The sequence below is a fragment of the Pan troglodytes genome, chromosome 2 (assembly GCF_028858775.2).
Source record: "Pan troglodytes isolate AG18354 chromosome 2, NHGRI_mPanTro3-v2.0_pri, whole genome shotgun sequence".
NCBI lineage: Eukaryota > Metazoa > Chordata > Mammalia > Primates > Hominidae > Pan > Pan troglodytes.
Genome location: NC_086015.1, coordinates 19,449,614 through 19,673,970, shown reverse-complemented (window position 1 = coordinate 19,673,970; position 224,357 = coordinate 19,449,614). Strand labels below are relative to the sequence as shown.

The 224,357-nt window shown below is 43.6% G+C and overlaps 3 protein-coding genes and 1 long non-coding RNA gene across 25 annotated transcripts; 2 read left to right on the top strand and 2 right to left on the bottom strand.

Moving 5' to 3' along the window:
* Positions 1-20,935: 20,935 nt before the first annotated feature.
* On the bottom strand, positions 20,936-67,760 carry BTD (biotinidase). 5 transcript variants are annotated; one of them, XM_009444964.5, is made up of 5 exons: positions 67,207-67,356; positions 33,929-34,204; positions 31,092-31,356; positions 24,702-24,851; positions 20,936-22,442 (listed from the first exon to the last, which is right to left on the bottom strand). In XM_009444964.5, the coding sequence occupies exons 3-5, from the start codon at positions 31,350-31,352 to the stop codon at positions 21,270-21,272; spliced, it is 1,584 nt and encodes a 527-aa protein (XP_009443239.1). In that variant the 5' UTR covers positions 31,353-31,356; positions 33,929-34,204; positions 67,207-67,356; the 3' UTR covers positions 20,936-21,269.
* Positions 67,532-118,839, top strand: HACL1 (2-hydroxyacyl-CoA lyase 1). 6 transcript variants are annotated; one of them, XM_063805283.1, is made up of 18 exons: positions 67,580-67,718; positions 67,907-68,011; positions 72,659-72,699; positions 77,584-77,664; positions 79,654-79,726; positions 82,427-82,504; positions 83,689-83,783; positions 86,036-86,148; positions 88,983-89,118; positions 93,937-94,042; positions 95,165-95,356; positions 95,778-95,861; positions 97,173-97,274; positions 100,358-100,512; positions 100,942-101,100; positions 104,278-104,385; positions 105,399-105,585; positions 118,708-118,839. In XM_063805283.1, exons 1-18 carry the CDS (start codon positions 67,638-67,640, stop codon positions 118,738-118,740), a joined length of 1,929 nt encoding a protein of 642 aa, XP_063661353.1. In that variant the 5' UTR covers positions 67,580-67,637; the 3' UTR covers positions 118,741-118,839.
* COLQ (collagen like tail subunit of asymmetric acetylcholinesterase) lies at positions 118,766-218,991 on the top strand. Of its 12 annotated transcripts, XR_678822.4 has the most exons (18): positions 147,537-147,728; positions 179,511-179,623; positions 180,840-180,941; positions 189,742-189,786; positions 190,121-190,147; positions 191,928-191,999; positions 193,637-193,699; positions 194,176-194,202; positions 194,852-194,896; positions 195,089-195,124; positions 198,509-198,589; positions 202,700-202,796; positions 210,789-210,928; positions 212,545-212,664; positions 213,139-213,225; positions 213,538-213,632; positions 215,194-215,296; positions 217,415-218,991. XR_678822.4 is itself a non-coding variant. In XM_063805506.1 (17 exons), exons 3-17 carry the CDS (start codon positions 180,855-180,857, stop codon positions 217,482-217,484), a joined length of 1,134 nt encoding a protein of 377 aa, XP_063661576.1. In that variant the 5' UTR covers positions 118,766-118,899; positions 179,511-179,623; positions 180,840-180,854; the 3' UTR covers positions 217,485-218,991. The 12 variants fall into 12 exon arrangements, 10 of the variants coding, with proteins under 10 accessions (XP_063661576.1, XP_001159864.1, XP_009443236.1 ...); XM_063805506.1 differs by lacking the exons at positions 147,537-147,728; positions 213,538-213,632 and adding an exon at positions 118,766-118,899 and having other exon boundaries at positions 213,105-213,225; XM_001159864.6 differs by lacking the exon at positions 213,538-213,632 and having other exon boundaries at positions 147,482-147,728; positions 213,105-213,225.
* LOC107970578 (uncharacterized) lies at positions 155,566-167,727 on the bottom strand. Of its 2 annotated transcripts, XR_010155142.1 has the most exons (4): positions 167,621-167,707; positions 159,851-159,967; positions 157,066-158,079; positions 155,566-156,959 (listed from the first exon to the last, which is right to left on the bottom strand). It is a non-coding gene; the product is annotated as an uncharacterized LOC107970578 (long non-coding RNA). The 2 variants fall into 2 exon arrangements; XR_010155143.1 differs by lacking the exon at positions 159,851-159,967 and having other exon boundaries at positions 167,621-167,727.
* Positions 218,992-224,357: the final 5,366 nt, after the last annotated feature.

Below are 224,357 nucleotides of genomic sequence, written 5' to 3'. Positions count from 1 at the left end.
GCAATCCTGAGCATAGAAAGATGATGAAAATATACAAGAGAGCTAATTGGAAACATGTACAAGATTAGATAATAGAAGTGAGAACAAGTAGATATAAATAGGCGATGGGAGGAACAGGTGAAGAGGGCTTTAATAACCTTTCTCAAAGTGGTCTTTATGCAGGTAATAATAATAGAAAATGCCTATGCAGCATTTATCATGTACCAGGCAAGGTTGTAAGTACTTGAAATAAATTATCTCTTAACCCACACAACTGTTCTACGTGGTAGGTACTATTTATAGCACCATTTAACAGATGAGGAAAGAGGGGGAGATGAAGTAGTGTTTGCCCAAGGTCACCTGGCTGGTAATTTGTGAAGCCTAGATTCAAATCCAGGCAGTCATGTCCATTGTCGGTGCTCTTAACCCACTAATGACTGCTGACATGCAATCTGGTCTTTGTTGAAATTGTTGATTTTGAAGTTGAGACACACACTGAATACTAAATTATGTAAGTTCCCCTCATTTTATTCTCCTAGATTATTTTTAGGAGAAACATGTAAATCTGACTGCAACAGGTGTTTATTGAACACCTGCTATGTGCCAGGAACTGTGCTAGGCTCTTGGCATGCAGCAGTAAAGGGGGAGGTAACATAGTTTGCCCTCAGGAGTGGATCCTAAAAGAATGATGTCTTCTTACATTTCAGTTGCTGTTGCCACCTAACCACCCCAAATCTAAGTTGTTTAATCACTCTTACTCATGCCTCTGCAGATTGGCTGACATCAGCTTGTGTGGGTGACTGCTTCAAGCTGGGTCTCTGGCTGGGCTTTACTACCTGCTGTGAGTTGTGCTTCCAGTTGCTCCCATCTATGTTCATTCTTGGGCCTGGGCTAAAGTAGAAAAGTTATACAGAAGTTTCCACACTGATGGTAGAAGCACAAGAAGGCAAGCCCAACCACACAAGTATGGTTTGTGCCTTCTGCGTGCATCACATCTGCCAACACTCCACTGGCCATAACAAATCGTGGCCATGCCCTACCTCAGTGGGATGGAGCAGTATTCTCTGCCATTTTGGGGAGTATAGTTTGGGTTCCATTTCCACAGTTAGGCCAAAGTGATGCCAACCGATTTGTTGCTGTTTCAACTTTTCCATGGGAATGCTTGGTAGCCTTTCCTTTATTCCTGTTCCTTCTGTTTTTGTGGTACCCTTACAGTGTGGGTAGTCCAGATATAAAACTGGGCAACAAACATGTATTTTGAGTTGGAATGTTCTTGCTTGGCAGTGCTACTGATTGGTTGGTTGGTGGATCTGCCCTTTTTCAAAGGTAGAAAACCAACCTCTTCCCTACTTCAGTCTCCAGAAGAATGTAGCACCAGTCCCCTCTCTGGTGTGTTAACTGTGTTCATCCTTTTCAAAGCACAACCTAATCTGAAAGAAGATAGGAAAGCTTGGCTAGTGACTACTTTTAAGACAAAAAATGCTGATATCTAGTGCTCTCCCTTCTAGATCAGTTCTCCATCTCTCCCTCTCCAGCACTTAAAAAATGTCTCCATCTCTCTGCTTCATTCCTCTTTTTGTGTTACTTCTCATTTCCTTGTTGTCTCATTCCCCTTTCCCCTATGACTCTTACTTGTCTACTATCTTAATTAGAATTGAAATACCTGTCTACTAGCTTAATTAGAAAAGAAATATTTCCTTAATTTGAAACTAATTTTTTAAAACATTTTATGATCAAGGGAACATGTGCAGGTTTGTTATATAGGTAAACTGCATGCCGTGGGGGGTTAGTGTACAGATTATTTCATCACCCAGGTAATAGGCGTCGTACCTAATAGGTAGTTTTTTGAACATCTTCCTCTTGCCACCTTTCACCCTCAAGTGGGCCCTAGTGTCTGTTCCCCTCTTTGTGTCCATGTGTTTTCATTGAAAAAAAATAGTAATTTAATCTTATATTTCTTTCTCTTTACCCTTAAGAAAAATTAAATTTTCATCTTTTTTTTAATCCCTTCATGGAAGCCAACATAAATTTTCATCTTTAAAGCCCAAATGGTCAAAAAGCTTTTGCTAAATGATGTCAGTGAAAATGGCAAGAGGAATGACCTCCGAAAATTAGCTTCTTCATAAGAGCCGTGATAAAACTGGCAAAATTTCTCAGAATCGACTGTTTAGAAGTCTGAAAATTAAAGGCTGTCAGCAATCTCAGGAGCATTTAGTTTCAAGAAAAACTACTGAATCTACCTAAGACCAACAGCCTTGGTCATGTTTTAACTTGGATTAGTTGCCTTTTTCACTGTTCAGCTGTAGAAGCCCTGAAAACTAACAGCCCACATTCCTGTGGGCTAGCAGCCACCAGAAGGAACAAAACAAAGCTAGAGCTCTTTCAAAACCTCATTCTCCATTATTTGACCAATGCACTTAACAACAGAGTATCAAAGTATGTGAGGCAAAAACCGGTAGAACTGCAATGAGAAATAGATGAATCCACTGTCATAGTTGGAGACTTCAACACCCCTCTATCACTAATGGACAGAACCAGCAGGCAGAAAATCAGTAAGGACATAGTTGTGCTTAACACCATCAACCAGCTGGATCTAGTGAACATCGAGACCAGCCTGGCCAACATGGCAAAACCCCGTTTCTACTAAAAATACAAAAATTAGCCAGGTGTGGTGGCAGGCACCTGTAATTCCAGCTACTTGGGAGGCTGAAGCAGGAGAATTGCTTGAACCTGGGAGGTGGAGGTTGCCGTGAGCTGAGATCGCGCCATTGCACTCCAGCCTGGGCAACAAGAGTGAAACTCTGTCTCAAAAGAAATGTTCTAAAATCAATCATGTATGTGTTCACCTTAGGAAACTAGAGAAAGAAAAGCAAAATAAATACAAAGTAAGCAGAAGACAAGAATTAAGAGTAGAAATCAATGAAATTGAAAAAATATTTCAGTAGAGAAACAACAAAATCAAGACTTGGTTTTTTTTAAAGATTAATAACATCAGTAAAACTCTAGCCAAGCTAAAGGGGGGAAAAAAAGGACACAACTAATATCAGAAATGAGAAGAGACTTCAATACAGAGCAGAGCCCATAGATGTTTAAAGGATAATAAAGGAATATCATGAACAACTTCATGCCAACAAATTTGATAACCTAGATGGATCTTAAAAGACAATTTGCCAAAATGTACACAAGAAGAAATAGGCCTATATCTGAATGGACCTATATCTATTAGAGAAATGGAATCAATAATAACCTTCCAAAACAGAAAGCACCAGACCCAGATGGATTCACTGCTGAATTCTACTGAACACGCAGGGTGAAATTATACCAATTCTCTACAGTGTTTTCCAGAGAGAGAAGCAGAAAGAATATATCCTAACTCGGTCAAGGAGGCCAGCATTACCTCAATTTCAAAACCAAAGATTATAAGAAGACTGTAACCCAGGTGCGGTGGCTCACGCCTGTAATCCCAGCACTTTGGGAAGCCGAGGCGGGCGGATCACCTGAGGTCAGGAGTTGGAGACCAGCCTGACCAACATGGAGAAACCCTGTTTCTAATAATAATAAAAATTAGCCGGGCATGGCGGTGCATGCCTATAATCCCAGCTACTTGGGAGGCTGAGGCATGAGAATCACTTGAACCCGGGAGGTGGAGGTTTCAGTAAGCCAAGATCACGCCATTGCACTCCAGCCTGGATGACAAGAGCGAAACTCTGTCTCAAAAAAAAAAAAAATCAATATTTCTCATGAACATAGATGCAGTAATTCTCAGCAAATCAAGATACTAGCTAGATACAACACAATCATGATAAAAATTCTCAGTAAACTAGGAAAATGGGAACTTCCTCAGCTAGATAAAGAACATCTATTAAAAAAAAAAAAAACCTCCAGCCTGGGCAATATGATGAAACCCTGTATCTACGAAAAATACAAAAATTAGCCAGGCATGGTGGCACACACCTGTAGTTCCAGCTGCTCAGGCAGGTGAGGTGGGAGGATTGCTTGAGCACAGGTGGTCATGGCTGCAGTGAGCCATGATCATGCCACTGCACTCTAAGATCAGGAACAAGACATGGATGGCCCCCTTCACCACTGCTTTTCAACATCATACTGGAAGTTTTAGCTAATGCAATATAAGACAAGAAAAGGAAATAAAAAGTATGCAGGTTAGAAAGGAAGAAGTAAAACATTTTCACAAATGACATGATCATTTATGTAGAAAATCAGAATGAATTTTAAAAGTTGGAACTAATAAGTAATTATACCAGTATTGCAAGATACAAGGTTCATATACAAAAATCAATTACTTTCTTATATGCCAGCAGTGAACAGTGAATTTGACATTTAAAACACAATACTATTTACATTTGTACCCAACATACAAAGTACTTAGGGATAAAACTTGTAAAAATGTATAAGGTCTATATGAAGAAAACTCCAAAACTCTATTGGTAGAAATCAAAGAAAAAATAAATGCAGAGATAGTCCGTTCATGAATAAAAAGACTATTTTTAAGATGTCAGTTCTTGCCAACTTTATAGATTCAGTGCAATCTCAATTAAAATCCCAGCAAGTTATTCTGTGGGTATCAACAAACTGATTTTAAAGTTTATATGGAGAGGCAAAAGCCAAGAATAGCCAACACAATATTGAAGGAGACGAATAAAATGAGAGGACTTACACTACCCAACTTAACACTACCCATACTATAAAACTACAGTAATCAAGACAGTGTGGTATTGGTCAAAGAATGGACAGATCAGTGGAACAGATAACCCAGAAATAGACCCACATAAATATAGTTAACTGATCTTTGACAAAGGAGCAAAGGCAATGTGACAGAGTGAAGACAGTATTTTCAACAAATGGTGCTGGAATAATTAAGACAACTACATGCAAAAAGTGAATCTAGACACAGATCTTACATCCTTCCCAATAATTAACAAAATGGATCACAGACCTAAATGTAAAATGCAAAACTATAAAACTCTTAGGAGAAAATCTACCTGACCTTGGGTTTCACAATGACTTTTTAGATATAACACCAAAGGCACCACCCATGAAAAATGATAAGCTAGACTTCATTACAATTTTTAAATTTCTGCTCTGTGAGACACTGTCACAGAATGAAAAGGCAAGCCATAGACTGGGAGGAAAAAATTGCAAAAGACGGATAAAGAACTATTATCCAAAATATACAAAGAACCCTTAAAACTCACAAATAAGAACACAAGCAACTTTTAAAATTGGACCAAAAACCTTAACAGGCATCTCACCAAAGAAGATACAGGTGGCAAATAAGCATATGAAAAAATGTTCCACACATCTCATCAGGGAAACAAAATAAGATACCACAACACACCAATTAGAATGGTGGAAATTCAGAACACTGACAACACCAAATGCTAGTGTGGACGTGGAGGAGCTCTTTTTCTTTTTCTTTTCTTTCTTTCTTTCTTTCTTTTTTTTTTTTTTTTTTTTTTGAGACAGAGTCTAGCTCTGTTGCCCAGCCTGGAGTGCAGTGGCATGATCTCAACCCACTGCAGTCTCCACCTCCTGGGTTCAAGTGATTCTCCTGCCTCAGCCTCCCGAGTAGCTGGGATTACAGGCATGCGCCACCACGCCCGGCTAATTTTTGTGTTTTTAGTAGAGACGGGGTTTCACCATGTTGGCCAGGCTTGTCTTGAACTCCTGACCTCAAGTGATCTGTCCTCCTTGGCCTCCCAAAGTGCTGGGATTACAGGCATGACCCACCATGCCCAGCTTGGAGGAACTCATTCATTACTGGTGGGAACGCAAAATGGCTCAGCCACTTTGGAAAACATTTTGGTAGTTTCTTACAAAACTAAACATACTTAAACCATATGATCCAGCAATCCTACTCCTGGGAATTTAATATGGCATGCTGGAAAAGGCAAAACTATGGGGGCAGTAAAAAGATCAGCGGTTGCCAGGGGATATGAGGGAGGAAAGGAATAGGCAGAGAACAGAGGATTTTTAGAAGAGCAAAGTTACTCTGTATGATACTTTAAACAAAACCACCTGTAAACTTGCCACTAAGAGATCATAAACCCATAAATTGGTTTTATATTTTCCAAATCTATAACTATGAATATGAGTCATTTTTAAATGGAGTCATATGTCCAGTTTGTAACTTTTTTATTTGCTGTAAATTTGTGTCAACACATTGTATATAAACACAATAAATATGATCCTTGGTGGCTTCTTAGTGTTCAATTGTAAGACATTGGATATGTAGGCTATTGTGTTTTAACATGGATTCAAATGAAATGAAAAGCAGAGGGTTCTGAAACAAGACTAGACCTGTGTCTGGAGTCGAATCAGAAGTGGAAAAGGTCAGTTTTCCTGAGTTGTAATTCCCTTCATGGGTAGCAATGGATGCAAAGAAAACCACATGAATAGCAGCTAAGGTAAAGCACCTTTCCGTATGGCTGGGACAGTATTGCCACGGGTGGGAGGCAAGAAGGAGGGAGCACATGGGCTCTTGGAGCCAGTTGGTCCCAGCAGGAATTCTGGCTCTGCCACTTCCTAGCTGGGTGACCCTGGGCAAATCTCCTAACTTCTCCCCACCACAGTTTTCTTGTCTGTGAAATGAGGACCATAGTACCTCCCTCATGGGGTTGTGGTAGGAATTAAATGAAAAAATACATGGGAAGTGCCTGACACCTAAGCGTCCAGTGAGTGTTTGCTTTTCTTATTCTTGCTTATATTTTCCACTGGGTTTATGGGAAGAATTAAATGAAATAATAAACAGTCTAGAATCTGAACGCTGTCACTTTTTGGCTGTGTGACCTTTGGGCAAATAATTTAACCTCCCTGAACCTCAGATGTCCTATCTATGAAATGATAGGACACTCATCAGTAGGATGACCTATCACAGGATACTAGGAAAGTCATCCTACTGATCTCACAGCACTGCTGGAGAGTGAAGGGAAGACTGCATATAACGGACTTGGCACACTGCCTAGTATGTGGGACACACTCCTGAAAGGCATCTTAGAAAAGAGGGATTTGCTGCTCTGACATTCAGTTCCCTAATCTACATGGTCATCTTAGAGTGAATAGAAGTCGTTAATGATAAGGAAACGGATAAAAATTTGAAATATTAACTCTGTTAGTCTGGGTCCTCCAAAAAGCAGATGTCAAGACAGTTTTAAACATGCAAGAATTTTACTAGAGAAAGCGCCTAGTAAAAGGAAATAGAGATGTGAAATGTGAAAGGAAATAGAGATGATGGAGCCAGGGGTGGCTGGAAAGCTGTCAAACCACAATGCAAGTCTAACCCCAGCGAAGGAGGTTAAGATCAAAGGTTGAGTGGGAACATCCTACCTGCCATGTGTGTCTAATGAACATTTGGCAAAGCACTTGGGAGTCTTTGAACTGAAGTGAGCCACTGACCTAGAGGGCCCCCCTTCCCAGGCATGGATCTGCCTTATTATCCCCCCCACACTCAGTCATGGATGAGAAGCCACGTGTGGAAGCACGACCTTCATTATAAGCACAGCAATGGATTTCAAACTGCACCAGGAACCCTAGGTCATTATGCTTCCTAGAGTAGAAGGTGTGTGAGATATACTAATTTTGAGTTAGGATTCTTGGGCCCATAGAGCCCTGGAGATGCCCTCAACCTTTATAAACTTGATTCAAGCATTTACTGAGAATGTACTAGGTCCTGGGAGTCTTGCTCAGCACCAGCCCCAGGCCTAATGGAGTTTACAACCTGATGGGGAACTGGACATGGGGACAGATACATACAGCCCCCTGTGATCAGTGGGAGGCAGCAGGGCTGTGTGGTCAAATTTGTGGACTTTTGAGGCAGACAGGACAACCTGTGTGATTTTTGGCAAGTTACATAACCTTCCTGAGTTTTCATCGACTCTGTCAAATGTGAATGGGAAGACTCCATGGTTCTGGTATAAATGAGATGAGTTGATTCCCAAAAGTATTCTGCAGAAAGGGAGTGACATAGTAAGTACTCAATAAGCTATTCTAGAGGAATGCATTGAATACAGATTGGAGAGCAGTTCGTTTTCCCAGAAGAGTCAGGGAAAACTAAAGGGATAAGGTAGCATTGAAGGTGTGCCTTGCCTGGGAGGACTGAGCTCAGTTCCTCAAAGTGTCAAGCAGCCTTGCTATTGGGCAGGGTAGCTTCCACTCTGTGTTGTTAGGGGATCTTGGATTAAAGGGGTTTGACTCACTCTGAATATCCGGTTTAAAAAAAAAATCGGTCTGAAGTTTGGGCAAGATAAAAGTGGGCTACATGTACAAAGGCTATACCCGAGTGCCTGGCAAGATTGCCTTGGTACTAATTTCCATGGCACCCAAACGTTCCATTGTTCCTGTGGGGCAGCATGGCGTCACTCAATTAACAGGTGCTGGAAAGAGATATTCTCTCACTAACCAGGTAATAGCCATCAGGGGGCTGAAACACATGTTCCACGCAGAACAGGGCTTTGTTAGCTGTGCCATCTGTAACTTGTCCATAGGACACTGTGGACAGGAGCACCAGTGTAATTTGTATTCTCTCTCTGAACTCTGAAATTCCCTCCATTTTCTTTTTCTTTTTCTTTTTTTTTTTTTTTTAGATGGAGTCTCACTCTGTCACCTCAGGCTGGAGTGCAGTGGTGCAATCTTGGCTCAATGCAACCTCCACCTCCCCGGTTCAAGTGATTCTCCTGCGTCAGCCTCCCGAGGAGCTGGGATTACAGGTGTGCACCATATGCCCAGCTAACTTTCGTATTTTTAGTAGAGATGGATTTTCACCACGTTGGCCAGGCTGGTCTCCAACTCCTGACCTCAAGTGATCCACCCACCTCAGCCTCCCAAAGTGCTGGGATTACAGGGGTGAGCCACCACGCCCGGCCCCCTCCAACTGTTTTGTCAACCTATTATATCTTGGGTTTCTGGTATTCCTTTTTTTTTTTTTTTTCAGTGTTGCTTGAAGACTTTTATATTGTTTGCAAGATTCATGCCTAGAGAAACTGACAAAGATTCCTGTGGAAGGTGCCCTCGAACAGTCCATCACTCACCCATAGGCACAATCTTCTGAGCCCACAGCAAAAAAGCAGCTGGGACCATCCCCACCCCAGAAGGGTGCTTACCTGGAATATGGAAAGGCTACTTACTTGCATAGTGCTTGTAATGTGCCTTACCATTGCTGTAATAATTACATGAAGTTATGATAATAAATAGCCTAATTAGCTCATTAATTTCCCATGTACAAACTGCTTATGTTCAAAACCTAGCTCACATACAGCTCTGGGGGGGATTGAGCCAGTTGTTCAGCCTCTCTGTGTCTCAGTTTCTTCATCTGTAAAATGGGATTAATAAAGATATCTATCTTACAGAGTTATTGGAAAGATTAAAGGAGCTACTATGCCTGCTAAGCACTCAATAAATAAAAACTGACATCAGTACAGCAGCCTACTTTGAGGTAGACTTTAAATAGCCACAAATTCTTTTACACTCCTCCCACTGATGAGTGGGCTCTGTATTTCCTCTCCTTGAATCTAGAAGGGTGCTGTAGCAACTTTACTGATAGAATATGGCAGAAGTGCCACTGTGCCTGTTTCTGGCCACAGCTTTAAGAAATTGGCAGCTTCCTCTTCCTGTCTCTTATAATACCCTCTCTGGGAAACCTGAGATGTCTTGTTAGAAGTCTGACTATCCTCAGACCAGCATGCTGAAAGGCCACATGGAGAGGCCCAGAGGAGCCTTCCAGCTGCCCTGTCAATGTGCCAGGGACCTGAGTGGAGAAACTACCCTGGAAGTGGGTTCTCCATCCCCCACCACTCTGGCCAGAAAGAGGTGGGCTGCATAATTGAGTCCTTCCCAAATTCATGAGCAAAATAAAATGGCTGTTCAAGCCATTAAGTTTCATAGTTGAAACTTAGAAACTAAGTGGAACTTACTTAGTGAAACTTAAGTTAGTGGAACTTAATGAAATGAAGTGACACTTATGCACTTAGCAATAGATAATCACAACACTGATTAAGAAAATCTAAACATATTAAACAAATGAATGAGTTGGGAGGGGGTGGCTAGCCTCCAGCCCGGAGGGAGAGGATTCATATTACAAATTGAGTCTTTGTTTTTGTTTTATAAAATATTCTATGTTGGATATAAAAATGCTCTAGGAATAAGTGCTCAGTGCCGCAAAGTAAAACCAGCACTCAGGCAAAAGTTTTCTCAGCAACGCAATTTACTTCTGCAGAAGGGTGCCACTTGAGTCAATCAAGATTGCAAGAGCACAAAGAACAAAGGAGACCAGGCAGTTTTTATATCCTTAATGCAATCCCTACCTCTGTGTCCCTCCCGCATGAGCTGGGGTCAGACTGCGCAATCTGAGCTGACCTGACTGGCTACTTGGAAATATTTTTCTAAATATGGAGGGGAAGGGGACGTGAGGTACAGTGGTGAAGTGTGTGAGACATGCAGTTTGAGGGGAACAATGGGTGCAGGTAATCAAGGGAACAGATGTGAGGTATTGATTAGAACTGATGGGAAGGGGGTAGGCTATTTTACAATAACTAGGGGCAAGGAGGAACAGAAAAGTTGAGGTTTGAAAACAAAGGTCAAGGAAGTTAGCAGGCTAAATCTTTAAAGAGAAACTCAGAGAAATTCATTGTATCTTACATCTATAATAATAACAAAGTAGGCTGGGTGCAGTGGCTCATGCCTGTAATCCCAGCACTTTGGGAGGCCGAGGTGGGTGGATCACTTGAGGTCAGGAGTTTGAGACCAACCTGGCCAACATGGTGAAACCTTGTCTCTACTAAAAATACAAAAATTAGCCAGACATGGTGGCGGGAGCCTGTAATCCCAGCTACATGGGAGGCTGAGGCAGGAGAATTGCTTGAACCCGGGACGCAGAGGTTGCAGTGAGCTGAGATCATGCCACTGCATTCCAGCCTGGGCAACAGAGTGAGACTCTGTCTCAAAAACAAAACAAAGTAAAAAACAACAAAGTATTCTCTGTCATACATGAATACTGTTTCGTTTCTTATTTACTATTAGAAAAAGCATAATTTACAACTAGAAAACAATGAGAGTCTCCAAGGATATTTGAGCTGAAATCATCTCATGTAGCCCCCTCTTTTACAGAGAGAGGACCTTAGGCCTTGAGAGGCACAGGTACATGGCTGAGGTCACACAACAATTTCAAAGCAAGCCAGGCCTGGTCTCTGGGCTCCCAAGCCAGCACATTCAAAATCTGGGTTTATTTTTTCACTTCTTATTTTTTATGTAAATTTGTAGGAATAAATCTGTTTTGTGACATATGTCCCTTTTACTATTCAATATACACTGCACCAAGGAAAGATCTGAAACAATTTTCAGGGGCCAGTAGAACACAAGGGCCACATTTTGTGGTATTAATTGCAAAACAATGAAGTTCTTCACCCTTTTCAGATTCATTTATAAATGCCAAAATACTGGCTTTTATTATAAGTATCTTTATATTCCATCAACCTAATAATTTTCCTTACATACGTCAAACTCCCAGCATGCTTCAACCCCTAATATGCAGCAATTTAGAGGATATGCACATTATAATTCAGAGGACACAGCCTTCTTTGTTCTTCTAATAGTTACTAAACAATTTGGATTGCAACCATTCTTTGAAGATGTGCGTGTTTACTGAAAACAAAGCCTTTCTGTTGTGCATGAATGTAGGGGCTTTTCCTCCTGTGGCTTTGACGTGTCTGATGTCTTTTAAAAACTGATGCAGGCCGGGCGTGGTGGCTCATGCCTATAATCCCAGCACTTTGGGAGGCCAAGGCGGGCAGATCATCTGAGGTCAGGAGTTTGAGACCAGCCTGACCAACATGAAGAAACCCCGTCTCTACTAAAATACAAAATTAGCCGGGTATGGTGGCACATGCCTGTAATCCCAGCTACATGGGAGGCTGAGGCAGGAGAATTGCTTGAACCCGGGACGCAGAGGTTGCAGTGAGCCAAGATCATGCCATTGTACTCCAGCTTGGGCAACAAGTGCAAAATTCCATCTAAAAAAAAAAAAATTAGCCAAGTGTGGTGGCAGATGCCTGTAATCCCAGTTATTCAGGAGGCTGAGGAAGGAGAATCACTTGAACCCGGGAGGCAGAGGGTGCAGTGAGCCAAGATTGCCACAGAGTGAGACTTCATCTCAAAAACAAAAAAACAAAAAAAAGGATGCAGGACTATATTAGAAAACGTTAGGCTTAACATGAATAATTCCAAAGAAATGTTTTGGTTTTTGTCCCTTAAACTGCTATTATAGATTTTTTAATTGTTATTTTTCCCTTAAATAGCTATTTATTACATTCCCCTCAGTGAGTCCTCATGGCTTGGACATGAGGTGTGACTGACTTAGGAGGAGGTGAAGCATCTGAAAACCTGTCATCAGCCAGAAGAATCATTTTAAATGACCATGTTATTCCCCTGCCTAATCCCCTGCAATGCTGTCTGCCCACATAAACCCTAACTCTTCCCCCAGCCTGCAGAGCCTGCAGAACCAGCCAATGCCCTCTCCCCTGACTCCATGCTCCTTCCCTCCCCTTCACTTGCCCCAGTGCCCAATGTTGCCTTACTGGCCTTTTACATTTTTAAACTTGTTAGTTCTTCAAATACTGTTGTAGCCATTTGGAAAAATAAAATCTGCACAAATATCTTTTAGCAATTTGTTTTGGGGGTTGTGTGTGTATTTAAATCCTATGTTTATATGAACACTAGGTGATAATAAGCTCTCACAGTCTTGGCCGGGCGCAGTGGCTCACGCCGGTAATCCCAACACTTTGGGAGGCCAAAGCAGGCGGATCACTTGAGATTCAGCCTGGCCAATATGGAGAAACCCTGTCTCTATTTTAAAAAATAAATTTTAAAAAACAGTAACAGTCTTATGTGACTTTGCATCCTCCACAATTTCTAGCACAGTATTTTACATGGAACTAATGCTTAACTTTCACACATGATTTTTTGAGAGTTGCAAGACATCCATAGTCGGATCAACAATTTTTAAAGAATTAGAACACCCCCAAAGTTATACCTTATCTTACAAATCACATTATACATAATTACATCTTTCTTTAATTATCAAAGAATCACTTTAGAACATTAGAGTTCTTCCAGATCACTGAATAGGAATTTCAACCATTATATTCCAGTACTTAGAGAAAATGTAAATATAATTGCCTTTAGTCAAACAAAACAAAAATAATATATTTGGATGATGAACAAGTCACCCAGAAAGGGCTGAAAATTAGCATGACAGGGAGAGAAAACATTTCTGGGTTGGCGACGTGGAAACACTGGCTGTGCGTTAGTCCAGGTGTGGGAATTCCAGGCTCGTCCTATGTTGCTGGGATTCTGTTTAGTCTCAGGCAAGGACTTGCCTTCCAGGCCTTAGTTCCTTCTTCTGTAAAATGGACACACTTGCCTGTTTCAGAGGACTGAGGTGATGATTAAGACCCGTGCACCTGCTTTGGTATGCACCGCATTAGACAGTGGGCTCACACTTGATTAGGATCGGAATCACCTGGAGGACTTGTTCAACACAGATTGATGGGCCCTACTCCCAGAGAGTCCGATTAAGTTGATCTGGGGTGGAGCCCAAGAATTTGCATTTCCAACAATTTCCCAGGTGCTACTGGTTCTGCTGCCTGGAGCCCACCTTTTGAGAGCCCCTGGTCTGCACCATACCAGGCTGTTGGATAACTCTGTCTGGGGTGGATTAGACAAAATTCCGCGGGCAGGAGGTTTTCCTGGCCGCTGTCAGAATACCTCCTCTAGAACTTCCGATTTCAAAGCAACCAAGTTCTGTTCAGCATGGACCCTTCTTTTTGTTGTTCTCCCTCTGAGAACATCTCCCTGTTGCATTTTGCTATTCAAAACCAGAAGAAAAGAGAGTAGATGTAGATGATTTCTGGCTTTGTGTAACCCAACAAATAACAGCCACTAATAGCACTTGATATATATATAGTGGGAGAGATACCTGTATAGGAGCAGTCAGGATAGCTGGGAGATTGAGTGTTGGATGAACTTTAACTTGGATGTGGGAGATTAAGGTGCTGGTAGCAAGATTATTGTATTAGTTTTCTATTGCTGTATAATAAATTACCTCAAAACCTAGGATTTTAAAACAACACACATTTATATTTTATAGTTTCTGAGACTTAGGAAATCAAGAGTGACTTCGTGGGGTGGTTCTGGCTCAGGGTCTCTCATGAGGTTGCAGTCATTTCCCAGGGCAGTGGTCATCTGGAAGCTTGACTGCAGCTGGAGGACCCACTTCCAACATGGCTCGCTCATGCAGCTAGCTGGTGGCTGTTCCTTGCCAAATGGGCCCATCCATAGGGATCCTTGGGAGATGGCAACTGGCTTTCCCCAGAGGGAGGGACCCAAGATAGCAAGTGAGCAACCAAGATAGAAGCTGCAGTATCTTTTTTTTTTGGAGACGGAGTGTCGCTCTGTTGCCCAGACTGGAGTGCAGTGGTGCTATCTCAGCTCATTGTAACCTCCGCCTCCCGGGTTCAAGCGATTCTTCTGCCTCAGCCTCCCGACTAGCTGGGACTACAGGCGTGTGCCACCACGCTGGCTAATTTTTGTATTTTCAGTAGAGACAGGGTTTCACCATATTGGCCAGACTGGTCTTGAACTCCTAACCTTGTGATCCGCCAGGCTTGGCCTCCCAAAGTGCTGGGATTACAGGCGTAAGCCACCGTGCCCAGTCTGCAGTACCTTTTATAACCCAATTTCAGAAGTAACATGCCATCGCATCTGCCATATTTTATTGGTTACACAAAACGACCCCAGAAAAATGTGGGAAGTGTTGCACAACGGATACCAGCAGGTGGGGAGCACTGGGGGCTAATCTTGAGACTAGCTACCAAGGTTATTTTCATTAAGAAGCTTCTCTCTCCCCTAACTCCTCTATTTCTTCTCAAATGAACTGGTCCATGAGCTTGCAAAATGTTCTGGAAGAACCATGCCAGGGCTGCATTTATCTTCCCTGCATACTCTACCCCTCTCCATTCTGTTCTGTGACCCCCCAACACTGACTTCTAGATAGCACCAACCAGATTCTCTTGTCCTCTGCTTTCCTGTTGGGTCCAGCCAGTGGGAAGCCGCAGCAGGAGTCAGAAGCGGAGAAGAGAGAGGAGACAGGATATGGATCGCCTGTCACACCACTATGGTCTGGCTGTCTCTCTCACAGCCCCTGCTCCCGCCAGCCTGCTCTCTCCATAAGCTTCCCTCTCCCGCTTCTGGTAACCATTTCAGCCCTTCACACCTTCAGGCCTGGGGTGCTCATAGCTCCTGCTGTCGCTGGCCCCTGGGTAGTGCATTATCCTTTCTGGGTTCCCCTACATCCTGCCCACACCTGTGTAAATCACTCTGTTCTTAAGCTCTCCTCAATTAATCAAGATTTGCAGTCTCCCTCCTGCTATGGCCCTTACGGCAGCAATACCTGACTGGCATCACAGTGAAATTTCTGCTCAGAGGAAAAAAGCCTCGTGGACATTTACTGTTTTGGCCCAACTATATCCCACTCCCCTTCCCCTGGTAACGCTGTCCCAGTGTTCCCCTGGGAAACAGTCCCCACCCCTCAATCCATGAATTTCAGGTCAGAGCTAAGCCTATCATCCCTCACCCTAATAGTGGCCATGTGACTCAGTGCTGGCTGATCAGAATATCACAGCCCTGGCCGGGTATGGTGGCTCACACCTGTAATCCCAGCACTTTGGGAGGCTGAGGCAGGCGGATCACGAGGTCAGGAGATCGAGGCCATCCTGGCTAACATGGTGAAACCCTGTCTCTATAAAAATACAAAAAATTAGCTGGGCGTGGTGGCACGTGCCTGTAGTCCCAGCTACTCGGAAGGCTGAGGCAGGAGAATCGCTTGAACCCGGGAGGCAGAGCTTGCAGTGAGCTGAGATCATGCCATTGCACTCCTGCCTGGGCGACAGAGCAAGACTCCATCTCAAAAAAAAAAAAAAAAAAAAGAATATCACAGCTCTCTGGCCGATCATTGATTCAGGATGGGCATGTGCCCTAAGCAAGAGCCCAGGTTGTTCATCTCTGAGACTTTAATTAGGGACTGTGTAAAAAGAGGAGCTTCTTCTCTAGAGCTGCTGAGAGGGGCAGATGAAGCCTAGAACTGTTATGGCCATTGTTGCAACTACACGAGAGTCTGTCTGTGGGAGAAAATGATAAAGAAGAGTGCAGAGTAGAGTGTGATACTGTGTCCAGAGACATCATTTGAGCCCCTAGATTCAGCAATGCCTGAAGAGAATTTATTCTTAGACTCCCCAGTTACGAGTTAATATATTCTCTCTTTTTTTGCTCAAACAAAAAGAAAAAGATGAAGAGGAGAAGGAGAAGGAAAATGAGAAGAAAAGTTATCTACAAAAAAATTATATATGCATGATGCCTAGAGTTCATATATTGGTAATTTCATTTTTAACGGTGCAGCTGTTATTCAGATTTTCGTTTTACTGCAGTACTGAACACAAAAATAAAAAGACTTTCCAAACGGAAATAATGTTTTGTTGGTTTTTTTCTCAGCCTGAGAAACATTCTAAACATTCTTTGTGACTACCTATTCATTCATTCATTCATTCATTCAGCAGTCAGCAAGCATAGAGCAGATTTTGTAAGCCAAGACAGCGCCATGCTGAACGCGGCAGAGGCAAAAGATGAATAGGACACTGGCTCTGGTCTTAGAGGGTGGGTCTCCGTGGAGTCACGATAAAGATGCAAATCCAAGACTCAGCACATATTTGCATGTGGGCAATTCATTAATATCTCTCTGTCAGTTTTCCCCATCTGTAAAATAGCTGTAGCAAACCTTCTTTAGGGCTCATGGCAGTTAAGGGAGACCATTTATGTGCATCCAGCACAGAGCTGTCACTCACTACTAGGTGGCTACTCTAGGCATGGCTCATGTTCCGGCAGAGGGAACTCAGATAAATAGTTCAATGAGAAAGGGCTCTGTGAACTGGGAATGGGAAACACCAGTTCAAAAAGTGGAAGAGTCACAAGCTGTGATGAGAGAGTAGACCTTGAAGGATGGATGAGTGTTCATCAGAAGACGCCATTTCAAGCAGACAACAGTACAGGGGCCAGACTGTGCTCAGCACACTGGAGGAGCTTAAAGAAGTAGCTATGGCTGGACCAGAAACCCAGGTTCACAGTAAGGGCCATCATGTGAGCTCAGAGGTCAGGCGGAGCTGAGGCTGTGCAGAATGTGAACTTTAGCCTGAGGAACAGCAACTGTTGGGAGGTGAGAAACGGAAGAGCTGTGATTTGGATTGAGCAGAGTGGCAGCCCATCTGCAGGATGGTACCCAATGAGGTTCACCTCTGGGCATCTAACACCCTCTGTCTCTTTCCATAGGGAGCAGGGCTGACCTGTGTAACTCAATAAGATGGTGCCAAATGATGCAGTGTGACTTCTGAGACTAGTTAATAAAAGACATCATGGCTCCACCTGTGCTCTCTTGGATCATTTGCTTCAGGGGAAGCCAGGGGCCACATCATGAGGACACTCAGCTATCCCTATGGAAAGATGCAAGTGGTGAGGAACTGAGACCTTTTGCTAGCAGCCAGCACCAACGTGCCAGCTGTGTGAATGGGCCATTTTGCAAGTGGTCCTCTGTATTTGTTTCCTAGGTCTGCCATATCAAAGTACCCTGAACTGGGTGGCTTCAAACAACAGAAACTTATTGTCTCATAGTTGTGGAAGCTGGAAATCCAAAATCAAGGTGTTGGCAGAGCCACGCTTCTTCTGAAACCTGCAGGGGTGGGTTGTGTGTGGGGAGTTGTTTCTTGCCTCTTCTAATTTCTGGTGTTTGTTGGCAAGCAATTTCTGGTGTGCCTTGTCTGGTAGAGGCATCCCTGTGATCTCTGCCCCTGTTGTCACATGGTCATCTTCTCCCTGTGTGTGTGTCTTCTCCTCTTCTGATAAGGACATGTCATATTGGATTAAGGGCCCAGTTACTCTAGTGTGATCTCATTTTAACTTATATCTTCATTGCATCTGCAAAGACCCTATTTCCAAATAAGGCCACATTCTGAGCTATTAGGGGTTAGGACCACAACATATCTTTTTTGGGGAAGACGCAATTCAATCAATAATATTCTCCAAATCCAGTGAGGCCTTCAACCGGCTGCAGCCTTGGTTGATATCTTGACTGTCACCTCGGCTGACATCTTGACTGTAGCCTCATGAGAGACCCGCTTTCCTGCCCCACAGAACTGGGTGAATTAACAATGTCCATGCTTGTTTTACGCCATTAAGTTTTGGGGCACTTTGTTATGTGGGAATAGGTAACTAACATTCAAAGGGAGGTTAGGGAATGAAAGACTGAAGCCAGGAGACCAGGACCTTTCTCTGGCCTGAGAAGCAACATGGCCTCCCAAGTAGTCCTACTCACAGATCTTCAGGCCACATCAGCTCTTGTCTCAAATCTAGGCCTTTGTGCACAAAACATTTCATACTTTTATGCCTTTCTATTTTGTCCTATATAAATCCACTTTGTTGAGAAATTGTTCTTTGAGCGGTCATTTCACTTGAGCGGTTCTGAGTTTCATTGAGAATCAGAGTGGCCAACTCACCATCGGTCCTCTCTGAGGAGATCTTCTGTGCAGGGACACCTCCTGGGCTACTAGCCAGTGCTCTGATGGGCTGGCCTTGGGCTGGGTGCCTCCTCCTGGTTCAATATACCATGGCTGGGGGGTGGGGGCACAGGTACCAAGCAGGGCCACCTGTGGGGAAAAGTGGCCTGGGTGGGTTTCCCTCAGCAGGGGCTCTGGACAGGCCTGTGTCTTGAGAGCAGACATGGTGGGCTCTGGGACTTGGCAGTCTGTGAGGAGGCCTGGTTTTTTCCTCTCTAAGAACAGGGCTTTTAAATCCAGTGTGAATACAGCTCACTGTGCCTCTCACTTCCCGTGTGAGAAAAACCACAGAAAAGCACAGCTGCACCTACATGAGCAACCACGCAAACCAAGCTACTTCCCCCAAGTCTGGTTTAGCCAAAAATGCATTTGATTTCCTGTCTCCATGTTGTGGTCAAGATTGCCATTTGCTTCCTGAGTTTCAGGATCACAATCGACAAAAACATAATCACAACCATTAGTCATAGATATATTTTTTCCCTGAAAATGATTTATTTTCCCGTCCTCTACTTTGTTCTGTCATCTGGCAGCTACTTCTTTTAATTGTAAAAATTACTTTGTTCTACCACCATTAGTTGCTTTTCCCCTCATTTCTACTTCACGAGCAATTCATTCTAAATTGTTGGTAGAAAATAACTCAGGGAAAGTTCGTGGTGCTCTGCCCAGAAGGGCAGAATGAGGATCCTGCAGGTGCTGATTAGATGTTTACTGGGTGAAGTAGTTCTGCCAAGTCTGTATTTAGCGCTGGCCTCTCTTTCTCAGGCTTATTTGAATCATCTTGGCATAAGGCAATGATATGCATTTTTAGGTAATTTCTGTCTCCCTAGGGTTTGAGGCAGGGAAGCAGGCTGGGCGGTGGATAGCCACATCTGGGGCCGCTTCTGGACTGCCAGCTCACGCCTGGTGGGAGCTGCACTGGGCGAGAAAGCGAACTCCGTCATCTGGTGGGAGAGGTCCTGCTCCCCTTCCAGAGGGACTTCCTAGGGTGTGGGGAACCCAGGGCTTGCTCAGGAATTCCAAGTCCTTCCTGCTTATTCCCTGAAGACTTGACTCATCCCAGACCTTTTCGAGGGATCAGTGAGTCAGCAGGGGCTGGTGCTGGCTCTGCTTTTTCCCACATGGTTTATTCAACATGCATTCTATGAATACAAAACCGAGGCCCAAGGTCTCCCCAGTGAGGAGTAAATGGTGAGGCCATGCATGGAAACCCCATCAGTCTGACTGCAGAATCCACGTTGTTAATTGTCCTGCCTAAAAGCCAGAAAAGGATCTGGAGGCCTACACCGTGGGGGAATAGGGAGATCATTTCATTTTTCTTGCTTTATAAAATCGTGTGATGTTTAAGCATATACTGTTTAAAAAAACTAAAAAGGAGTTCAAACTAAACGGCCACATTTAAGAGGCAAATCACTGAAGACTAATTATCCATTCTGTACTTAAAAAATGATCTGAAACAGCTACTAGGCATGCAGTCAAAATCCTTTTTTAAAATGGCTTTGAAATATTGGACACAAATTACACAGAAATCAGTGGCCTAAAAATGTCTTCACCATATTGAGTCTGATAATTTTGCATCTGGAATTCCTAACATGGGAAGCTCCTGCTCTGTGCCTGTTGGGTGATTGAATAAATGCATGACTAAAGTGGGCCACCCTTCATGCCCTTCACGGCAGTCCCTGCAACTTATCTCTATGGGGTGCCAGGCATCGCTGCAAAGCAACGAGATCCTCTATAGGGCTCCAGATCAAATTATTCCAGCATCAATCCATCCTGCACAGTCAGGCAACGTGCCCAACTCTTGCCCAAAGCTACCGTGATTTATTAAGGTCCCTGGAATCCCTGGATGAGCTGTGTCGTACAGAAAGAATTCTATTACTCATACCTTCCCATGGCTGCCCCCGTCTCAACATTTCCAGTCCCCACCCGCCCTTCACCCCGAAGCGTTGCACTCTCTCCAGTTATTCCAGGTCCTGCCTACACATTCCGTTTACTGACAGAAAATTCCATTACTGGCAGATGTGAGGAACGCTTCTTTTCTATTTTTAAAAGCCGCTTTAAGGTCTACGTTTCTGACGTTGCTGGTGGCGCTAGCATTGCCATTTCATCTGGATAGAGTTCTGATTGACCAGAATGGGAAGGTTCCCCACAAGGGCCATTTCTAATTGAGCTTTTGCTTTGAGAGCTTGTTTCTTACCTCAGAAAATGTTTAAGGCTTATGAAATATTTACATGTCCTGGGTGTCACTTGATCAACAAGATAAAAAAAAAACAAAACAAACCCCAAGCCACTGCTTTGTGGATGTGTAAAATATAAACTGACATTTATTTTTGTTTTAGCTTGAGACCAATCGCATACTGAGAGATTTGATAGAGGAAGATCTGGCTTGAAAAAGATAAATGTGAACAGAAAATACCCCCTAATGTCTCGATGATTGAGGTTTAAGAGGAAGACACTGAGGGAATCTGCCTCTCCTAATTTTTCCACAGTTCCCAGGGTGGAATCTGGTGCCACAGAAGTGGGCTCCTGCCCTTAAGGCAGAAAGGTGGTCCCAGGGCTTGTAGCCTGTGGAAGTGCAAGGCTGTCAACATGATGGCCAGAGTCCGCCCCACAGACCACACACTTCTCCTAGTCCCTCTCATACAAGCGCCCATAGAGAGCCGCCGTCACCAGCCCAGAGGACAGCCTACTTTTCCTCAGGAAATAGTGGTCATTCTCCCAGCCAAGCTGGTCAGGGACTTCTAGGGTCATCCCTGAGGTCAGAAACAAAGGAAAGATATAGGAAGTACTGAAGTTGCCCCACAGGTGAAACTCAAATATCCCCGTGGCCTCTGTGATCTCCTGTCCACAGGTGTCGAAGCCAAGACCCCCACACCTGACCAGGGCACACACTTGGATGTAGTAAGTGCCATGTACTGTGTGAAGCCCATCAAAGACCCCCAGGGCATACAGCTCTTTGGATAAGGTGGGCCTCTCGTAAAGTAAATAACAGCAGAGGCCATTGGAACAGACGTGGAGATAGCCTTCCTTTCCCCAGACAGGGACCAGGGTGAAATTGTCATACATCATCTCAGAGTGAAATGTGGGAGGAGCATTCACGTTCCACTTGGTGGCCTCATCACAGTGGACTTCCTGAGCATCCTTCTCACAGTACGGATCGCCTGACAAAATTTTTAAAAACTTACTATGGGATGGGTCCGTTTCACCTGTTGCATTCTCTGCACCAATGAGACCCACCGGATTTTTGGCCACCTGGGCAATTATAAGGTGACTTTTGGGATTTTCCATGTCATGGTACCAAAAGGACTCCAGAGGGGTGTGTATGCCACTTCCTGTCATCCCCAGAACTGGGTGGTGGATGTTAGCTGCCAGAACGTTGATGCCAAAGGCAACAGCAAAAGCTTTCTGAATCTCAATTGCTGCCAAGAGTGGGAGCTGGTTCATCCAGGCAGTTGGGTACACAACATGCTTCACCTTGTAGTCTCTGAGGACTCTGATGGCAGGGTCAAAGAACAATATATCAAAGCATGTGAAGATGCCAAACCTGCCAGCAAAGGGGGTATCAAAGGTGATGAGATCCACTTTAAGAGGAACATCAAATGCTGCCTCAAAGTAGAGGTTGTGTTTACGGTAGCGGTCAACAAGGGTTCCATTATTGCTGAACACGACATTTGTGTTGAACTGGTATCTCCCATCTTTTGGGCACCTTGGGTCACTGCTATGACAAGGCTGCTTTGTCCCAAGATTGGCCACCAAGAACATATCTCCCCTGATGGCCATACAACTTAGGCGCTGGAGCACCTAGAGGAAAAAAAGGTGTAAATAAATGAGTTTTTTGCCTGTAATCCCAGCACTTTGGGAGGCTGAGGCGGGTGGATCATGAGGTCAGGAGATTGAGACCACCCTGGCTAACACGGTGAAACCCCATCTCAACTAAAAATACAAAAAATTAGCCGGGCGTGGTGGTGGATGCCTGTAGTCCCAGCTACTCGGGAAGCTGAGGCAGAAGAATGGCGTGAACCCAGGAGGCGGAGCTTGCAGTGAGCCGAGATCGCACCACTGCACTCCAGCCTGGGCGACAGAGCAAGACTCCGTCTCAAAATAAATAAATAAATAAATAAATAAATAAATAAATAAATAAAATAAAATAAATGAGTTTTTAAAATCCTTCCTTTTGCTTCCTCTTCTTTTTTTTTTCTTTCTTTCTTTTTTTTTTTTTTTTCAGCGACAGGGTCTTGTTATATTGCCCAGGCTGGACTCAAACTCCTGGCCTCAAGCAATCCTCTTGTCTCAGCCTCCTAAGAAGCTGGGACTACAGGTGTGCACCATTGTACTTGGCTCTCACAATTTTTAAATATAAAAGTACTTATATTTATCCATAATAAACAGCTATCATATAAATCAATAAGAAAAAAGCAACCACTACTGAAAATGTGCAAAGGATATAAACAGGTGATTCACAGAAGGACAAAGAAAAGTGACCCACGAACATCTCAAAAGATGCTCAATCTCATTAGTGAGAGAGAAGTGCAAATTACAACAATGAAATAGCTATCATTTCTCACCTTCATAAGACTGGCAAAAAGTCAAAAGATTCTTCTTTTTCTTTTTTTTTGAGGCAGGGTCTGGCTCTGTCGCCCAGGCTGGAGTGCAGTGGCACAATCTTGGCTCACTGCAACTTCCGCCTCCCAGGCTCAAGCCATCCTCCTATCTCAGCCTTCTGAGTGGCTGGGACTACAGGCATGCACCACCACACCCAGCTAATTTTTGTATTTTTTGTAGAGACGAGGTTTCACCATGTTGGCCAGGCTGGTCTCGAACTCATGAGCTCAAGCTATCCGCCAGCCTTGGCCTCCCAAAATGCTGGGATTACAGATGTGAAGCACTGTGCCCAGGCTCAAAAGATTATTCTATCTTGCATTGACCAAAGGATGGAAAAAGAGGCACTCATACTGCATGACTGGGGCTGTAAAGTGAAATCAAAGTTTTTTAAGTGGGAAATTTGGTACTCTTTAATATAATTTAAAATGTACATATCCTTTGAGGGATTCCATTTCTTTTTTTTTTTTTTTTTTTTTTTTTTTGAGGCAGAGTTTTGCTCCTGTTGCCCAGGCTGGAATGCAGTGGCGCGATCTTTTCTCACCGCAACTCTTGCCTCCCAGGTTCAAGTGATTCTCCTGCCTCAGCCTCCCAAGTAGCTGGGATTACAGGTGTGAGCCACCGCACCTGGCCTGAGGGATTTCATTTCTAAAAATTTTATTTTACAGAAAAACTTGAACATGTTTACAAAAATATAATAGCAAAAATTTAAAATGAATAAGCATATAGTATGCTTAAAAAGAGGATGTCAAGGCCAGGCGCAGTGGCTCATGCCTGTAATCCCAGCACTTTGGCAGGCCGAGGTAGACAGATCACAAGGTCAGGAGATCGAGACCATCCTGGCTAACATGGTGAAACCCCATCTCTACTAAAAATACACACACACAAAAAATTAGCCGGGCGTGGTGGTGGGTGCCTGTAGTCCCAGCTACTCGGGAGGCTGAGGCAGGAGAATGGCATGAACCCGGAAGGCAGAGCTTGCAGTGAGCTGAGATTGCGCCACTGCGCTCCAGCCTGGGTGGCAGAGTAAGACTCCATCTCAAAAAAAAAAAAAAAAAAAAAAAGAGGATGTCAATAACTATGAAATGCATAGAAAAGAATACAGCTGAATGCACATCAGATTGTTGATGGCAGTTTCTCTAAGCAAGGGCATGGGATGAGGTGCAGGCTGTGGTGAAGATGAACTTTTCTTTTTTTACTTTTGGTTTGGTTTAAGTATACATTCCTGTATTTCCTGTGTAATTAATAAATGGAAAGATCCATAGATGAATAAGTGCCTTGTAACGTCAGACATTCTTTAATAGAATGAACATGTGGCACATGGATCTTTGGGAGTTTGGGTTGGATTTTTGGGATGTTAAGGTCTCCTATCAATCTTAGTTAACATGTCACAGCTTCTGGTCCCTGACTTAGATCACCTCTGTGTACCCTCAGCCTACTGAGGAAAAAGGCAGGAATCACCTCTGTGTCATTGAAGCGGTGAGGCTCCAGGCATGGGTTCCACCTGACCACCTGGGGAGACGGCATGAAGTCCAAAAATGGATAAATGGATGTTCTTGTAAAGTTGAATCCATGAATGCCATCTTCTGGAAACACTATAATCTGTACATCCTGAAAATGAAAACATCAAAGAATAGTCTGTTATCAGATGGCAGGAAGCACCGCTGCATTCATTCATTCTTCTGTTCATTCTTTTGGCAACCATCAGGAAGTTACTCTGTAGCAGGAACCAGAGGCACAGAGATGGTGTCTTTACTCTCCTCAGAGATCTTAGTCTTGGGGATACTGTCTCACTCCACCTGATCCCCAAGGAACAAAGACAAAGTCCTCTAGGAACAACCATTAACTGTGCCTGGGGTCATGTGAGGGAAGGAGGGAATGCGTAAGCTCCATTGAAAGTAAGCTCAGGAGTTTGACAAGCTAATAGCTAGAAAGGATTTAGAGTTCTTAGGGTACCAGGGGAGATGGGGCCAACTACTGGGCCTTGAATACACTGGGCCCATTAACACACGTGGTATCTTCAGTCTGGTGGTTGTCAGCTTCCATTGTGCACCTAAATCAGTTGGGGAACTTCTGAAAAACCACTGATGCCGGGGCCCACCCCTACAAAGTCTGATTTGATTGACTGTGGGTGGGATACTGGCAACAGTGTTTGTTTAAAAGTACCCCGGGTGATTCTCATTTGTAGCCAAGGTTAGGATCCACTGGGCCAGTGGGTAAGAGGCAAGTGTGTTGATCTCAGCCTGGAAACAAGAACTCGCTTGAAATCTCCATTCCCCAGCTGGGAATTAGGAGGCTCTCTTCGGGACTCTGACCACCCTAAAGGCCTTTTCCCACACCTGGCAACATCCTGTGTTCCCTGGCTGTGATGCCCGGAACTCCCTGTGACATCTACAGCAACCTAAGAAAATACAAACAAACAGGGCCGCCCTCAGCTCTCAGGGCTGGGGCATCATTCCTCCACTGCTCTCCACTTACAGGGTTTAAAATGTCAAGCCGGGAACACCAGCCCCAGGGAGGAAGGTGGAGAAGGCAGGCAGAGAAGGCATGAATAATTCAAATTAGCAAAGTTTGAGACACTTATTTCTGGAATGCATTGCAAACTTTTAAATTTTTTTCCTGGTTATAAAAGCTTCAAAAGTTTTACTGTAGAAAATTTGGAAAACAGGGGGGAAAACAATCATAATTCTATAACACAGATACTTATTGTTAATATTTTGGTTATTTTCATTACTTTTTCTCTCTGTATACATGTATGTGTGTATATAATGGAGATAATAATAAATATACGGTTTTACATCTTGACTTTCCTCATTAAGAACTTTAAAAAATACGGCCAAGCATGGCAGTTCACGCCTGTAATCCCAGCACTTCGGGAGGCCCAGGTGGGCAGATCACCTGAGCTCAGGAGTTCAAGACCAGCCTGCCCAACATGATGAAACCCCGTCTCTACTAAAAATACAAAAATTAGCCAGGCATGGTAGCGGGCACCTGCAATCCCAGCTACTCAGGAGGCTGAGGCTGGAGAATCACTGGAACCCGGGAGGCAGAGGTTGCGGTGAGCTGAGATCGCACCATTGCACTCCAGCCTGGGTGACAAAGTGAAACTCCACCACAAAAAAAAAAAGGAAAAAAAAAAAAAAACTTTCAAAAATCCATTTGTAATGGGGCCACATCATATTTAAGAGGACGCCATAATTTATCCTCTATTATTGGAATTTGAAGTGTTCCCAACTTTTTGTAATAAAAGGAAAACTGTGGTGACCATCTGCATAGTGTGCTCAAAACACTTATTGCATAATTATACACTTCACACAAATCTTTGATTGCATCTTTTGATTATTTCTTTGGAATAAAGTCTTACAAGTGAAATTACTGGATCAAAGGGTATAAAAATTAGAGTTTTAAGTTTTGTTTTGTTTTTTGAGAGAGAGTCTTGGTCTGTCGCCCAGGCTGGAGTGCAGTGTTGTGATCTCGGCTCACTGCAATCTCCGCCTCCTGGGTTCAAGTAATTTTCGTGCCTCAGCCTCCTGAGTAGCTGGGATTACAGACATGCGCCACCACACCTGGCCAAATTTTGTATTTTTAGTGGAGATGGGGTTTCACCATCAGGCTGGTCTCAAACTCCTGACCTCAAGTGATCCGCCCGCTTTGGCCCCCCAAAATGCTGGGATTACAGGCATGAGCCACAGCACCTGGCCTAAAAATTAAACTTTTAAGTTCTTAACACACACTGCCAAACTGCTTTCCAGAAATACTATACCAATGTATGTTCCTTCCAGTACAGTATCATCTCATTGCACACTTAGCAATGACCATGTAAAGAAAAATTATCTCAAACCTAAAAATAAGGCAAGATGGAGATGCAGCCTTTCCAAATTATACTAGGGTACTGTTTAATAGGCTCACTCAATTATTCTTTAATTAGCTGGAGAATGTACCACTGTTTGACTTTGTTATTTAAAAGATCACCTCAAAGATTACAATTGTTTTGCCCTATAGGACATTACCCAGTTTTGCATCTATTAGGAAATTCATTTCAACAATCACTGGACTGACTGATATACACATTTCCATTCCTCGAATTTTCCTTTGAACCAGCTTTACCATCTTACTGGTTCCTTAATTAATGAATTAAATAAAAGCTTTATTCGTTCTATATTTGTATGAGTCATCTTTTCAGATTTTTGAAAATTATATTTGGATAGACATTTTTCTTTATTAAAAACAAAACTTTGAATGGTTTTTCATGGAGAATAACATTTAAATTATGTATACATACTAGATTATTATCAACCAGGAATGAGGAGAGGAACCAAACCTGAGCTGGGCAAAATTTTGGGTCTGATGTGATGAGTAATCCTATCTAGGAAGTAAGTTGCATTCCTGATAAATGGCTTCAGCAATTTTCTGGTAGACCTCAATAAGATCAAGAATCCCTTCCTTCTGAGGAATGAAGGTTACAATCCCAAGTGACTGCCCAGCCTAATCATCTTGAAACTAGACTCTGTTTTTTCCCTATGAATGCCCCTACTGAGACAGAAATATAGTCATGCACTGCATGATGACATTTTGGTCAATGACAGACCACATATGTGATGGTGGTCCCATAAGATTATAGTACTGAATTTTTATTGTACCTTTTCTATGTTTACATACACAAATACTTACCACTTGTTACAAGTGCCTACAGTGTTCAGTACAGTAATATGCTGTAAAGGTTTATAGTCTAGGAACAATGGGCCATACCATATAGCCTAGGTGCGTAGTAGGCCGTACCATGTAGGTTTGTGTAAGTACATGCTATGATGCATGCACAATGACACAATGGCCTAATGATGCATCCTTTCAGAACATATCCCTGTCATTAAGCAATGCATGACTGTATTTCAATTGGTTTGCTCAGGAACCTCTTATAACAACTTTGATATAAAACTTTCACACAAACTTGCCATCAATTTGTCTTAGAAGTTGCTTTAAAACATATAACCAGATTTGCTTAAACCCTGTACATATCTTTGATTTCAACCCTTAGTACATGTGGCTTGGTCACTTTGTGGCTAAGATAAGAAAGTGCTTGTGGAAGACAAGTCTGTGGCTTGGTGAGTCTGCGTGGCCAGCAGTCTCTGATCTGTGCAGGGTATTAATACGTCAGGGCTGCGTGTTCTGGGATTTCTCTAGAGGCTGGCAAGGGCTCCTGAACCAGTTGTTTCTGTTCTGCCGGTCTGTAAGGGTTGGAAAGTCCAAGACTTAGGAGCCAGTTTCCTTTCTTAGCTGATGTTTTCTGCCAGAACACCATGGGCTGTTACTTGTCTGAGTTGGAAGTGGTTTGCATTTACACCTGTAAATGTATTCATCCTTTTAATTTATGTAAGGTTTTTCTGTATGCAATTCTCGATTCTTTGAAGAGATGACAACAAATTTTGGTTTTCTACTGTTACGTGAGAACATTAGGCCCCAGCAACATGTCATTGTGTAAGGAAAAATAAAAGTGCTGCTGGAAAACAAACAAAAAACATATAACCACGTATGGGAACTGAGATATCTGTAAATTCTAAAAGTGATCATATCAACAGCTTAATCCTGGCTCCTGGAAAACAAATAGAGACGGAGTGATGCTGTGCAACTGGCGTGGGTTTCAACAAAACCGTGTTAAGTGTTTCCTCTGGGGGCAGATTATTGAAAGGTGAATGCAGGAGAATTCTACAGCCACAGTCTGGGTTTCAGTGTGTCATTTGCCAAATGTCTCAGAATGGTCTGGTGGATCGGGGAGGGAAGCAAGAGGCAGATGACATTTCAGGTGCTGGACTCAGTGCCATGCAGGCAAACATCTCTATCAAGAGAATGCCTGCCCTCTAGGAGATCAGTGTCATCAGGAGGTCTGAGGGCACAGCCTGGGGTTTTTTTACACTGACTTCAGCATAGACATAAATGAGGTGTGTATCATATGTGTGAATGACGTAAAGGTAACTGATACTTGGGATGTCAGTAAAGATCCCTAAATAGCCCAACAGGCTGGAATGATGAAATTTAACAGCATAAATGTGAAGTCTTGCCCTCAGCTTAAATCAATCACCTTTATAATTTATAAGTACAGGATGGCAATGGCAGCATGTGTGTCTGCTCATGTGAAAAGGTGTTTTAGTTGACAGCAAGTGCCTTATACACCCATAATGAGACATGTGGCTGCCAGCAGTTTTCTGGGGACAACATCTAGAATGCGACAGGTGAGAGTTCTCTACCCTGCCCTTATTAGACAGAATCGGGATAGCTGCATACCGTTCTGAGCACAGAGAAAACGTGGAAGTCTTTAGTAGAAGGTTTGGAAACTGAGTCTCCTAAGGAACTGTGGAAGGGACTGAGGATATAGCCTGGGGGACAGATGCCGGGGGGATCATGACAGCTGTCCTCAAAGGTGGAGAAGATGGCATGCCGTGATAAGGGACACGGTCCTGCTCCCTTTAGCTCTGAGGATAGAATCGTGGTGGCAGTTACGGGGAGGCTGACTGCTGCTCATTGAAAGGAAGACCTGTCCAGAAGTTCCCACCATTGGAACAAACGGACCTGTGAGTCTGAGCCACTGAAGGTGTTCAAGGAGAAACCGTATGTCAGGTTGGGACTAAAGAAAAGTGTCACCCTTGCAAAAGTTGGTCTTGGTTGAAAAAAAAGAAGCTGGACCAAGTCTTCAAGTTCCCTTTCAACATCATGCTATACACACATACACACCCCCTGCCCCCAAACACCCCCCCACCCCATACACATAGCCTTTGTATATATATTATAGACTAAAATTTTAAAATGTTGCAATTTTTTAATTGCTGTGGCTGTCCAGGCCATCCCGACCACCCTGCTCTAAGGCAGGGACTGTTTGGGGCAGGACCTGCTGGTTCTGCCCTTTACGTTCACAGAGAGCAGGAAAGTGTTGCTCACAATGAGTTTACATCCTGTTGAGGCACAGCAGGGCTTCCTCAAGCAGCTGCGCTTGGTCACCCTGCCACCAGAGTTACAGCCCAAACTTCCCTTCGGGTTTGTGTTTTCCAGCAGGGCATTTTCTTAGGCAACCTCTGATATTTCCCTCTTTGCCCCCAGGGGGGCCTCTCCTTTGTCCCCACCCTTCCTGAAGGGAGCAGGAAATTCAGGCCAACCAGGAAGCCTTCACAAAGGCTGGCACTGACCTTCCCTTTGTCAGTTTGGGGTCAGTTCTATCTGGGCGAAGGTCTCAGACTGATCGTAGTCCGACATAGAGACCGGAAACGAGCCTCAAACAGTCTGAAGGGAGCAAACGGCATTCTTGCAGATGCTTACTACTTCAGTGAAGCTTCGAATGACTCAGAGAGGTCATCACGCCCAGTCATCTTCAAATTTTTCTGCACATTAGACTGCCCTGGGGAGCCTTAAAACAATCCCAGTGCCAGTCCACACCCCTTCCACACCAATTAAAACGGACTCTCCAGGACCCGGGCAGCCATAGTGTTTACCACTTGCCTGGTGATTCTTATGTACAACCACACTTGAGAACTGGGGATCTAGTCCTGGGCTTCTCATACTTGCCATGTGAAAGCATCACCTGGGGATCCTGCTGCAATGCACATTCTGATTCAGTAGGTCTGGGGTGCCGCCCAAGATTCTGTATTTCTAACAAGCTCCCGGGGGATGCTGATGCTGCCGGTCCACGGACCACTCTCTGAGGGGTAAGGCTCCTAATCCAACTGACTAATTCAACTCAGGTTAACTACCTGGATGCTTTTTCAGAGGGTGGTAGGAAGCCTGGGATTACCCAACCACTGATCAAGGGGTAAAGAGCAATCTGCTCTGTATGAGAGAAACTCAGGTTCCGAGGAGCATTCTTGCCTTTTGGGCTGCAGTCATCACTTGCTGTTCATAGATGTCAAGGTTCTGGTTCATGAGCTCCAAGGCCTCTTGGCGGCTGATGAGAGCCAGAGGGTTCAGACTCAAGATGGATGGATGCTCATACACGGCAGCCACATAATATTCAGCCTCGTGATGTTCAGCCACGCTCTCCTCCCCGGTGTGGGCTCCCAGGGCAACCACGTAACAGCCGCAGAGGAAAAGAGCAAGCTTACTTCTGGCTCCAGACATAATGCAGACCATAAATCTGGAATGTAATGGGGCAAGGGGAAAACAGCTGAATAAAGAATCCTGCCAAGAATTTAACGTTTGCAGCTGTGATTTATTAATCCCAGCAATTAAACTCACTCGCAGTGATACTGCGGCTCAAAGAGTTTGTTTCATGTTCCTAATAAAAGAGTATGTGTTTCTCTCCAAACACGTAGCAAGCCACATTTAAAATGGCTCACTGTGTTAATAGTCTGGTTTTAGAACATTTCCAAAACAGACTCAACGTTTGCTATGATTTTCTTACCCAGTGTTCAGCAAGACTGTAGTGCGTCACTACCCACTTTTCTAGCTGTGCACTTAGATTTTAAGCAGTAGTAACTATCCAGATTATTTGACATAATTCTGTGATATATTTCACACTCTACCCTCTGCCCTCTATCCATACAAACACACTACAGGTCAGCCATCCGTAATGTCTGTGATTGTCAAGACCCTAATAACACAGCTTGGCTTTCCTGGCCATCAAAACCTGATGAATTACAATTCTCCTTGCATTTCTTTGGTTAGTAATAAATACTATGGATAACTCTCCCTTTATTCAGCACAAAATTATTTATTTGGTGCCAAGAAACTGCTGACTTCTACATAAATGCCAATAGCTACTTTCTTTTATAGACAAGCAAAGTATCCCAATAAAAGCATGTTATTTTTTCTCCTTGAACTTGAGAATCGCCATTGCACATTATCACTTTCTTAACCCCGTCTCTGTGACTCCAAAACTCTTGCTCAAAAGCCTACTTATTTGGAAATAAAATCCTTTTTGCAGTGATAAAATGCAATTTTCTAGAAAATAAACTACAAATTTCCAGAGAGTAAACTCAGCTTCATAGCTTCTACCAGAAAAGACTAGAAATAAATGATACTTCTGTGTGTCTCCTCCTTCCTCCCAGAATAGGAATGTTTCTTTCTAAACAGTGTGTATTACTGAGTGTTTTAGAGTAAATAGTCCAATTCTGCCTTTAAAAATCAGCCTGGCCTCCCAGCTAAAGCGTCCTCTCAGGCAGAGATTTACTGGGTAGTGTGCCAAGGCCAGGCCACCTGCCCATGGAGATGTCCTGGGGCTGACCAACTGCCCAGGAATCCGGATTAAAAGTCAAGATAACAAAGACAAATCAAAGAATCATATTGCTGCCCTTTAAAAAGAAAATGACACCCTGTCCAAGTCTCAACTCATAAGTCCTGTGTTTGCATTTTAAAACCAAACTCCCCAGGCTACAAATTTCTTTATTTTTTATCAAAAGTTCCAGAAACAAACCATAGCTCTTTTCATCAACAGACTAAGAACTAGAAATGCTCATCTTGGCAAAATTAAATATTCCTCAGAATGAGAAGTATTCTCCCACCCCAACCCCGTTCCATCTCAAACTGTTCTTTCTTTCCCCAGGGAATAAATGTACCATCCAAACACCAAACCCCAGGATTTGTTGCCATTCATCTGGGACACTGTAAACAATGTTTTAAGATAAGAACAAGGAGTCTTTGAGTGAGCAGTCATGAGTTTTTGAGTAGAAACAAAAGTATAATTGATAAGCCTTCTTATCTGAATTTTGCCTCTAAAGACAAGCAAGGAATAATTTAAAATGTCTCAGAAACCCATTTTTCCATTCCATCTCTGGTTTCACAATGATAACAGAGAGTGATTTTGGGGGCAAACTTTCATCTTCAAAGTCATACTGACAATATTTCTGAAGCATAACGCAAAGGCCTCACTAAGAGGTATGGAAACTGAGGCCAGGAGAGGAGGGTATGAACCAGTCCCCAGTGGGGGCAAGTGAGGAGTGCCTGGGGCCAAGAGTGGCATTCACATTATATCTCTTTCTCAACTGACAGCTGGGTACCACCGATGTCGGGGTACAGAACATTTGTTTATGTCTAAAGGACTTGCAATCCAGCAAAACAAGGAAACCGCAAAATCCGCAAGATATCACATTTCCTTCTATCTGGAGAAAATAAAATTTATTTTACAAAAGGAGCCTGGTAGGAGAGCTCTAAGTGGCAATCATTTGTGTGTGAACAAAGGTAGGTCGATAATAAGAGGTTATGCAGATTCAACCAGGTATTCATGCTTGAAAGAACCAAGCTTAATGAGGTAGAAGAGAATGAGTAATTACAATAAAAATAGGTCTAGTCAGCCGGCCCTCAGTATCCATTGTTTCTGCATCCATGGATTCCACCAACCTTGGATTGAAATTACTGGGGTGGGAGGGGGAGGAGGGAGCCCAATAAAAATAATAGCACAACAATAAAAAATAATAGCAATTTAAAAAATACAGTATAACAATTATTTATATAGCATTTAGTTTGTATTAGGTAGTGTAAGGGATCTAGAGATGATTTAAAGTGTACAGGAGGAAGTGTTTAGGTTACATGTAAATTCTACACCATTTGATATAAGGGACTTGAGCATCTGAGGGTTTCGGTATCCACGGGGTCCTGGAACCAGTCCCAACAGATACTGAGGGACAACTGTACATCAATTTGCCCTTCCCAAAGAAACATTTTACCCAAATTAGCAAATGCTGCTTTTCTCTCTTTGGCATCGCACATACCTTCTCAGGAAAAAGTCAACAGGGCCTGTGGCAAGGACTCTGAAGGGCTCAGCAGGCAGCAGCGGGAGGTGCTCAGTTGTAAAGTGGCAGGACTAGAGGTAGGGCTGGAGGGGCCCAGGCATCCCCCAGAAGCCTTCCAGCAGCTACCAGGTGCTGGCCCGTGAGGTTATGCACAGGACGACTGGGGTGTGGGGCCCTCCTGGGAACAAGGGGCCCTGGAAGTCATGGGGTTCTTGGAAATACAGCAGCTGACCCATCTTTAGAGCTGGTCAGGACCTGGACCATAAAGAAAATGGTAACTAGAGGTGTGACAAGGTGGCAATGTACTTGCTTTCATTGAAGGGCATCTGACATAGGAGAGTAAACTGCAGGAAGGGTCCAGTGTGAAAGTACAATTGAGGCAACCATGTGCATGCCCTCTGAGATGAGGGCCTTGGCTCGTGGGGTGTACTGAACCCCACTTCCAGGGAACAGCAGAACCAGGAAGGTGCTGGCTTCAGACAGCCATGCAATTCCCAACTGTGGGCCAGCCCCAGGTGTTAGGTGTCGGGGGTCCAACAGTGGACAAGACAGACCCTTCCTCGTGGGGCTCGTGCTCTGGATAACTGTGTCAGATGGTGATTAAGCACAAAGGAGAAATGAGGCAGTGAAGGTGGTAAGGTGAGGCGAGGGGGACAATTTTAAGCAGTGTGGTCAAGGAAGGCCTCGATGAGAGGGTGATGTTTGAACAGAGGCCTGAAGGGGGTTCGGGAGGAAATCACGTGGGTCTGCGAGGTGAGAGCACGGCAGGCAGAGAGCCTGAGGCAGGAGCATGCCTCACGGGCGGGTGCAAGAAACAGCAAGGACAGCAGGGGGCTGGAGCCAAGGGGACAAGGAGAAAGTGGCAGCAAAAGGAATCACAGAGAGAGAAATGACAGGGACCTGCTTAGTGGTCTCCTAACATCCCCCTGCATTTGTCCTCATCCTCTTCCATTCTGGACTCATAAGAGCAGCCAGTGAGATCCAGAGAAAGCCTGAGTCTACCAAGGTGCACCTCTGAAACTCTTCCAGTGACTCCCCAGTTCACGTAGCGCAGAAGTCAAAGTCCTTACAATAAGCCAATAGGAAGCATCTGGGAGACAGGAAACACTTGGCAGGTGGGGAGAGATGCAGAGTGGCATCTTGAAGTAAGCATCCTGATCTCGGACGGCCCTACAGAAGCTCTGCTTCTGATTTCATAAGGAAAACATTCCCCCAACACCAGTCCTGATCAGGAAGGTTCTTTCCATCTAATAGGAAAAATCAGTCTCAATTACATGGAAATCTATTTCATGTAAATTTGGTAACATGTCAATCACTAGATATTTTTACACACAAGGGATTTTTCCCCACCTTGCTAAATGATTCATCTTAATAATTAGCTGTGTTTCCTTCCTAGCCATGCTATTACAATAGTGTCTTCTGAAATAAAATGAGAGGGATTATTATTAAGGCATTCTTAATAATTTCAGAGGCAGATACATACATTAAAAAATCTTTAAAAGATAAATAAAACATCTTTTTAATAAAATATCTTGTCATTCTTTACTTGTCAGGGAGAATAACAATCCTATGATTAGGAAAGGAGGCAGGAAAAGTTGGCAGAGGAGATGTCACATCCTGTGGAACAAAGCCTGAGGGACCTGCTAAGTCATTAGGAACCGGCATAGTATACATTTCTATGTGTAGTGACTGAACGCCAAGAAAAACATTGGGAAGTTCCAACAGTCTTTAAATTATTCTCATGAATTTCGTGACTTCATTGTCTAAATTCTTTTACATAAACAGGAGAAATAATGTCTGTCTTCACCTAATTTATATGATCTGAATTTAAAGAAATCACAAAAATGATCTTTTATTTCCCAGAAAGTCTTCTCTTGCCTCTTGTTATCTGATTGTCACATCTGAGTGTGCTGGTCATGAGCTTGTCCGTGACCGGCCCCTGGAACAAGAAGCTCCACAATGGTTCTCGCGTGGGCAGCTTTGTTTAAACCCACCCACTACCAAGACGTTTGATGTCTCATTCGGAAAGTTCAAGTGTAAACACTTGTGAGTGACAGCTGATGATTTAAGCCTGAACTCACCAGCAACTGTGAATACGTTATCAAGCTAATATGTCCTCTGAGTTGAGGTGGTAAATTGTAATTTCACTTTCAAAAAAATTCCAGCTATTATTTTAAAAAAAGAGAATGATATACAGAAGTGTAACTGTGCACTGTGCCTTTGATTAGCCAGTTTCTGCTCCATTGGCTAGAATAATTTATCCTAGGAAACCAAATGTGCAATCAAAGGATCTTGACATTTCAACTGAAACACATTATATCTTTCTTTTCCTCAAATGAGAAACTGCCTTCACAATTTAAGTCAAATAAAACTTCTTCCTGGGGGGTTTCGATGTGTCGGCCGGGCTGGTCTCCAGCTCCTAACCGCGAGTGATCTGCCAGCCTCGGCCTCCCGAGGTGCCGGGATTGCAGACGGAGTCTCGTTAACTCAGTGCTCAATGGCGCCCAGGCTGGAGTGCAGTGGGGTGAACTCGGCTCGCTACAACCACCTCCCAGCCGCCTGCCTTGGCCTCCCTTAGTGCTGAGATTGCAGCCTCTACCTGGCAGCCACCCCGTCTGGGAAGTGAGGAGCGTCTCCGCCTGACCGCCCATCGTCTGGGATGTGAGGAGTCCCTCTGCCTGGCTGCCCAGTCTGGAAAGTGAGGAGCGTCTCTGCCCGGCCGCCATCCCATCTAGGAAGTGAGGAGCGTCTCTGCCCGGCCGCCCATCGTCTGAGATGTGGGGAGCACCTCTGCCCTGCCGCCCCGTCTGGGATGTGAGGAGCGTCTCTGCCCGGCCGCCCCGTCTGAGAAGTGGGGAGACCCTCTGCCTGGCAACCGCCCCGTCTGAGAAGTGAGGAGCCCCTCCGCCCGGCAGCCACCCCGTCTGAGAAGTGAGGAGCGTCCTCCCTCCTCGTCCGGGAGGGAGGTGGGGGGGTCAGCCCCCCGCCCGGCCAGCCACCCTGTCTGGGAGGTGAGGGGCGCCTCTGCCCGGCCGCCCCTGCTGGGAAGTGAGGAGCCCCTCTGCCCGGCCGGCCGCTCTGTCCGGGAGGGAGGTGGGGGGGTCGGCCCCCCGCCCGGCCAGCCGCCCCGTCCGGGAGGTGAGGGGCGCCTCTGCCCGGCCGCCCCTACCGGGAAGTGAGGAGCCCCTCTGCCCGGCCAGCCACCCCGTCCGGGAGGGAGGTGGGGGGGGTCAGCCCCCCGCCTGGCCAGCCGCCCCATCCGGGAGGTGAGGGGTGCCTCTGCCCGGCCGCCCCTACTGGGAAGTGAGGAGCCCCTCTGCCCGGCCAGCCGCCCCGTCCGGGAGGGAGGTGGGGGGGTCAGCCCCCCGCCTGGCCAGCCGCCCCATCCGGGAGGGAGGTGGGGGGATCAGCCCCCCACCTGGCCAGCCGCCCCATCCGGGAGGGAGGTGGGGGGATCAGCCCCCCGCCCGGCCAGCCACCCTGTCCGGGAGGTGGGGGGCGCCTCTGCCCAGCCACCCCTACTGGGAAGTGAGGAGCCCCTCTGCCCGGCCAGCCGCTCTGTCTGGGGGGGAGGTCGGGGGGTCAGCCCCCCGCCCGGCCAGCCGCCCCGTCTGGGAGGGAGGTGGGGGGTTAGCCCCCCGCCTGGCCAGCCGCCCCGTCCAGGAGGTGAGGGGCGCCTCTGCCCGGCCGCCCCTACTGGGAAGTGAGGAGCCCCTCTGCCCGGCCAGCCGCCCCGTCCGGGAGGGAGGTGGGGGGGGTCAGCCCCCCGCCCGGCCAGCCGCCCCGTCCGGGAGGGAGGTGGGGGGGTCAGCCCCCCGCCCGGCCAGCCGCCCCGTCCGGGAGGGAGGTGAGGGGGTCAGCCCCCCGCCCGGCCAGCCGCCCCGTCCGGGAGGGAGGTGGGGGGGTCAGCCCCCCGCCTGGCCAGCCGCCCCGTCCGGGAGGGAGGTGGGGGTATCAGCCGCCCGCCCGGCCAGCCGCCCTGTCCGGGAGGTGAGGGGCGCCTCTGCCCAGCCACCCCTACCAGGAAGTGAGGAGCCCCTCTGCCCGGCCAGCCGCCCCGTCCGGGAGGGAGGTGGGGGGGTCAGCCCCCCGCCGGGCCAGCCGCCCCGTCGGGGAAGTGAGGGGCGCCTCTGCCCGGCCGCCCCTACTGGGAAGTGAGGAGCCCCTCTGCCCGGCCAGCCGCCCTGTCCGGGAGGGAGGTGGGGGGTCAGCCCCCCGCCCGGCCAGCCGCCCCGTCCGGGAGGTGAGGGGCGCTTCTGCCCGGCCGCCCCTACTGGGAAGTGAGGAGCTCCTCTGCCCGGCCACCACCCCATCTGGGAGGTGTACTCAACAGCTCATTGAGAACGGGCCATGAAGACAATGGCGGTTTTGTGGAATAGAAAGGGGGGAAAGGTGGGGAAAAGATTGAGAAATCGGATGGTTGCCGTGTCTGTGTAGAAAGAGGTAGACATGGGAGACTTTTCATTTTGTTCTGTACTAAGAAAAATTCTTCTGCCTTGGGATCCTGTTGATCTGTGACCTTACCCCCAACCCTGTGCTCTCTGAAACATGTGCTGTATCCACTCAGGGTTGAATGGATTAAGGGCGGTGCAAGATGTGCTTTGTTAAACAGATGCTTGAAGGCAGCATGTTCGTTAAGAGTCATCACCACTCCCTAATCTCAAGTACCCAGGGACATAAACACTGCGGAAGGCCGCAGGGTCCTCTGCCTCGGAAAACCAGAGAACTTTGTTCACTTGTTTATCTGCTGACCTTCCCTCCACTATTGTCCTGTGACCCTGCCAAATCCCCCTCGGGGAGAAACACCCAAGAATGATCAATTAAAAAAAAAAAAAAAAAAAAGTAAAAATTTCCTGAATATTTTAAGAAAAATCTTAGCCTTAAAGAGAATTAAAATACATTAAAAATTGAAGAATCCGAAAAAAGCAAATGCTAGAATACAAGAAGAACACAGAAAAACTCAACCTTATTATGCAAAGGAGAGTAACTTCTTTTAAAAGTTTTAAAGAGACTTAAACTGTTAACAATATTAACATGTTCATTAATATTTTAATATGAAAAGGATAGTTTTGCTTATACAATAAATAATCTTATCTCTTAAAAAAAAAAAAAAAAAACTTCTTCCTGAAATGCCCAGGTATTTAATGTAAGAAGGCTTTTTTGCACATGGAATTTGAATAACAGTCTGTCTTTCACTTTCTATAGACAGAAGGAACCCCGGCTGAGACTGATTCTCAGACAGTTGCTACTGCCACTCCGTGGACAAACTGAGTATCATTAACCCAAGTGGCTACGCATGTGACCTTAGGTATCGCAATAGCAGAGCCATTCTTAAGCAGTAAATGGATGGCTTTTTCCCCCCTTTCCTTCTCCATTTCTAATACTTCATCTATCTCTTTCACAGTTAAACAAGACCCAGAAAGCATCTGACTTTCAAGATTTGAGTTTCATGAAAGCTGTTTTTTACTCACGACACTCCCACGATGGCATCTTTTTGAATTTGTTGCAATTTCATATAATATGACTGGATGTAAAAAGTGACGCTGCCCATTCCCCCTGTGACACACAGCGTCTGCGTGGGGAAATCTGTCTGAATTAAGGGATCTACAATCAATGCCACATTGCATTTTACATGCAATATAAACTGTTTGAATATCCATTATTATTATTTTTTTATCTTCCTGCCACACAAAGCAGAGAAAGCAGATGGTAAAAATTCCATTTTCATGGTGAGGGAAAACTCCAGGACTGGTTAGTAATGATAATGAGACTGGGAGCCAGGTCTCCTGGCTTCTGGTCCAGCCTGCCTAGTGCATGTTGAAGAACCAGGGCAATTTAGTGGTCAAGCTTTAACGACCACTGCGGAGGTGAAACCCTGTCTGTACTAAAAATACAAAAAGTTTGCCGGGCATGGTGGCACGTGTCTGTAATCCCAGCTACTCCGGGACTCCTATTGTTCCCTTATGTCAAAGAAAGTTATGAGTCAGAAACACCATCTTCATTTCTCAGGTGCCTCTCCAATAGGGCTGATGGAATTTGGGCAGATTTCAAAGTATTTCTACCATATTTAGTGAAAATAAGCAGCAAAGAAAGCATTAAACACTCAAACTAGAGGGAAAAATCTCCCCTAAACAATTTGATGCAGGTCAGTTAAAGGACTCAGTGCTTGTCTTAGCTATGGCAGGAATACCATTGAAGAACCAGGTTGTTATTGGTTTTTACTTAAATAAAATTCCTGATTTAAAAAAAGGTGGGGGGCAATATGGTAGACTAGATAATCTGAAAAATGTTTCAACCATATCCTGCAAAAATGAAACAGATTATTTTTAAATGCATATTTGAGTTTGCAGGAAAGTTAAAGGAAATCTTGGGTGGTCGAAAATGAACTGTGAAAAAGTCTTAAACTATTGATTGGAGACCTTGACCAGGCAGCAAGGAAAATACACACACATAAAGCTTTTCCACCGTCAGTCAGTCCTGGGACACATGAATGGTGGGGGCACTTCTAGCTACTCTGTTCTTCTGGAATGCTTATGGCTTCCAAAAACCATCGTCAAATTCTCTGAAATGAGTTTCAATGAGTGTCAGCAAGGTATCGCTTTTAAAAGCCTTTGGGAAATTTCTTACCCATTTCCTTCTTGGACTACCTTAAAGAACCACCTTCTAGATAATGTGGACCTGAGGGCTTGACATCCAGAAGAAAAAGAACCAGTGCATGGAAAATGTGATGTCCTAGAACCACGTGTCAAAATTTTCAGGGAAGACGTGCTCAGAAATGTGGGCCATGTAATGGCTTTGTGATTATTAAATGTATGATGGACACAATATTGCTGATTGTATAGTGCACACAACATCTCTAGATGTATGGTGGATGCAACCTAACTGTATGATGGATACAACCTCTCTAAGCCTGTGGTGGATACAGAATCTCTAAGCTTGTGGTGGATGTAACCTCTCTAAGCATGTGGTGGATACAATGTCACTACATCAAGTCCCATTACCCTTATGCTCATCTCTGCCAGTACTCAGGAGTGAAAAATGCAGATGGAGATGCTCAGGATGCAAAGAGTGGGGAACAATGTGGTGGGTAATAGGGCCAAGGAACCCTGTTCCCCAAATCAAAAGAATAACCCTTGGGGCTGGGCATGGTGGCTCATGCCTGTAATCCCAGCACTTTGGGAGGCCAAGGTGGGTAGATCACCTGAGGTCAGGAGTTCAAGACCAGCCTAGCCAACATGGTGAAACCCCAACTCTACTAAAAGCACAAAAAATTAGCCAGGCGTGGTGGCAGGCACTGTAATCCCAGCTACTTGGGAGGCTGAAGAAAGAGGATAGCTTGAACCTCGGAGGCAGAGATTGCAGTGAGCCGAGATCGTGCCATTGCACTCCAGCCTGGGCAATAAGAGCGAAACTCCATCTCAAAAAACAAAACAAAACAAAACAAAAGAATAAGCCTTAATAGGATAGGCTAGAAACACTGACGCTGGATGATAGTAGAAATTATGAAAGAAACAATTTAAAAAGCTAAAGTAAACCACAGTGCTGGAAATAACACATCAAAGGCCACCTTCTCTCATGCAGAGGCCAAGAGGCATATATTTAGGAGTGGCATAGTCAAAATTACCAAGAGAGGCCAGGCACAGTAACTAATGCCTGTAATCCCAACACTTTGGGAGGGTGAGGCAGGAGGATTGCTTGAGCCCAGGAGGTTGAAACTAGCCTGGGCAACATGGAGAAACACTGTCTCTACCAAAAAAAATTTTTTTAAATTAGCTGGGCATGGTGGCATGCACTTGTAGTCCTAGCTACTCGGAAGGATGAGATGGGAGCATCGCTTGAGCCTGGGAGGCAGGGGTTGCGGTGAGCTGTGATTGCAGGACCCTGTCTTAAGAGGAACAGCAAAAAGCAGGCAAATGGGTCCTGGTGCCGTAGCTTCTGAGAACCTGTGGAGGTGTTCTTGATCCATGCGTGGTGGGAAGCACGGTGAGCCAGCATGCCGTGGCTGCTCAGGGGTGTTCGGTTGGAGGGCAGAGTTCAATCAAGAATGATGGTAACCTTTCCAGATCTGTTCACCAACTTGGCTGTCTTCTTCACCCATGGCATGGCAGATGTGTAGAGAAATGATTAGTATCTCTATCTTTGCCTTTCTTCCTGGAGGCATTGGGCATTTTGGTTTTCTTCTGCTTTGGTCAAATGAGTAACTATTTGCATGCCTTTTTTCCTCTGACAGACGGTTCCAAGTCAGCCATAGCTGCATTCTGGTTCTAACACAAATGCCATTGCCCTGTGCCATCTAGAGTCTCAGTAGGACAGACATATGACTAGCTCCCCTATGTCCTGTAGCTTCTTTTTCTTTTTTCTTTTTTTTTTTTTTTTTGAGACAGGGTCTTGCTCTGTTGCCCAGGCTGGAGTACAGTGGCATGATCATACATAGCTCACAGCAGCCTCAAACTCCTAGGCTCAAGTGATCCCTCCACAACAGCCTCTCAAGTAGCTGGGACTACAGGTGCATGCTACCATGTGTGACTAATTTTTTAATTTTTTGTAGAGATGGGGTCTTGCTATGTGACTCAGGCTAGTCTCGACTCCAGGCCTGAAGCAATCCTCTCACCTAAAGTGCTGGGATTACAGCTGTGAGCCACCATGCCTGGCCTCTGTCCTACAGCTTTACCTGGCATGAGTGTCTGAGTCCTCCAGAGGTGGGGCTCCCTGACGGTGCTGGGAGTACAGGATTGGGTACTGGAGGTTTCAGCGTCTTCCATGATAGTTGTAGGTGCAACATTCCTCAGCATTAGAGGCAAAGCAGAGGATCATCTAGCTCCTTTTGTGAAGAAGTTACTCTTAAAGTAGAAGAAGACTGCTACCCATAGCCAGGATTTCACCCAAATCTATTCTGACCAAAAGCCCACATGCTTTTTAATGCAACCACACTCAAAATAGTGGTGGTGGTGGGGGAGGTTGATTGAATATGATACTGGGATGGCTGAGTAACAACAGGAATAATAGCATCTTAGGCCATACACAAAAATAAACTCAAAATCAGAAGTTGAATATCAAATGTTAGAAAAGCTAGCATAAATTAGAATTAGGTATCAGATACTTGAAACAACTTTCTAAAATTTGGAACAGTTGAAATAAAAGAAGAAACAGATTGACAAATTAAAATGTACATGTAAAAAATAAACATCAAGACAACACTTATAAACAGGCAATGAACAAGAACAGATTTTAACAAGAAAATAAATCATAAACAAACACTTTGGAAGGCTTTGAACTTATATACAAAATAAAAAATTAAAACTGGGCCAGGCGTGGTGGCTCACGCCTGTAATCCCAGCACTTTGGGAGGCCGAGGCAGGCAGATCACGAGGTCAAGAGATCGAGACCATCCTGGCTAACACGGTGAAACCCCATCTCTACTAAAAATACAAAAAATTAGCTGGGCGAGGTGGCGGGTGCCTGTAGTCCCAGCTACTTGGGAGGCCGAGACAGGAGAATTGCTTGAACCCGGGAGGTGGAGATTGCAGTGAGCCGAGATCGCACCACTGCACTCCAACCTGGCATGAGAGTGAGACTCCGTCTCAAAACAAACAGAAAAAACAAAACAAAACAAACAAACAAACAAACAAAAAACAACTCCAGAGGGACCCAGTCTTAGATGGAGGCACCCGCACTTTTGTAGGTTTTACCTCTAGGAGTTCTACCAGGTTCTCACAATGAAGACTGGAGAAAAAAATCCTCCCATGCTTCTGCCAGAGGAAGAGGGAAAGGAAACAAAGCATTCTGGTCTTTAGCAGGCCTCTCCTCGAGAGAAACTATTTTTACCTATTGGGGTTTTATCAAAGCTTAACTGACCTGGGGGAAGGGAAATACCCAACTCTAGCCCCATTCTGTTCCGCCTGAGTGGGGTTGGGGGCTGAGAAGCACTTGTAAAGTTCACAGTCCATAAACACAGGCTCCCTAAAGATCGAGGCCTAATTATAAGACAATAGAACACATTCCCTCCCACCACATTTCAATTAAATGCCTTTTTACTGCAGTTCCTTTACTTAGTACATCGAGTCCAACTTCCAACAAAAAATTACAAGGTATACTAAAAGGTAAAAAATTGAGTTTGAAAACAGAGCAGGCATCAGAACCAGAGTTAGGCCAGGTGCGGTGGCTCATGGCTGTAATCCCAGCACTTAGGGAGGCTAAGGAGCTTAAGGCCAGGAGTTCAAGACCAGCCTGGCCAACATGGCAAAACCCTGTCTTTACTAAAAATACAAAAATTGGCCAGGCTTGGTGGCACACGCCTATAGTCCCAGCTACTTGGGAGGCTGAGGCACGAGAAATGCTGGAACCCAGGAGGCGGAGGTTGCAGTGAGCTGTTATCACACCACTGCACTCCAGCAGTGACAGAGGGAGGTGACAGACGGAGACTTTGTCTCAAAAAACCTCCCAGAAGAACCAGAGTCAGATATGGCAGGGATGTTGTAATTATCAGACTAGCAATTTAAAATAAATATGATGAATATGCCACAGGCTCTACTGAAAAAAAAAAAACAACAGCCAACATGCAAGAACAGATGGGTAATCTAAGCAGGGAGATGGAAATTCTAAGAAAGAATAAAAAAAGAAATGCCTGAGATTAAAAAACACTAACAGAAATGAAGAATCACTTTAATGGATTCATTAGTAGATTGGACATGGCTGAGGAAGGAATCCCTGAGCTTGAGAATATGACAATAGAAATGCCCAAAACTGAAAAGCAAAGAGAAAAAAGACTGAAAAAAAGAAAAAAAATCAACAAACAGTGGACAACAAAAGTTATAAATATGTACAATGGGAATACCAGAAGGAGAAAGAATAGAAGCAATATCTGAGGCAATAATGACTGAGAATTTCCCCAGATTAATATCAGACACTAAACCACAGACCCAGGAAGCTCAGAGAACACCAATCAGGTTAACTGCCAAAAACGAAAATAAAAAATAAAAAAATCTACATGTAGGCAAATCATATTCAAATTACAGAAAAGCAAAGATAAAGAAAAAATCCTGAAAGAAGCCAGAGGGAAAAAACATCTTATCTATAGAGGAGCAAAGATAAGAAAGATATCTGACTTCTCAGAAATCATGTAAACAATAAGACAGTGATGTGAAATATTTAAAGTGTTGAGAGGAAAAAAGTACCAGCCTTGCATTGTGCGTCTGTATTAGTCCATTCTCACACTGCTATAAAGAACTACCTGAAGCTGGGTAATTTATGAAGAAAAGGGGTTTAACTGACTCACAGTTCCACAGGCTGTACAAGAAGCATGGCTGGGAAGCCTCAGGAAACTTAGAATCACGGCAGAAGGGCAAAGGGGAAGCAAGCACATCTTCACATGGTGGCAGAAGATGGAGAGAGCTAAGTGGGAAGTGCTACACACTTTTAAACAACCAGATCTCATGAGAACTCTATCATGACACAACACTAGAGGGATGGTGCTAAACTGTTAGAAACCATCCACATGATCCAATCACCTCCCACCAGGCCACACAATTCAACATGAGATTTGGGTGGGAACACAGAGCCAAACCATATAAACATCCTACAAAATTAACCTTCAAAAGCAGAGAAATAAGATACTTTCAGACAAAATCATGTGACAAAATCACATAAAATGTTCAATTAAAACACCAAAACTCAGAAAAAGACTGGAAGACAAAAACAGGAACAACGAACAAAGGCAGCAAGTAGAAAAAAGTAACAAATATGGTAGATAATAATCCAACTATACCAATAATCACTTTAAAAGTCAATGGTATAAATATATCAATTTGAAACAAGAGATTGTTACAGTAGATAAAAAACATGACTCAACTATATGTTGTCTACAAGAAACCCACTTTATAAAGACACATGTAGATTGTGTAGTAAATGGATGGACATACCATCCTAATAGTAACTGATATGGTTTGGCTGTGTCTCCACCCAAATTTCACCTTGAATTGTAGTAATCCCCATGTATCAAAGGTGGAGCCAGGTGGAGATAATTGAATCATGGGCATGGTTTCCCACATACTGTTCTCATGGTAGTGAATAAGTCTCATGAAATCTGATGGTTTTATAAATGGAAGCTCCTCTGCACAAACTCTCTTGTCTGCTACCATGTAAGACATGCCTTTGCTCCTCATTTGCCTTCTGCCATGATTGTGAAGCCTCCCCAGCCATGTGGAACTGTGAGTCCATTAAACCTCTTTCCTTTATAAATTACCCAGTCTCAGGTATGTCTTTATTAACAGCATGAAAACAGACTAACATAGTCATTAAGAGAAAGCAAGAATAGCTACATAAATTTCAGACAGAGCTGACTTTAGACCAAGGAAAGTTATCAGGATTAAAAAGTGGGTCACAAAATGATAAAGGGGTTAATTCAACAAGAAATAAAAATCCTTAATGTGCATGTGCCAACAATGGAACATCAAAATACATGAGGCAAAAATGGACAGAACTGCAAAGAGAAATAGATGTATCCACTATTATAACTGTAAACTTCAACACCCCTCTATCAGTAATGGATAAAATCCAGAACGCAGAAAATCAGTAAGGACATAGTTGAATTCAGTAGCACCATCAATCAACTGTATACAAGGGACATCTATAGACTACTTCATCTAATAACAGCAAAGTACAGACTCTTCTCAAGCTCACATGGAACATTTACCATGACAAAACACACTGTGAGCCATAAAACACAACTTAACAGATTTAAAAGAGTAGAAATAATACAATATCTGCTCTCAGACCACAGTAGAATTAAACTAAAAATGAATATCATAAATTTAGCAAGAAATACCCAAAATACTTGGAAATAAAACTGCACAGTTTTAAATAACAAATGGGTCAGAAAAGAAATCTCAAGAGAAATGTACAAAAGAATTAAGATATAAGATCAGTAGTCTAAAGTTTTACTTCAAGAAACTAGAAAAAGAAGAGCAACTTAATTCCAAAGTAAGAAGAATGAAAGAAATAATAAACACTAGAATAGAAATCAATGAAATGTAAAGCAGGAGATCAATAGAGAAAAATGAAACTAAATTCTGCTTCTTTGAAAAGATCAAGAAAAATCAATAAGCCTCTAGCCAGGCTAAGAAAAAAAAATAAAGAAGACACATATTACTGACATGAGCAATGAAAGAGGGCACATAACTACAGATCCCATGGACACCGAAAGAATAATAAAGGAATATTATAAACAACTTTATGCCCCAAAATTTGATAACCTAGATGTCAATTTAAGAAACTGATGTCCGGGCACAGTGACTCACGCCTGTAATCCCAGCACTTTGGGAGGCTGAGACAGGTGGATCACCTGAGGTCAGGAGTTTGAGACCAGCCTGGCCAACATGGTGAAACCCCATCTCTACTAAAAATACAAAAATTAGCCAGGCGTGGTGGTGAGCACCTGTAATTCCAGCTACTCAGGAGGCTGAGGCAGGAGAATTGCTTGAACCAGGGAGGCAGAGGTTGCAGTGAGCCAAGATCGCACCATTGCACTCCAGCCTGGGCAACAAGAGCAAAACTCCATCTCAAAGGAAAAAAAAAAGAAAATGTTAACCAATTTCTTAAAAGACAGAATTTGCTAAAACTCACACAAGAAAAACAGACAATCTGAAGAGGCCTATATGTATTAGAGAAATTGAATCAATAATTCATAATCTTTTAAAACAGAGATCACCCAGTCCAGGTGGGTTCATTGGTGAATTCTACCAAACATTCAGAAATAAATTATACCAATTCTCTACTATCTCTTCCAGAAGACAGAAACAGAGGGAATACTTCTTAACTCATTCCATGAGGGCAGCATTACCCCAATACTGAAACAGACAAAGACATTACAAGAAAAGAAAACTACTGTGAGGATTAATTTTAGGTGTCAACTTGAATGGATTAAGGAACACTGTAGAAACCTGGTAAAATGTTACTTTTGGATGTGCTTGTGATCAGCATGAGGAGATGAGTGTGTGAGTCTAAGTGCACTAGGTAAAGATGAGCCACCCTCACAATGTGGGCAGGCACCATCTAATAAGCCAAGAGACAAGAGAGAACAAAAACAGAAAAAGCAAGTGTGTTGATTTATCTGCAGGAGCTGGGATATACCCTTCCTCTCCTGCCCTTGCGTGTTAGAACTCCCTGGCCTGTGGACTCCCTTGCACCAGCAGCCCCCTGGGTTCTCAGGCCTTTGGCCTTGGACTGAGTTATGCCATTGACATTCCAGGGTCTCCAGCTTGCAGATGGCCTGTTATTGGACTTTTCAGCCTCCATAATTGTGTGAGCCAATTCCTCTAATAAATCTCTTTCGTATATCTCTCTCTATATATCCCATTAGCACTGTCTCCCTGTTATGGGAAGTCAGGGACCCTGAATGGAGGGACCAGCTGGAGCTGCGGCAGAGGAACATAAATTGTGAAGATTTCATCTTAATATGGACATTTATCGTTCTCAAGTAACACTTTTATAATTTCTTATGCCTGTCTTTAATCTCTTAATCCTGTTATCTTCGTAAGCTGAAGATGTATGTCACCTCCGGACCACTGTGATAATTGTGCTAACTGTACAAATTGATTGTAAAACATGTGTAGTTGAAAAATATGAAATCAGTGCACCTTGAAAAAGAACAGAATAATAGCGATTTTTATGGAACAAGGGAAGACAACCATAAGGTCTGACTGCCTGTGGGGTTGGGCTAAAAGAGCCACATTTTTCTTCTTGCAGAGAGCCTATAAATGGATGTGCAAGTAGGAAACATATCGCTAAATTCTTTTCCTAGCAAGGAATATTAATATTAATACCCTGGGAAAGGAATGCGTTCCTGGGGGGAGGTCTATAAATGGCCGTTCTGGGAATGTCTGTCTTGTGCAGTTGAGATAAGGACAGAGATAAGTCCTGGTCTCCTGCAGAACCCTCAGGCTTGCTAGGGTTGGGAAAACTCAGCCCTGGTAAATCTGTGGTCAGACTGGTTCTCTGCTCTTGAACCCTGTTTTCTGTTGTTTAAGATGTTTATCAAGACAATACGTGCACCGCTGAACATAGACCATTATCAGTGGTTCTGCTTTTGCCCTTTGCCCGGTGATCTTTGTTGGACCCTTATCAGTGGTTCTGCTTTTGCCCTTTGCCCTGTTCCCTCAGAAGCATGTGATCTTTGTTAGACCCTTATCAGTGGTTCTGCTTTTTGCCCTTTGAAGCATGTGATCTTTGTATCTACTCTCTATTCTTACACTCCCTCCCCTTTTGAAACCCTTAATAAAAACTTGCTGGTCTGAGACTCAGGCAGGCATCATGGTCCTGCTGATATGTGATGTCACCCCTGGCGGCCCAGCTGTAAAATTCCTCTCTTTGTACTGTCTCTCTTTATTTCTCAGCCAGCTGACACTTATGGAAAATAGAACCTACGTTGATATATTGGGGGTGGGTTCTCCCAGTATCTCCCTAGAGAATTCAGACTAATACAACTACAGAGCAATATCTCTCATAAATATAGATGCAATAATCCTTAGCAAAATCCTTAGGTTGGTGCAAAAGTCATTTGCCATTACTTTCAATGGCAAAAACCACAATGACTTTTACACCAACAAATATTAGCAAATTGAATCTAATAATCCATAGAAGAAATTATACACCATGACTAAGTGAGATTTATCTCAGGTATGAAAGGTTGGTTCAATATTTGAAAATCAATTTATGTAATCTATCACATTAACAGGCTAAATAAGAAAGATCACATGGCCTAGGAGGTGGAGGCTGCAGTGAGCTGTGTTTGTACCACTGCACTCCAGCTGGTGTGACAGAGTGAGACCCTGTCTCAAAAAAAGAAAAGAAAATCACATGATTATATCAATAGACGCAGAAAAATAGATGTGAAATAGATGTATTTGACGAAGTACAATACCCATTTGGAATGATAATAACTCTCAGTAAACTATGAATAGAGGGGAACTTCCTCAACTTGATTTAAAAAACCACCTACAGCTAACATCACAGTTAGTGGTGAGAAACTAGAGGCTTTATACAAAGATTGGGAGCAAGGTAATGATGTCCCTTCTTACCACTGCTTTTCAACATCATACCGTAAGTCCTGGCTAATGCAAAAAGCAAAGAAAAGATACGCAAACTGGGAAAGAAGAAATAAAACCGCCTTTGTTCACAGATGAAATTGTCATTGATGTAGAAAATTGGAATGAATTAATAAAAAATATCTGGAACTAATAAGTTATTATACCAATGTTGTAGGATACAAGGTTCATATGCAAACATCAATTTATTTCTCATATATCAGCAAAAAACAGTGGACTTTTAAATTTAAAACATAATACTATTGGCTGGGCACAGTGGCTCACGCCTGTAATCCCAGCACTTTGGGAGGCCGAGGCAGGTGGATCACGAGGTCAGGAGATTGAGACCATCCTGGCTAACATGGTGAAACCCCATCTCTATGAAAAATACAAAACATTAGCCAGGTGTGGTGGCAGGCGTCTGTAGTCCCAGCTACTTGGGAGGCTGAGGCAGGAGAATGGCATGAACCCGGGAGGTGGAGCTTGCAGTGAGCCGAGATCACACCACTGCACTCTAGCCTGGGTGACAGAGTGAGACTCAAAAAAATAAAAAAGAAAAAAAATTTAAAAACCATAATACTATTTATATTTGTACCCTACATATGAAATATTTAGGTATAAATCTTTTAAAAACGTTTAAGGTCTGCATGAAAAAACTACAAAACTCTGTTGAAAGAAATCAAAGCAGCACTAAATAAATGCAGAGACTCAATATTGTTAAGATGTCAGTTCTTGCCAACAACTTGATCTATAGATTCAACACAATCCCAACTGAAATCCCAACAAGTTATTTTGTAGGTATCAACAAACTGATTCTAAACTGTATATGGAGCAGTGGCTTATGCCTGTAAGCTCAGCACTTTAAGAGGCCAAGGCAGGATGATCATTTGAGGCCAGGAGTTTGAGACCACCAGCCTGGGCAAAATAGAGAGACCCCATTCTCTACAAAATGAAAAATAAAATTAAGTTAGCTGGGCAACGCGGTATGTGCCTGTAGTCCTGGCTATTCAGCAGATGGAAGTGGAAGATCACTTGATCCCAGGAGTTCAAGGTTATAGTGAGCTATGATCACGCCACTGCATTCCAGCCTGGATGACAGAGCGAGACCTGTCTCTAAACAAACACATAAAAATAAATTGTATATGGAGAGGTAAAAGATCAAGAATGGCCAATACAATATTGAAGAAGAATGAAGTCAGAACACTCACACTACCAACTTCAAGACATTATAAAACTGTAGTAATCAAGACAACATGATATTTTATCAATTGGCCAAAGAACAGACAAATAGATGGAACAGAATAGAGAATCCAGAAATAGACCCACATAAATACAGTCAACTGGTCTTATTTATTTATTTATTTTACAAATGAGGTCTCGCTATGTTGCCTAGGCTGGACTCAAATTCCTAGGCTCAAGCAATTCTTCTACCTCAGCCTCCTAAAGAAAACTATTGAACTCTACTGAGCAGCTGGGACTACAAGTGTGCACCACTGCACACCAGGCTATAGTTAACTCATCTTTGACAAAGGAGCAAAGGCAATGTGATGGAGCAAAGACAGTCTTTTCAACAAATGGTGCTGGAACAAATGGACACCCACATGTAAAAAACAAATCTAGATAAAGATCTTATACCCTTCACAAGAAGTAACTCAAAACAGATCATAGATCTAAATGTAAAGTACAAAACTATAAAACTCTTAGAAGATAACATAGGAGAATAGCTAGATGACCTTGCATTGGACAAAAAAGAAAGAATTGATACACTGCACTTCACTAAATGTGAAACTTTTGATCTGCAAATGAAACTATCAAGAAAAGAAGAAGATAAGCTACAGACTGAGAGAAAATATTTGGAAAAGATTTATCAGATAAAGGAATGTTATCCAAAATATCAAAGAACTGTTAAAACTCAACAATAAGAAAGTAAACAACTTGATTAAAAAATAGGCAAAAGGCCGGGCATGGTGGCTCACGCCTGTAATCCCAGCACTTTGGGAGGCCAAGGCAGGCAGATCATGAGGTCAAGAGGTTAAGACCATCCTAGCCAACATAGTGAAACCCCCATCTCTACTAAAAATACAAAAAATTAGCTGGGTGTGGTGGCTCATGCCTGTAGTCCCAGCTACTCGGGAGGCTGAGGCTGGAGAATTGCTTGAACCCAGGAGGTGGAGGTTGCAGTGAGCCGAGATTGCACCACTGCACTCCAGCCTGGGTGACAGAGTGAGACTCAAAAAAAAAATACATAAATAAAATAAAATAAGCAAAAGATCTGAACAGACATCTCACAAAGGAAGATACACAAATAGCAATACACTTATGAAAAGATGCTCAGCATCATATGTCATAAGGGAATTGCAAATTAAAAATTAGATACCACTATGCACCTATTAGAATAGTCAAAATCCAAAACACTAACAAGACTAAATGCTTAGTTTAGTGAAAGGAAAAAAACAAAACTTTTTTTTTTTGCAGATGAAGTCTCGTTCTTGTCCCCTATGCTGGAGTACAATGGTGCGATCTTGGCTCACTGCAACCTCCATCTCCCAGGTTCAAGCAATTCTCCTGCCTCAGCCACCCGAGTAGCTGGGATTACAGGCGCCTGCCACCACGACCGGCTAATTTTTGTATTTTTAGTAGAGACAGGGTTTCTCTATTTTGGTCAGGTTTGTCTCGAACTCCTGACCTCAGGTGATCCGCCCGCCTCAGCCTCCCAAAATTGCTGGGATTACAGGTGTGAGCCATCGCGCCCGGCCCAAAACAATTTTTAAAAAGACCAAATGCTGTTGAGAATATAGAGCAACAGGAAGTGTGATTCATTGTTGATGGGAACACAAAATGATCCAACCACTTTGGAAGACGGCTTGGCATTTTCTTACAAAATGAAGCATACTCTTATCATATGATTCAGCAATCGTATTCTTTGTATTTACCCAAAGGAGTAGAAAACTTATGTCTCCAAAAAAACTGCACAGGAGTGTTTATAGCAGTGTTTTTCATAGTTACCAAAACTTGGAAGCAATCAAGATATTCTTCAGTAGGTGAATGGATTAATAAAGTGTGATACATTCAGACAATGGAATATTATTCAGTGCTAAAAAGAAATGAGCTATCAAGCCATGAAAAGATATGGAGGAACCTTAGATGTATATTACTAAAGGAAAGAAACCAATCTGTAAAAGCTACATACTGTATGATTCCAATATGTAACATTTCCAGTGGTGGAAAAAGCAAAATTGCAGAGATGGTAAAATGATCAGTGGTTGCCAAGGGTTAAGGGAGAAAGAAGTGAATCCTAATGTAAACTATGGACTTCATGTTATAATAATGTGTCAATGCAGGTTCATTGATTATAACAAACATACCATTCTAGTCTGGGATATTGATAACAGGGAAGGCTATGCATGTATCAGGACAGGGAGTATATGTAAACTTTCTGTACTTTCTGCTCAATTTTACTGTGAGCATAAAACTTCTCCTTTAAAAAAAGCATTTAAAAAATAAAAACTAAAAACAAGTAACTGAAAACTGGAGTGGTGAGGTGATACTGGAACATGTCCCAATCTTGATATCCAAGGGGTTTAGATTTTAAAGACCATGAAGGACAGAAAGACAAGATGTGGAGGTTGGAGTGGGATCTGTGCATATAGCTAGGAACCTTAAGGAATGATTCCTTTATTGAAAGGATGGACACAAACAAATATCTGCCTGCCTGCCAAAGTAACTACCTGATGTAGAAACTTGTACATCTCATCTTGGGCTCTGAGCAGGGGAAAATAGTACTCCTTGAAAGTCATAACCAACATAATCAAAGGTTTTCCTTATGTGGGTTCATGATTCAAAAACTCACAACATACATGACCCAGGTAACTCTATGCCAAGAAATGAGCACAAAGTGATTTTGAGATGTTATCAGTCCTAAGATGCCTGGAAAAGCCTATCCACATACTCTCTTCTTGAAGATTGAGTGTCCTGGGTTGAAGAACAAGGTAAACAAGAGCTCAAAATTCAAAATTACAAAACACACAAGGAAGCAAATATTATGCAAGAAAGTTAAAGAATACAGCAAAATCAGGCCCCCAACAACTTCATATGGAAGGATTACTAGTGAAAATTTTCAAATAAGTACACTGAAGTTGATTAAAGAAGTACTCAGAGGACTCTAAAACAGGTAAAAGAATAAGATATTGTTGGCTGGGAGTGGTGGCTCATGCCTGTAATCCCAGCACTTTGGAAGGCCAAGGCAGGAAGATAACTTGAGCCCAGGAGTTGGAGGCCAGCATGGGCAACATGGCAAAACCCCATCTCTACAAAAAATACAAAAATTAGCTGTGTGTGGTGGTGCACGCCTGTAGTCCCAGCTACTTGGGTGGCTAAGGTAGGGCGATTGCTTGAGCTCAGAGGCGGAGGTGGCAGTGAGCTGAGATCACACCACTACACTCTAGCCTGGGTAATAGAGAGAGACTCTGTGTCAAAAAAAAAAAAAAAAAAAAAGATATTGTCAAAACCAAATGGAGACATTTTGTGGCATGGCTGTTAAAATCTTTAAAAAATTTGTTTAGAATGTACCACAGAGATGACAAAAGGGAAAAAAAGAAGATGAGACATGGAAGACATACATGATGTTCCATGATATTTCTAATTGGAATTTCAGAAGGGGAAAATAGAGTCTGGGTGCAATGGCTCATGCCTGTAATCCCAACACTTTGGAGGTCAAGATGAGAGGATCACTTGAGGCCAGGAATTCAAGACCAGCCTGGGCAATATAATCTCTACAAAAAGTAAAAAAGTATTAGCTGGGCATGGTGGTGTACACCTGTGGTCCCAGCATCTCAAGAGGCTGAGGTGGTAGGATTGCTTGAGCCCAGGAGTTTAAGGCTGCAGTGGGCTACGGCTGTGCCACTGTACTCCAGCTTGGGCGACAGAGCAAGACCTTGACTTAAAAAAAAAAAAAAAAGAAAGAAAGAAAGAGGGAGAAAATACATAAAATGACACATGACACATTACACGTTTGAAGGTATAATAGGTGAGAATTTTAATAATAAAATACAGAAATCCATAGATTCAAGACAACCAAAAAGAAATCTATACACAACATAAAGAAACCAGAACACGAAATATTTGAAGAAGAAAAAAATCTTAGACGCAACCAGAGGGAAGAGAGATTGCCTTCAAAGATATGGTGATTTGAAAACAGCAGACTTTTCAAGAGTAACAATAGAAGTAAGAAAACAAAATCTTCAATGTGCTAAGAAAAAATAACTGTGAACCAGAATGGCCTTGTTCACACATAAACCTCCTACAGTAGAGGAAATCTCACTCAAAAATGAGTAAATAAAAAGCTCAAGATCTTTTGAAAGATACTATACGAAAACAAAGGTTATACCCCAGAAAATTGCCACAACACAAATAAAAACTGTGACAAAACATTCTGCCACGAGTGAAAAAAAACTGCTTATATTAAATAAAAGCACAAAATAGACCAAGAGAATTAAAAGATGAAAGGGAAAAAGGGGAGAAGGGGAGGAAAGGAGGAGAAGAGGAGAAGGTAAGAAGGGGGAAGAGGGAAGAAGAGAGAGGGGAGAAGGGAGTGGGGAATAGAAAGCTGGGAGACAGATGAAATATTATCTGGCAGGGCTCAGGAAAGAAGCAGAAGAAAAAATTAAAACATCAAGAAATTATGGCAAAGATAGAAAGAGCAAAAGAAATCAGATGATGCTGTAAATAAATAAGCAACATGAATGGAAATACAGAATTGAAAAGGAGTCCACAGAAAATGATAGACAGGGAGAACAGTGAACGAGATCCATCATATGCATAATTGGAAAATGCATAAAAGAAAAAAATAATGTGTGGCGGACACACCCTAAGGTGACTCCTTGTATAATCCTCTTTTCTTGAGTGCAGGTGGAAATTGTGCTCTGTTACTAGCCAATAGAATATGACAAAGGTGAAGGGCTTTCACATATGCAGTTAAAATCCCAAGCCAGTTAATCTAGTTAATCAAAAGAGATTACCCTGGTGGGTCTGAGTTAATCAGGTCTTTAAAAAAAGAACTGGGGTGCTCCAAGATTTCAGACACACTCTCTCCCCGTCTGACCTTGAAGAAGCAAGCCACCATGAATACTACAACTGCAAGGAAATTCATTCTTTCAACGATCAGTTGAATTTGGAAGAAAACTCAGCCTCAGATGAGACCATGAGGCCAGCTGACAACTTCACTTGTAGCCTTGTGAGATGCTGACCAGAGGATCCAGTAAAACTATGCTCAGACTCCTGACACATAGAGACTTTGAGATAATAAATGGGTCTTGTTTTAAGCTGCTGAATAGGTCGTAGGGTAAATTTTTATACAACAATAGACAACATATAATGAAGCAAAAAAAAAAAAATTAAAGATGTAATTGAAGAAAACTCACCAGAAATAAAAGCATATTTCAATTTATAGCTTGAAAAGAGACAGCAAAACTCAAGAAAGAAAGGAACAGAACATCAACATCGGCAGATAGCCTAGCAAAATTCTTGATCTTCAAAGATAAAGTAAGAATCATTTGGGAAGCTAAATAAAAAGATCAAGGGTATTTATTAGGGGCAAAATAATCAGGCTGTCCTCAGACTTTACTACAATAACATCAATGCCAGTAAAAGCCTATAGAATCCTTCCAGAAAATAAAATATAAGCCAGAAATTATATATTATGCCAACCAATGGTTGAAGTAAAGAAAAAAACCAGATAATAGGTATGAAAATATAAGAACTCAGGGACTATTATTCTCATCAGTCTCATCAGCCTTCTTTGAAAAAATGCATAGAGGGTAATCTTCGGCCAATTAAGAGGTGAATGGAAAAACTGGCAAGAGCCTTGAATGTAAAATAAACATGAGGATTATATTTATAGAACACAGTGCAAATGTTATTAACTCTGGCAATGTAGAAATTGTAAAACTAACAAAAGGTGGTAACAGTGAGGAAAAGAGTAATGCCATGCTCAAGAAAGCAAAAGGAAGGAAATAAAAATAAGAGTGGAAATTAAATTAGAAAACAGAAAAATGAGAGAATGAATAAGTATGTCCAAGGAGTTGTTGTTTAGAGAAAAAAAAAGGTAAAGACAAATGATCGGCTAGCCTAATTAAGAAAAAAAGGGGAAACAAATATACAAAACAAAGAGAAATCTATAAATGCAGAAGAATTTTTTTTAAAAAAGAATAATCACCTCATTCAATCCTATATTGATAAGCCAGAAAATTTAGACGAGTAGTTTCCTAGAAAAAGAATACATTATTTGTTTTTTCTTTTTTTTTTTTTTGAGACTGTCTCACGCCATCACCCAGGCTGGAGTGCAGTGGTGCAATCTCAGCTCACTGCAACCTCTGCCTCCTGGATTCAAGCAATCCTTGTGCCTCAGCCTCCAGAGTAGCTGGGACTGAAAAATATATTTTTACCAAAACTTCAGATAAAAGAAAAAACTAAACCATGCCAACAATCATAGAAGAAATAGTTATCAAACAATCATTCCCTCCCATTCTCCACCCTCAAAACAGGCCCAAATAGTTTCTAGAAGAATTCTTTCTAACTATAAAGGAAAAAATAATCCTAATGCTACTCAATGTGTGCAAGAATATAGTAAAAGAAGGCATTTTTTTCTTATGAAGTGATAAAAATCTGATAATAAAACCTGACAAAGGCAAGAGTCATGTAGGACCCAGGATCCCTCTCTTTCTGGGCCTAACTTCTTGGCATGTAGCTTCCATTTTCAGAGTCATCTTGTGGTTCCAAAATGACTTCTACAACTCCAATTATCATGTTGTACAGAGGAAGAGTACAGAGGGTACTTGCCAGTTTCATCAGCTTTCCTAAAAGCCCTGCCCAGTGACTCCTATTTAAATTGCTTTGGCCCATGTGTGGACGCGTGACCACTCCTAGCTACAAGGAAGGCTGGGCAATGTAAACTACATTATCACCTTGAATAAAATCAGGATTTTTTCAGGTAAAATACAGGTGGCCCAGTTAAATTTAACTTTCAGATAAATATGTTGGAACATACTTACACTAAAAAAAATTATGCATTGTTCATCTGAAGTTCAAATTCAACTGGGAGTTTTGGAGTCCTGTTTTTTTTTTTTTTCTAAATCTGACAACATTACCCATGAGGGATCAAGTAACCATGACCCTGACTTTTATAGTCATCACTTCTTTGTTTTTAAAAATAGCTTTATCACCCAATGTGCATCCCTAGACACTGTAGTTTAGTCTTGTCCATTAAAAAATACCCTATCGTTTAAATCTCTTTTAATCTAAAGGTTCCTCTTCCATCCCCTCTAGTTGCTTAAAACTAATATAATAAACAAGATGGCTTCAAAAGAATGAAGTCCAGGGACTACTTGTCCTACCAACATCAAGACTTATTTTAAAAACACAGAAATTAAGATAGTGTGGGATTGGTGTTAGGATAGGAAAAGAACAGAGAGTACAGAAATACTCCCATAAATATGCGAGCTTGACATTCCACAGAGGGGAAATTATGTATCACTGGGATGAGAATGAACTATATTATGAATGGTGCTTGGACAACTGGATGTTATGGTAAATTGACTATAAAAAAGGCCAGCAATTGCTCCCCTCTCTGTATCCATGTCCCATTATCATGTAACTCGAATGCCTTTAACTTAGAGTCTGAGCCCAGCCACATAACTTGCTTTGGCTAATGAGATGTTAGCAAACACCGCACGTAGAGGCTTGTACAATGAGGCTCATTCCCTTTTGCAACCTGCTGCCATCGAATGAAGAAGTCCAGCTAGCCTGCTGTGTGGTAGAGCTATGTGGCTCACTGGCAATATGCCTGCTATCCCAGTGGACAACCAGCTAACCTCCAGGGGCTGAGTGACTCAGTTCACTGGCAACTGACCACAGATACATGGGTGAGCCCAGTTGAGCCCAGCCTCATAGGAATATATGTTAAATAAATGGTGGTTCTTTTAAGCCACTAAGTTTTGGGGTGGTTAATTACACAGCAAATCTAATTGACATATTATATGGATTCTTACTTCTCAACAAACAAAAATCAATTCCAGGTAGAGACTTAAATATGAAAAATAAAACTTTACACTTTTTGATATAGAAAAAAATCTTCATAACCTCAGGTTACAAAAAGTTTTCTTTAGCAAGTTACCAAAAAAATAAAAAAATAAAAAAAAAATAAGGAAGACCAGTTGTCAAATGTGACTACAAAAAAAACCCTTTATACCTCTAAAATCACTATTAACAAAGTTAAAAGACAAATAATTAGCATTCAGAATACATAAAGGCCATCTACAAATCAAAAAGCAAAAGATAATCCAATAAGGAAATGTGCAACAGATGTAAACAGGTAATTCACAGAAAAAGAAACACGCATGGCCAATATATATATACAAATATAACTTAACCTCATTTGTAGTCAGAGAAATGGAACTGAGAAGCCATTTCACATTTAAAAATTTTTAAAGCTCCACAGTTGAGACTATGGAGAAAGGGTAGCTCTCATACACAAATGTTGGGAGTATAAATTGGTACAATACTTTGGAGATCAAATGATGATGACCTCCACCTCGATATATATGTAGAAACTCTCACACATGTGCACAAGAAGGAAACATGCAAGAATTTCAGAGCACACTGTTTCCAAAAAAACTAAAAATGACCAAATATCCATCATCTAAAGAATGGATAATGTGGGAACTATAAACACCAAATTCAAGATAGTGGTTACCTCTGTAGGACAGGAAAGGAGGTATAATGGGGAAAGGACACACAGGGGTTTCATTATATTTGTGATGTATTTCTTAAGCCAGGGGCTGGGTACATGGGTGTATATTAATCTCTGATCCTATTCATGTGTCTGAAAGATGTCATAAATGTTAAATGTATTTTTTTTGAAGTGAAAAGAATAAATCACAGCTAAGCTCCAAAGAAGAACTCAAACGTTATGATGTAAAAAGAAGTTTAAGGGCTTAAGTTCATCATGAAGATGTCCCCAGTTCAACCCCCAAACCCTGGGAATCACTCAGAGATTCTTCCCTAGAGATAAATCTTGGTTTTGCTGACATGGAGAATAGATTATTATCAAAACAAAGCAATAAAGTACAAATTAAAAAGTTAAAGGAAAGGGCTGTAATGAATGCTAATGGCAGAAGAAGCAAGTGAAAACAGAAAATATTTCAACACTAGTACCATATTACATGGGTGATAGCTGCTTGCCTACCCTGTGGGACACTCCCCCGAGTATGGAATTCCATCATACGGAGAAATACTATGATTTCTTTCTTTTTTTTTTTTTTTTTGAGACGGAGTCTCGCTCTGTCGCCAGGCTGGAGTGCAGGGGCGCAATCTCGGCTCACTGCAACCTCCAACTCCTGGGTTCAAGTGATTCTCCTGCCTCAGCCTCCCCGGTCGCTGGGATTACAGGCGCACATCACCACGCCCAGCTAATTTTTGTATTTTTAGTAGAGACGGGGTTTCACCATGTTGGCCAGGATGGTGTCAATCTACTGACCTCGTGATCCGCCTGCCTTGGCCTCCCAAAGTGTTGGGATTACAGGTGTGAGCCACCGCACTGACCTATATTTTGATTTCTAAGCCATTTGAGATAAATCTCTTACATCCTCATAGCACAACATACAGTTGTCACTATTTCCTGGTGCATTTTACACAAGTAAACGTCCTCGTCAGTGATGTAATGACTGCTGCTGTCAAACTATCTCAAATGTTCTTAAAAAAAAAAAAAAACAAAAAAACCCAAAACCCATAATGGATGAACATAAAGCTAAAACAAGGGAACAACATTCCTTCTGTTTTCTTCCCACAGCACTCCCTTCAAAGTTCCAGGTCTCCCTGGCATTAAAATGTAGAGTAAAGGCACAGGGCTTGCCAGCCCAAGCCAAAGGCAGGAATCCAAGCTTTCTCTAGGTCACAGGGTACCTGGGAAAACTCCCAGTGTCTGTCAGCTGGCATCAGGCACAGGGAGTTTTTATTATCAAGCTTTTTTATTAATGAGTTATTATTGATATCAATCCTCAGCTCAATAATAAAGTTGCTTTTCACTGGGTTTGTTTCAAGCCTGTTGCTGAGCTTTGGTACTCTGAAGTCCACAGATTTAACGAGAAGCAAAGAAAATCAATTTAACCCACTTTATTCAAAGAACCTTTTCATTACATTATTTTACTTCCTATGTTGACATATTTCCTACAACACATTTCCGGCTGTACAGTTTTTGCATTGCTATAAAAAATAGTGTTCTACATAGATTCCTTTTTTTGTTGTTTCCGCCTTTTTATTTTTAAGATATTCAGTATCAGTTTTATCTTATGTCAGGCAATTTCATTTTTAGCTTCTATAATGTATCACAAATGACCTTGATTCATTTCCTCATTTGATAAGTAAACATTTCACATTTTGATAATACATTTGTGAGAATACTTAATCACAAGTTCAGCTAGTGTTATGCTTTAAAATAATCACAAGGATTTTTAGTGTCCTTGTTAGTATACGGAAATTAAAATGCACTATCCCAATTTGGGGGCTTTAAGAGTTACTGCCTGTAGAAGCTGCAGTCTTTAGAGAATAAATTGTCTCCAGGCACTATATTTGCAATTCTTACTAAATTACCTGGTTGCCTGGATATCTCCTTGGCCCAGAGAGAAGAAAACCACCAATTTGCTCTTTTTCATAATCTCAAATCCAGAACCTACAAATAGAGTAATTGGTATGCAGATTCTTTGATGACTAGCTCTGCTCTTTGGAGAGCATGTTATGAGTATTTTAGCCTTTTCTTTTAAAAAGGTTAGATTTATTCATCCTTTGACTTCCTCCCACCAATCAGTAAATAAGCAAAAACAAGTAACATTTCAGTAAAATATCCAACAAATAAAATTTTATACCTATTGCCAATGAAAGTAATAAAGAATGTGGATAGTCCTTATGGAGTATGCACAGAGGGCCTCTGAGAAATTACAAAAGAATCCTGGAATCCTGTCAGGGGTATCCAATCTTTTGGCTTCCCTGGGCCACACTGGAAAAAGAAGAATTGTCTTGGGCCATACATAAAATACACTAACACAAATGATAACTGATGAGCTAAAAAAAAAACCAAAAACAACAACAAAAAAAAGGGTCAGTGCATAAATCTCATAATGTTTTAAGAAAGTTTATGAATTTGTGTTGGGCCGCATTCAAAGCCGTCCTGGGCCAAGGGTTGGACAAGCTGGCTGTAATTACAATTGGATTGCAAAGGACTTGCTCCTTGGCCCTGTTAATCCAGTGAGCCAGAACTCAAATCACTTCTTTCTGCTGAATCATCAAGCCCAAGTTAACAATTGAACACTGCATCCTGAACTGAAAGGTGCAAAGGTGAAAGCAAGTTTAAACAATTCCAATGATTTTTCTCTTTGTTAAATGGCAGAAACCAACCAGTTGAGTATTTATCCTTTTGCAAAACCAGTTAACTGAATTCCAGTTATTTGTTCCAATTCAGAGTTCAGTTTTCATTGCACTTCATACTGAGTGGTTCTGTCACTGTTTCTTTTGACACAGAAGTAGGCCTGGTGAACTGACTACCATCGATACAGCTTGTTCTGTCAATGTCAAATCAGTCTTGAACCTGTCAATCCAAATTAATCAACAGTATTACTTTGGTGACAGGCAATCATATGTTTAATTAGTAACTCATGCTTCTGGCATGAAAACAGAGCTAGGGTTCTCAACTCTGGGCTGCAAAGCAAAATCAGGTAGCAGCTTTTAAAAAATACAGGTGCCTGACTTGTCCTAAGATGCTGATTCAGGAGATCTGGGGTAGGGCCCAAGTAACTATTTGGAAAAAGCTTTCCAAGTGACTCTAATGCAACAGGGGCAGAGACTGTCACAAAAGGTACTGATATAAATAATACATGATGGAAGGGGAAGTCTGTACTTCTTCAACAAGGACAGGAGGCATTGTGTCAAGGACTACTCAAAGTGCAAAGATGATTTCACATCTTTTTTTTTTTTTTTTTTTGAGACAGGGTCTCGCTCTGTCACCCAGGCTAGAGTACAGTGGTGCAATCTTGGTTTACTGCAACATCTACCTCCCTGGCTCACACGATTCTCCCACCTCAGTCTCCCGAATAGCTGGGATTACAGGCATGTGCCACCACACCCGGATAATTTTTGTATTTTAGCAGAGATGGGGTTTCACCACGTTGGCCAGGCTGGCCTCGAACTCCTGACCTCAGATGATCTGCCCACCTCGGCCTCCCAAAGTGCTGGGATTACAGGCATGAGCCATTGTGCCCAGCCCGTTTCACATCTTTCTGGAATGTCAATTTTACTTGACAGGTAAGGAGTTTAAAATGTCATTTTTATTTTGGGTGGTGATTTCATAGATATATATATATAACTGTCAAAACTCATCTAACTAACATTTAAAATCTGGACATTGAATTGTATCTTTATTATACCTCAATAAATGTCATTTTAAAATTAATATATGGATACATTCTAGAGTATAATGCAAAATCTGCATTTTCTTTTTAGATACACTCTGAGACTTGAAAGACGTCACCCTCTGAGATGGGTCCCTGATATGGTTTGGTTATGTCCCCACTCAAATCTCATCTTGAATTATAGCTCCCATAACCCCTACATATCATGAGCAGTACCTGGTGGGAGGTAACTGAATCACTGGGGAGGGTTTTTCCCATGCTGTTCTTGTGATAGCAAATAAGTCTCAAGCTGTGATGGTTTTATAAATGGGAGTTTCCCTGCACACACTCTCTTGCCTGTCACCATGTAAGACGTGTCTTTGCTCCTCCTTCATCTTCCACCATGATTGTGACGTCTCTCCAGCCATGTGGAACTGTGAATCTATTAAACCTCTTTTTCTTTATAAATTACCCAGTTTTGGGTATTTCTTCATAGCAGTATGAAAATGGACTAACACAGAAAATTGGTAATGCAGAGAGTGGGGCACTACTGTAAAGACAGCCGAAACTGTGGAAATAACTTTGGAACTGGGTAACTGGCAGAAGTTGGAACAGTTTGGAGGGCTCAGAAGAAGATAGGAAAATGTGGGAAAGTCTGGAACTTCCTGGAGACTTGGAGGGCTCAGAAGACAGGAAAATGTGGGAAAGTTTGGAACCTCCTAGAGACTTATTAAATGGCTTTGACCAAAATGCTGATAGTGATATGGACAATAAAATTCAGGCTGAGGTGGTTTCTGATGGAGATGAGGAACTTATTCAGAGTTGGAGTAAAGGTCACTCTTGCTATGCAAAGAGACTAGTGGCATTTTGCCCCTGTCCTAGAGATCTGTGGAACTTTGAACTTGAGAGAGATGATTTAGGGTAACTGGCAGAATAAATTTCTAAATGGCAAAGTGTTCCAGAGGAAGCAGAGCATACAAATTTGAAAAATCTGCAGACTGACGATGCAGTAGAAAATAAAAACCCATTTTCTAGGGAGAAATTCAAGCTGGCAGCAGAAATTTGCATAGGTAATAAGAAGCCAACTATTAATCACCTAGACAATGGGGAAAATGTCTCCAGGGCATGTCAGAGACCTTCACAACAGGCCCTCCCATCACAGGCCCAGAAACCTAGGAGGAAAAATGGTTTCATGGGTCAGGTCCAGGGTCCCCCTGCTGTTTGCAGCCTAGGGACTTGGTGTCCTGCATCCCAGCCATGCCAGCCATGGCTAAAAAGGGCCAATGTACAGCTCAGGCCTGGCTTCAGACGGTGCAAGCCTGAAGTCTTGGCAGCTTCCACATGGTGTTGAGCCTGCAGGTGCACAGAAGTCAAAAATTGAGGTTTAGGAACCTCTGCCTAGATTTCAGAGGATGTATGGAAATGCCTGGATGTCCAGGCAGAAGCTTGTTGCAGGGGTAGAGCCCTCATAGAGAACCTCTGCTAGGGCAGTGTGGAAGGGAAATGTGGGGTGGGAGCCCCCATACAGAGTCCCTACTGGGGCACTGCTGGTGGAACTGTGAGAAGAGGGTCACCGTCCTCCAGACCCCAGAATGGTAGATCCACTGACCACTTGCACCATGTGCCTAGAAAAGCTGCACGCACTCAATATTAGCCTGTGAAAGCAGCTGGGAGAGGGGATTGTAGCCTGTAAAGCCACAAAGGCAGAGCTGCCCAAGGCTGTGGGAGCCCACCTCTTGCATCAGCATGATCTGGCTGTGAGATACGAAGTCAAAATGATCGAAAGATCATTTTGGAGCTTTAATATTTGACTGCCCTGCCAGATTTTGGACTTGCATGGGGGCTTTAGCCCCTTTGTCTTGGCCAATTTCTCCCATTTGGAACAGGTATATTTACCTCACTCCTGTACCCCCATTGTATCTAGGAAGTAACTAGCTTGCTTTTATTTATTTATTTTTAAATTTAATTTTATTATTTTTTTTGAGACAGAGTCTCGATCTGCCCCCCAGGCTGGAGTGCAGTGGCCCGATCTCAGCTCACTGCAAGCTCTGCCTCCCGGATTCACACCATTCTCCTGCCTCAGCCTCCCGAGTAGCTGGGATTACAGGCACCTGCCACCATGCCCGCCTAATTTTTTGTATTTTTAGTAGAGACAGGGTTTCACCGTGTTGACCAGGATGGTCTCCATCTCTTGACCTCATGATCTGCCCGCCTAGGCCTCCCAAAGTGCTGGGATTACAGGTGTGAGCCACTGCGCCCAGCCACTAGGTTGCTTTTGATTTTACAGGCTCATAGGCGGAAGGGACTTGCCTTGTCTCAGATGAAACTCTGGCCTGTGGACTTTCGAGTTAATGCTGAAATGAGTTAAGACTTTGGGGGACTGTTGGGAAGGCATGATTGGTTTTGAAATGTGAGGATATGATATTTGGGAGGGGCCAGGGGCAGAACAGTTTGGCTGTATCCTCACCCAAATCTCATCTTGAATTATAGCTCCCATCATCCCCACATGTGGTGAGAGGGACCCAGTGGGAAGTAACTGAATCATGGGGAGGGGATTTTTCCCATGCTGTTCTTATGATAGTAAGTCTCATGAGATCTGATGGTTTTATAAAGGGCAATTCCCCTGCACACGCTCTCTTGCCTGCCACCATGTAAGACACGCCTTTGCTCCTCCTTCACCTTCTGCCATGATTGTGAGGCCTCCGTAGCCATTTGGAACTGTGAGACCATTAAACCTCTTTTTCTTTATAAATTACCCAGTTTTGGGTATTTCTTTATAGCAGTATGAAAATGGACTAACACAGTCCACATATGCAGGGTGGCAACCACTTCACTCTCCTCTGCTTGGGGTGGGGTTGAGGGGTTGAGAAAAAGAGGGGAAGACCTTTTGAAAAGACCCAGGACTACAGTTTGAAAATGTCTGGGCTTAGAAATCGTTTCACTTCCAGTGCTTCTCATTCATTTCACTACCCATGACCCACTCCCCTCTCATCTCTTTACTGTCCACTTACCACTGTTCTTTTTGCTTAAAATGACTCCAAATTCTCAAAAAATTAAAAGTTCCACTGTTTATTACAATTGGAAATTTTATGTTTATTGTCACTTAGCAGAGGGTCTAATGACTCCAAGGCAGTAGTTTCAGATATTGCACATTGCAAACGATTTTCACACAAAAATGTTTTAAAAGGCTATCGGGTGCAGGGCTGGTTGTAGGTAGGGACCCAACCTAAGAATTATGAAACGCCATAGTTCCTAATTTTGGAAAGATAATAGCGGAGAGTAATACGGATTAGTAGCAAGGGCTGGAGAAAACAGTGCTCTATACTACCTTCAAGGTGCTCTTTTCATCGCTTGTGACCCAATGGCTGAATAGTGGGTAGGAAACAGGATTCAGGATCTCAAGCACGGTCTGGATCTACTGACTCAGCGTCATTTTATCTCTTGCTGGGGTACACATCTGCTTCTGGATTTAAGTAACGTGCGCTACAATAATTTAAGGACTATAAAACCACAAGGTTATGAGAGCGTAAACCACAAAGCGTGTAAGTAAATGCCTAGAAAACGCAACGCGGTAGCACAGCAGCAATGCACATAGAGCCCCAGCAAAGGACGCGCACCGGGCTTCCCAGCTCCCGGCAGCCTTTGCGCAGCCCTCCCCCCCCCCGTCCAACTGGGCGCCTGGGGCGGGGTCTGGACCGCACGCCCTTACCACGCCCCCTCCGTGCCGCACCACGCCCCTCTGTACCTGCTCTTAGCGCGCCTTCCGCCCCGAATATGCGCATGCGCCACTCTCCCTTTACGGCCCCGAAAACGCTCCAGCTGGCCGACTCGGAGACAATGGCGAGAGGCCTCAGAGTTCGGCTTCTTACCTGCTTTGCATAGGCAGCAATCTCCTGCTAGTCCCGCCTCCCCCTGGCATTCTGGCGCGCGAATGGAGGAGCCGAGAAGAGAGCGCAGTTCTGATTGGAGAACGCGCGTGTTTACATTCTCACCTCTCCCGGGAAGTGGACGAATTTAGACCGCCTCTTCCTTCCCGTTGTTTAAGGCAGTTGGTTGCCCTCCTGTCCGTCAGAGGTGCAGTCCCAGAGGTGGCGTGCCGCCGACTTTGCGTTTGCCTTGCTGGGTGATTCCGCTTGTTTGCCGCCTGCGTGAGTGCTTAGAGCTTTTCGGTGGAAGATGCCGGACAGTAACTTCGCAGAGCGCAGCGAGGAGCAGGTGTCTGGTGCTAAAGTCATCGCTCAGGCCCTGAAAACGCAAGTACGATGGACCTTCCTGGAATGAAAGGCTCCTACGGAAGCTGGCGGGGACCGCGATGTTGTCTTGGAGACGAGTAGAAATGGGCGATGGGGGTCGGGGGGTTTTCCTTTTAGCGCCCGGGAGGGAGGGAAGGATGTGGCGATATGGTGGGGCCTTGGGAGTTTACTCCCCTGTTCTTCGTCCCTCAGGATGTGGAGTACATATTTGGCATCGTAGGCATCCCAGTGACCGAAATCGCCATTGCTGCCCAGCAGCTAGGCATCAAGTACATCGGGATGAGGAATGAGCAGGCGGTGAGTATGGACTCAGGTGGCTGAATGCGTTACTGGGAATGATCAATAATAGCGGTAGGTATGCACTGCAAACAACCAGATAGCGCTTACCACTCTTCTGCTACTTTACATATATCATATCAATCACTGTTGAATATTAACTGTTGTTATACCAAGTTGACAGATGAGAAAAGACACAGGTTAAGTAAAACTTGCCTTTGGTGACACAGCTGGTAGTAGCAGAGCCAGGGTTTGAACCCACGTATTCTGGGTCTGAGTCCATGCTGTTACTACTATACTGTATGTCATGATTGGAAGGGACAGTTTATGAGGAAAGTCTGACTTCCCTATTAGGCTACAAGCTCCATTAGAGCAGGGATATTATTTCTTCACGACACATCTGTACCCCCAGTGCTTAGTGTGGTGCCTGCATAAGAAAAGTGTTCAGAGATTACCTGTGGGATAAATGAGTGAAGGCCAAGGCTTTGTTGTATGATTGGTTCGGGGCAGGGTGGAGGATATCACAAATGGTAGAGCCTTGATGGAAACTCAGATGGCTCAGATCCTAGCCTGATGCTTTTTCCACCACATCATGCTGCCACCTTTCTTAGAGGCTTATTTGGAAGCAGGATAAGGAAGATACGACATTTTGTCAATCCACTTTAAGTGCATCCTCTGCCAATCCACCTTGCTCTTCTCTCAGTAGTGCGGGCTTGAAAGGTCAAGAATCCACTTCTGTGATATCACATACTCTCAGTCCAGCTGAGGCTAAATATTCCTGCTTTACACTCCCACCGTTGCCTTCTAATTTAAATTCTTGCCTCCTCTTGCCCAAACAACTGCCTGGCCACCCTAAGTGGTGCCTTTTGCCATCATACGTGAGTGCCTGGAGGGCAGAAGTTGTGATTCATTTGTTATATCACCACAGTGCCTGGCTTGGTTGGTGCTTTCACGTGGTGTAGATGCTTAATATTATACATTATTTATTAATTGAATGACATTCTTTATTGAATGACATTCTTTATCTACAAGGTTTGAGATTTGTGTTTTTTAATCTTAAAACTAGGAAGTTTTGAGTTTCTGTTGCTTCTGCATTTTACTTGTCTTTGTTAGAACAACGTTCTGTTCTTTCATCTGTGTGAAAAAATGAAGCTATTGACCTATGAATGGAACCTATATTTAACTGTTTTTGTAGAGATGACATATCTGCCACTGATTTCTTCATACAGCAAACATTTATTGACTAAGTACTGTATACTAAGGATTGTGCTACATAACCTGTAGGAGAGAGGGATGTAAAGAAGGAGTGAGGTTTAGTCTTGATCTTCACGTTGATCAATCCTGGAAGGTGAGGGTAAGACTTACAGAAAAAGACTCATCTATTATAACTCTCATAATAGATGTAGTAGCACAGAAGGGGTGACTGGTTCTCTTTGAGGACAGAGAAGATTGCCTGTAGAGGTAATGTTAGTTCATGTGGTTCCCTCAAGGTAGGTAAAGGCATGGTGAGCTGTGAGACTGGTAGGTAGGTTGAGGGGAGGTTGTGGGAAATCTAAAAAGAGTTTGAACTTTTTTTTTTTTTTTTTTAACAACAGGCAATGGGGGAGACTAAAGGTTTTTCTAAACAGGTAGGAGATGTAATTAGACTTGTACTTCAGAAAGATGATGCCAGGCATGGTTGTACATGCCAGTAATCCCAGCTACTAAGGGGGCTGAGGCAGGAGGATTACTCAAGTCCAGGAATTAGAGGCTGCCTGGGCAACATAGCACGACCTCTGTCTCTAAGTTTTATTTCAGCCCCTATAAGCTTAGTTGAGGGTTCTTTAGGTCCCATGTGCTGTGTTGGGTGCTGGATACAGAGATGAATGATAGTTCCTGGCTTTAAGGGGCTTACAGCCAAGCTGTGGAGACAGACACAAACAATTGTATTTTAAGGTGGTAAGTGCTGTGATGGAGAGATATCCAGGGTGCTATAAAGCCCAGAGAAGGAGTACCCAGGCTCAGCTTCCCACAGGAGATGATGTCTGAGCTGTCCTGAAGGATAAGCAGGCATTAACCAGTTAGGAAAGAGGAGGCAGGCTCCTCTGGAGATGATTCCTAGATTTTGGGCTTACTTGATTGATTGTGTGGATCATATTGTCTGTGACTGAGACTGGGAATATAGAGGGAAGAGCCAGTTTGGAGGAGAAAGGTGATGTTCAATTTTGAACACATGCATTTGAGATGTTGGTGGAACATCCCAGTGCATATGTCCCTCAAGCAGCCTGACTCTATGGTAGTCAAAGGAAGACTTAAATGGTACCTGAACTAAGGGTAGTGACAGAATGATTCAGGGGGAACATGAAAACAGGCTAAGGCATTCAGGACATGTTTGTGATAAAGAGAAAGATGTAGTTGGGTGTGACTTCATTGTCTTTGATTAGATCCATAGAGTAATCAAGACATACTGACCAATTGGCCAGCAAGTAGGCAGATTGTCAGCAAGTTCATTGTTCTTGAGAGCTTACTGTGTGTGGGCACTATTTTGAGTGTTTTACACATACGAACTGATTTCGTCCTCACAGCAGTGCTTTGAATTATTTTCATTTTATAGATGAGGAAACAGAGATTTAGAGCAACTTGCCAAAATTACACAGTAGAAAGTGGGGAAGCTGGGATTTAAATCAAAACAGATTGGCTCCAGAGTCCGCTCTCTAAGTACCTCTAAGTACCATGTACACTGTTCTGCCTGTGAATGGAGGTAGTTTAGTAGAGGAACAGATCTTTTATGGTCGTAAAACCAGTTATGGCCAGGCGCGGTGGCTCATGCTTGTAATCCCAGCACTTTGGGAGGCTGAGGCAGGCAGATCACCTGAGGTCGGGAGTTTGAGACCAGCCTGACCAACATGGAGAAACCCTGTTTCTAAAAATATAAAATTAGCCAGGCGTGGTGGTGCATGTTTGTAATGCCAGCTGCTCGGGAAGCTGAGGCAGGAGAATTGCTTGAACCTGGGAGGTGGAGGTTGCCGTGAGCCAATATTGCATCATTGCACTCCAGCCTGGGCAACAAGAGCGAAACTCCGAAACTCCGTCTCAAAAAACAAAACAAAACAAAACGAAACAAAACAGTTACCTCTCAACTTTTGACATTTCCTACCAGAGGAATATACTTTTTGTTACATGTTGTTGTATATTTTGCATTGCCTAGCAACATTTCTTACCTAGCTATCATAAGTGGGCAATTCTTTTGGGTGTCTAAATAAAGTGTTCTTATTGCAGCAGGTATTTACATGCCTGCATTTCTTAGGAGTTGTCTTATTCTCCTAATGTGAATTTGGCCTTATGTGCAAAAGGAAAGAGAGATGGGGCCAATAGAGAATAGCGACACAGGAAAAGAGCAGAGTCTTTGTGCAGGTTCTCAGTGGGTGTATGATAGTAGAGCCAGTTAAGATTATGATCCATAAACATTTCCTTTTTTTTTTTTCCCACATTTATGTCGTTAATGTGGAGTTCTTTAAGACAGTATACTACTTCATTTAAAGCTGAATGAAGGCTAGGAAATACACAATTCATTATTATTTCTAAAGAAATGAGAAGAAATAATACTGGGAAAAAAATGATGTCCCAGACTAAGAAGAATTTGAGAGAGCACTCAGCATTTTCCCAGGTTATCTTGTGTGCATTTAATTTAGTGCCCCCTCTCTTCCTGATTATGAGCTGAAGTAGAGTTACAAGGTAAAAACTATCCATATGCAGGCCATAAAGGAAATCTCAATAAATCGCCAAGGATTGAAAGCGTGCAGTATATGTCACCTGACCATGTGGAAGTAAAGTGGAACTCAATAAGAGATCACTAAAAAGAATCTCAGACCTTTGGAAATTAAGCAACATACTTTTTGGTATTTTGTAAATATTTGAAAAGATTAACAAAATGAATAAACTTCAAGATAGACTGATTGAGAATAAAAGAGAAAACAGATTACCAATGTCAGGAATGAAAAAGGAGGTATCACTACAGATCCTAATTAACCAATGGGTTGAAGAAGAAATCACAATGGAAAGTAGAAAATATTTTGAATAGAATGATAATGAAAAGATGCAACTCAAACTTGTAACCTATAACTAAAGCAGTTCTTGGAATCATTTTAAACAAATTATTAGTAAAGAAAATTAAAAACCAGTGTTCTAAATTTGTATTTTAAGAAGCTAGAAAAAGAAAAGCAAATCAAATTCAAAATGACTGAAATAATAAATACAAGAACAGAAATCAATGAAATAGAAAACAAACAATAGAGAAAAACCAACAAAAATTTTCGAAGAACCAAAAAAATTTGTTCTTTGAAAAGATGGATAAATTTGATAAACCCCTCATGAGACTGATGAAGAATAAAAGAAAACAAATTACCAATATTATTAATAAAAGAGGACATTCCTATTGATCCTGCAGATATTTAAGAAATTGTAAGAGGATGTTTTGAATAACATACATATGAACAAATTTCCTGAAAAACTAAAATTTAGATAACCATTATTTGAAATTTATGTGTAGAACATTTATTACTAAGGTTGGAAATATTTTAATTCTGCCTTTACCACTATGTTCTTGTCTATTATTTAATAGTAAGTTGCTGTCATAAATGTACTATAAGGATCCCAATATGCTCAAGTCCCAGTGTTGTTTTCTCGTAGGCTTGTTATGCTGCCTCCGCGATTGGATATCTGACAAGCAGGTAAACTAAAATTTGTTTCACTTCAATTACTTTAATATTTTGGGGTAGAACTATTACGTCTTTCAGCTGAAGGATGAGTTCATTTGGAAAGATTATAGAAAAATATATTAAATAACAAAGGATAAAAGACATTTAAAACTCTCTGAGGACCACATCAAAAGAATAATGATACCAGGAGTGTTTCAGAGTGGAACACATTGCCATTTTGCAGAGTGAATCACTGGTGATCAGATAGTGAGTTGATGTATGCTTATTTTTTTTTTTTTTTTTTTTCCTTTTTCTGGAGAACGGGGTCTCGCTATATTGCCCAGGCAGGTCTCGAACTCCTGGGCTCAAGCTATCCTCCCGCCTCTTAGCCTCCCTGAGAGCTGGGATTACAGGCGTGAGCCACCGCGCCCGGCCAAAGTTTTTATTTTTTTTTCTTTGAGACTCAGTCTTGCTCTGTCACCATGCTGGAGTGCAGTGGCGCGATATCGGCTCACTGCAACCTCTGCGTCCCGGGTTCAAGCAATTCTCCTGCATCAGCCTCCCAAGTAGCTGGGCCTACAGGCGTGGGCCACCACACCCAGCTAATTTTTGTATTTTTAGTAAAGTCAAGGTTTCACCATGTTGGCCAGGATGGTCTCGATATCTTGACCTTGTGATCTGCCTGCTTGGCCTTCCAAAGTGCTGGGATTACAGGCGTGAGCCACCGTGCCTGGCGTGAGTTGATGTATGATACCTTGTCTTGGATCTCACAACTACCCCAGCACACTTAATACAAAAATGCTTGGTTCAAAATGTGACTGTTGAGAGCTGTTCCACACGTTCTGATTTTTTAGTGTGTATCCATGTTACCTAACTACCACCCCCTTTTTATTATTAAAAATTAATACATTTTTAAAATGTCCATTTTGGAAAACTTGGAAAATATAGAAAGCACAAAGAAGAAAATGAAAATCGACTAGGCACGGTGGGTCACGCCTGTAATCCCAGCACTTTGGGAGGCTGAGGCGGGTGGATCACCTGAGGTCAGGAGTTTGAGACCAGCTTGGCCAACATGGTGAAACACCATCTCTACTAAAAATACAAAAATCAACCGGGTGTGGTGGCATGCATCTGTAATCCCAGCTACTCGGGAGGCTGAGGCAGGAGAATCGGCTTGAACCCAGGAGGCGGAGGTTGCAGTGAGCTGAGATTGCGCCACTGCACTCCAGCCTGGGTGATAGAGTGAGACTCCGTCTCAAAAAAAAAAAAAAAAAGGAAAAAAGATGAAGAAAATCACCTATGATCTCAGAACTGTTAAGAATTGGTCATTTTCTTCCAGTTTTTTCCCTTATCTATGTATTTTTTAAGCAGAATTTGGACTCTCACAGGAATGTGTATCATACTTTTTTCATGTATGTTAGTTTTAATACATTTTTTTATTTCCAAAAATGAAACTAGTAATTCAGTTGCTAAGAAATGCAAACTAATAAGATTCTCAAAGTCTAGACCTCACCAGAATGGTTTTTTTTCTGTGATAAGGAACTTGTGAATTTGAACCTGAGAAAAATAGGCCATCAAGTAACACTATTGTCACTGTTTTCTGCCACTTTATTTACATATGACAAATATTTTAATCTTTTCATTTAGCTTGGAAAGCATTTAAATTATAGTTATTAATTAATGCCTTAATGTAAAAAATGCTAGGACACTGATTAAGAGAGTGGTTAAAAGTTCATACTTTTTTTTTTTGAGATGGAGTCTTGCACTGTTATCTGGGCTGGACAGTGCAGTGGTGCAATCTCGGCTCAATGCAACCTCTGCCTCCTGGGTTCAAGCGATCCTCATGCCTCAGCTTCCCCAGTAGCTGGGATTACAGGCATGCACCACCACACCAAGCTAATTTTTGTATTTTAGTAGAGATGGGGTTTCACTATGTTGGCCAGGATGGTCTCTGTCTCTTGAGCTCATGATCTGCTGGCCTTGGCCTCCCAAAGGGCTGGGATTACAGGCGTGAGCCACCATGCCCGGCCGAAAAGTTCATATTTAAAACATTTTTGCTATTTGAATGAACTTCTGGAGCTGCACTGGCAAGTATAGTAGCCACGAGCTGTATGACCTGTTTACATTTAAATTAATTAAAATTAAATAACATTTAAATCATAGTTTATCAGTTTGTAGTAGCCACATTTCAAGTGCTCAGTAACCATGTCAGTAGTGGCTACCGTATCATACTGCAAATGCAGAACATTTCTATTACTATACAAAGTTCTGTTGGATAGTACTGTTCTAGAAGTTTAGTTTACTTGGTGGTAATTACTTATTTTCAAGTCTGTCTTAAACAGAAATTTTTAAGAAATTATTTTATAAATGTAAAATGGTGAACTGAATTATATTGAGATACCTTTTCCCCGAGTGGTTTAAGCTTAGAAAGTCACACTGAAGGGTAAAACATTCAAGTTCAATATTTATTTATTTGGAGTCTCACTCTGTCGTCTCCATGCTGGAGTGCAGTGGCACCATCTCGGCTCACTGCAAACTCCACCTCCCAGGTTCCAGCGATTCTCCTGCCTCAGCCTCCCAAGTAGCTGGCACTACAGATGTGCACCACCATACTCAGCTAGTTTATATATATTTTTTAGAGACAGGGTTTCATCATGTTGCCCAGGCTGGTCTTGAACTCCTAGGCTCAAGTGATCCATCCACCTCAGCCTCTCAAGATGCTGGAATTACAGACGTCAGCCACCATGCTCAGCCTCAAATTCAGTTTTAAAAGATTTTGGGGACCAGGCGCGGTGGCTCATGCCTGTAATCCCAGCACTTTGGGAGGCCGAGGCGGGTGGATCACCTGAGGCCAGGAGTTGGAGACAAGCCTGGCCAAACATGGTGAAACCCCGTCTCTACTAAAAATACAAAAATCAGCTGGGCGTGGTGGCACATGCCTGTAATCCCAGCTACTTGGGAGGCTGAGGCAGGAGAATCACTTGAATCCGGGAGGTGGAGGTTGCGGTGAGCCGAGATCACACCATTGCACTGCAGCCTGGGGAACAAGAACGAGAGTTCGTCTCAAAAAAAAAAAAAAAAAAAGACAAAAAAAAAACCACAAAACATTTTGGGCAGAGCACTGCATTCAGAATTACTTTCCTATCAAAGATCAGTCGACGTTATATTTATTTGTTAAGAAATGAAAAAAAAACCTTTTTTCATACAAAAATGAACTCAGCAGTCAAAAATTTGCTTCTGTATACCATTAACTTGATTTAGTCCAGATGTAGTCCAGATCAAAATAAGTGGTTAGAGACATAAGGTGTGAAAATGATAGGTACCTTATTTCTCACAAGAAATCCAATATCTTTCTTTTTTTGGGCCAGGCATGCTGGCTTATGCCTGTAATCCCAGCACTTTGGGAGGCCAAGGCAGGTGGATCGCTTGAGCCCAGGAGTTCAAGACCAGCCTGGGCAACATGGTGAAACCCCATCTCTACCAAAAAAAAATACAAAAAATTAGCCGGGTGTGGTGGCATCTGCCTGTAGTCCCAGTTACTTGGGAGGCTGTGGTGGGAAGATCACCTGAGCTTAGGAGGTTGAGGCTGCAGTGAGCCCTGATCATGCCACTGCACTCCAGCCTGAGCAACAGAGTGAGATGCTATCTCAAAAAGAAAAGTGTGTACATATATATACACACACATATACGTATATGTGTGTATATATACACACACATATATGTATATGTGTGTGTATATATACACTTTTTTTGAGATAGCATCTGTTGCCCAGAGTATATATGTATATATGTATACATGTGTATATATGTACATATGTATACATGTGTATACATGTGTATATGTATACGTGTATATGTATACGTGTATACATGCATGTGTGTATACATGCGTGTATGTATACATGCGTGTATGTATACATGTATGTGTATGTATACATGTGTGTATGTATACATGTGTCTACATGTATACATATATAGAGTATACTCTGTTGCCCAGAGTATATATACATATATACGTATACATATATATACGTATGTATACATATATACGTATGTATACATATATATGTATATGTATATATGGATCCATATATACACGTATGTATACGTATATATGGATCCATATATACACGTATGTATACGTATATATGGATCCATATATACACGTATGTATACGTATACACGTATGTATACATATGCGCACGCATGTATGCGTATGCGCACACATGTATGCGTATGCGCACGTATGTATACGTATTTAGTGTGTATGTATACGTATATAGTGTGTATATACGTATATATACATATAGTGTGTGTATGTATATATACGTATATAGTGTGTGTATACGTATATATGTATATAGTGTGTGTATACGTATATATGTATATAGTGTGTGTATACGTATATATACGTATATAGTGTGTGTATACGTATATATACGTATATAGTGTGTGTGTATACGTATATATACGTATATAGTGTGTGTATACGTATATATACGTATATAGTGTGTGTGTATACGTATATATACGTATATAGTGTGTGTGTATACGTATATAGTATATACTATAGGTATATAGTGTGTATATATATACACTACGTATATAGTGTGTGTATATATACACGTATATACGTATATATACACTATATACGTATATGTGTATATATACATACACATATACGTATATAGTGTATACACTATATACGTATATGTGTGTATGTATATATATCGCGATATATATATCGCCTTGTTTTTTAATTAAAAATATTCTAATAATTGTTTTATCAGTTATAGTAAAGACTTTTGTATGTCCTTCCTTTGAAGTCCAAGATTGCCGTGTTTCACACTAAAGTGTTATGAATCAGTTGTTACATTTGACCTGATTTTAATAAAATAAATTCTGTTTTGCTTTTAGGCCAGGAGTCTGCCTTGTTGTTTCTGGCCCAGGTCTCATCCATGCCTTGGGCGGTATGGCAAATGCAAACATGAACTGCTGGTAATGACATTATTATTACTGAAAACATTTTCTTAAAAAGGTCACTGCAGGATTTTACTGAGTAGAGCTAATGCTGATCTAGGGTAGAAAGACTTGGAAAAAAAAAACCCTTCAATTCTTAGAAACTGAAAGTAGAGTTAGTTACCGGGGAGGGAATGAGGAGGAGGAGGGGGAATAGGGAGATAGGTCAAAGGGTACAAAGTTTCAGTCAAGTACGATAAAGCCTGGAGATCTAATGTACAACATGAAAGCCATAGTTAATAATATTGTGTATTGTAAATTTGCAAAGAGAGTAAATTTTAGGTACTTTTACCAAAAAAAGTGACTATTTCTACAATATCTTAGGAAAAAAAAGTAACATGAATATGTTAATTTGCTTGACTGTAGTAATCATTTCACTATATGTATGTCAAAATATCATATGGTATACCTTAAATAGATGTAACTTAAAAAAGAGTATTAGGAAGAAAATTCAAAGCACCAGTAATTTAGTTACTTAGAGATAAACACTTTTTTTTTTGAGACGGAGTCTCTCACTCTGTTGCCCAGGCTGGAGTGCAGTGGTGCAATCTTGGCACACCACAACCTCTGCCTCCCAGGTTCAAGTGATTCTCCTGCGTCAGCCTCCCAAGTAGCTGGGATTACAGGCCCCTGCCACCACGCCCGGCTAATTTTTGTATTTTTAGTAGAGACGAGGTTTCACCATGTTGGCCAGGCTGGTCTCAAACTCCTGACCTCAGGTGATCCACCTGCCTTGGCTTCCCAAAGTGCTGGGATTACAGGCATGAGCCACCGCACCCAGCTGACATAAACACTTTTAACATTTTAGAGTTCCTAATATGTGTGTGTATGTGTGAACGTATGTGTAGTTCTATTTACTTTAAGTGAAGAATTATTTTTTTAAAGATCCCAGCTCAGTGTGTAAAATGTGGCTAATTTTTCACCTTGTTTTGCATAGGTAGGAAAATATTTGAAATTCTTATATTCATTTAGTTTGCTTTATATATAAACTATTTAGTACTTATTCTCTGATCTTGCCCTTAACTCCATCTCTGGCACTTTACCAGTGAGATCAGGTTGAGGGGGGTTAGGTTCTAATCAATTTGGAACATATTTAATCTTTCTAGTGGAAAGGACATTGTTTTCTTTCTTGCCCTGTGTTTCTTATCGTTTCTTCTTTACTTTCCTTTTGATCTTTCTCTTCTTTATCTACTTTAAGGTGTTATATTTTTTAAGTACCTTAAGGTTTCCCATATCTTTTTTTTTTCCCACATTGAAGGATAAGAATTTCATTGCTGAGGAATGTCACTTATTTTGCAATTTCTAAATAGATTCACTTAGGAAAGTGTAAAATTTTTCTTCCCCTTATCCCAAGAATAAGAAAGGCATAAAAATTTATTTTATGTCAATATACTTGGAAGCTTAGCGTCAGCATCCAAAAGGGGAAGGGGAAGAAGGGAAGGAAAACATTTACTATACATTTTGTCTTTTTCTGATATTAAGGAAAGTTCTCTCATATCAGGTTGCTTCTTAGATATTTTTTAATCTACAATTTCTTTCTCTTTTTTTGAGACAGAGTCTTGCTTGTTGCCCAGGCTGGGGTGCAGTGGCACAATCTCGGCTCACTGTAACCTCTGCTTCCCAGGTTCAAGCAATTCTTCTACCTCAGCCTCCCGAGTAGCTGGGATTACAGGCGCCCGCCAGCACGCCTGGCTAATTTTTGTATTTTTTGTAGAGCTGGGGTTTCACCATGTTGGCCATGCTGGTCTTGAACTCCTGATTTCAAGTGATCCACGCACCTTGGCCTCCCAAAGTGCTGGATTACAGGGGTGAGCCACCTCACCCAGCCTTAATCTACAGTTTCTAAGAGAAAAATATAATATTCTCTCCCTTTAACATTTATTATTTGTTGTGAATTAGACACTGTGTTTAGTGTTTTACATGATGATCTCATTTGTAATTATCTTGTTAAAAAAATGATTGTTTCAGGCCCTTGCTTGTGATTGGTGGTTCCTCTGAAAGAAACCAAGAAACAATGGGAGCTTTCCAGGAGTTTCCTCAGGTATCCAACTTTAAGATTTTGGGTTTTTTTATTTTTAATTTTTGAAACAGGATCTTGCTTTGTTGTTGAGGCTGCAGTGCAGTGGTGCCATCTCAGCTCACTGCAGTCTTGACCTCCTGACCTCAAGCAATCTTCCCACCTCAGCCTCCCAAGCAGCTGGGACTACAGGTTCACACCACCACGCCTGGCTAATTTTTGAGTTTTTTGTAGAGACGAGGTTTCACCATGTTGCCCAGGCTGGTCTTGAACTCTTGAGCTCAAGCGATCCACCTGCCTCAGCTTCCCAAAGTGCTGGGATTACAAGCATGAGCCACCGCACTTGGCCTGCAACTCTTAAGATTTTAGTAACACAATACATACACACCATTAAGAGGTAGAGAGAAGATATAAAAAAGCCTCCTGTTTGCAAAATAAAATAAATAAATTAGAAGTACCTGAAGTAACTTAAAGGTAATTATCTTGAGCTACTATAAGACAACTTCAGGGTGGATATTAAGGGTGAGCTTAGGCCCTGCTTAGAAACAAGCTTTCAAGAAATACACCTTTGTGACAGGATTTTAAGCTCTGAAAATAGGCTCTTAAAGGAGTCAAGAAGATGTAGGAATAAAAATGATTTTGGACTATGCCTCCCAGACTTTAGGGAAATAAGAGGGAAAAACTTACTCAAAATGATTATCAGTAGACTCTGGACAAGTATATTTTTATTTTAGAAGGAGGAAAGAAAGCATGTCAAAATTAAAAGAAACTTGAAAGAATATGTCAACAAAATGCTACAGTTTTAAGAATAAAGCTGGACACTTGGTTCGTAACTGTATTCCTAGCTACTCAGCTACTAGGCTGAGGAGGGAGAATTGCTGGAGCCCAAATGTTTGAGACCAAATATATGTCTGTGCAACATATTCAGGTCTTATCTCTGTCTTTCTTTCTTTCTTTTTTTTTTCTTTTTTGAGACAGAGTATGGCTGTGTTGCCCAGTCTGCAGTGCAGTGGCGCAATCTTGGCTCATTGCAGCCTTTACCTCCTAGGCTTAAGCCATCCTCCCACCTCAGCCTCCTAAGTGGCTGGGACTATAGGCACACGCCACCATGCCCAGATAATTTTTGTACTTTTTGCAGAGACAGTGTTTTGCCATGGTGCCCAGGCTGGTCTTGAACTCCTGACCTCAAGTGATCCACCCACCTTGGCCTCCCAAAGTACTGGGATTACAGGCGTGAGCCACCACACCCATCCAAGATACCGTGTCTTTAGAAAAAACAGTTGTTGGAAACAAATAGCTGAAAGTGAATGATTGACACTTAAAATATAAATATATTTGAGCATTTACAGAACAAAGTTAAAATCATTAGACAGCCAGGCATGGTGGCTCACCCCTGTAATCACAGCACTTTGGGAGCCCCAAGCGGGTAGATCACCTGAGGTCAGGAGTTTGAGACCAGCCTGGCCAACATGGTGAAACTCTGTCTCTACTAAAAATACAAAAATTAGCTGGGCTTGGTGGTGGGTGCCCGTAATCCTCACTACTTGGGAGGCTGAGGCAGGAGAATCACTTGAACCCAGGAGGCAGAGGTTACAGTGAGCTGAGATCATACCACTGTACTCCAGTCTGGGTGACAAGAGTGAAACTCCATCTCAAAAATAAATACATAAATAAAATCATTAGACAAAGTCTATTTGTAAATCAGAAATCATTATTGAGAACTTCAAAAAATAAAATTTCATATATGATAAACTAAAATACTGAACTCTAGTATAGGTTAATGCAAAAGTTATATTTTTATACTCTTAGAAGGGAATCAAAGTTTTATTTAGTTAATAGTAGACGATAACAGTTATTTAAAAGATGCTTATGTGTTTGGAAAATAAGTAGAGCAGATTAAGTTAATTAAAAGGAAATCTAAAGTTACTGCAGAAACTATATAGGTGAAAAAGAAAACAGGATAAATGTCCACTACATATTTTTTTCCTGAAATGGAAAATAATAGTTTATTAGATCAAATTTAAAAACAGAAGAGAAAGAATCCAAGTATCTGGTTTTTGTGGAAGTCCTTAAAACTAAAGGGCATGAACATAGACTGAAAATCAGGGGGTGATCTTAATTTTGTCATGCCTGTGGGACTATCAGTTTTTCATAGATTTCATACTAAAACATCAAGAGAAACAGTTTCTATATAATGTCTCAAGATATATTAAACAGTGAAAATTTATCACTACTGAATTCATATATTCTAAACACCATAGCAAGAAAGTATATAAAAGGAACACTGGCAGAAATGTAAGAATAGATTATTATTATAACAAAATCTAACAGATGAAGTTTTATATTCTTATCTGTGAAATTGCTGGATCCAAAGATATGCTGATTTAAATTTTTTGTAGATTTTGTTAACTTCCTTTCCCATTTATAGTCTCACCAGCAGTTTATAGAAGTGCCTATTTTCCTGTGTTGTGTTAGATGGTGGGTATTATTAGACTTTTGCATCTTTGCCAAAAGATTTTGCATCTTTGGTATGATACGCTTCCTGAATCATACCAAGGCAAAACTTTGTACTTTGAATAGGCTTTTAAGGGACAGTCTAGGCAATATATTTTCTCCATCTTGCCTCTAAACATAAAAGAAATTAATGACTTAACATTTTGTCTTCTTTCAGGAGAGTAACATGATTGTGAGCTGAATTTTAAGTGATTTTCATTTTCCATGTAGGTTGAAGCTTGTAGATTATATACCAAGTTCTCTGCCCGCCCAAGCAGCATAGAAGCTATTCCTTTTGTTATTGAAAAGGTACAGTATTTAATAACAAGCTCTCCAAGTCAACTGATTTTTCTCAGTTGCTCATACTTACTGTTATTTTTATTCTCAAAAGAATGAGTGACAATTAGGAACATACCCAGGCAGTTAAAAATGGCATTGTTAGAAAGCTATTTACATTTTAGTATTCACTGTCATTACATTTAATTTTAGAGAGGTAAAATAAGTTATTTTTGGAAAAAGTTTCTCCTGTGTTTTAGTTTTTAAAATTACCTTTTTAATTATACAAAAGTAAAGAGAAAGGTTTATAATGAACCCTTGAGTACCTTTTCTCTTGTGCTTTTGCAAAAGATTATTTTTGAAAATTGGGACTAAACCAAAACCCTCTAAGACCCTCTGTTAGTTAATTAATACAGCATACAGGTTGATTATTCCTTACCTGAAATGCTTTTCAGAAGTGTTTCTGACTGCAGATTTTTTCAGATTTTAGAATATTTGCATATATATAATGAGACATCTTGGGGATGTGACCCAAGTCTAAATATGAAATTCATTTATGTTTCATATGTACCTTATACACATAGTCTGTTGATTATTTTTCCCTTGGGGATGCTGAATAAACTGTTTAGACACCTGCATTTTGACTGTGAGCTGTCACATGAGGTCAGATATGGAATTTTCCACCTGTATCATCTTCTTGGCACACACTAAGTTTCACATTTTGGAAGATTTTGGATTTTTGGATTACAGATACTCAACCTGTATTATAAATTATAATCAGCATTTATACGTGAAATTACATTTTAGCTGTTTCAAAACCAGGAGTTACAGAAACCATTTGATACGTGTAACAGCATCACAGTTTCTGAAAACACTGCCAGATTACTAAGATTAGGAAGCAGATGAAAGTACATATTACAGTGCAAAAACTTGGCAGGCAGAGCCGGGTGAATAATTTCCCAAACTAAAGTGTAATAGAACATGAATTTTAAAGCCCTAAATGAATACTTTCTTATCTCTCTCCCTTTTAAACAAAAAATCTTTAAAAATGTAGTCAATAGAGGACATTTCGATTTTCATCATAATTATTTTTTTCTCCACCTAAGGATGTCCAGAAAAATGAAAAGTGTTCATTTTCCAGTTTTAAATTATCTTTGAGTAGAATATGATAAGACTGAGATTTTACAAATCTTTTCTTCTACTTGTAATGAACGTAGGCAGTGAGAAGCAGTATCTATGGTCGTCCAGGTGCTTGCTATGTTGACATACCAGCAGATTTTGTGAACCTTCAGGTGAATGTGAATTCTATAAAGTGAGTAATAGTTATGCTGGAATTCTTTCTTCAATGTACATGTATTATCATAATGCCTACCTTTTTAGAAGAATTTACCCAGCAGTTTATAAGTTAATTTCCATTTGTCTTAACTTGGTTATTTAGTAATTAAACTGAATCCTAGCCAAAGGGTTAATTCTCTTAATTAAAATGATGTTAGTAGTTATTTCTGGATTTAATTACTAAACCAAATACTTAGAACTTCCTGAACTCCTCGTTGAAAATATTCCTCCAGTAACCATAAATATACATCCCTCGTTAATGTAATATGGGTCCTTGAGAATCTTTATAATGTAAGCCAAGAGGTTGGGTGATTATTAAAAAGTATTAGGACTCAGGATAAAAAACATCTAGCTGTCTCTCTCTGTGGTTAACAAATATTCCAGTATAGAGGTTTCTATGATTTCTCATATTCTCATATTTCTTAAATAAACACTAAGTGAAAAGAAGTACAAAAAGCATTTTTCACTGGTATCTAAATCATCCCCTGATAGAGATAGGTACTTAGGGTTAAAGCATCATGGGTACTGTTTAGTGCGTTTCTGCTGTTGTGGACCAAATGGTTCTCTAGTGACTACAGAGAGTCAGTGGGTCTTACTGTATACTCTGTGTACCAAAGAGTGATTTTTTTTTTCAATTTGAGACTGAGTCTCTCCCTGTTGCCCGGGCTGGAGTGCAGTGGCATTATCTCAGCTCACTGCAACCTCTGCCTCCTGGGTTCAAGCGATTCTCCTGCCTCAGCCTCCCAAGTAGCTGGGATTACAGGCGCCCGCCACCATGCTTGGCTAATTTTTGTATTTTTAGTAGAGACAGGGTTCCATCATGTTGACCAGGCTGGTCTTGAACTCCTGACCTTGTGATCCACCAACCTCGGCCTCACAAAGTGCTGGGATTACAGGCATGAGCCACCGTGCCCAGCCAGGAGTGATTTTTTATTTCGGAGAGTCAGATAAAAAAGACACTTGTTTATTCTGCCTGATACCTGAACATGATAATCAAAATACTACTAAGGGGAGGAGGGTAAGCTCAGGTAAGTTAACTCTGTAAGCCTTCTTCTAAATTTTATACAGATTGTCCTTTTTTATTATATGTCTAAATATTTTGACAATGTATCTAAATTTTATACAGTATAATTTATATTAATTAGAATAAATGAAATAGCACAGGACTTGGTGTCCAGAAACACTTAACTGTGACAGTTTGAATATTTCTTTTACTAATGCATATTATGATACTAAAATATTAACACCCAGTGAGTGGAACTGTAGTGGGGCTGGGTGCGGCGGCTTACGCCTGTAATCCCAGCACTTTGGGAGGCCGAGGTGGGTGGATCACCTGAGGTAGGAGTTTGAGACCAACCTGGCCAACATAGTGAAACCCCATCTCTACGAAAAATACAAAAATTAGCCAGGCTTGGTGGCATGTGCCTGTAGTCCCAGCTACTCAGGAGGCTGAGGCAGGAGAATCGCTTGAACTTGGGAGATGGAGGTTGCAGTGAGCCAAGTTTGCACCGCTGCACTTAAGCCTGGGTGACAGAGTAAGACTCTGTCTCCACAAAAAAAAAAAAAAGAAAAGAAAAAAAAAGAGAAATGTGGTAAGGTGTTTAAAAGCATGGACTTTGGAGACAGAATGACTAGTTCAGTCCTGTCTTGCCACGTGCCATCTGGAGATCTTGGACAAGTTACTTTCTCTGAGTCTTTTTTTCCTCAGTGGTGAAATGGAGATGATGTTAATACCTAACCTCATTGTTTTGACAGTTACATGAGAATAAATGGCACATAGCAAATATTAGATTTTATTATGTTTTTACTGTTAGGACAGCTACTGCTGCTACTACAGTACAAAGCCATTAACTCAGATTTTCTGTTAATGAATTGGCCATTTCACTGGCTATTAGATGATATCAGGGAATAACTGTTAATTTACTAGATGTGGTAATGATGTGATAGTTGAATATAGGAGAAGGTCCTTATTCACAGCTGCATGGAGAAATTTTTAAGGGTGAAGTGTCTTGATGCCTATTATTTACTTTAAAATAGTTCATGAAAAATAAATGCATGTTTATGTGTGTATGAAACAAATGTGGTAAAATGATATTAAGTTGTTAGATCTACATGGGGGTGTATGGAGATTTATTGTACTATTTTTTCTACCTTTCTATATATTTGAAATTTTCACAATAAAAAGATCATAGTTGGCCTCTTTTAATTAATAGGGCTCTTTTTTTCCAGGTACATGGAACGCTGCATGTCACCTCCTATTAGCATGGCAGAAACCTCTGCTGTGTGCACGGCGGCTTCTGTTATTAGGAATGCCAAACAACCCCTTCTTATCATCGGGAAAGGTAGCATGAATAGAACTCTAAATCTTGCTAGGCTTTTGAAAGTGCCAATTCTTTTTACAAACTTTCATTGTTTATTAATGTCTATTCTAATGTTTGAGATTGGAATAAGAATTCTCTTCATCCATTTAGCATTATTTGTTTTGAAATTACAGACTTATTCTTTAATGCCCAGAGATTTCACCCTTTTAAGGAAATACTACCTATTTAATTTCTTTGGTCTTATTAGTGAAATGTGCTTATTCTATTATAAAACATTTTGGAAAAATCAAGAAAAGTAGAAGTTCCTTCATCTAAGGTAACTGTTTTTAATATTTAGTACATTTCTATTCCTTTTTACACATAGATTACGTACTGTGCTCATATTATAGACCGTTTTATATTCTACCTTATTCATTTAAGATTATAATATTTTTCATCTTAAAAGTATTTCCTAAATATAATTTTTAATGTCTCTTCATGTGTACGTTAACACTTACTTTCCTGGCAAATATTTAAATCTTTGCCAGTAACTGTTTAGAGTAGCTGTGGCAGACATGTTTGTGCCTAAAGCTTTTTCTATATTTAGGATTTAAGTTTCCTAGAAAGAAAAGTTAGAGGGTATGAGTATTTTTAAGACTTTTAGTATATATTGTCATATTGCTTTCTCTGGAGGTGTTGTACCAACCAATTTATACTCCTGTCAGCAATTTATTATAGTATCCATTTCGTGTTCTGGAACTGAGGCTGCTGGGATCACCTATGACCATGCTAATCAGTTATCAACTGCTTAGGAACTAAATCTGTAGAAACTAAAAATAGTTTGATAGTGTATGACAAAAAAATTGAGGTCAGAACTGAGCGGAATGTGTTGTATGATGTATTAGCTCTGTGACTTTGGGAAACAACTGCTTTGAGTCTCAGATTACTTCACTTGTAAAATAGGGATATTAACTACCTCAATAGGATATAATTAAATAGCAAAATATGTGGAAAGCACTCAGTGGATGCTAGTTTTCATTCTTCTTTTAACAAACATTTGATGAATGCTTATGATAAGGCAGGGATTACACAAAACATTCATGAGGGATACAGAGAAATAGTGGTTCCTACCTATTGGGGAGGGGAGATAGACCTGGTAACAAGTAAGTGCGGTATGTTCTTGCGTGGTGTGTACAGAGAGGTTGAGGTGGGTTTTCAAGGAAAGCAGCAACAATTTGCTTGTGTAGATAGTATGGAAGGACTATCCAGAAGAGATGACACAACAGCTGCATCTTGAAAAAGCAGACAATAGTTCACCAAGTGGACAGAGACCAAAGGCAAAGCAGGAAGAGAGAACTGAGTGTACAAAGACATTGAGACAGGAAGGAGAATACAAGAAAACTTTCTGGATTAAAGAAAAGGAACTATTTTTCATCATACATGTATGAGAAGGGATTTTAAGGTAGTTTTGTAGAGTGGAGCATTATATTGAATCTGCAAGTGCATGATACTGTTTACTAGGATTCAGTAGAGAATTATATATACAGAATATGGAATAATATACTAGCCTTGAAAAAGTATAAAATAGCAAAAAAAAATAGTGGTCTTGATGACATTAGAAATGGAACATTTGAACAATAAGGTATTTTTAATGTCATCAAGGGAATAGGGCAGAGGGTTATTCCCAGGCACATAACTGTGAAAACAAATGATAACGTGGGCCAAGTGTGGTGGCTCACGCCTGTAATCCCAACACTTTGGGAGGCCGAGGTGGGCGGATCACCTAAGGTCAGGAGTTCGAGACCATCCTGGCCAACATGGTGAAACCCTGTCTCTACTGAAAATACAAAAATTAGCTGGGCGTGGTGGCAGGCACCTGTAATCCCAGCTACTTGGGAGGCTGAGGCAGGAGAATCGCTTGAACCCGGGAGGTGGAGGTTGCAGTGAACCGAGATCGTGCCATTGCACTCCAGCCTGGGTGACAAGAGTGAGACTTTGCCTCAACAACAGCAACAAAAAAGATAATGTGTCCCACTGGGGTTAGCTCTGTTACAATCACAGAATTACAGAGCCTGTAGAAAGATCTGCAGATCTTTAGAAACTTAATGCACCTTAGAATTTCCATGCCTGGACTAGGAGACCTTGTGTAGAGGAGGTTTACTGGAGATGAGGACCAACATATGAGGGTAGAGAGAGCCTTTCTCTTTCAGGGCAACATTTTTCCCTGGCCACCTGGGCCTCTCAATGAAGATAGTGTGTTCAGGGACTTGTAGAGTGTAGTTTAGTAGGACCATAGCATAGAATGGGTAAGTGACAGTAGCAAGAGCTGTGAGATGTGACTTTTGTTTTGGGATAGACATCCTTCAGAATAATTGAGAGTGTTATTGGTGGAAAATTAGAACTCTTACTTTGTTAAGCATTTTAAAATACCAGCGATAAAAACTGTAATCACAATTTGTTTTGAGTTTAAGCCCAGGTATAGGCAGAAGGAGAGTATTTGAGAAGATCTACAAGTAATTTCTTAGGAGGTCAAGGAAGGAGGATTGCTTGAGCCCATGAGTTCAAGACCAGCAGACCAGCCTGGGCAATATAGGGAGACCTCGTCTATACAGAAAATTTTAAAAGTAGCTGAGTGCGGTGGTGGTGTGTGTCTGTAGTCCCAGCAACTCGGGAAGCTGAGGAGGAAAGATTGCTTGAGCCAGGGAGGCAGAGGTTACAGTGAGCCAAAATCATGCCACTGCACTCCAGCCTGGGTGATAGAGTGAGTCCCTGTCTCAAAATATAAATAAGTAAAAAGCAATTTCACATGAACTTTTTTAAGGGTCACAGTGCCTATAGCTTAACTGAATTGTCCAATACATTTGCATTTCTTATAGGTGCTGCTTACGCTCATGCAGAAGAGAGTATCAAGAAATTGGTGGAGCAATATAAACTGCCATTTTTGCCCACCCCTATGGGGAAGGGTGTTGTCCCTGACAACCATCCATACTGTGTAGGTGCAGCCAGATCCAGGTGTGTGGCATTCCAGATTTTAAATACAATGGCTTGGTAGATTTTAGGCTAATTTAAATTATTTTGTGATCTTCATCTAGGATGGAGTTCTGAAAGAATCATGGAATTTTAAGCATACCTGTTTATTTTTGGACTATCTTCTGGCTTTCATTTCATATGAGAAATCTGCAGTCATTCAAATTATTGTTGCTCTGTATGTAATATGTTGTTTTTCCATGGCTGTTCCCAAGATTTTCCTTTATCTTTTGTTTTCAGCAGTTTAAGTATGATGTGTCTGGAAATGGTTTATTTTAATTTAGCCTTTTGGGATTCTCAAATCTTGAATATTTAAATTTATGTCTTTCTCTAAATTGTCTTTCTCTAAATTTGGAAAGTTTTCATCATTCTTTCTTCAAATATTTTTTCTATGTCAACCTTCATCCATTTTGATACTGTCTGACATGTCCCTGAGTATCTATCTGTTCATTTCTTTTTAATCCTTTTATTTTATATTTTGCTTCTCTGCTGAGATCTTCTATTTTTACATTTCTTTTAATAATATTTTTCTATACTTCATGATGGGGTAAATTATAATAGTTTCTGCAGTCTTTGTTTATTAATTCCAACATCTGAGTCATCTCAGATTGGCATCTATTCATTATCTTTTCTTTTGAGAGTTGATCACATTTTTCTGGCTCTTTTTGTACTGAGTAATTTTGGATTGTATCCTGGATTTTTGAATATTGTATTTGGAGATTCTGGGTCATATTAAAATCCTCTGTAGAATGTTGATTTTTGTTGGTTTCTCTTAGCAATCAGTCAACATGATTAGATTAGCTTGACTACAAATCGAAGTGTGAACTTAACCATATATAAGTAGTTCCAGGGTCACTTCAGTTTCAGAGCCTTTGCTGTGCTGTTTTGAGTCTGTCTGCACATGTCCAGCTCAGGGGTGAGCCCCAGACATGTACTGGTTCATACCCAGAATTAGGGATTTATTTTCTCTCCTCTGTAGGCTCCACACCCCCACTCTCCCATTCTCAGTTGCCCCTTTTCCTGGCTCTTGCTGCTCCCTTATAGTATCACATAACTAAAGCTGCCCTCTGAACAAGCTGCAGAAGAAAAAAATAATGGGGATTGTCCCCATACTCTTCAGACCACAGGGACCCTTTTTCCCAATCCCTCTTGCCTCAAAGATGACGTTTCTCTTGGAATTTCAGCTGCTTGGGAGCCACCACCATGCAGCTCTGCAGTAGGGCTGCCCTCAGAGCAGAGCTTGGAGATAAAGAAAAAAAGAAAAAAAATCTGACATTTCCCCCCATACTCTCCAGCTTGCAGTGGCCCTTTTCCTGATCCTTTGGCCAAAAAAACAGTTTCTCTGCAAGTTTTCGCTGCTTGCAGTTCTGCAACTAGGGCTGCCTTTGAGTCAAAGCCAGGAGACAAAACACGGGGGAGAAATACCTTGGAAACTTACCCTCTGTGTGGGTTGCTTCTTCAAACTTAGCCAATCTTGGCTGGCATTGGAAGTTTCCTCTTTTTAGATTTTTAAGGCATGCTTTTTAATATACTATAACTTTTTTCTTTTTAATTTCTTGAAATGTCTTTATTATGAAATATTCTAACTATACACACAGGAAGAGAGAATAATGTAATGAATACTTACCTAACCACCACTCAACTTTATCAGCATCAACATAAAAAATATAGACAGATGAATCTCTAAGTAAAAAAAGGTTTCATTTGGCAATAATGTATAAGAAGTAGGATTGCATCAGTTATTAACATTGTTTTATATTGCTTTAGGGTTTTTGGTTTTTTTTTTTTTTTTTTTTTTTTTTTTGAGACGGAGTCTTGCTCTGTCGCCCAGGCTGGAGTGCAGTGGCGTGATCTTGGTTCACTGCAAGCTCTGTCTCCTGTGTTCACACCATTCTCCTGCCTCAGCCTCCCGAGTAGCTGGGACTACAGGCGCCTGCCACCACACCCGGCTAATTTTTTGTATTTTTAGTAGAGATGGGGTTTCACCGTGTTAGCCAGGATGGTCTCGATCTCCTGACTTTGTGATCCGCCCGCCTCAGCCTCCCAAAGTGCTGGGATTACAGGTGTGAGCCACTGCACCCGGCCGGTTTTTGGTTTTTTTTTGGAGACAGGGTCTTGCTCTGTTGCCTGGACTGGAGTGCAGTGGTGCGATCACACCTGATTGCAACCTCTGCCTGCTGGGCTAAAGCAATCCTCCCACCTCAGCCTCCCAAGTATTAATAGCTGGAACTACAGGTGTGTGCCACTACAACCCAGCTAATTTTTGTATTTTTTGTAGAAACGAGGTTTCACCGTGTTGCCCATGCTGGTCTTGATCTCCTGGGCTCAAGGAATCCACCCTTCTAGGCCTCCCAAAGTGCTAGGATTACAGGCATGAGCCACCATGCCTGGCCTAAGGTGTTTTTTTTTTTCTTTTTAGGAAGCAAATAATTATGGATTCATTTGCAGTCCCCTAAATATCTTTTTTGATGCCATTTCTTGCTTCCCTTTCTGTAGTTTATTACTGTCATGTGTTTGGTGTTCTTCATATTTTCATTCATGGGTTAAAATTAATTCTGAGGGTTTTTGATTTTTATTTTGTAGAGACAGGGCCTCACTGTGTTGCCCAGGCTGGACTCAGACCCCTAGGCTCAAGTGATCCTTCCACCTTGGCCTCCCAAAGTGCTGGGATTACAGGTGTGAGCACCTGGCTTCTGAGGGCTTTTTAAATGTAATGTTTGCTGCTAGATCTTTAATTGTTCCTCACTTAGTGCTATCTTAATATATTGTATTTTTATTTATATTACTATATACAGTAACCAAGTTAATTCTTACACTTAATTTTTTTATACTTAGGTTGAAATGAAGTTTATCTTCAATCTAGCCAGATTTTAAGAGGATAATATTAATGTCATTACCAGTGTAAAAAAGGTTACAAGGGACTATAAATAATTGAATCAATGATTTCAAGAGTTGTAGAGTATCAGTAAGCAAGTCCGTCCTGCTGATTGCAGTTATCTGTTTGTTAAATTGGGTCTCATAGGACTAATACAATATTAAAGATGATTTTTGAGTATGTACTCAATTTATGAGTATATAATTTCTGTGAAAAATTGCATTTATCACTGAAGAAGACAAAAGCAGTAAATACAGATCCTGTATGGCAAAAGACAGGAAAAACAGGAAACAGATAAAAGAAGCAGAAAAATGAGAAGTGAAAAACAAAACAAAACCCACAGCAATTATGATAATAAACTCTCCTGGAAAAAGGCAGACATTCAGATTAGATTAGTAATAACAGCAACTGTATGTGTTATAAGAGCCACATCGGAAACGTAATGATACAGCTTTAAAACAAGACTGGGCAAAGATATGTGAAGTAAAGAAAAAGAAAGCAAGGGTGGTTGTTTACGAAAGTAGAAATCATTAAAAGATTAGAAGTTATATTGACAAAAGTATTAAAATATATAAAATAAAACTTAGAAATCTAATTGGTGTAATATTTTAGAAAGCAATTCTGGAATATGAATCAATAGTCTTAAAAATAACCTGCTTCTAGGGACCAATGTGAAGAGTGCATTAAGACTTAAGTGTGAAGATGTGCAAGCCAGCACTATTAATAACAAAATATCTAGCAATTGAGAAAACATTAAATAAATTTTGGTATATTGTGTTCAGCAAAATATGTAGCCTTTAAAAGTTGTATTTAAGAACTTAATGAGAAAGGAAACCTTTTTTTTTTTTTTTTTTTGAGACAGAGTCTCGCTCTGTCACTAGGCTGGAGTGCAGTGGTGTGATCTTGGCTCACTGCAACCTCTGCCTCCTGGGTTCAAGCAATTCTTCTGCCTCAGCCTCCCGAGTAGCTGGGACTACAGGTGCCCGCTACCACGCCCAGCTAATTTTTGTATTTTTAGTAGAGATGGGGTTTCACTATGTTGGCCAGGGTGGTCTCCATCTGTTGACCTCGTGATCCGCCTATCTCTGCCTCCCAAAGTGTTGGGATTACAGGCATGAGCCACCGCACCAGGCCAGGAAAACATTTATGTAAGCAAAAGTATATGAGACAGCCAGGTGTAGTGGTTCATGCCTGTAATCCAAACAATTTGGGAGGCTAAGGTGGGCGAATCACTTGAAACCAGGAGTTCGAGACTAGCCTGGGCAAGATGGCAAAACCCCATCTCTACAAAAAATTAAAAATTAGTCAGGTGCAGTGGCATGTGCCTGTAGTCCCAGCTGCTCAGGAGGCTGAGGTAGGAGGGTTGCTTAAGCCTGAGAGGAGAGGACGCAGTGAGCCATGACTGCACCACTGCATTCCAGCCCGGGCAAAAGAGAGAGAGACCCTGTCTCAAAACAAAATAAAAAAAAAGTGTATGAGACAGTATTATAGTATATAAGCTCAACTATGTAAAAATGTATTTGCATAGAAAACAAAAGTAGACGAAAATTTGCCAGTATATTCATAATAGTTTATAAGTTGAAAGTATTATGGGGTGATTTTGTTTTTTGCCTTATACTTTTTCTGTTTTTTTCTGGATTGCCTACAGTGTACTTGTACTAATTTTTCTAATTATAAAAAAGTAATAAAAGAGTGTAGATACAGCTTATGGTAATGTTTTTTTACTTAATTTATATTTTAGATAACTATTTATATAGAATGGTTTTATAAATTATTTTAGCTTGAAAGATCAAATATACCCTAGAAGCTGATTCTGAAGTCTGATGTAAGCTCCAAATGATTTAGACTTTTCAAATACTTCAGAGATAAATTTTAGAATAATTCAAATAAGAAATATAGTTATACTTTCATATCAATTTTTTTAATAGGGCTTTGCAATTTGCTGATGTAATTGTGTTATTTGGTGCCAGACTAAATTGGATTTTACATTTTGGACTGCCTCCAAGATATCAGCCAGATGTGAAGTTTATCCAGGTACTTAGAGAGGAGGAACTTAAAATCAGAAATGTCTATGTTCATTATTCTCACTATCAGCCGTAATCAGCTCTGTTATCTTCTTGATTACTATTAAAAAAACTGTTCTCTTTTTACACAAGTAGAATTTTATAAATTGTCTAACATAATTATAGGTACCAAAATAAGCTTCCTTTTCTAGCCTATGAAACATAATGTGCCACTTTACTTCTAGCCAGAAAACCTTTCAAAATCAAGTTTCAAATAGTTTAGAAAACATAATTTGTCTTTTATTCACAATTCAAGTATATTTAAAGGTAGAGAAAAGAGACTTAAGTAGGATGGTAGACTAGAACAAAACATTTGGCCTTGTTAGGGAGTGAGGTTTTCTTTCAGATGCCAAAACTTTCACCCTTCCAATGGGAATTTCTAAATGACACTGTTTTACAAGTCATTAAACAGCATCCGGAATGTATTCTGACCTGTCTTTGATGATTCTTGTATCATTATGACCCACCTTATAAGCCAGTTTCTTTACTGGTGTGGAAAGTACTACCTGCATAGTGGCATGCAAACCTTTTTGCCCTACACAGATTCGCCCCATTTTACTTGATGTTTTTGCTTGGTTGTTTTTGAGACAGCATCTTGGCTCTGTCACCCAGGCAGGAGTGCAGTGGCACGATCATGGCTCACTTCAGCCTCAACCTCTCTAGCTTAAGTGATCCTCCCGCCTCAGCTTCCTGACATGCTGGGACTATAGACACGTACAACAATGCCTGGCTAATTTTAATTTTTTTGTAAAGACAGAGTCTCGCCATGTTGCCCAGGCTGGTCTCAAACTCCTGGCCTCAAGCAATTCTCCTACCTCAGCCTCCCAAAATGCCAGATTACAGACTTGAGCCACTGTGCTTGGGTTGCTTGATGTTTGATGAGCCAGCTACAGTTGCCCTTTTCCCAGTCTACCTTTTACTTCTTAAGGAGTCAACTTCTAATTGCTCCTTTCCCAGCTGAGCCAGTTGAGAACTAAAACCGCAGACAAACAAGACAGAGTTACCTGGAAGATGCCAATACCTCTTGATTGCCCTCTTGATTATAGAATGAGATACATTCCCTTTGGGGTGGCTAAAGTATTCCTCTTTGCAGAAGCCATCATTTGTCCATGGCCATCCAGACATGGAACTTCTGAGTAAATGGAGAAGTAATCGTGCCATGTTCTTGGAATTGTCCTCTAAATGTGGTTCCCTGGGCCAGGCGCATCAGCACCACCTGCGAAACCTGTTAGAAATGCACATTTCTGGACCCTACGCCAGACCTATTAAAATAAAAAACTCTGAGGTAGATTCCTGCAGTTTATGGTTTATCAAGCCCAGAATATACCAGGTGACTCCGATATATGCTTATATTTGAGAACCCAAACTCTAGATAGGAATTCCAAATGTAATTCAATAGAACTTACTGATTAGATGCAAAACTATAATTGATCAGGTCAAATGCATTCCCTATGGGTATAATGAAGCAATACCAAAATTCCATAGAGTAGATTTTTAAATGAGGGAAGATAATGAGGCTCTCTATACTAGCTATGATACTAATATAGTTCTATGGACTTTTACTTTTTTTATTAAGGAACTTCTGAATATCAAATCTTCTTTATCATGTGTTCTATATACACAGTTCATTTATTCAATCGTAATTGCCTTCTTACATATTTTTCAGAATAAACATGGGTTGTTCTTTAGCCTTGTCTCTTTTTTAGGTTGATATCTGTGCAGAAGAATTGGGGAATAATGTAAAGCCCACTGTTACTTTGCTAGGAAACATACATGCTGTCACTAAGCAGGTGAGAACTTTTGTTTTAGTTTATGTGGAGTGCTCATTAGGGAATAGTCAGTTCTTGAAAATGTTTTAATCTTGATTCACTTGGTAATGGGTCTGCTATTCATATCTGTTTTAAACAAAATGTATGATTGAAAATTATTCTTAAATACAACTTTGGAACTTGTTAAGTCCAACTTCTGGTACATAGCTCATTTTTATGTAAGTTAAGCATTTTTGGAAGATGATTGAAAATGTAACATCTTTCAGTAGGCAAACAGTAATTTACTAAATTTACTAATTTATTAAATAGCATCCAGCTATCTGAAAAAGTATACCTTCCAAAGGAACTGAACTTACTGCCAAGAAGTGGCAAGAATGGCTTAGCACTGGAAAAATCTAGAAGTATTTCTTTAGGTAAAAAAGAGCTTTTTACTCTTCAAACTAATCAGTGACTTTTCCACAGGTTGTTATTATTTGTACATAGTTTGTACATTTCACTGTGACAGGAGATAAAATATAGTCACATTTATCACTTGATTTTGGATGATACAATTTGGTATTGTCATGATTACACAATATAGGATATAATCTCGAATCACATATTAAATCACTCTGGAGCATTTGGTCTGTACCATAGGAGTCCGTGGTTATTTGTTGGTTTTCCTACAAGAGTTCTGTGGAAGGAGTGGTTTTCCTTCCAGTGTCAAAGACCGAGGAGGGTCTCAGAGCCCCTGCTTGAGGTGTGGAGGAGGTAGCACTCCAGTCTGTCCTATGGGCATCCCAGCATCTGGCAGAAACCCACACTGACCAAACAAAAGCCTTCCATGTTACCCATTGATTCTATCAGGTGTTTACTAACTGGAAGAAAAAAAGAGTCTGAGTAATGTGAAGGGTAGTATGGCCGTATAGTCTTGTTTAAGAAGATATTTCCGTGTTAATATGATTTAAATTTATTTTTAAAAAGCAGACTGGGCATGGTGGCTCATCCCTGTAATCCCAGCACTTTGGGAGGCTGAGACAGGTAGATCACCTGAGGTCAGGAGTTCGAGACCAGCCTGGCCAACATGGTGAAACTTCGTCTCTACTAAAAATACAAAAATTAGCTGAGTGTGGTGGCAGGCACCGGTACTCCCAGCTACTCAGGAGGTTGAGGCAGAAGAATTGCTTGAACCTGGGAGACAGAGGTTGCAGTGAGCTGAGATTGCGCCACTGCACTCCAGCCTGGGTGACAGAACGAGACTTCGTCTCAAAAAAAAAAAAAAAAAAAAAAAAAAAAAAAGAAAAAGGCAAAGAAAAAGTTTATGTGTTTGTGTGTGTGTTTTTTTTTTTTAAGCTTTTAGAGGAACTTGATAAAACACCATGGCAGTATCCTCCAGAGAGCAAGTGGTGGAAAACTCTGAGAGAAAAAATGAAGAGCAATGAAGCTGCATCCAAGGTAAAATGGGACCTACTGAAGCTCAATAACAGGTCAGGCTCATGATTCAGTTACTTCTGCCATAATGTGACATGTGCATTCCTAAAAATCACCTTGATGTGCAAAATTGTGCAGTGAAAACCCCAGGTCTCATGGAAAAAGGGATTTAGTGGCACAACTCTCAAAAACTTTGTGTAACATAAAAATAAGATAAGAACCTAATGTTTTAAACGTGTTAAATGGTTAAGAAATATATGCCAATGAATATAGCATTTTACCTTGAAAAAGACCTGAAGTTTCTGAAAGGTTGTAGCTTGTGAGTTACTGTGAGCTGGTGGAAGGAAGGTGAATGGACATTGGATAGAAAGTGATAATAGTGGAAGTGGATGGGTGTGCCTTCAGTTTGATGTTGGCATAGAACATCACAACTAAACACCTGTAATCCTAGTGCTTTAGGAGGCCAAGGCAGTAAGATCAGTTGAGGCCTGGAGTTTGAGACCAACCTGGGCATAGCAAGACCTTGTCTCTACAAAAAAAAAAAAAAAAAAGCCAGATGTGGTGGCACACACCTGTTGTCTTGTCTCCTCAGGAAGCTGAGGTTGGAGGATTGCTTGACTCTAGGAGTTGAGGTGGCAGTGCAGTAGTAGATCATGCCACTGCACTCAAGCCTGGGTGACAGAGTGAGAACCTGTCTCTAAAAGAAAAACAAATTAACTATTAAGTGGTTTTTTTTTTTTTTTGAATCCTTAAATCTTGGGTTGAGATGTTTTTCTGCTTTTAAGATATAGGTCCTTCAGGGCGTGCTATTATAATAGCTGTTTCATAAAAATTGAAATTTTGATCCAATGTATAGCCTTCTTTTTTATTTAACTTTTTAATCACTGCTGGAAATTTTTTTGCAGCGCTCTCATTTGCACTCTTGGCTTTGCCTGGTAGCTAAGGTTTTGGAAATTGTGGTGATGATACTAGAAACCATCAAACTGTCTACTACTAGCACTAAAATGAGCCAGTGCTGCAGGATTTGGCGATTTCTAGTAAAGTGTGTGTGTGTGTGCATGTGTGTGTGTATTGGGCTTTCCCTATGTGAGAAAGGTGTTTTTTTTTTATTGTTTTGTGTATTCATATGTATCTTTGTTCAACTGGGTGCAGTTTTCTGTGTCTTATGTGTGATTCCACCAGTGTTTCTTACTGGTGGAATCACGCATAAGCAAATATAAAATTTGAGTTATGCTCACTTGGTTCCCTAATATATCAATTGTCCTAGAATAAATTCACATTTTCGCATCAAACATTATAGCAGAATTGATTGTACATGAATCTGTCTTACATTGGAATTTTTTTTTTTTTTGGGACAGAGTCTCACTCTGTCGCCAGGCTAGAGGGCTAGAGTGCAATGGCGTGATCTCGGCTCACTGCAACCTCTGCCTCGCAGGTTCAAGCGATTCTCCTGCATCAGCCTCCCAAGTAGCTGGGACTACAGACGTGTGCCACCACGCCCAGCTAATTTTTGTATTTTTGGGAGAGATGGAGTTTCACCATGTTGGCCAGGATGGTCTTGATCTCTTGACCTCGTGATCCGCCCGCCTTGGCCTCCCAAAGTGCTGGGATTACAGGCATGAGCCACCGTGCCTGGCCTACATTGGAATTTTAATCAATGACTGTTTCTATCTGGAGCCTCAATTTTTTTTTTTTTTTTTTTTGAGATGGAGTTTCACTCTTGTTGCCCAGGCTGGAGTGCAGTGGCGCGATCTCAGCTCACTGCAACCTCTGCCTTCCAGTTTCAAGCAATTCTCCTGCCTCAGCCTCCCGAGTAGCTGGGATTACAGGTACCCGGCACCATGCCTGGCTACTTTTTTTTTTTTTTCTTTTTTGAGATGGAGTCTTGCTTTTGTTGCCCAGGCTGGAGTGCAATGACATGAGCTTGGCTCACCGCAACCTCCGCCTCCTGGGTTCATGCAATTCTCCTGCCTCAGCATCCTGAGTAGCTGGATTACAGGCATGTGCCACCATGACTGACTAATTTTGTATTTTTAATAGAGACAGAGCTTCTCCATGTTGGTCAGGCTGGTCTCGAACTCCCGACCTCAGGTGATCTGCCCACCTCGGCCTCCCAAAGTGCTGGGATTACAGGCGTGAGCCACCGCACCCAGCCAGTTTTTGTATTTTTTTTAGTAGAGACAGGATTTCACCATGTTGGCCAGGATGGTCTCGAACTCCTAACCTCGTGATCCGCCCGCCTTGGCCTCCCAAAGTGCTGGGATTACAGGCGTGAGCTACCATGCCTGGCCACCAGTCTCAATTTTATTTCCTGAGTCATATCATGACTAATCTTTTCTTTCGCATAGGAACGATGTTGGTTTAAGATAGAAGGGACTTGCCTCTCTTCTTTAGTGCAGGAGTATAGGAGGGTCCCTCTTTACCTTGTGTATAATCTCCAGCAGAACAAAGTAGCATAGGTGAAGAGGCAGTCCTGGAGCCAGATGGGACTGTTGCTGCTAAAGCTCTCTATGGCTTTTTCTCAGCCCTGAAAGGCATGTGGCTAGACAAAGGCGTTTACCTTGCTGTTTTTCTCTCCATTCAGGGACTCTTTAGAATAGTGGGGGTAAGATAGCTCCTTTACTCTTAAGTGTGTTGGGGGAAAAACTAGATTTTCAGATTGTATTCTAAAATTGTGACATTTTAAGTTTAGGGTCATAGTTCAGATGAAAATATTCTGGAATAAATTTCACTTTTTCTAAGGCACCGTTTTCCTAAGAGTGCTCAAATAAGAACGTTTAGTTTTATGTAACCCAGTGCTTCCCAGCTGTCTTTACTGTAGGACTTCTCAGTGTCTTTAATACACTCCTGTGCATTGCAGATCTCCAAGAGGCGGGATATTCCCGAGCTTATTTAATTGTGTTCCCAACTGGGACTGTGGGACACATGTCCCCCAGGGCTGTTCACAGGTCAGCCAACTTCTCAGAGTGGCCATTTTATAGCCATTTGGAAACCTTGTAGCTTGTAGTTGTTGCGTATTTCCAAATAAGTTTGATAGTATCTTATTAACATTGGTTATTTTCATTGTATCCCAATTTAATTTGATTATATTCCCATCTACTTTTCAGGAACTAGCTTCTAAAAAATCCCTGCCTATGAATTATTACACAGTATTCTACCATATTCAAGAACAACTACCTAGAGACTGTTTCGTGGTAAGTGAAGGAGCAAATACTATGGACATTGGACGGACTGTGCTTCAGAACTACCTTCCTCGTCACAGGTAAGACTTCTAAAGAAGAAAGAAGTCGTAATTCATTATAATGTGTTTAATATGAAACTGTAGTAGTGCAGATTAAGAAGACGTTTGAGAATTAATACATGTTTAGTATGTAAGGACATATTTCATAAAAGTATCCTTAGGTGAGGTTTTGTAGAGTTTTTATGCTTGATGTGTTCTTGGTATCATGATAATTGTTTACTTAGTGTTCTAGGAATATGTTTATAGTCTTCCAAGCAAACATGGGTGGCTTTTTTCTATCCTTGACAAATTAGTTCCTAGCAGTCTAAAGATTTTATATTGAAGAAAGAGAATGTTTTTATGGTTCTTCATTTTTCCATCAACCATGTAAATATGACTAGAAGGTTTGTGCCGATCCCATCCTCTATGACATGCCCCAGAGGGTTTCATTTTAACTTTGTTCTCCAACAGGCTTGATGCTGGTACTTTCGGAACAATGGGAGTTGGTTTAGGATTTGCTATTGCAGCTGCCGTGGTGGCTAAAGATAGAAGCCCTGGGCAATGGATCATCTGTGTGGAAGGAGACAGTGCATTTGGGTTTTCTGGCATGGAGGTAGAAACCATCTGCAGGTAAAACATCATCCTGAATCAGAGCATTTGATTCTCTAGAATATGAAAAATGACACACAAGACCCAGTCACCTGACAAATACTTACGAAGCGTTCACCAGGTGCCCTGTGCATAGCACTGTGTTCTGTCCTGAGGATGCTAGTGGCAGTAACCCACGGTCTTTCTCTTCCAGAACCGTATCTTTTTGGCCTCCTCACTGTATGGTAAAAACCTGTAAAACTGTGGGGAGTGGTTTTGAGGTCACTGAGAAAAAAATGTTGGGGACTGAAAGAAGCTTGTTTCCTGTGGGAAATAGCAAGTGTGGTGGTTAAGAGCATGACTTCTGCCAGTCATGGTGGCTCACACCTGTAATCCCAGCCCTTTGGGAGGCCAAGGCAGGCAGATCACTTTAGGTCAGGAGTTCAAGACCAGCCTGGCCAAAATGGTGAAATCCCATCTCTACTAAATATACAAAAAAAAAAAAAAATTAGCCAGACGCAGTGATGCACGCCTGTAATCCCAGCTACTCGGGAGGCTGAGGCAGAAGAGTTGCTTGAACTGGGAAGTGGAGGTTGCAGTGAGCTGAAATCGCACCACTGCACTCTAGCCTGGGTGACAGAGCAAGACTCCATCTCAAAAAAAAAAAAAAAAAAAAAGGCAGCATGGCTTGTGGGACAAATGGCCTGGATTTAAATACTGGTTCTATCAAGTCAGAGCCATGTGACTTTAAGTCACTTAACCAAGGCTGGGCGTGGTAGCTCATGCCTGTAATCCCAACACTTTGGGTGGCTGAGGTGGGCAGATCACCTGAGGTCAGGAGTTAGAGACCAGTCTGGCCAGCATGGTAAAACCCCATCTCTACTAAAAATACAAAAAATAGCCAGATGTGGTGGTGCATGCCTATAGTCCCAGCTATTTGGGAGGCTGAAGGCAGGAGAATCGCTTGAACCTGGGAGGTGTAGGTTGCAGTGAGCCAAGATCGCACCACTGCATTCTAGCCTGGGCGACAGAGCAAGACTCTGTCTCAAAAAAAAAAAAAAGTCACTTAACCAAGCCTCAGTCTCCTCTCTTCTAAAGCAGGAATAGTATCCTTTAGGCAGAAATTCCTTGAAAAAAAAAAAGTAGGAATAGTAATAGTTCCTACCTTAGAAAGATGATTATGAAAAACAAATGAGATAATCCAAGCAATTTTTTTTTTTCAAGATGGGGTCTTGCTTTGTCACCCAGACTGGAGTGGAATGGCGCAACTGCGGCTCACCGCAGCCTCAACCACCCAAGTTCAAGGGATCCTGCCTCCTTAGCCTTCTGAGTAGCTGGGATCACAGGCATGCACCACCATGCCCAGCTAATTTTTTGTATTTTTTTGTAGAGACAGGGCTTTGCCATATTGGCCACACTGGTCTCAAATTTCTAAGCTCAAGCAATCCACCCGCCTTGGCATCTCTAAGTGCTAGAATTACAGGTGTGAGCCACCATGCTTGGCCCCAGCTAAATTCTGAGATGATGCTCAGTGAACATGAGTCATTTGGATCATGTGTGTAGTTATGAGAATTCATGGAGAAACTCATGAATTGTAGATCCTCACTATAGAAGGATGGGGGTTTTATTTTTCCAGCTATATTTAAACTGTAGTAAAACCATTCTATTCTTAGCCAGGGCTCTTATTAGGGCTTTTGTGAATCATGTTTTGGGGTTGGCAAAGCTTTGGTAGATAAAACGTTCAAGATTTGGGAAGGTATAGTTGTCCCTCTATATCAGTGGGGGATTGGTTCCAGGACCTTCCTCAAATACCAAAATCCAAGGATGATCAAGTAAGTCCCTGATATAAAATTGTGCAGTATTTGCAAATAACCTATGCATATCCCCCCATATATTTTTAATGATGTCTAGATTACTTTAAAATACTGAATACAATATGAATACTATATAAATAATTGTTGTGCTGTATTGCTTAGGGAATAATGACAAGAACAAAGTCTGTGCATGTTGAGTACAGACCCAATTTTTTTTTCCCAAATATTTTTGACCCGCAATTGGTTAAATCCACGGATGCAGAACTCAGATAATGAGGTCTGACTGTATGTGTCTGTTAGAGTGTCTTTATTGACAACCAAGTGATATACACAAAAAAGATGACTTATGGGGAAGTCAGCCTTTTAGTGGATAATGACTCCTTTTGAGCATGGAGAGCAAATAATTACCACAGTCCTGTTATTTAACAGTATGCAGTTTAGTTTTGTTTTTACCACTTGCCCTTGGAAATTATGTTAGAAAATAAAACCTACATTCTTTTCAGTCAATAACATTTAATCAACCTTTTCTTTTTTGTCTTTGCTATACTGTTTAGCACACTGTTAAATACTCCTTTTCTGTACTGACTACACCACGTAATGTGTTTCTGATTATGTGTGTGGTAGTTTGAGTGCAGATTGTGTGTGCTAGTTACTTGTGTATCTTCCACAGCATCTAGCAAGAGCTGGGTGTCTGTGGGGAGCTCAGTAAATAGAAAGGTACTTTTCAAACACTGTTCCTAGGAACCAACTAGAAGTGGTACTTTAGAGAGTATTAAATAGGGAAGGTGTTCTTCGTATACCATCTAGACTTATGAAAACCCAGATTCAGAAAAGCTCAGTGATTTGTCTGAGGTTCATAGCTAATAGCTAAAGGACTATCAACTTTTTTTTTTTTTTCTGAGATGGAGTCTTGCTCTGTTACCCAGGCTGGAGTGCAGTGGTGTGATCTCTACTCACTGCAACCTCCGCCTCCCGGGTTCAAGCGATTCTTCTGCCTCAGCCTCCCGAGTAGCTGGGACTACAGGCACATGCCACCATGCACAGCTAATTTTTGTATTTTTAGTAGAGACGGGGTTTCACCATATTGGCCAGGCTCGTCTTGAACTCCTGACCTTGTGATCCGCCCACCTCAGCCTCCCAAAGTGCTGGGATTACAGGCATGAGCCATCGTGCCCAGCCAGGACTAACAACTCTTAATCTTGCATTCTTTCTGCCTTTCCATGATGTTTCTGTTAATTATTTGATATTCTTTCTTAGGATAATAAATGCTTGATTTTTAGTCTTCCTCTAATAATACAAAAAGGTTATAGAAAACTATTCATTTTTAAGTTAAAGTTTCAACCCAAAGAAAAGAAATTACTTTAAAATGAAGAATGATTTCCTTCATATTTTACTCTCACTTTAGGTACAACTTGCCAATCATACTCTTGGTAGTGAATAACAATGGAATTTACCAAGGTTTTGATACAGATACTTGGAAAGAAATGTTAAAATTTCAAGATGCTACTGCAGTGTAAGTAACCAAGACCAATGTCTGTTTACTTTCTCTTACCCGTTTTAATCTCTTTTTAAAAAGTCTTCTATATTGGCAGTAATGTGCCTACATGGTATGAGTATTGTCCGTTTTGATTGTCAGCCCTTCTAAAGAGAAGGAATCCTGTCTTAGTTCCTCTTTGCACAAATATCCATGATTAGGTGCTTCAATAAATAGTTAATAATCAGGGAGCCACTGAAGACTCAGATAAATGAGTGTGATGTCTGAGCCTTGTTAATGAAAAGGCTTATTGCAAAATGCTCCCAGGACTGGGAGCAATAGTAGGACTACTGATTCCTGTTACACCATGTGGAAATGTGGATGTTTACGTATTATTTGTGTTCCAGAGGTCTACCTTCCTTTCACCACTTAGCTAAATCTTGATCATCTGATGGCAGAGCCAGATTAAGACAGTATTGCAGCTGGCCATAGAATGTGAGACAGATGTGAATTTGTGAGCCAGCCTTGGGGTGGAACAGGGTATGGGTGTGTCTATTTATGCCTCACTAACTTTATTTGTTGTTTTCTTATTATTTGTTGTTTTGCAGTAATCTTTTTTTTTCATGTTTTTTTTCTGGATTCATAATAGTTGATAATGTAGCCTGTGCTGTCTAGTATAGTAGCCACTAGGCATGCTGCAACTGTTGCAAATTAGATTTAAATTACTTCAAATTAAATGAAATTAAAAATTTAGTTCCTCAGTTTAGTCACATTTCAAGTGCTCACAGCAACAGGTAGATAGTGGCTACTGTCTTGGATGGCACAGGTTTAAAACATTTCTATCATCACAGAAAGTTCTACTGGACATTGCTATATAGACAATTATAAATATAGGAAAAACTCAGTGTAGTGGCATCTCAGCTTAAGTGTTGAAGATAAAAGTATGCCTTTGAGTTCAGCTGAAATTTTTTTAATGAAGTATTTCAGAGAATGACTTTTTTTCTACAAGGTTTAAGATTTAAATTTCATTGACTCATGACCTTGTTTTTCAGGGTCCCTCCAATGTGTTTGCTGCCAAATTCACATTATGAGCAAGTCATGACTGCATTTGGAGGCAAAGGGTATTTTGTACAAACACCAGAAGAACTCCAAAAATCCCTGAGGCAGAGCCTAGCAGACACAACTAAACCTTCTCTTATCAACGTCATGATTGAGCCACAAGCCACACGGAAGGCCCAGGTAAATACAGTTGCTAAGCAGAAAGCAAGAAATGCATCTGTTCCCCTATCCCCCTCCAAAAAGTATCTACCAAACAGAACACCCTCTATCATCCACAGAGGTCTTTCTAAACCATTTCTGAGTTTGGCAGTTTCATGTACTTGTTCAGTGAATATTGAGATATGTGTTAGGTGCTACGAATAGCATGGTGAGCCAAACCAGGCTCAGTCCTCACCTTCATGGAGCTTTTGTAGTCTGGTAGGGGAGAGGGACAGTCTGGTAACCTCACAACTGAACACACTATGACAGAGTGAAGCAATTACTTGGAAGGAAAGGAACCCAGTTCTGAGCAAACGTACCACAAAGGAATCAGATTTATGTTGGGGTTACAGGGAAGGCTTCTCAGAGGAGGTGATTCTTAAACGGAGATCAGAAGGATAAGCAGAGACTAACTCGGCAAAGGGGAGAGGGAAGAGATGTGCAACAGGCTCTGTAGCAAGAGGAAAGAGGAAGCATGGCAAGTCTGAGGAAGAGGGAGATGCAACTGTAATACGAGGATTTGTGCAGGTACATTCAAAATTAGTTACTTTGACCTCCAGGGTGAAACTACAGTGTTGATTACAGCAGTAAAGTAAATGACAAAGTTCATAGCATGAGCCTCTCCTATCCCAGAGTAAGTTGCATTTCATACTTAATTTTCTACTGCCATCCTGGTTCTGCCACTTGCCGCCTCATATAACCTGTCTTCCGTGCGAACAGTTTGCGTATCAGCCACTCTTTTCAGAGCAGATATTTTTTTCAAGTACTTTCTGTCTTGGTTCTTATACATATGGAATCTCTTTCTTTTGTGAACAAAGCGGTGGATGAATGGGTGAACAGATACCTGGATAATCAATGAAATATAAATTAACTAATTTAGACACTAAAATATATAGAATTCTATTGAAATTCTATTTGTGTAAAAACAGATTTCAATGACTTTGGCATTTACTTCCTAGCAGAGAGAGGAGATACTCAAGAAACCTAGTGATGAGGAAGATGAATGCAGAAAAACTAGCCTAGTAAGCTGAAGGGCAGGGGGCATTAGCAGGGATTTCTGTGGAGCAAGCAGGCAGACTGTTTTAAGGGAGGGTCTGCCACTTTCAGAATCTATCTGTACTCCTGTGGGTTTGTGGATTGCCTTTTCTTTTTTTAAGTTCTATTTAAAATGATTTATGCTAGTGAGACACTCAATAGACAGGCTTTTTCATCTCATGCCACTTTATGGATTTATAACTAGGTTTATACTTTCCAGTGACTGGGATGTTAGTTTGGTAACCAAAAACACCCTCCTCCAGGCATCAGGCCATCAGAGCACTGGGGAAACTAAAGCCACTGTAAGAAGCTTAATGAATACATATAATCTTGATGGCTGGGCACAGTAATCCCAGCCCTTTGGGATGCCAAGGTGGGCGGATCACTTGAGGCTGAGAGTTTGAGACCTGCCTGGCCAACATGGTGAAACCTGTCTCTACTAAAAATACAAAAATTAACTGGGCATGGTGGTGCATGTCAGTAATCCCTGCTACTCAGGAGGTGGAGGCACAAGAATCACTTGAACCTAGGAGGTGGAGGTTGCAGTGAGCTAAGATTGTGCCACTGCACTCCAATCTGGGTGACAGTGAGACTGTCTCTCAAAATAATAATAATCATCATCATCATCTTGAGACCTATGTTAATCACAGAAAAGCCCTAACAAATTCTGTCATCTCTGCTAGTGAGTTCACGCTATTGATTTGCTTCCAATGATCTGTTCTACAGTTTCTCTATGAATTTTGTTTGGATATTGCTGGATATTGCTGGAGAAATATGAGTTCTCGTCTTCCTCTTTTACAATTCTATGAGGATTATTTTTATATTTCTTACATTTATCACTTTGAAATTATTTATTTTCATTCCAGTGGAATTTACATACATTATACTTTCCAAACTGTTGATTTTTGTCTGTCTGTCCATCTGCCATTTATCATTGATTCTCAGTGTAGGCTGGCCACTTCCTGCCTCAATATGGGAATGCCTATATCTGTGCCTGTGTCCAGGCCATATGTGTAGGATGGTGTTAGTTCTGGAAAAGACTTCCGTGCACAGTTCTTCCTACTCATGTTCTCAGACCTGGGAGCTCAGCCCTCTGTGGGCCTCCTTCATCTCCCTTCTCCTTCTGAGTGTACTTCTGGTTCTTTTAGACTATAGTTTTTGTGCTCTGATTACTGTGAATGGAAGAGGACCCAGAATGCCATTTTAGGTTGTTTTATAGGACACAGCAGGAAGATTCACTAATAGGTTTTTAGGTCCTTTTTGGGAAAAGCACCAGAACAAAGACAAACCTCATTTTGCCACCATTGTGTAGGACTTTTAGGTTTTAGAACAAGTGAAACAATGAGGATATAATTTGAGACAATCATTTCTTTTGACTGAATGTTTGTTGTCTTCTTTTTCTAGGATTTTCATTGGCTGACCCGCTCTAATATGTAAATAAAGACGCCAGTTGGTGGTCTTGAGTTTTCTCTTTCTTGCAAGATGAAATTTTATTTTCCACAGCAAAATTACTCTACTGTTAAAATTGTGCAAAATAAAATAAACATTTAAAATGACATTTTACGGTAAAGGAATTGATTAAAAACAGAAAAAGTTAGAAAAAGTAACAGAAAAAGTTATTCTGCCACAAAACTACTTACAGATGAATGGAGAGCTTTTATTACATAATAGCATTGTAACTGCTTAAATGTTGATTTACATATCAATATTATTTTACTGCTATAGCTTGGATGTTTGTTCCCCAAAACCTCATGTAGAAATTTGATCCCCAGTGGTGGAGGTAGGGCCTAATGGGAGGTGTTTGGGTCATGGGGATGGATCCCTCATGAAAGGTTTGGTGAGTTCTCAGGGTAATGAGCTCTCCCTCTATTAGTTACCACTAGAGCTGGTTGTTAAAAGGAACCTAGTGGCCAGGCACAGTGACTCATGCCTGTAATACCAGAATTTTGGGAGGTTGAGGTGGGCAGATCACCTGAAGTCGGGAGTTCGAGACCAGCCTGACCAACATGGAGAAACCCCATCTCTACTGAAAATACAGAATTAGCTGGGCATGGTGATACATGCCTGTAGTCCCAGCTACTCAGGAGGCTGGGGCAGGAGAATCGCTTGAACCCAAGAGGTGGAGGTTGCGGTGAGCCGAGATTGCACCACTGCACTCCAGCCTGGGCAACAAGAGCGAAACTCTGTCTCAAAACAAAAACAAAAACAAAAAGGGAACCTAGCACCCCGCAGGGAACCTAGCACCTTCCCTGCCTCTCTCCTGCTTTCTCTTTCCCCGTGTGGACTCTGCACACACTGGCTCCCCCCATGAGTGGAGGCAGCCTGAGCCCTCATCAGATGCCCAGTCTTGAACCTTCCAGCTATCAGAATTGTGAGCTAAATAAACCTCTTTTTGAAACAAGTTGCTTAGCTTTAGTAAATATTCCTTTATAGCAACACTAAACAGACTAAGGCAGTTACCTGTCTTTTAAAAATTGAAGAAAAAAGCTGTAAGAATTATCTAATGTAGAGACATGTTCAGTTAGTTGAGATACATAGGCTCTTTCTGCTTCCTATTTTATTTTTTGACCACTCAGTACCTAAGTGTCACCAGTATTTAATGGGGCTGGTCCTATATTTTATGAGGTTTTTTTTTTTTTTTTTTTTTTTCCTGGAAGGAATTTACTGAGCCAAAGGCAAAGTCACATCACACCCAAACTAATAATTTCAGGATATATTTGGACTAGCGACCTAAGTTCAAGCATACCACATTTAGACCAACAGGGTTAACCTTAATCTATAAAGAACTCAGACTGGGGACAGTGGCTCACACCTGTAATCCCAGCACTTTGGGAGGCTGAGGCGGGTGGATCACTTGAGATCAGGAGTTCAAGACTAGCCTGGCCAACATGGTGAAACCCTGTCTCTACTAAAAATAAAAAAGTTAGCTGGGCATGGTGGCACACTCCTGTAATCCCAGTTACTCAGGAAGCTGAGGCTCGAGAATCGCTTGAACCTGGGAGGCAGAGGTTGCAATGAGCCGAGATCCCGCCACTGTTCTTGAGCCTGGGCAACAGACTTAGTGTGACTCCCTTTCAAAAATAAAAAATAAAATAAAATAAAAATATAAAGAACTCTTATATATAAGAAAAATATTAAGGTGCCAGTAGAAAAATGGGCAAAGGGCGTGAATGTACAATTCACAGAAAAAATATAAATGCTCAGTAAAAGCATGAATATGAATATGTAAGTTATACTGAAAATCCCTTTTTTTTTTCCTGGCCTATCCACTTGGCAAAGAACTTTCTAAATTAATCTGAATTTTGGTGAAGTGGAAGTGAAAATGGAGACTCCTATGCTGCTGGTGGAAGTTGAAGTTGGTACATTTCTGTAGAGTAATTCTAGCATTGCTTGTATTTGGAGTCTTAAAAATGTTCATACCGCGTAAGTTTTGACCCCGTGAGCTTTTTTTTTTTTTTTTTTCAAGACAGGGTCTTGCTCTGTTGCTCAGGCTAGAGTGCAATGACATGATCACGGCTCACTGCATCTTTGACATCCTTGGACTCAAGTGATCTCTCCATCTCAGTCTCCCAAGTTGCTAGGACTACAAGCGCATACCACCATGCCTGGCTACTCTTTTATTTTTGTAGAGACAGGGTCTCACTATGTTGCCTAGCTTGGTCTCAAACTCGTGGGCTCACGCTATCCTCTTGCCTCTGCCTCCCAGAGTGCTGGGAGTATAGGCATGAGCCACTGTGCCAGGCCCCATTGAGCTTATTTGGGAATATATCCTGAAGAAATAATAAAATATTTGGTCAAATATTTATATAAAAGGCCATGTAGCATAGTTTTATTTAGGAACAATTCCAATGTTTAATAGTAGGACATTGGTTACATAAGTGATGGTCTATCATAAAATAAAAATTATATTATTTATTAATTGAAAAATAATCACAATACAACGTGTGAAAAGGGCAAGCTACAAAATGAAATGGAGTGAAGTAAGGAAATACCCATACTCATGCATACCTGCTTGCTTACAGAACAGAGATGGGCACAAAATAAACTAAAATTGTAATACAACTTGGTAGATGGAATTGTAGGCAATTTTTATTTAATTTTTTCCTTTATAGAATTTTAAAAATAATTATGTAATTTTTATTATCAGAAGCAGGCATTATTTTAAAAGAATATTTGAAATGGAAAAGCATCACTTATTTTCAGGGTCATTAGTGTTTTTTATCTGCAGTTTTACATAAATTGAAGCATAGGACTTTATATCAAAATTCAGCTTGTTTGCACCACCCATATCAGACTTGTCTACACTGGCTAGTTTAGGCACAAGTGACCACCATGAAGTGGTAGACTTCACTTTTAGGGGTGAACCCAGAAGATACTGTGACTTGGCCCCTGACAGGCTCGTGGAAGCAGCCTCATTTCTCAGGTATTCTTATGTCCTGCACAGGAGGAAGAGACTATGAAAAGGAGCATTCAGACTGGATAGTTCATGTAACTTCATCAGTCTCCTCCCACTCTGCCTCTGGACACACCTCTGGCAGCCAAATGCAATATAAGATTTTGCCATTAGGTGGTGTAGAGGGCTTGATTAATATTTGTAAATTGAACTGTGTAAATCTGTTACTAAATACTAGATAAAATTTGGGGAAAATGCCCCTTTCCTAATCATACTCTCTCAGAGAAAAAAAAATGCTGACAGGTTATTAGACTGTCCAGCAGAGGTCAGTCTAAGTGTATAAAGACCACATTAGTCCAGGGGCACTAATTGACAGAATCCATTGACTGCTTATTTAGTAAAAATGATCTTGAAATTAATCTCCTCATAGAAGATTTTCCTTAGAAGGATAAAATATTGAAAATACCCCTCTAAAATGAATCTATTGGTTGATAGATATTTGATAGAATATTTTGTAGCCCCTAGTTTAATAATGAATTTCTTATGTGATCCTATTATATGTGTTAATAATATCCAATTGCCTCATAAAAACTGAGCTTCGAAAGATTATGGCAGTTTTCTTAATTTAGAAAAACCCAGAATCCAGGGTTGAGGAGATGAATGGGAAATGAGTTTTATTATTATTATCATTATTTTGAGACAGAGTATTCTTATGTTGCCCAGGCTGGAGTACAGTGGCACAGTCATAGCTTACTGCAGCCTCGAACTCCTGGGCTCAAATAATTCTCCCACCTCACCCTCCCAAGTAGCTAGGACTACAGGTACATGCCACCACAACTGGCTAATTTTAAAAGTTTTTTGTGGAGATGGGTCTCACACTGTTGCCGAGGCTGGTCTCAAACTCCTGGGCTCAAGCTGTCCTCCCACTTCAACCTCCCAAAGTGAAATGGTTTCTTAGGTTACTTTCTCTACTAATAGTCTTTCCAGAAATCTTTCATATTTCATGGGGTTATTTGGGGATTCAGAAAGCCACCCAGAAGCTCCTAGCCCAATGCCTGGCATATAAAAGGCACTCAATAAGTGCCACTGCATTTTAGGAAGGTGAGAATTTAGAGAAGAGAACACCACTTGGAATCCCTGCTTAGTGGTGAATGTGAAGGTAGACATAGTGGTTTCCCTTTTCTCAAGTGACTGGGTCTTACTTCAAGTAAATTAGACATTTCCTGGAGATCAGGGGTTGTGTATTTTCACTTCTCTATATAGCCATAGTACTCTTTAAGAGTTCACTAACTACGTGTTAAATGGGAACTCATGATGGGTAACAATAGCTCAGTGGAGATGTTCTACAGTTATTTCATACATGCTACTTTGAAGTAGCTCAGCTTATTTTGTGAAGTGAGTGTATGTGCCATAGGGAAAAAAAGTCTCAAATCCATTGCAAGAAAATGATAGGACTTTTGGACACTGAAGGAAAAAGAAAATGAAACAGAAAATTATATTTAATCCCAAATTGTTTTTGTTCCTTTATTTTCAAGACAGTTAGGCAGTGGGGAAGCAGTGCATACCAATGAAGAAGCAGCCCATGACTCTGAAATAATGCAAATGTAAAGTGATTACAGTAAAACATCATATGACTGTTTTAAGAAAGTAGGAAACCAGGCTGGGCGCGGTGGCTCACGCCTGTAATCCCAGCACTTTGGGAGGCTAAGGCGGGCGGATCACAAGGTCAGGAGATCGAGACTATCCTGACTAACACGGTGAAACCCCGTCTCTACTAAAAATACAAAAAATTAGCTGGACGTAGTGGCGGGTGCCTGTAGTCCCAGCTACTTGGGAGGCTGAGGCAGGAGAATGGCGTGAACCCAGGAGGCGGAGCTTGCAGTGAGCCAAGCCATTGCACTCCAGCCTGGGTGACAGAGTGAGACTCTGCCTCAAAAAAAAAAAAAAAAAAAAAGAAAGTAGGAAACCAGTTACATTCCAGATGGGAATTATGACTGAGAAACCCCAAGAAAACTGACTACTGACTATTACAGAGAGTAAAATACAGATGAAGTGTAAATTATCTGGTGTTCTGGTTGCATTTGCTGCTGCTAATCTGAATAAATGGAATAATGTGGAAAGAAGAAATTGACAATCCTATAAACTTTACTCTGGGAAGAGATGGAGATAAAAGTGTATGCCTTGGATTCTGATCTGACTGGCAGGATTGCCTCTGGCTTTTGCTAGATTATCTTGAATCTTCCCTCCCTTCCAGGGCCCTCTCTTTTAGAAGAGGGGCTAGCTGGCCAGTGAACCCATGGCACATCCAGGTTGTATGGTCACTCTTCCATTTAGGGAGCTATGAAAGGAACACATAGAAACTCCTGGATCTCCTGTTTCAAAGTTTGAAGGAACCACTTTAAATTTTGATTCAGGTCCTAGAAATACCTGCAGAGATGGCAAGATCCATGATTTTCCTTCTATGCAGTGGTTGCTGGAGCCTGCTCTGTGGAGTGGCTAATCTACAGCCATGTAGTTCACTCCCAAGGCTCACTTCCCTCGTCCCTCCATATTTCCAGGAATTGCCTCCCCATTGCACAGTCAAGTTAGACTCAAGAAGTCAGACCTGGTTTCACCTCAGCCCCAGCTTTGCTTGTGCTGTTTCTGCTGTGATGCTCTGTACACACCCACCCATTTTTGCCGTGTGGAATTGGCTATATGCTTCAAGGCCCAGCTCAACAGTCCACTCTTCCATGAAGCCTTCCTTTCTCTGAATGCTCCTGCCGCGCCTGGGGTGCATCCCTGTCACAAACTCATAGTGTTCACGGTGAGCTAAATTCCCATCTCCCTCACCGTCTTGTTTTGGGAAGGAAGTAATCCAGGAAGGGTTTATATCACAAAAGCTATAGCAGACAATTTTAAACAAGGATGCAGGGTGGATGGATGAACTACCAAGGATCAGAGGTCCACCCTGATGCCTGGGTATTAAGTAAGCCCAGCGGTTCTTAGAGCAATGCTGGGGATGGGGGGCTGGTGAGCGTGAGGCCCTAAAATGACTGAAGTTTTATTTCCACCCTGGCAAAATGAAGGTCAAAATTAAAATTAGATAGAATTACTGAAAATAAATATTTATTTCCCACTGTTGTGGACTGAGATTTATATCCACTACATTCATCAAACCATTTAATGGTTCGTAGTGCCATCCCTGGCTCCCTACCCTCCATCAGCCACTCCATCCATCCCCTCTCCACACCACCCTACATTACTCTTGCGTTTCAGAATTTTTATGGTTATTTTATTTATTTATTTTGAGACAGAGTTTCCCTCTGTCGCCCAGGCTGGAGTGCAATGGCGCAATCTCAGCTCACTGCAACCTCCTCCTCCTGGGTTCAAGTGATTCTCCTGCCTCAGCCTCCGTAGTAGCTGAGATTACAGGTGCCCGCAACCACACCCAGCTAATTTTTGTATTTTTAGTAGAGACGAGGTTTCACCATGTTGGTCAGGCCAGTCTCGAACTCCTGACCTCGGTGATCCACCCGCCTTGGCCTCCCAAAGTGCTGGGATTACAGGCATGAGCCACCAGGCCCGGCAGTTATTTTCACTTGATGATTTTTCCATATTAACCTTAGTAGCAAAAAAATCTGATATTTTAATTACAGTGTATTTTAAAATAGAGTGTGTTAACGGAAAATATTCGGTAAGGCCAACATATCAGGAGACTGTTGGTATTGAAAAAATAGTTATTACTCAGAGTTCCCAAGAAGAGGTCTCAGGTAGAAAGAGAATGAGAACTAGTGGGCTAAAACCCTATTGTGATTACTGCAGGAAGAAAGAAGTGAGGCAGGGTAAACAAGTTCAGGATTTGTTTATTTGAACAACATCGATATGCTCAGGAATGGTGTAGAGGCTGTCCCTAGCTGTCTGAATGCGGGCCTGGGGTGATTGGGTAGGGAGATAATCTCCCAGAATGTGAGAGCACCATAAAGAGGGCCATGAAGAGGGAAGTTGGGGTTATGAGCTCTGGATTGGTTGGCTTGTGTATGAAAGGCGAGTTGTTTGACCTCTCCAAGGTCAGTAAGGCTCAAGCAGGTGAATCATTTGCTATCACTGGGAATTGTCTAACCCTGTGCTGGGCAGTTCTTTCAGGGTCATTGAGGCCTAGTTGTCAGTGGAATTTTAAAGTTTTCATTATATTGATCTTACACAATTTTTGTTAAATTTGTTTCTAGATATTAATCTGTTTTGTTGCTATTTAGTGGCATTGGCAAGTACTTCCAAAACAATGCTAAATGGCAGTGGTGGGCATGCACCACTTTCCTTCTAGGTGTTTTAGAATCAGCACGTCATTTATCTACTTTCCTCCTTCAGGAGGAGTAAAAGATGACAAGAAAACCTCCCTATTAGGAGTTACTGAGGCTGCAGGGTTGAAATACATGACAAGATCAAAAAAGAATACCTACTACCATTTCCAAGTTGGGGCCTGTGGTCACCTGCAATAACAAGTGACTTATTGGCAATTAACCCCCAGTCAGGGCTAGTTGAAATGCTAGTCAATTACTTGTTGCCTAAACCACCTTCCTTCATAGCACTGAGACCAATGACAAAGGCAAACATATTGAGAAAGCTGCTCCTCTGTAGTCTTCACCTTCAAAATCTCAGACCAGAAAAGAGGGAGGAGGTGGCGCAAGATGGCTGAATAGGAGCCTCCACCAATCATCCTCCTTGCAGAAACACCAAATTAACTATCCACACAATAAAGCACCTTCATAAGAAGCAAAAATAAGGTGAGAAATCACAGTACCTGTTTTTAACTTCCTATCACTGAAAGAGGCACTGAAGAGGGTAGGAAAGACAGTCTTGAATTGCTGATGCCACCCCTCCCCCATGCCCCAGCAGTGGTTGTGTGGCATGGAGAGAATCTGTGCATTTAGGGGAGGGAGAGTGCCGTAACTGTGGGACTTTGCATTGGAACTTAGTGCTGCTGTGTCACAGCAGAAAGCATCATGAGGCAGAACTCAGCTGGTGTCCATGGAGGGAGCATTTAGACCAGTCCTAGCCAGAAGGGCTAAAGTACTCTGGAGTCCTAAGTAAACTTGAAAGACAGTCTAAGCCACAAAGACTTCAATTCCTGGGCAAGTCTTGATGCTGTGCTGGGCTTGGAGCCAGTAGACTTCAGGGGCACACAGTCCAGTGAGATACCAGCCGGGGTGGCCAAGGGAGTGTTTATACCACCCCTTCCCTTGCCCCAGGCAGTGCAGCTCGCAGCTCTAGGAGAGTCTCGTTCCTTCTGCCTAAGGAGAGGGAAGAGTAAAGAGGACTTTGTCTTGGAGCTCAGCCACAGTAGGGTAGGGCACCAGGCAGTCCTGAGGCCCCCATTCCAGGCCCTAGGTCCTTGATGACATTTCTAGACCTACCTGGGCCAGACCTGGGCTAGACCCCTACCACTGCCTTGAAGGAAAGGATCCAAACCTGGCAGGATTCATCACCTGCTGATGAAAGAGCCCTTGGGCCCTGAATAATCAGCAGTAGTAGCCAGGTGGTACTCATCATGGGCCTTGGGTGAGACTCAGATGTGCTGGCTTCAGGTATGATCCAGCACATTCCCAGCTGTGGTGGCTATTGGGGGAGACTCCTTCTGCTTGAGAAAAGGAGAGGGAAGAGTAAAGGTGTCTTTGTCTTGGAGCTTAGGTACCAATTCAGCCACAGTGAATAGAGCACCAAGCAGGCTCTTGGAGTCCCCAGTATGAGGCCTTGGCTCTTGGATGGCATTCCTAGTCCTGCCCTGGGCCAGAGGGGAGCCCAGTGACCTGGAGGGAGAGTCCCAGGCCTAGCAGTATTCATCACAAGCTGACTGAAGAGGACTTCAACCTTGGGTGAACATTGGCAGTGGCCAGGCAGTAGTTGCTGTGTGTCTCGGGTGGTGGTGACCACAAACAGACTCTTCTTGTGGAAATGGGAGGGAAGTGTGGGAAGGACTTTGTCTTGTGACTTGGGTGCCAGCTCAGCCTCAGTAAAATAGTGAACCAGGTAAATTCCGAAGTTTTCTGACTCCAGATCCTGTTCCCGGATGGCATCTCTGGACCCAGTCAAGGCAGAGGGGACCTCACTGCCCTAAAGGGAGGGACACAAGCCTGGCTGGCTTTGTCCAGCTGATTGTAGAGCCCTAGAGCCTTGAGTGAATATACACAGTAGCCAGGTAGTGGTTACCGTGGGCCTTGAGCAAGACCCAGTGCTGTGCTGGCTTCAGGTCTGACCCAGTGCAGTCCCAGTGGTGATGGACATAGGTATGCTTGTGTCATCCCTCCCCCAGCTCCAGGCAGCACAGCACAGAAACATTACATTTGTTTGGGAGAAAGTAAGGTAAGAGAACAAGAGTCTAGGCCTGGCAATTCAGAGAATTCTTCTGGATCTTATCCAAGACTGCCAAGGTCTTGGGGTATTACACAGCATTACTGGGCCTGGGGTGCCCCCTAATGCAGGTATGGCTGCAGCAGCCAAAAACTTGGATCACAACACCCAAGTTCCTTCAAATGCCTGGAAAGCCTTCCCAAGAAGTATAGGTACAAACTATCTCAGACTGTGAAGACTACAATAGATACCTGTATTAGTCCATTTTCATGCTGCTAGTAAAGACATACTGGAGACTGGGAAGAAAAAGAGGTTTAATTGGACTTACAGTTCCACATGGCCAGGGAGGCCTCAAAATCACGCTGGGAGGCAAAAGGCACTTCTTACATGGTGGTGGCAAGAGAAAATGAGGAAGAAGCAAAAACAGAAACCCCTGATAAAGCCATCAGATCTCCTGAGACTTACTATCATGAGAATAGCACAGGAAAGACCAGCCCCCATGATTAAATTATCTCCCCTTGGGGTCCCTTCCAAAACACGTGGGAATTCTGGGAGATACAATTCTAGTTGAGATTTGTCGGGGGGACACAGCCAAACCATATCATTCTGTCCCTGGCCCCTCCAAATCTCAGTGTCCTCACATTTCAAAACCAATCATGCCTTCCAAGAGTCCCCCAAAATCTTAACTCATTTCAGCATTAACCCAAAAGTCCACAGTCCAAAGTCTTATCTGAGACAAGTCAAGTAAGTCCCTTCAGCCTATCAAAAGCAAGCTAGTTACTTCCTAGATACACTGGGGGTAGAGGCATTGGGTAAATACAGCCATTCCAAATGGGAGAAATTGGCCAAAACAAAGGGGCTACAGGGCCTATGCAAGTCCTAAATCCAGGGGGCCATCAAATTTTAAAGTTCCAAAATGATCTCCTTTGACTCCAGGTTTCACACCCAGGTCACGCTGATGCGAGAGGTGGGTTCCCATGGTCTTGGGCAGCTCTGCCCCTGTGGCTTTGCAGGGTACAGCCTCCCTCCTCGCTGTTTTCGTGGGCTGGCATTGAGTGTCTGCAGCTTTTCCAGGTACATGATTCAAGCTGTCAGTGGATCTGCTGTTCTGGGGTCTGGAAGACAGTGGCCCACTTCTCACAGCTCCACCAGGTGGTGCCCCAGTACGGACTCTGTGTGGGGGCTCTGACCCCACATTTCCCTTCTGCACTGCCCTAGCAGAGGTTCTCCATGAGGGCCCTGCCCCTGTAGCAAACTTTTGCCCAGGCATCCAGGCGTTTCCATGAATATTCTGAAATCTAGGCAGAGGTTCCCAAACCTCAGTTCTTGTGACTTCTGTGTACCCACAGGCTGAACACCATGTGAAAGCTGCCAAGGCTTGAGGCTTCCACCCTCTGAAGCCACAGCCCGAGCTGTATGTTGGCCCCTTTCAGCCATGGCTGGAGCCGCTGGGACACAGGACACCAAGTCCGTAGGCTGCACGCAGCACGGGGATCCTGGACCCGGTCCATGAAACTACTTTTTCCTCCTTGGCCCTTCAGGTATGTGATGGGAGGGGCTGCTGCAGAGTTCTCTGACATTGCCTGGAGACATTTTCCCCATGGTTTTGGGGATTAACATTAGTCTCCTTGCTACTTATGCAAATTTCTGTAGCCGACTTGAATTTCTCCCCAGAAAATGGGTTTTTCTTTTCTATCGCACAGTCAGGCTGCACACTTACCAAACTTTTATGCTGTTCTTCCCTTATAAAAGTGAATGACTTTAACAGCACCCAAGTAACCTCTTGGATGCTTTGCTGCTTAGAAATTTCTTCTGCCGGGTACCCTAAATCATTTCTCTCAAATTCAAAGTTCCACAAATCTCTAGGGCAGGGGCAAAATGTTGCCACTCTCTTTGCTAAAACATAACAAGAGTCATCTTTGCTCCAGTTCCCAACAAGTTCCTCATCTCCATCTGAGACCACCTCAGCCTAAATTGTATTGTCCATATCACTATCAGCATTTTGGATAAAGCTATTCGACAAGTCTCTAGGAAGTTCCAAACTTTCCCACATTTTCCTGTTTTCTTCTGAGCCCTTCAAACTATTCCAATCTCTGCCTGTTAGCCAGTTCCAAAGTTGCTTTCACATATTCGGGTATCTTTTCAGCAATGCCCCACTCTACTGGTACCAAGTTACTGTATTAGTTCATTTTCATGCTACTTGTAAAGACATACCCGAGTCTGGGAAGAAAAAGAGGTTTAATTGGACTTACAGTTCCATATGGCTGGGGAGGCTCAGAATCATGGTGGGAGGTTAAAAAGCACTTCTTACATGGTGGCAACAGGAGAAAATGAGGAAGAAGCAAAAGCGGAAACCCCTGATAAACCCATCAGATTTCGTGAGACTTACTATCACGAGAGTAGCATGGGAAAGACCAGCCCCCATGATTCAATTACCTCCCCCTGGGTCCCTCCCACAACACATGGGAATTCTGGGAGATACAATTCAAGTTGAGATTTCGGTGGGGACACAGCCAAACCATATCAATACCTAACTCTTCAATGTGCATGCACTGATGAACATCTGCAAGCATCAAGACCATCCAGGAAAACATGACCTCACCATACTAACTAAAGCACTAGGGACCAATCCCAAAGAGACAGAAATATGTGAACTTTCAGACCGAATTCAAAAGGAACTCAGTTTTGAGGAAAGTCAAAGAAATTCAAAATAACACAGAGAAGGAATTCAGAATCTTTTCAGATAAATTTAACAAAGAGATTGAAACGATTAAGTAGAATCAAGCAGAAATTCTGGATTTGAAAAATGCAGTTGACATGCCGAAGGATGTTTCAGTCTGTTAACAGTAGAACTGATGAAGCAGAAGAAAGAATTAGTGAGCTTGAAGACAAGCTACTTGAAAATACATGGTCACAGACCAAAAAAAAAAAAAAAGAAAGAAAAGAATGAAGCATGCCTACAAGATCTAGAAAGTAGCATCAAAAGGGCAAATCTAAGAGTTATTGGCCTTAAAGGCCGGGCGTGGTGGCTCACGCCTGTCATCCCAGCACTTTGGGAGGCCGAGGTGGGTGGATGATGAGGTCAGGAGATTGAGACCATCCTGGCTAACACGGTGAAACCCCATCTCTACAAAAAATACAAAACAATTGCCCAGGTGTGGTGGCACGTGCCTGTAGTCCCAGCTACTTAGGAGGCTGAGGCAGGAGAATCACTTGAACCCAGGAGGTGGAGGTTGCAGTGAGCCAAGATTGTGCCACTGCACTCCAACCTGGGTGACAGAGCAAGAGTCCATCTCAAAAAAGAAAGTTATTGGCCCTAAAGAGGAGGTAGGTAGAGAGAGAGATGAGGGTAGAAAGTTTATTCAAAAGGATAATAACAGCTTCCCAAACCTAGAGAAAGATATTAATATTCAAGTACAAGATGGTTATAGAACACCAAGCAGATTTAACCTAAAGAAGGCTACCTCAAGGCATTTAATAATTAAACTCCCAAAGGTCAAGGATAAGGAAATCAGCCTAAAAGCAAGAGAAAAGAAACAGTATACAATGACGCTTCAGTACGTCTCGCAGCAGACTTTTCAGCGGAAACCTTACAGGCCAGGAAAAAGAGTGACATGACACATTTCAAGTCCTGAAGGAAAAAACTTTTACTGTAGAATAATATAACCAGCAAAAATTTCCTTCAACCATGAAGAAGAAATACTTTCCCAGACAAAAGCTGAGGGGTTTCATCAACACCAGACCTGTCCTACAAGAAATGCTAAAGGGAATTCTTCAATCTGAAAGAAAAAGACCTTAATGAGCAATAAGAAATTATCTGAAGCTGCGGAATTCACTGTTAATAGTAAACACACAGAAAAACACAAAATATTATAACACTGTAATTGTGGTGTGCAAACTCATATCTTAAGTAGAAAGACTAAATGATGGACAAGTCAAAAATGGCCAGGCACAGTGGCTCTTGCCTGTAATCCCAGCACTTTGGGAGGCCGAGGTAGGCAGGTTGCTTGAGCTCAAGAGTTCAAGACCAGCCTGGGCAACATAGTGAAACCCTGTCACTACAAAAAAATACAAAAAATTAGTTGAGTGTAGTGGCATGTGCCTGCACTTTCAGCTACTCAGGAGGCTGAGGTGGGAGTCACCACCCTGGAGGTCGAGGCTACAGCCAGCCTGGGTGTTAAGTGAGAGCCTATCTCAAAACAAAACAATAACTGCAACAACTTTTCAAGACAGAGTTCAGTAAGGTATAAATTAAAACAAAAACAAAATAAAAAGTAGAGGGAAGAAGTTAAAGTGTAGAGATTTTTAATTTTTATTTCTCACACTATGCTGATGTAAAAAGTGTAGCATTTTAATTAGTTTTCTCTTTGTTTATACAAGTGTTAAGTTGTCATCAGTTTAAAGAAATGGGTTATAAGATATTATTTGTAAGCTTCATGGTAACCTCAAATCAAAAAACATATGATAGATAACACAAACAATAAAAAGGAAGAAATTAAAACATACCACTAGAGAAAATCACCTCGGCTAAAAAGGAAGACAGGACAGAAGGAAAGAAGGAAGAGAAGACCACAAAACAACCAGAAAACAAGTCATTACTTATCAATAATAACATTGAATGTAAATGAACTAAATGCTCCAATCAAAAAGCATAGAGTGGTTGAATGGATAAAGAAAAAAAAAGACCCAATGATCTGTTGCCTACAAGAAACACACTTCACCTATAAAGACACTCATAGACAAAATAAAGGGATGGAAAGAGATACTCCATGCAAATGGAAATCAAAAAAGAGCAGGAGTAGCTATACCTGTATCAGACAAAATAGACTTCAAGACAAAAACTGTAAAAAGAGGCCAGATTATTATATAATTATAGAGGAGTCAATTCAGCAAGAGGATATAACAATTATATATGCACCCAATACTGGAGCACCCAGATATATAAAGCAAATATTAATAGAGTTAAAGAGAGAAAGAGACCCCAATATAATAATAGTGGGAGACTTCAACATCCCACTTTCAGCATTGGACAAATCATCCAGACAGAAAGCAAAGTAACATTGGACTTAATCTGCACTGCAGACCAGATGGACCTAATAGATATTTATAGAACAATTCATGCAATGGCTGCAGAATATACATTCTTCTCCTCAGCACATAGATTATTCTCAAGCATAGACCATATGTTAGGCCACAAAACAAGTCTTAAAACATTTTTAAAAACTGAAATAATATCAAGTCTCCTCCCTGATCTCAATGGAATAAAACTGGAAATCGATAATGAGGAATTTTGGAAACTATACAAACACATGGAAATTAAACAATATGTGTCTGAGTAACCAATGGGTCAGTGAGGAAATTAAGAAGGAAACTGAAAAAATTATTGAAACACATGATAATGGAAACACAGCATACCAAAACCTATGGAATACAGCAAAGCAGTGCTAAGAGGGAAGTTTATAGCTATAAGTACCTACATCAAAAAAGTAGAAAAACTGGCTGGGTGCAGTGGCTCATGCCTGTAATCCCAGCATTCTGGGAGGCTGAGGTGGGTGGATCACCTGAGGTCAGGAGTTCAAGACCAGCCTGGCCAACGTGGTGAAACCCTGTCTCTACTAAAAGTACAAAAGAAAAAAGCTGGGTGTGGTGGCACATGCCTGTAATCCCAGCTACTCAGGAGGCTGAGGCAGGAGAATTGCTTGAACCCAGGAGGCAGAGGATGCAGTGAGCCAGTATTGCACCACTGTACTCTAGCCTGGGTGACAGAGCAAGACTCCATCTCAAAAAAAAAAAAAAGAAAAAAAAGAAAAAATAGAGAAACTTCAAATAAACAACCTAACAATACATCTTAAAGATATAGCAAAGCAAGAGCAAACCAAACTTAAGATTAGTAGAAGAAATAATAAAGAGCAGAGCAGAAATAAATGTAATTGAAATAAAGAAAACAATGCAAAATTTCAACAGAACAGTTTTTTAAAAAATAAAATCCTTTCGCCAGATTAAGGAAAAGAGAAGACCCAAATAAATCAGAGATGAAAAAGGAGACATTACAACTGATATCACAGAAATTCAAAGGATCATTGGAGGCTACTATGAGCAACTATATGACAAGAAATTGGAAAACCCAGAAGAAATGGATAAGTTCCTAGACACATACAACCTACCAAGATTGAACCATAAGTAATACCCCACAAGCACAGGCAACCAAAGCAAAAATAGACAAATGGAGTCACATCAAGTTAAAAAGCTTCTGCACAGCAAAGGAAACAAAGTGAAGAGACAACCCACAGACTGGGAGAAAATATTTGCAAACTACTCATCAGAATATATAAGGAGCTCAAACAGCTCTGTATGGAAAAAATCTAATACAATTTAAAAACGGGCAAGAGATCTGAACAGACATTTCTCAAAATAAGTCATACAAATGGGAAACAGGTATATGAAAAGGTGCTAAATATGGTCATCAGAGAAATGCATATGAAAACTGCAATGAGATGCTTTCTTACCCCAGTTAAAATGGCTTTTATTCAAAAGACAGGCAATAACAAATGCTGGAGAGGATGTGGAGAAAAGGGAACCCTTGTACACTGTTGGTGGAATATAAATTAGTACAACCGCTATGGAGAGCAGTTTGGAGGTTCCTCAAAAAACTGAAAATAGAGGGCCGGGCACAGTGGCTCACACGTGTAATGTCAGCACTTTGGGAGGCTGAGGAGGGTGGATCGCTTCAGCTCAAGTGTTTAGACCAGCCTGGGAAATATGGCAAAGCCCCATCTCTACAAAAATACAAAAATAAAAAATTAGCCAGGCATGATTGTATATGCCTATAGTCCCAACTACTCGGGAGACTAAGGATGGGGGATTGCTTGAGCCCAAGAGGTCGAGGCTATGGTGAGCCGAGACTGTGCCACTGCTCTCCAGCCTAGGTGACAGAGCAAGACCATGTCTCAAAAAAAAAAAAAAAAAAAAAAAAAAAACCCACTAAAAATAGAGCTACAATATGATCCAGCAACCCACTCCTAGGCTTATACCCAAAAGAAAAATCGGTATATTGAAGCGGTATCTGCACTCCCATGTTTATTGTAGCACTGTTCACAGTAGCCAAGTTCTGGAAGCAACCTAAGTGTCCATCAGCAGATGGATGGATAAAGAAAATGTGGTACATATACACAATGGAGTACTATTCAGCCATAAAAAGAATAAGCTCCTTTCATTTGCAGCAACATGGATGGAATTGGAGGTCATTATGTTAAGTGAAATAAGCCAGGCACAGAAAGACAAACTTCACATGTTCTCACTTATTGGTGGGAGCTAAAAGTTAAAACAATCGAACTCATGGACATAGAGAGGTTACCAGAGGCTGGCAACAGTAGTCAGGAGAGAGGGCAGTGGGGATGGTTAATGGGTACAGAAAAATAAAAAGAATGAATAAGACCTAGTATTTGACAGCACAACAGGATGACTGTAGTCAACAATTGTACATTTTACAATAACCGAAAGAGTATAATTGGATCATTTGTCACAACAACAACAAAAAAGGATAAATATTTGTGATGATGGATACCCCATTTACACTGATGTGATTATAATGCATTGTATGCCTGTATCAAAATATCTTATGTACTCCATAAATTTATACACCTATGTACCCACAATTTTATTAAAAAATTTCAGACCAGCTTCCCCTTGATGAGTCAGCAGATGACCTTTTTCTCTCCTCACCTTCCCCACTGTGATGTGTGTATAGTTGGGGGCACCATTAGCTAGGGGCATTTCTGTCGTCCAGGTCCTCTGCAAAGTAGATGCTAAGGTAGGATTAAATACATGAGGGACTTTATCTTTTATTATTATTTTTTTTTGAGACGGAGTCTCGCTCTGTGGCCCAGGCGGGAGTGCAGTGGCGCAATCTCGGCTCACTGCAAGCTCCGCCTCCCGGGTTCACGCCATTCTCCTGCCTCAGCCTCCCGAGTAGCTGGGACTACAGGCGCCCACCATCACGCCCGGCTAATTTTTTTGTATTTTTAGTAGAGACGGGGTTTCACCGTGTTAGCCAGGATGGTCTCGATCTCCTGACCTCGTGATCCGCCTGCCTCGGCCTCCCAAAGTGCTGGGATTACAAGCGTGAGCCACCGCGCCCGGCCCATGAGGGACTTTATTAAGGGAAATGCCTCTGTGAGAGAAAACAGAAGAGCTGGAAAAGGCTGAGAGCCATCAGACTGCAATGCAGGTCAGACCTCTATGAGGAGAGAGGGTAGGAAGGATGGGCAGAAGCATCCTGGCTGGGTGCCATCTGAGGAGAATTTGGCAAGACTTTTATCAGAGGAGTCCCATGCCTCCCAGGAACAGGCCCACCTTCATATTTCTACTGGACATTGGAGAAGAGCAGCACAATGCCTGGGAAATGTGGCCTTAGCATAAATGTGGGTGACAGATTTCAGAGAGTGGCAGCTGGGGCTCTTGGTCAGTTATGCTCCCGTGATTGGAGACAGAGTCTCATGGCTGCACAGGTACTTTCTGGAGGTCTCTTTGTTGCTGCCTTTAGACTGTTAGAACTGAAAAATCGGGAGGTGAAGTTTGCTTAGCAGCACTTACAATCTAAGGATCTGACCCAAGTCCATCTGCATCTCTCCCTCTTCGACAGACAGATGGTATGTCGGAAAGTGTTGAGTGTGGTAAGCTGGAGTTTCTATTCTGGCTCTGCTTTGGGTTATACAACCTCTCTGAACCTCAGTTTCCTCATCTCTATAATGTGGGTTCCAGAATGCCTAACTCTATAGCGCTAAGACCATATGCTGTTTATAGAAATGCTTATTATGAAACCTGGCACCAAATAGCTCCTTGAAAAACATAAGCCCCTCTTCCTTCGTTCCGTCTTTATGCCTCTGGTCCCCCTCCCTCATAGAGTATAGGACGAGGAGAAAGCTAGCTTTGCTCCATCGTGGAATCCTCTGTTAGACAAGTCCCTACATCCATATTGTTACTATGTGCCATTGACACCATGTCTGTTGCCCACTGGAGAACTGGCTGCAGCCGGTGTTTAATTTGGCCACCTTCCTTCCACATCTCAGCACAGAGCTGGGTTGTCAGTGTCAGTGCAGGAAAGAGCACATTCATTTCGACCCAACTGAATTAGCCAGGCCAGTCGGCAGCCAGGAAGTCATGTGCTGCTTTCCCGAACCAAATATAAATTATTTTTAGATTATTCATTGTTTGGTATTGTCCATACCACAGCTCCCTCCTATTAGAGCACATCAGAGAAAATTGGCTGCAGCCAATTAATGGATATTTAGCAAACCGTTTGCCAGTCCTGGGCCTCTGTGTTCTCATTTGTGAGAAGAGTGGTTGAAATTGACCCATAATTCTCAACCCTGCCGGCACATTGAAATCACCTGGGGAGCTTTTAAAACTCCTGATTCCCAAGCCACACCTCAGACCAATTACATCAGAATCTCTAGAGTGGGCCCCAGGCATCAGTATTTTTTAAAGCTCTCCAGGTGATTCCAGTGTGCAGCCCAGTTTGAGAACCAGTGAAGGAGGATTTCAAAGCTTCCTTCCATCTCTAATTCCAGGGATGATGATCTTGAAAAGGGTATAGTCTACTTCTAATTTAACTCATTGAAATAGGAGTTACAAGAGTGAGTATTCCATCAGTGTTATAATTTTATATTCTCAAGTTCCCTGTTCTTAATCATGTTTCTGTTTGGCATCTTGGTCACTCACTGTTTAGATTCATAAATAATACTTTTTTCTATATAAATATTTGTTTACTTCATGTGTCTGCCATTCTTTGTTTTCACTTATGTTGTGGCAGGTGTACATTTCACAGAATTGGTGAACTTTTCTTTATTACTCTGTAATAGAAATTAGCTCCTGAACTCCATTTCCACTTAGTATTTAAGTGTACAGCTCGGTGAATTTTTCATATGTATGTGGCCATGTAACCACCACCCAGATCAAGGTATAGGGCATTGCCAATAATCCAGAAGGCTCCCTCATGCCCCCTCCAGCCAACCCATGCATCCCCCACAGCCATTACTCTTCTGACTTCTATCAGTAGAGGTTAAAACTCAAGTCTCTTTTGAGTAAGTCTTTAATTTAGGCTCATTCCTCTCCCTTGTTTTCTTCTTCTCTGGGGATGATCTAATTTTCAGGGGCCTTATTACCATCCTGCCATCAGGGGAGAGTTCTTCTTCAAGAATGACTGATTCTTTAATCCGTGTATACGCAACAAACCATCCCAAACCAGAGTGACTAAATCCAAGACATTATTCTCTCATATTTTGTTGGTTGACTGGATTCAGTGGTTCGGCTTATCCTGCTTGAGCTGTCTTATGCAGCTGTGGGCAGATGGCAGCTAAAGCCGGATCCTCTCGAGGACAGCACTGGGCTGGAAGGCCTGAGTTGCCTGCCTTCTTCACTCTGAGAAAATAAAAATGAGCTTGGGCTAAGAATGTAAAAAAAAAAAAAAAAAAATCTGCCTAAATAGGCATCAGGCTGGAATAACAGATGCAGATTGACATGATTTGAATCTGTGTCTCCACCAAATCTCATGTCGAATTGTAATCCCCCATGGTGCAGATGGTGGGAGGTGATTGGCTCATTGGGGCAGAGTTCTCATAAATGGATTAGCACCATCCCTTTGGTGCTGTTCACATGATGGTGAGTGAGTGAATTATCGTGAAATCTGGTTGTTTAAAAGTGTGTGGTGCCCCCACTCTCTCTTCCTCCTGCTCTGGCCACGTAAGACACGTCTACTTCCCCTTCACCGTAATAGGTTTCCTTAGGCCTTCCCAGAAGCCAGGAAGATGGCAGCATCCATGCTTCCTCTACAGCCTACAGAACCACTAGCCAATTAAACCTCTTTTCTTTATATATTACCCAGTCTCAGGTATTTCTTTATAGCAGTGTGAGAATGGACTAATACATGGATAAAGCCAGATGTGAAGTTAACAGGAGGAAATTTTTCATCCCGAGGCACGCTGCAGCTATAAGTGGCTAACACTGCCTTTCTTATTCAGTGAGAAGCTTTGTTTTCTAAAATCATAGATTATTAGAAACTTTTATAAGTAAGAATGACATACTCCGTGCCTGGAGGAGCTAAGTCACTTTGGCACAGAGAAACAGTTTTAATTTGCAACTCAGATGCAGAGGGTTTTCTGGACACAACATTCTACACCTGCCATAGCTTTCTAATATACAAGGAAGCAGGAGGACCTTGGCATTTCCGTCATAGTCCAGACCTGATGTGGAAACCTTTACACAGAGCCTGCTTTGCTTTGAGACCATCAACACTCAGATTCAATACTAAAAATCAGTGAATTGTATAGTCTAAAATGGTGACTTACGTGAATTTATGGTCTGTGGAATATGGCATCTCAATTTGTTAAAATGACAGACATTAAAAGACTTTGAATGTTGTATATGGCTTTGCATCTGTTGGCACTTCCTGGGCTAGTATTGTCTTATTCTTATTAGTTGGCTCCCAGCAGATCTCCATTGCTTCAGTGTGTAACTGGCCTAGCAAACCTAAGGTTCCCTCTTGCCCCTCATCCCTCACCCTCTGGTCTATACCCACCTCATCCTTCTTTTATTTTATTATTTTTTTTTTGTCGAGATTGGGTCTCGCTCTGTTGTCCAGGCTGGAGTGCAGTGGCACGATCTCAGCTCACTGCAACCTCCACCTCCCAGGCTCAAGTGACCCTGCCACATCAGCCTCCTGAGTAGCTGGAACTACAGGCATGTGCCACCGTGCCCAGACAATTTTTGTATTTTTTGTAGAGACTGGGTTTCACTATGTTGTCCAGGCTGGTCTCAAACTCCTGGTCTCAAGTGATCCGCCTGCCTCGGTCTCTCAAAGTTCTGGGATTACAGGCATGAGCCACCGCGGCTGCCCCCCACTCATTTTTCTTGAGCCCCCTTCTCATCTATATAATGCACATATATTCTTCAAATGCTTTGTGTGAAAATTGTTTGACTCTTAATGTCACTTTTGAGTTTCCTTGATGACTTCAATTTATAGAACAATTTTTCAGTTCAAAAACAAGCAGAAAAAAATCTACTTCATTTAAATTCCACCTTTTCCCTAAATCCTGTACTAACTCCACTTTACATTTGTTTGGTGAGCTGCCCCACGGTTCCTCTGGGCTGCTGTCTCCCTCATTGCAGTGGATGAATAAACCTGATTTTGTTAGACTTCTTATTTGTTTCTGACAGCCTTAAGCTGATTGGTCCAGGACAACTGTGGCCCCTTGGTACTCCTCCATGTAGTCTCTCTCCAGTAGGGTACCTGGTTTTTCTCATGAGGGCAAAAGTAAAAGCTGCCAGGCCTGGAACTGGCACAGTATCACTTCTGCTGCATTCTAATGGTTACAGCAAATGACAGGACCAAGTGAGGTTCAGTGTGGGAGGGGACTACACAGGAATGTGACCCCTGGGAGATGTGGTTGACTGGGGGCCATCTTTGGAGACCAGCTACTATAATTGTCCCCTCTCCTCATGGAGTTCCCATCCTGAGGCTCCACTTCTAATTTGCTAATGGATCTACTCTTTGCAAACAGGACTTTTCCAGTTTGCCATCTGCTCAGCCCCTTCCCATGGGGACATGGGAAGTTTCTGGCCGCATTCCTCATGCTATGCTGGGATGTACAGATCTCTGCAGGTCTCTCAGGCCCATCTGCCTGGACTTCTCCCTCAGACGCTGGAATGCTGCCACTGAATGCCATGTTGGGCATGGGCTTCTCCTTGGGGTCCACACTCTGGAGAGTCAGGCAATGGTCTCTTCTGTTCAGGGATTCCCCAGACTTGGCTGACCCATCCACTCCCTGAGATGACCCAAGGAATGGAGGACTTCGGGAAAATAATAAGAAAACATGGAAGAGAAAATGGCTAATGTTCTGTTTTAGGTAACTGTCAATGTTGCTTACTGGTATTGTTTTGATCTAGATTTGAGGGAATAATGATAATCAAGTTTACGTAACTCTTAGGAGCGTTCATACACATAATTTTATTTCATTCTTCACAGAAACCTTTTGGAGGGAGTGGTATTATTCCCCAGGTAAGGAAAGAGGCTCAGGGAAATTAAGTGGCTTTTTTCAGGGTCGCATATGGTGTGGTTTTATCTTGAAGAGTGCAATTTTAAAAGAGAAAAGATTCAAAAGAGAATAAATGGGGCTGTGTTTTTAAGTTGAGAACTTTTGAATTTTTTCCATTTTGATCTTCTTGCAAAATTCTGGGCTTAATATTTCGGTGACAAAACTGAGGATTACCTAAAGAACAAGCAATGTCAAAGTACAAGGAGGAGCAGTGATAAAGTGGTAAAGAGATAGATCATAACTCTTCTATATCATTCAGCTTCTACTGAGTCACTGTTGTGTGCCATGCACTTTGCTAACCTTGTGTGTAGCAAGATGTGAGCCTCTAGATTGCTCATCTGAGAAAAGACACTAGACACAGTTCCCACAGAACAGCTAAAGGGGCGACCAGGCAAACTATTGGCTGAGATTTGATTCAGTGAGATTGATAAATAAGAGAAAGCAGGGGAGATGGTGCTCCTCAAATTGTAGGAGATGTGAGGTGGGCTTCTCCAGGGACGCAGGCTTCAGGGCACTGAACAGAGACCACTTAGGGGAGACATCTAGCACCTAAGCAACAATAACATGTGGCAGTGTGCCTGAGGTGTGCATCTGAATCTCCTCCTCAGAGTCGTGGCAACACGGAACTCAACACAACAGGAGGGAGCTTTGATGAGTCCCAGCCAGTGGGATGAAAGTGCTCACCAAAGACTTTGGTATTGGGATCTTTGAAAATTTCTTCCCAATGGATATTTTAATATATCTTCATCCTGCCATTAAGTCATTATGCAATAAACACTTTACATTCATGTTTTAAAAGACTTTATTTTTTAAAGAGCAGTTTTAAGTTCACAGCAAAATTGAGAGGAAGGTACGGAGATATCTCATACACCTCTGGTTTCCATACAGGCATAGCCTTCCCCACTATCAACAGCATTCATTATTTATTATTATTATTATTGAGACAGAGTCTTGCTCTGTTGTCCAGGCTGGAGTGCAGTAGCATGATGAGCTCACTGCAGTCTCCACCTCCTGGGTTCAAGTGATTCTTCTGCCTAAGCCTCCTGAGTAGCTGGGACTACAGATGTGCACCACCACACCCATCTGATTTTTGTATTTTTAGTAGAGATGGGGTTTTGCCATTTGGCCAGGCTGGTCTTGAACTCCTGGCCCCAAACAATCCACCCACCTCAGCCTCCCAAAGTATTGGGATTACAGGCATAAGCCACTGCGCCCTGCCAGCATTCATTATTTTTAAAAGCCAGACTCCATTTTTAATAGAAATAGATTACTAGCTGGCTGGAGAGAGAGGTTATCAATAAAAACAATGTTATATGCTGGTGTAGTTTTCTTTTTCCTTTTCTTGCAAATATGTTAAAAATTGTACATCAGGAATATAAACCATTCAGCTTTCTTTGACAATTTGACTCAACTGGAACAAATAGGGTTGAGAATGATCCAGAGAAAAGTAAAACAAATTGGCTATTTATGGAGCCAGTTACTAATATAAATGGAAATGCTTTTAGAATAGGCTCTTTCCAGAAATCTCCCAGACTGACTGAAATAGAGCAGAATAAAAATAGAAAATTACTTTAGAAGGTCATTTGCATATTAGATGCTACCATTTGTTAGTTGCTTTGAGTTTGTGAAGTTCCTAAGTCAAGTACTTTGCAGATTCAAACTGATAGGAAAGGGGAGAAATGTAATGGAAAGTTGGAGCACATAAGAAAATCCAAAAAAAAGTAATGAGATATGCTTTTAAGTTGGCCTCAATTCAGAATGTGTTTTTGAATTTGCAAACCACAGGGCTTCCTCCAAGGCGTCAGTTCTCAGAATTTGTATACCAATAAAGTGAAAGGCAGTTATAAACAAAAATCTAAAAGAAAAAATAGGTTATATATGCTTTTAGGGTGGATATATTTAATGGAAGGGGAAGAACATAGGAAGGAGATAAGAGACCAGAAGAACATAGCCACAAAACATAATATTCCAGGGAAGTTGTAAGTTTGTCCAAATTACCCTGCTGAAAATGGCCACCTGGATAAATGTGCCCCAATAATTCAATCACTGTAGGTGCATTCATTTCACTCAATTAACCCTTATACCAGTGATTCTCGCAGTGTGGCCCATGGACGAGCAGCAGGAGCATCATCTGGAAACATAAGAAATGGAAATCCGCACCCAACTCCCAAGACTTTCTGAGTTAGAAACTTGAAAATCTTTGTTTTAAAACATTCTCTGAGTGACCTGATGCATGCTAAGATTTGACCTCTCTGCTTACCCACTGGGTGATATGTTTTTAGTTGTAGGTGTCTAAGAAGAAAAATTGGCCCATTTTTCTTCTATGCAGGGGTACATGGATGTTTGGCCTCATTCCTGAGGCACAGGATGGTCAAAAGGATAGGGAAGTGGAGTTTCGGTGTAAGTTTGTTCTGGGCCACGATGGCATACAAAAGCAAGTGTGCTGGGCTAGGATAAAGGCTGTGTGCCCCTACAAATTCGGGGAGCTGGCAGAGAGGATGCTAGGATTCATTTGCATAACGAACTAGGGAGCCTTATGAGAAGGAAGTCACTGTAAGGAAGGAGAACCTTGGTGTACACAAGTTTGACTCAAGAAAAGCAGATGAATGGGAGAAAGTGATGGTTTTGAAATATGTCTACAGATTCATTGGTACTCCTTCCTTCAAGTGGTGAAGCTTAATTCTCTCCTTGAGTGTGGCCTTGGACGCCTGGAGGCATTTTCCTTTATATTCCTCTTGGATCACTTGCTCTTGGGTAAGCCATTTGACATGTCCTGAAGACAGTCATGAAGCCCTATAAAGAAGTCCAGGTTTCTGAAATCCTCCAGCCCCAGCTAACTCTTCAGGTAACTGCAGAGACTGAGCTCATTGCATCCTCCTGCAGCCTGACTCATATTGCCTGTCTCCACCCTCTGCTGCCTCTCCCCACTGACACTTGCACTGGAGCCCTCAGTTTCAGTCTGTATTACATTTTAACATGCTTTTTAAAGATCACTTTATAAGAGGTTTGGGATTTTTTGTGGGACAAATGGTAAAAATCAAGTGAGATGTAAGATTTTATTCAGAGGGGATAACTCAATTAGGAGAGTGCTTTGGCTTGACCCTTGTATTGTGGCAAAAGTTGGAAGATCTGAATTTTTGGTGCTTTGAAGAAGGATTAGGGATATAAGATACCAATGAGACAAGAAATAAGAAGTACTGATAACTAGTTTATTGAAAGTTTGGGGCTCTTAAAAGAGCTTTATCACATCTCCCTTTCCCAGATTTTGGGTTATAGTTTAAGCAGGAATCATAGCTTTCGCTGTTCGTTTCAGCTATTAACCAGATATCTCATTTTCAAGCGTTAAAAAGTCCAGCCGTGTCTATATCAAAACTTCTCATTCAATTCAAATAGCAAGGGAGGTCTCTACCTAAAGAGAGATACTGGCTGTCTCTATGTGCCTGATAATAGGTAGCCTAAAACCTGATCCATTTCCTGTGCCTGGCACAGTGACGCCCCCCACCAGCACAGGAGTAGGGAAGATGTCCTTAATGCATCTGCTCCATAGCGGCCTTCTTTCTCCTTAGGCTAGGGCAGGGCTAAAGGGAGCCATGAGCACTCCTCCCTCCTCCCCTCTCTTCCCCAGGGCTCCATCAGCAAGTTGCCATGTGTATTCGAGTCCAAACATTCCCATAGTAGGCTAAGGGGGAAACTTTCCACATGACCATTCCTTTGATTCTCACAAACCCAGGAACTCCAGTTTGCAAATGAGGAAGCAAAAACTCAGACAGGTTTAACAACTTGCCCATGATCATATAGCTGGGAAATAAATGGACTTAAATTCAGGTCCTTCTGACCCCAGAGATGTGTGCTTTCTTCTACAGCTGAAACCAGTTAAGCTGGGTGTTACGGGCTGAAATGTGTCTTCTCCAAATTCATATGTTGAAGCCCTAACCTCTAGTACTTCAGGTATGACTGTATCTGGAGATTGGGTCTTTAAGAAGTGGTTAGGATAGGCCGGGCACAGTGGCTCACACCTGTAATCCCAGCACTTTGGGAGGCCAAGGCAAACGGATCATGAAGTCAGGAGTTCGAGACCAGCCTGACCAATATGGTGAAATCCCGTCTCTACTAAAAATACAAAGAAAATTATCCGGGAGTGGTGGCGCATGCCTGTAATCCCATCTACTCAGGAGGCTGATGCAGGAGAATCGCTTGAACCTGGGAGGCGGAGGTTGCAGTGAGCTGAGATAACACCACTGCACTCCAGCCTGAGCGACAGAACAAGACTCCGTCTCAAAAAAAAAAAAAAAAAAAGTGGTTAGGATAAAATAAGATCATGAGAGTGGGCCCCAATCCAATCCAATTGGTGTCCTTATAAGAGGAGGCAATTTGGACACATGAGGCACCAGGGATGTGTACACACGGGTAAGACCACTCGATGACACAGCAAGAATGTGACCATCTGCAAGCCAAAGAGAGAAGTCAGAGAAGAAACCAACTCTGTCTGCATGTTGATCTTGGACTTCTGGCCCCCTGAACTGTGAGAAATAAATTTCTGTCGTTTAAGCTGCCCAGCAGGGGGTACTTTTTATTATGGCAGCCCTAGCAAACTAATACACTTGGCTAATGCATTTTCCAGGCAGTGTGTGGAGAATCACAGGCTGTCATTGAGGTTATGTCATCATGTCAGCATCTTCCCATCTGAAGAGTATTTTTTTCAAGGATCAATGACCTGGCACTTCCTGAAGCCAGAGCTGAGGAGAGCTGGTTCTTTTGTCCCAGGCTAGGTGACATCCCTGATATGGGAGATGTCTGGCATATTGTGGAGAGAGACTGGGGGAGGCAGGTGGGCATCAAGGCACTCACCCAGCTGCCGGCTCACACAGAGGGCCCTGGAACCTCACATTCCTGGGCCAGACTTGTGCAAGGTGCCTTCCATGTGTCATTCCATTTAAAGCAAAGGCCCGTGGGGCTGCAAACCCATGATTCTCTTGGCAAGAACCACATCTGTTCTGAGACTTTATAAAGGGAAACTTGATCCAGGCTGAATTAGCTTTTTTTTTTTTTTTTTTTTTTTGAGACAGAGTCTCGCTCTGTCACCCAGTCTGGAGTACAATGGATCTCTGCTCACTGCAACCCCTGCCTCCCAGGCTCAAGCAATTCTCCTGCCTTAGCCTCCCGAGTAGCTGGGATTATAGGCGCCCACCACCATGCCCAGCTAATTTTTGTATTTTTAGTAGAGATGGGGTTTCACCATGTTGGCCAGGCTGGTTTCGAACTCCTGATCTCAAATGATCCGCCTGCTTCCACTTCCCAAAGTGCTGGGATTACAGGCATGAGCCACCACGCCTGGCCTGAATTACTTTTAAGGTTCTAGATACATGCAGTGTAGTTTGTCTAACTTGCATGCGTCATGCAAATCAACTCATTAATTCATTCAACACTATTGAATGCCTGCTGTGAATCAGATTTGGCACCTGGAGGAATAAAGAGATAAAGCAGCAAGGGCCTTGTGCTCAAGAATTAATAATCTACTTAGAGAAATAAAGCACATACCTAAATAATTACGGCTATAGACCAAACATTTGTGTTCCCCCCCAAATTCATATGTTGAAACTTAATCCCCAAGTGATGGTATTAGGAGATAGGGCCTTTGGGACGCGATTAAGTCGTGAGTTTAGAGCCTTTATGAATGGGATGAGTGCCTTTAAAAAAGAAGTCTCAGAGAGACCCCTTGTTTCTGCCATGTTGAGGACACAGAGAGAAGACTGCCATCTATGAACCAGGAAATGAGCTTTCTCCAGACACCAAATCTGCCACCACCTTGATCTTGGACTTCCCAGAGCTGTGATAAATAAATCTCTGTTGTTTATAAGCCACCCAGGGAAAGATATTCTGTTATAGCATCCCAAACAGACCAAGACAATTATATTGCAAGGTTGAAAGAACAGACTAGAGCTTCATTTACATTTACACATATACATACACGCAAACCTCAATATTCATATTTTGGAATAGTTTAGATCACTCCTGCCACATGGCAAGGCATTCTATAAGGTTTTTTGTTTGTTTGTTTTTTTGAGATGAAGTCTCACTCTGTTGCCCAATCTGAAGTGCAGTGGTATGATCTCAGCTCACTGCAAGCTCCGCCTCCCAGGTTCAAGCAATTCTCTGGCCTCAGCCTCCCAAGTAGCTGGGATTACAGGCATATGCCACCACACCCAGCTAATTTTTGTATTATTACTAGAGACGGGGTTTTGCCATGTTGGCCAGGCTGGTCTTGAACTCCTGACCTCAGGTGATCCACCCATCTTTGCCTCCCAACGTGCTGGGATTACAGTCGTGAGCCACTGTGCCTGACCTTTATAAGGTATTTTAGATGCTGTGTGTCTAATCCATACTGTTGAAGAGGAGACGCCTTTCCCCACATTTCTGCCTGGGCTACCACCATCTAAGTCCATGCTCCCATGCCCTACAAGAAAAAAAAGGAGTTATCAGTTAGATTGATCAGAACCAAGGACACTCTTTGGGTCATTTTACTCATGGGTGGGTGTCACCCCACCATAATGATCAGCACCGTGGCATGGGCTACCTTTGTCCCATGCTTATGGTCAGGAGGCTTCCTAGCAGCTGCTTACCCAGATCTGGACTCTGTGTGCCACCTCTCTCCTCCCTATCCCTGGAGGGGAGGCAGACGGGAGCCCAAAGAGGAGCTGGCCATCTTAGATACCATGGGGAGGAAGCAGGCAATTCTCTGTGGTCTCCAGGCCTAACCCACATTCTCCAACTTTAGCAGAACCTGTTTGGTTGTTACCACTATTATTAAAAGGTGACCTCCCATTTCCATTTGGCTGCTAAGGCTTACATGGAGCTTCCCTAGTTAGGGGTCCTGAAGGAAGGAGGGAGGAGGGCTGAGTCCTGAGATCTGGATAGTCGTTGTCCAAGGAGCCTCAGCAGTAATCTCTGACACTTTATCGAAACCCCAGAAGGATTCCTTCAGAGGAACTCTGAAGAGTTTCCTAGCTAATGAGTGGCAGAGCCAGGAATCAAAACAGGTACTGTCTGCTTTAAACCATGGTGCTCTTGCCCTCAAGCCCACTGCCCAAGGAGTGCCAAGGAAGGAAAGCAGAGCATGAACTAGGGAAGTTCCCAGAGGGAACACATTTCTCCTGGCAAAGGCTTTGTTGAGGGGGAAACATTTAAATTTGGGAGAGCTGGGAGGATTTGGACATGAAGGGATGGGGACAGGAGGCTTTCCAGGTGGAGAAAGTGCAGGGATTCTGGAATAGGATGTCAGGCCAGGGAAAACACAGGGCAAGCTGTCCTTGCTAGCAGTTCCCAGCAGGAGCAGGAGCTGGAGTGCAATAAGCCCAAATAAAATGTTCCCCCACTGTCCAGCCGTCCAAATTTGGAAGTGGCCTTCTGCTATGCTGAGCCACCAGAATCTGTCAGCAGTCTATCATCCAAGCATACCTCATTCTATTTCTCTTCAAGGGCTCCCAGCCAAGAGGCCCTGCCACTGCCCCCAAAAGTGCCATGATCATGCCCACACTGTGCCCTGGGGTGGGGCAGTTCACTCACCTGTCTCCCCATTTCCCTACTGTGTCTGGTCCTGGAGCTGGGTAGTGTGGTGTAAAGAATACAGGCTTTGAGGTATGTGGGCCAGCTTTGTGTTCTAGCTCTGTGGCCTTGAGCAGATTACCTAAGCTACCTTTGTCAACCTCTATCCATAGAGAGAGTAATACCCACCTCATAGAGTTAGCTCAAAAGCCTAGAGGCTTCCAAGAAATCACATCTGTAGGAATATCATAGGTATTTAATAATTGGTGGTTGTAGTTGGTATTTTCATCCCTTAAGGTCAGAAATGACTCTTCCGTGAATACTTCCCAGAGAACTACAATTAAAGTTCATCTCTTACCTTCCTCATCGACTCTGGCACTCCTCCTTCCAAATTCCTGTAACTCAGATGGCAGTCAAGCCTCCCAGATCACCACTGACCCCAGTTCCATAGCTCTGATCACGCTAAGGCCTCTCCAGATTTCTGCAGCGTCTCAGGAAAGACTTTTCTCCCCGTCCCATCCCTGCGTTGTCGTACGCTAGCCTAGAAGCCAAGCCTGGCACCTGCACCTGTGTCTGTGAGAAGGCCTTTCTGTGTTCTGGTAACTTTAATAAAGGCCTGGAGGCTGGGGAGAAGGAGGTGTCAGGTTGGGGTGAGTGTGACCTGGAAAACAATAGAGGTGCAGAGAATTGGGAGGGGAAGGAGCCAGGGTTCAGAGAAGGAAAACACACGCCACCTCTCAAGGAGAAGCAACAACATTCCATCAGAAGAAGACAGTGGAGGGTGGGGTATTTGGTGGCGCTGCAGACTTTGGAAAATACAATCTGCTACACTACCTTAAATATCTATCCAATCTGATCATTACTCACCACCTCCATTGTCACTTCTTGGAAAACCAACCATCATCTCCACCTTCAGTGTCCTCCTGTTAGGCCTCCTACTTCCCCCTACAATCTACTGTGGTCAAGCCAGGGGTGATCCTGTTACAACACAAATCAGAGCTGCCACTCCTGTTCAAAACCCTCCACTGACTTCCATCTTAAAACAAAGTCCAAACTCTATGCGTGGCCTACAAATGCCACATGACCTGACCCCAGTGGCTTCTTGGATCCTATTTCCTTCACTCTCCCTCTTGCTTACTCTGCTCGAGCCACATGTAACTCCATTCTGCTCCTCCTGGAAAAACCAAGCTTGTTGGTGCCTTAGGATGTCTGCACCTGATGCCTTAGAATGCTTTCCTCCCAGATATCTGCATGGCTCGTTTTCTCAGGTCTCTGCTCCGATGTCACCTCCTCAGGGAGGCTCTCCATGATCAATTATTTCTCTCCATTATTCTACATTACACTGAACACCAGTGTGCTTCTGTCTTGAGACCTCCTTAGAATGTAAGTTCCCAAGGGCAGGGACTTTTGTACATTCTGTGCATGCTGAATCTACAGCTTGTAGATCTTGGCCTGTGTTGTGATAGGAACACAGTAAATATTTATTGAATGAAAAAATAATGGGCCAGGCACAGTGGCTCACGCCTATAATCCCAGCACTTTGGGAGGCCGAGGCAGGTGGATCATATGAGGCCAGGAGTTCAGTACCAGCTGGCCAACATGGTGAAACCCCGTCTCTCCTAAATACACAAAAAAATGTGCCAGGCATGGTGGTGCACATTTGTAATCCCAGCTACTCGGAAAGTGAGGCACAAGAATGTCTTGAACAGGGGAGGCAGAGGTTGCAGTGAGTTGAGATTGTGCCACTGCACTCCAGCCTGGGTGGCAAAGTGAGACTCTGTCTCCAAAATAAATAAATAAATAAATAACAGGAAAACAGAAAAATAATGAGTGAATGAATTCTCTGACCTCTCTCTTACCTTCCTGAATCATTGCTTTTCTGTTTCTGTCTTCTCTAGTTTAACCTTGTTCATCTACTTCCTGAGGACACTCTTGTGGTTTTAAAACTTCACAGTTACATTTAGTAACTCTTTATATAAGGAAACAGATTGCCACATAATCCATGATAACTGGGTGGAAAATTTTTAATCTCTCTTGTACTTAAAAAAAAAATCACCTGTTCCTCTTACCTGAGATTGCATATGTTTACATTTTGGCCTTGGAGATAACCCTTACCCTGTGGCTGAGTATTTTTAAAGCACTTTAAGGCCTTAAGTGGATTAAATACAGAACATACTGTGACCTCAGGTTTGTGCGACTTGTACTACAACCTGCAGGATGGGAAGAACCTCCTTGTCACAGGATTGTAAGGCTTCACTGGAGCAGCGTGGGTGCCTATGTCTGTTCTTGTCCATCTCTGAGGAGATTATTTCCTACACAGCCAGCCTCAGCTAGTAGGTGACTCTACGATACTCCCTAGCAGTGCCTGATTATTGCGCATATTGGCTAAGCTCTCTCTTCTCATAACTGGAATGCAGGATGCATAATTATATGCAGTAAGAGTGGTTCCCTTTCTTACCCTTTACTTCTCAGTCTTGGTCAGCATTAGCCTATTGTTATTAAAGGTTTTGCCAGACACAGCCACATGCCCTTGATCTCCACCTTTAGCTGGGCAGAGACAAGATCCAAGCTTTGAAAATGGCTTTGGGCCAAATCAAGTTGCTAGGTGGGCCTTCCTCCCCACCCCATCCAATCTCCTCAAATGCAAGAGGAACCATCTCTCCAGGAGGCAAGGTGGTGTGGTTGGGGACTGGGATTGGGGTAGGGGGCCGGTGATGGGCTGAGGGTGTTGGGGGAGGTGATGGGATTGTGGGTGGTGATATTATTTCAATAAATATATAAAAATAAAAATTTGCAATTAGCTTGTGTTAAGTACAAATAGTATACTAGGAATATGCATTTGAACTGGCTAGAGAGTTTGCAGTGAATGTCACCTAAGTTTCCCAGGGTTCACCTTAGGGGAAATCTGGGGTAAGCTCCACCTGAAAGAGCAAGGCAGATTTGTTTCGCCCTTTGGTGGCTTACTAAATATTATGAGCTTACTTATTCCTATGATTCTTGAAATAAATAACGTTAGGATTTATTTGTTCAGGATTCAGGATGTTTTTCCATCCTATGGACTTTAGTTCAAGAACCGTCAATCCTCGGGTTGTCATAAAGCATTTTGGGGTCTCCTCGGAAGTCCCTGGCCTTCCCTTATGTCCTGTCTCCCTACCAAGAATGTGGTTTTGCATCCTCAGAGTTGAATGATTCTTGGACTCACAACCTTTCTGAGTCTGGTTTCAGGTAGACAGGTTGATTGGTGTTCCATGGAGAACATGTCTAGCCCTAAAGGCTAGAGCACTGGTGACATCTGATTCGATGTGTCATTCAGCAGCCTGCACGGTTCATATCTAGTCTTGCTAGGCATTGTTCCAGCCAGCCAATGACCTGAACCTCTGCTGCTGTCCCCAGAACTTCACATAAGCCTCAGTTTTCTCATCTGTAAGATGGGAATTATAATTCTAGTCTTGCTGCCTCACTTATGACTATCGAATGAAAAAAAGATAAGGATTTCATACAAAATAAAGCCCTATATACGATTATTTACCATACCAGTAACATGTTTAGTGTATAACATGTAGATGAGAGAAAAGTGGGGAGCTAAATAATAAGAATTAAATAAAAATGGGTTTGAGGGTCAAATATGTTTGGGGTAAAAGCAAAGTCAATGCATTTCTTTACTGCAGGACTTCTCAGTGTTTTTGATATGCCAATAAATGTTCTGAATTTCCAACAGTGACATAAAACAGGCAGGGTTTCCTAATGTCCATGAACTCCTCTGCTTTTCAAAAACCATGCATCTCAGAATGAGCACACCCCCCCAGCATAGTATGAAAAACACTGTATTGGATAAGATTACTGTCGCTAGTGTTGTGATTGCACTCCAGATGGCTCAAGGCCAGCCTACTATCTCTGCCCTGAAAGTGAGGAAATCCAAGCTCCTGGCCCTGGAGATGTAACTATGGGCGAGATGCCTGGATAAGTCTGATGGGTCTTATCAGACTCGTTAGCTCTTCTGGCCCTCTGATGAAGCTATGCTTTGCATTCCCAGGCCCCATCAGTTCTGGCTTTGATTTAAGCCCAAGTTGCCAGGGAACAGTGAGCTGTGAGGAGGGGCTTTCCTGGGGCTTCTCAGTTGCCCAGGCTTGCCTCCCGCCTGCTGATGGGAGGTGGCTATGACCTCTGCATAACTGAAGTATCATCCATTCTGGGCCAGAGAGACCAGGCTCAGAGCTCTGTTTCTCTGCCAGGACCAATCAATAACTCTCTCCTCTTCACAACACGTCTGCAAAAGACTTGTTGGACCTCGGGCATGCAGGATTGGCGCCTTTTTCCTTTCTGCTGTTTTCTTTACTCCTAAGGCCACCCTAACTTGATTTTGTAAAAATAGAATTTTGTTTTTAAATTACAAATTAAATAACGCTCATTGTAAAAATTTTAATACAAATATGTATAAGCTTGAAAAGGGAATTCTCCTTTTATCTTCTCTTATCCCATATACTGTGGGATGTACATCATTCTAGATCTTTCTCTATGCACATATAAAAACTGATAAAGAGATTTGCTTGTTTGTTCAGAAATTTGGTTGGATATACTGCCACTTTCTTATTTCACTCAACAGTGTTCCATTGACAATCTTCCATGTCAGTGCATACATGTGACATTTTTCTTATTTTTTAAAGTCAAGTTTATTGATGGAAAATGTACATATAATAAAACTGACCCTTTTTGAGAGTATGGTTTGATGAATTTTGACAAAATATACAAACACTCTAATCAAGATAAAGAATATTTTCATCACTGCTAGTTCTCTTGGGCCCCCTTCTCTTCTCACAATTCTAACCCCTGGCACCATGGATCTGTTCTCCAGCCCCATAGTTTTGCCTTTTCCAGAATGTCCTACTAATGGAATTATACAGTATGTAGCCTGTTGTGTCTGGCATCCTTCACTTAGCATAATGCACTTGAGATTCTTCCATGTTACTTAGTTTATTCCATTTTATTGCTGAGTAGTTTTGCATTGTATGTACACATGCAGTTTGTTTATCCATTCACTGGTTGATGGCCATTTGGGTTGTTTCTAGTTTTAGCTATTACAAATGAAGTGGTTATGAACTTTCATGTACAGTCTTTCTGTGGACATGTGTTTCATTTCTCTTGGATAAATACTGAAGAGTAGAATTGTTGGATGTATAATAAGTGTATATTTGACTTTATAAAAAACTGACATTTTTTTCCAAAGTGGTTACACCATTTTGCATTCCCACTAGCAATGTTTGAGAATTCCAGTTGCTTCATATCCTCACCAACACTTGGTATTGTCAGTCTTTTAAATTTTAGCTATTCTAGTAGGTGTGTAGTGGTATCTCACTGTGGTTTTAATTTGCATTTCCCTAATGACTAAAGATGTTGGGTATCTTTACAAATGTTTATTTGTCATTAATGTATCTTCTTTGGTGAAATATATATTCGCATCTTTTGCCTTCCTTCTTTCCTTTCTTCCCTCCTTCCTTCCCTCCCTTTTTTGAGACAGGGTCTCATTCTGTCGCCCAGGCTGGAGTGACACAGTAATGGCTCACTGCAGCCTTGACCTCCTGGGCTCAGGTGATCCCTTATCTTCACCCTCCCAGGTAGCTAGGACTACAGGCATGCACCACCACACCCAGCTAGTTCTGTTTTTTTTTTTTTTTTTTTCGTAGATACGGGGTTTTGCCATGTTGTCCAGGCTGTGTCCATTTCTTTATTTCATTTCAGTTTTTTTTTTTGAAAGAGTCTTGCTCCGTTGCCCAGGGTGGAGGGCAGTGGTGTGAGCCCAGCTCACTGCAACCTCTGCTTCCCAGGTTCAAGCGATTCTTGTGCCTCAGCCTCCTGAGTACCTGGGATTACTGGTGTGTGCCACCACACCCAGCTAATTTTTGTATTTTGTGTTGAGATGGGGTTTCACCATGTTGGCCAGGCTGGTCTCAAACTCCTGGCCTCAGGTAATCCACCCACCTTGGCTTCCCAAGGTGCTGAGATTACAGGTGTGAGCCATGTCTGGCCTGCCATTTCTTTTAATTAAGTTTTTAATCTTATTATTATTGAGCTGTGAAAGTTTTAATATATTCTAGCTACAAATCATTTATCATATATGTGTTTGGCAAATATTATGTCCTAGTTTTTGGCTTGGCTTTCCAATTTAGTATTCTATTTTGAAGAGCAGAAGCATTAAAGTTTTTATAATGTCCAATTTAACTTTTTTAAATTTAAGATTTGTATTTTGCATCTTATTTAAGAAATCTCTGCCTAACCCAGGGTCACTAAGATTTTCTCCTGTTTTCTGCCATAAGTTTAATATTTTAGCATTTACAATTAGGTCTGTGGTCTATTTTAAAATAATTTTTATGCATGGGGCAAGGTAAGGGTTCATCTTTATTTTTATTTGTTTGTTTTGCATATGGAAGTCAAATTTTTCCAGCACCATTTGTTGCAAAGACTGCCTTATTCTTTCTAGTCACTGCATAACATTTTGAATGGATGTCCCAGGATTTATTCCACCAATGTTTCATTCATGGACAGTTAGGCTGTTTCCAACTTGAGGCAACAATGCACACCCTTGCACCTAAACCACTGGGTAGTGAATGAGTATTTCTGAGAACTTCTGGGTCAGACGGCATCTGCATTTTAAGTTTAATGGGGCCAAAAGATTGTTTTCCAGTATACAGTGCTGCCTACAAGGTCTGAGAGGGAAGACTCTGACTTTGAATGGCTTTATTGGTGTGAGCTTTTCTCAAATCTCAAATAGTTTCCTTCTGGACAAATCTAATAGTCTATGTTTTTAGATTCTGGAAACATCAGAGCCCTTCCAGGAGGATTTGAAGAAAGATGATAATTTCTGTCTTGGTCAGTTAGGGTAATCTTATAAGAAATAGGCTCATAAAATATAAGATACCCAAGGAAATGGAAATTTACTAAAAATTGTTTAATAAGTATTGGGGCCTTATAAATAACTCTGTGTTGGGGCCTCCTCAAAGGGTAGAGGCTCCTGTCGTAACTTTAGATCAGCAGTGACTCATTCTCCAGTGACTTGAATTATAAATTTAGCCTCTCTGTCTGCGGGTCCTAATTCAAGGTGGCCATCCATAGTCCCTCTCACACTCTCACCATACTCACCAAAGCCCTCCCTTGTATCAGGCGCAGGCCAGCCAGCTGTATGTGCAGAGGCTCCAAGGGGTGCTGGGGAAATGCAAGTCGTGCAGAAAGCTGGAGCATAAAGTTATGCTACTTTTGTACATTCTTCTCTTTTCATCCTATCCAGTGGTGTGATTTGATCAAAGTAACTTACATTGTTGAGGATCTGTTAGGTGACAAGGACTGTCCTGGGGGCCTTGAGAGTACACAGAGCTGTGGGATAGTCCCCTATCTTTAGGGATGTTAATGCCAGCTAAATAGCAACACAAGGTGGTATTCAAAAACAATAGCAGCAGGTGTCACCGGTAGGACATATTGACAGAATTTGTTCCAAGGGTGAATTCTTTGTGCTGAGAGAAGGAAGAAGTCATACTGGCTTTGCAGAGGAGGAATCTGAGCTAGATAGTGAAAGTTCATATTCTGACACCAAGTTACTCAAAAGATACCTTCCTCCCAGGTAGACTGTACCTTCTCCAAGCCACCGGAAGCTGGCTGCTGGGGCTCCAGGAGTTAACAAGAGTGAGCCTGAGAATGTCCTGATTGAGTTTGGCCAACAATCACAGCTCCTTCTTGTAAAAATTTTGGGAGCAGCTAAATGGGGGTACCCTCTCTTTAATCTGTCCTATAAATTTTGAATGTAGTTCAGGTATATTTTTCATGCTTTCAAAAGCTTTCCTGATCAACTCTGTATCAGTTAGCTATTGCTGATGAGCAAGTCATCCTAAAACTTACTGGTTTGAAACAATAGCCGTTTTATTTGCTCATGACTTCGTAATCTGGGCTGGGCAGTTCTTTCGAGAGTCTCACTTGGGGTCACTCCTGTGGCTGGCATCATCTGAGACCAGGACAGGGCTAGATGTTCCAAAAGGGCCTCACTTGCCTGTTGATGCTGCATCTGGGGTAGTCAGAACAGCTGGAGGCTGGCTGCTTCCCCCTCCATGTGGCCTCTTCAATAGTCCAGACTTTTTAAAGTGGCAGCTGATTTTCAAGAAAAGGCAAAAGCAGGAGCTGCCAGGCCTTTTAAGGCCTAGGCCAGGAGATGGCACAGTGTCCCTTTAGCCACATTCTATTGGTCAAAGTAAGTCACAGAGCCACCTCAGATTTAAGGGAGGGGAACTAGCCCTGCTTTTTGCTGGGAAGAGTGGCATGCACACACTGGGATGGGAAGATTTTTGGAGGCCATCTTTGCACCCAGGCTACCATGGCTCCCTTGGGTCTCCTTTGTGCTGTTCCTATGTGCAAGTTCTAATCCGTGTAGGATTCATCCCCATTACCTCACTTAACTTTCCAACAAACCTTTAAAGGGAACATTGTCTCCATTGTATGGATGAGAAAACTGAGGCTTAGAGAGGTGAGCTTGTCCACTGCCACTCAGAGCTGAGAGTCAAGCCCAAGTGTGGTGCTACAGCTGTAAAATATCACTTTATACCATGCCCTGACCCAACTCCACCTTCCCCATAATGAGCACAGGGGCAGGATGCCCACCCCAGCATCCAGTAACTAGCAGACTGTTTCTGAGTTAACTCCTATGAGGCATGTAATATGTAAATTAAAGCAAAATGAACAACTCTGTGAATTATTATTTTGTTTTAGTCATCTAATCATCTCTATAACAGGCTTTTATAAACTCATAAAAGGTATTAAGAATGTGATAATTTTTATTTGAATAATTTTGTCTAGCCAAAGATTAAATTAGTGATGTTATTTTTCTGAATATAGTTTGATAAAAATCATTCACTTTTCTATCCTTTTACTGTTTTCATTTATTTTGCCTTGCATTGAATCAAAAGGTTGCAGCTTTTGGAGAGAGAAACACTTTTTCACAGAGAAAGCTGTTTGGAAATATAAACTACTTCCTTCCTCCTTTTTATTGGATGATTAAAGAAAAAAATTAAAAGTTAACTTTACATTTGTTACACAATGGGTAAAAATGTCACAGGCTGACAGTGGAGGGGTTTTTCTCCATGAAATTCGGTTTGAATCAGGAGAGTTGTTTCTGCCCAGTTCCAAGGAGGTAGATGGTGGCACATAACCAATTAGGAATCTCTCTGCCCTTGAGGACTGCCTCCAGTGAACATCTGAGACTTGGCTGCCTTCTCATCACCTCTTCACTAGCCACTTACCTCAGTCTCCAAAAAAGAAAATTTTGACATCTTAATTTTAATGTGGGCATTTGATATGGTGCTTGAGATAAATATAACTCTATGTAGTATGGAGACAGTTTAATGGGAAATGGTTGGCATTCTTTCTTGGTAAAGGCATGGGGGACAGGAGAGGTGGAGGGAGAGAGAGGGAGGGGGTGAGGAGGAGGGAGAGGGAAAGAGAAAGAGGGAAAGACACACACACACGCACGCACACACACACACACACACACAAACACACGCGCACGCAAACAGCAGTGAGGAAGAGAAAAGCAGAGATAAGCAAGGCTCCGCAGCAGCCTCCTTTCTAACTTGACCCTCGCCAGACCCTGGCCAGCATGGTTGTCCTGAATCCAATGACTTTGGGAATTTATCTTCAGCTTTTCTTCCTCTCTATCGTGTCTCAGCCGACTTTCATCAACAGCGTTCTTCCAATCTCAGCAGGTAAACGATGGCCACAACTTTCCTCTCTTCCATCTGTCAGGGGACAGGGGGAGGAAGGAAGATTGTTTTGCAATGTGTCCTGATGTTTTTGCCATTCAACTGTTGGTGGAGGGAGGTTGGAAGGAAGATGGCCACCCCAGCAGCTTCCTGTCACCCAAGCTTGTCTCGGAAGCCCCTTCTGTCCTTGTTCCAACCGGCTCCTACCTGGCTGCTCAAAGCAGAGACGCTTTGAAAAATGGTTTCTGCCTCCCCTATTCTCCCCATTTGCTGCATGATTTCATCTTGGTCAGGAATTTGGGAGAGCTTAAAAGAGACAGAGGCGTGCAAGTAATAGAGAAGTGAGTCTCAGATGTTTCTATAAATACATCTCTGACCTCTTCGAAGGGGGCTTGCCTCACAGGGGCTGTTGTGGAGTAAACAAACCTCTTTCCGGACCCAGATAGCATCCATGGCCACAGTAGTCCCTCGAAGGGAAAATGCAAGTGGCAGGGGCCGGTGGGGTGGCGGGTGAACAGCGGCGGGGCAGTTGCAGCCTCAGGACTAGGTTTTCCCTTTCTCCAGACCTGTCTTCCTGGGTGCGACTTCCCTTCAGCCTCAGACAAGGCAGCTGGAGGTCCTGAGAGAAGCGAGCTTTCCAGGGAGAAGTGGAGGGGGTTCCACAGTGACAGCCAGGTCTGGAGCTGAGTGTGTCTGCCGGGTATGAGGCTGGGAGATTTGGGGAAGGGGCTGTGTCTGCCAGCCTGCAACCTTTTCTGAGGTCACCAGCCTGTTGCCCTTGTCCTGTCTGGCCCAGAGCAGGGGAAGTATTCGGTTACTAGTATGGCCTATTTAAACCTTTCTGAGGAAACTCAAATGTTTCCGGAGGGCTTGAAGGAGGCAGGCAGACCCTCACAGCCCCCCTCAATTCACCTCAGTGACCCCTGACTCTCCCCAGCAAAGTTTTAGTTATGCCTCCAACATGAGTCTCATAAATACTTCAACTGAGACAGAAATTTCACTATCACTGCCTTTGCTGGAAACACAGGGAGGGCCAGAAATGCCAGGCTCTCAGAGAGGGCACATCTCTGAATCCAGCTCCCAGCTGCTGTCCATTGATAAAAACAGCTCATCAGCAAGTTGTGTAGCCAGTGTTTGTGGGCCATGAGGGAGTGGTGTGGGGCTAATTATAAAAGTGTGAGAAACAGAAGGAGGTGGGGGCAGATTTGTGGAGAATTCAGGAGGGGGGGCAGGAAAGGTGAGTGGTGGTGTCACCGTGGGTGTGTGCCCACATGCCCCTGCAAATTCAAGTTAAGAGCATCAAGCTTCTTCTAGGAGTGAGTAGTCATTATTCATTCCCCAGTTCAAGGGAGAAGCTTGAGAGTTAATTTGGCCTAATTTGGTGGTTCTTAATCATGTTTGGGTCATGGATTCCTTTGAGAATCTGCTGAAGGTTAGGACTTAAGGAAACTCAGTTTTCTGGTTCTAGCCCTGCCTCTGATGAGCTCCCTGACTTCTGAGAGACAGTGGCCTTACACTATAAGCACCATGTGGCCAGGGCATGTGTCTCTCTTGTACTTTACTGTTTTCCCAGGGTCAGAACAGTGCCTGGCACATAGTAATCAATAAATATTTGATGAATAAATGAATAAAAGCTTCTCATCTGCAAACTGGGGTTTACCATCATTTTGTATTACTTAATTTAAATAGCACCAAAGTGGTTAAGGAGTTCAGAAAACTAGAGAGAAAAGAACCTCTGGTTTTCTTTTGAACTCTTTGCCTTGGAGAGCACCCTGGCACAGCATAGATATCTCTTAGGTAAGGTTTTTGCAGACTGTACCAATCAGGGCAACAGCAGGATAAAGAAGCAACTCAAGTGGTTCAGATGAAAAGATCTGAATGAAGGGATCACTTTGAGAAGTGTGGGCGGGGTTAAGGGAACCAACAAGGAATGCTGAGGCACCTAGAGATTAGCAACTGCAATACGCCTTTACCACCCTGTGCTTGAAAAGGCAAGAGGGGCAAATAGGAAAATGGATCCCAGGCAGATTTGGAGCCTTGGAGAAGGGGCCATTAAGCAAGAGCATTGGTCATGGAGGGACCTAAAGCAGGGAGAAAGTGAAGGAGAAATACACCATCTTCTCTCTCCTCCCATCCAAGCACCTTTTGGCAGCGCCTCTCATTGGCCAACCCAACTTGAAGCCAGAGGGCAGAGCATGGAGGTCAGGGACTGGAACACTGAGGGCAGAGAGCCAAGGGGAGGGTTGGGATGGAGAACAACCAGTGCGCACATCCACAGGCACTTCTGGCTGGGAATGTGGTCATTAGACATTAGGGAAAACAATGGAATAGACCTAGCGGGAATCACTAAGGTAACCAGCTCAGTATCACAAAGATATGTTTTCTCCGGTGGTCACTTGGCTTTGTCCCCCTAATTTAGTCACCATGGCTTTATGATAGCACAGTTCAGAAATAAACTTAAGCTTTAAAAAAATGGAAACTGTTCCTTGTAATCCTTTGGAAATATTTTCCAACAGTTTGATATAAAATATTCTATATTCAGAAGCTTATAGTCTTAATTCTTCTGAAGATAGGCTGTGTATACACAGAAAATAAGGGCAACCAGGAAAATCTTTTCATTCTATGCATTATAACTTAGTGAGTGCCTACTGTGTGCCTGGCACTCTAATGTGTGCTTCAGGGGACACGGAGACAAGTAGGATGTGGCCTCTGCTCTGAGGGATTCCATGATCACCTGCTTTTGAAACACAGGTGGCATGTGGTAAATGCCCCGGAAAGGGGTTGTGATGGAGGAAGAGCTCTCATGGGCCTGTAGGCCAGTACTTACCTTCATAGATAATCCACTCCTTCACTGTCTTCAGGAAAGACTATTCCAGCAGTGCCATGTGCAGCACCAGCTATCTGGATCAGAGGTTCATTACCTGGCAACCTCCTCTGCTGGGTCCCAGAGGAGAACCAGGAAGGAGCACAAAACATGAGAGGCCAGAACTGATGATATAAATGCCATCGCTAAAGCACATAATATTTGATACACACAAAACTATTTCAGGCCTTTATTCTAAGCCTGTTAACTCTTACTTTGGACACCACTCTAATAGACATAGATAGTGCGTGACTTGAAAGCTGGTGATTATATATAGCATATTAAATTGGGGAGGGAGGAGTTGCTGCTTAAGCTAGACACAATGATGGATGATAAGAATGATTACAAGAAAAACAATAAAGAATTAGGAAATGGGCCTGAGATTTCAAAAAGAATAGTAGGCCAGGCACGGTGGCTCACGCCTGTAATCCCAGCACTTTGGGAGGCTGAGGTGGGTGGATCACCTGAGGTCAGGAGTTCGAGACCAGCCTGACCAACATGGAGAAAACCCTGTCTCTACTAAAAATACAAATTTATCTGGGTGTGGTGGTGCATGCGTGTAATCCCAGCTACTCAGGAGGCTGAGGCAGGAGAATTGCTTGAACCTGGGAGGCGGAGGTAGCAGTGAGCTGAGATCGTGCCATTGCACTCCAACCTGGGCAACAAGAGTGAAACTTCGTTTAAAAAAAAAACAAAAAATAGTAGACTAGAGCTACCTCTAGAGCCTCTGCTCTGTCTGTAACCCCTGAAGGCGTCATTGACTACAGTACATTAACTGGTTTTCATTATGATGAGCATGAATGGTCCAGTGATGACTGGATTCTGCCTACTTTATCTTGCTTAAGAAGGTAGATAAATGCCATTTATATATTAGAATGATTTCTATTGAACATGGCAATTATTAAAAATGCCAAGATTCCCACGTTTGGTGTATTGCGTTAACCATTGGTGGGTAATAAACCACCGTGACACTTGGTAGATCGAAACAACAACCATTTATTGTTGAAGTTCATGTGTTTGTGGGTAAACTGAGGGTCAGCTAATCTAGCTTGGGTTTGGCTGACCCTGGCTGGACTCACTTATGGGTCTGTGGATTGACTTGGCTCCAGTATCCACCCACAGTGGTAGGTCAGTAGTAGTACAATTTCCAGAATGTGGAGGCACAGACACAAAGACAATAATATTTACCGGAGGGCAGGCCTTCCACACAGTTTAATTTGTGTAATTCTCGCAGCACTCCTGAATGGGGGCAGCACCACTTCCCCTTTCAGATGAGGAAATGGCAGCTCAGAAAGGTTAAGTGACTTGCCCAAGGTCATGCAGCTGTTATGTGGGAGAGCTGGAGACTGAAATCCTGCTTCTTTAAGTCCAGGGCTTTCACCAGTATAGACCAAATCTCCTTATGGTTTTGGATAAATAGTGATATTGGCCTTTAAAGTCCTGTAGGCTACCCTCCTATCCTCTGGAAACTCTCCTCTGGATTCTTTTTTGTTTGTTTTTTCGAGACAGGGTCTCGCTCTGTCGCCCAGGCTGGAGTGCAGTGGTGCGATCTCGGCTCACTGCAACCCTCCGCCTTCCAGGTTCAAGCGATTGTTATACCTCTGCCTCTTGAGTAGCTAGGAGTACAGGCACGTGCCACCAAGCCTGACAAATTTTTGTATTTTTAGTAGAGACGGGGTTTTGCCATGTTGGCCAGGCTGGTCTCAAGCTCCTGACCTCAAGTGATCCGCTGGCCTTGGCCTCCCAAAGTGCTGGGATTACAGCCACCACGCCTGGCCTGGATTCTTTATTTTCCATTCCCTCCTGCTTTTTCCTCAGGATATTAATGCCCAAAGCTCTAGCAAAAGATTGAATATTGCTTTATATTAAAGTGTGCATGACTTGCCAGGGTACTGATTTATCTCTCCTTTGATGGTTCTTGCATTTTAATGGAGGTTAAGGATCTAAGCTAAACAATACTCTAGTGAAATGGTGTCAACCAGGGTGTTTGGGGGTGGGGAGCCAGGGGAATCCACTTCACAAGCCTTCCCTTTAGGCATTGTGAGCCGACCCATCGATGACCCTGCAGACACATGTGGTTTCCCTCATTGAATACAGGATTTTCCAGGAAGGCAGGACTCTCCAGGTGATGTTTGGGTCCGGGTCTCAGAAACCGGATGGTGAGAACACCCAAATCCAGTCCTGTAGAGTGAGATCAGATGGAAGGATGTGATTTCTGTCTGGGTACTGGAATCTTCTCCTGTTGCCTGCTGGGATGTAACCCAGGGCAGGCATTTTGTGGCCTGTAGGGCCTGATGTCCAGCCCCGTGCTCCCCTGCCTGGAAGCCAGCCAGGCCACCACTTGGGAACTATCCATATTCTTGGCACTAGATTATGGACCATTTATTTGTGTCTGATGCTGATCAGCTATTGTTTAATGCTCCGTAATGCACTTGCCAGCCATCTCCTCTGATTTACCGCCCCATATTTCCTATGGATAATAAAATCAGAGAGGATTCTTAAATTAAAGAACTCTCTAAGGGGTCCCAGGCTTCCTGCCAACCCCATCCCAAGCCTCTGCGTGCAGCAGTGGGCTCATGTCCTGTTCAGACACAGAGAGGGGTGGGTGTGAGGGATGGGAGACTTTCCCTTCTGATAAGTTGGGCCAACCCCCCACCTTACTGTTTGCCACACTCACACCTCCTTTTTCAGATCCACAGCCACCACTGCCACATCCATACAAAAACAACACAGCTCCAGAGTGAACAGAGAGCCGCTCTGGCTTCGATGAGACACCAAATAACCTCGTGTCCCATTTTCTTTATTTTATTTTATTTTTTATTTTGATTTTTTTGAGATGGAGTCTCGCCTTGTTGCCCAGGCTGGAGTGCAGTGGCACGATCTCAGTTCACTGCAACCTCCACCTCCTGGGTTCAAACAATTCTCCTGCCTCAGTCTCCGGAGTAGCTGGGATTACAGGCACCCACCACCACGCCCAGTTAATTTGTATTTTTAGTAGAGACGGGGTTTCACCTTGTTGGCCAGGCTGGTCTCGAACTCCTGACCTCGTGATCTGTCTGCCTCAGCCTCCCAAAGTGCTGGGATTACAGGCATGAGCCACTGCCCCTGGTCCCCATCTTCTTTAAATGCAATTCAGTCAGAAGTACCACTTGTATTTCTCCTATGGACTGGCACCAATGATTCCCACAAGCCTCTTGTTTTACAAAGCACTTTCACAACTACAGTTGTCTTGCCCTTCACAGTAGCCCCTACTGTGAGGGGTCCTGGGTGCAAATTGTGCCTCCCTTGGTTATGAACTGTGTGATGGTGGAGAGCTCATTTCATGCAGTGAGCCCCAAGTTTCTCATCTGAAGAATGGATATAATAGTCTCTGTCTCACAGAATTGCTATGAGGATTTATTAATTCAACAAACATTTCATGAGTGCCAACTATATGCCTGGGGATATGCAGCAGTGAGCAAGCAGACAAAAATATCCCACCCACATGGAGTTTCTGTCATCTCTCTGAGAAGAACTTATCCAGTCCTAAGAGATGAATGAAAGACACGTGGGACAGAGACGGAGTTTGTGAACCAGCTGCCCAAAGACCAAATCCAGCCTTTATGCTTAGCCCTTAGAGTACTAAAGGTGGGGGGTGGTGATTTCTAAAAATTGCCTTAGTGGCTAACATTTAAAAATTGAATGCTTTAACATTTAAAAACAAAAAGTATTTCTGATATCTATTCAGCAAAAAAATTAAATAAAATAAAGAAGCAAACATCTTGAAAAGCAGGACAAGCTGCTGGACGCACGTTCTGGCCATCACCGGAATGGAGCTTCTCCAGCTCACCAAGTCTGCTCTTAACCCCCATCCACCTCCCTTACTACATCTACCTCTCTAGCCCCCTCTGGGCATGTGACTCTGGTCTCTGGGACCAGGAGCCCTGCTGGCTTGGCCTCTGCCTTCCCCTTCTTCAGCATCTGCCTAGAATCCCAAAGCTCTGCACAGCTCAGTTTGAAAGTCAACAGTCTAGATCAGAGAGTCTCAAACTACAGCACTGGTTCCCAGCCCTGGTTAGACAAAAGAATATGCACCCAGGTTGCATTATGAAAGTCCAGAGTCCAAGCTGAGCAGACGAATTAGATCAGAATCTCTGGGGTATTGGATCAGGCATTGGGAATGCGTAAAGTCCTCCAGGTGATTCTAATGTCTGGGCAGGGCTAATCACTGAACTATGGCCAGCATGGAAATCACCTGGAGGGCTTTTTAAACTGCAGACCACTGAGACACACCCTGGGAATTTCTAATTTAGTACTTCTAGTGTGAGGCCCAAGAGTGTGATGCTGCTGGTCCGTGGACCATGCTGTAAGAGCCTCTGTTCTAGCTCACCTCTGAGTTCCTTTATTAGTTTCCTATGGCTACTGTAATAAATCATCATAAACTTAGTGGCTTAAAACAGCACACATCTATTATGGTTCTGGAAGTCAGAAGCCTGAAATCAAGGTGTTGCCAAGGCCGAGCTCCCTCAGAAGGCTCTCAGGAAGCATCCATTTCCTGCCTTGTCCAGCTCTAGAGCTGCATTTCTTTCATTCTTTGGTTCCTGGCCCCTTTCTCCACCTTCAAAGCAAGCAGCATAGCATCTTGCTTCAGTGGTCACATTACCTCATTCTGTGTCAAATGTCCTCTGCCTGTCTCTTATAATGACCCTTGTGGTTGTATTTAGGGTCCACCCAAGTAATCCAGGATAATCCCCTCATTTTAAACTTCTTAATTTAATCATATCTACAATGTCCCATTTTCCATATAAGGTAACATTTATAGGTTCCAGGGATCAGGATCTGGATATCTGTGGGGGCCGCCACAGGTTACCTAGTTTTTCCACTAGGTAAACAGACCCATGAGTGTTTTGTTAAAGTGACATCAGAATCAAAGGCACAGCGGTGTGTACTGTCTTCATTTGGGTTCCTTCTCAGAAGCGGAGCCTGAGACAAGGATTTGAGTGCAAGTAGTTTATTTGGGAGGTGATCTCAGAAGGGCAGTGGGGAAGTGAGACAGGGAAGAGAAGGCAATCAGTATGGAGTGTGTTCGGGAGCAGGTTACTGCTATGAGCAACTGGGGCTCAATTCTACTGGGGGCCTTAGGGAGACAGGCAGGGGACTGGGATATTTATCCATCAACTCCTGGGGATTTTCACCACTCTCTTCTTCCTGCTTACCCCAAACAACTTCCCATGGTTGGAGAAGCGCTCTGGCATAGACACAAGACTCTGTAGTGGGAAGCTGAAAGCATGAGCAGGATCGACGAATGGGCGGGATTGATGAATATGGGCAGGGAAGTGTCCTCTGCTATAGATAGTGTGAGAGACCAGCTGTGTCCTGCTGGCCCTTACACAGTTCCTTGCCTCCATCGCCCCTCTGGACAGTAACAGTTATAGCTCAGCAGCCCTTCCCTGTCGGGATGCAGAAGTTGGGATCCAGCGGGCCATGGAACCACCACTAAAAACACTAAAGTTACCTTTCATTGAGTATTTTCTGGTCGCCAGACTCTTGACACATATTATATTTCATCTTCACAACAATGTCACAAGGTAGCCATTAGTACCCCTATTTTACTAAAGAAGAAAGGAACATTCATAGAGGTGCAGTCACACAGTGCCTGGGTCAACATTCCACATCAGAACTTCTGACCCCAAACCATGACAAAGGCAGAATCGCAGAGTGGTTAGGAGTAGGGCCTCTGGTGCCGCACTGCTGGAGTTCAAATCCTGTGTTCCCTTAGCTTTGTGACCTTGGCAAATTACCCTGTTGGTGCCTCAGCCTCCTCGTCTATGAAATGGCTGTAAAAGCAGGATTTCACTCCCAGAGAAGTTGTAAGGATTAAGTGGTCTAATTATGAGCATAAAGTACTTTCAATAGTGCCTGGCATACAATGTGTGATATATACATATTTTCTGTCATTCTTTCCAGAACCTCTTGGTGTCTCTACACATGGCAAGAGGTCAGATCATTTTCCATAATTAATTGTGTCAAAAGGCAAAAATCCCAAATACAACCCAAAGAACTTTTTGCTTAAAATATCCAGTGAGTTACGGCAAAAAAGAAGAGACTCAGCTTCCACCCACTTTGCATTTATAAACCAGCCCCTAAAGAAGGAACACGTTGCCCAGAGAAGGAGGCTTCTCGTGGTGACCGGCTTTCCCAGATGCTTTAAAAATACACCTGGCCCTCTTCCATCTCCCAGCCCAGGAGCATTTAGCTCCATTCAAGCCCGCACTTATCTCTCATGGCAACCAGCATAAACACAGGCATGGGGCGCGTGTTTGGGAGCTGGTGACAGCTGAAGGAGAGGCCTCGTGGCTGCTACAGGCTTTGCACCATCAACCAGCTGGGGGCTGCAAATGAAAAAAGAGAGGAAAGAAAAGAAGGAAGCATCGGTGTGAGTCGGGCAGGTTCCTCCCTCCCAGGCATCCCACACTTTCCTCACTCATCCTTCTGTACCACTCTCCTCTTCCTATGGGTGTCTTTGAGAAGTTTGGAGAAGGCATCAGGAGCTTTCCTGCTGCTGCTGGGAGTTCTGTCCTGGGACCATGCTCCACAGAGGACTTTCCAGGGGTTTCGGGCCTGGCATGGGGCTTCTTGGGGACCCAGGAAGACAGGGAATGGGGCGACATTGGCCATCCTACTTGGAGAGACTTTCCTGCCCACCTGCTCTTCTTACTTCACTAGGATTCCGGGTTTGTTCCAGTGTTTGGACTTGTCCCCCGTATGAGGGGACTGTCGGGTGGGTTATGATCATGAGGAGTTGAAACTGGACTGCACTTTGTGTCCAACAGGGCCAGCTTGGCTTCTGAGACCATCCTTACTGGGATGGACCTCATGGAGTGGCCCCCAAAAGGTTTCCAGATTCTCTGTGGTCATCTAGAAATGAAATTTTCAACCACTGAGCACAGTGTCCAGGAATTAGGGAGGCTCCAGGTGAGGAAACGATCTGTTTTCCTTCTGTCGATCTTCTCGAGAGCTGCGTGGAGCAAGGTCATGGTAGGGAACCATCATGGTGGAAAACACAGGAGTCCCCTGTCTCTAGAGAGCAGCAGGGCCCTGCAGGAGCAGCATTGGTTGGGTGGTTTGTCCCCTCACTCTTCCTGTCTGCCAGTAGAAAGTGAGGATTGAAGGGCCGAGGTGACTTTAGGAACAATCTGGGCCCCAGAAATGCTTTCCCCAGAGTATCTGCTCTGGCCCTTACTTCCCTCTGCTGTGGAGTCCTGAGAATAAGAGTGCATTGGCTGGACAGGCTTAGGAGCCGGCTGCCCTGGGCATGACTGCCAAGATTATTTTGTTCATGTCCAGTAGAAGATCATATGGAGACATGTAGGCAGGGGGTTGGCCATTTGCCTGTTTACTTGTGTTTTTAGACAGACTTGCAGCGCAGTCCTTAGGAGTTCAGGTAAAATTAGGACACATCTGTAGTGTTGGACAAGTCATTTGCTCTCTTGTAGGACCCAGTTTCCTCATCTGTAAAATTAAGGGGTAGACCAGACTTTAAATATCCTTTTAGACTTAGACTTTTCCTGACTTTGTGGCTAACATGCTATTTGCAAATTTACAGAATTAGCACCCACACAAAGAAGGGGTCTTGGCGTGTGTTTCTCTTCTGAGCATTGGCACTGAGAACCCATTATGTGAGAGTAAAAGGCATGGAGTTCCCATTCACACAGCTCTGGACTTGAGTGAGTCTCTGTAACCCATTAGCTGAGAGATCTTGGCCATGTGAGCTTTTTTTGGTTTCCTTCCTTCCTCCCTTCCTCCCTTCCTCTCTCTTGCTCTCTTTCTCCCCTCCCCTCCCCTCCATTCTCCTCCCCTCCCCTCCGTTCCCCTCCCCTCCTGTCCCCTCCCATCCTGTCCCCTTCCCTCCTTGTCTCACTCTGTCACCAGGCTGGAGTGCTGTGGCAATCACGGCTCACTGCAGTCTCCACCTTCTGGGCTCAAGGGATCCTCCCACCTCAGCGCTCCTTCCAGTAGCTGGGATTACAGGCACATGCCACCATAACCAGCCAAGTTTTGTATTTTTTGTAGAGACAGGGTTTTGCCATGTTGCCCAGGCTCGTCTTGAACTCCTGGGCTCAAGCGATCCACCTGCCTTGGCTTCCCAAAGTGCTGGGATTATAGGCATGAGCCACTATGCTCAGCCACGGTTTAATTTCTTAATATTTCAGTTTCCACATCTGTAAAATGGAGATAATAAGAGTCTCCATTTTAGACGGTGATGAGGATAAAATGAGCTAATACCTACAGAGCTTTGCACTGCACCTGACATACAGTTTGCTCTCAATTACTGGTTGCAACCATTATTCCAAATGGTGGAGAGAAACTGGAATTCAGCCACTTGCCTCCTCCTGGGATGCTTCATTTCACTATCATCCCATCTGCTTTTTTTTTCTTTAGACAGAGTCTCGCTCTGTCACCCAGGCTAGACTGCAGTGGCGCGATCTCGGCTCACTGCAAGCTCTGCCTCCAGGGCTCATGCCATTCTCCTGCCTCAGCCTCCCGAGTAGCTGGGACTACAGGCGCCCGCCACCACGCCTGGCTAATTTTTTTTTGTATTTGTAGTAGAGACGGGGTTTCACCATGTTAGCCAGGATGGTCTCGATCTCATGACCTCATGATCCACCCACCTCGGCCTCCCAAAGTGCTGGGATCACAGGCGTGAGCCACCGCGCCCGGCCCCATCTGCTCTTATTCGGTGCTGAAGATTCCAGTTTCAGAATTGAGACTCTCTGTCTAAAGCCTGAGGCTGAGTTGGGGACATCCCAGTGCACAGGCTATGGAACCGGAGGTCTGGGTTCAGAATCCCAACTCCACAGGACCTTGGATATCATAGAATCAATTTTCCTCACCTGGAAAAGGGGAATATACAATCCATAACATCATTGCAAGGATCCAAGGAGAGAGCCTGGGAAGGGCCCAGCCCTGGGCCTGGGTCAGAATATGTACTCAGGAATTACTGTTGTACTTTGAGGGGCAACATTTGACTTTCAGGACATGGGATGCTCACACCTGATAACAACACCTTAGCCATTCTGAGTTCTCAGTAGAAAGGCCTGCTAACCAGCAAAGTTCACAGGCAGGAGCTCTTCCTTTGGCTGTGAAGGAGAAAGCTTCTCCCCTTCTAAGACAGGGGTGATCTTAGGAGGAAACCCCACAAGGCACTGCAATCCTGAGAGTGTCCACTTTTTGGAAATTGTGCAGCTCTATGCAAAACCTAGCAAGAAGACAAGCCACTTACTGTATCCAGTTCATCCACATCAGAACAGGCCCTCTGTCCACATGGCATCTGTCTTGCATGCTTCCTTTGAGGTGACAATGGCCATCAAGTCACCAGGCCTGCCTAGTGCAGGTCCTCCTGGGCAGTCAGAGGAAAATGATTAAATATGAGATTTTCAAGTGGAATGCCAGCAAATAGTGGCTGATTTGACATAGATGCCCAATTTTCTGGCCATATACCCATCTGCTGCCGCTTTGCATTTTGCTCAATGTTTATTTCTAATTGAAGCAATAAAATCCATTTGAATTGATTAAGATCCTCCTTCTTCTTATAGTTATTATGTATGTAATTTTTTTTATTTTTAGTAAAGACAGGGTCTAGCTATGTTGCCCAGGCTGGTCTTGAACTCCTGAGCTCAAGCAATCTGCCTGCCTCAGCCTCCCAAATTGTTGGGATTACAGGCATGAACCACTACACCTGGCCTGCAGTGTGGTTTTAATTTTCATATAATTAAAATTATATACAATTTATAATATATAATTTAATTCTTATATAATGAATGAGACTGAAAATTTGCCCATTTTTCATCTATCGGATGGGCAAAATTCAAAAGGTGTAACATCAGACTGTTGGTGAAGGTGTGTGGAAACAGACACTCTCATCCACTGCTCCTAGGAGGGGATGTGAATTGATGGGGGCTTTATGGAATTATTTGATGAATAATCTGATGAATTATTCACTTATCAAACCTGGCTTTCCGTCTCTAGATTCATTATGGCCATTACTTAATATACATAGCATTTGAGATACTTCCCCTCAATCAAATGACCAGTATTTATTGTACCACCTACAATATGCTTGGCTACTTGTTATACAAATGGTTGGAGTTTGTGTGAGAGCAAAGCAATCAAGACAGGGAGACAACCCATCTGTGTTCAAGTCAGACTCTACCATTTACCTGGGCACTTATTTGAGCTTCAGTTTACTTATCTCAGACAAGTAATGTTTCAAATGAAGGCAACATTCCGGTTGTAGGCTGATGCTTAGCACATAGTGCTCAATACGTGTTGTTGAGAGTTTTGACAGCTGGCGTTGGCAGGCTACCTAAGGTAGTTTAAAGACTGTTTTTGTGTTCTGCTTTAGGCCACAGGAAAACACCAGAATAAGTTACAAATGAATGAAGATTTAAATATAAAATATGAAACTATAAAATTATTAGAAAAAACCTTGTGAGATTTTTTGGGTAACTTGGGTGTTTGGAAAAACCCAGAAACCATAAAAGAAAATAATTATACATTAAATTCTGCTACATAAAAAAATAATATGGGAGGCGAGAATTCTACCACTGAACCACCAATGCCTCTCATAAAAAAATAATGTGTGGCAAAAACCAACTCAAAAGGCCAAAACAAACTAGGGAAAATATTTGCAAGCCATATAATAAAGTGTTTCTTTCCTATATATAAGAAAAATAATGTAAGAGAAAAATTGACAACCCAATGAAAAAAATGGAAAAAGTATAAATGGCTTCAAAATGTTTGAAAATATTCTCAGTCTCATTTACTATATGAGAAATGAAAATTAAAACCATGCTGAAGGCTAGGTGCAGTGGCTTACGCCTGTAATCCCAGCACTTTGGGAGGCTGAGGCTAGCAGATCACTTGAGCCCAAGTGTTTGAGACCAGCTGGCCAACATGGCAAAACCCCATCTTGCTAAAAAATACAAAAAATTAGTTGGACGTGGTGGCACACACCTGTAGTCCCAGCTTCTTGGGAGGCTGAGGTGGGAAGATTGTTTGAGCTTGGGAGGTCAAGGCTGTAGTGAACTGTGATTGCACCACTGTACTCCAGCCTGGGCAACAGAGTGAGACCCACTTTTCATCTATCAAGTAGGCAAAATTCAAGAGGTCAAACATCAGACTGTTGGCGAAGGTGTATGGAAACAGGCACTCTCATCCACTGCTCCTAGGAGGAGACGTGAATTGATGGGGCCTTTCTGGAGATGAATTAGGCAGTATGTGTAAAAATTACAAGTGCCCATACTTTTTGACCCAGTATTTTTATTTCTAGGAATTTATGTAATGGATAGTCTTACCAACATACACAAAGATGCATGTGGAAGGTTATTTAGTTGCATTGTTTGCATCAGCAGATGTTTGCAAATCATCCAAATGCACATCAATGGGGGCAGAATGAACAAATTATGGTTCTTCCAAAGAAAGGGATATTATGCAGCCATAGAAAAGAAAGTGGGGTGGCACGGTGGCTCACGCCTGTAATCCTAGCACTTTGGGAGGGTGAGGTGGGAGGATCACTTGAGGCCAGGAATATGAGACCAGCCTAGGCAACATAGCAAGACCTCGTCTCTAAGAGAAAAAAAAGAAAAGAAAACAATGTGCATGCATTTTATGTAGTTACAGAATAATTTCTTAGAAATACTTTGAAAAGCCTGGTGCACTGGTGTGTGCCTGTAGTCCCAGCTACTCAGGAGACTGAGGCAGGAGGATCGCTTGAATCTAGAAGTTCTGGGCTATAGTGCACTATGATGATGGGATATCCACACCAAGTTTGGCATCACCACAGTGTCCTTCCAGGAGCGGGGTGCCCCATTGCTCCGGGAGGGGTGAACCTGCTCAGGTTGGAAACAGAGCAGGTCAAAACTCCTGTGCTGATCATTAGTGGGATTATGCCTGCACTCCAGCCTGGGCAGCGTAATGAGATGCTGTCTCTTAAACAAAAATACTGTGAAGAAACCAAGAGGGAGTATCATATGTATAATAGAATATTACAAGTAACCCTTTGAGTAAAAGGGGGAAAATATTATACCTACCTATTTGCTTGTATATGCCTAAAATATTCCCAGAATTATACATAGAAAACTAAGTAATGATTGGTGATAAATAATTGGAACTGGGTAGCTGAGGGAGAGAGGCAGGAGAAAGAATTTTAATGTATACTTGTTTGTATGTTTTGAATTTTGAATCACATGCATGTATTACCTATTCTAAACAATTAAACAAAACACCATCTGTACAAAGTACTACCTTTCATCTGGAGCACAAGATGGAATTTTTTGTCTTTAAAAGTCCTTAGATCCAAAGCAGCAAGGAGAATTGAGATCTCAGAGAGTTTCCAGATTGGTAGAATCACAGGATTATAGTGCTACAAAAAGCCTAAGGTTTATCTTGCCAACTTGCTCAGTTGATAAGTGCTAGTGCTCAACTGAGTCCAAAGGGATCAACCCTAGGTTCCCCAATTTCTGGAATCCAAGGGTTTTAGTGACTTTGAGACCAATGGGTAGAGATGCCAGTCTGTGCCAGTGGGCAGCCATGGGACTCCCAGGAACCCAGCCTCCCTCCTCCCGACCTGTTGTGGACCCTTGGACAATAGATCCTGGAGGTGGGATGGGGGGTGCAGGGATGGATCTAGGGAAAGGAATAAGTGAGCCAGGTGGTTTTGAATTACAAGTGCCTATAGAGCTAAACTGTCACCATGGAAAAATGAAGGCATGGAAACGTAGTGGCTGGAAACACAGGGTCTTTCCACGCAGTCACAGTTGTCAGCAGGTGTTGGAAATAACCCACCCTTTGGGCCCGATGCAGCTGGAAGGTTTTGTCTCTGACCTATGGCCAGATCTCCCGAATAATTCTACAAACTTGTCCTCCCCTGTCAAGCACTGGCAGAAGATTTAATAGTACTGGCTGATTTATGTTGGCTGCTGTAATCAAATTCAGAGTCAAGGCGCAGCCAGCCATGGAGAGGTTTCTTTATGTTCCCTTGGCTCCTAATAGCATTGTCTCCGCCTTCCTCTCTACTTACCACATGCCATTTGGTCAAATTAAAACTTGAACTCAAAAAGCAGATGCCTTTCTTTAGATAAGATCCAAAATAATTCTCTTGTCAGGGGAAAGGGGGATGGATTTGTTTCCTTGACTCTATGTGTGCAAAGGAGGTATTTTTGATATATGACTTATATAAAATAATGACCGATATGAGATGACTGATTTTCTTTCATCCTTGTAGTGAGGGTAGACTTTTCCTCCTCAAGACATCTCTGTGGGTTAGGGGTGGGAGACAGAAGAGAATAACTTCTTATATTGTTTGCAGTGATTCAATGACCTGCTCAAGGCCTCTCAATGAGCGGCTTCAGGTTCCTCCAGGTGGCACTGGTGCCTTAGCTCTGTGCAGCTCCAGGGGCCCCTAGACATTTGCCAACAAGGGAGTTGGGCTGACCTACTCCCAACCCTAATCCTTGTGAACATATCTTCTGGTTCTCTGTTGCCTATCTAAAATTTTTTAATGGTATTCCTTTTAAAATTAGGAATAATTTCAAACATTCAGAGAAAGTAAAGATAATTGTTCAGGGAACACCAATATGTCCACTGTTTGGGGCTGAATTGTGTCTCCCCCAAATTCATGTTGAAGCCCCAATAATACCCAGTACCTTAGAATGTGACTGTATTTCTTTTGGTTTTGGTTTTGTTTTTTGAGACGGAGTCTCGCTCTATTGCCCAGGCTGGAGTGCAGTGGTGCAATCTCGGCTCACCGCAACCTTCAGTTTCCGGGTTCAAATGATTCTCCTGCCTCAGCCTCCCAAGTAGCTGGGATTATAGGCACCCACCACCACACCTGGCTAATTTTTGTATTTTTTAGTAGAGAAGGGGTTTCACCATGTTGGCCAGGCTGGTCTCCAACTCCTCACCTCAAGTGATCTACCTGCCTTGGCCTCCCAAAGCGCTGGGATTATAGGCGTGAGCCACCATGCCCAGCCAGAATGTGGCTATATTTGGAGATGAGGTCTTTATACAAGTGATTAAGTTAAGATAAGGCCATTAGAGTGGGCATTAATCCAACTTGACTGGTGTTCTTATAAGAAGAGGAAATCTGAACACACAAAGAGACACGAAGGATGTGTTCCGAAGAGAGGCCATGTGAGGACATGGCAAGCAGGTGGCCATGCCCAAGCCAAGGAGAGAGGCCTCAGGAGAAAACAAACCAGCCACACCTTGGTTTTGGCCTTCCAGCCTCAAGGTCTATGAGAAACAAGTCTCTGTTGTTTAAGCCATTCAGTCTGTGGTACTTTGTTACCCCAGCCCTAGAAAACCAATACATGAACCGCATCGATTCTGCACTGGCTATCATTTTGCTGTAATTACTCTATCATATATCAGTTTATTAATCTTTTTTATTGATGGATTTCAAGTGAGTTGCAGATTTGTCACCCTCTTTGAAGAATAGAATAGGGGAGGTAAATCCATGTTTGATTGAAGACCACCAGCACACCTGATTGAACCCTCTCTGTGGTCGGGATAATCAGAGATTGTTTACTCATGGGAGTTTACAAACCAGGAAACTGAAACCCAGAGATGAACAGTCATTGGGTTTGATTGGAAAGACGTGATTCTGGGCGTTGGTAAGTGGTTCCAACCTTAGCTGGCTGAGGCGACACTTCTGGCTCTTTTGGGTGCCATTTCTTCTGAGGTTTCCTGCTCATTCTCTCTAGGTGGTGGTGGTGGAGGAAGATCTCCGCCGTGTGCTGGTAACTGAACCTCCAGAAGTCTCTGGAGTCAGACATCCAGATTCAATCCTGGCCTACTGCCTACTGGTTGTGTTTGACCTTGGGTGCATCCCTTAATCTCCCTGAGCCTTACCTGAAAATGAGGATGACAGTACTAATATATACCTTGTGGGGCTGTTGCGGGGATCAAAGGATTGAATGGGGAACATCACGGAATGTGTCCCATTGTTGGCACCTCACTACTGGGTTAGGGCAATGCTATCTGCTGTAACAGGTGAGCATTTTAGTGGCTTATCCTAATCAAAATTTATTTTTTGCTCACCTAACAGTCCAGTGTCCCTGGTTGGGGGCAGTGCACCTCCATTCTGGCATTCAGGGGTGCATGCCCTTTACATCCCTTGGCTCCACTGTCCCCCAGGAATTGAGTCTGTGCACCCAGGCAGAATCATTGGCAAGAATAATGACATGCCCCCATCTCTCTATACTGCAGGGGGCTGGGAAATGCAGCTTCTTCACAGGGCTCACTCTGGCCTATGGAAGAGGGAGCACACATTTTGGAGGGAATGTTAGCCTTTTCCACACAGTCTCAACTCAGAGAAGGTCCTCTGATGGGAAGTCAGTGGCTGGGAGTTAGTAGAGGAGGCAGCCAGCTAACCCGGAAACTGCCCCACCAGACTAGAGCAGTGAGGACAGCAGGAAGGTTGGAAGTGGTTGGGAACCAGTGAGCCATACCAAGGGTCAGCGTCAGATGACCACAGGAGGTCACCTCCTCCTAGGGCTGTGTGCAAGGTGCCTTTGGAACTCTGACCCCAATTCCGTACTAGCTATGTGGTCCAGATCAAGTGACTTAACTTCTCCAAGAGTCATTTTTCTCCTCTGTAAAATGGGGATAATCAGCTGTGAGGGTTAAATGCAATAATGCCTGGGAAATGCTGAGCATGGGTCATCGTTGTTTCATGATGTGGGTTTTGCCAAACGAGTCTGCAAGTATGCAGCGCAGGCAATGCTCCTTCCCCTCATCTCAGGGAGGATGATACTAACAAGTCATGGCCCTCTTTCCTCAGAGTCCTTCTTAACACAGCATTCCAGGAAACCTGTATTCATCAGTGCAAGTTAGGCCGGGCGTGGTGGCTCACACCTGTAATCTTGGCAGTTTGGGAAGCCAAGGTGGGCAGATCACAGGAGGCCAGAAGTTCAAGACCAGCCTGGGCAATATGGTGAGACCCCGTCTCTACTAAAAATACAAAAAACAGCCAGGCATGGTGTTTTTCCTGTAATTCCAGGTACTCCAGAGCCTGAGGCACTAGAATCTCTTGAACCCAGGAGGTGGAGGTTGCAGTGAGCCAGGATTGTGCTGCTGCACTCCAGCCTAGGTGACAGAGGGAGACTTTGTCTAAAAAAAAATTTATAAAAGACTGGGCACAGTGGCTCATGTCTGTAATCCCATCACTTTGGGAGGCTGAGGCGGGTGGATCACCTGAGGTCAGGAGTTCAAGACCGGCCTGGCCAACACAGTGAAACCCCGTCTCTACTAAAAATACAAAAAATTAGCCAGGCTTGGTGGCAGGTGCCTGTAATCCCAGCTACTCGGGAGGCTGAGGCAGGAGAATCTCTTGAATCCGAGAGGCAGCGGTTGCAGTGAACCGAGATCATGTCATTGCACCCCAGCCTAGGCAACAAGAGCAAAACTCCATCTCAAAAAAAAAAAAAAAATCAGTGCAAGTTAGCAGATGAGATAGATGAAAACTCTTTGTTCCCAAGAGGTTAGTCTTCTACTAGACTCTCCTGAGTAAACAAAACCATTGGATCTAGAGGTGAGATTAAAGAAAAAATTATTCTGACACTGGTTAAAACGGTGAGGAAGACTTTATCCAAGACTATTGCAATAGGTTTAAAGACTATTGTAATAGGACACAGAGATCAACCTTAGCTCCATTACAACAGGGACAAGTGGGGAATTATAGCCAAGAAGCAGGTTGGGTGGGTCAGTGGATTAAAAACTAGTAAGAGGAGACATCATGATAGGGGGATTTTGGCTGAACCAACTTAACAGGATTCTTGCTGAAGGCAGACCAGGTTGATCAGTTCTCAAGGGTGGGGGATTCTCTCTAAACTGACTTATCAAGATTCTGGCTATAACTGGACTCTGCAAGGATGGACACAGAAGCCCACGTTCAAAGCCTAGTCAAGAAGAGGGCTCAGGGGAACCTGACCAAAGCTTGGCCGAGGAAAGAATGGTTGTCAGTGGGAAGGTAGAACTCGGGTCTTCCTACCTATTTCTCTGCCCACCAAGGTTTTGGGATGGGACAGCGGATGTGAAGTGCTCCACGGCTGGTGGGAGCCTTGGCACTGCCCCAAACAGGTAGATGTCTTTGCCTCTGGATCCCTGGGAAGGATGTGGGAGTTATCTATGTCACACAGGCTCTCTGTGAGGTAGTGGTGGGAGACACAGCAGGAGCAGCATGCAAAGCAGAATCTACTTCAGCCCCATCAGCAGGGAACAGGCCTGTGTGTGGCAGCAGCAGGGACAGGAGCACCTGGAACAGCTCCCGGGGATGTCGTATTCCAGAAGAGGTCTCTAGCCTGGCTGATAAATCCCAGAGCTGTAATTAAGACAAAATACTGTGAATGTGACACCTGCTGACAGCTGCAGGAAGGCCCCAGAAACTTGTATTGTGAATTAGATTTTACAGGCAGCTCTGCCGTGGTGAACTGGTGCCAGGCTAAGGCACCTGAGGGAACTTGAGGGCAAAGATTGCTCACCAAGGGGGAAAAGGGGAGATCCTTCACCCCTGTCTAGGAACCACTGATGTTTCAGGAATCACAGACCCTGAGAGATGCCAAAGTTGGAAAGGGCTTAGAGCTCATCTGGTCCAAGGCTTTCATTGTACATCTAGAAAAATCCAGACCCACAGGGGAAATGGGTTGTCCTAGGTCACACAGTGAGTTAGTGCCAGGGCTGAAGACCAGGGCTCTTAATCCCAGGCTGGCACACTTGGCTGGAGAGCAATTAAAAGTAGTTGAGCATACATCCAGAAATTTGACTTAAATTAAATGGTGCATGCTTGGAAAGACAGAGACAATGCCAGAGAATGAGACAAAGTTATAGATAGAGAGACACAGAGACAGAGAAAGACAGAGACAGAAAAGAGAGTAGCAGAAGGAGAGAAACACAGAGAAGAGGCAGAAGATATTCGTGAGCCTGAACCATTAGGTTCAAACAGAGATTCAAACACTTGCCAAGTTGGACAGGACCCCAGCGATCATCTAGTCCAGCTACTTTTGTTTTTACAATAATGAAACAAAGTACAGCTGAGTGGTTTACATATGTCAACCTTTGTAGAAAAAGTTTGATGCCATGTGGTTAAAAAAAACACAGTAAGTGCTTTTGGTGTGAAAAGTGGCAAAACTTCCATCTCTGAAGGTTTGCGAAATGAAATTTGAAAAATGAAGAGCTGCAAGAATATGACTCAGAATAGAGAAAGTCAGGAAAATGTGATGCAGATACTTCTGCAACTCTCTAGGACTCAGGACTGAGGACTCCCTGGCCTTATTGCTACTTTCTCTGAGGTCTTAGACCCAGTTTCTGAGAAGGACAAAGGGGAATTCCCCAGAGAAGGAACACAGCCTAAGCCTCACCTCCCACTCCTCCCATCTTGATATAGCAAGTCTCTGCTTTCAAGTATCAGCTCAAATCCCACCTCTTCCAGGAATCTTTCCTTGATATCTCACTTGGACCCTCTCCCCCTCAACTGTTACCCATTTCTTCCTTCTATAAATCCCTTCAGGCATCCCTGCCCTATGTTAGCCACTCTTCTTTTTTACCTTATACAACAGTTATCCAAGAATATGTCAATAAGAGAGCCCTTATTCGGTGCCAGGAATTCCAAAAGCTGTAGCTCTAATCCTCACAGCAAACTATCAAAGTCGGCTTTGCACGCCCACTTTATAAGTAAGAAAGCTTAGACTCCGAAAGAATGAATAACTTCCTCAAGGTCACACAGCTACTAAGTGGCAAAACCAGGACTTAAGCCCAACTTGGATGACTCCAGGGCCAGTACTCTTCCCGTGACACTGAACGACACATTCCAAGGGCGGGAACTGTGTCTAGTCATTGTGTCTTGCACAATTTGGTACTTACTGTGTTTCTGAATGAATAAAACAGTAAACGAATGAATGAACATAAGTGTCCTTTCTTTTGAAGGTTATAGTGCAGGGCTTGGCAAACTACAGCCTGTGGGCCGAATCCAGCCTGCCTCCTATATTTGTGTAAACTTTTACAAAACATGGCCACCCTCATTCCTTTATGTATTGTCTATGGCTGCTGTCCTGTACAATGGCAAAGTGAGGTCGTAACGGAGACCGTGTGACCCACAAAGCCTAAATATTTACTATGTTGCCCTTTATAGCAAAAGTTTGCTGACTCCTGCTATAGCTTATGGTCTTTACTAAGCTGATTAAAACAACAGTGCTTATTGCTAAGTAGGATAATAATAATCTTGTCTTTTATAATCTAAAATATTGTGTGTGTCCATGCTTGTGCACTGGGTGTGCCTATAAAGTACCAGATAGATTTAAGCATGTAACTGGTATATGCTGCTTCATCCAAAAAGACTTGCCTACATGCCCTTTGGAAATCTATATATTTTGTTTGTTTGTGGTTTCGTTGTTGTTGTTGTTGTTGTTTTAGTTACGTTTAGCTTTGTCAGCAACACTTTGGCCCAGACAGGATGAGAGCTGAGACCCCTGGCCATGAAGGTCTTCCCTGAAGCAGAGGAGGGCAGGCTCCCCTTGGACAGTCTCGGTGGGGGGTTGACTTTGAGGCTTACCAGAGCAGTCAATACTGCTGTGGTATTTTGAGTCAAGGCGGTTTTTGAGCCAAATAAAAAGCAGCCTGTTTGACTGATTGCTCTCAATTTCCTCTTGGCTTGCAGGGGGATAAGTATCCCTGGGCTCCCAACCTCATATCCTCCCCTGGGCTGAAGGCACTCTTGTCCTCCAAGCCTCCCCTACAGCAGTATTCATGGGCAGCTGGAGCAGGGCTGCCTACCCATTGCTACTCCCAGGAGCTCAGGACTGGCCCCAGACCCCTGGCATCTGGAGCAGAAGCAACATCAAAGCAGGGATTGGCCAACTCCCACCCCTAATGCCAAACAGGCCAGGCACTGGGAGCACTCAGAGGCGTGACGAATCTCAGCCTGTCTCCGGCTAGTGTTCCCTGGCCAGTCCGCTTTGGGCCCTGCCTCACAATGATGGGCTCATCATTCAGCCTCGCTCATCTGCTCATCATTTCAGGACTGCTCTGTTACTCGGCAGGCTGCTTGGGTGAGTTGTGTGTGCGTGTGTGCACGTGTGTGTGTGTGTGTGTGTGGATGCACATTCATTGTTTTGGAAAAAAGACTCTTGGAAAGCAGACTGTACCAGGAGCTTTTAGCAGCCTTTAAATTTTTTTTCTTTTTAAGTTTTTCTTTCACAGGGCTGTTTCTCATTGTGAAAGCCTTCAAATTTTAAACTGCTCAGCCAGTGTTGAAGTTGCAGTGCAAAGGGGTTTCACAGTAGAGTTGGTGGGGACCTGGCGTACATGCTAACGGGTGTGTGCACTTGTCTGTGTCCCTCTTGTGACCTTGACTGGCACAAGTACCTTGTGCTGGCAGCTGGTACCTTGGCTTTGAAGTAAAGTCGTGTTCTGTAGTCTGGGCCCCCGCTGGCGTTGGGTGGCTGAGACAGTCTCCATCACTCTTGAGTGGACTGCCTTGGGTAATTTGGCTCAGAGGCACAGCCACCAAACCACAAATTGTTCTTTGTAGGTTGTATCCTTGCCTGCTCAGGGACATACAGCAGAAGGCAAACTCTACCATGTTCTTTCAGAGAAGTTCAAATTACGTGCAACTTTTAGGATCAGAATTTGTCTTTCAAGGTTTCTTGCGGGGATTGAAGGAAAATTGTAGGGTGCAGCCTTCTCTGGAACATGTGAATTGGGGGGAATTTTGGGCAAATTGCATTCAGTTAATGTAAGAACTTTATTGTAGCTGAGACCCAACTCACTACAATAAAGTCAAAGCACTCTGAGCTGCCATACAGCGTGTGCCCTTGGCCTTCTCTCTTCTTTTGGGTCTGTCTTTCTCATGCAAGTTCCCACAGGCAGGGAAAGGCCTCAAAAGAGGAGGAGGAAGTAAAAAGCTGACTAGTCCACCAACTGGACAGGCAGGTGCAGAACAGTTAAATGGCTGCACTTGTAATTCTCTCAACCTGCTGAGGCAGGATGCTTATGTCACTCCTTTGACAGTTTCTAATGACACATTTGTTGGATTGAGGGGGTGGGAGGGAAGGCTACTTGAAGGAAAAACAGAAGGCAGAAATGGAAATGGCTATTTCCAGTAACCTATTGTGGGGCTGGCCTTGCAAGAGGGTAGATGAAGATGGATACAGTGGTGGTTCTGGTGTCATACTTATTTTAAAAACGGACTAAAGGAGGCCAGGTGCAGTGGCTCATGCCTGTAATCCCAACACTTTGGGAGGCTGAGGCGGGCGGATCACCTGAGGTCAGGAGTTCGAGACCAGCCTGGCCAACATGACAAAACCCCATCTCTAGTAAAAATACAAAAATTAGCCAGGCATGGTGGCGCTCGCCTGTAATCCCAGCTACTCAGGAGACTGAGGCATGAGAGTGGCTTGAACCCTGGAGGCGGAGGTTGCAGTGGGCTGAGAACCCACCACTGCACTCCAGCCTGGGCAACAGAGTGAGACTTCGTCTCAAAAAAAAAAAAGACAAAAGGACTTTGGAGATGATTTGGGCAAAACTCTTTGTGGTACAGATGAGGAAACTAAGTTTCAGATTGAGTAAGTGAGTTGTACTGGCTCACATGGCCACTTGCACCTAGACTTAACACTCTTTAATCAAATCCCTGTCTTTCCAAGACTAAATTGGAGAGAATCGCTTTCCAAAGATGTGCCTCAGTTTCTTGAAATGAAACAAGAGAAAGTCTCCTTTTCAAGAATGGGTATTGAGTCCAAAGGGCAAAACCAGCATCATCGACAACAAAAGCTTCAAACACTTGCCAAAGCCTGCATTAAACAATTACCCATAATTTGGCAATGCACTGGCCACATACAACATGAGCTTGATGTCTTTAAGTTGGGACATGCGGTCCTGAAGTTCCGTGATGGTTGGCATTTCCAAGGCAGCTGCCTGGTGCTGAGCCACGTGCTGCTCCCAGGTTTCTGCAGGCTCCACGGAGATACGCACAGGATTGCTTTCAATACAACAGAGCCTTCCGGGGCTTTTCCAGACTGGAGCCTGAGCTCAGACACAATTCTACAGAGACAGTCCATGAGAAAGACGCACAGGCCACTCGGATGACACCAAAATAGACATGTGAAGTCCTGGCTTAGTTGACTGGGAGGGAGGAGGGAGGGGGAAGCTGCTCCCAAACACGTCCACCTGATGGAAATATTCCGAAGAGGAATGAGCTGTAAATAAACTAGGCTCCTAAAAACAAACAGCTTCAGGGAGTCAGGGGAGGGCGGAAATAGATGGCCTTCCCCTGCTGGGAAGAAAGTGGGTCAAGGGGGAAAGGGTGAGGGGGATGGGGTGGGGGAGCCGAACAATGCAGAAGCCTCAGCCAGAAATGCAGCTGATAATTTGTGGTCACTGAAGAGGTCTCCAATTTCCAGGAAGAAAGGAGAGAAGTGATTGCTTTAAATGATACAAGGTCCTTCATCAGTGGAAGGCCACACAGGGTGCTGGGTGAAGGAAGGCACTGGAGGCCATATATGGTCTGGAAAAATAATGGTGATGAGTGCATATTAGCAGTGTGGGCCTGCCAGCCTCCCAGGTGCTTTTGGAACACTGCAGCCTCAGCTCTTAGCTGTGTGCTGAGGCAAAAGAGAAGCAAAGGAGAAACTGTAGCCAGGGGACCTTAAAAACGTTCCGGGATTGGTGTGAGCCTGCCAGCCTCCTCCACCCTACAACTGAAGCTGCCCACTCCTAGCGACTCAACACTCTAGGAAACTTGGAGAAGCTTGAGGAGGAATACATTGGCATTAATGTCAAGTTCGGGAACAATGTATCCATATTATTTTACCACTGAGAAAAGTAGCCCGTGACAGCTGCCCTGACTCTCAGAGCTCGGCATGGTGTTTTGCAACACAGAAGCGATGTCACAGAACACCAACATCAGACAGGGTCACCCTGTGACCTTGATGGATCGAGAAGAAAGTAAGAATCACTTGATAATCACAACTGAACACAGACGAAAACAGGACTATCATCCAACCACAAAAGTAACTAAACATTCTCCTATCCTTGCTAATATGAGTGATTGCTGCTGTTTAAAAAACCAATCACAGCTTTGGTCTTGCTCCACTCTCTTCTAGATATGAATTAAGGTACTCAATTATAGAATGGCCCTTTCTTCCTGATGGCATCCAATTCAGAGTGAAGCCAGACTTCATTTCCTCAGTCTCCCCTCAATCACTTAGCAAAATCCCCAACCCTAGGATCAGTCCTTCCCAGCACCCTCTAACTAAGATGCCCCACGGTTCCTTCTGGTGTGTGTTCTCCCTCTTTGCAGTGAGTCAGTAAACCCAGCTTGGTTCCCTGAAGCCTTTGCTTGGAGGGCACTGATGCTATAGCCCCAAGTTGTTGTTATGGGACTTGTAGCTCCAGACCTTCATTTCTACCACATGCAGTCATGGTGTAGAGCTCAAGAGGAAGGGCTCCGGAACCAGACTCCCTGGCTCTGTCACTTACTAGCTATATGACTTCGGACAATTTGCTTAACCTCTTTGCCTCAGTTAATGGATCTGTAAAATGGAGATGATGATAACAAGAGTAGTACCTAGCTCTTAGGGTTGCTGTGAGGATTAGGTGAATTTCTATGTGTGAATCACTTAAATGGTGGCTTGCATGTGCTGTTTGTCATTATTAATTCAGCAAACGTTTGTGGAGTGTCTAGTGTATGCCAGATACAGTGCTAGACCCTGGGGATAAAAGCTGGCTCCTGCTCTCCCAGAAAGCACAGTTTGGTCAGAGGGATACAAGGAAATAGTTTTTCCCCATGGAGGAAACCTAACATAGGGGTAAACCCAGAGAAAAACAGCAGGGCCACTCAATCTTGCCTGGGAAGTCAAGGAAAGCTTCCTGGTGGAGACGGCACCTGGTGAAGGCTGCTTGTGGGAGGGCAGGGAGTGGGGTACAAGCAGAAGGCCTCTGAGCTCTGCAAGCCTTTCCAACTACAGATGCCATTTAGGTACTTTCTGCTTCCCACAGGCCTGGCCCAGTGCATGGCAAAGAGTGTGCTCAAATGAATAAATGTCTAACACCCATAAACTAGTGCCTGCTGTGACTTTTCTTTCTCAAACTCTGACCACTGTTGCCCTGGGTACCCTGCAACTTCAAAACCACCCTTGATTCTTCCTGCTTCTTCCCTCCTGCAACATGTTGGCCCCGTTTCTCTGCATCAGTCCCTCCCTTCCTGTCCCGTGCCCTGCTGCATGCTCCCATTCTCCAAGCCTGTCCTCCCCACACCTGCACCTTCCCTGCACACAGTGTTCTCCAGCACCATTTTGATCCTGTCACTCCTTTACCCTGCACCTGCCGTGGTTTCCTACGACTTTCCAATTAAAGCCTAAACCCTTTTGTGGGGTATCCAAAACGGCACGATCTAGCCCCAAATTAACTTTCCAGCTTTCCCTGCATCCTGACCCCAACACTCACTATTCCTTTAAGATAAGAGCATCCTCTTCAGTGCAATGGCACAATCTCGGCTCACTGCAACCTCTGCCTCCCAAGTTCAAGCGATTCTCCTGCCTCAGCCTCCCAAGTAGCTGGGATTACAAGCATGTGCCACCACGGCCAGCAAATTTTTGTATTTTTAGTAGAGATGGGGTTTCGCCATTTGGTCAGGCTGGTCTTGAACTCCTGACCTCAAGTGATCTGCCCACCTCAGCCTCCCAAAGTGTTGGGATTACAGGCGTGAGCCACCACGCCTAGCCTGTTTGACATATTTTGGAGTGCCTGTCTGCCTTGCCTTCCTCAGGAGAAACTCCTCCCACAGCCTCTGTTGAGCTGGTGACAGACCCTGAGATCCTGCTAAAGACTGGGTCTGAGTCTGGTCCAGGGCAGGCTCTGCTTAGCTGCCCCCATGACCTGTCACCTGGCTGGGCAAACAGATTCCCTGTGGTGGATATTTGAACTAAGACCCACAAGGGGATGTTCCAGACAAAGCAGATGGGGGAGGTAAAAGAGGTGAGGCAAGACTGGGTCAGCCGTCATGGAGAGATGGGCGTGAAGACGCCAAAGAGGATGGAATGGATCAGATGCACAGAAAGAAGCATAAAAGGGGAGATGGGGGACAGGGGATGGAGGAAGGTGAGAGAAATACCAGGACGGTGTCATGTCCCATTGACTCATTGGCTCCAGCTCTTTCTGACAGTTGTTAACTTTACAATAAATCTCCTTTTTCCCCAGAGCCCATGTGAGTGAAGCTCTGCTTCTCACAATCCAAGTAGCCCTGAATGGAACATGGGTCTTTCTCCTGCCATTCCTCCCGCTCCCTGGGGAGCCTCCCCTCCTTCCATCAGCCACCTCCCCAGCTAGCCCTTCAAGGCCTAGCTCAAGTACCCATGACTTCCCCAGATATTTTCATGGTCTGGAAGTCTTCCTGTCTAAATTCTCCTTGCTTTTCCAGAATTAGCATGAATGCCATCTTTCCCAAAAGACAGCTAGGTTTATCCCAGCTGGTGGCCACCTGTTGTTCCTGTTTTTCTGAATTCCTTCAGTCCCTCGTTAACTTGTATGACCTGGAGTGGATGCTGCTTTGGCGTTGAGTGCTGGGTTCTATGGAACTTTTTGTGACCAAGCTAAGCACCAAGCATTGGATAGGCCAACAGTTTTCACTGGGGCCATTTTGGAAATTTTCAAGGTATTTTTGGTTGTTTCAAAGGCTGGGATGGGTAGCATCACTGTCTTTGTTGAGCCGGGTCAGGAGTGAGAGCTATCTTGCAAAGGGTGGGATAGAATTGTCCCACATCCTACATGACTTTGAAATGTCCCAAGGAACATTCGTACTTATATATAATTATCTCATTCTAGAACTGAATTCTCTTTTACACAGCATTTTTTTTTTTTTTGAGACGGAGTCTCACTCTGTTGCTCAGGCTGGAGTGCAGTGGCGCGATCTCGGCTCACTGCAGGCTCCGCCTCCCAGGTTCACGCCATTCTCCCACCTCAGCCTCCCAAGTAGGTGGGACTACAGGCGCCCACCACTACACCCAGCTAATTTTTTTGTATTTTTAGTAGAGACGGGGTTTCACTATGTTAGCCAGGATGGTCTCGATCTCCTGACCTCGTGACCCACCCACCTCGGCCTCCCAAAGTGCTGGGATTAAAGGCATGAGCCCCCGTGCCCGGCCTTACGCAGCATTTTTAAAGCACTGTTATAATATAAATTGAGTTTTCTAAGACTACAATTACGGAGTAGTGGTTGTGCTTTATCTAGTCGGGAATTTTACCCAGTGTTGTTTATTATTTCAGAAAATCACATCACATGGTGGACACATTCCTTGTAGCATGAGACTTGCCAATACCATAATCTTTATTTGAGCTGTTGCATTCACTGTGATTTCATGTAAGTGTGAGCATCAAACCACAGCATTATGTATTCTAATATGGTTATGTCTGACCACTTATAATCAAAATGTTTACTTTTGTATCATAAATCACTTTCTTTTTTTTTTTTTTTGAGATGGAGTCTCACTCTGTTGCCAGGTTGGAGTGCAGTGGCACAATCTCAGCTCACTGCAACCTCCATCTCCCAGGTTCAAGCAATTCTTCTGCCTCAGCCTCCTGAGTAGCTAGGACTACAGGTGCATGCCACCGTGCCCAGCTAATTTTTGTATTTTTAGTAGAGATGGGGTTTCACCATGTTGGCCAGGATGGTCTCGATCTCTTGACCTCGTGATCTGCCCACCTTGGCCTCCCAAAGTGCTGGGATTACAGGCATGAGCCACCGTGCCTGGCCCATAAATCACTTTCTTGTATTTCTCTTTTATGTAGAATTAAGAGCACTGTATTGATTTTTTAAATTGTCTGTCAGCGTGCTGTACTATTTGTGAATTTCATTTCCGGATAATAAAGGTGTCTTTATAAAATATTTCCCGTAAAAGGTCGCTTTAGGCCTGAGAGGGCTGAGGGTCTTTGGCACAGGCCAGTGGAATGCTCCATCATCAAGGGTGCGAGCGAGTGTGTGTGCACGGAGCTACCATTCCTGTGGACACCACACGACCTGGCGACTTCTGGGGAGCACTTAGCACTTGTCTAGTGTCTGAGGCAGGTCCTGGAGCACAAGGTGGAGACGGTTGGCAGATGCTGGCCCCTGGGAGATAAGACAGAAAACTGGGTTCAAGGTTGAGAGCATGTGGTGGTCAATGTGGCGTGCATGTTCTGTGAGGTCAGAGGTTTCGTGAAGGGGTGGAAGTGAAGGTACATCGTGACACCAAAACTGAGAACTGAAAAACCATAGCTTTGGGTGATTATGGATATTGCTGCTATGAACATTTTAATACATGCATTTTGGTGAAAACACACCCACTTTTCTTTTTTTTTCTTCTTTTTTTTAGGGCCATTTCAAGAGAAATTTTTACTTTTTGGTATAAAAATAAAACTATAACCATTCAAGCTGGCTCTTAACTAAAAAGTTTATCTTGAAAAATTTGCAATAACCCCCACTGGATTCATTAGGTAGGGACACAAATCAGGGCTTTCTCAGTGCAAACACCAGAGAACATATATATGGTCCTGGCCAATGCCCATCATTCAGAGATGCCGGGGAGGAGATTCAAGCTTGGAGTCAGAACCTGAAACTTTAAAGATCACTTGCAATCATGATTCTGAATGCACCCACTTTTCTATTGGTAAAAACCTAGGAGTGAAATTGCTGGGCTAGAGTATATGTCTATGTTCAGCTTTAATAGAAGATAACAAGCAATTTTCCAAAGAGGTTGGATCAATTTACATTCTGGCCAGCTAATGTGTGATAGTTGTGGTTGTTCCACATCCTTGCCACATTTCTTATATTCTGTCCTTTTTGCTTTAGCCATTCTGGTGGATGTGTAGTGGTATCAACCCAATGAACATCAGCGATGTTCAGCAGAATGGATGAGTAGGTTGTGATATAGTCACTCAGTGGGACACTATTCAGCAGTAACAATGATAAACAGCAACCTAGATGATTTCCATAGACACTATGTTAAAAGAGAGAAGCCAAAGACAAGAGTTCATATTGTATGATTCCATTTACATAAAGTGCAAAATTAGTCAAAATGAATCTCTGGTGTTAGAATTCAGGATGGGAAGGGGTGCAGAGATTGGAGCTTGAAGGAGCTTCTGGGCACTGGGGAATGCTGTTTCTTGACCTGGGTGCTGGTTTCTAGGATACGTCCACCTTATGGAGATCTGTTGAACTGTAACTTATTGATCTGTGTACTTTTTGTAAGGCATACTTCAACATTGAAAATTTACTAACATTGAACATGGGTGAGACTTTTTGTAAAAATAAAGCTACAAAGGTTCAGGGCCCTCCCTTTATTTCCTGATACTGCAGATTAGGCTACCCATATATTGAGACATTAAACCGTAACTCTCCAGTAAAATGAGTGACACGTGAATGTGTTTGTAAAGTCTAGAGTCAATGTATGTGTTTTAAATCATGGGTCTGGGTGTCCTGTAAGTAATGCTACCACTGGCCCTGGCTGCCTCCCTGTCTAAACAATTTCCTTCTGAGTACAATATTAAAGTTATTAGCAAGCACTTTCTTCTCCTCAACTACTGGGGGCATATGATGAAATCTGTTTGAACTTTGCATTTCCTGCTACATCTACAAAGTGACAAGTCAGTATCTGAGGAAGGAGAATTGAACCTTATAATGGTCAGTGTCCAGACAAGTCATCTGCTTCTTTATGAACCATCTTAATCCAGCAAAGGCAAGGGCAAGGGAATAATTGCTATGTCAAGTAGCCAACAGGAGGCCTATCCACATCTAACAGGCTAGAAATTAGATTTGGAAGTCTGGGGTGGCAGGATGGGTCTTCCCTGGGCACGGTGGGTGTGACAGAGGCCCAGCACTGACCACATGCTAACGAGCAGCAGTTTTCTCTGAACAGCCCTTCCCAGCCTGGATCAGAAGAAGCGTGGTGGCCACAAAGCATGCTGCCTGCTGACGCCCCCTCCACCACCACTGTTCCCACCACCATTCTTCAGAGGTGGCCGAAGTCCGGTGAGTACTTTGGGATTTATGAGAGGAAAAAAAGTGCAGGCTACTCAGTGCACACCACACAGCCCCACCTGCCTGCCCCACTCCACCTGAGCTGCCTCCGGAATCTTTTCTGAGAGCCTCAACCCTCCACTGTCACCCAGAAGTTGAGCCCCGGAATGGACATTTTGCAGTTCCTGGGGTGTGTCCATTCTCCAAATATCTTAAATAAATGATGGAGGGAGATTCTTCTTAGCAGGAATTGGATTTGGCAAAGTTTCTCATCTTCTCAAAAACCATGAGGTGAATTTATAATATAACTTCCTGGGTTCCCATCAGCTGCTCAAACATGGAATTTCCCCTTCTGTTTTTCTTCTCCCCAAGTGTTTATGAAATTCCCTTCTGAGCCTGTGTCTAACACAGACCGTTTCCATGAGGTGACTCAGGAAATAGTTCTCCTGTAGCCACACTGAGGTGTGAGAGGGAGCAGAATTTGGAAAGAAAGGACCAGGTGAGGAAAAGAGCAAGATTCGGGAAACTGGCCTAGAAGACAACAGCCAGGGCATTCTGGGGACTTGGGATTCTCAGCTCTTTCCCAACGCTCTGTCTCCTGAGCTGTCCAATTCAGGAGCCACTAGCCATATGTAGCTATCTGGCACTTGCAATGTGGCTAGTTCAAGTTGAGGTGTGCTGTAAGTGTAAAATACATACTGGATTTCGAAAGAAGTAGTATGAGAAAAGAATGTAAACTATCTCATTAGTTAACTTTCTAATACTGAATATATGTTAAAATGATAATATTTGAGTTTTGTTGGGTTAAAGAAAGTATATTATTAAAATTAATTTGACTTTTTTCTTTTTACCTTCTTGAAAGGTAAAAAAGTGACTACTAGACAATTTAAAATTACAGTGTTGCTCTTATTGGTGCCTCACGTTAGTTATGTTTCCATTGGACAGTGCTAACCTAGACATTGGATAGAGGCCCCTGAAATGAGCTTCCAAACTCTATCCAAAGTGGCTACGAGGTATCTGTAATCCATACAAGCCAGGTTCGTCTCAAGAGCAGATGAGAGAACAGAAACTGGTAGCCCAAGATGTCATCTTCTTGGGGCAGTCATTGGGGTGTCAGGGAACTGCCAGGCTTAGAGACCTGAACCCGGAGCAGGTCTGTGTCCAGGATGGTGACCCTTCCTCTGTCCCCTACGCCTGACCTCTAACTCTGTGTTGCTTTGTACTGAAGCTTCTCTCCCCAGACATGAAGAATCTCATCCTGGAACTGGAGACCTCGCAGTCCCCGTGCATGCAAGGCTCGCTAGGCTCCCCTGGGCCTCCCGGCCCCCAGGTTGGTGCACTCTACCGGACCCCTCTCGCTGTCTTCTGTTTAGAGCAGGAAAGCCCACTGCACAGAGCCTCTTAGTGTCTGCTCTTTCTCATGTGATACAAAGCTGTTTTTCCTTCTCTCGCTTACTTCCTGTCCAAAGCCACTTGGATAGAACACTGGCTCTTTGCTGGGTAAATTCTGGCCTCCCATCCTTGATTTCCTCATCTATGCAATGGGGATAATAATTGTCCCTACAATACTGAATTTTGGGGGAATCAAATGAGGATGCCACCTCTATGGATATGGTTTTTATTACAGTTACAATCAGACAAACACTTGATGACAGTGCCCCTTATGTAACCATTGACCCCTCCTGTGGACCCAGAGGTGCCTGCATTCAGCACAGGAAAGTGGAGGTGCAGAGGAGATGGCTTCCTGCCTCACTGGGCCCCCAGGTATTGCTACCAAGCAGCCCACCCCTCCCCACCAAAGCTAAAGGGGAAACAGTCAAAATGCTGCAGAAAGGATTTCTAGACAAACAAGAGTACCCTCCAGAGACCCCACCCCACAGAGTCCTGGCCCCTCTGGCCTGCCTCCAAGAGGGTGCTCCATCGGTGAGGGACAGCTGGGCCTGAGCCTTCCATGGGGAGGAGAAAGAGGGTGTAAGGAGCAGTTAGTTCCCCAAGTGCCTTCCCATGCAGGGGGCGTAAAAATGACATCACCCACCTGGGTAAACACTCCTGTGGCTTCCGGACACTTGAAGGCTCACCTGGATTACAAAGCCCCACAAGAGGGGACTCCGGCCTGTATCTCCTACATCACCTCATACCACCTCCATTGTCTCGTTGACTCAGCCACAGTGACCATCTCTCGGGTTCTCAAACACTCCAAGCTTGCTTTAGCCACAGGGCCTTTGCACTTGTGGTTCCTGCTGTTTGGAATGTTCTTTCTGGTTTGTATCATGGCCAGCTCCTGTTGGCCACTCAGGACTCAGTTTCTATGCCACCTCCTTAGAAATGCCTTCTTCTACCACCCACTCAACCACTTAAAGTAGTCTCCTGCCCACACGACCACTACAATCACTCTCTGCCACAATGACCTACTTTAATTCTCTGCATGATTTTCTCATCCTGTTACAGTTTTCTTATCTGTTCTTCTGTTCCTGGTCTCCCCTCTGTAAAACGTAAGCTCAATGGCAGGGGTTGGCAAACTATATCTGTGGATCAAATCCTGCGGCAAAGTTTCAATAAAACGTCAAAGTTTTATTGTCTGTGGATGCTTTTTCACGACAAAGGCAGAGTTGAGTAGTTGTGACAGAGACCAAATGTGGCCCACAAGGCCTAAGATATTGACAATGTAGCCTTCTAAAGAAAACCTGTATCAAACCGTGGTATGTGGGAACAGAGACATTGTCCATCTCACTCACTATTATATTCCCTGTCTACAACAGTGCACGGGGTTGGTATAGGTTCTCCGTAATTACTTGTTGGATACAAGAAAGAAAACAGGACTTTGAACCCAGAGTTGGCCAGAGGCTGCCACAGAAAAGCTTGGAAGCCTGCAGAAAAGCAAGATGAGAATCCTCGGAGGTGCATTTCTATCTTCCCACCTTCAGCAGTCTACACTAACAGGTCTCAGGCATGCTAGAACCCATGGAATATAGAAAAGAAAAGGGGGATTTTCTGCTGACCTCAGGACAGTGGCTCTCTGGTCACACACATCTCTAACCTCGTGCAATCCCCTTTGAAGCACGTGGAGGCTGTGTTGCCCAACTGCAGGGTCCTGTGTAGCCACCTTCATGTCCTTAGAACACAATGTGGATGCTGTCCCTACTCAAAGTGAGGTCTGTGAACCAGCAACATTGGTATCATATGGGAGCTGGTTAGAAATGCAGGATGTCATCCCCCTGACAAATTCATTCTATCAGAATCTGCATTCTAACAAGATACCACCCCTCCACCAAGTGAACGGAGTGAGTCATCTGCACATTAAAGTTGGAGAGGCACTGAGCTAGAGCACAATGACCTTGTGAAATAGTTCTAGTCCACTTCAAGAAACAGAAAGAACTAAGGCTTGGAAGAATCAAGAGATTGGAATGAAAACCCTCCTCTTCCCTATCCAAAAATAGAAGGTGAATAAACCAAAGATAGTGGTTCTCAAACTTATCTACACATTACGATTTCCTGGGGGAGCTTCAAAAATTACTGATGCTTGTTCCTCCTCCCCCGAGATTGCTATTTATTATTATTATCATTATTATTATTGGGAAGAGAGTCTCACTGTGCCACCTAGGTTAGAGTGCAGTGGCTTGATCGCAGCTAACTGCAGCCTTCACTTCCCAGGCTTAAGTGAGCCTCCTACATCAGCCTCCCACAGGAGGGTGGGACCACAGGTGCACATACCATCATGCCTGGCTAATTTCTTAATATTTTGTAGAGACAGGGTCTCAACACATTGACCAGGTTGGTCTCAAACTCCTGGGCTCAAGCAGTCCCCCCACATTGGCCTCCCAAAGTGCTGAGATTATAGGCATAAGCCACCCCACCCAGCCTGAGGTTGTTATTTAATTGGGCTGGGTTGGGGCCTGGGCTTTGGGATTTTTCAAACATCTCCAGAGAATTGTAATGTGCTGATAGACTTGGGAACCACAGGCTGAGGGGAGCTGTTGTTATTTGGATAAGTTTTGTAGAAATCATATTTCAGGGAGGGAGGTTCCAAGACAGCCGAATAGGAAGAGCTCCAGTCTACAGCCCTCAGTGTGAGTGATGCAGAAGACGGGTGATTTCTGCATTTCTAACTGAGCTTTGAAGAGAGTAGTGGTTCTCCCAGCACAGAGTTTGAGATCTGAGAATGGACAGACTGCCTCCTCAAGTGGGACCCTGACCCCCAAGTAGCCTAACTGGGAGACACCTCCCAGTAGGGGCCGACTGACACCTCATACAGCTGGGTGCCCCTCTGAGATGAAGCTTCCAGAGGAAGGCTCAGGAAGCAACATTTGCTGTTCTGCAATATTTGCTGTTCTGCAGCCTCCGCTGGTGATATCCAGGCAAACAGGGTCTGGAGTGGACCTCCAGCAAACTCCAACAGACCTGCAGCAGAGGGTCCTGACTGTTAGAAGGAAAACTAACAAACAGAAAGGACATCTACACCAAAATCCCATCTGTACATCACCATCATCAAAGACCAAAGGTAGATAAAACCACAAAGATGGGGAGAAACCAGAGCAGAAAAGCTGAACATTCTAAAAATCAGAGTGCCTCTTCTCCTCCAAAGGAGTGCAGCTCCTCACCAGCAATGGAACAAAGCTGGACAGAGAATGACTTTGATGAGTTGAGAGAAGAAGGCTTCAGACGATTGGTAACAACAAACTTCTCTGAGCTAAAGAAGCTAAAACCTTGAAAAAAGATTAGATGAATGGCTAACTAGAATAAACAGTGTAGAGAAGACCTTAAATGACCTGTTGGAGCTGAAAACCACAGCACGAGAACTGCACAACGCATGCACAAGCTTCAGTAGCCAATTCAATCACGTGGAAGAAAGGGTATCAGTGATTGAAGATCAAATGAATGAAATGAAGCGAGAAGAGAAGTTTAGAGAAAAAAGAGTAAGAAGAAATGAACAAAGCCTCCAAGAAATATGGGACTATGTGAAAAGACCAAATCTACATTTGATTGGTGTACCTGAAAGTGACGGGGAGAATGGAATCAAGTTGGAAAACACTCTCAGGATATTATCCAGGAGTACTTCCCCAACCTAGCAAGGCAGGCCAACATTCAAATTGAGGAAATACAGAGAACGCCACAAAGATACTCCTCAAGAAGAGCCTGCCTTTCAAGAGCTCCTGAAGGAAGCACTAAACATGGAAAGGAACAACTGGTACCAGCCACCACAAAATCATACCAAACGGTAAAGACCATCAACACCATGAAGAAACTGCATCAAGTAATGAGCAAAATAACAAGCTAACATCATAATGACAGGATCAAATTCACACATAACAATATTAACCTTAAATGTAAATGGGCTAAATGCTCCAGTTAAAAAACACAGACTGGCAAATTGGATAGAGTCAAGACCCATCAGTGTGCTGTATTCAGGAGACCCATCTCACGTGCAGAGACACACATAGGCTCAAGATAAAGGGATGGAGGAAAATCTACCAAGCAAATGGAAAACAAAAAAAGCACGGCTTGCAATCCTAGTCTCTGATAAAACAGACTTTAAACCAACAAAGATCAAAAGAGACAAAGAAGGTCATTACATAATGGTAAAGGGATGAATTCAATAAGAAGTGCTAACTATCCTAAATATATATGCACCCAATACAGGAGCACCCAGATTCATAAAGCAGGTCCTTAGAGACCTACAAAGAGACTTAGACTCCCACCCAATAATAATGGGAGACTTCAACACCCCACTGTCAACATGAGACAAATCAATGAGACAGAAAGTTAACAAGGATATCCAGGACTTGAACTCAGCTCTGCACCAAGCAGACCTAATAGACATCTACAGAACTCTCCACCCCAAATCAACAGAATATACATTCTTCTCACCACCACATCACACTTATTCCAAAACTGACCACATAGTTGGAAGTAAAGCACTCGTCAGCAAGTGTAAAAGAACAGAAATTATAACAAACTGTCTCTCAGACCACAGTGCAATCAAACTAGAACTCAGGATTAAGAAACTCACTCAAAACCACTCAACTACATAGAAACTGAACAACCTGCTCCTGAATGACTACTGGGTACATAATGAAATGAAGGCAGAAATAAAAATGTTCTTTGAAACCCATGAGAACAGAGACACAACATACCAGAATCGCTGGGACACATTTAAAGCAGTGTGTAGGGGGAAATTTATAGCACTGAATGCCCACAAGAGAAAGCAGGAAAGATCTAAAATTGACACCCTAACATCACAATTAAAAGAACTAGAGAAGCAAGAGCAAACACATTCAAAAGCTAGCAGAAGACAAGAAATAACTAAGATCAGAGCAGAACTGATGGAGATAGAGACACAAAAAAACCCTTCAAAAAAATCAATGAATCCAGGAGCTGGTTTTTTGAAAAGATCAATAAAATTAATAGACCGCTAGCAAGACTAATAAAGAAGAAAAGAGAGAAGAATCAAATAGACGCAATAAAAAATGATAAAGGGGATATAACTACTGATCCCACAGAAATACAAACTACCATAAGAAAACACTATAAACACCTCTACACAAATAAACTAGAAAATCTAGAAGAAATGGATAAATTCCTGGACACATACACCCTCCCAAGACTAAACCAGGAAGAAGCTGAATCCCTGAATTGACCAATAACAGGCTCTGAAATTGAGGCAATAATTAATAGCCTACCAACCAAAAAAAGTCCAGGACCAGACGGATTCACAGCCAAATTCTACCAGAGGTACAAGGAGGAGCTGGTACCATTCTTTCTGAAACGATTCCAATCAACAGAAAAAGAGGGAATCCTCCCTAACTCATTTTATGAGGCCAGCATCATCCTGATACCAAAGCCTGGCAGAGACACAACAAAAAAAGAGAATTTTAAATCAATATCCCTGATGAACATTGATGCAAAAATCCTCAATAAAATACTGGCAAACCGAATCCAGCAGCACATCAAAAAGCTTATCCACCATGATCAAGTGGGCTTCATCCCTGGGATGCAAGGCTGGTTCAACATATGCAAATCAATAAATGTAATCCAGCATATAAACAGAACCAAAGACAAAAACCACATGATTATCTCAATAGATGCAGAAAAGGCCTTTGACAAAATTCAACAGCCCTTCATGCTAAAAACTCTCAATAAACTAGGTATTGATGGGACGTATCTCAAAATAATAAGAGCTATTTATGACAAACCCATAGCCAATATCATACTGAATGGGCAAAACCTGGAAGCATTCCCTTTGAAAACTGGCACAAGACAGGTATGCCCTCTCTCACCACTCCTATCATAGTGTTGGAAGTTCTGGCCAGGGCAATCAGGCAGGAGAAAGAAATAAAGGGTATTCAATTAGGAAAAGAGGAAGTCAAGTTGTCCCTGTTTGCAGATGACATGATTGTATATTTAGAAAACCCCATCATCTCAGCCCAAAATCTCCTTAAGCTGATAAGCAACTTCAGCAAATCTCAGGATACAAAATCAATGTGCAAAAATCACAAGCATTCCTATACACCAATAACAGACAAACAGAGAGGCAAATCATGAGTGAACTCCCATTCACAATTGCTTCAAAGAGAATAAAATACCTAGGAATCCAACTTACAAGGGATGTGAAGGACCTCTTCAAGGAGAACTGCAAACCACTGCTCAATGAAATGAAAGAGAACAGAAACAAATGGAAGAACATTCCATGCTCATGGATAGGAAGAATCAATATTGTGAAAATGGACATACTGCCCAAGGTAATTTATAGATTCAATGCCATCCCCATCAAGCTACCAATGACTTTCTTCACAGAATTGGAAAAAGCTACTTTAAACTTCATATGGAACCAAAAAAGAGACCACATTGCCAAGACAATCTTAAGCCAAAAGAAGAAAGCTGGAGGCATCACACTACCTGACTTCAAACTATACTACAAGGCTACAGTAACCAAGACAGCATGGTACTGGCACCAAAACAGAGATATAGACCAATGGAATAGAACAGAGCCCTCAGAAATAATACCACACATCTGCAACCATCTGGTCTTTGACAAACCTGACAAAAGCAAGAAATGGGGAAAGGATTCCCTGTTTAATAAATGGTGCTGGGAAAACTAGCTAGCCATATGTAGAAAGCTGAAACTGGATCCCTTCCTTACACCTTATACAAGATTAATACCTTATTAATTCAAGATGGATTAAATACTTAAATGTTAGACCTAAAACCGTAAAAACCCTAGAAGAAAACCTAGGCAATACCATTCAGGACATAGGCATGGGCAAAGACTTCACGACTAAAACACCAAAAGCAATGGCAGCAAAAGCCAAAATAGACAAATAGGATCTAATTAAACTAAAGAACTTCTGCACAGCAAAAGAAACTACCATCAGAGTGAACAGGCAACCTACAGAATGGGAGAAAATTTTTACAATCTACCCATCTGACAAAGGGCTAATATCCAAAATCTACAAAGAACTTAAGCAAATTTACAAGAAAAAATCAAACAACCCCATCAAAAAGTGGGTGAAGTATATGAACAGACACTTCTCAAAAGAAGACATTTATGCAGCCAAGAGACACATGAAAAAATGTTCATTATCACTGGCCATCACAGAAATGCAAATCAAAACCACAATGAGATATCTCACACCAGTTAGAATGGCGATCATTAAAAAGTCAGGAAACAACAGGTGCTGGAGAGGATGTGGAGAAATAGCAACACTTTTACACTGTTGGTGGGATTGTAAACTAGTTCAACCATTGTGGAAGACAGTATGGTGATTCCTCAAGGATCTAGAACTAGAAACACCATTTGACCCAGCCATCCCATTACTGGGTATATACCCAAAGGATTGTAAATTGTGCTGCTATAAAGACACATGCCCATGTATGTTTACTGGGGCACTATTCACAATAGCAAAGACTTGGAACCAACCCAAATGTCCATCAGTGATAGACTGGATTAAGAAAATGTGGCATATATACACCATGGAATACTATGCAGCCATGAAAAAGGATGAGTTTATGTCCTTTGTAGGGACATGGATGAAGCTGGAAACCATCATTCTGAGCAAACTATCGCAAGGACAGAAAACCAAACACCGCATGTTCTCACTCATAGATGGGAATTGAACAATGAGAACACCTGGACACAGGGTGGGGAACATCACATACCAGGGCCTGTCGTGGGGTGGGGGGAGTGGGGAGGGATAGCATTAGGAGATATACCTAATGTGAATGACAAGTTAGTGGGTGCAGCACACCAAGATGGCACATGTATACATATGTAACAAACCTGCACATTGTGCACATGTACCCTAGAACTTAAAGTATAATTTAAAAAAAGAAATCATATTTCAAACAGGCTTTGCACCATGCATGTTCACCTGCAGATCCTGGGGTTGCAGTGGGAGCCTGGGGAATTTTGATGAATTTCCTCTCTGCTGTTTTGGAGAATTTGGAAAACAGCTGACTGAGCATTTTGCAGACACATTCTGGCTGTGGATATGCAAAGCTTTGATGCAGTGAGTTGTAGGGTCCCTGAGCTAGAGTCAGCTCCTCTCCAATGCACAAAAATGCACTCTTTACTTGCCAACATTCTTAGTGTCTTAAAAAAGAAGACTTTTTTCCTGCTGAAGAAAGGCAAAAATTATTTGGCACCTAGTACCCACAAATTGACCATGGGAATTTCCAAGGTGGCAGCTGCTGCTATGTGCAAAACTTAACTTGTCTCTTGTCAGGCCCCCGGGGAAGTTTGGCAAGAGTAACTGAAAAGATATGAGAGGTGATGAAGCCTCTTGTTTTCAGCAAATGGGATTTATTCAAGACTCTTTTGTTGCTCTCAACAAGCACTTGGGATGTTTTAGGCAAACAAAGAGTTACAGGGAGAAAATTAAAACCACAGAGTAGATATGTAAGCATTGCAACCATGGAGCCACTGGAAAACCAGCTCAGAGAAAGCTAAAGAGGAGGAAGAACAGAGGAGGGGACTGGGCTGGAGGGCACAGGAAAAGCCTCCATGGGTCCCTGGAGCCCTACATCTGCCCAGAGAATGATGTTGCTGCTGTAGGAGCCCAGTGCACCAAGAGCCTCACACCCATCCAGCTTCAGACTGATATATACTTTCTTCACTTTTTATCTTGATTGATTAGGGTCCACCGGGGCTTCCTGGCAAGACAGGACCAAAGGGAGAAAAGGTATGGACCACTACTTTCTTCAACCCTTCTTTCTTTGGTAATTCCAGCCTGTTTTCTGGGTGTCCCACTGAGAATTTCCTAGTTGAGATTTCCAAACATGTGCTAACTCTGCCTTGGTGAGAGGCTGGGCTCCATGATGGCTGGGCTGCTGCAGCACATATGGGATACCACTGGTGTATTTTGACGTGGCCTACTGACATGGCAGAGGGGCTGTGAGCAGCAGCCAAGCAACTGAGCCACATGGCCATGCCCAGTCATCAGCTCTGCTAAGCCTTCTGCTTCCAGAACATCTCTTCCAAAGCAGCCTCTCCTTACCTGTCTTCTCTATCCATAGGGGGAGCTTGGCCGACCAGGAAGGAAGGTATGGTCTGCGCTGTTCTGTGAGTGTCACATGAGCGTCTGTGCTTCATGTGTGTGCATGCACTCCTAGGGAGGGGGGAACAGCAATGCACTTCAGTGGTCACTGATACCCAGGTGGACAGTGATGGTGCTGCTGTCTCGATGGTGACAGTAGTAACCTTGCCCTTTCTGTCAACTTCTTTGTTCAGGAGCAGGAGCCTGCTACTGCCAGGCATTCAGACTTCTTCCGGAGGCTGCCAAGCCTGGCCAAATTCCACCCCTCTCACTTCCCGCCCCAACCCCAGACCATCTCACTCTGCTACCCATCAGAGAAACCCTTCATAGCTCCAACCAGTGACATAGAATGACTGTCACTCTCTGTTTGATTAAATTTGAATAAAGTGCCAGAGCAGACAGAAACAAATGGCTTTTGCTTTTTGGCTCAGCTGAAATAAATGGAGGTTACTTAAGGTCACGGTGACTCTGAGTGAACCAAACACATGTTATCAAGGCTCTCATTAGTGTCAGGAGGGAGTAAATCAGCTGCCTATTATATTTGCTGAGGTCAGTGGATACTGGCACTGAATTTCTAGGTCTTGGTTATAGACAAGCGTGCAAAACTTTGGCCAAGAAAGATGTCCATGGCTCTAAATATAAATTACTATATTTATTGTTAAATGGTTTATTAAATGGTTTCATGGTCCACAAGATCCTTAAACAGACTTTTGCAAGACAAAGTTACAACTCTTTAGGGCACAGATGAAAACTATAGCCAAGGCACAGTGGCTGTCTGAAGTGCTGGGGTGGTCTCCATGGCAATGATCAAAGGATATTCTGCTGTGGTGTCCATGCTCAGGCCTAACAAGGACCATGATTGATTAGTGATGTCTGCCATGGATGTGGGAGGCAACAGTAGAAACCAGTACACATGCCAGGATTTGGTATATCTGGTTTAGGGGCTGAGCCCTTCACATCTCTAGCTAATTGCGAAATTAGCTAATGGGCACAAGGTCAAGATAGGCCCTTAGCACCTGCACCCACTCTCTCTTGCAGGGCTTGCTCTTCCATAGCCCTGGCTTAGGCAGAGACACAGGTGACATGTACCCTGTGCAAGTGAATACATTATTATGGGACCACTCTCGGGAGGAGCCTGTAGGGAGAATGGGAGAAGCCAGGCAAAGGTGTGGTATCAGGTGAAGTCGAGCTTTAGCAGTCTGATATCTAGGGGGAGCTTGAGAGTGTCAACTGCCCAAAGGTAAGGGAGCTGGACTATTGGCTGCAGGAAGGAGAGTTACATAAATTACTGGGCAGCTCCAATTGCTCAAGGGCAAACCGCAGTTACAGGTAGCAGAAATGAGCTGTTAGCAGCAAGGAAGGTAGCCTCTGGGCGATGGGCACTCTGAGCAGGTCAAAAAGACCTTGAAAGAGTGCTGACAGCATCTGCTACTGCTCCCCAAATGTAATCCTATCTCATTCCATAGCACATCCTTGGAAAGAACCCATTGGAACGCAGGGGATTTTTGGGTGGGGGTGGGTAGAAGTGATAAAAATTAAAAAACCAAGAAGTTTAGAGTCCCTTTCTCACCATCCTCCATTTCTTGAGAAGAATAAGGTCTTGTTTGATGATACAGTGTGACACCAAGGGCTTGTCAGGCCATCAGTCTTTGGAGAGTGGGGATGAGGGTCATAGTAGCCATGCCTAGAGAACCCACTGTCTCCTCTGGGCCCCAGAGACAAAACATATTTATTAGAAGTAAAGAAACAAACCCAGTTGCCCTGACTTTTGTTCTTGGTCTTTGAAGGGTAGACCTGGCCCCCCAGGTGTTCCTGGCATGCCTGGGCCCATCGGTTGGCCAGGCCCTGAAGGACCCAGGGTAAGTGTGGCATGCTCTCAGGGCTCATGCGGTGTCAAAACAAGAGGGGGGAAGATGGCAGCTTTCCTGGCTCCTAGCACATAGTCAGGGAATCCCTTCTTCAAGAGAGGAAGAAGAAGAGAGCTTAAGGACTGGCCACAGGGCCCCAGGTACTTCCTCCTTCACTTGGCCTGCAAGACCTTGATCAGTGCAACAGCTCTGTTCCTGTGGGAGGAGAAATAGGGAGCTGGTACCCTCTTCTACAGGGGCCGTGGTTCTCCTTTGTCCTAGGAACTAGCACCCCACTCTGGTTTCCCTGAGATGACCTAAGAGGGGCTTGCGTCTGGGAAGCTCTTGCCTGTCATGCTGACCTGGCAGGGAATGGAGAGTTGAGGAGGTGGTGTTGGCTGGCTGAAGGATGGAAATCCTACATTCAGAGAGGGATTGCCGAGTGCTGATGAAATCTCCTTCCTCAGTCAGGCTATGGAAAGCAAGCACATCCCCATCTGTGCCTCTGTTTTTCCCACTAGTAGTCATAGACTAGAGGGTTCAGAGGCGTGACTCAGAGTTTTATCTGCAGAAGTCAGAGCTGGGCAGGTGGATCTCACCATCTGCTCTGATTTGTTTACTGGCTATATTATAGCAGTGGAAAACTGTGTGTCCAGTCCTCTTAGGAAAAGTCCCAAAAGGATATTTTAAAAATCCTCTGCATACAGCTGAGCTGTCCTGCACAGCAGCCAGTAGCCACATGTGACCCTCAAGCCCGTGGAATGTTGCTAGTGCTACTGAGGAACTGAATTTTTAAATTTTAACTATTTGAATTAACCTTTACTAAATTCAGTTATTTGAAAATGTTAAAGTATGTTTGGAGCAACTTGAATGCATGAATCTGCTTTTTCAACTATAAATTTTATGATCTCTAAATACAGATTAAATATTTTGGATGAAAATTTAGCACCTGAATGGAGATGTGTAAATGTAAATTACATAGCAGATTTCAAGTACTTATTATGAAAAGCACAATGTAAAATATCTCAATAATTTTTGTATAGATTACAAGTTGGGATGATTAATTAGATTAAAGGAGATCTATTAAAATTAACTTCATTCGTTTAGTTTTACTTTAAGGTGACTTCTTTTAAAAGTTTAAAATTAAGTATGTGGCTCACCTTATATTTCTATTGGTTAGTACTGGTATAGAGTATTTTTAGTACAGAGGGTGGGTGCTGGAAGTCCCAACCACAAATCATTCTGAGGACCCTTCCTATGCAAAGAGCAAAGCAGGCAATGTTTTTTGCATGTATTGACACCTTGTTTTCTGGGGCCCCAGTTCCCTCATGCCCCCTCCACTACTCTCTCACTATCCTCGCTAGGAAAATACCAAGTATTACCATATACAACATCTTAGTGAGCAGTTGGTGTGGGGATCTGCTTCACTTTGGGCATTTTCATTTTATATTTAATCTTAAACACAAGAATGAAATGTGGAGTATGGAGTTTTGGGACCTCGGGAGGGAGAAAGTGGGTGCATCTGGGGTCCTCAGATTTACAAGCCAGCCCTGATATCCCCAGTTCCTTCCCAATCTTGCCTGTGACTTCCTGGTTCAGTTTCTCTAAAAAATATGACTGTGGGTCTTTTCTTCTTCTAATTCCCACAGGGTGAAAAAGGTGACCTGGGTATGATGGGCTTGCCAGGGTCAAGAGGACCAATGGGCTCCAAGGTCAGTATGGGGTCCAAATGGACATTCCCAGATCTTCTCTGTAAGGCTGTGGAGCAGCTGCTGTCTACAAACATAGGGACTGGGTGGGGCTGCAGTCCTGGACTAGGGAATGTCACGGATATTGGAGAGCCTGCCTTTACCAGCCCTTTGGAGAACATCATGCCCTGGGATGCAGGGGCATAGGGATGCCATTCCTGCTGTTCTCTTGGGCAGGAAGAACCAAGCTTCTGGACATCAGAGCAGATGGAAACCTTTGATCAGGACTTTGCAGAGTGATAAAAGCAATGTTCCTTTTAGGCCCGGTATAACCACAACCCTCTGGGACATCTTTGTGTTTGGTGCTGCAACCCCACTAAAACTCACAGTGCAATGTGGAGACACACCTTACCACCACATTCAGGGATTCCTTCTATTCTTCCAGCAAACTCAGAAGTCCTACAGGGCTGATTGTAAATGTACCTTCTGCTTTCTTTTAGGGCTACCCTGGATCCAGAGGGGAAAAGGTTAGTGCTTTTCTTGGATGGTGTCCTAGAGCCTGGTCTGGGCTACTGGCTCTGGAATCAGAGACATGCAGAGAATGGGTCCAGGTCTCTCTTTAGTCTGCAACTGAAGCCACCATCCCTAGCTATTCCCCACCCTTCGTCAGTGAACTGACAGAGAAGTGAGGGGCCTCCTGAAGCAGGGCAAGCTGATAAGAGAAGGGCTCCCCATAGAGGCAGAGGTCCCTCGTGTGGAGCACATAAGCAAATGAAGGCCGTGCCAGGTAGAGAATAAGCACAGTTTGCACAGAGTGCTGGAGGAAATTGGTGATGCATGTCTTTAGGCCAAGCTTTCACCACACAACCTTCTGACCTGGCCAAAAACCAAATCAAAACAGCATCAACCTGTGGACAAACTTCCTACAGGATGAGAGAGGATTTGGGGCCCAGAATTTTCCGTGAGTTGTCCTTTACGAATGCAAGAGGTCTTCGGGGTTCAACAAGAAGTAGATCACAAAGCATTCCTTCCCTGGACAAGTCACCTGACATATCTGAGCCTATTTCTTCACTTGTAAAATGAGGGTTTTGGTTTAGGGAGATTTTCAGTTTGAAATGCTTGAATTTCCCTCCCAGGATATTAACTCATTGACTTTCTCCTGTGGTTTCTTCCTAGGGATCCAGAGGTGAAAAGGGTGACCTGGGTCCCAAAGGAGAAAAGGTAATGGAGAAAACCTTTCCATAGAAATGATAAATGTCAATGCAAGTAGCAGCCCCCACCCACCCCCATCCGTGGACTGATGATGGACTGATGGACAGGCCTCCATCTTGAAAATGACCAACAAAGCCTGTCCACAGCCATTTCAGGTGTTATTTCAGAGGCGATCACAATTATTTGTTGCTCTTTTCACAGGGTTTCCCAGGATTTCCTGGAATGTTGGGGCAGAAAGTAAGTAACCTTGAGGTAGTGAAAATAGGCCTCAATAAAAATATCAGGTCCTCCAAGCACAACAAAAAGAGCTCTGCCTCCTTGTCTATCAGGCAGGGATAGTGGGTTTAACCATGGAAACTTCTGTTTTGGGATGGGAAGCAAGTTGCTTTTCACCCTGGGGAGAGGGTGGCAGGATGGTCTGGAGCCTCCCTCTAGCTCAATGGGAAGGAAAGGACAACCCATCTGGGTTTTGGGTTTTTGTTTGTTTGTTTGTTTTTTTGCTTTTTTGCTTTTCCTACCTCTTAGAGGACTGTGGTCCTATTCAAATGCAGAAACCTTTCTCACAGGGGACTCAGATCTGAGCCACAACGGTCAAAGCCCCTGTCAGTACACAGGCCTCAGTGTAAGGCACAGGTGTCTTTAGCTTAAGGTCACTGTGCCTTATTGCAGTCCTTCTTCAAGGGCGGTGCACATACTGCCAGAAGGACACAAAAGTATTTGAACTGAAGACTGCTAACATTTTTAAGAGTTAAATTTTGTATTTAAATAGTTAAATATTGGCCAGGCATGGTGCCTCATGCCTGTAATCCCAGCACTTTGGGAGGCCGAGGTGGGCAGATGGCTTGAGCCCAGGAGTTCGAGACTAGCCTGGGTAACATGGTGAAATCCCATTTCTACCAAGAAAAATATACAAAACATTAGCTGGGCATGGTAGTTCGCACCTGTAGTGCCAGATACTTAGGAAGCTGAGGCGGGAGGGTGGCCTGAGCCCAGGAGTCAAAGCTGCAGTAAGCCATGATTGCACCACTGCACTCCAGCCTGGGCCACAGAGGCAGACCCTGTCTCAATAAATAAATAAATAAATAGTTAAATATTTAATGAATATCTTGCTTGGGACAAGGCTTAATAAAAAAGGGTCCATTTCAGGTAACTTAAAGAAAAAAATACTCAGCTTGGGCAATATAGTACTATCTCATCTCTAAAAAAAAAAAAAAATTAGCAGGTCATGGTGGCACATGCCTATAGTCCCAGCGACTCAGGAGGCTGAGGTGGGAGAATTGCTTGAGCCCAGGTGATTGAGGCTGCAGTGAGCCGAGATTATGCCACTGCTCTCCAGCCTGGGCACAGAGAAAGACCATGTCTCTGAAAAAAAAGAAAAGAAAAGAAAAGAAGTGAAGAAAGAGAGAGAGAGAGAAAGAAAGAAAAATATTCAGTAAATAGCAAAACAGTGGTATATAGAGATGACAAAAATTGTGAAGGTGACTGTTGACCAACATATTTTTTGAAACTTTTACCGAGGGTTAGGGTTGGGGAAGAAGAACAAGGGTAGTTGAGGGGGAATGTCAGAGAATAAAGAGAGAAAAGGGCATACATGGCCATTTGGAACAGCTCCTAAGCTAACATCATTTTGGCTCCTCATGCCATAAGACATTGACATTGGAAATTGTTATTTTAACATAGGTCTCAAACCATCATGTTCTTCAAACATGCAAAGGGGATGCTTTGTTAGTATTTTTAATTTTTAAAAGTTCACCTTAAAGTTTTATTTACCAAACTAAAACAATTTTTATCTTACCTTTTCTAGTCAGTGGAAAGTGTTTAAATATTTTCAATCAACATGTATTAATTTATTATATCACTACCTTAAGCTGTCAGAAACTACACTCTGCTACCCTAGGTAGGGTGTTGGGTTAAAAGAATAGATTAATTATATAAGCAAATTAAAGGAAGTGTTAAAAGAGAAAAAACAGTTTTACTTAAAAATATTTAGATTAGCTTTTCATTCAGGGCAACAGTGAACGTCAAAGAATAATAAATTACTGTAAAATTAAGTATGGCAGCTTCTCTGTCCTCTGCACCATTTACTAGACTTCCCATCTGAAGAGTTGTCTTCCCCTTTTATGACAGGCTGTTTTAAGACAGAGCTGATATGATGACCATAATTAGGTCTTGGGAGAGAAATTAGATCAAGAAATTCCTGACTGCTTCAAGCTAATGTAGAGAAGGACCACACTTCCTTCTGACAATCCCTGAAAAAAAAAAAAAAGTGCTGCTTGTGCTGCTGTTTTCTCCCAGCCATGAAGACATCCCCGAGCCTCTCTAAAACAGCCAGGGAAAAACTGCAAGCATCTCCATGGCATGCGGCATCCATCCTATCCTCTCACACGCTCCCATTCCCTAGAGAATGTTGAAGGATGTATGGGTTGGAAAGAAATAACAGATTTAAGGACAATTCTTGGTGAAACAAGACATTGGTGGCTTGGGTAGGGACACATTGGCTGAGCTGACAGATAATTTCAGAGCTTTATGTTTGATCCTTTCCATATACAGGTGTTCCCTGGAATTTTCCATTGTGTTATACCTCCTCTGACCGCCATGTGAAAAAGTGCCTGGGTGTTTTTTGTTCTCTCTGAGTGGCTGGGCAGCTCTTCATGGGCACTGGCTGCTGACTAACACTCATGGTTGCTATTGCTAAATTTTTCTTGTTGGCTGTGAATTCTGGGCTGTTGGGGGATTACTGGAGATAGGAATGAAGCGCCCTGTGGGCTGACCCAAAGAAATAGTAAGTGGGGCTGGAATCCATGTAGAAGAAAATGGGGAAGAAGGAGAGAAACTAAGATGGAGAAATGAGTTTTGTGAAATATTGGCCTTAAACTATGAAATTCTGCAATGGGTACATTGGGTTTTGATAGTTCAACATAGAGCTTTACAAACAGGAATATTGTTTCCATTGTTCTCCATGCCTTTTTCAATAATTATATTGAAGATGTGAACATATGTTTGGAACATCTCTCCCCACAAAAGAACTTTCATCTAAATCAAATGGAAGTGAGCTGGAACTCAAACCAATGCTTACTAAGAGTGGGCAAGCACATAATCCTAAGCAAGAGTCATTAAATGAGTAGAAACTTCCCAAAGATGACAGCTGGCAAAACAGTGTCCAATCATTTAAAAACCTCCAGATTTGAATTTGTGCTAAAAACAGCACGTAAGAAAACACAACATAAAATTCCAACTAGAAGGAAAGCATTTTCCCAGACAGCTTGTAGTAATTAGCACAGGCACGCTGTGCTGGATGCCCCAGCCTCTCACCGCCTGTTCTGGGTGATGATTTGTCTCTTCTATTTGGCCATCAAAATGTGTGCTGCTCCACACCTGTCCCTCTCAGGTAACAGATAACCCACTCAGAATTACCTTCTTCCTTCCCTCCTCTTCCTTGAAAGACATGTCTGCCTTTCTCTTGACTTCATCACTCTCCTAACCTTGCAGGGCAGCCCAGTTGGCATAGATTCAGAATGATCAAGTAGACTGCCCTCGTAGCCAATGACTGGCTAGACCTGTGTAGATGTGCCCACTCCACATGCCCTGAGTCCTCTCTTGCTTCTCTTTCCTTCTTTCCAGGGTGAAATGGGTCCAAAAGGTGAACCTGGGATAGCAGGACACCGAGGACCCACAGGAAGACCAGGAAAACGAGGCAAGCAGGTAAGGATCCCAGGGCTTACCACCCGCCTGAGGTCAGAACTTCCTGACCTGGCAGCGTGTGGAGTGGCAGGCAGGTGGCGTTAATCAGAGATATTCTGTAGACCTTGACTCCAGCATCCTCTGGGCTAGCAGACGGGAGCAGCACCACTTCCAGAAGCTGCTGGCATCTCTAGGCTAGCCATAGTTTGAAGTGGATGGGATAGGATGCTCCATGTGAACTGTGTCAAGGCCAGAAGCAAGAGTGGATATTTGGTTCGTAAAAATAAGTCTGTCTTAACCAAAGCAGCTAGGAATGGAAGGCAGATATGGTCATTTACCCAGAAAACCTATTTTATGCTTCAATGTCCCAGACACAAATGAAGTTTTAAAAATGAGCCTAGATATTTTCCTGCTGTTGAGAGGCCTTCTGGATCTCAACAATAGGGTGGTTTTTCCCTACTCAGGCCTCCAATTTGTAAGTGACCTTTTTTCTTGGGTTGATTAACATGCTTAAGGCAGTTGTTCATTCTGAACTCCCCCTGGTCAGCAGGCTCTTGTGTTAAGCCATGTGATGTGACATGACTGCTCTAGAGACAGCCTTAGCTGTCTCATATATAATCCTGAGAGGTAAACATCTTTGGATGGAAGCTTTTTCCATTCTTTTACTTATTTCCTTAGGCTATATCTGTGGCCCACAAACTTAATCTTACATCAAGATCACCTGGGGGTGGGGCTGGTGATTAAATACAGATGTACAGATCCCCCACATCAGGTGCAATGGTTGTAGTTCCAAGCTTGCCACTCCTCATCCCCAGTGCCTAGGCCTTATTTTCCAAAGACCATAATATAATTGACCTGGAATGAGCTTTCAGCATGGGTTTGGTTATTTTTTTTTAAGCTCCATGTGATTTTAATGTGCAGCCAGGTTTCAGAACCATAATAACACTATGAAGCCAATTCTGGTCTTTTCCCAATCAGCTTAGAAAGAACACAGGCTCCAACCTGGAAAATTTAGACTGCACAGTAACTTTCGAAGTTACAATCATCCAGTCCAGTTTTCAAACTTTGATCATGGGTAGCATGGTCATGGTTTCACAACGATGCCACAGATACCAATTTCTTAAAAAGTAGGCTCAGATAAAAAAGGAAAAATATGGGGGAGAAATCTTTTCTTGTATCACTTTATCCCCTCCTAATGATTTCCATTCATAATATTTTAAGCTTGGGGTTCCAGAAGCTTCCTGGCTTCCTTCTGTCTTGGGCAGTGTTTGCCTTTTCCTAGTTCCTGGCGATAACCAAAGCCAGGAAGGCCATTTCTTGAGCCTGCTGAGACTAATTCCGTTGGAATCATAAAAGCTACACCAAAACCACATCTGGGAGCTCAGAGAAGTTAGAGAAAAGAGCCCAAGCTTTCGACAAGACATCGTGAACAACCCGAGGGTGCTGCAAACCCTCGGTGTTGGGGTCGTTCCAGTTGGGAGATAACTAATTGTTAGCCTTAGAAGCCTGATGTGGTATTGATTTTTATCATGAATTAATCTCCCAGCATAGTCTTACATACTCTTTGTTTGTTGGCCAGCAGTGCTGAGAGTCTCTGAAAGTTATTGTTAAGTCAATCCAAAGCCAAAAATCAGAAATTCAGAAGGAATTTCAGATGGTAATTTCTGTGCCAGAAGGATTACAGAGACCACTTAATCCAGTCTCCTCAGGTTATTCTCAAGGAAGCTGAGGGCCAGGGAGGTGGAGTTGCTTGCCCAAGACCCCTCCATGAAGTCAGCTTCAAAGCCAGGATTAGAATCCAGAGAGTTGAGTTGAGACCAACTTTCCCCACATGACTTCTTCTCTCAGCTACCTTCATGCTTCAGGACTTGCCTTCAGGCAAGCCCAGGAAAGCAGCTGTTGACTTTATTATAAAAATCTTCTCAGCCGGGCGTGGCGACTCATGCCTGTAATCCCAGCACTTTGGGAGGCCGAGGCAGGCGGATCACCTGAGGTCAGGAGTTCGAGACCAGCCTGGCCAACATATAGTGACATCCCACCTCTACTAAAAAATACAAAAATTAGCTGGGCATGGTGGCACACACCTCTAGTCCCAGCTACTTGGGAAACTGAGGCAGGAGTCACTTGAACGCAGGAGGCAGATGTTGCAGTGAGCTAAGATCACGCCACTGCACTCCAGCCTGGGTGACAGAGCAAGACTCCATCTCTCAAAAAAAAAAAAAAAAAAAAAAAAAAACACTTCAGTAACTGAGAAACAATTTCCTTGAGAGAGATCACCCAACTTTGTGGCAAATAAGGAATAAAGAATGCCTTTCCTGGAAAGCTCTACTCAGTGAGTCCTGCTGATAGAGACGTGGCTCATTCTGAGCGATGGCCGATAAGCGGAATATTCCATTACTGCTGGTGTCAGAATGAAGGAGCATTTCCAGCTCCTTCAAGCTTTGGCACTTCCTGTGCTCAGAGCCAGCTGACATGGCCGTTAGAAAAACAAGACTGAACTGTGGCTATATTAAGATGTGTGACTTCCTTTGCCATCCTGAGACCCAGCTTGGTTACTGCAGGGAATGCTTCAGCTAGGCTGAGGCTTAAGAACTCCCTCCATAAACATGGAATCAGAAATAAACTCTGACCTCACAGATCCCATATTCAGAGTTCAAGAACTTCTTGCACATTACCAAGACGGCCCCCAGAGCCATGTGGACAAGGCAGCAGGTCACCTGTCACCGTTGTGGCTGGAAAGGAGTCCCAAGCCTGCCTGCTCCCCAGATTTGAGGAAGATTACATTTCATCAGGTGGGCAAGCCTGCCAAGGCGCAAGTGTAGTAAGAAGAACCAGGTCAAAAATGTCAGGTGTCAATCACTGCTCTGATTAGGCCTGAGGCAAGAGCAGACAATTAGCAAATTGCTCAGGGGAAGAGTCAATAGCATGCACCAGCCTTGGTTTCGGGGTGACTCCTAAGAGCAACCCTGAGGGAGAACAAAGAGCCCAGTCTTTGCTCTTGATACTCCCAGAATAGGCAGAAAAGAGGACACTCCATGTGGAACGGCTGTAGCCACAGATGTGCCCTTTTTAATAAACCAAGACTTGTTTAACTACGTGAAACAGATGGAACCAAGCCAGTTGCTGTGATAATTGGCTTGCCCCACATAGCTCTTCGTTCTGTGCAAACCACATTTTCACCTCTGAGATCTTTGTTAGTTTCACAGACCTATGTGGGTGTAAATTTACTGGCCTCATTTTAAAGATGACAAAACTGAGGTACAAAGCAATGACATGAGTTACCCGGAGTCTCAAGGTCAAGGTGAAACCTCTGGATTTACAGATCAGCAAAGCTGCCTACCATTGTGTTTCTAGCATCTTTGTCCTCCCTCATTTCATCTCGGGAAAGGAGGTGAGCTAGACAGATTCCAGCCCATAGGGAGTGTATGTCTCATGGGGAGACATCAATGAAATGACCACACAAATAATCCATATGCTATGATCTGGGATAAATGCCATGAAGGAAACAGGCTGAGTTATGAGAGCTTATGGTGGGGTGAACTGACTCCATCCAGGAAGGTCAGGGAAGGCTTTGCCATAGGGCATTTGAGCTGAGAGCCAAAGGGTGAGTGACAGTTAACTAGGCTAGGGGGAAGGAAGAGATTTTGGGGCAGAGAGAAGGGTCTTGAGAAGGGGGATAATAGACATGGTGCCCTTGAAGACCAAAAAGGCCAAAAGGCTGGAATGAAGCTGGAAAGCCTAGCCATGCAAGGCTTAGCAGGCTGCAGTAAAGAGCTAAGTCTTTATCCTGAGTGCAACGGGAAGCCAATGAGTGAAAATAGCTCATTTCTAGGCCTCCATTTCCTCATCTGCCCAGGGCCTAGAGTAGATTTGACTGGTTCCTTTCAGCTGCCATGTGCCACATTTGTAGGACAGAGCAAGAACTAAGGTCTACAAACTTGTAGCCATCACTATCTCAAATGTCACTTGCCCTAAGCTTATTAACAGCTCGATGGTCAAGACCTCTGGAGCTGCATCCCCCACTGGGCTCTTGCTCCTTAAGTGCAAGGTGATCTCTGATTTGGTGATAAATGGGGCGGGAAGCTTGCTATGTCATGCTTTCATAACAGGCTCTGCCTTTCTCTCTGTCAGGGACAGAAAGGGGATAGTGGAGTTATGGGCCCACCCGGCAAGCCTGGGCCTTCTGGTCAACCTGGCCGTCCAGGGCCCCCAGGCCCCCCACCTGCAGGTAAGAGCTACACTGCTTCACTTGATCCACTGTTGCAGTACTGGCCAGTCTCCCAGAGAGGGCACAAGGAGATGCCAGCAGAGATGCCTTGTGTTTCAAGTTAGAAACTACCAGAGACACTCCAATATCTTTGTAATTTCTCCACGATTTAGCTCATTCAACTTTTATGCAAGAGAGATAAATGCCATTCTGAATTTGTTTTAGCATTCTGGAGAACAAATAGAGGGCAGAAAAAAAGCACATTAATGATGTCATTTATATCTTAAGTGAAAAATAACAGGAACATATTTCATCAACTAATACCTTTTTCTAGATAAAAGTGTCATGGCTCCAAGCAATTCTCTTAAACCTAGAAGTAAAGGTGACATTGCAGGTTTTTCCAATTTACAGTGTTATAAAAGAGTCCTTATTTGTTTGCAATAGCTAGAGAAAGAGGCTGGGCATGGGTGGCTCACGCCTGTTATTTCAGCACTTTGGGAGGCCGAGACGGGCAGATCACTTGAGGTCAGGAGTTTGAAACCAGCCTGGTCAACCATGGCAAAAACCGTTCTGTTTTTGCTAAAATACAAAAATACAAAAATTAGCCTGGCATGGTGGCACGCGGCTGTAATCCCAGCTACTCTGAGGCTGAGGCAGAAGAATCACTTGAACCTGGGAGGCGGAGGTTGCAGTGAGCTGAAATTGTGCCATCTCGAAACTCTGTCTCCAAAAAAAAAAAAAAAAAGATGTAGAAAGAAATTACTAAAATAAAATTTAAAAAAAGTTGGCCAGGCGCGGTGGGTCACGCCTGTAATCCCAGCACTTTGGGAGGCCGAGGTGGGCAGATCACGAGATCAGGAGATTGAGACCATCCTGGCTAACACGGTGAAACCCCATCTCTACTAAAAATACAAAAAATTAGCCGGGCGTGGTGGCAGGCGCCTATAGTCCCAGCTACTTGGGAGGCTGAGGCAGGAGAATGGCATGAACCTGGGAGGCGGAGCTTGCAGTGAGTCGAGATCGCGCGACTGCACTCCAGCCTGGGTGACAGAGCGAGACTCCATCTCAAAATAAATAAATAAATAAATAAATAAATAAATAAAAATATAAAGTCTGTTATTGAGAAGGGCACAGATACACTGCTTCCTTGTATGTTTGTTTTCAAGACAGAGCCTTGCTCTGTCGCCCAGGTTGGAGTGCAGTGGTGCGATCTTGGCTCACTGCAACCTCCACCTCCCGGGTTCAAGTGATTCCCCTGCCTCAGCCTCCTGAGTAGATGGGATTACAGGTGCCTGCCACCACGCCTAGCTAATTCTTGTATTTTTAGTAGAGATGGGGTTTCACCATGTTGGTCAGGCTGGTCTGGAACTCCTGACCTCGTGATCCGCCCACCTCGGCCTCCCAAAGTGCTGGGAATACAGGCGTGAGCCACCACACCCAGCTGCTGCTTCCTCTTTTACCTCATTCAATTTTATTAGCTAAGCCCTTTATTTCGTTCCCTTGTCAGCTCATGGTAGGGGCTTTCACAGCACATCAACTGTATAAAGACAGTATCAAGAAGATCATTTGTTGACTGAAACATTTTTTGTCTTCAGTTATACAAAAGGAATCCAAACAATTTTTATTCCAACTTTTTTCTTAAGAAAATGAAGACATTTACAATTCCACAGTGTATTCCCCCTCCTCCTGTGTTTATGGAACTATATTTGCAACCACATCATGGGATGGGCAAGAAATGTCATATTTTGTTAGATCCTTTAAACTAAGTTAAATCTGGCTCTGAGAGTCCAACCTACTAGGATGCCAAATAAATTAATTCAGGCATTATTAGGATTTTCACTACTCCTCCAACAACCACAAATAGGTTGGGCAAAGATCCTGGTGAATAATGGCAGAAAAATGTCAGGGAAGGTCCCTCCAACCTTTGGTCTACTCCATTCACCTCTGAAATAGAGTAGAAATAGAAATAGACTTGTTGTCCAAGTCCCTGTGGTCCACAGATACCTGGTGGCTGCTGTTCTCATGCCATACGTGGGTATCAGAACATTTTCAAGGCTGGGAGTCCTGGTCCCCACAGTTCAACTTTCCAAGGAGCACCCCACAACCATTCTTTCTGAGACCTGTCTCTTCCTCAGGATACAAGGGGTCCCTCTCCTGTCCATGTCTAGGGAGGTCTCTCCTCTTCCATCCCTGACCCCCTCCTTCCTCCTACTCCTCATATACCAGCACCCCAATTAGGAGCTTTGTCCTTCAGAGAACAGAAGGCAGAAAGAAAAGTTTGTTTCCAATAGTACCTGCTTTTAGCAAGGGAAAGAAAGCACAAACTCTTGCTACCTCCTTGAAATAGGGAGAGGAGGAAGGAAATACTGGGAGAACAAACACTGATTAGTATGGGTAATAACTTATGTTTGCTGCACCTGTTTCCATGTTGTTAGGGGAATCAGATTTGAGATGCAGCCCAGGCCAGGTGCCCACACTCCATAATTCATTTCTGGAATTGGCTGGATGATCTGAATGGGGGTCCTTTCAACTAGTCCTCTTCCTCCTTGGTTCTGGAAGGCATGATGTCCCCCTGGAGCCCCATAACTATGAGCTACCAACCGCAGAGACTGAGAGCTTGGCCTGAGTTGTGCCTTCAGAAGGGACTCTCTTGGCCCCTGGGCTACCTAGGGGCTCACAAAACTGAGGAGTAGGCCAGGCGTGGTGGCTCACACCTGTAATCCCAGCACTTTGGGAGGCCGAGGTGGGCAGATCATGAGGTCAGGAGATCGAGACCATCCTGGCTAACACAGTGAAACCCCGTCTCTACTTAAAATACAAAAAATTAGCCGGGCATAGTGGCGGGCGCCTGTAGTCCCAGCTACATGGGAGGCTGAGGCAGGAGAATGGCATGAACCCGGGAGGCGGAGCTTGCAGTGAGCCGAGATCGAGTCACTGCACTCCAGCCTGGGTGACAGAGCAAGACTCCATCTCAAAAAAAACAAAAACAAAAAAAACAACAAAAAAAAACAAAAACAGAAAAAACTGAGGAGTAGTCCAGGGGCATGGGATGGGTGGATGTGGGATGTGTAGGAGGTCCTTAGCGGACTGGGATCTTAATGGTCTCACTGTGTTTATCTCTTTGTAAAGGCCAGCCCTCACCTGACTTGTCTGGTTCCCTCCTGGGGCTAGGGGATGGATGAGAAGGGCTAGGCCAGAGCTGTCAGCAGCTTCTTGGTGCCTGCTGTTTCTCTTGTCTTGTCTGTCTTCGGTGTATTGCAATCCTGTCCTCTTAGCAGGCCCCGCAGAGTCATACTTTTTCTCCCTGGCCTTCCAGCTCCCTCTCTTCCACCCAGTATGCCCACCTCCCTCTCCCTTGACTACCCCAGCCTCTGCCCAATCACGCCCTGCCCTCTACCCTTCAGAGGACACCTTGCCGTCTGTGGAGCTGGAGCTATTCCTATGGTCTCTCTGGGTCCACATGACCTTACATGGCACTCCTCTCACCTTCTGCCCATCCAACAAAATTCTCTGTTCCTTTGAAGCTCTCTTTTCAGTAAGGCCTTCCTTGGCCCCTAACAGGATGGATCACCCTCCCCTGAGCCCTGGTCATTGCCTCTCTGTTACGGCCTCTCCATTGGTAACGTTTCTGCAGATGTGTTTCATCTTCCCACTAGATCCTTGAGGGCGAGGTAGGTGGCTGAGTCAGCTTCACATCCCCAGTGGCACCTGATATGTGGGTGGACAGGGCTGCTTCCTGCAGGGGCTCCCAGGCAGGGGTTCTGTGGGTTCACAGTTCATCTCCTTAGGAGCCAAGCAGGGTGGGGCCATCTCTTTGAATTGATGCCCCCGCCCCCTATTCCGTCCTTTGAGCCACTTCCTTTCTGAGGAGCCTTCCTGAGTGAGCGGGCTGAAGAAGGAAAAGAGAAGATGGGGCAATAAATAATCCTGCTCTTTGGAAAATATTGGAAGGGTGGGGAGAGAGGGCAAGGAAGGAGTTAAAGAGAGATATTCAGCCGGGCGCGGTGGCTTACGCCTGTAATCCTAGCACTTGGGGAGGCTGAGGTGGACGGATCACTTGAGGTCAGAAGTTTGAGACCAGCCTGGCCAACATGGTGAAACCCCCATCTCTACTAAAAATACAAAAATTAGCCGGGCATGGTAGCGGGCACCTGTAATCCCAGCTACTCAGGAGGCTGAGACAGGAGAATCACTTGAACCCGGGAGGCGGAGGTTACAGTGAGCCAAGATCTCGCTACTGCACTCCCGCCTGGGCGACAGAGTAAGACTCCATCTCAAAAATAAATAAATAAATAAATAAATAAATAAATAAATAAATAAATAAGTTATCCCTGTGCCTGGGACCAGTTGGATAATCATCCAGAGTTGGACTAGGCCCCCCAGATTGGTTCCTGACACTACCTTTGACAGTCTGATGAAAGTCCCAAACCCATTCTCGGGGGGAAAAAACTGTATATACCTACATCCAAGATTTTGCACCCTGTTTCCCAGGGTTCCAGAACCCCTGTCCCAGCGCCATCGTGAGATAGCCTTGGCCTCTGTAGACCACAGGTTAAAACTCCCCTGGTCTAGTCCTCCCCTTAGAGAAAAGAATCTTGAACCTCAAAGAGAAGTGATGCCTGCAAGGTCACAGCAGTGACTGGGGGCCACCCTGGTCCAGAATCGGTGAGTGTCAGCCAGGCAGCCCTAGAGGTTGTTGTGCTGGTTCCTCTGCCTTCTCCTAGATTCCCCTCTCCTGATCCTTTCCCACTGAGGCAGCCAATGGAAGTGGGAGCCTGCCTGGGAAAAGATGGAGAGCCAGGTCCTCTGGCTGCAGGGGGTGGGGATGAAACCCAGCTGAGACATGATCTCCCAGAGGTCAGGGTGGGGAAGTTCAGGTTGCTGAGTCCTTTAGTATAGCCTGGCAGAAAACAGGCAGGGGTAACAGATGCCCTGCAGCAACTAGGAGGAAGCTGCAGGGAAACTGCAGTGGTGGCAGCAGGCTCCCTGCCACATCCTGTTGGGAGGTGACCTCGGTTTCTGGTGCCCAGCTCTGTGGGACCAGATGGTGCTGGGGGAGGTGGAAAGGGTGAGAGCTTTGTACTTATCCGAGTTAGAGGGTAAGAGGGGCTAAGAGGTGGGGAGGGAATAAAGGCAAAATGCCTTTAGGATGTAATTTGCAATAATCAAATTACAAATTTGGCTGAGTCCTTCCTGTACCCAGACGGAGTATAAGTGAATCAATGTGGTACCTGGGAATTGCCAGCTTCCTGAGAGCATCAGTATTCTTGGACATTTGTCTTTTGAACAGCATAGTGTTAAGTAAAACATGAATTCAAATCTCAGCCTCACCATTCATCAGCAGCTAATGGGACAAACTCCTGACTGTCTCTCAGGCCATGGTTCTGGAGGAGTTGTTGGGGTCACAGAGCCTTCTGGAAGGCTGTTCCAATGCCACCCTCATATTCTTGGTCACAGAGCTTTTCCACTTCAATTTCCCCAAGTGCTTAATTACCCAGAATATTCCTAGCCTGGTGAATTCCCTGTCTCTCTGGGCTCTTCTGAAAATATCAGAACACAGACTGGAGCTCTTCCTACAGAATTATATTTGTATTTCTTGTTAGAACAAACAACCATAACTTAGGATAAGATGTTGGCACAGCGCCCTTCCCCTCATGCTGTCAGCATTCTGATTGTACGAATACCTGTCAACCCGCTCAGGAAGGTTCAGTCTCCTCCGGCTGCAGTGGTTTTCCTGGGGATCCTGCCCAGATCTCTCCCCTGGGGTCATTTTATTTCCTGCCCTTCTGGATCTGTGAACTGTGTTCCCAGCCCCTGGCTGCCCCAGATGTCATACTGCCTGACACCAATGACTGGCTGGCCTCCAAACCCACCCCTCGCTATTTTCCCAGAAGAAGGGATCCTTACCTATTTCTCTTCTCAGTCCCCATCTTTTTTTCTCTTTCCTCACTTCCTGTTAGATGGCTTTTGTTCTGGTGCTTTTCTGCCAGCCAGAATGTGACTTTTATCCTCTTCCGAAGACTTTTTCTCTCCAATTAGTCTGCATTCATTCATTCGATCATCAAACACTTTCCATGCCCCTACTTTGTGTAAGCCCTGGTGGATGAAAACAGGCACTAGCCCTGTCCTTGTGGAGCGACATTCTACTGGAGATCAACCTTGTTGGAATAATCTCACAATATATAGAATCACAAAGAGAAGTGCTGTGAAGAAAGGCATAGGAAACCATGAAATTGTATCCCAGGTATACATGACAGAGTCTGAGGATTCAAAAAGTCTTCCTTCAAGAAGTGATGTTTGAACCCAGATCAGAAGGGAGTTGAGAGGCAGCTGGGGAGGGATGGAGGATGAAGGGAGGATGATCTGGCAGGGGAATGGCCCAGTTCTCAACCTTGGGGCAAATTGGAATCATCTTGAGAGCTTTTAAAAATATGGATGCCTAGCACATGTATACATATGTAACTAACCTGCACATTGTGCACATGTACCCTAAAACAAAGTATAATAATAATAATAATAATAATAATAATAAAAAAAATATGGATGCCTGACCAGGCGTGGCAGCTCACACCTGTAATCCCAGCACTTTGGGAGGCCAAGGCAGGTGGATCACTTGAGGTCAGGAGTTCGAGACCAGCCTGGCCAACAGAGTGAAACCCTGTCTCTACTAAAAACACAAAAATTAGCCAAACATGATGGCACGTGCCTGTAGTCCCAGCTACTCAGGAGGTTGAGGCAGGAGAATCACTTGAACCTGAGAGGCGGAGGTTGCAGTGAGCTGAGATTACACCACTGCACTTCACCCTGGGCGACAGAGTGAGGCTCCGTCTCCAAAAAAAAAAAAAAAAAAAAAAAAAAAAAGGATGCCTTATGCTAAAGTGGTAAAAAAAATTTTTTTAATAAATAAATAAAAGTGTGGATGCTGCCTAGGTTCAGTTCAGTTTTCAGAAGTCTTGATGGAATTGGTCTGAGGTGTATCCTGGGTATCAGAGCCTTTAAAAACCAAGGTACTACCCTCACAGTTCTTCCACATTGCTAGGGAGTACACTTTCTGATCATATCTTTTCAAGACATGTCCTCACTTCTTCAGCACCAGGGGAGGGTAAACGGGCAGAGCATATACTAATGTTCTATTTTCTTCCAGAAGAAATGAAAGAAACCCACATCCAGAAATTCCTCTGTAAAGATCCTACATTGGCTGGGTGTGGTGGCTCACGCCTGTAATCCCAGCACTTTGGGAGGCTGAGGTGGGCGGATTACTTGAGGTCAGGAGATCGAGACCAGCCTGGCCAACATGGCAAAACCCCGTCTCTACTAAAAATACAAAAATTAGCCTGGTGTGGTGGCATACACCTGTAATCCCAGCTACACAGGAGGCTGAGGCAGGAGACTCGCTTGAACCTGGGAGGCAAAGGTTGTAGTGAGCCAAGATCATGCCACTGCACTCCAGCCTGGGCAACAGAGCAAGACTCCATCTCAAAAAAAAAAAAAATTCTATATATAAGAAAAACAAAAGTTTTTTAAAACAATAAAAGTTAACAGTCAATAATGTGTTTGTCGGCAAGAAGCCCTCTGTTAATAATGGTCTAAACAAATAGGGCATTGTTTTTCTCCAATAAAGAAATCCAGAGGCAGGCAGTAGCTGGCTTTGATTCAGCCTCTGACTGTCACTGTCAGGGCCCCAGGCCCCATGAGCCTTTCGTCTTTCCTGCATGTTGGCTTATCTTCTCATGCTTGTGACTTCCTGGTTGCAACATGGCTGCTGCAACACCAGACATCTTGCCTGTCTTCAAGGCAGGAAGGAGGGGGAAACTATCGCCTACCAGCTATTTTTCTTACCTTAGCTCCTCCATGTCTTGGATCAAAAGCATCTCTTTGAACCTCTCCCTCAGGCATACTCTGAAATGCTGTGGACTTTAACCTTTTTTCTGTTGCAAAGGTCGCTCACATCTCCCTGGTTGTTTGGTCTTCTCTTCCTTGGCTCTAGTAACACAGCAGTCTGTTGCTTCCTAGGACAACTTATAATGGGACCCAAAGGGGAAAGAGGATTTCCCGGGCCTCCAGGAAGATGTCTTTGTGGACCCACTATGAATGTGAATAACCCTTCCTACGGGGAATCTGTGTATGGGCCCAGTTCCCCGCGAGTTCCTGTGGTAAGGCTTTCTGGGAGAAGTCTGGGGTGGTTATCCATGAGGCCCTCTCACCTGATCCTTATGGGGCTTTGTAAAATCCTTTCAGTAAAACTAACTTTTTTTCACGACTCTGAGTATACCCTCATTATAGGAAATTGGAAAATATGAGAAAATCAAGAGGAAAACCAAATTGTCCATTTGATTGTGAGTCCATTTTGGGGTATTTTCTTTGTCTTATTAAAATCTAACTTTTATATGGTTGAGATTATATTGTATAAAAATGTACCTTTGGCCGGGCACGGTGGCTCATGCCTGTAATCCCAGCACTTTGGGAGGCCAAGGTGGGTGGATTATAAGGTCAGGAGTTCGAGATCAGCCTGGCCGATATAGTGAAACCCCATCTCTACTAAAAAATATATTTAAAAAATTAGCCAGGCGCGGTGGTGCACGCCTGTTGCCTCAGCTACTTGGGAAGCTGAGGCGGGAGAATCGCTTGAACCCAGGAGGCGGAGATTGCAGTGAGCTGAGATAGCGCCACTGCACTCCAGCCTGGGCAACAGAGCGAGACTCCGTCTCAAAAAAAAAAAAAAAGTTATACTTTGTTATCTTAGTTGAAATCCTGCCATGTTTCCACACTCTATAAATAACATTTTAAACTTTTTATTAGGGAAAATTTCAAATACATATAAAAGCAGAACAAATAGTGTAATGAACCCCTATGTACCCTTCACCCAACTTTAATAATGATCAACTCATGGCGAGCCTGTGTCCTTGTTTTCTCTTTATGCCTACTCACTCCTGCCCATTCTCTGTTGTATTATTTTGAAGTAAACCTTGGACATCAGTTCATCATAATCATCCATCTAGTGTGGCTGTGCTACAATTTACTTAACCAGTGTTGGTGTTTAACCAACCTATTGCTTATTGGCCACCCCCAAGCTTTTTACTAATGTAAATAATGCTGTAAAGAATATCTTTGAGTAGGATAATTTTAAGAATCACTTCCAGATGTCAAATTACTTGACTATATGACATTGCCTTTTAACTTAAGTCTTGGGAACGTTTTAAATATTTAAAAATGTTAAATCAGGCCGGGCGCGGTGGCTCATGCCTGTAATCCCAGAACTTTGGGAGGCCGAGGTGGGTGGATCACCTTGAGGTCAGGAGCTCGCGACCAGCCTGGCCAACATGGCGAAACCCTATCTCTACTAAAAATACAAAAGTTAGCCAGGCATTGTGGTGCACACCTGTAATCCCACCTACTCGAGAGGCTGAGGCAGGAGAATTGCTTGAACCCGGGAGGCAGAGGTTGCAATGAGCCGAGATCGCGCTACTTCACTCCAGCCTGGGCAACCGCATGAGACTCCATCTCAAAAAAAAAAAAAAAAAAGAAAGAAAGAAAAGTTAAATCCGAGTGAATATTTTAGTTTCAAACTCAGACATTAGGAACTGGATTGAGAAGGTGAGGGAATCAAGACACTCCTCTCACTTCAGAAGGAATGCTAGAGTGTAGTGTGCAAACCCCTCTTCCCACTGTTGAGCAGCCCAAGGATAGAGATTCTGTTTCCTCCTCCAGCTTTTTCCCTGCCCCCTGCAGAAGTGTTTTCTGGAATCCTCACCAGTGTGTTCTCTGGCAGATTTTTGTGGTCAACAACCAGGAGGAGCTTGAGAGGCTGAACACCCAAAACGCCATTGCCTTCCGCAGAGACCAGAGATCTCTGTACTTCAAGGACAGCCTTGGCTGGCTCCCCATCCAGGTACCCCCAGGCCATCACCTCAGGACATACTCCCTGCCCAGGAGAGAGGTGCATCCATTAAAGGAAGGGAAGGCCACCCCACTGGGCCTGGGGAGGGCTTTCTACAGTCTGTCTGCATGGGAGGGCTGAGCATCCTCCCTCAAACTCTCTCTGAGCAGCCGTCCATTCCCCAACCCTGACTCCCAAATAGAAGCCCCTCTCTGAGCCAGGGTTCCAGATGGTCTCCACATCCCTGCGTGCCAGGTTGCTGTCTTGATCTGACCCAACATTTAACCAGCTACAGAGCTCTGGGCAACAGGAAAGGAGTACCTTTCCCACCCCTGGGAGGAAGTCAAGGCATGCCCCCCAGCAGTGCCTTCAGACCAAAACCAATGACCTCCCTGCCTGCGGCTGCCTGGGTATGCCATGCTCCAGTTAATGCTGTGTGCTTCTTTGGCCAGCTGACCCCTTTCTACCCTGTGGATTACACTGCAGACCAGCGCGGCACCTGTGGGGATGGGTTCCTGCAGCCTGGGGAGGAGTGTGACGATGGTAACAGCGATGTGGGTGACGACTGCATCCGTGAGTGAGGCCCAGACCAGGAGGACCTGAGGCCTGAACAGCAGGGGGGTGGGACTCAGGGCCAGCCCTGGACACCAGCTGTGGTGCTTTGGGACCTTTCTAGAGCCAGAGAAGGGTATACCCAGGCCACCTTGTGCCACCCACCCCAGTCCCTGCTGCCCCAGTTTGAGCCCAAATATTAACTCTTCCACCACCCAAGCACCTCACCAGGGGTGGATGTCAAGGATCCTGCCCCCAGTTAGGCCTTCTTTATCTCAAAATGTAGCCACCAGGTCCTCCCAGTCCTACATCTTAGCAAAACCCATGTTACAGGTGCAGAAGATAAAGGTGATGGGCTCTCACTTTGCATGGAGGAGTGAAAGGCAAAAGGGAGAGGCCAAGAATCTGAATGAGGGCTCATTTACCAGGTAGAGCTCTAGTAGCAAAGCCCTCCATAGGGGAAGCTGGGCCAGCCAGAGCTGCTGTCAGCCTCGTGGGCTGCTGCCTTAACTGGTAGGCAGCAGGCTCTGGAGGGCTTGCTTTTGTTTGTCTTTGTTTTTTTTTTTTTAATCAAGTAACAAAACCAGGAGGTGTGGTGGAAAGCAGGAGCTTTAGAGTCAACAGAGGTTGAATGCAGGCCCTGAGAAACACCAGCCACCCTCAGGCTCAAGGCAGAGGCCACATGGTGGGTGGGGTAATGGGGGGCAATTTACGGCTCTGAGCCTCACTTTCCTTGCCTGTAAAATGGGTATGATGTGCTGGCTGCTCAAGTCCCTAGAGATCCTGTGAGCTAACATGTGCAGAGATTATCTGGATATAGTAAGGGTTCAACCACCATTCACTGAATTCATTTAGGGCTTGTGGTTTAAGCCCCTGCTCTAAAGATCCAGGCTGGGGCTCAGGGCTGGATGTGTGGATGCAAAGTCATGGTTCTTGCTCTCAAGAAGCTCAGGGGAGGCTGGGCACAGTGGCTTATGCCTGTAATCTCAACACTTTGGGAAGCTGAGGTTGGAGGATCACTTGAGCCCAGGAGTTCAAGACCAGCCTGGGCAACAGAGCAAGACCCAATCTCTACAAAAATAAAATAAAAATTAAAAAAATTAGCCAGGCCTGGTGGTGCGCACTTGTAGTCCCAGCTGCTTAGGAGGGTGAGGTGGGAGGATGATTTGAGCCCAGGGGTTCAAGGCTGCAGTGAACTGCGATTGCACCACTGCACTCCAGGCTGGGAAACAGAGCGAGACCCTGTCTCAAAAAAAAAAAAAAAAAAAAAAAACAGTTCAGGGGAAGGATGACAGGGCAGAGTGGGTGGCGGGAGATGCTGCTGACTGTCTCAGTGTGGCCGAACTGTCTCCCGACAGCTCCAGGGATGGCATCCCCTAGAAGGCTGGCCCTGCCCAGAGTCCCTTCTGCCTCTGGTGCACAGTGTCAAATAGGAGCTCTCACAGTAGGAAGGAACTAATGGACTGTCCCTGCCCTGTGAAAACAATGCTGGGATCCATACTCCAACACCCTCCCATCGTGTGAGAGCAGAGGTCTTTGCTGAAGATCATGTGGCTCCCCAGGGACACAAGGCTGGGCTCACCAGTGTCACGCAGAAGCTGTTGACAGATGAGAGTCACCATGCACCCTCACTGGGGCTCAGCAGTCTCCCAACCCTCACTCCCGGGACCCCCACACTGGCTTTATGAGGTGGAGGTCATGTCAGTGTCCCAGTTTTGCAGATAACGACCTGGAGTCTCCCCACCCCTCAGCTAGTAAGTGGTGAGGCGGGGCCGGAGCCAGGGTCTCCTTCTTCTTGTCCCATGGAACATCGCTGTGGGACCAGAGCCTGTGGGCAGTCCCTGGAGGAGTGTGAAGCTTAATGGAGGTCAGTTCTTTAAGGGGTGCAGCACTTAGGTTGGATCCCTTGGGCCGCATGGTCCTTACAAGCTGAGGCAAGCCTATCGCCTCTGCTCCTTCTCAGGACTGCACCTCCTTATGTCCCCTCAGGCTGTCACCGTGCCTACTGTGGAGATGGTCACCGGCATGAGGGTGTGGAGGACTGTGACGGCTCCGACTTTGGCTACCTGACATGCGAGACCTATCTCCCTGGGTAGGGATGACTCCCCTCCCTCCCTCTCCCCCTTCTTTCTCCCTCCCTCCTCATTGCTTTCCTTCTTTCCTTCACAAATATTTTGAGTGCCTCTCCACTTTGTGGTGCCTTCTAGACACTGAGGTATGGTGATGAATGACACAACACATGCTCCCTGCCTACCACGTGCCCTCTTGGTCAGCACTGCCTGCGTGCCACTGAGACTGAGCCACGGCACCCACAGCCACCTGCTCCATCCAAGGCCCAGAGGGGAGCTGTGGTCTCTGAGCTCAGCTGCTGCCCTGTATGAGCAGCCCCCAAACCCGGTGGTCACCATGACTACATAGTCTCCTGGGCTGTGGGCCTAGGTGGGAAGCCCAGTGGAGAGTAAAGGTCTCAGGGCATTTCCAAGAATCGACATGTCTACCTAACCTGACTTCCTTGGAACACCCTGCCCATCCCTCAGGCATGCCTGTGACTGCAAGTGAGATCAAATCAGCCTTAATATCTAATTTTGCAAGCTCATGGCCCCTCCAAGAAAATACTCCCTCCAAGGACCCCTCTAGTTATTTCTGAGAGTCCTCAGTGGCTATTTATGTTGTTCAGGACAAGTATTCTAGTGTCCTGGCTCCACACTGGCGCCTGCCAAGCCAACTGAGGGCCACCGCCCCATGAGGTGCTGATTCCATGCCCAGATTGTAACCACTGGGCTCCTTCCAAGGTGCGGAAGGTACATGTCTCCCCAGTCCTTACAGAACCAGAGTTGTACAACGTTCTCAGGAAAATGGGGAGGCCGTTCCTTTTTACCTAGGCCATGCCCTGCTCTTCACTGGGTTCCAGAGTGGATCTACTGGTGCTTCCGATCTCTTCTGTCCTTGAGTCCAGTCCCTTCAGCTTTTGCTCCCATCCCATTTTCTCTTGTAGACTCGGACCTGGGCCCTTGGCAGGGCTGGGGAGCCATGCCTGTCTCTCCATTGCCTTCTCTGTGCTCTCTCTTCCAAGGGGGTCTCCCTAACACTCAGATATTAGCATGTTCAACCAGGCTGGGAGAACTACAGACCTGTAGTCTCCCCCAGACTCCCCCAGACTCTAAGCCCATTTAGGCTTGGCCAGGACCCCACTCCATGTATGTGTCTGTGTGCAGTGCCCCTCTCCCTGAAGGAAGGAAGACCCCTGACAGGCCTCTGCCAGAGAGTTGGCTCTTCATGGCTCCACAGAGACAAATGAATGTAGACGATCAGATATGGAGTACAGGATCAAGTAGAGCCCAGGGCTCCCCCACGCTCACTGTGGTTACACAGCTATTCCCCAGAAGCCTCAGAGGGACGCTTGTGACTGTGCCTGTGAGGTTTAACGCCCTGTCTCGGATGATCATCCGGGCCTACAGAGGTATAAACTGCACTGTCCAATACGGTAGCCCCCATTCACAGGCTGCTGTTCAAATGTAAAGTCATTATAAGTAAACTTAAAATGCAGTTACTCAGGCCAGGCACTGTGACTCACGCCTGTAATTCCAGAACTTTGGGAGGCCAAGGCGGGCAGGTCACCTGAGGTTCAGAGTTCGGCACCACCCTGGCCAACATGGTGAAATCCCACCTCTACTAAAAATACAAAAATTAGCTGGGCTTGGTGGCACGTGCCTGTAATCCCAGGTACTCAGGAAGCTGAGGCAGGACAATTGCTTGAACCCGGGAGGCGGAGGCTGCAGTGAGCCGAGATCACACCACTGCACTCCAGCCTGGGGGACAGAGCGAAACTCTGTCTCAAAAAAAAAAAAAAAAAAAATGCAGTTATTCAGTCACAGTAACTACATTTCAAGAGCTCAATAGCCACATCTGGCCAGTGGCTTCACAGATACAGGACATTTTTGTTGGTAGGCTGCATCGTAGCAAGGGGGATTCCCTCACAGATTCTGTGCTAAGAGCAGGGCAACCACCTCCTTCCACCCAGGCCCCGAGCTAGACCTCAAGGCCAAAATCCCAGAGACATGATTCAACTCCCCCAGGCCTCTCACTCCAAATGAGAATGGGAAAAGTTCTTATAGAACCATTTGCCCTTGGCCGCTGTTTGATGAGGTTTGACCGGAAGTCACCAGCATATAGGAGGTGGCCTTTTAGAACGTGTCTTTGCCTCCCTCAGGTCATATGGAGACCTGCGATGCACCCAGTACTGCTACATCGACTCCACGCCCTGCCGCTACTTCACCTGAGGGCCGTGAGGAGAAGGTGGGCTGCGCCCCACAGAACTGGCAGCAGCTTCTCCACTGTCATCAAACTGGCCATGTCCTGGCCCCGTCTCCACCAACCTTTGTGTGACAAAAACAAGGACAAATTCCTGCTACTAAGACATGCTGTTAACTCAGTCTGACTGGAAGAATTTAGGACCACTGCATCCTGTCTTAATCCAAGGTACTGGAAAACCTTCCACATGCCCAACCTGAGACCTGTTCCCCATCGCTACCATTTGGCCAAACAACCGGCTACAATGCTCTTCCTCTTCTGGAATGTTGCTGACCCAGGCCGTGGACTTGGCTGAGCACTGTTAGACACACATAGACCTGCAGGCTGTTTTAGTATGTTTTGATCTCTTTGGGGAATCTGGAGTACAGGCCTCTCCGCCCCTGACCACTGAAACATGCAGGCATTCTCACTCACACTGGGCAGCCCGCTGTCGGGTCTCTCTAGGCCTATGAACCACAAAGCAGGGAAGTGGGCACGTTCTCTCGGGGTGGCTCACAGCTTTGAACCTGCCAAAGGACCCCTCGACTGGCCACAGCCCAGCCCAGCCTGACGTGGATGTGGCTGCCCAGGAAAAGACTTAACTGTGAAAAAGTACTGAGAACCCACCTGACCCAGGCTTGCCCCAAGCAGAGGCTAGAGAAGAGGCTCCTCTTCTCAGTGTTTCCCAAAGGGGCGGCTCTTGTGGTTTCAAAATCTCTGGCACCATCTTGACCTCTTGGCTCTCTCTGCACTTTGCCCCCTGTCTCAAAAATGTCCTTCATGTCCATTTCCTGTCCAGGAGACTCATGAGGACTGTGTGACCTGCACAAGCCCGCACCTGGGCAGGCTGTTGGTGTCTCCTTGGTCCTTAGGCAGATACTCCCCTGAGTCCCCGATCTAGGGCCAGCTGCAGAGGGCTCTCTCTAGGCAGAGCGTTCCTGACCAGAGCTCTACCTCTTTGCCTCCTGCTGACCCCTGACAGCATCCCGTGGCATTTCTTTCATGTCTGCGTATTGCATAGCCTTGTCCTCCTGTGTGCCTGAGCTCCTCCCTTTTCAATAAGATTATTAGTCGTGCATGTCTGTGAGCTGCCTTTCATCACCATTTTTCCTGAGTAGGGCTTAGTTTTATTTTGGAAAGACATCTCCAAGGTGAGGTCCACCCCCACAGCAGACCTCAAGTAGAAATTGCTCAATTTTTACCAGCTGGAGGGACACCCTTGGGTTTTTGTACGAAGCTATTTAATGAGCCCGTGTCTTGGGGACTCAGCAGGCTGGAGCTTGGGGCCTGGTGGACCATCACCTGGTGTCTGTAGGTGGACCCGGTCTCCCACAGGTGACATCAACCTGAGGGTGGCGTCTTTAGAGGCAGGCACATGGGCAGCCCTCTTCCCTTCGCCTCTACTGCGAGGCCTGGGGAGATGTTGTTTTCATGCTGCTTCCACCATCACACTGGGGTTTCTGGATGGGAAATAAAAAAATAAAGGCAGTTCATTTCCCCACTGTGGCTCTCTCTTCCGTTGGTGGTGGGGGTGGGGCCGGTGTCTCAGCATTGCCAGATGGAGGGAGGAGTCTAAATTCAAATCTGCTTCCCAAACTCTATGGAGGGTTCTAGAATGTGGAAGCATTCCAGTTCCCTCAGGCACAAGGGAGGAAACAGATCCAGAGATGTCATGGACTTGCCCAACGTCAAAAAACCCAGTCTTGCTAGGCCAGCCCTGCCCTCAGCCCTAGTTTTAGGACCTTGTTTAGGATGGAATGGAGGTCTAGTACTACTCCTGGACCTGGCCAAGAGAGGCCCTGTCCTGGGTCCCAAGGCTGGAGGGCCCTACCCTGGCCCTCCTCTGGCCATTACCCTCCCCACAGGGCGAGGTCTCTATGTGGCCAAAGTAACATACCCGCTGGAGCTTGCAAGCCCCACTCCTAGACCATGCTCCAGGTACCTGGGAAACCACAGTTCCCCACCCAAGTGGTCTTGAGCCTGCTTCCTAGACCTGCAGGCCTCTTGCCCATGTCTGTCCTCCTGAGTGTGACCTGAAACACATGCAGGCCTGGGGGTGGCCAGCAAAAAGTTGTTTGTAGGAATTATAGATGGGGCTTGGAATGTGGGCTGGGATTTCCTCATGGACACACATGAAGCCCTTCTTAGTGTGGGATGGGCCAGGGGTAAAAACAGAAGGGGATCTGGCAAGGGGCTGGACCCTCCTCTCCTCTTGCTACCACAGGACTTTGTGGAATGTAAAATTCCAAATTCAAACCTGGCCTTCCATTCTTTATGAAAGTATCCTTTTTGAGGGAAGCAGATAGAACATATTGAATCATTTAATTGGGAGTGGTGGCATGTGCCTATAGTCCCAGCTATTTGGGAAGCTGTGGTGAGAGATCACTTAAGTCCAGGAATTTGTATTTATCCATTTTCATGCTGCTGACAAAGACGTACTTGAGACCAGGCAATTTACAAAAGAAAGAGGTTTAATTGGACTTACAGTTCCACGTGGCTGGGGAAGCCTCACAATCATGGCAGAAGTCACATCTTACGTGGATGGCAGCAGGGAAAGAGAGAGAATGAGACAGAGCTTTTGCAGGGGAACTCCTCCTTTTAAAACCGTCAGATCTCATGAGACTTATTCACTATCACAAGAATGGCACGGGAAAGACTTGCCCCCATGATTCAGTTACCTCCCACTGGGTCCCTCCCACAACATGTGGGAATTCAAGATGAGATTTGCGTGGGGACACAGCCAAACCAGATCGGGTGGCATGTGCCTGTAGTCCCAGCTACTTGGGAGGCTGTGGAGAGAGGATCACTTGAGTCCAGGAACTCAAGGTCAGCCTGGGCAACACAGTGAGACCGCCCTCCCCGCCCGCCACCTCTAAAAAACAAAAAGCAAAACAACAAAAATAGTCTGTTCTTTGATTATAATGTAAATACCTAAACATTTGGTATATGAGTGTCCATATATGCGCTTTCCTGGTCCCCGAAATATTACGGATGGGCCTATCTGGAGCTATTTCAAGGGACGATTCTGAAAGGCTCAGGACACGAAAGGATTCAAAGTCACATGTTTTAAGAATATGTGTAATAGTAGTAATTCTGGCCCTTTGGCATTTTGAAATTGAAAGATGAGAGATCGGGGAAGGTGGGCAGCTCCCAGCCCTTCCTGAAATCCTAACTGTGATGTAGGGAGCTGGTTCCCCGTGAAGAAAAGTGGGTGTGCTGCCCAGGGAGCCACAGAATTGGTATCCAAGAGCTCATCTATGCCAAGTAAATGTTTCCTGAGATAATCTGCTGGTCCTGGAGGAAGTTGGGGTGCTACAATGAATGTGGAGGGAAGAACACTGAACAGGAGGTGCAGGTACCTGGATTCAGACTGGGTTCATCGCTTCTCATGGTCTCAATTTCCTCACCTGAAAAAGACTTTCAATAAGGGCTGATTTTTCTTGCAGCTCTAACAGATTGTGGGTGTGGTGCCTGCCCTTCACCTCTGACAGAACATACCCTAGGAGCAGGAATGGATTCCCTTAGCTGCTCCTGAGGCTGTCACATGGGGTGGCTTAGAATAAGACAGGATCTCAGAGATGCAGTTGGTCACCAAAGAAGGCTATGCCAGTCCATATGCTTTTGTTGGCAAGAACAGAAAATCCAGTCTGAATACCACATATTTATTGGTTCATATAACTTTAAAAGTCCACTGGGGTGGGGTGATAAGGCATGATTCAATCAAGGTCCCCACTCTATTCCTCTACTATCCTCTCAACTATTTGAACCTTTCCATTAATTTGATCCTTAGGGTGGATCCTTAGGGTGTTGACTGCTGCAGTTTCAAGCTTACATCTGCACCCTGCAGAATCCAGAGGAAGAGACAATGCCTGTTCCAGTGGCTCTCAAGAAATTCTTTTCCAGCCAGGCATGGTGGCTCAGGCCTGTAATCCCAGCACTTTGGTAGGCTAAGGTGGGTGAATTGCTTGAGCTCAGGAGTTCGAGATCAGCCTGTATAACATGGCGAAACCCCATCTCTATAAAAAATACAAAAATCAGCTGGGTGGAGTGGCGTACACCTTCACTCTCAGCTACTTGGGAGGCCGAGGCAGGAGGATCGCTTGGGCCCAGCAGGTTGAGGCTGCAGTGAGCCATAATCACACCACGGGACTCCAGCCTGGGTGACAGGGTGAGACCCTTTCTCAAAAAAAAAAAAAAAAAAAGAAAAAGAAAAAAGAAAGAAAATTTATTTTCTGGAAATCCCCAGCAAACCAAGGAGGCAGTAAGCCTCCTTGGTCTGCTTTGGGTCACACGCCTGTTACTGAACCAGTTTCTATTGGTCAGGAGAATGGCACTTGCTGACGAATGAAGGCTGGGTTCCTGAACCCATGGAGACAAAGGTTATAAGAATTTAGGACCACTGCATCCTGTCTTAATCCAAAGTACCGGAAAACCTTCTACATGCCCAACCTGGGAACTGTTCCCCATCACTACCATCCAGCCAAACAATCGGCTACAATGCTCTTCCTCTTCTAGAATGTTGCTGACCCAGGCCATGGGCTTAGCTTAGCACTGTTAGACACGTTACTCTTAGCCTATCCCCTGGAGATTCTGCAGAAGCACAGAGGCTACATGGGGGTGACTTCTGGACCAAATATTGGGGAGCATGAATTGGGGGAATGAGTACAGGGCACACATAATGTCCCTTCCACTGGTTGTCTGGTTTTGCTTCTCCTTTTGGCAGGAATAGGTGCTGAGTTGCTTGAGGCAAACCTTTGGGAAGACTGCTCACACCATACCCAGAAAGCTACTGGTTGATTCTTTTTTTTTTTTTTTTTTTTTTGAGATGGAGTCTTGCTCTGTTGCCCAGGCTGGAGTGCAGTGGCACAATCTTAGCTCACTGCAACCTCTGCCTCCCGGGTTCAAGTGATTCTCCTGCCTCAGCCTCCTGAGTAGGTGGGATTATAGGTACAAGCCACCATGTCTGGCTAATTTTTGTATTTTTTTTTTTTTTTTGAGACAGTGTCTCACTCTGTTGCCCAGGCTGGAGTGCAGTGGTGTGATCTCGGCTCACTGCAAGCTCCACCTCCCGGGTTCACGCCATTCTCCTGCCTCAGCCTCCTGAGTAGCTGGGACTACAGGTGCCCGCCACCACACCTGGCTAATTTTTTGTACTTTTAGTAGAGACGGGGTTTCACCATGTTAGCCAGGATGGTCTCAATCTCCTGACCTCATGATCCGCCTGCTTCGGCCTCCCAAAGTGCTGGGATTACAGGTGTGAGCCACCGCGCCCGGCCTGTACTTTTAGTAGAGATGGGGTTTCATCATGTTGGCTGGGCTGGTCTTGAACTCCTGACCTCAAGTGATCTGCCTGCCTTGGCCTCCCAAAGTGCTGGGATTACAGACAGATGTGAGCCACCGTGCCTGGCCTGCTGTTCGAGTCTTTTAATTTTATTTTTTTGGTAGAGATTGAGTCTCACTATGTTGTCCAGGGTGGTCTCAAACTCTTGGCCTCAAGCGATCTTCCCACCTCCACACCCCGAAGTACTGGGATTGCAGGCCTGGTTGATTTTGACAGGTCCACTCACAGAGACTGACTTCTCACAGAGTGCCATAGGTCAAGAAAGATGTGGTGTAGTTTGTGAAAAAAGCAGAAGATTGGATTCACACATCTGGATTTGAAGCCTGGCTCTGCCACAAACTCGCTGTTTAATTAACCCGCTTAATTTACTTCACTTCTCTGAGTCTCTGTTTTCTTACCTCTAAATGGGGAATAATAGTACCTTATTTCAAGGTTGTGGTGAATTTTAGTGATAACATGGTTTAAGGCCGGGTGTGGTGGCTCACGCCTGTAATCCCAGCACTTTGAGAGGCCACGGTGGGCAGATCACCTGAGGTCAGGAGTTCAAGATCAGCCTGGCCAATATGGTGAAACACCCAACTCCGCTAAAACTACAAAAATTAGCCAGGTGTAGTGGTGCACACCTGTAATCCCAGCTACTGGGGAGGCTGAAGCATGAGAATCGTTTGAACCTGGGAGTCAGAAGTTGCAGTGAGCTGAGATCGTGCCACTGCACTCCAGCCTGGGTGACAGAGTGAGACTGTCTCAAAAAAAAAAAAAAAAATGTTTTGGAAGTGTTGGATTTTATTTGTTGTTATCATTATTTAGTGGCTCAGGCCAAATCAATCACCTCTTTGGGGATCTAGGGGTATTCACAAAGTTTCACAGTGATTTTTTTCAGGTGGCGGGAGTAACAAAGCAAGGCTAGAGATGTCATTGGAAAGAAAGCAGTAGTCACTCAAAATAAGGAATGGTTGGCCGAATGCAGTGGCTCTTGCCTGTAATCCCAGCACTTTGGGAGGCCAAGGTGGGTGGATCACCTGAGGTCAGGAGTTTGAGACTAGCCTGGCCAACATGGTGAAACCTCATCTCTACTAAAAATACAAAAAACGTGGCTGGGCATGGTGGCAGGCACCTGTAATCCCAGCTACTTGGGAGGCTGAGGCAGGAGAATCTTTTGAACCCGCGAGGCAGAGATTGTAGTGAGCATCATGCATTGCACTCCAGCCTGGGCAACAGAGCAAGACTCCCTCTGAAGGAAAAAAAAAAAAAAGGAATGGTTATGACACTTTTCAATTGCAGCAGTGTGGGAGAAATATTTCTCCTGTTAACGTTGCAACTGGCTTTCTGGTGTCGGCTATGACAGTCTGAGGCATGGTAGGGGCACAGAGTTGACTTACTCTCTCTGCCCAGACTGATTTTTTTACTCTTTCAGTACTGGACTGGTTTTGATGCTTTCACCAGTAACAGAAGCTCAAGCTGTGCTCAACTGACCCCCAAGGATCCAGCCTGTCTCTGGGATTCTCTAGGCCGTCCCGGAACT

Coding starts and splice junctions, on each gene's coding strand:
- HACL1 (XM_063805283.1), top strand. CDS start 67,638: ATGCCGGACAGTAACTTCGCAGAGCGCAGCGAGGAGCAGGTGTCTGGT. Junction 95,862..97,172: donor TACATGCTGTCACTAAGCAG/GTGAGAACTTTT, acceptor TTTTTTTTTAAG/CTTTTAGAGGAACTTGATAA. Junction 97,275..100,357: donor GCAATGAAGCTGCATCCAAG/GTAAAATGGGAC, acceptor TCTACTTTTCAG/GAACTAGCTTCTAAAAAATC.
- BTD (XM_003950038.5), bottom strand. CDS start 67,380: ATGCCAGGGGGAGGCGGGACTAGCAGGAGATTGCTGCCTATGCAAAGC. Junction 31,357..67,330: donor TTGCTGCCTATGCAAAGCAG/GTAAGAAGCCGA, acceptor ATTACATTCCAG/ATTTATGGTCTGCATTATGT. Junction 24,852..31,091: donor TGATGACTGCAGCCCAAAAG/GCAAGAATGCTC, acceptor TTTCATTTTCAG/GATGTACAGATTATAGTGTT.
- COLQ (XM_001159864.6), top strand. CDS start 147,623: ATGGTTGTCCTGAATCCAATGACTTTGGGAATTTATCTTCAGCTTTTC. Junction 212,665..213,104: donor TTGGCTGGCTCCCCATCCAG/GTACCCCCAGGC, acceptor TTCTTTGGCCAG/CTGACCCCTTTCTACCCTGT. Junction 215,297..217,414: donor TGCGAGACCTATCTCCCTGG/GTAGGGATGACT, acceptor TGCCTCCCTCAG/GTCATATGGAGACCTGCGAT.